We start from the raw sequence: 288358 nt of genomic DNA on the forward strand, positions 1-288358 counted from the left end.
AAGGGCGGGGCAGGGAGAGCAGGTCCAGCAGGGGAGCGCAAATGGGCAACGGGGGAAGTCAGCGCGGTCGGGGAACCACGCCACTGTCCCCCCCCCCCCACTTTGTCCTGGAGGGTCACATAAAAGAGCCGCCTCCCCGGTTCCGCTATCCAGGCCTGGAGAGGCAGCTCTGTCGCCTTCGCGCCTGGCACGCGCTGGCAGCGCCTCGCCCGCTCGGTGACGCTGCCTCCTCCCCCGTCACCTCCCCCCTCCCGTTCGAGCACCCGCGTGACGTCGCCACCGAGGTTCGACGCTGGCCAACGAACTTTTAGGCCGCCGCGCGCGAGCGGCTCAGGAGCGAGCGGTGCGAGGCGCTGGGGCTTTAGGGATGGCGGAGTCGCCCCCCGGGGCTGCCCGCCGGCGGGGCCGGGGTAGGAGGCGGCGGGCGGGGGTGTCTCCCTCCTCCGCCTTCTGCCTCCCGGCGCTCGGCGTCACCCTCCTCTTCCTCCTGCTGCAGGGACCCCCCGCAGGTACCTTCCCGCCCCGCCCGCATTGGGGCTGCCGGGGGGCGCGGGGCGGGGCGAGAGGGGCGATAGTCTCTGTCCTGAATGAGTCTCGGTCGCGGTGCATGGGCGGTGGCTGCTGCAAAAACACGTGTGCGCCTCAGTAACCGTGACACGTCCAGGTAGAATAGCTCAGTGACCTCAGGGACTCTCAATATTGCACGATAGGAACCCAATATGGATGCTAAGGGACTATGAAAAATACCCCATGGGGGCTTGTGTGTAGAGCTGCAGCTCTCTCGGGATTTACACTCCTGGAGGTAGGGGGAGGAACAGATGGTCTAGGGCAGGGCTACTCAACTTTGGGGGGTAGGGGACGACACAATGATATAGCACATGCTAAGGGCTGCAACTTGAAGTGTGGTTGCATGTACATGCCAATACATATGCAAATAGCTTCTCTCACACTGACTTCTTTGCATGACTACAAAGATTAAGGCAAGACTACAGAAAACACAGGTCCCATTTAAGTCAGTTCTGCTGTTAATAATAAAATGCAGTATTTACCTAATGTCTACCCATATGAAAACAGCACTTTTAATGAGCAATGACAGTCCAGGAATTTAACTACTAAAGCACATATCAACAGATCATTATATTGACTACTTTTTTGTTTTAGCTCCCACCTGTGGGCTGCAAACAAATAGGCCATGGTCTGCATGTTGAGTAGCGCTAGTGCAGGGGCATGGAGTGGGACTGCACTGATAGTAACTGCACTCAGCCAAACTGGGTCTCAGCTAAAAGAGTCACATCTTACTCCTTACTGCCAGTTCTGGATGGACAGTGTTCGGGGTTTCTGGAGCTGAATGTTCCAGGAGCAATGGTGCTGATCTCTTAGCATCCACAGAGTGCAAATACAGTTCTCTAGTCAGTTACTGGAAAGAAATTGCTAAATCCTAAACTAGAGGAACTCTGTGTGATCTTGACATCTTGTCTGTTTCATCAATAGAAGTTGGTCCAAAGTCAAAGTCTCACAATATGGGAGCTGGGATTCCCAATTCCCTACTTATTGATTATTTGAGTTCTAAACTTACAGAAGCATTTTTTCCTGAACTTATTTCCTATTTAAAAAAGAGAGAAACTACTCTTTTAAATCTGTTTAATCTATTTATAATTATCTTCCCCATTCTGTTGTGCAATTTATGAACGTGTTTCCTAAATCAGGATAGCGATACAGAGGCAGCAGCAAAGGGTGACAGGCAGCCGGTCTGCGAGGGGAGCTGCTTTTTAAACTGACTCCCCTCACGGACCAGCTCCCGCCTAGGACCCCGTGCTGCTGCCTCTGATACAGAAGCAGCAGTGCAAAATGGAAGGGAGCTCCTTGGGAGTGGGGCTGGAGCACACTGGCTGCTGGCTCCACCCCCTGAGACTATAGAAGAGTCAAGTAACTCATAAGAATTCATGAGGTTAATCGACTATTTAATTAACCAATATTTAACATCCCTACTTCAGAGCTCTCAGTTCCATTTCTCAGGAATGGCTAAAACTTAAAAGCTTCTGTATTGCCTCTAAAGTTCAGCAGCTGGATTAGGTTGGGGATGCTCAAAGATTGCTTAAAAAAGGGCAATTTTAAAATTACTTCCATGACTTTTTCACAGTGAGCTTTATTGTCCTTTGTTCAATGGTTGATGGCACTCTTTATACTTTTGTTTGTCACTTTCTGAGACAAAAGTGAACTTGAACTGTTCAACCTATCTAATTTTAATTAATCCAATAGAAAGTGAGAGTCAGTATAGACAGGTATGCTGACAGCAGAAGGAGTTGGAGGGGAGGGGAGAAGAGGCAAAGGGGGCAGTTTCCCTGGGGCCCAGAGATTTCAAAAAGACCTGGGGCTCCAGCTGCTATGGCTGCTACCACTAAAGTAGCATTGGCCAAGGCCCAGGACCCTTTATATTGCTCCTGGAGCACAGCGCAGTGTGTGATGATGTATCCATCCTCCCATGCTTTATGGAATGAACTTATGGACATGAATATACTTAACTCAATGGTGCTTTGAGCAAATTATTAAATGTAACTTATCAATCTTCATGTCACGATCATCTGGTTCTGTTAATCTTACTTTGATGTATTAGGGATGTTAAATAGAAATTTATTTACTGGTCAAATAGTTGGTGGAATTTCCATCGACTACTTGACTAGCTGTTAAGGAAGGGTGCTTAAAGCACTCATGCTAGGTCTCAGAACAACTCCTGGCTGCCGCTCTGCTCTCTTATAGGGACAAAAAGGAGCCAGCACGCAAAGATGCTGCTTCAGTCTGTGGTCCCTGCTGGGTCTCAGGACAGCCCCCATGCTGCCACTCTGCATTTTTAAAGGGACACAGCAGTGGCATCTGGCCCCACTTGTGTGTCTCAGCAGAAGCACATCCACCCCGTTGCCACTCTGTATTTTTAAAGGAACAGAGCAGCAGCAGCTGGTCCGCTTGTCAGTCTCAGCACAAGCTGACCCCCATACCTGACATTGCCACTCTGAATTATTAGGGATAGGTGAGCTGCTGCTGTGTCCCTTTAAAAATGCAGAGTGGCAGCATGGGGGCTGTTCTGAGACCCCGGTAGGAGACCAGAGATTGAGCCAGCATCTTTGCGTGCCAGTTCCTCTTTGTTCCTTTAAGAGTGCAGAGTGGCGGGAGAGGGGAGTGATTGAGTAATCAATAGTGCTACCAGATAAGCTCCTGCTTATGGGACAGTCGACTATTCCTTCACATCCCTATGATGTATGTATCATTTTTGTGTGTAAAATTAGACATATGGAGTGAGGAATATTTTTTGGGTTTTAAATGTGTAAATGAGAGGTGTTACCCTCAATGCCTTCATGAACAATTGTTAAACAATCTCTTTTGTCTTTAAGTCTGTGTTGTAGTTGGTAGCCCTAATTCTGTAAAAAAGAATATGAAAGCAGGGGGCTGGGCTGCACCTGAAGAAAGGAGCCAAAGACCCCAGGGTGGGGAGATAGCCCTGGTTGGAGGGACAGCTGGAAAAGAGGTTTTAGGGTGAGTTTGAAAAAGTTTCTACTGAGGCTTTAGTGTTAGAATTAGCTAAGCAATTTTTTATTACTTTTGATTTGTAATCTACTTTGTTCTGCCTATTCTCACTTATTAACACTTAAATCCTACTTTTTATACTTAATAAAATCACTTTTATTTTCTATCAAACCCAGTGTAAACAGTTATTACCTGGGGAAGCAATCATTGTGCACATCCCTCTTTTCATGTTAAAGGTGGCTTACCTAATTCTTTGGGGTCTGATCCCATTTGGGGAGTGGTATCCCAGAAGCTGACCTCCTCACTTACCAGTGGGCCTACCCTGTCCTTGGTCTTCCTCTTGCTTCTAATGTATTTATAAAAAGTCTTTCTTATTTCCCTTCATTCCTGTAGCTTGTTTGAGCTCATTTTGTGCCTTTGCCTTTCTAATCTTGTCCCTGTATTCCTGTGTTTTTTACCTATATTCATCCTTTGTAATTTGTCCTAGTTTTCATTTTTTATAGGACTCCTTTTTATTTTTAGATCATGCAAGATGTCGTGGTTAAACCAAGGCAGTCTTTTGCCATATTTTCTATCTTTCCGACGCAGCGGAATTGCTTGCTTTTGGGCCCTTAACAATGTCCCTTTGAAAAACTGCCAACTCTCCTCAGTTGTTTTTCCCCTCAGTCTTAATTCCCATGAGAGTTTACCTATCAGCTCTCTGAGCTTACCAAAATCCGCCTTCCTGAAGTCCATTGTCTCTATTTTGCTGTTCTCCCTTCTACCCTCCCTTAGAATTGTGAACTATATGATTTCATGATCACTTTCACCCAAGCTACCTTCCACTTTCAAATTCTCAACCAGTTCCTTCCTATTCGTTAGGATCAAATCTAGAACAGCTATCTCCCCTGGTAGCTTTTTCAACCTTCTAAAATAAAAAGTTGTCTCCAGTGCAGTCCAAGAACTAGTCTGAGCTCCGCTGTGTTATTTTTCCAACATATATATTGATAGTTGAAGTCCCCCATCACCACCAAATCTTGGGCTTTGGATGATATAGTTAGTTGTTTAAAAAAAGCCTCATCTACTTCTTCCACCTGGGTAGGTGGCCTGTAGTATACTTCTAGTATGACATCACCCTTGTTTTTAACCCCTTTTAGCCTAACCCAGAGACTCTCAACACTTCCGTTTCCTACATCCATCTCCACCTCACTCCAAGTGTGTTCATTTTTAATATATAAGGCAACACCTCCTCCCTTTTCCCCCTGTCTGTCCTTCCTGAGCAATCTGTACCTTTCCATACAAACATTCCAATTGTGTGTACTATCCCACCAAGTTTCTGTGATGCCAACAAATGTCATAATTGTACTTATTTATTAGCACTTCCAGTTCTTCCTGCTTATTCTCACATTTGTATATAGGCATCTAAGATACTGATTTGACTTTGCCTCCTAGTTTTGCCCTGACCCTCCTGTCTCTGCCATTATAGCCCACGCTCCCTCCCATTTCCGACCCATCTCCCAGGTCTCCATGTTCTTCACTTACCTGTGGGCTTTGCTCACCTGTCCCCATTGAACCTAGTTTAAAGCCCTCCTCACTAGGTTAGCCAGTCTGTGTCCAAATAGGGTCTTCCCCCTCCTCGAAAGGTGAACGCCATCTCTGCCCAGCAGTCCTTCCTGGAATAGCATCCCATGGTCAAGGAAGCCAAAGCCCTCCTAGCGACATAAAAATATGTAAGTTTTATAAAAAACAAAGAAAATAAATGTTATGTAACCTAAATATGAATTTCATCACCATATTTCAATCAAGCATGTAAAATCCACTGTTATAGCAAACGAGTAACTCGTTGCTTTAATTAATAAAAGGTAAAGGTTTCTGAGCATATCAAATTTATTGTAAACAATCTATAATGCTTCTAACTTCCTAGTTATTTGCCTAGTTAATGTAGTTTTTCATGCTATCGCACAGTGATAAACTACATTACAGTTATGAATGTAAGAGATTAACTTACCTGTTGAAACAGGGGTGGGCAATAATTTTTTGTTGGGGGCCACTTAAAAAATTTCTGAAGTGGCCCTGGGGCACTGAAGTGGCACTGGAGGGGGCGGTGCTTTGAGCGTAGAGGGTGGGGCCTGGGATACTTTCGGGTTCCCCACCCCCAGACCTTTATTGGTCTGGGGGTGGGGGAGTGCCTTTGCCCACCCGTCCACCCCCCTTTTCCCCATAGGTGCCCATGCCCATGGCTGGGAGGAGACTTCCTACACTCCCTTTGCCTCCAGGCCCTGATTGGCCTGGGTGCAGAGGAGCATGCAAAGTTTTTTCCGCTCGGTCCCCGCCCTGCATGGCGCTTAAAAGCGCCATGTGCTCCTGGCAGGGCCTGGGGGTATGGGAGTGCTCAAAGTCTTCTCCTGCCCTGCCAGAAGCACGAGGCACTTCTAAGTGCTACGTGCTCCTCACAGGACGGAGCCAGGGGGGAGTCAGGATGGAGGAAACTTCACGTGCTCCTCTGCCCCCAGGTCCTGATTGGCCTGAGGGCGGGGAAGTGCGTGAAACCTCCAGCCCTGTCAGGAGTGTCTAGCGCTTCCAAGCGCCATGTGCTCCTGGCAGGGCAGAGGAAAGATTGGATTCAGCTCATACATGTGCAACAGTATTCTAAAATACCTGAATTTAAGAATGGTGTAAGTAAAGGCTGAAATTCTTCAGGATGTCTTTTGAGAGAAGGAAAATTTATTTGACAAGGTGACCTCTTCAGGCAAAATGTGAAAGTGAAAAATTATAAAGAACTATTGCAAAATTAATTAAATTATTAATTGAAGAAGTTCATCAGAAATATGACTAGTCTATGATGACTGTGATGACACTTTTGAATGGTTCAGTCCAAGAAAAGAAAGCATTTTCTACTGCCTGAGCATGTCTCAATGGAGGGTTAAGTTTACCTTCCGAGATGACTCATGCAGACAAATTTATTAGAAGATAGTATCTCCTGTATTTATCTGTCTTCCATTGTGGCAAGATCTGAATTCCTCTGAAATATTTTATGTTCACAGCAACCCTGTGAAGTCAAGTAATATTGGTCATATTAATCAGATGAAGACCAGAGGGACACAGACACAGTTACTTACCCATTATCAGGAAACCTGTAGTAGGCTGAGAATTAAACTCAAACTTCCTGTGTCCAAGACAATTACTTTACATATATGACTATCTTCCTGAAAAGTAAAAACTTAAAAAATAACAAATAGTCTTGTAGCATCTTAGAGACTAACAAAAAATGTAGATGATATCATGAGCTTTCATGGGCACAGCCCTCTTCTTCAGATGAATGGCGTTAAGGGGTCCAGTTTCTAAATAAATAGTAAAGACAGAGAGAGGATGGGAGAGTAGGAAAAAGAAGGAAAAAAAAAGGGGGAAATAATGTCAATTAATGTCCATGCTAAATGAAACAGATGAAGTGGGTACTAAGTGCTCTTAGCTACCGAGTGTTCGGGGTGGGTTTTTTTTTTTTGTCATCAGGACTTGGAATGTAGTGGATAATCCAACTAAATTATTTGTTTAAACTTCTATTGTAGGTATCAGACTCGTAAATGAAATTAAGCTCTACAGCTTTCTTTTTAAGATGGTTTTTGAAAATGGCTTGTAATAATATCGAAGTGCCTAGGAAAGTTAAAATATTCCCTAACAGGTTTCTGTGTGTTACCTTTTAGAATATCTGATTTGTATCCATTAATTCTTTCTCATATAGACCATTCAGTTTGGCCAATATACATGACAGAGGAGCACTGCTGTCACTTGATGGCACAAATCATATTGGTGGATGTGCAATTATATGAGCCTGTGATGTGATAGTTTATGTGGTTAGGTTCTCTGATGATGTGTGGTCAGAGTTGGGACTGGAGTTGATTGTAGGGGTGGGTTCTTGGGTGAGTATGATGGAAGTGTGCTGCGTGGTTACTGGAAAGAATTTGTTTGAGTTTCAGCTTTGTCTGTAGATGAGGAGTAATTTAATTTATTCATAATTGCTTTTACTTTGAGAATATAGGGGGATTAATTGGTGAATGTTATTAATCTATACTTTCAAATGGTGCACTATACAAGTGTCTTCTAAATAGGGATGTTAACAGCTAACCAGTGGGGGCCAGACCAGATTCTGTCAATCGCCAAGGGAAACCAGTATCTCTGGAGTGTCCTGAACCACTTCCTTATTTATTGCAAACTTTAAGCAGTTAATACGGTTTAAGTTTTACAAGTCTTGAAAACAATTACTAAACAATTTAAATCTTAAATACTATAAATTCTAAAGGAATTAATACAGTGCCAAGCAATGCAAAATCAATTAATAGAAGATCTACTATAATGCAATAACAAAGCCTAATTCACTTACACTTGACCCATATGCTACTTTCAGTACCAGGCAGGAGGTCGTGGTTCCTTTTCTTTCCATGCATCGGAACACCATGCACTTTGTCGCTAGTGTGAGGAGCCTATTTACTTCTAGTTACATCAGGCAGGACCTGTGGGTCAATCCTGTCCATTCCCTCCCATCGATTGTTCTTACTAAGCCCATTTTATAGCAAAGCGAGACTTGGTCTCTCTAATAATATTTACCAATTGATTACATATTGTGTAGGATACGTAAAATGCCCAATACCTCTGTAGTACACACTACTCAGGATGTTGCTGCTATGTGTGTAGTTGACAGTTGTATGGCTGCATCTGTAATGTTTGCTTATCAGAAACAGAACAAGGTTGCTTGTCGTGTGTTCTTGACATGGTCTCATGTACCATGCTTAATCTGCATTGTTATTCAAAACATTTCTGCCTCTCACAGATTCTCCCTTCCAATGTGCACCAGACTTCAGACAGGCCTGGGTTTTCTTCTTAGGGATCCGCACTGTATACAAGGCAGACATCACCATTTATTGTCAAAGGCAGGGTAGTCCAGGCTCCCCTATACCCATCTATCCCCGTGTTGCTACCTGTGATAGAGAAGCAGCAGCACATAGGGTGAAGGGGCCAGCAGGAGCCAGTACAGTTGGGAAGCCAGCTTTAAGTTGGCTGCCTGTGCATATCAGCTCCCATGGAGGTGTTTGCCCTCCTGCACTGCTGCCTCTTTATCAGCGGCACCAGCACAGCTGGTGGTGAGGGGGGTAGAGGAGGCTGCCGCAGGCCCAAGCATTTAGTTTAGAAAAGAGAAGACACTGAGGGGACATGATGGCAGTTTTTAAGTTTCTAAAAGGATGTTACAAGGAGGAGGAAGAAAAATTGTTCTCCATGACCTCAGATGATAGGACAAGAAGCAATGGGCTTAGATTGCAGCAAGGGAGGTTTAGGTTGGACATTAGAAAAATTTTCTGTCAGGGTGGTTAAACACTTGGAATAAATTGCCCTAGGGAGGTTGTGGAATTTCCATCACTGGGGATATTTAAGATCAGTTTGGATAGACATCTATCAGGGACAATCTAGATGGTGCTTGGTCCTGCCATGAGGGCAGGGGACTGGACTTGATATGAATCTGTGCTGGGGTAGCCACTCTCCATGGGGAGCTCAGCCCCCTGTGGACAGGGGCTGCAGCTACTGCCCCACGTTGCTGCCTCTGTGAGTGGGGCGAGGAGCACACTGGCTGCTGGCCCTGCCCCCGGGGCCTATCGAATAGTCGTGTAACCACTAAAATTTAATCTGGTTACATGATTATTCAATTAATTGACATCCAATATCCCTAGTGCCAGCCTGGCTGCAGCGGGTGGGGGAGGGGAGCCGTTTCAGTCCAGCCAAGCTAGAGCAGCCTGCCCCTCTCCCCGCCTGTCTTGTTTAATCGATTAACTGGATCAACTTAATGGTTAACTATTAAATAAGATTTTACATCCCTACTCCTAGAATATTTTGAGACTCGCAAGGTGGATGAGGTAATATCTTCTATTGGAATAGCTTGTCTATGTGTACTATATATTCAAACAGATCAGGTCTGATACAAATAGAAAACATTTGAAGGAAAGACAAAAAAGTAAAGTTTTTACTTTAATACAGATCAGACAAGTCTTTCTGCTATATACCTGCTGGTTTCAGAAATATGTGAGGATACACAGTGAAAATTGTTAGGTTTTGATTCCTCAGTCTTGTATGTTCTTCATTCGTTGTTTGGAAACAGCATAACCCTATAATGAGGTAGGTGTATGTATATAATTCTTTATTCAGCAGATTACTTGGAAATGTATAAAGAAGCTGTGTAAATTAAGAAATAAGAACACAACACAATTTATAAGTGAAGCAAAAATACTAAAAAATGAATACAGAGGCAGCTGCACAAGGTGGAAGGGCACTGGACTCCTTGGGAATGGGGCTAGGAGCACACTGGCTGCTGGTCCCACCCCTGGGAGTCACCGAATAATCACGTAACTGCTAAGAATTAAACAATTTATAACATCTCTAATTTAAACATACTAAATTCTGCCCGGTCATAATGAATGTGAAAAATATATGAAAAAATCCTCTCTTTAAATAACAGTTGAATCTGTGGTCACAGATGTTATAAATGCCTTCATTATAATTGTGTGATCAGAGCCGTGGCCACTATTTTCAAGGGGCCATCGATAAAACCCGATGGAAGACCACTTGGGACACGCAAAAGGGGTGGTGGTTTTTTTTTTTTTTTGCTCCACAAATTTTCCTCAGTGGCTGCTCGGGGCCACCAATTGGTTAGGACTGGCCCTGTGTGTGATTACTGGAAAAAAAACCTATTTATATTTCAGATGATGTACATAGTGATATTACTGTTAAAATTGTCCACCACCCTTTACTGTAAGATTCTATTTTCAATTACTTACAAGTTTGCCAGACTTTAACTTTTGGACTGTAATTTTCCATTCCCGATGCCTGCCTTAGCTTGAATTGTTTTAGAAAACTTTGGCAAAAATGGTTCATTCATTTTGTGAAACAGGAATAGTGGAAAATATACATAATTTTGCCTATGTTAAAATGTTTTAAAATTGTTGAGATGCTATAGTGCCCCATCTTTTGGAGCAGGGACTCAAAATTTGTTATAGGATATAGCCCTCATGCCTGGGGTACTTTTGATCATCTCCTTGAAAATCTGCCAAAATTTGGCCAAATCACAAGCCCCGGAGAATCTCCGTTACCATACAGGCAGTCCCCAGGTTACGTACAAGATAGGGACTGTAGGTTTGTTCTTAAGTTGAATTTGTATGTAAGTCGGAACTGGTACATATTGTAGGGGAAACTCTAGCCAAACATTTCTCCAGAGCTCAGTTTTATTCTACCACACCTCACTTCCCTCAGTCCTTTATTCTCAAGCTGAGGTGTCTGCTGAGAAAAGCTGCTCCGTGTCTCCCTGGTCTGCTGGGGGGGTGGGCGCTAGCTTCGCGTCTCCCTGGTCTACTGGGGGGAAGCAGCTAGTGCGGGGTTGCCTCACCCCGTTTGTAAGTAGGGATCCATGTAACCCGGGGACTGCCTGTAATTTGCAACTCTTCAAAGACGGCTTGTACTGAGCATGTTGCAGTCCAGGGATGAAGGGGCAAAGCAAGATTTTCCCTCCTGATTATGAAGTGCCTGGAATTGAGAGCAGAGAGACTGAGTCTCTTGTGCTCTGTGGTCCCCATGCTGGCTCCTGAGTAGGAGGTGGGAGGAAGCTACTTGACTGGAATGTATAATGGTTCTGGGGAGTGATAGGAAAAGGGTCCGTGGGTGGTGGGAAGATTGGGTATTAAAAATGGGAGTCAGGGATGAGGAACCAAAGTTGGGGGATATAATATACATGCTTTTAAATTATGCTTTAAAATAGATCAGTAATGTATTTAAATTGCTGTTTGGGGAAGTCAAGGGGAGTTCTGCATATGGTGAGCAGGCTTTGTTCTCTATGTATTGTTGTTTGGTGTACAAGATTCTTGTATGCAGTAAATGATTAGTTCAATTTGTAGTGCATACATTTATTTCAGATTGTTCTAATTATGAGATTATGGCAATAAAATGGTTAAACTTGTTTTATTAATGATCAGAACACAGATTAAGGGCTCTATTCAGGAATGCATGAAGGATGTTAAGAGGCGGGTAATTGGGTAATCGTGTTGTCAATACAATTTGTATTGATGACACGATTAGTCGATAAGGGAAGGTGGTCAGAAGGATCTACCCCTGCTGCAGCTCTGCAGTTGAAATATAGTAAGAGCTGGGCACACAGGCAGCCCGGCTCCCACTATGTTTAAACTGCAGAGCCAAAGCGGGTGTAGATCCTGGACCTGGTGTGAGCCAGGACTGAACTGGGCTTACTCAGTCCCGGCTAAGGATGTTAAATATCGGGTAATTGACTAATTGAATAGTTGATGCATTTTGCATTGACTGCCCGATTAGTTGTTTAGACACCTCCGCCTTTGAAATGTATCCACAGCCCTAAGGTTGTTGCTGCACTTCAAAGGTGAAAGCACTGAGTGGAGGTTGGGGTCAGCTTTGAAACGCCATGTGCAGCCTGGGGACACCCCGGGGGAACCGACTAGTCTTTCACATTCCTAGACCCGGCTCACATTGGGTCCAGCAGCTCTGTCCGTGGAGGGTCCCAGCAGAGGCAGCAATGCGTGGGGAGGGGAGGGGCAGGCAGCTCCACAAGGTCTGGTGCATGTGGAGAGGGAGCCCTAATGGGTATCAGCTCCTACCTGCCCCCTCATCCCCCCTTGCTGCCTCTGATATGGAGGCAGCGGGTGGGGGAGAATGTATGTAGTCAACAGGAATAACTGATATGCCTAGGCATATTGGTTAATCATGTAGTTGTCTACATATTGACCTCCCTGTGCTAAACTACTACAAGTAAGATGACACATCTGTTAAAACTTAGAAATGTACTTATGTTCTCTTTTCCAGATAAGTTTTTATAACTCTTATTTAATTTTTTTTATATTTTAACAGTTCAATCTTCAAGAAGATCCTCAAGAAGTGCAAATCCAAAACATAATGATTTGAAAATAGTAGGATCAACCACATTTCCAGGTATTCATAAAGGGAGTAATCAATCTTGGTTTTCACTGATGGTTAAAATAATATTGATGGGGGCTTTGATGACTATTTTGCCATTTATATGCTAATAGAAACCAACTTTATGACCTTTTTAGCAGACCGAGGGTGTGTCTAGACTATAGGGTTTTTTGAAAAAAGTGGCCTTTTTTTGAAAAAACTTCCCCTGCGCCTAGACTGCTGCTGCGTTCTTTTGAAAGTAAATAAAAAAAATGCGGAAGTTTTTTCGATTGCTGAAAACATTGTTTTACGATGAAGAACTCCTTTTTTCGAAAGTGCTCTTTCGAAAAAAAGGCGCTATGTAATTCAAACTGTGCTTTTTCGAAAGAGAACATCCAGACTGTGTGTGGCTCTCGAGTGACACCAAGCAGGCTTCCGTTGGCTAGTCTTCCGTCTGCCGGTGGGGACGAAGATGCGTCCAAAAGTGAAGAGTCCTCAAGGAGTCCTCGAAGCATCCCTCCAAGTGTTCCCAAAATTGCCCCCCCAACTCAAACTTTCTTTCCCTATTTATCCATTGGTATTACAATAACATGTCACTCAAAAACTTGTTAGGCAAGCACTTTTTAACGGTTAGGCAAGAGGTTTTCTTCGGATCATCACTTTCACCAGATGCATTTTTTTCTTTTTCAGAGAAAAAGAAAATACAGTGCCAAGCAATGCAAAATCTTGAGGGCCCTGATAGATATATGTCTTATGGCATTTAGACAAACTTCAGCAATTTCAATTGAGAATTGGGCCTCAGGAAGGACACAGAGTCAAACTCCCCCTTCCCTCCCTGACTGTAGTCATGCGAAAGTCGCAGTCTCGGTCTAATTTGGGCCTGTTAGCTTGGTTGCTAAAGTTTAAGCCGTAAGTAATAGTGGTTCAGGCACATAAATGGATTTGCTGAAATCTCCCCGTACAACCCCACCAGGAGTGAGCATGTAGTACCACTGAGCTATTGTGCCTGGCAGGGACCCTCGTGCCTGTATGTAGCTGTAGTGGCAGCTTCCCCAGAGGATGTGGGGCAGCGGGGGATCAGGCTTGGATGGTGGAGGGGACCCAGCCCTAGCAGCAGCAGCTCCTCCACAGCAGCGCAGCCCCCCGGAATGTGAAGTGGGAGCCAGACCTAGAGCAGCCCATGCCCAGAGGGGATGGCACTGAGGCTAGCCACAGCAAGTGGCGGAGGTGAATGACAGCGCCGATGGCATGAAGAAGTGGATAACATGATTCTGTCATCCTGCAGGAAATCTCTCTCTCTCTCTCTCTCTCTCTCTCTCTCTATATATATATATATATATATATACGCACATAAACAGAGAGAGAGAGAATTTATAAAGCAGTATGAAATTCTGTATGAAACAAGAAAGGCCTACCAGCAAAAGTCATGTTCTTAATTGATACTGAAACAAGAGAGCTATTAATGTAAATAAAGCATTTTATAATTGTAATTAAACAATATGAAACTGGCAAAAGACATCTCTTATTTGGATAAAGTACTAGCCAGTTCACTCTGACACAGATCCCTCTCTCAGCCATGCAGAAAGGAAGTAACCAAATTGCACCATCCGGGTCTGCTAAAAGGGGATATAGAGTTACTTGCTCTTAGCATGCAATGGCAAAATGACCCAGGCTCCAAACTAATTCTGTGTCCCCCCATATTGACTTTAAGTATAGATTGAGCCCTGGATGAGACAGAATAAAACTACAGAACCCCAAAAATAAGAACCTGTTGGATGGATGTGCAAACCTGTTTTGTCCCTCCAGAAGGGTCATGGGGGCACTGGAAAGTATGCTTGTTCTTTATGGAGAACTAGATTAAATAAAGTCAAACAGAAGAGACCTAGATTTTATAGAAGAATATGCAATAGAACTAGAAGAAGTCCCAACAGTTCATTTGATTTTGATTAGGGTAGAAAAAGATTATCTTTAATATTTCACAGTTGGTGATGTAGTTAGGAGGACCAGTCCCAGCATTTTGGGATCATTCTTCAAACATCTATTTCATGATTGTGATTCATTAGTTTATTTGATTGTACAGACAATTTGTTATCTAAGATATTTGCTAATTATCATATGTTGTATTTCAGTCAAAATTTATGTCAAGTTGAATCACAACAGTCCACGTATTCTGTGTGTAACAAATCGGCTACGAAATTCAGAGCTGATCGATCCAGTATTCCAGTGGCATGGACCAGAAGGTGACCTTGTTGCAGGTAGTGATTTGTGGTATTTTTATTAATTAATGTTTCCTGTGGTTGTGCATTTATTATCTAAATTGTGATGGAACACTACTGAAAGGATTTGTGGTACTCCAACTTCTCACATTTTTTTTTTTAAAAGAATATAGGTAACACCTCAACAACTGAATCTAAACATGTAGGAGGAAAGGAAAGATGAAAAGAAAATTTAAGATGAAATTGAAGTGTGTATGTGTTTTTAAAGGGGGAGGGTATTTCTTGTTTTTGAGTGCCTGCTCATGTCCATTCCATGCTAGGTTTATGTGAATGCTGCGTGTGCAGTTGCTAGAGATTTCTCCCCTTTAGTGATATCCATAGGACTAGCTTTAGAACCTTCTAGAGCCACAGATGGATGTGTAGATATAAGGGATCTGCCTGCTCCACACCCTCTCAATTCCTTCTTACCACCCATGACAATTGCTTTGAAACTCTTGTTCTTGAAAGGCTTCTCTCTCAGTGTTTGGACTTTGTGGTACATTGTATAGTTTTTGTAGTGAGTGTATATAATGTGAATTAGGGATGTAAAATCCTGTTTAATTAGTTAACTGGTTAAACGTTGCATTTAGTCAGTTAACTGTTTAAATGTGGGGCATGACTGGGATGGAGTGGCCCCCATGCCGCAGGCAGGGCCCTCCCAGCTCCATGGTTTTTACGGCTCTGGAATGGTGGTCTTACCTGGGCAATATTTCTGAAGGGGTAACCTTTGTGATTCCAAACCCGTTGATGGTGTTAGTGTTGGATGAGTCTGCCCAATATGGGGGATTACTGTAAATCCAGGGGTTGTGGTCCCAGAAAGAGCTGGCATTACACATCAGTGTCGGAACTCAGAATATCTGTTTTGGCTTGTGAAGTGTTCCTCCTTCAGCTGTCCCATCAAGTGATACAGGTGTTCATGGACAATACAGCCTCCCTGTTTTATGTTCATGGATGGGGGTGGGAGGAAGTACAAAGTCTTTGTCCCTCTGTCAGGAAGCCCTCCATCTCTGTGAATTTTTGTGTCTAGTATGTCATTCGCCTAGAGGCTTTACATCTCCCCAGTGTCTAAAACACACTGGCGGATCGCTTCAGCAGTTCATTCTTTTCTCACCATGAGTGGTCGCTCCATTTGCAGGCTATCAGAATGATCTTCCAGAGATGGGGGATTCCCCATGTGGACCAATTTGCTACCAGGCAGAACAGGAAATGTCACAGGCTTTTCTCTTTACTTAGTCTCATTAGCAGATTTTCCAGTTGCTAGAGAAGAAACAGGAGACCCAAGAGTAGATGGGATAAACGGACTACTTTATTGCTGACGCATGTTTACTCTGAACCCCCAACAAAACATTTTGAGTGGCAATGATTTGGCACCAATTATGCTTCTTTATCCATTTTAGTATGTTAATTCACACATGTGTCACTACTTCCCCATAATCCTTATTTAGTAATGTTAACTCCTATACAGTAAATATTAATAGGCTGGTGATTAATATTATTATTCCCCCCTTTACTGTTTACAGGATTTTCAGTTAGATCAATGTTTTTCTACATTACATACTTCCTGAATCAGCAGGTTACAGATATTACAAAGGATGTGACCCAGAAAGTATTTTTATAGAGCAAGTGAGAACAAGCAAAAGACAAAATAAAGAAGAGCACTTGTATGTTTATCTATCTTTCTAGGTTACAAGAACGAAGGAAAAAGAGCATATTTATACATCAGAAAGGATAATACCTGTTTTGGCTGGACCCTTTATCTATCTTTCTAGGATGCAAGAACAAAGGGGAATAAACATGTTCAAAGGACAATGCCTGCTCTGGCCAGATCCCCCTATCATTATTGTATTTTTTCCCGGACCCCTCTTAATTTTTACATATCCCAATACCAGCATCTTTCTCCTGTTTTGGATGGGTTGGGCGTCCTGATAAATGCATTCCTGCTGATTCTGCTCATCAGCAGTGCCCTCTTGAAGATTAAGAGGGACTAGGCCAAAGTCCTCATGATCACTCTACCATGGCCTCACCAGCATTGGTTCAAAGTGCTCATTAGGTATGTTAACGGAAGTTAATGGTTACCTGGTAAGCATCACCCTTAATAGGCGATGTTTATTGGGTAACGGTTAATTGGTACTGGGAGCAGTTTCCTTAGCTATGACTCAGGCTTGGAGCCAACAGCACCTGCACAGGCACGGGCCAGGAGCTGTGGCAGCAGCCTCGGCCTGTGGCAGGGGCTGTTTCAGCCCAATCCTGGAGCGGCCCCCTCATGCCCCTTTAATTAGTTAAAAGCAGTGTTAGTGCTACATTTAACCAATTAAATGGGATTTTATGCTCTTGGACCTGATGACAGCAGCCCCATGGACACTAGCCAGTTACCCAGGCTTGTCCACTCAAGATCACAGCGCCTGAACTTTCCCTCTTTCTACCTCCCAACATGGATGCTGCATAGTTGAATCTGGAGGAACAAACCTGCTCTCGTCAGGTCCAGCTGGTTCTCTTGAAAAGTAGAAATCCCACTATTAGTACAACTTATCTGGAAAAAGTGGAAGCACAGCTCCTGCTGAGAGTGAGAGTGGAATATATCTCTGACCCAGTTGTCTCTGCAGTCCATTCTGGATTACTTGCTTCATGAAAAGCACCAGGGCCTGGCCTTCTCTTTGATCAAAATGCATCTAATAGCCATATCAGTGTTCCACCCCTGCACCAGTGACTTCTGATGACAGACAAAGGGGAGGCATGGCCATGTGACTCTTCCCAGACCACGGGTGCCCCATCTCTTCTCGCCTACCATTCCATCCTTTCACTCTCTTTCTGAAGTGCTGCAGCCTGGGGGATTAGCAGGAGGGGGCCTGGCACTGGCAACAGCATTCATTAGTGGTAGTAAGCTGAGCAATGCAGGTAGGACCACTTCCCCCCCACCACTGGTGAGTGCAGAATCGGTGCTGATGTGCACCCATTGCAATTCTTTTTGACTAATAGTTTTCAGTTATGTTTTCAGGGAACTTGCACACAGTGGGGATTTTGCAGTCAGGTTCAGGGAAGTATTGTTGAAAGAGATGCAATACATCTTGGAGTTTCCAAATTGGCAGGGAAATGTGACCACTACTATATATCCCGAGGGGGTTTGTAAACTCAGCTTTTTGACCATGGAGACATAGATGTGTCTCTTCTGCTCTTTGGAGTGACTATAATAAATCCTATGGCATTAACATGGACCAGTCCTTATTGTTTGTGGCACCTAGTATGCTCTCGCCTCTGATTTGGTTTTGTGCCAGGGATGAGCAGGCCTGTCAGAAGGGGGGCCTAAAATTCTGACATTCTTCTTCAAGAGACATCCCTGGGGGTGCTCAACAGGAGGCGTCGGTGAGTCCCAGTGCCGCAGACTGGATTCTTCATAGAAGTGCACTGGGGCCACTTCTGAGGTGTGCGGGTGCCACTCAGCATTACCGTGCATGTGCGGCCACCCTTCCTTCAGTTCATTCTTACCATCCTTGGCACAAGACGGATCTCGGTAGTGCTCTTCATTACTCAACATTAAATAGTTGAATTCCTATTCCAAGTTCTTCTCCCTAGTTGTTTGTCTTCTCCAGGTTCTTCCCTGTTCCCTTCTCCCCTCCCCCCCCCCAAAAAAACCCCCTCTGTTCATTTGTTCTGAGTTGCTCTCCCTCCGGTTACTGTTTACCACGAGATAACAGTGTCACCGGGCTCCAAGTGCTCTTCAGCCTGAAGTGAGGCAATGCCCATCTCTGATGGATGTACTGAACGTGTAAAATGCCTATGAGAGTCCCATGTCCACAGGACTGTCAGCACTGTGTGAAACTTAAGGTGTGAGCACAGAGAGATAGGAACCTCCATTTGAAAATGATTATGCTCAAAAAGGCACAACGTCCCTTTCCTGACCTTGGCACACAAGGGACTGTCAAGACTAAAATCGATAGGGAAAAAAATCCCCAAAGAGATGCGTCTCATCTTTACCTCATGACAGGCAGTTGCCCAAGTGGCACACAACTGAAAAGTTAACACACAGGGCTGAAAAAACACCCATTGGGCACTTCAAGTGCTGACCGGATCCTTTCCGGACATGTCACACATAGCGCATGTAATGAGGCTTCAGGCCTGCTTCCCAGCTCTCAGCACCAAATACCCTTCCAACTAATGCAGCCCCTGAACTTGTGTCACCGAGAACAGTCAACACGGCACTGCAACAATTGAAGACGCAGTCCATCAGCACTGCCCTGCCATCTCATGGTGCTATAGCTCAGTTTTAAAATCCTAAACAAATCTAAGAGTCAATTAGAAATAGTGATGCTCTCCTTGCAAATACTAATATACAGGGCTCCACAAACTGCGGCGAGATCTACTCGCCAGCCCTGCACCGAGCATGTGCCAGACTGGCACTGCGCATGCGCGCAGCACTGGTGAACGGGGCAACCGGCTGAAATCTACTCACCACAGGCGAGTAGATACAGTGATTTGTCGAGCCCTGCTAATACAATATTTACGGATACTGGAAAGGAGAATAAAAAACATTCACTAAGGCTTGTACGGTTTCTCTGGGGAATGTTTAGGATCCATGCTATATAAGAACAAGTAAAAACAGATAAAAATTCTCCTCGTTTGGAACTGTCACCTTATGTGTGTCACCAATTCAAAGAATAGAAGCCCCAGAAGAAAGTAAAACATGGCTTCAGGGTTTGTAGACAGATGCATGATTCAAAGAGCTTGCAAATAAGATTTCATCCTACAAAACAACTAGTGTCATGCCTAGTACTTCTGACTCATAAGAGCCAAAACTCTAACGCATAGCAAAGATCTGGGCTTAATGTAATACTGATAAATGCATTGTATATTGTAACACAGGATTTTTAAAAAAATCATTAAGATCAGAGTTTTAGATATCTGCAGCACCCCAAAAAAATCTGTTAAAAGAATCTTTTTCTTTCTTACCGTAAGCCATTAATACCTATGTAAACTTTGTTTGGAATGTAATCATGAAAATGTCCTGGCATAAACACCCCATACAGCCTGCTTTCTGTTTATCATGGTGAATATGCAGTGGTAATACAGTCAAAGAACTACAGTTACTGGTGAACTTCCTTTTTGTATTAAGGGTATAAGTACCATTCTGTGCATGGTTGGAACTATAGCCATAGAGACTCCTCCTTTTGTATTTTATCATGTTATCATGAAAGTAAAACTAAACTTACTGTACTATGTTATTTATTCACTAGAAAATAGCAGTGTGAAAATAACACCAACAGGAACCCTAATATTCAGACACTTCAAATATGACATGAGTGGAGTTTACACTTGTTCCCTCGTTTTTAAACCAACTGAAGAACAGGCTGAAAAAAACTATTTGCTCAAATATGTTATTTATGGTAAGAGATCAAATTAGTTAAAAACATTTTGTACTTTAAAATGCATGTTGATGGTTTGAAATTCTGATATGCCAGCTTAATTTAATTTGAATAGAGTTGGAGAATTCTATACTTCTCGTAACTTTGCTGTTAATTGGCACTTACCAGAGAATTCATGGAATGCCATTTTCAGTCCCTTAAAGGAAATCTTCTGGTCTTTTGATTGAGAAATTGTTAAGCATAGCTCTCTGCATTTAAAAGGAGACATGAAACATAATTGAAAAATAGAAGACTGAAAAACTGACTGGGTGAAAATACTTAATAACTGTGCCACAGTAATTTCATTTCATGCTGAATTATTCCTTTTTGGAGATTGATTTTAATATCTTTTATTACCCCTTATTCCTGGGACTTCAGGAGCATCACTCAGACACAGTTTACACCAATGTAAAATTCTCATTCAGTTTTGTTTTTACAGTGTTGTCAAATAAGTCCTGCCCTTCTAAGGGAATATTGTGTAATAAAATATAAAGTGTTAGCATTTTTTAAAGAACATGCTAATTCTGCTTCACTATTCAGAGTAAATTTTGTTGCATAATATAGCAGAATGCCCCATGATTCTGCTGAAATACAGATATTACAGATAAAATTTTATCTCTTCATTACCATGATTCTACTACCAACTAAAGACAATAATAAAACTATTGACTTCAGTTAGATTTTAGATTGGAAGCCAGTGTTGCCTAAAAACATTGAGCAAAACAAAATTAATTCCTGGTTTTAAATTCACCTGAATTTGGCTCACTATTTCCAACCTTAAAAAAAAATCTGATTTTCAGTAGTTTAACTTGCTGAAGAACTTAGCTGAAATGGGGGACTTCTTTTGAATTTTATTTTTTTGATCAAAATGCTGACAAAATTTGTTTCCAACATCTATTTTGTTATTCTGTTGCCTTGCTTCAGCTTTCTTGTTCCAAGAAACCTCCAATCTAAATATCAGAAAGCAAAATGACATTTATAGAAATTTACAGGGCTTCCAGAATATACAAGACCTGGGCACACAAGCAGATGTGGTTTCCCAATGTACAGGAATCACTATATATAAATATATTATTTTATATATATTAAAATATATGATGGTATGACTTAAAAATCAGAATTAATGAGAGATACTGCATTATAAACAAGCAGCGAACAGCCTAGTGACTTATCTTTAAATGGATATCAATATAGCATCATGTAGTTTGTATTACATTTGTTTTCTAAGACAGCTATATGATTTCTCTACTTCTATGTTCTTTTTCTTCTCATATCCCTGATTTTTGCCATTCCCCTTCCCTGTTCCTTTATTCTCTGTTGCTCTGATGCTTTCCCACTTCTTTTTCTTTAGCTTGCATTATTCCTCTGTCTCCTTGTGATCTATCTATTCTGTGATAATCTGTTACCCCTACTATCATCTTGGTCCCCTTCACCATGTGCAGTACTAAGGAGGCAAACTTCAATTCAGTACAGATTGTAGCAAAAGAGATTCTATTCACTATACCCCGCTCCTGCCATATCAGCTATTCAGTAGGACCAGTAGGGAGACTGATCTAGAGACATGCTGCTGACCCATTACTCAGCTGCAAGAGTTCTCTTGGATCTCATTGGAGGTGAGGAATCAATCTTGAAACCCTTTTTAAAATAGCTTGTGTGGTTCTCACTAGAAGGTGCAAAATATTATACTGTATTAGAATTATAATTATGTAATATTAAATGCAATTCGTGTAATGATAAATTACACCTCACATTTCAATACGTCTTCTGAAATTGCTATTGTCTTCCTTCATATTCTTAAGCACGTATAGTCTCCATTTCTTGTAAGTGAAACAGAAATGTTTAGGCGTTTTATCCTTGTTAGGATATGTTTTGAAAAATGAAAGGTCATATTTATGAAAAATAGAAATGATGAATTATAAACTTGTAATATTCCATTGTTCTGAGACATGAATCCTTCATTAACATTTCAATGGAGATGTAAATCAGTTTTGTTGATGAACTACAGCTTTAAATTAATTACTTAACTTTCACACAAAAATACTGTTTTTAACTTAACCTTCATGTTTAAATGTGTGTTTCTCAGAATCTTGTTTTTTCTTTCGCCTACAGCTTATTCTGATCCTAACTTTTACTATGAGTTTACAGCCCGGTATCATGCAGCCCCCTGCAACAGTATCTACAATATTTCTTTCGAGAAGAAGTTGCTTCAAATACTAAGCAAACTTGTCATTGAACTTTCTTGTGAGGTTACTTTACTCAAGTCAGAGTGTCATCATGTAAAAATGCAGAAAGCAGGTTTACAAAATGAAATCTTCTTTACTTTTACAGGTAAAATATACTGAATTTTTAAAGACTGCTTAGCGTTTTTATGGTAAAGCAAAGTTTATTTAATGGAATATCATCACTGCTCACATTGAAAGCATTGTACATGTTTAATTCATAAAGAGTTATTTAGATTGTAACAATATATCTACAAATGATTTATGTGGTAAATCCATGTAAAAATGATGAAAACTCAGATATCTGACACATCCCAAAAAGTGAATTAGAAGCTTTTATGAATCTGCCCACAGCCACAGATCTTAAGTTCTTATCAGAGAATGAGAATTTTTGACACCTGAGGTATGCCCATCCAGAGAAGTAAAGGGATATAATATGCCCACTTACACTCTTTTGTTTTAATATATTATGAGGAGCAGTGCACTGGAAGAGGAGCTACTGTGGGCTGTTAGTCCCTCCTCCTAATGCGTGTGTGTGGAGGAAAGGAGGCCATGGTCATCAAGTTAGCAAAACTATTCTTCTTCGAGTAATGTCCCCATGGGTGCTCCACTGTTGGTGCCGGGTTGCCTCAGTGCCGTAGGTCAGAGTTTTGCACAGCAGTAGTGGGTTGGGCTGCGCATGCGCACTAGGTGCCTTGTGCCGTTCATGCCTTCTGTTTTGTGCGCGCGGCCCGACCCTTCCTCGGTTGCTTCGTTGCCAGCCTCGGCTGCAGACGAAACTTCAAGCTGCTCTTCTAAGAGAGCTACCTCAGCATTTTAACTGCATCAGTCCCTCTTCTCCTTCGTTTTAACATTTTCAGCCCTTTTAACTTTACTCACTACTCCTATGATATCCTTTTTTGTCTTTTTTTTTTTAAGAGGGAGAAGGGGCAGAAAAGAATCCTGAAAGCCTCTGTGGCCCTGCTGCCAGCGACCTCCCCGCCCCAAAAGGAAATAAAATATGTAATATTCAAACAATAATGATAATATGACATACTATGTCCGGCTCCCCAGGCTTCAAGAAATGTTACACATGCCAAGAGGCCATGCCAGTCTACGATGGCCACTCCTCATTTATTCACTGCCTTGGTGAGGGACATATTCTGCAGAAATGTCCTCACTGCAGCAAGCCAACAGCCCAGGCTTGCAGAGATAGGGAGATGCGGCTTCGCATACTCCTCTTCAATAAGGTTCTTCAGCCTTCAGCTACCAAGCACTCCTCTGCTTATCTTGAGCCACCCAGGGCAGAGAAATGGCATATAAGTTCACCAGTGCTGAAGCCAGTGTCGAAGAAGAGACTTCCCCCGCTAGGTCTCTACCATGATTGACATCGACCTGTATCAGCTCTAGCAATAAACTGGGTACCTCTGGAACCAGACACATCTGGCAAGCCAAAATCATGGAACCAAAGGACCACCACAAAATTATGGCAGCATTGGCACCCTTGGCACCCAGCAAATAGAAGGATACCAACAAGCCCTCATGAATGGCACCAACAGCACTGACTACTCAACCGGTGCTGATGAAGGCTCGGGCAAAGTCGAACCGTGCCCATCCCTCCCCAAGCCCGGAACAGACGTTTTTGCTGGCACCTCTGTCACCATCATCAGTGCCATGTTCACCAGCAGCTAGGCAAAGTTAGGCAGTCTCATCATATTAGTCGTCATACATCCCAAACTAAAACTTCAAGGCGACTGCCTTATAAAAAGGACATCTCCAGAGAAGATCCTTCACATGATATCTACAACAAAAGGCCTATTCCAATCCTTAGTACTTCTTATCAACGACCAAAAATCTACTCTTCAGCCGACTCAATCCCTTAGGACAGTGCCTACTTACTGACTCAGAGATTCCAAACGATTCAGGATCTTATCACCATACTTACTGTCAGCCGTTCAGTTGTGGTCCTCATATGCCTATGACTTATGGGCCACATGGCCGCCACTACCTATGTAGTCCAAAATGCCCGACTACATATGAAGCGTCTTCAGCACTGGCTGGCCTCCATTTACACCCCATCAAACACCGGGTCCACCGAATTGTCTCCCCCCCTTCCAAGGTCCTTTTTCCCTCAAGTGATGGACCAGTGCCACCAATCTACTGGCAGGGGTACCTTTCTAACGCACTCAACCATCTGCACAGATCACAACCGAGGCTTCAGTGACAGGCAGGGGAGCCCACCTAGAAAGTTTTTCCACCCACACATGAGAAAACTTTACACAAACATTCTGGAGCAGTCTTCAATGCTCACGAAAGCTTTCAAACACAAATAGTGAATCATATGGTCAGAATTTTGACAATGTGTTGACAGTGTATGTCGTCAATCGTCAGGGTGGAGCTTGACCCCCTTAGTTGTGTGCTGAAGCAGTCCACCATTGGAATTGGTGCATTGCCAACAATATAACACTAACAGTGGTGTACTTGCCCGGCATCCACAAGACCGCTGCAGACTTACTGAGCAGACAGTTCAGTATGGACCATGAGTGGCTGATCAGTCCCCACATCATCAGGGCTGTCTTCTGTATGTGCGGATTTGCAGAAATCAACCTTTTCAATACTCACAACAACACAGTATGTCTCAATTATTGTACTAGAGTGGGCATAGGATGGAGGTCTTTTGGAGATGCTTTCCTCATCCCCCCCTGGCCACCTCTACTCCTTTCCCCCAATTCCACTCATCTTGAAGAACCCTCAGCAAAATCTGGTGGGACCACACCTGGGTAATCCTAGCTCCCACATGGGCCAGGCAGACGTGGTATCACTTTCTGTTTTGAATGTCTGTCCACCCCCTGTCCACTCACTTGTCATTCAGATTTCTTGACTCACCATGGGGGCACCCTTCTGCACTCCAACCCTCAGAGCCTCCACTTGACAGCCTGGCTCCTTGCTGGTTTCAATATGCTGAAACACGATGTTCCGATTGAGTAAAGAGAGTCGTTCTCCATTGCAGATGTGCTACCACCCGCACCACCTACCTTCATAAGTGGAAGAAATTCTCCATGTGGTGCAAGCAAAAGCAGATGGACCCATACGAAGATCCACTTCCTCTCATCTTAGACTACATGCTCGACCTCAAACAGTCCAACTTGTCTTTCTCCTCTCTCAGGGTGTACTTAATCATTATTAATGCATTCCATTCACCACTCCAGGGACACACTTTTTTTGCTCATCCAGTAACTAGACAATTTTTGAAGGTCTCCATAACCTAGCCCCACCATGTAGACGTCTGCCACCTTTATGGAATCTTGAACTAGTCCTCGACATGTTGACCAGAACTCTATTCTAACCTCTGGCTACCTGCCCTTTACCCATTGTGACAGCCAAGGTGTTATTCCTCCTTGCAATAACATCCACATGCAGAATTAGCGATCTTGCTGCCCTTTTTGCGGCTCCATGGTACACAATTTTTACTAAAGACTCTAATTTATGTACTCACCCAGCCTGCCTACCAAAGGTCTGATCATCAATGAGCCGATCGTTCTCCAGTCGTTATACCCTAAACCGTACTCATCTTCAAGGGATTTCCTGATCCGTATTTTAGATGTTCGTAGGGCCCTTGCCTAATACACTGACCACATCAGAGGCTTCTGCACTTCAAAACAATTATTCATCTCAATAGCCAACCAATTTAAGGGCAAGCCACTTTCCTCACAACGTATATTCAAACTATTGTAGCCCACATCACCTAGAGCTCATTCTAACAAGAGCAGTCTCTGCCTCCATAGTCTTCCTATGAGGCATCTCACTCAGAGACATTTGCCGAACAGCCACATGGTCTCCAGACCATGCTTTTATGAAACACTAAGCGATTCTTAAAAACCTTGCTACTGATTCCTCAGTAGCCACAACAGTATGACAACACCAGGTGACTCCAAAGCCCACTGTCTGGCTTATAACTCACAACTGCTACAAGGTCGTCTACAGTGGAGCACCCACAGGGACATCACTTGAAGAAGACAAGGAAGTTACTCACCTTGTGCAGTAACGACGGTTCTTCAAGATGTGTGTCCCTGTGGATGCTCCACTATCCACCCTCCTCCTCTATTTCTTTGGAGGAGTTGTTCTATTTTCTCTCTCATCTAGATACTCAGGCATACACGAGGAACTGAGGAGGGGTTGGGCCGCATGCACAAAACAACAGGCACAAACGGCATGAGGCACCTAGTGTGCATGTGTGGCTTCTGCTGTGCAAAACTATGACCTGTAGCTCCGTGGCGACCCGACACCTACAGTGGAGCAGCCACAGGGACACACATCTCGAAGATCCATTGTGGCTGCACAAGGTAACTTCCTTTTCCACTATATCACTGCCACAGTCTGTTGGGGAAGTAACTTTTATGATGCTGTTGTGTGGATTGTGTTCCCTGAAGCAAGAAGGGACCACTGTGCAACTGACAGTCTCAGTACAGTTCCTATTCTGCTCCTGGTGACAAAGTTTGTAATAAATTCTTAATAATTCAACTGCTGCTTTTATCTTCAAATTAACTGGGAGTGAGTCTAGTGGATTGAAAGACCCTAAAGCACAAGTTGAGCTTGAAGAATCCCTCTGTCATCCGTGTGTTGGAGCAAAACATTTTGGTCAAGCATTACTCCATTTTCTGTGATTTGGCATTGAGTGGAGAGCTGTAGAAATAAGAGAATAATTCACCTTCAGAACATACATTTTTGAGGGGAAAATTGTCAAGTATTGCTATCTGAAACTGTCAGCAAGAAGGGATAAAATGATACCAATACTAACTGATTCCCCTTTTTTTGGTCCAAGCTCCAAGCACATGGCCTAGAGGGAATTTTTATAGTGTAAAGTTGCAGCTCCTGCAGGAACATTACAAACATTCCCTGCAGAACAGCTGTGGAGATGCAAGATACTACCAATTGTCAGTTTCTTTCTTGTTACTGTTGGTGAAAGAATATCCAGTGGTTGCTATGTTGGGTGCATCAGTTGTCTTGCATCTCTTCTAACTTGATGTCTGTCAGTGTAATTCCTCCTTAAAATTCACTGGATAATTGAATTCTGGAACTAACAAAAGAAATTTAGTCAAATACTACCCTAGGTAGCTCCACACTCTTTTCTAATCCTTGTTATGAATCTGTTTCACAAGAAAATAAAACTCAGAGGGCTAGATTCTGTAAATCCCCATGCAGCTATTCCCCAGCCCTGTAAATACCAAAGATCCCTATCTGCCTAACATTCCACTGGTGGGCATGTGTAAAATCTCTTATGTCCCAGTGAGATCTGAAAATTAGACATTTTCTACCTCTGTCATCTACAGAGCATGATTCAGTATGTGTCCGCAGAGGCAGAGATTGTGATAGTGCTCCCGAAACAATGTAATCAAGTGGCTGTAGTACTCATTTAAGATGTAAGAGGCCTATGTACAAATTCCCATGCTTCCTGATATGGAGGAGAAGCTTAAACTCAAATCTCCCTGTCTCTAGCTCCTGAACTATGGGGTATTTTGCGGGTGAAGATCAGTCTCCCACTTGTTGTAAAATACATATTAATTGGGTTAGTGTAGGGTAAACATTTCTGAGGTAGGCTATGATATTCTGTTAAGAACCCCTATTCTAAATTTCAAGTCTGGAACAAGCACACAAACACCTTACCAAAGGCACAGTACATGAAGGTTATCCCCCCTCCTGCTTAGCCCATTGGAGGAAGGTCATCAGAGACATGACATAACATATTCAATGGTGCTAGGAACAAATGCACAGTTGTCATGTGCCCTCACTGCCTTTACTTTAATCTCCCAGGTGCAACACCAATGGATCATATCTGTGCAAAGATACCTTCCTGATGCTAACAGACACATTGCCACTTAATACATAATTGACAACTGATGTCTGCTTTGTTTAAGTACTTGTTTAACTAGATATAAGGTATTCTGTAAGCTATGCGCAGAAAAAACTATGTAACCTTTAAATTATTGCCTTAATTTTGCCTCACTGTTAGCGCCTATCCAGGGGTTTGTGATCTTCCCCCCCACCCATCACTTCATCCGCCATCAGCATCTTATATAATCCATTGTAACTTACTGTCTGGCAGTGTTCACCAAGCCTAACAGGCAAAGTGACACTCCACTAGCGTTGTGTGTAATAAACCCTCCTGCTTGCTTCATACACTCTGTCCAGATTCTGTTCCAACAGTTAGGGAGACAGAGAATGACTGGTTATAGGACTCCCTAGGATATAGGACAACCATGTTCAAGTTCTTGTTCTCCAACAGTCCAAATGGGGTTTTGAACCCTCTCTTCCATAGTTTTGGGTGAATGTGCTAAATATGGATTGGGAGAGGGCAACAAGCCCCACAATAACAACAACCACTTTTTAGATTAAGAGAGTGTCTTTGTTTAAGCACCTAACTCTAGGAGAGGGTTCAAGTGTAGAGAATCTCAAAGGGAAGTGCTACCAGTAGCCACCTAGCTCTTTTAGCCCTTCTGCCCTCTCACCATTTCCTATTGGCTAGCTTAGGCAGTCTTATTGATCAAAACTAATATGAGGCTTTGAGTGAAGACTTCTCAAGATAGTGTTTTCCTTTACACATTCTGCAGCCATAAGAATGTTTACAAGTACCCAGCTGTGCTGTCAGAAGATGTAGGTTAAGCTACTTGTATCTGTCCATAGTTGGATTTTTGAGAGCCTAGTTTCCGAGATGGATCCATTGTGCAGTCTGTTCCAATCAATGCTAATGTTAAATGTAAACTTTCAAAAACAGTGAATTTTGTAAGATATGTACTGAATTCCAAATCTACTGCCACCAGTTTTCCAAATGGCAGTTTTCCAGAAATACAGAAATGTCTACATGGTTCAGGTTAAAAATAATACAACTTTCTTCCTTACAAAGAACACCTGCTTAAACAATCTGAGCAGAAAATACAATCTCTGGCATGGGTGTAAAAGACTGTATTCTACTAGTTTTTTCAGGTGTGAGAAACAGCACAAATATATCTGGTATCTACAAAAGGGAATGCAAAATGACTTTATACAGGAGCAACAGATATCCAGAGTTTTTTTTATGGGTGACTTTCTATTAGATTCACTAGTAGCTTTTCTGCCATCATTAGAAAAGTTAAACTAGACAAAGTCCATGAGTTCGTAATAGCTGCAAGCCGGGCACTGTCATTTTAGATTTCCTGGTTCTTGCATTGAAATTCTCCTGTTCCATCACTCTAGTTCCAAAAGTCACCATATCATCAAAACAAATTCTTCCACCTAGAACTGAAATTACTGAGATTGTTAGTTTAGCTACTTCTTTGTTGTGCAATGTGGATTGCATTTGTAGTTACAGATGCAGCAGATCTTTTTGAAGAGTGAGAAATATTTGAAGTAGAAAGAATTCTCTCAGAAGACTGACATTTCTATTCATTTCCCATTTCCATTTTTGATGTTCATGAATAACCGTGTTCCTGAGCTTTGAAATTTTTTTTTAAACCTGATGGAGAAACTTGATTTGAGATCTTGCAGTATGCCCATTGCACTACCTTTCCCCCTGAAAACTCCATTTATAATGGCTGTAATGTCCATGTGAAGTGTTTGAAAGAACAAACCCTAAATGTTTCATCACACCAGTCATTAATAGTTTCTCTTCTAAATCTCAGTCATTACTGGGGGACTTCAGGTTATATAATCTAGATATTGAGAGTTCTTGACTGCTATTTAGACAATGTAAACAGCCTATGACAAATATAAAAGTTTCCTAGTCCATGTAAGGTAGGGGTGGGCAAAATGTGGCCCACAGGCTGGATCCAGCTGCTAAGCTTAGGACCATCAGGTCTACTGGGATCATGTACCTCTAGGTGCCATGTACCCCCAGCGGGGAGAGACTTTGCTTCCTGGCCCTGCTCCCAACACAATCATTGTAGCTCCCAAATTGGCCCACAGGAGCTACGAGGATTGTGCTGATGATGAGGGCAGCGCACAAAGTCCCCTATCCTCCTGGTGCAGGGCGCAGAGAGGGACATGGTCACAACAGTTGGCTGCTTTAAGCAGCCTGGGGCTGCAGCAGGTAGGAAGTCTGTCTTAGGCAGCTCCCACCCAGCAGGACCTTAAGTTAGCACGTTCTGGCCAGAGCCCGCATGTGCACCCTGCCACCTCCCAAACTTAACTCCCTGTCCCAGGTCACCAACCAAATCCTCGGCACACCGCCTCCACCCAGGTAAATCTAATGCCAAATGCTGGAGAGCAGCTCTTTAATCTCTCGTTAATATTCTTCAAACCCCCCCCATAATAGTGAATTGGTGTTTCTTAATCTCCCCAAAATAGGGATCTGTATAGGCAGATGATTGCATAAGTGTAAACATTTGTCTATATTGATCCACTCTTCTCACCATCTTTCATATCAGAGTTGTATAAAGATTCATCATAAAATAGAAGGAACAGTGGTAGTTAGTGTTGCAGTTCGTTTGTAGCCATTCAGGTTCAGGCATGAACCTATATCTATAGAGCATGCATGTTTCATAAGAATGTAGGTCCATAAGACAATAATTTTGAAGAACTAAAGTTACTGAAGTAATACTTGTTATATTCTACTTATTAGTCTTTCACTAGAAAGGAACTGATCATTGGAAGCACTAGGGATTGCAATGGCTTTTCTTTGAGGGAGGCTCAAGAACTTCCTTGCAGAAATAATTGATCAGAACTTTGTACTTTTGGAGTTCCTGCCTGGCCAAGCACCCAAAACATCAACCCAACAGTGATATATTAAGATCTATACCTTAATTAAACAGCTACTGCAGTTAATGAATTATAACATGGATTGCTCATGTGAATTAAAAGAATTAGAATATTTATAAATTGGTAGACTTCTAAGATTATTAATTTCTTAGGAATCAAAATCTATAAATAAGTATTGCATCCAATCACACTTTAAAAAAAAGAGATACCAATATTTAAGTGCATTAAATCTTCGTAAGAGGAAAATAATTATTTTTAAGGCAGTTTATATTTATAATTATTTATAATTATTTATAATTTCAGTATAGTTGCTTCAAGTATAGTGAGAAATGTAATTTTATTAATTTGAAAAGAAAACCTTAAAGTTTTATTTTCTGGGACATTAGCAAGTTTAATGTTGATTTCAGTGTATTTGTTCCCTTGTAAAGTAGAGTATGTTTTATTTACAGTTTCTTCTTTAGATTCAGAAAAAAGCAACAATCCATGTCAAACGAATTGTGATACTACTAAAAGATTAAACAAGGTACTGTAGATAAATCAAAAAATATGAAGACCAGGAAATATAATTATCCAGTTCTTTCTAGTGCCAACAAACTGATTTGAATAATGCGTCTAATAACTAAAAATGTTATTGTGTGCAAATGGATGTACCAGTGAACACTTAAGCATAATTTACCACCTAGTGATATTGTTTAGTTTTTAGTTTGTCATGTGGAAAAGGGTGAATTGCATTATGGCTCTATTTGGAGAACAGACTTGAGTTGTTTCATTTCAAGTAATGAGATAATTACACAGAAGTAAAGTATTGAGAATGAATAGTAGTAAAACAATTAAGTGGTTTGAACATAAAGTATTTTACACATCTAACCAGAATATGCAACAAAACAAGCTTTTACATAATTTGAAAGTAACCCTGATGTTGATGTGTGACTTTAAAAAGTAGTGCTACAGTAAGACAGAAAAAGTTAAATAATTGCCTTACATTGTTAGTATATTACATATAATATAATATAGAGGATATTTTTCAGAACTGTGGCGTACTAAATTACACTTCAGAAGATAAATGTATTTTTAGTTTGCTGATTCCTGAAACAAAGATTTTATCAAACCTTCAAAATTCAGTTAGAGTTTTTTTTCACTTCACAAAAGGACAAAATTTTGTGCATTTTTGTATCATTGATATATTCCGATTATAACTTCAGAGAGCTCAACCAATTGAAACAAACTTGAGATGATTTAATCATTCAGATTATTCAAAATACTCTTTGGACCATGGATCAGTGACAACTTACACTATTGGAGGGATTTCCTACCCTTCCTTCCTCCCTTTTAACATCTGTTTGTCCAAAATGCCTAGGAAATACTTGGAAAAAAAAATATCTTTGTTAGAAATTCAAAATCCTCTAGCCTTTCAAGTGAGTGCTGAAAGAACTCTTAATCTACATCCAGGTTATCAAATGCATCCATCATAACAGAGAAATGCTATATTGATTTTTCTGATAATTCTAATGATAAAAGTTCATATGCATCTTAGGGATGTTAAATTTTGATTAATCAACTAATCAAGTAGTCGATGGAATTTTAATCGACTACTCGATTAGTCAGTGGGGCTTGCCCCGGGTTCCCCACTGCACCTCTGCCTTTGAAATGTAGTAAGAGCTGCCTGCTGCAATATTTCAAAGGCAGAAGTTCAGTGGGGAACCCGGGGCAAGCAGGGACTCAAGCAGTCCCTGTTCACACCAGTTGCTGACTGCTGTGCTTCTGTTGTCTAAATGTAGCAAGAGCCCTGTGGGGCTCCTGTTCTAAGGCAAAAAAGACCACATTGGCACCAAAGCCGACACAGTACACTGCACCTACAGGGCACTTAGACTCCTCCATGCAGACTGCATCCAAACCAGTGCTGTGGACATGCACCAAGTTGACCCCAGTATGAACCGATGCTGCTCCTGTATTGGCTACAGTGCATACAGAAACTGCTCCCATATCCACCTTGGTACCAGTATTCTCCACAACACATCCTCTAACATCACATGAGGATCTGGTGGTGGCCTCATTTGGTACCAATGGCACTCCAACACTCGAAGGACGAAGCAGGCTTGCCACATCCATCCAGCTCTTTTCCCCCATTCTCCGGTGATGAAGAGGATGATGATGAGGCGATTTCATTCTCTCCACAACATTCATCACAAAAACCTACATCATACCCCCAGCAACAGCAAAACCGGGGTCAGATGTGATAGCTAGTCCCTTAATTCACTCCCATACATTTTCCTCTACCCTCACAGAGATGGGGCCATGGTCTCCTTATAGAGTGCGGATGGCTACAACCCATGCCCCAGTGCCTCAAAAACCACAGCCAGCACCTTTAAGACCATCATAGTCAACTAGATACGAGACAGCCCAGGCAGACATTGAGGACATAGAGGACACCCAGCAGGATGAATCTCTCCCTCCAACTCACTGTTGTCATTATCTCCTCACAATTATGCCTCCACCCCCAACAGCAGGGATGATTTTAAGTCCTTTCACAACATATTTAAATGAGCAGCTGACTTGCTGGAAACAGAGGTATCCCTCCTTCTTCCTCATCCAAGGGAGCAGATAGAAAATACTACATCCCAGTGAAAGGATCAGAGTTTTTATTACTCACCCAGCTCCCAATTCCTTGGTCATAGAGGCTGTTCACCCAAGAGGAACACAGGTCCACTTCCGATTTACACCTAATGACAAAGATTGGAAGAGGCAAGATATATTCGGAAGGAAGGCATATTCCTAGGCCTAGCTGCAATTTAGGATTGCCAATTACTTGGCATTGTTAGCAAATCTAATTTTTTTTGAAAAAATGATTTTTTTTATGGAATAGCTCCCAAAGGAACATAAAAACCCCATCCCTGTTCCTTTCCAGGGATCCTTTCCCACAAGATATTCCTACAACGGGAGATAGACAAACTCCTCAGTATAGGAGCTACAGAGCAAGTACCAATTCAACATAGGGGAAAGGGTTTTTATTCCTGTTACTACTTAACATCCAAAAAGACAGGGAAGATGGAGACCCATATTGGACATATGCTGAGTAAACAGATTTCTAAAGAAGCAGCACTTTACTATGGTCACTCTCACAAAGATAATCCCATCTCTAGAGAAAGGAAATTGGATGTCATCCCTCGATATACAAGACACTTACTTTCATATCACAATTTCTCCATCACACGGGAAATTTCTCTGATTCAATCTGAGACCAGCATTACCAGTGCTGTGTTCTGTCCTTTGGCCTAGCAATGGCCTCAAGGGTATTCTCCAAGGTTCTAGCAGTAGCAATTTCACATCTCAGGAAGTCAGGAGTTTTAATCTTCCCATATTTAGATGACTGTCTATACTAGATCCCACAGCTCAGGTATCAACCTTCTATATGGCATGCACTATCAGCCTTTTCAGCACTTTGGGACTTGAAACAAACAACCAAAAGTTCCAAGAACTGGAATTTACAGGGGCAACAATGGACTGTATCCATGTGCAACCCAGACTACCATCATTTCCAAGCATCATTTCCAGACAACCATACCATCATTTCCAAGCATCATCAGCTCAAGGCATCTTGAGTAATCCCAGGGTTTCATCCAGGCAATGCCTTCAACTGTTTGGCCATTTGTCAGCCATGACATATGTGATAAGACTTGCCAGGCTTCACATGCGCTGCCTACAAACATGGCTTCACACCTGATTTTGACCTCATGGGCATCATCTACAGAAATCCCTCCAGCATCCCCAAAAGAGTAAAACAGTTGCTACATTGGTGGCTACAATCAAATAATCTATGTGCTAGAGTACCATTCCAACAAAAGCCTCCTTTAGTCACGGTTACTATGGATGCGTCTCTAGAGGGATGGTGTGCACATCTGAATAATCATAGCATTCAGGGAAAATGGTCCCCAGTAAAACATATCAATGTACTATAGCTTTGAGCTGTCAGGTATTTATGCCAATATTTCCTTTCATTCATTTGCAACAAAGCAGTAAGAATTCTCATGGATGGTATGTTTTATATATACCATCCAGGAGGTGCAAGGTAATATCACCTATGCACGGATGCCATTAACCTATAACATTGGTGCACAAAGAACCAAGTAGACATTTCTGTTGCTTACCTCCCAGGAAAACAAAATGTCATGACAGACCATCTAAGCAGAAATTTCCTTCAGAAATACAATTGGGAAATCCACCCTCAAGTCTTGCATTAGGTATGTCAATCATGGGGCTTTCTAGAAATAGACTTGTTCACCACATATCACAATGCAAAATGCCTCAGATACTGCTTCTGAAGTGGCCTGGACAAGAACTCCATGCGGAATGCCCTTATAATCAGGTAGTCAGATTCATGTACATCTTTCTCCCCATTCCACTGCTCAGCAAACTTATATGGAAAATAAAGCAAGACAGGGCTCAAGTAATTCTAATAGCACCCTGATAGCCCAGGCAGATATGGTTCCCCTACCTAGCCCAGATGGCCATAGCCCCTCAGTTTAGATTTCCACAGATTCCAAATGTCCTATTTCAGGACTCTGGACGCATCCTTCATCCAGATATCCAGTATGGTCCTTGAAGGGCTAGCAGGATTGCACTTAACCTTTTTGGAGAAAGTTGAACAGTTAATCGCGACTAGCCGGAAATCAAGTATCAGAAAAACTCACTCTCAGAAGTGGCAACATTTTAAACATTGGACTGCAGAACACACTATAATCCCACATTCAGCACATCTACCTAAAGTGCTGAATTACATGCTCTCCCTAAAGAAGCAGAGCCTTTTATACTGTTCCATTAACAGCCACCTGGCAGCAATATCAAGCGGGCATTTGCCTATAAATGGTCACTTGGTCTTTGCTCACCCAGCCATAAAGGGTTTTTGAAGGGACTCGATAATGCTTTTCCTCTACTAAAGCAGTCATCTCCTTGGTGGGATTTTAAACTTGGTTCTCACAACATTGACGGGGCAACCTTTTGCATCAATGCCAACTTGCTCATTACTACATCTTTCAATGAAGGTAGCCTACCTCATTGCCATCATCACAGCAAGAAGAGTCAGTGAGATTGCTGCATTCATGGCCGACCCTCTGTTTACAATTTTCTGCAAGGACAACATAGCGCTTACCTCACCCAAAATTCCTTCCAAGGTCATGTCACTATTCCATGTTAATTAACTGATGGACCTACCTATCTTCCACCCAAAATGGTATCGATATGCCAATGTTGCGTGCCTCCACATGTTAGATATACTCCAGGAACTTGAATTTTATCTAGACCAGACAAAACAATTTAGACAGTCCCCTACACTTTTTCTATCAATAGCAGACCATTCTAAGGGCCAAGCTATTTCTAAATGAAGACTTTCTAAGTACGTATCTTACTGTAATAGAATGTGCTATTCATTGAATTATATACCGGTCCCTGACCAGATACAAACTCACTCCATTAGGGCAGTCTCTACATCAACTGCATTTCTTCATAATTTCCACATTACTGATATTTGCAAAGCTGCAACATGGGCTTCAACTCCTACCTTTATGAACATCATGCCCTGGACAAGTATGCAGCATAAGACACAATTCTGCCTAGTAGTTATTCTGTGGCCCACACTAAATATCCAAAGTCCCACCTTCCAAATTCTCAGGATACTGCTCCGAAGTCTCCTACAATGGAGCACCGACATGGACACTCCTCAAAGAAGAAAAGGAGGTTACTCACTTCACGCAGTAACTGGTGTTCTTCAAGATGGGTGTCCCTGTGGGTGCTCCATGACCCTCCCTCCTCCCCTCTGCTTCAGTAGAGAAGGAACTGAGGGACAGTTGACAATGCATGTGCCAGTACACTCACTATGCAGCAAGATGGCAGCACACATGTGCATCGGCACCTAGAATACTGGTGCTAAAAATATCCCACTATAAGCGCAGGAGTGCTGAAATACCTACAGTGGAGCACCCACAGGGGATACCCATTTCAAATAACACCAGTAACTGCACAAGTTGAGTAAATTCTTTTATCATCTCCTTTTGCAGGTCACATTTAAAGCTTTTTATAAAGCATGAGTTCCATGAATGTTACTGAAAGCAGAATTTGCTCTATTGAATCTGGTCAGGTCTTTTGCTTGTTATATTGAGAGTTAGTATGCAGCAAGATGGGATGTAAATTTACAGCACACTAGCTTACTGTGCAATTACCGGCTGTTTGTACTCTGCCATATGTGGACAGTAGGGAGTGCTACTACCTCTGAAAAAAATTCTTTATTGGCTCCTGCAGAGTAAATTACTTCCATACTAGTAAAAAGGGTTCACAGCAATTATCTTTAATACACATCAGTTTGAGGAGGAATTACACATGCTGTAGAGTTATATCAAGCAGATAACTTCTCTGTTAAACATTAAAGAGCTATACATTCCCCTTGACAAGATTCTTTTTCACTAACATACACAAACGGGCCCAGTGCTGGCCTCACATAGTTTCTACCTGGCAAAGAGAGAAAGAAGGTGGTTACTAGTTTTATAGACAGCTTATCTTCCTGTCTGTTCATCTTAGCTCTCTGGTCTTGTCTCAAGGGAATCTGAGACAGGAGCTGGTTGTCTCGAGATTCCTCAGGCTCACAATCCTACTCGAGCAGAGTTTTGGCTACTCTGCATAGCAGTGTTGCAAGTTACTTCAAGTGTTAATATTAAGGAATCCCCCCAAAACAAAAGTAATGCTTTAGTCTTATACTTTTTCCTTAAAGGAATCACATTTCTTAAAAGCATGCACAGTGGGCACATGGTTACTAATTGTTACCTTTTTAGTATTTTAAAAGGGACTAGAGAAGGTAGTACCAAGCACTCAAAGATCACCCCATGTTCACTCACTCATCAGTCATCACACAGAGCGCCAGAGTGAATGTTTCTGTAAGCAGGTTGGCTTGTGGTCTATGCTGGAACTTTATACATGTGATATTTACCTTTGAATAGGCCATATTTGCTGACCATTACTGATTGTATGTGCAGGCTTTGGCAGTTCTTTATCACATTTGCTTCTGCTTAAATGAAACTGTTACCTGTCCTCGGACTAGCCAGGGAATCAACTTTGACAAAGGGCCACTGGAGCTGTACTGGGGTTGTTTATTAGCATAGATTCTTAAGGGTACGGTGGTACGTGTATGCACACACACTCTCTCTCTCATATATATATATATATATATGCTGGCAGTTTGGATGCAGGCTACAAGCAGCGAGAGTTCGTTTGTTTCACAGGTGGCTGAAACTGGCTAAATAAGAGCCTCCTGGAGACTCGGCTACAAAGCAATGAAAGACCACCAGAGTCCCTTTGGATTTGCGGGAGGGCTTTACTTTCTCTGGGTCAGTCCTAGGCTTCTGCTGTGCTGTTACATCTTGTCCAAAAAAAAAAGAGAGATTCCTGCTGGCCACTTATGACTTTAATTTATATACTTTGCAGAGTTCTTTCTTGCTTTGAAAGGTTAGAGGTTGAACTGTCTTTTCATTGGGTATTTTTCATTCACTTGTCTTCACTCATTCTATGGATTACATACATATTCATAAGCACGGATATAATTAAGCAGTGTGATTTCTAAGCAAAGTCTTGCCTTATTGCCTTTGACATAGCAGGAAGCCTAACATAAATTGGATTGTTTAAGATAGCAGAAGGCTTAACATAGATTGTATTGTGAGAGCCAGAGCCAAGGGTAAAAGGGGGTGGGGGAGAATAGCCCTACAGAAACCTGCTCTCAGGATCCTCTGCAGTCATCCAGCCATGTTTAAGTTGTGTTAAGTTATGCTCACACTATTCATTCAGTATAGCCACACCAATTTGGCACCATCCCAACATTACGTACTAAATGTTCCATAGCAGTAAATAATAAACTATGGAACTGTTAGTGCATGGTTGCAGGATTCACACTTAAGTTAGGCTACAGAACACTAATAGATTTTTACACCAGCTCTTTGCATACTAACTCTTTATAAACAAGACCATTCTCATCTTCAACTTCTCATCATTAGAAATCTTCCAAATTAGAATATGAACAACTTTTCGGTTATGTTAGATTTTGCATTAGCAGAGTTTACCAGGAAATCAAGGTTTGTGATACTATGGAATTGTGCTGTTAAGGTAGCATGACCATGACTAAATGATACACTTTTATAAAGTTTACAAACCTAATTTTTTTATTTTTAATTTTTTTTTTGCGGGTGGTATTTGGGTAATACTAAGTTAGGACCAAATTTGTAAAACCATCTAAAGTTTTAATGTGTGTTCCTTTTATATTTTTGAGACAGACTAACGTAAGTTGCATGTGGTACTGTGCCACAAGGGGAAGTTGTCCATGGCACCACCATGGTCTCCTCAGAGGCAATGCTCTCTATCTGGAGGATTGTCGAAGGTATCACCTCTGTGAGATGAGAGATGCAGAGGCCCCAACCTGGCCCAGTCCTTGGTCTGTCCCAGGACCTCTGAGGGCAGCAGGTGGGACTCCCCAGGATTTTGGCAGAGGTCTTCAGAGGCACACGTTCCTGCTCCCTCCACCCTGCATATGGGATTAGCTCCTGAAGCCACTCCTCCTCTTGGCCTCAAGGTCTGAGCACTGTATGAGGGACAGGTCCCCGGCACAGCACCACTCACCTTGCTGGTACCACTCTCTGGCTCATAACTTCCTGCAGTGTGTCTGTGAGGAAAGCAGGGACTGGTGGTCCCACTCAACTTCATGGCGTGGTTTCAGCTGATTAGCTAGTGGCTCTGGGACAGGTGCTAGTCATGAGATGGCCAGCCACCGTTGCCCATACTGCAGATCCCAGAGTGGATGATGCTTGCCGGACCCCACTGCTCTTCTGCATCCAGGGTGTTGGCCCAGTGTGCAGTACTGCACCCGTGCCAACCCTTGCTCGTAGTTCCCTGGCACTGCACTCTGTCATCCTGGCCTCGGACCAAGCCTAAGTGCCCGTGGTGCAAGCTCCTTGTCCAACACCTCCAGTACAACAAACTGAACTCTAGTTGTTACAGTGGCCAATGGTCTGGTTGTCTCAATGGTACCCTGGAACCTGTGGGGGTTCTCTCTATCATCTCAGGTACTGTGCTCAGTAGCTAGTATGCCAAAGGCATTATTAACCTCTTCTGTCTGTGTTAAATGCCTCCCAGCAGGAGAAGCAGAGAGCTAAGATATAGGCACGGGCCTCCTCTGATCTCGAGGAGGTTCCCTCAGCACAGGCCTCCTCCTCCTCTCCAGATGAGACCATTGTAGGCCTTCCACAGTGGTGCCCCCCAATGATGTATGGGCTCACCAAGACTTCCTTAAGAGGGTGACCACTAACTTGAACCTCCAAGTGGAGGAAATTGAGGAGCAGGAGGATACCCTTTTTGGGGAGTTGGGTCAGTCAGCTCTGGCTAGTTACTCCTCCACAATGAGGTGGCCAAGATTGCCATGGCCCTGTGGGAAATGCCCTCCTCCATTACTCCTATACCTAAGGGTGGAAAGTAAGTACTTCATCCTAGCGAAAAGGCATGAGTACCTTTTTCTCTCACCCTACCCCTAACTCCCTGGTGGTGGAAGCCATTAACCACTGGGTAAGGCAAGGTCAGCTCAGGGCGGCTCTGAAAAATAAGGACTCAATGAGGCTGGACTTAATCAGGAGAAAGCTTTAAAGTCTTCCAGCTTACAGCTTTGGGTGCTAAATTACCAGGCCATCATAGCTTGCTCTGATATAAACATGTAGCAGGCTATCACCAAGCTTGAGTTCTCTCTGAGGTATCAAGGAAGAAATTTTGTGCTTTTCCAGAGGAGGGGACAATGGCTGTTAGAGTGGTGCCCCAGGCTGCTTCTGATGTGGTGGCTTGTTCCATTGACCATTTTCATGTGGAAGGCCTTGTAGTGCTTCTCTCCAGCCTCTCCCCTGAGGCACAGCAATCTCTTCAGGATTTCCCCTTTGCTGGGGCAGCCCTGATGCAGAGGCTCATCAGCGCGTAAGAAATTCAGGCCTCAAATTCAGGCCTATCTGCTGAGCCTTCCCAACTTTACCAGGACTTGGGGCAGAGCAAATATAAGGGGTTTAGGTAGAGGCAGTCCAAATCTTGCTCTTCTATGCAGCCCAGCTCCTCCCATCCTATGGTTGCCTCCAAGCACCCGTTTTGAAGGTATGATCAAGGACAGCATATCTTTCACACTGCCAGATTCAACCCTGTAACCTTTTCACACCACCTGCATCTTTTTCCTTCTGCCCTGGTGCTCTATAGCTACAGACCTGCATGGACTGAACTGTTAGCTGGTATGGCTCTAGTTCAGTATGGTATCCCTGGCCTCTGTCATTCCCTTCCTGGACCTGGGAGAATGGAACACCATCCTCGATCTCAAGGATATTTATGTTTGTCAAGGGTCACAGACATTTCCTACAGATATGGTGGGAACAAACCACTACCAGTTTGTGGTCCTTTTGCTTCGCCTTGTCACAGCCCCTTGGGTTTTTACCAAATGTATGTTGGTGGTGGCTGCACACCTCAGATAACAAGGGGTACAGATCTACCCTTACCTGGACAACTGGCTCATCAAGGGCGACTCGTACTCTAACATCTGCATGCATGTGGATCTTTTGCTCTGTCTGTGCCACCGCCTTGGCCTGTTGATAAATACAGAAATGTCTCAGTTAATGCCAATTCAACACACAAAGTTTAAAGGAGCCATATTAGATTCATCTCTCATGAGGGTCTTTCTCCCTCTGGCCAAGTTTTGCTCTCTTGTGGACCTTGTGACTTACATGTGCACTTCACCAACCACTACAATCAGAGTATGTCTTCAGCTACTCGGGCATATGGCAACATCTACTTCCTTGGTCAAGTATGCCAGACTCCATATGTGGCCCCTTCAGGAATGGCTGGTGTTGGCCTATACCCCCTCAAGACTGCTTCCAGACAGAGTGCTGACAGTCCCGGCCCCAGTTTTGAGTTCTCACCTGGTGGATAGGCACTGGCAACATTCTGACAGGAGTACCATTGTGAGCGCCTTCCCCCTTCCTCCCCCCCACCACTCCTTCAAACTGGTATTGGATGTGTTGGACCTAGGCTGGGGTACCATTTTGGTGAACTCCGGACCCAGGGTACGTGGACCAAAAAGGAAGTGCCTATCCACATAAATGTCAAGGAATTGTGGGAGTTCTCAGGGCATGTGAAATCTTCCTCTCTCTCTTGGCAGTCAGGGTGTTCCGAGTCTTCATGGACAACATGGCCACGATGTTCTTTGTCAACCACTGGGGGTAGGGTGCGGTTGGACCCGCTCTGTTATAAGGCAGTCTACCTCTGCAACTGCTACATCCAGCACAGTATTAATCTGGAGACCCACTGCCTCCCAGGCGCGGGAAACTTCCTAGCCAATCATCTGAGCAGAAATTCTCCTCTCATCAAAAGGGGGCTCTCTAGCTGCAAATCATTGCCATGTTCTTCCAGAAGTGGGGCACTCCCCAGGTGGACTTCTTCGCCACAGCACACAACACGTGTTGCAGCTTCTGCTTCAGATGATGAGCAGATGCGGGATTCCTGAATGATGCCTTCTTCATCAAGGGGTTGGGAGTTCTGTTCTACATATTTTCCCTGATCCCACTTGGCCCCAAGGTCCTGGCCTAAAACAGCTTAGATGAGAGATTCTTTCTGTTCTCACATTACTTATAAGCATAATGAAAGTTTTTGACGTTTCAGTGGGATTTGGATGCCCAACTTGTATATAAATGGACATTTCTAATGATTGATTGTTCAGCTGAAGACTGAATACTTTATAATCCTCTACCTGGGTCTTTTTTTTCAGGTCCCACTGTAAGAAAAAACGTCTATAATCTAACAGAGCTACTAGAGGATTCATAACAGACAATTGATTCATAAAGAGAAAAAAATTGTTACCTAGAATTGGATTTCTACAAAAACATTCCAAGCAATTGCAATAATCTCCTGTGTTGTTTTGTTTTTGTTTTTGTTTTTAAACTAAACTAGCATAACTTTCTATTTTGTTTTATTCTGGGGAGATGCTTGTGTTGTCTGTTTCGCCAACAGGTGACCTGTTATGGATGAAAAGTGATTTGAAATCTGATTTATCTTACATGTCAGTAGTTTTGCAGATGGAAGACCTATGAATCTATTTTGCTGATGTTATAGTGTAGAAATCCCAATTATAATATAGGGAAAAAAACCTGTCATTTACTCCTTTTTTAGAATGTTTTTGCTTGTACTGTTTACTTTTTATAAATCATGATAGCTATTAGTGCTTGCTATAGCTCTCATCATCTCACAGAAATTAAAATTCACAATTACATTAATCTAAATTCAATAGACTGGCCATTCAGCTCTGCTCCCCTACCAGCAATGATCAATGATAGTAATTCATCTTTGAGATCCTGTATATTATTACTTCTCCCACCTTAAGCACACTAGAAAAATAATTTTACTTATTTTTGAATGGATGATATAAAATAAATCTTTTTGTTTCACTTTAGGCAAAAGATCTTATAGAGAGATTTTTTAACCAACAAGTGGAAGTTCTGGGGAAACGTTCTGAACCCTTACCTGAAATATACTATATTGAAGGTACTCTGCATATGGTCTGGGTTAATCGCTGCTATCCAGGATTTGGAATAAATTCTCTAATACATCCAGATTGTCCTGATTGTTGCGGTATGTCGTATATTTAATAAGGTGTACTATTTGTAAATTTGTGTTAACTCAAGATAATTTTCACTTTGAGTTCTATACATCGTTTAGCTTAGTGTAGTCATTCATACCCATCTTATGGTATTTTCCTGTCAGGTGTCTCTAAAGCTACTCAAGATTGTCCTGTTTTATCATTTTAGACTGATGTTTTCTAGGAATAGCAAGATACTTCAGAAGATCATTTTGATTATTAGGATCTTATCCATAGTGCATTTAAGTCATTGGTATTTTTATCACTATTCCTTGTGAGTTGAGGATAAATTAGAGGGCAAAAAAATTCTACAACCATGTTAGAAAAAAGAGGATGACCAAAGACATGATAGGGAAGAACAATGAAGAGAGAAAGACAGTAGTAGAAAATGTGGAAAAGGCAGAGTTACTTAATGACTTACTTGTTTTGATTTTTTTCCGGAGAAGGTTGGTGCTAATTGGTTCCTAACATAATGAATTCCAGTGAAAATGGGGTAGGATCAGAAGTTAAAATAGAGGAAGAACAAGCTAAAAATTACTTAAAGTTAGAGATCTTCATGTCACCAGGGCCTGATTAAATGCTTTTTAGAGTATTCTAGGAGCTGACTGAGGAGATATCTGAGCCATTAGCTATTATCTTTGAAAAGTCATGGAAGATGGGAGAGTACAGAAAATTCGAAAAAGGGCAAATGTAGTGTCCATCTCTAAAAAGAAAAATAAGGATAACCCAGGGAATTACAGACCAATCAGCTTCAGTACTGGGAAAGATAATGGAGCAAACAATTAAGGAATCAGTTTGCAAACATCTAGAAGAAAATAAGTAATAGTCAGCATGGATTAAGAACAAATCATGTCAAATAAACCTGATAGCTTTCTTTGACAGAATAACAAAACTTGTGGATAAGGGGGAAGTTGTAGACTTGATATATCTATAACATTTGGATAGCACTTTTTGATCTGTCAGAATGATGTAAGCTGTTAAACTAATGTAAAATCTTCATCATTAGTGCTGATCATTTATCTGAAGTTTCCTGGTAAAGTTAACATTTTTTCAAGATTGTGTGCAAAGATCATTAAAAACCCAGGAAACCTAATGCAAACTGAGTAAAAAATTTACAGGATTATTTTCAATCATGGGAAAAATTAGAAAACCAAAAATAAAAGTTGGAAAGATGAAAGGTTAGAAGCTCTTCTTGTCCTCCAGGTTTTTCCCAGCATAGGGTATATATATTTAAAAAACCTACAAGAGACAATTTTAGAATATAATGGAAGGGGAAACAAAGAATGGGCCAAATACTGCTCACTTTATTTATGCAAGGTCTCTCACTGAAAGCAATGCAATAACACTTTACACAAGTGACCAAGGTTTGGATTAGAGATATTAAATTTCAATCAATTAACTAATCGAACAGTCGATGGGTTTTCCATCGACTATTTGATTAGTCAATAAGCTATAGCATTCTGCCTTTGAAATGTACAAAGAGTTCCAGCAGGGGCTCTTGTGCATTTCAAAGATTGAAACACTGCATGGAGCCAAGGGCCAGCGGGGAATCCCGCTAACCCTGGGCTCCTCACCGGCACTTCTGCTTTGAAATATACAAGAGTCCCCAGAAGGATCTCTTGTGCATTTCAAAGAGGAAGTACCACGTGGAGCCTGGGGTCAGTGGGGAGACTCAGTCCCCCACTGGAACCGGGCCCCCTGCAGCATGCCGCATGGAGCCCAAGACCATTGAGGAGTCCCCCACTGGCCCCAGGCTCCTTGCAGTGCTTCCGCTTTGAAATGTACAAGAGCCCCAGCGGCAACTCTTGTACATTTCAAAGTTGGCCTCACTGCACCCCTACCCCCTTCCATGAAGCTGGAGCTGGGGGGAACCATCTTTTAAGTTGGCTCCCTCCAGCACCCCTTTCTCTCCCCCGCCCCCCGTTGCTGCCTCTTTGTGATAGAGGCATCAAAGGGGGCGGGGGAGCAACTAGTTGACTACTGTGTCGACTATCTGATAAGCTTTTGCTTACATCCCTAGTTTGGATCATCATTTTAAAAAGTTAACTTGACTCTAAATTATTCTTAGACTAGCAGATGTACTTGGCTTTGCTTGAGTCCTTAACTGTAGTATTTTTTTTAAAATTAGAAGGAAAATGTACATGCTTTATTTAAATGATGGGGTTCAGAGTGGGGAGTGCAGGCAGTTATGGCAGGAGGATGGGGGCTCAGAGCACGGGTTGCAGGAATCAGGCAGGTGGTGAGGGGTGCAGAAGTCAGGGCAGGGGTTGTGTGTGGCAGGCTGGGGATGCGGAGGTGGAAGAGTTAGGACAGGGTTTGAGGGTGCAGGGAAAGAATGAAGGCAGGAGACTGGGAGGTGAGGGCAGAGAGTGGGAGTGGAGAAGTCAGGGCAGGGGTTGTGGGGGCAGGGGACTGGGAGGTGTAGGGGGATCAGGGTAGGATGTGGGCAGTACAGAAGTCAGGGCAAGTGTGGTGTGTCAGAGAGTTGGCTGGTGGGAGGCTCAGTGCATGGTTTGGGGGTTGAAGAGCCAGGGCAGGGGGCTTAGAAGTGTTGAGGGCTCGGCAGGGTGTGGGGAAGCAAGCATCAGTGCAGGGTGCTTGGAGGTGTCAGGGGGCTCAGAGCAGTGTAGGGGGGTGCAAGAGTCAGGGCAGGGGGCTAGGTGTGGGGAGGGGCTCAGTGTAGGGTGTGGAGGTTCAGGAGACAGGGTAGGCTGTGGGGGACTCGGGCCTGGGGGCTCATGCAAGGAGGTTTGGGGGCTCACTGGTGAGGGTGGAGCTGCTCTGTGACAGTGGCTCTGTAAGGTCACACTGTAAGTGGCTCTGTGACAGTGGCTCTGTAAGGTCACACTGCCCGGCACTGGCTTCTCTGAGGGCAGGGGGCTGAGGCTATGCTACTTCTCCAGGGGGAGGAGCTGCGCTGTCCGACCCTGTCCCGTAGCTCCTTGCAGGGCTGCTGACTGGTGTCATTCCCTCATCTGGCACTGGGGCCAGGGGAGAAGTTTGGTGCAGGGGGCTACTTACCTGTTGCTGGCAATATGGAGGGCCTTGACATACCATTCTTTTCCTGGTGAGGCGCCTTCCTGTGGTCAATGCAGTATAACTATCTCCTGTGTTTGTTGCCCCCAGAAATCATTGCGGAGCATAATGGTTGCTGCTCTCAGCCCCCTCTCTTTCCGTGTTATGGAAAACAACTGGTTTCCAGGCACATCCCATTTTTCTGGCATAACTAAACCGTGACCTTGCTTTAAGTTAGGATTAGAGAAAGCTGCATACCAAATTTGGTGGTCCTAGCTCTTACTGTTCAGGAGATGTCATCAAACATAGCATTCAAATTATCTCAATTAGGCATTGAGGCTGAAATCTCAAAAAGTGTGGTATAATGTAGAAATATACAAAATAATACAATAAAGCTGCACGAAGTCTTTTGGTATAGGCAGGATCCTGCATGTCTGGGGAAAACAAAGAGACTTTGTGTATTAAAAAACGGAATCCTGAGGATGATGCAATAAAATAGAAGACATTATAAAAAGACCCTAAAACTCCAGGGTCTGCAATATATTTGCTCTGATTATGAAGAGTTATCACCATAAAGGGGAAATTCATTTTTTTCCAAACAAATATAATGAAGCAGTTAAATAGAGCTTTCATTAATTGCTGTTAACTCGTAATTAAAAAAAAAAATCACAAACAAATTAATGATGATTCATTGCAGTTTTAATCACACCTTTATTGAGTATTTTGGGTGTTTTTCTATATTTTCAACTACTGATTTCAGTTACAACACAGAATAAAAAGTTTACAGTACTCTCTATTTTTATTACAAATATTTGCAGTGTAAAAATGATAAAGAAATAATATTATTCAGTTCACCTTATACAAATGTTTATCATGAAAGTGCAACTGACAAATGTAGGAATTTTTGTTACATATCTTCACTCAAAAACAAAACTGTAAAACTTTTGAATCTACAAGTCCATTTAATCCTACTTCTTGTTAATCCGGTCTCTAAGACAAGCAAGTTTGTTTCCATTTAAGGGAGATAATGCTGCCTGTTTCTTATTTTAGTATCACCTGAAAGTAAGAATAGGCATTCTCATGGTACTTTTGTAGCCTGCAGTGCAAAATATTTATGTGCCAGATATGATAAATATTTGTATGCCTTTTAATGCTTCAGCCAGTATTCCAGAGGACATGCTTCTGTGCTGATGATGCTCATTAAAACAACAATTCATGAGCACTGTACAGTCCATATTCTGTGTTCTATTTGAAATAAATTTAAAAATGTAGAAAACACCCCCAAAATATTTAAAAAAATGGTATTTCAATTATTGTTTAACAGCATGATTAGTCACTTACCAGCTTTAATTTGAAAGTTTTACCTATATCCATAATCTGTGGGGTTCTTGGGAGTACATCTGGTGAATGGGAGAACAATACTAAATTTCAAACACTTAGTTTTAGTGTTTGGCCCTAATCCTTCCTGTGGCATGCAGAACTAGCACATGATTACATACTGGTGCTGAGCAGCTGCTATATAGAAACATATTTCCTAGCATTAGTTATATCATAGCATTGACTGTATTATATTAAGTAAACATCAGGAAGAGGCTCATTCTCTCTGTCTCTTGGTTCTCTACAGGACTTCCTCCTGAGCCAGTTCCCTTTACCCACTAGTACCATCAGCAGATACAACAACCATCTTTTGGTTCTGATGCACCTTAATTAGAAAGGGCAGCATTCAGCCATTTAAAAGGTGTCAGGGTCAATCCTGTGCCTCAACACTTGCCAACATCCTCCCATTGAGAGCTTCTGTATTTTCAGTGGGGTCCCAGTAATTATGTTGCTACTACCTGTATCTGCCCCTTAATTTCCATTCTGGTAACATGCTTGAAACCAGATATTCAGTTAGCTTGTCCTTTGGTAAAACTGATCTTTTAATTCCTCAAGTTCCTAAATAAAATAGAGACATTACAATAACATAGTGCTTCATGACATAGCTTCCACAGAGCCCCACTACAGGAATCACATGACTGGTCATGAAACCTTTTTGATCAGTAGTGAGGAGTCCACATGGCTGACTTAAGCCCTATATTCAATGGACCAACAGTATAATTGCTGTAGTCCTAACCATCCTTCAGTTCCTCTCTGCTGCTAGTTTGAGCACTCATGGAAACTATTTAAGGGATGATGTATGTGAAGTTTTGGTTCTGAACTTATTCTCTTGACATTTGGTCAACAGCAGACTCTGGTTTGAGAAGGACAGTGCTTCAGTTCCTGTTAAATAAGCTTGCCTTTTCAGGAATATGACTGTTAGCTAATCTCCTATAGTAGGGCTCTGTGGGCACAATGTCATGAAACTATTAAAGATAGTATACTTATCAGAGGTAATTCTTATACTCTGAATGTATTGCCATTTCAGAGCCAAAATCAAACTCAACTTCATGGCCTAGGTCCAGATGAGACTTCTTGAGGTAAAGAATAGCTGAAAGGCAGTTAGAGGAGGCAGAGTATTTATGCCCTTGCAATATAGGGCTACAAAAGGAATTACAGATGCTTGTAACAGCAGAGTACTATTTAACATTGTTTTGGAGGCCACATGGATAGGCATTCTTAATGGGTGGTGCTATAGCGGCAGTACAAGCTTTTCTGTCTCATAGAGAATGGATTGATTTAAATCAGTTGCTCTCAACTGGAGCTATTCATACTCCAGGGAGTACAGAGATCTTCCAGAGGGTACACATCAGCTCATATGGATATTTGCTTAGTTTTACAACTGCTATGTAAAAAGCACTTGCAAAGTTGGTACAAACTAAACTTTCATACAATGATTTGTTTATATTACTCTGTATACTATACACTGAAATGGAAGTACAATACTTATATTCAATTGATTTAATGTATAATTTTATGGTAAAATGAGAAAGTAATTTTTTGAGTAATAGCTTGCTGTGACTTTAGTATTTTTAATGTCTGTTTTTTTTAAACAAGTAGTTTTTAAATGAGATGAAATTTGAAGTAAAGCAAGACAAATCAGATTCCTAAAAGGGAAACAATACTCTGGAAAGGTTGAAAGCCACTGATTTTAATAATGATTTAAATCAACCACCTAGAACATTTTATTGATATGATCAACTTTAATATTGTTTTGCATTTGTAATTGTTTTTCTGCAAAAGAAAGGTTTATTCTCATTGATTGGCAACCATTATAACTCGTTGACCTGCAACTAAATATGAGCTTTGCTCTAAGTTTGTTATTGTTTGCTAAAAAGGACTATAACCTGTATCTATGCACATCTATTTAAGAATTTTGTAGCTTAACATTCTCATTTAGATTCTTAATTTTTACACTTTTAGAAAATGGTGAATGATATTTCTTTAGTGTAGAATTATTTATTTTTTTCTAATGATTTGTGTTAAGCTGCATTTGAATGGAAATTAAAATTAAAATGCATAAAACAGCATTTTATTGTTGAAATCTACCTTCAATGTATTGGATAAATAAGAAAAATACATTTATTAAAATGTGTTTTATATATTAAACTGTCAAGGCTGTTCCCTACTCCGGCAGTCTGAGTGCAGAATATTTGGGACCACAAGGGGCCTTAAATACTTTGCCTCTATAGGCTCTGCTTACAAAAACTCTCCAGAGTCACAGATTTACTGACTTTGGTGGGTAGCTGCCACCATCAAGTGATTTAACCCTGAAAAACCGGAAGGAACACTTGAATTCCTTCTCCATGGATACCCCAAGCTCTTTTGCCCCGAGAGAGCTTGAAAAAGTAGCAAAAAACAAAGAAAAACAAATTGTATCTCTAGTAGCTGACCTCCAAGGCTCGGCAGACACACACAGATCCTGTTACCTTCCACAAGAATCAAATCATCACCTTAAAAAGGATTATTTTATTAACAAAACAAAAAGATACACTTGGTAAAGCATACTTTTGGTTGCTAGGTGTTAACAGAGCAACTAAGAAAAGAACTGATCAAAAACACAAAGAATCATAGTTCTTTGGGTGCTTGCTCATGTCCATTCCATGTAGGTGTGTGCACGCGTCATCGGAAATTTTTCCCTTAGCAGCACCCATTTGGCCAGCAGGGAAGTCCCCTGGCGTGGTGCTGGTATACTGGCCATTATATACCCCTGTTGGCCCTCCACCCCCTCAATTCCTTCTTACTGCCCGTGATGGTCATTGAAACGTGCTCTTGTTCTTAAGTGGCAAGCGCCTTTCAGCAGTTAACTTGTTCTCAAGTTCCTTTGTTTCTGTTCCAGTTGATCAGTTGCTAAGTGCTGTTTTCTTAGTGTAAAGTACAGTCGTTAGTGTTAAGGGCTTGCGGCTGCCCTTATTCCATGCGGCCCATGCCTGCCCCCCAGGGCTTCAAACCCTGCGAATGGTGCAAGTGGTCTATGCCTTGAGGTGGCTCACACTCAGCTTGCCTGAAGCGCCTGGGAAAGGCTCACTTGTCAGAGGCCTGCAATATCTGCAAGGTGTTAAACCACAAACAAAGCAGGAGGGTGAGTCACGCCTAAAGATAATTTTAATGGAGGCGGCTCTCCGACCAGCACCAGCGTCAGATCTGGCACCAGCAATGCAGAGTGCACTGGCCTCAGTGTGGGAGCTCTCAGCCTACACACACACCTCCCTAGCACCATGAAGACCACGACACCACTCTTCATCTCCAGTGTCACAGAAGAAGAGGAGACTCAGCAGGGGAAGATCACCCCCACAGCACATGCCCTCTGTGCACTCTCCAGTGGGACATATGGCACCAGCAGGCGCCGAGCCCGGACCTTTGAGATTGGGCAGAAGGCCTAGCTTCATCGGGACCCCAGTCCAGTGAGTGAGTTCCTGGAGCCCTTGACTCTGAAGGCATTTGAGGTAGCCAGGGACCTAACTGAGCTGTCCCTTACCTCCTCGCTAGCACCGGCCTCTGGACGGGACCCTGATCAGCACTGATCCAAGCACAAGGCACCAGCTGCCTCGGCACCGGACCCTGAAAGGCACCGCTCCTCCCAGGCTGTCCCGCCACTGCCTGTGGCACCGTCTTCTGGGCCTGCTCCAACCACGGCGTCCACCCCAGCCCGCTCTGCGGTACCGGACCTGGCATCGGGCCATAGGGTTTGGTTGGCACCGACTGCGGCATCAACTACCAAGCCCTGTCGGAACTGCTCAGGTCCTGGCTGTGGGCTCAGCCATGCCTCCTCCCCCCCCTTGCCGGCACTGGGGGAAGCCGGAGTTGATGGCTCAGCACGCTCCAGCAGCAGCAAGGTCCCCAATGGCGTCTGCCTCTGCTCTGCCCTGGTCGGCATCGGAATATACCACTGACTCAGAGGCAGAATCAGTCTGGTCCTCTAGGGGGTCTCGACACCGTTACCACTCCTGCCAGTCACAGCACCATAGTGCCTCTGCTTACCCACAGCAATGGGCACAACCGGCCCCAGTGCCAATGATGCAGCAGGCCTAGCCTCGTCAGGCCCCAGGAGCCCCTCAATGGCCCTTCTGGACCCCGTGGGCTTTCAAACAAGCTCAGGGTGTAGCCCCCTCTAGGCTGGAGTCGGAACCCCCCTCAGCAGCCCTCCTCATCTGATCCCCCTCGTTGGGGCAGTCACTTCCCCTGGGCCAGACGTCCCCTAGGCCCTCGGAGCCCGAGGGTCAGGAGGGTAGGCCGGTCACAGGGCCATCCTCAGTGGCCTCCCAGGGCCCCCACATGCTGGGTGCCCAGCCAACGTAGGGGTGCTGCTTTGGACTCACCTACCTAAATGGAAAGGACATGAGCAAGCACTCGAAGAAGAAAGAACTGTTACTTACCTCTTAACTGTTGTTCTTTGAGATGTGCTGCTCATGTCCATTCCAAATCACACCTGCCTCCCCTTTCTCAGAGTAGTCCGGTAAGAAGGAACTGAGGGAATGGAGGGACAGCAGGGGTATATATTGGCCAATATACCGGTGCCACTTCAGGGGGCTCCACTGCTGGCCCAACGGGTGCTGCTAAGGGAAAAATTTCCGATGATGCGTGCATACTGCGTGTGCACACCTACATGGAATGGACATGAGCAAGCACTCGAAGAACAACAGTTTTGAGGTAAGTAACCAATCTTTCTTCAGGTTGTAACTTACTTACATGGTGAATGAGGGAGGAAAGACATAGATTCGCACAGAGAAGTTTAACCAAACAATCAAAATAAAGAAAAATACCCTGATTGCAACTAAATACATACTTTCCCCTCTACTCATGATCCATGCTGATCTGTACTTAAGGCCCAGTTCACTCCCATGTTCAATATTTCTTATAGGCACAGTAATTCTGATTACTGAATATGCTTCCTCCAGCTCTTACCTTAGAATTTTTCCCCAAAGAGAGCAGGCAAGTTATCTAAATTTAATTCATATTTTTAGTACTGTATTCTCATTGGTTCTTCTGACCCCCTACCAACACCATTGCTAGCTACCTGAGTTTAACCCGTTAGTCACCGGATGCTAGCCAGCACTCTTCCTATCCATCACGTAAATGAAGGAAGAATTGTCTGTAGTTAGTGATTTGAATTGGTCACCGTGTCATTTAATATTTTAGAATTAGTAGATCTCATCCCGTCACACAGTTGTATTCAAGAGGGGAAATCGAGAACAAGTTTAACTTCTGTTTCAATTCCCTGCCTTTTTCTTAACTTCTGAAATAAACATTTATCAGCAATGTTAAAAATCGAATAGTTCCATTAAAGAATTAAAATCTCATCCAGAATTCTTGTCAAAGAGGGTCTTAAAATTGTGCTTAAATGTGACTATACACTACTGATAATTTTTCTGAAACCACATACCACCAAAGAGGAAAAAAAGCTGTGATTTCAGATGTCCATATGATGTTTTCATTTTCTATAGAGCAAACAATACTTTTTGTAGCTTAAGCAGAAAGAATAACAGGCCAGGCCATATCAGCCCAGAGGATTTCTAACTGGATCTCTTTCTGTAGCTGTACTTGTTATGAGTTGTTAAAATGCGACACTGCTATCAAGTACTATTGTGCATTCAGCTGCAGCTCATGCTGCCACTGTGGTCCTTCTGAGGAGTGTTCTTGTGTATATTTATAGAGTTGCTACACACATACATTCACTCAAGGTTTTGTGATAAGAAAAGCATTTTGGACTGATGCCAACTTTGGAATGATAGTTCTGTAGTCACAGTTTAAATAGACCTCAGTTAGATTCCACCTCCAGAGGAGAACTATTTGGGAATTGGTGGATTATAAATCTGTACAAGAACTCAAAGAAGAATAAGAAACAATTATTTACCTGGCCATTTACTGTGGCTCTTTGAGATTTGTTGCAGGCATATATATATTCCACAACCCATTTCCCTTCCCCGCTACAGTGGATTGAATTGTTACCAAGATTCTGGTGGTGAAGGGACAAGAGAGCAGTTGGAGCAGTTCTGCTCTTGCCTGAAGGTTTAAGGGCAGTTAGGGTGTATGTACCGATCCATTGGGTGCTGCTGCCCAAAAGTTTTCTCCTTGAAAATACGGGGCGCTCAGACCCCACAATGGAATAGTTATATATAAAGCATCCTGAAAAAACAGTTAGGGCTCGTCTACACTGGCCCCTTTTCCGGAAGGGGCATGTAAATTTCACCAGTCATCGTAGGGAAATCCGCGGGGGATTTAAATATCCCCCGCGGCATTTAAATAAAAATGTCCGCCGCTTTTTTCCGGCTTTTAAAAAAGCCGGAAAAGAGCGTCTACACTGGCCCCGATCCTCCGGAAAAAGTGCCCTTATTCAAAGTAGGAATAAGACCCTCCGGAAAAGGGCACTTTTTCCGGAGGATCGGGGCCAGTGTAGACGCTCTTTTCCGGCTTTTTTAAAAGCCGGAAAAAAGCGGCGGACATTTTTATTTAAATGCCGCGGGGGATATTTAAATCCCCCGCGGATTTCCCTACGACGACTGGTGAAATTTACATGCCCCTTCCGGAAAAGGGGCCAGTGTAGACGTAGCCTTATAGTACAAGTAGGTATAGGTTGAATCTCTCTAGTCTGCCACCTTTATGACCTGACTCTGCCGAACCAGAGAATTTGCCAAACCTCGGGAGGCCAATATTGTCTAGCAGCATTATACTTCCAGTGCTTACTGGGCTCTTAGAAGACATTTAGGGGTAAATTAGAGCTACATAACAGCATAGAACACTGAGAGCCAGGACTTGCAAACTTAATGGGACTGCAGAAAACTTAGCCACACCAAGTGGACATCTAGCTAACTAAAATCATGCCAGACCATGGATGCTGCTGTACCAGGGAGAGTTGAACTAGAGATACAAACTATAATTTTCTTCCAGGTGCTTAAACAGTGACTTCTACCAGTTCAGTAGTTTAATTTTCTTTAAAATTCCAGCACCATATACGCTATTCTAATATTACATTATTTAAATGTTAATAAAATATAGCATGTTTAGGCCTTAACCATGTATTGTCATAATTTCACATTTAATTTTAGATGGGTTTTATATTTTAAAGGGCTCGTCTAGACTACGCTGAAGTTTCGAAAGAGGATATGCAAATTCCGTGGGAATTTGCATATCTTCTTCTGATCTCACTTTCAAAAGTGAAAGTAGTCGGATGTGGCTTCTTCGGTAAACACCCCTCTTTTTTGAAACTTCAGTGTAGTCTAGATATAGCCAAAAAGAAAACAAATTTAATTTAAATAACCTATTTTGATACATCATTTTTATCCTTCCTAACTTCATAATTGTGTTTATAATATTTTAATTTGCAGATTTTTCATTTTAATATTATAAAAATCTAAGAAACATAAATTTAATATAATTCCTGTTCATTCTAGTAGTTTAAGTGCTTTTTAAAATTTTAAGGTACATAAAATAAAGACTATTTGAAAGGTAAATGAAATGGGTAATTGCTACAAATAACATGACCCTCCAATAAAGTTCAATTAAAGTAATTGTATCACTATTGTGTCTTCACAAAGCCATGAGATATAAAACAAGTATTTTGTTGGTCTTAAAAACATTCCTGTAATGTCTTTATTTTGTGTCAGGAGTTAAGCTACAAATGGAGATGAAATACAGAACTAAAATTCTTATCTTTTAAGGGGTCCTGATACATTCCTGACAACTTGATTTCATCCCATGGGATAAGATAATCAGAAACTCACACTTGATTTATAACTTTACTCATTTATTGGTTGATTTCCTGTAGTAATTTACTAAAATTGACTGGGTACAAATTTAACTTGCCATTTCAGTCACTCAAATTTCTTTAGTGTGTTCAACACAGTGATTTAAAAAAAATAATTAATTGAAGAATAAAGAGAGTGTATTGCTGAAACAAATATTCAAATAGTACTAAAATTGGAGTAGAGCACAAAATGTCAGCATATGGGATTCCAAAATAAATTAACATGTCAATGCAGGTAAGAGTTTGTGAGATGTGAAATGGTATGTGAGATAGGTACAGATGGAATATATGAGGTGAGTATTTTGTGGAGATGTTTGTACACAAAGGGTAAAGTTAGGCCAATGAGAATTCATGCTCAATAAGGAAGATCGAGGCAAGTTATGTTTATTGTAAGAAACATTATAGGTTTTCACAGCAGTAAGATCAGCAAGCTGTAGGTTGTGTGCTTGCTTAAGATTTTTTCCCCCTTTTTCACATCTTCGCCTAAATGGCAGACTGAGCTGTTCACAAATAACTTTTTCTATGATTGTTTGTTATAGTTCCTTGCCTGCCCCCACCAAAGTGAACTGAAAATTCCCATGGAATTCACTGGGAGCAGTAATGTTCAGAGTGCAATTTTGCTTCTGAGGTTGAGACACACTGGGGAAAGGAAAGGATATTCACTAGCTCAACCAATATGGAGACTGGGGAGTATTATTTCCTGCAGGTGTATCTAAGGTTTCTTCCAGCAGAACCATTCAGATGTGCTGAAAGATAGATTCTGAGCTTCACACACCACTTCCAGACATACTTCCTCACTTTCCCCAGCAGTCCTGTGGTACCTTAGAGTCTAACAAATTATTAGGTCATGAGCTTTCATGGGTAAAACCCAAGTCATCAGATGAGGAATTTTTACCCACGAAAGCTCATGACCTAATACATTTGTTAGTCTTTAAGATGCCACAGGACTGCTTGCTGTTTTTAAATTTGAGGGGACCTGTAAAGCTCCTTTGAGTAGCTAGAAAGGAACAAGTAGTTAGGCAGCCCCTGGTGGCTGCCCTGGGTCAGGGGAATCTGACTATGGGAATTGGCAGGATGAAGCCCCACAAATCTTCTTGAATTAATGGATTCAGGCAGGATAAGACCTAATAGAAACCTTTGGACTATGACAAAGTGTGGAAACTGGTGTGCTTCAGCTATAGAAGAAGGAACCCAGTTTCCAAGGGGGCTGAGCATTAATGCCTTTATTGTCCTGCTCTTCCTCTAAAAATCCTGCTTGCTTCCACCTGATCACTTATGTTGGGCGCTAACTAGGGATGTAAAATCCCATTTGAAACGTTAACTATATTTTTAACTGATAACCAGCCCTCTGGGGCATACTGCTCCCAGTGAATTCCATGGCAATTTTCAGTTCACTTTGGTTGGGGCAGGCAAGGAACTATAACAAACAATCATAGAAAAAGTTATTTGTGAACAGCTCAGTCTGCCATTTAGGCGAAGATGTGAAAAAGGGAAAACAATCTTACGCAAGCACACAACCTACAGCTGTGCAAATAGCCTTACAGATCCTGGGGCATACTGCAAGTGGGGGACCACTGGAACAGCTCCCCGCTTGTAGTGCGACACAGTAAGCCTGGCTTGCTTACCCAGGTAAGCATGCTGATAAGGCAATGCTTAACGAGTAAACTGTTAACCGCTTACCCCCTTTATATTTTTAGAGCTAGCATATCATATACATGCAGACTAAGGCTATTAACAGGCTTAGCTGAATGTGTATTAATTTCACAGAAAGGTATAGCATGAGTTAACCAATATAAAAGTTTTTCTGCTCACACCCACATATTAATTTCTTTTTGGCTGTTGCATTCTTTGTGCACTTCCCACTTATTAATAGATTATCAAATCTCAGTTTTGTTTTACATTTCCTTTCAAGTACATATGTGTCCACTAGGTGGAGATAAAACCATTTAGTTCAAACTTTGGGTGTTGACTACACTAGAATCTATTGGTAGTTGCTGATCACTGGTTTTTAATCATGAAAAACTAATTGGGGGGGGGGGTGTAGAGCAATGGGGAAATCAGAAAGTCCTACAAACTACTTTTGTTAAGAGAAGGCTATTATGTGTGTCCCTTTTTAATTCAAATATTAGTGCAAGAAAAATCTGATCTTGTCAGTTAGTTGAATGTTACGTTCTAAGGAAAGGAGTTTTATATATTTCTAGTCTAGAAAGTATTTTAGTAAGCATTTAGTTTTTTTAAAAATTTTCTTTTGTTCTGTTTTCTCTGTCTGTAGTTGTCTGCAGCCCAGGAACATATAATCCCCATGATGGAGTTCACTGTCTTCAGTGCAACCAAACTTTGATATATGGAGCAGCAAAATGTTAGCAGAATATCATACATGGCTCTAATGTACTTTATTTTTAACATAGTAACATCAGTACATGTATTTTAACACCTTGTACAGAGAATTTTGAATACAACAATGTTTTTTAAAGGAGTAATATCTAGCCACTTTAATAAAATAATAGGTCTTATGCTATTTTTGAGTATTTGATTTTTTTTTTAAAAAACTACATCTTGTGTTTACGAAATATGCCAAATAGACCACTGTGTCGACTAAAGCTCTTTAGTTAATCACAGAACAGCGTGTAGGCAGTGGGCATGTATACTTCCTCACAAGTTGCTTGTCGATGTCCTGCTTTTTCTAGAAAGACCATTTTTAGGAGTGTATGTCTAATTTAGTGTACCTGATCATCTAGTCCTTTTATAGACTGTTAGAGGATTGTGAGGAGCCCAGGCTCCATAACAGATGCTCAGAGGTGGATCACACTAGCTTGCAGACCCAGGTTTGTGATCTATTAAATTGTGTTTCCTCCATGAACAATTACCAGGTAAGAAATTATTTCTGATATCAGTGATTTTAGTTTTTCTAGTAAGGGAGGGCTTCAGACATTCCTACATAAAATTTCATAAGGATAAATTAATGCTACAGGTCCATATGGAATTCCTCCTAAAAGAGTAGCAGCATTTCATTTTAATCATTTCAGTCATCTTGTTGGTATTTTCGCTCAACCTTATGGTCAGGCCAGCGGGTCAAATATCAAAGCTCTCTTGGCTTTTATCTGGAGTAGGCTAAATCTTCAGATAAAACATCTATTTCTATTACTTTACATCAGTGTGTAACAGTATAAACCTGTGTCTAAGAGAACTACGACTAACCGGTTGCCTTCATGCCTTCTCATTGTTACTCCTTAGTGGGCTTGACCATTAATGGAAGTTAAGAAGAGTAACAGGAGTCAGCCTCAGATCATTACCAGGGCAGGAAATTAGCAGTGCAGCCCCTAATGGAATTCTTAATATAGTTTTAATAAAACACTGGGGTAAGGGGAAACAGATTCATGTTGAAAAGTGTAGTTTGTGCTGTAAAGTCAGTTTCAGTACTGAAAATAGTCTAACTCAGTGGTTCTTAACCAGGATATGTGTATTCAGAGAACTTCTGAGAGTACATCAACACATATAGATACTTGCCTAGTTTTACAACTGACTAAATAAAAAGCACTAGCAAAGTTAGTAGAAAATAAAATTTCATGCAGACAATTATTTGTTCATACTGGTCTATAAACTGTACTCTGAAACGTAAAGACAATATTTATATTCCAATTAATTTTTATAATATGAAAAATAAAAAACAACAAATAGCCTGGTAGCACTTACATGTAGATGGTGGTGTACCCACAAAAGCTCATGATCCCATCTACACGTTTTGTTAGTTTTTAAAGTGCTACAAGACTATTTGTTGTTTTTTTTAAGTTTTTCCTATTACAGACTAACTCAGGTACTCCTCTGAAGCTTCTGAAAATAAAGTAAGCAAGTTATCAGTAGTAGTTTGCTGTGACACTTGTATTTTTATATCGGATTTTATAAGCAAGTTACTTTTAAGTGGGGGCACACAAGACAAATTAGGGGTATAGTAGTCTAGAAAGGTTGAGAACGATTGGTTCAACTCGTTTGGCCCTTGTTTTATTCTCTTTTTGTGGCAATAGGGAGCTTGGAGGTCGGGGGGGGGGGGGGGAGGGAGAGAGAAGCTTGTCTGAATGTCTCATTTGTTGTTTTTAGTATTTCCTGTTTTCCTTATTTTAGAGACTATGAAGTTTATATGTTCATAGTGGGTAAGAGTTACCTTCGGAGGGAACAGCAAATTCAAATTGCAGGAAATATGAGCTCAGCTAGTATTCCCTGCATGGAAAAATAAAGGAGCAGTTTATACCTATTTTGACAAATTTTCAGGTAAGCAGTTTAATATCACATATCTTCAGGTTTTGGATTTTCCAGTCTTAGACTTATAAACATGGACTATATATTTAAAAGTTTGGGTCTGTTACTCTTATTACAGTCTAAGAATGAAAATTCAATGTATGCTAGTATACTTAAAACTACTACTTAGAGATAAGGTAAATTAAAGAAATGATATTGCAAGTACTTCATTAAATATATTTTATATGAAAGGGACTGAGATTTCATAAAAATTGATTTGATGTAAATTGTTCCAAAAAATTAAAACTTGAAAAACCATAGTTGTTGCTCTGTTGCTTTTCAGTTTTAATGAACTAGTTTATATGTAGCCCATATATCTGTTTGTATTATCAAGAGCCTCTAAATCAAAAATAAATGCAAAAACATTATTAAGATTTAAGAGAATGACTTTTTATTGCTGAAACAATTGTATAAATAGCATATCTAATATTTAGCAGAATATATAAAATAGCTATTTTTATCAAATGCCATTTTAAAACAAGTTGCTGGGAAAAAAAGCAGTGTTGGAAAAAATGCTTTAGCAGTAAATTAAGAAATTCATCTCTGTTCAACTGGAATTTACAAAATAACAAAATTCTAGTTATTATTCATTTGGTAAATAGGGATAAACAGATTGCAAACTGTAAGTGTAGTTACATTAATTTGAAGCACTGCACATAAATGTAATCTTCATAATTAGTCAATCACGATAACAATAAATTACTTCGCATTAGTTTCACTTATCAATGGTTAATAAAGCATAGGAAACAGCAAGTCTTGCCTTTGCAAATATGTAGGCTTTGTGTTGGTAGCATGCCAAATAATATAAGCAGATAAAGTATTGTAGAGTACCTACCATAAATAAATTCCAGGATTACACTCTGCAATTAATTAGTTTTTAAGGCAGTAGAAATATAGATTAAGCTGCACTTTTTCCTTTTCTTTTTATAAATAGAGAAGTACAATCTGATGCACTTAAAAACAAACAAACCTGTAGTTGGCATACAAATCTATCACCTGAAGGCATTTATAAAATATCAACCATACTTTTTGGGACAGAAGTGTTATGCTTCAGTAGTTCTTTTCATTTTGATGTGTTATGTCCTATAAGGGTCTTGACTTTCAATGCATATGTTGTAGCATTTTATGGAAAATGGTTGGGTTTTTGGCTTCTTCTAATGAGTGAAATTCATTCCGTGCTCAGGACAGTTCAAGGCCAATAGATACTTAAGATTTATTTGGAGGCATTAAATTAAATAGTACCGTGATACATAGACCTTGTGCTGTTTTACTACATAGAGGGGAATTTCCCCTTCTATTAATGTACATTCCTCACAAGATTACTTATACTCATACTATTATCTGATTGATTCATTAATCACAATTAAATACAGTTGTTATATAGTGTGTGTATGTATGTATATCAATGGGACTAGTGTTTATATCTCAGTTATATTGGTGTTAATCTGAAAATTAATTTAATTGAATTATTCTGGAATTACACTGGTGTAACCAAGATCAGAATTTAGTCATTTATGCATATATACAATTTATGTGCACTGTAAGCAAATATTTGTGTATATTTTGTATATAGAAATACAGTCAGTATTTTCCAGACTTCCCAAAATATGTTCATGTTTTCCGGTTTTCTTTTTTGTAATTCCCCCCCAAATACTTCCTTATTCTCTTGATACCTCGCTGGAAATTACAGCCTTCTTTGCATATATTTACTGTTTAATCTTACTATACCTGTTACTTAATTAGCCATTTTGCACTGTTGTGTGAGAACTGATATTGCCTTGTCACCTTTTGCTTTTATTTTTTCATTAATTTTGTCTTCTATATCCTCATGCATAGGCTCATCATCAGCACTTCTACTAGGATTTATGAGCAGGTCCCCTGAGGGCTGCCTTCGACAATATCTGCACCAAGAGAATTCTTACCCAACAATCTAAAGTGCTGGGGACCCCTTTTCATTCTGGCCCTTTTACCTGGCCCAGAGGGGCAACAATGGAAGGGAGGATCTCATGCCAGAGGAGATGTTGGCTGCTGTTAAGGTGACTGTTGACTGATGCATGGGTAAGCCCAACATTTACCCTGATGGATAGTGAATGTTGACTGTGTCTGAACATCAACAGGTTGTGTTGTTACACGTACTCTGAATGCTGTCATCAGGAATATCTCTTTTATACCATTGCATTTTTTGTGTGTATCAGTTTTTCTCTTATGACTTAACAGGAAATGAAGTTACATGATCTAGATATGTTGTTAATCTCAGGTGAGCTGCCAGGAAGCAGAAATTAGCAAATAAGATTTTTTAAATTAATTTAGCTGCAGCTAATCAAGTGAGGTATTTTCATGATTGATAAATTAATCATACCTTTTAACTAACATTTCAGTATATCCTCTTATGAGGAAAACAGCAAAAGCTTCTTAACTCATTCTATGACTTCTCATCCACAAATAAGCCTTATTTTTTGGAATAAATAGTAGCAATCAAAAATATATATTTGATCATGTTACCTTTTGCTTGACCAAATCAGGATTGTGTTGTGCAGTACATTTGTTGTCTTCAATGTTGTTTAATCAGGTAATAGATCTCCATCTCTTTTGGTAGTTCTGCCCCCTTCCCCCAGGTGTACTTGCAGCATTGCTGCTTTCTCTTCCCTCCCTCCTGAGGGTGTGAAACATGTGATTCACAGCAGGTGGTAAGTGCTGGGAAAGAGGGAGGTGCTGATTAGCAGGCCCAATGGTAGGCAAGAGACACTGCGGGGGATGGAGAGGTTCTGGTTGGGGGACTGCTGGTGCGTGTCCAGCCCCAGTCAGAGGCCCCACCAAAAAGCATGGTCACCCTGATTTATGGTACCCTAGGTACAGCTCTGCCTCTCTCAGGAGTGGGCAAAATATGGTCTACCCACCAGAGACTCAGCTAGCCAGCTGCCTACTTTGCCCTCTGCTCGGCACTCAGAAAAGCCAGCCATGTGTGCCCCTCTGAATGCTGAGAACCTGGGGGAGGGGGTAGAGGCTTCTCATGTTGCCCCCACCTCAGTAGCTCTCATTGGTCACTTTTCAGTCAAGAGCAACTGGCTATTTGGAAGACAGGCAGCATGTGAAATGCCTCTCCCCCCTCATCTCCTGGGCTCATCCCAGCAAGCACGGTCCCTGCAGCTGCTCTAAGCACATACAGGGGCATGGAAGGTATGGAGGGCTAAGGAACTTGCTAGGCTGCTGTCTGGGAGCTACCCAGGTGAGGTATCCTGGTCAGAGCCTGCCTGTGGCACCCCAGTCCCTCCCTCTCCAATCCTCTCCCCCCCCTTCACTCCTGCCCCATGTAACCCAAACCTTTACAGGTAGTGCATTCCTTTCTAAACCCTTCTTCAGGTCACAACCCCCTTCCAGCACCCCAATCTGCTGTCCCTGGTCACAGTACATATCCCTGCACCCCTTCCAGCCCTAGGTTACAACCTGTACTCCCTCCTACACCCCCCCAGCCAGAATTCTCTCCTGCACCCATACCCCTCCCAGACCCTGCACTCAATCCCTTGTCCCAGGTGACAACCCAAACCCTTGCACCCCTACCCCAGGTCACACTCCACTTCCAGACCCTGAACCCCCTCCTATACCTCAGTCCGCGGCCCCAGGACACAATCCTCTCCTTTACCCAAACTCCCTCCTAGATCCCATGCCCCAATCCCTTCTGTACCCATCCTCCATCCCAGACCCCCTAATCTCCTCCATTAATAAAATGGAGGAATGTGGTCCTCAACCACTTACCAAATTCTTCGAGTGGCCACCCAGCAAAAATTATTGCCCACACCTGGCCTAGTTTTTAAATGGACACAAAACTGCAAGTTGAAGAATTGTCAACCTGTTGGAATAAGTAATACTGCTTGAACAGTGGCAGGTGCCTTAGAACATTTTAACAATACACATTAAGTGATAAACTGATACTATCTGCAATATTACTTTTTATCACAGTCAAATTTAAAAAAAATCATTTTATGGCAAACTGATTTTATTTCTTCATTTTAGTAATATATATTTTGCTTGAACAACATTATAAACTGGAAAGAGTTAAAGAAATTCCTGTCATTCTCTAGTAGTGAAACATAGCTTGTGTTCATTGTTTTAATGTTTCTTCATTTTCTTCATAGCTTAGATGAACACTTCTCAGTATGACAGTGGAACTCAATATGCTATGGGAATTTTTGCTCATTAAAAACTATGTGGTTGGATTTGTATTTCTACTTTTGTATGAAGAAATTAACAGCATGTGCTACTTCGATTCAAACAGGAATATTACTTTAGTTATGTAGTGAGATGTACATCAATTTAAATTTCAACATAAGTATCTAATATGCACACCACGGACATTCTGTTCTGCTTAAAAACTTTTAGAAAAAAAGTCTACAGCTGGGCAGCCTTTGTTTCCTGTATTCCATGTACATGTTTTTCTTTAGCTATAGTTCTCAGCACCTAGGGAGAGAACACCTGACTGCAGATTGTACATGCCTTTTTTCGCCTTGTTGAAGGCAAGAGGACATTGTTCTTTCACAATGGCTAAATCAGCACTATTCTATTGTAATTCTTCCCATCACCTCCTTTTAAACACTAATTAAAAATTAATTCATCTGTAAGATGCCAGATTCACAGCACTAGAATCTGAAGTTTACATATACAGGTGTCAGCCCAACAGGCTACCATACAGTACATTGACAGTGCTCCTGTTCACTGACAGTACAGGCAGTCCCCGAGTTACATGGATCCGACTTATGTCGGATCCGCAGTTACGAACGGGGCTTTTCTCGCCCCGGAGGACAGGAGCGGCGGGACGCCCAGATGCGCCGCAGTCCGTCGCCCCCGTCCTCCAGGACAAGAAAAGCTGCTCCCGTCTCCCTGGTCTGAAGGGAGACGGGGAGCAAAGCGTTGGAGCACGCCCACAGCGGGACAGCCCGGGCACGCTTGAGCTGTCCCCCTGCGGGCATGCTCCGCGGCTTTGCTCCCAGTCTCCCGACCAGCAGACCAGGGAGATGGGAAGCAAAGCCTCGGAGCACGCCAGCAGTAGGACAGCCGCGGCGCGCCTGGACTGTCCCGCTGCCCGCGTGCTCTGCGGCTTTGCTCCTCGTCTCCCAGGTCAGCAGACCAGAGAGATGGAGCAAAGCCATGGAGGACTTGGGCGGTCCCGCCACCCCCGTCTCCCTGGTCTGCTGGGGGGAGGGGGGTGCAGCTAGTGCCCCCTCCCCAGCAGACCAGGATTTTCTTGCTTATCCCTGGGGTAGAGCAGCTGGGGGCTGCCGGGTTGGTCCCGCAGCGCCGCTCCGGACCAACCCGGCAGCACCCCAGCTGCTCTGCCCCAGGCGTCCCCAAGTCAGCCGCTGATCAGTTTCAGCGGCAGCTGACTTGGGGACGCCTGGGTTTCTTAAGTTGAATCTGTATGTAAGTCGGAACTGGCGTCCAGATTCAGCCGTAGTTGAAACTGATCAGTTTCAGCAGCGGCTGACACCAGTTCCGACTTACATACAGATTCAACTTCAGAACAAACCTACAGTCCCTATCTTGTACGTAACCCGGGGACTGCCTGTAGAATCACCCTTGTGCTCCTGCCTATTCATTCCTTTGCCTCTTTACTGAGGCTGTCAGCTGGATACTATTGAGAGCCAATTATGAGGTTTTTGCGTATGTACTGTTGACATCTGCACTAGAAATTTGCCTTTGTCCATCAACTAATTTTGCACAGACCACTGAATAGCCCTCAGCTGGCAATAGTTACTATGGAGAGGGTTTGGGTTTTATTCAGTGACCTAGATGTGAAAGGCTGTATAGCCTGTCATGAATCTCCATAACTATCATGATTTTTAAAACCAGTCTCTGAACCTCAAAAATTAGAGAAAGATCTTCACTAAATCAGAGACCTGAGCGATTATGAGGAATCTACATAAATCAGACAGGACATTTTGGATGAAATTAGAAAGAAGGATGAAATGTATATGTTGGTGTCAGGATTGAAAAACAAAAGTAGAAAATGCTCAGTATTAACTGTGCCCTGACTTGGAACAGGGACTTGAACCTACCACTCCTATACCAAAGCATGAATGCCTTAACCTTTGTGTTAGTGGGTACTCCACACTGGATTTCTCAATCATTTCTGTTGAAAATGTGGAGTGCCTGGGTTGAGAGTCCCAGGAGGGTTTTAGCTTGAGTTGCTCAGCAAGCCTCACTGATTAGTTTTGGACGAGTAACGTGCACGTGTTGACTGGTAGAAATAGGCACCAGCATGGTGAGGCGGAAGCTGAGTCCTGCTTTGATAGTGCCTGTGGCACTTAAATGTCAGAATTGGGCACCTTTATTAATCTAGCCCTTTGTAATGTGTGACCAAAACATGATCATTTTATTAATCAACTACTTTTATAAATTGAATGGGATTTGGTTCTGATTTGGAACCAAATTCTGCCACCTTTAGTTAGATTGCATGGGACCTTACTGGGGGTACGTCTAGACTACATGCCTCTGGCGACAGAGGCATGTAGATTAGGCTACCCGACAGAGTAAAATGAAGCGGCGATTTAAATAATCGCCGCTTCATTTAAATTTACACGGCTGCCGCGTTGAGCCGACAAACAGCTGATCAGCTGTTTGTCGGCTCAGCGCGATAGTCTGGACGCTCCCCTGCCGACATCAAAGGGAGTTGTCGACAACCCAGGTATGCCTTATCCCAGGAGGCATACCTGGGTTGTCGACAACTCCCTTTGATGTCGGCAGGGGAGCGTCCAGACTATCGCGCTGAGCCGACAAACAGCTGATCAGCTGTTTGTCGGCTCAACGCGGCAGCCGTGTAAATTTAAATGAAGCGGCGATTATTTAAATCGCCGCTTCATTTTACTCTGTCGGGTAGCCTAATCTACATGCCTCTGTCGCCAGAGGCATGTAGTCTAGACGTACCCTAAGATGATAGTTTTTATTCAGTCTACGTGTACACTATGAGTTTTGCTGGAAGAGGCAATGCAAATGAAGCACAGATTAGCATTTTCTCATTCTTCATTTGCATAATCTCTTCCGATATGTTTTTGCACAAGAGGTTTTTGCACAAAAACAAACAGTGTGGACGTTTCCTTTATGGATCGGAAGAGATTATGCAAATGAAGTGTGAGAAAATGCTAATCCATGCTTCATTTGCATTGCCTCTTCCGGCAAAACTCATAGCATAGATGTAACCTCAGGGAATAAGGTACTATTTTTTGTAGAGGTAGCAGGATCAAGCATTTGCTTCCAGATTTGGAAGAGTGCACAGCATGGTTGGGTACACACCTGTAATGATGCTCTTGACAATCTGCCCATTAGTGATTTCCACTCACTACTGCTAGTAAAATAATAATTTTGTGCTAAGGTTGAAAGAGGGTACATGTGGTAAATGGTCTTTCTGCTACTTACTGCTAGTAGCTTTTTAATATATTTAGATGTACTTTATATAAATGTACAAGTGCTTGAGGAAAATTATTCTGATAAGTGCTGGATTCAGAACACATCTGAAAAAAATCAAATCAGTCCAAAATCATCTCTCCTCAACTTTCCACCATGATGGACCGAGGCTGTGTGTGAACTTGAAGTACGTTTTCTTGTCAAATTATTTTTCTTCAGGTTTTCAATTGTTATAATTACTTAAGCTTGCTGTGCATTTTGTCACTGCTGCATGTTTCCTCATTTTCATGTCCATGATCTAGTTGGAAAAAAAAACCAGTTCTCGCGTGTCTGATAGCTGTGTGGATGAAATCCTGGCCCTTTGAAGTCAATCACAAAATGTCCATTTGAAATCCTGATAGTGTGAGAACTAAACAATATAAGTTACGCATCCAGTGTAATTTAGTTAACTATTAATCACTAACATTGCACTAATTCAGAAAAAGCATATGCTACAGTTAAACTCATTCTTAAGTGCTTTTCTTGAACCTGTCCTCACAAGTGTAATTTATCAGAGTAGCAGAAAAATAAGAGCATATAATAACATAGTAAATACCTGCTTTATCTTACACCTGTTTGTTGCTTCTTCTGTTACATTCCTTGCATCCCTCCATTGTCTTTTGTTTTTCCACAACCATTAAATTACATTGCAAGTTACATTCCTTTGTCACTTAATCATTATAGCAGATATGGGGTGTTTTATCACAAAAGAATTCATCCTGACAGGATATGTATATACCTGAAATTAATTCTTATAGGATCCATGTATAGAGTTCTGAAACAACTACTATCAAAGTAACAATTTCATACTCTTCCCAGTTATACTAGTGCAAGGCCACTTGAGAGGCACCAGAATAACCAGGAAGAGAATTCGGCCTACTTTAATATGTTTAACACATTCTTTTAAAGCTTATACCGTATATTTTCACAAGGTAGAACTTCAAAGTACCTGAAATCTGTGATTTGCTGGCTATTTCCTTACCACACATCTAACATTGTTGCCCACCAAAATTTACAAAAAAAAAAATGAAAAATGAAAACAGATGTTTTTGGCATGGTGCATGTACACAATAGGACAAGCGACCATACCATATTTTAATATGTATTTATATAAAAAATGTATTTTACCATCTATAATAGGATTATAGAAATATTTAGAATATTGGAGAGAGTGTACTTAGTGCACTCACCATGAAAATAAAGCCTGAAGAAATTTTATGTCCACATTTTTTTAAATATATGAATTCTTTTTGTCTTGCAGCATTACATTAATATGAAAAACAATATACCAGTATGATGATCTTTCTCCACATCAAAAATATTCTTATTACACAGTGAATAAGCATTCCCAGGCTTATTTAGGATTTTCACTACAGTGAAATATTTTATAAAAACCATCATAGTACTTTGATTTTTAGATTCCCTAGATTTGTTTGCATTCATGTCTAGTGCACATAGCTTGTCGTTCAATTCTCCAAGTGCCTTCTTCATAGGTACAGTGACATATAGTGCATTCATCAGTCTTCACCTCTCGGCCTGCTGGAATGACAGTGGTTTCTGCAAAGCAGTTTGGACCTAAAAAACAGAAATAATAATTAATAATTATACATATATATATTTAAAAAAATGAAAGCTCTACTGGATCACGTTTAGTTTTTGCTTCTTAATGCTTCAGACCTAATATAAATTAGTAACAAAAAGTATGTTCCTTTTAATGTCAGTTGAGATTTATAAAACAGAATATTTAATTAGAAAAGGGAATGAGAACCATCCATACTTCGTCTGGGGGCTCTGTATGCACATTTCCCCTCTATCCAGGAATACATATAATGTGCTAGTTGTACAGTACTTGGTAGTAAGATCATACATAACCATAATAGATCTCTGGGCAGAGTCTGTTCCTGTAGATAAATATAGATTTCAGAGATGAGAAACACTTCCTATTTTCCACAAAAAGTGGACCACTATAGCATCTCTACAGGTTATTAAACAGTTTACTTGAGATTTTATTGCTCCTTCCGCTGGAAACATGTTTAGAATATACTGTAATAATTAAAGTATTCCAACTTTATTGTGTGTTACCTGAGAAAATGTTCTGTCTCCGCTATAACAGTGATTTGAGTCTCTACTGCCGCCTGTGCACTTTATTTAGTGATACACTAACCAGCAGTAAGTAAAGCACCCTTTTTTAGATTTCACAAAAACACGTTTGCTTCCCACCACAGGGCAGAACTACTTAGCAGTAGTTTCTTTTTTTCAGATTGGTGCTCTGTCCGTTATAAAACACTGTTTCTGAGTTTTTTTGGTAAACAAAAAGTAGAAGCAAACTATTTGTTAAGACACATTGAATGGTTCATATGTTAATTTAAATAACACTCTTTGGGGAGGGGGGGGGAGGAGAGAAATATCTTTTATTCAGGGCCTGTGTACCAGATATACTACAGGTAGAGACTGAACCAGTCCCTTAATGAAGTTTAAGGGACTGGTTTTGCTTCTGTCTGTGGTATATCTGGTACACAGCACAGACCTTGAATAAAATGACACTCCTTATATCCATCTAAGTCACTACTGAACTAATGTTCCAAACACAATCCTGGAGGGAGGTGTGGTATCTTTCAGATTTGATTTAAAAACTACTTTTGTTTTTTTGTTTAATTTTTTTCCTACCAATATAGCAGTTAATGATGGTATCTTGGTCATATTACAAGTAATAACACTTTCTGATTGTCTAAACTTGTTAATAATAGTGAGTATTATTGTACCTACACTTCAGGGGTAGAACACAGCAGTTGTTTCTCTTCGGTGGGAGATAAAGATGCCTGGGTATCATCCTATAGAGCCCTTCACTGTAAAAAATATGCGACAAATGCTACATTATTAAGGGGAAAATTCACTGCTATAAGGGAATTGAACAAAATCTAAATCCTAATTAAAATCCACGTGAGCACTGCGAAGGTATAGGATGTGCTGAAATTACAGGGATTGTTCTGGAATTGTTGTACTTGGTTGTGAAGAGCAACAAGAAGTGAAATAAAATAGCCCAATTAATTTAAATTTACTAAGGGTCAAATGCTAATGCTCTTACATTGAAAAGTATTTTATGCTGTGAGCAGTGCCATTGAAATTAGTGCATTATTTAACAGGAGTAACAGTATCACATTGTTAAACTACTGCAGTTTGGAGAGGTTGTTTATATTGGCAAGTCTAGTGTCAGTCCTCTACTTGAGAAGGGTAGTCTATCACAAAATAATAGTGAAACAGCGAGAGAGTCTTTTGAGTGACTTAAGTGTATGGGAAATTATGTATTTTAAGACTTCGTAGTTTCTTCAATCACTGTAGCACTTGAGCACCTTTTATGTTAGATTGGTGTTATAGCAAAGTTCCTGGTTCAGTTAAAATGATCTTCAGATGTTTTCCCTCTGTTACAGAAAATGTTGCTGAGGTAGGTTTCCATAAAATCAACCACCATGCTAAAACAATAAATGAAACTGTTTGTTAAACTGAAGAGGCTATATCAACCAAAATATTGGGAATTTATGTGCACACAGACATCTATGTATTCCTTAAACAGAGATAACTGTAGAGTATATCTATACATTCTTCAGCTTCTGTGGCTCTTGATACTAAAGCATAACATGACTTTTTAGTTTGACATTCTAGCCATAGTAGTCAGATGACCTGTAAATGGGAGTAAGAGTTAGAAACTCCATGTATTCTATTCCTGTCAATTGTACCAACTTGTGTGACGTTGGTCTCAGTGTCCCCTGCCTGTAAAATTGGGATAACACCTCCCTTACGAGACTAGTGGCAGTATAACAACATTTGAATACCACTTTGAAGTGTGAATTACTAATATGTATTTTGTGACCATCTCTTGTTTAATATCTACACTATTGTGAACTTAGTAAGATGATCTCCAGAAAACTGTACTGTGTGTGTGTCTGTCTTCCAGGCAATTCGCAAAGATAAAACTGGAGACTTTCTGATAAAAAATTAAGGGGTACATTTAATATGTTTGTTCAAATCTTAATAGTAACAAGTCACTGGGACCAGATGGCATTCACCCAAGAGTTCTGAAAGCACTCAAATGGGAAATTGTGGAACTACTAACTGTGGTGTTTAAATCAGCTTCCGTACCTAATGACTGGACAATAGCTAACTGACGCCAATATTTAAAAAGGGCTCCAGAGGTGATCCTGGCAATTACAGACTGGTAAGTCGAATGTCAGTACTGGGCAAATTAGTCGAAGCTATAGTAAGGAATAAAACTGTCAGATGCATAGACGAACATAATTTGTTGGGGGAAAAGTCAACATGGTTTCTGTAAAGGGAAATCATGGCTTACTAATACGCTACAGTTCATTGAGGGGGTCAGCAAACATGGATATAGTATACTTAGATTTCCAGAAAGCTTTTGACATGGTTCCTCACCAAAGGCTCTTAAGACTGGAAACAAAGGGTAGGAATAAATGGTCAGTTTTCAGAGTGGAGAGAGGAAACTAGAGGGATCCCACAAGAGTTTGTCCTGGGACCAAGCCTATTCAACCTATTTATAAATGATCTGAAGAAAGGGGTAAACAGTGAGCTGGCAAAAATTGCAGATGATACCAAACTGCTCAAGACAGTTAGGACCAAAGCAGATTGTGAAGAGCTTCAAAAAGATCTTACCAAACTAAGTGATTGGGCAACAAAATAGCTAATGAAATTTAATGTTGATAAATGTAAAGTAATACATGTTGGAAAATATAATCCCAACTATACGTACAATATGATGAGGACTAATTTGGCTACAGCTACTCAAGAGAGATCTTGGAGTCATTGTGGATAGTTCTCTGAAAACATCCACTCAGTGTGCAGCAGCATTCAAAAAAGCAAACAGAATGTTAGGAATCATTTAAAAAAAAAAGGGATTGAGAATAAAACAGAGAATATTTTATTGCCTCTATATAAAACCATGGTATGCCCACATCTTGAATACTGCATACAGATGTGGTCACTACATCTCAAAAAAGTTATATTGGCATTGGAAATGGTTCAGAAAAGGGTAACAAACATGATTAGGGACTTGGAATGGGTACCATATGAAGTGAGATTAAAAAAACGTGGACTTTTCAGTTTAGAAAGGAGGAGATAAGATACAGGTCTATAAAGTAATGACTGGAGTGGAAAAAGTGAATAAAGAAAACTTATTTACTTATTCCCACAATATAAGAACTAGGGGTCACTAAATGAAATTAATAGGCTGCAGGTTTAAAACAAACAAAAGGATGTTTTTCTTCACTCAGCGCAGTCAACCTGTGGAACTTCTTTCCAGAGGATGTTGTGAAGAGTAGGACTTTAACAGGGTTAAATGAAGAGCTAGATAAAGTCACAGAGGTTAGGTCCATCAACAGCTATTAGCCAGGATAGGTGGGAATGGTGTCCCTAACCTCTGTCTGTAAATGGGTGTCAGGAAAGGGATCGCGTGAGGATTACATCTTGGGTTCTCTCTCTTTGGGGCATCTGTTATTGGCCACTGTCTGTCTCAGGAATAGGAGCTGCTAAGGGAGAGTCTGACTTACCTGAAGAGTGAGGAAAAGGTTAAGCAACTCTGGAATGCACCTGAGGGAGGGGGCTTTGGGCATTTAGCCAATGAAATGCAGATAGGAATTTCATACCAAGAGAGAGGTATGAGATCAGAGCAGTATTTTTCCCAGGTAACAAGGGAATTGGCTGTTCTCAGGAATGGACAACTTGAAATGTGTAAGTAGGAAAACATTTAGATAATCCATCAGGTTTTATTGTTTTCCTTGTTTGGGGGATGGAAATCACATCTGAGCTGCTTAATTATTTTTCTCTTTTGTAACTAAGGATTATAACCCAGGGATTTCCTGAGTCTATTTCACTCAGTGACTTAACACTCAGTCCTTCGCTATGCTTGTGACAGTAGTTTTGTTTTGACAATAAAAGTATTTTCCTTTTGGTTTTGGTTAACTCTTATTGGTTGATTGTTGTGTCCTTAATCCTATGTGCCTGAGTTACCCAGGAGGTGTAGAGCCCCATTGTTCTCTGCAGATTCCCTCTGTTTTCCCAACTTTAAGCAAAACAGAGATTGGGGCAGGGGGAGATCTTGGCCTTAGGGAGGGGATTCTCAAGAGATTTCTTCTCTGGAAAAGGGTTTATTTTTTTGTTAAACTCACTTAGGTGGTAACAGCAAGACTGTCTTCCTTTTGGGCCTCTGGGGAGTTAGAGACAGGTTCTTCGATTTTATTCTGCTAGCCAGCACACCATATCTGCAATCAAAATGCCTTGGGAAAAGGCATACAGAAAGTTAACCCTATAAACCCAGACAGTCCAACCCAAACAGGTTTTTTTAAGCTTTCACGGCAACTGGATCAGTAGGCTAGAATGGGGCAGGGAAACAGCCCAGTGCATGCTTTTGCAGTTGGGCAGATTAGCCCGAGAGCAACCAACTCTTCCTAAATCACACCCTGATGTGAAAACAGCTCCAGATCAGGGCGAGATGTACAGCTCCAGGGAAGACTGGCACCCGAAGGAGGGGAGACAGGAGAATGTCCCTGGGAGGCCAGGGGAAAGTAACCTTGTGTGGGCAGGAGCGGCAGATGGTTGCCCTTCCTGCTCACCATTGTTGTCTTTGTGGAAAAGTGCCTTTAAGGCAGGAAGATCTCTAAGGGTACGTCTAGACTACATGCCTCTGTCAATAGAGGCATGTAGATTAGGCTACCCGACATAGTAAAATGAAGCGGCGATTTAAATAATCGCCGCTTCATTTAAATTTACATGGCTGCCGCGCTGAGCCGACAAACAGCTGATTAGCTGTTTGCCGGCTCAGCGCGATAGTCTGGACGCGCGGGTGTCGACATCGAAGGTATTTGTCGACCACCCAGGTATGCCTCCTGGGATGAGGTTTACCTGGGTGGTCAACAAATACCTTTGATGTCGACACCCGTGCGTCTAGACTATCGCGCTGAGCCGACAAACAGCTAATCAGCTGTTTGTCAGCTCAGCGCGGCAGCCATGTAAATTTAAATGAAGCGGCGATTATTTAAATCGCCGCTTCATTTTACTACATCGAGTAGCCTAATCTACATGCCTCTGGCGACAGAGGCATGTAGTCTAGACATACCCTAAGGTAGAGATGAATTTCTTACTACAAATGAGGCAAATAGAATCCAAAGCACAGATGAGGTGTGCTGAAGCAGAGGCCAAAGTTGCACTAGAGAACACGAAAAGGTCATACATTCCAGGTACCCCAGCCAACAACACTGCTCCAATCGCTGTTCAATAGGAAGTTACCCTTGTACCAGGTGGGAGATAACATAGAGGACTTCTTCCTCAATTTTGAGAGGGCCTGTTGGCCGCACCACATCCCCACCAATCAGTACATGGCAGAATTAAAACTGCAAATCTCTGGTCCCTTATTAGGAACTGGCTGCAGAGAGAGCCACCGTGCCTGCAGCAGCAGCAACTGAATCTGCGTAGGAGTGGAAAGATTGAATAGGACTTTGTGAGCCATGATATGCAAATTCATGAACAAACACTCCAATGACTGGGTCCTGGCTTTGCAACAGTTACTGTTTGCCTATAGAGATGTCCCACATCCCACTTTGGGATTCTCACCCTTTGAACTGATGTATGGCCGCCAAGTTAACGGTCCCTTGCAGTTAGTAAAACAGCAATGGGACGGGGCTACCCCTTCTCCAAGGACCAATATTTTGGATTTTGTGTACAACTGACCCTGCTCAGTTCGCTCTCGGAAGGGGGAGAGATGTGATGTAGTGGGGGGTGTTGTACACGCTGGTTGAGCATTCACTGGTCACTAAGCCTGGGCTGTAGGTGACCTCTACTGGCCTGTGTTTGTAAGCACTGCCCTGAGGGCTGTCATGTCACCTCCTAGACAATGGCCCAATCTGTTCTCATCTGACCAGGGAAGGGATTTGAACCAAGGAAGGGTATGGTTTGGAGAAGGGGCAGTGAGAGCATGGAGGAAGCAGATTAACCGGTGTAAGAGGGGGCAGGGGGAAGTGTCAGGGGCCTGTAACTGCTTCCCCCAAAGGAACTAGGGCTGTCGGCCTACTCTCTGTCTGCATCGGTCCTATGCTGTGTTGTATCTTAGAGCAGCAATAAACCCTCTCTAGTCTACTGGCTGGCAGAGTCACATATTGCTGAGGACGGGGGTGGGGGGGCAGTGGTGGGGGATACTGTCACAGTTGGCAGACAGGACACTGGGCTAGATGAACCTTTGGTCTGACCCAGTATGGCTGTTCTTATGTTCTGTCAAAGATGAGACTCCTAGAGGCAGCTATGTAAGATGTTTTATGCTTAGGGACTGCTGCACTAGTTATCCCTGACTTGACAGGAAATACTTAAATTTTAAAGAGATGTTTTTCAATATTAAAAATGTAAAAAGTTGAATATGATTTAAACCATGTAACTGGACATCATTTTCTCTACACACCTGCACTGAGAGTACAATTCCTCATTAAAATCAAGGAAGTTAATAAGAAATCAGTCTTATTTACTCACTAATATTCAAAATCTTTCCCCAGTGTCCCTCCTGAACAGTGGAGGAGGGGAAAGAAGCTAAAGGGGTATTGAGCAAAACTCTGGACTTAGCAAACTTTGAATTTTTAGTATGTTGATGAATAAGACAGTGGCCTGGTATATCTGATCATTTGGAGACAAACTAAGGATTAAAATATGTTTACTGATTCATCACTCAAAGCATTTGAATTAGAATAACTATATTTTTGCCCCTCTTGCGCAAGAGCCATTTTTCCTCATTTTTTTCAGGAAGAATAGCTCTTGTGCAAGAGGGGGGTTTTGTGCAAATAGGAGCCGTCTACACAGTTCCTTTTTGCGTAAAAGCCTCTTGTGCAAAAACGGTCCCTAATTAATTATGCAAATGAAGCACTGCAATATGCTAATCTACACTTCATTTGCACAGGCTTTTGCGCAAGAAATAAGCAGTATAGACATAGCCCCAGAGTCATGGACCACAAACTAAATATGAGTTAACAGCATGACACTGTTGCAAAAAAAACCAAATACAAGACTGTTGAAGAAAAATCACAAGTAGTAATTATTTCACTCTACTCTGCACTGATTAGGCCTCAGCTGGAGTAGTGTGTCCAGTTCTTAGCACCACAGTTCAGGAAAGATGTGGAGAAATTGGAGAGGGTCCAGAGAAGGTCAACAAAAATGATTAAAGGTCTAGAAAAATGCCCTATGAGGGAAGAATTAAAGAATTATGTTTGTTTACTTTACACAAGACGACAGAAAGGGGACATAACTTTCAAGTATCTAAAAGGTTGCTACAAGGAAGAAGGAGCTGAATTATTCTCCTTAATCTCTGTGACCAAGGTCAGGCCAGAGAGCTGCTACAGAATGAGGAAAAGGCAGCTCAAATAGGGTAAAAGGCCTGCTAATTAGAGGCAGAGGGCTGCAGGGAAATTTAGAGCAGCTTAGGACCAGCTAACTCCACTTCAGGCCTGTTTGGAGGCCTTTAAAAGCCTCCCCAGTTAGAAGGTGGGGGAGAGAGTAAGAGGATGGGAGAAGAGAAAGAGAACAAGAGTTTGAGACAAAGTTCTAGTAGTTATAGAGCTAGAAACAGAAGGGGAGGTAGTCCCACAAGGTGTGCCTGGGCTCCCTACCCCAGAAACCAGCTGCAAGTCCCAACCCCTGCCAAGGGGGAAGGCTGCCAGCTCAAAAGCCAGCCAGGGAAAATTGGGGATCCTTGCTACTTCTCTCATAATCGGACAAGAAAAAATGGGCTGAAATTGCAGCAAAAGAGGTTTAGGTTGCACATTAGAAAAATCTTCCTGGTCATGATGGTTAAACACTGGAATAAATTGCTTAGGGAGATTGTGGAATCTTCATCATTGGAGATTTTTAAAAGCAGGTTAGACAAGGCTTGGTCCTGCCATGAGTGTAAGATGTAGACGACTGTACAACCTCTCAAGGTCCCTTCTAGTTCTAGTATTTTATGAACAAATGCTGGAATTGAAGTGGATTTGAAGTGGAAGCTGACAGCTTATGACTACCCCAGAAATAAGCTTGTGGCTTCCAGTTTGAGAGCCCCTAATGTAAAACCAGCTTGAGATCAGAATCAAATTCTTGAACAACTAAGAAAGTAAATCCCAGTTTTCTTGATCATATTGAAATGTTGTTTTAGCCTGATTCAATAAATACATAGGCAGATATTTGTTAGGACTATATGTGCTGAGGCAGTTTCTTTAAATCTTCAAGTATATTTGTTGTTTTTAAATCTTCTGCACCTTTTCTACAATACTTTGAGATTTTTTAATTGATACCATAAAAAGCTTCCAGTGAATTATGATATTATAGGCTCAAATGTTAATACAAACAGGATTTAATTAAAATGCAAATTTTGTTATCCCAGAAGAAAATTCTTGATACCAATTATCAATAGAAGATGTCCAAGTCATTCACCCACAGGTTCAGTATTGCTTGTAACCTACACAACCTTTTGAGTGAATTTTTCAATCTGCTGCTACTCCCCTTCCATAAAAACATTTGTGTTTACAGTATTGTGTTTATATCTTTTGCAGAGTGAACCTGCTTTTGCATATGCACGTTCACCTAGTCAGGCAGATTCAGTAACTGAGTCACATTTAATCAACTCTTCCATAATATTTTTGGCCAAATTGTGGATAAATAACCTCTTCAGCGCATGGAGTACAAGTCAGCAACACTTAGCCCCTTAGCAACTCTGAGTAATAATACTGTACTTTGATACAAGACTCTTCTATCCTTTGTTCTGAGCTGTCCCGTGTTCTTTAGGTGAGTGCCTTTCTAAGTTGTGTGGTTTCTCAAGTATCATACAGCACATTTAGATATTTATATTCTACACTCATAATAGTGATACTGGAGCACTTTACCAATTTATATTTTTAAAAGACAGCTTTACTTTCTCTATTTAAATGGACAGATAGGTTTTAAATCTATTTATTCTAAACACATTGATAGATCATAGGTAACAAAATTACAGAACCAACACTTTCACTTGAATTTTTCCCTGTTAATTAAAGCTTTCATTTTCTGGCAATATATTAGAAATATACAATACAAAAAATACTGTCAATTTGCAGTAGAGAAATAAGGTGACAACTTGCTCAAATTTCAGAAATACCAAGAAAGTGAAGGGAAAAGCCACAGCAAAATTACAATTTTCCCATTTTATTTCAGATAATTAACTTCTCTGTGGTTTCTGCTGATGATTCTATATCTTCTACATCATTCAGTAGCTATTTATCTTGGGGCTTTTGTCAGCCTACATATTTTTTAAATATTACCATTTTCTCCTACACACTATCTGCCATAGTAAGATGAGTTGTCACGGGACAGAAGTTGTTTGCAGAGGTAGGCAAGCTAAGAGCTAGACTCCACATATCAGAGATTGACTCCCAGTACTGTATTTAAAAAAAAAATCCCTTCAATTGGAACATTAAACTCATGACTCTAGTGTATTTTATATATTAATTTTTTAAACAGTAACAGCATGGAAAAAGAAAATGAAAAAAGGAACTCTCAAATTTAACACAGACCTGACTAGATTTCAATCTGCAGGCTGTTTCTCCTCTACCAAATCCAATCACTGCTTTTTCAAAAAGATGTTATTTCTATGTGCTTTGTCCTCTTCTACTCTTTGATCTCATTGAAAGAGTTTGCATCTTCCCGATTTGATTGTTTCCCTATCACACGTGTGAATATATAATATATCTTTCAAATTGTTTCTCTGAAAAGTGGAGAAAGAAGATCAACTAGCAGAGGTAGTTTGAAACTGGAATAGCTGACTTGCATTCTTCTACAAAAATACATTTATCACCTCTGCTACTGTCACACTATTGACTACTTTAAATCCAAAGCCTCTTACTGTCCTCTCTGTCTCAACAGATTGCTGTGTCTTTGAATACACACTGTACCAGACAAGATTTCATACCCTAACAATCGGTGCTTTACATAGTTTAATCAATGCCTTCACATTGGGTACTAAAGTCCCCTAAATCAAGACATTTTTAGAGCATTATTGAATGTGTACGTTCAAAGCATCCATCTTTTGTTATTTTGTTTTGCTTCTGTAGAAAAAGGTGCTGTAGTATATAGAAACTGTTTTGTTCATGCTAGAGAAAAATCTTAAGTGCATTGAAGAAGAAAACCAAAAATAGCGTCCCAAGTCATTTTTCTTGTTTGTTTATATTAACTGATAAAAATTGAAAGTAAAACTGGTATAGTAAAACCTATTAAATATGCCACAATTTAGGAACACAGGAGGTGGAAGAACATCTGTAGACCTACCAAAGAAAGATGTAACATGATGGGAATCCCCACTGACAAAAAAAAAAATCTAGAGGACTACCAATAGGTGGACCTCCCACTCATGAGTCTCATAAAATGCCTGCTGGCTGATTCTTTACAGAGAGGGTGACTTGATGCTGAATGGATCTATTCTAGAGCTTGTCTGCTTCCTTCCAGAGTAGGGGAGATCAAAAAAAGTGGAAATATCTGAGCTAGACCTAAGTCAACTGGATGAAACACAGGATCCTCTTCCACACTGTGCACTGCCTGAAGCCTCAAGAAGGTCGATGTGGAGTTCAGGAAATTGAGTTCTGTAGTCATCCAGATTCAATCCCCAACCAAGAGGCATCTGTAATAAGTGTGTTTGTGAGTGGTGTGAGAACAAAGGAAATTCTCTACACAAGTACTGTCCCCCTGCATCCAATAGGTGGGCGATGTCAGGATACTAAAAGAAAATGGGGCTTATTTTCAGCTTGAAGTAAAAACCTCTCAGACAAATTTGTAGACTGTGAAGGTAGAGCCTGTCAAAGAGGGTCACACACCAGAAGACATGAGCAGACTGTCATCTGAGTTGAAGAACACTCATTGCAAGTTATATGTCCTGTGGTAAGTAAGCCTTGGCTGCAATTAAATATAATTTTGTTCCAATAAATTATATAGTTGGTGGTGTTAAAGTGGACTTTCTTGGATTTAACTAAAATGCCAAGGAATGTTGCAGGTTAAATAACTAAGTGCACCTGCTAATGGGACTGTCTCAGGAGCAGCCAGTCATAAAGTTAAAAAAAATACAGGGTTGCATAGTGCAAGTGCACTACTATCACAGCCAGGATATCGAAAGTTACCAATAACATGTCCCAAGGTGTGTATTTTGTAGTGGAAGTAGTCTAAAACCACTGTAAAATGCAGAAATCTTCTGGGTTTATTTCTCTATGAAAAGGGGTGTCCTTTAAGAGCCAAGAACCAGTTGTGTTTGTTCAAAGAGGAGATTATGGCCTCCATGGTAATCCTCCTCTGTTTTGAATGGTGAACAAAGACATTCAACTGCCTGAGGTCCAGGATGAGTCCCAGCCCTTTTCTTCTTCTAGAATTAAACCCTTTTCCCTATGATGATGGATATAGGCTCTACTAGATCACGGAGAATAGGTCGTCAGAATCCTCTTGTGAGTGGGATCCATGAGGAAAGGCAGACAGGAATATGATTGTGTAGCCAGTTAAAATGTTGTCTAAGATCCATTTGTCTAAAATCATGATCTGCCCCACTGGAAGAAAATGGGCTAGGCATCCACCAAGAGTCCAGGGGGAGAATAGCTGTGCAAGGACTGGTTGACTCCTCTTGTGTGCCTCAAACTGACCTTTTAGAAGACGGGGAGGGAAGATGACAGCAATGTGGTACGTCTGCTGCACTGTACCTTCTTGTGAGTTTAAGTAGCTTGTAGAGTCTTTGGTAATAAAATGGCTGAGGGGTGGGCTGATATCTATGCAGTGGTGTCTGAGAATTTTTCTTGTGGAGCACTGGGGTGTATATTCTCTAGTACCAATGGGCTGGCACAAGAGTCCTGAAGGGAGTGAAACAACTTATTACTTTTCTTGCTAAATAGGTGGTTACCTTCAAAGAGGAGCTCTTCAGCTGCTGGTGGGAACCCCAATGTCAGACTTATAACCAGCAACGTTCCCATGGAACAAGTAGTTATCAGCTGCATCAAATGACACCTGAAGGGACTATCTAGTGGCCCATAGTGTCCAACTAGTTCTGAAGCAGTAGCCACTATAGTGGCTATTGCCATAGTGAATTAGCCAGACTCAACCAGCCAAATATCCACATGTGGCTAGCAGCTAGCTTGTTGGACACCATGTGTTGCATCTAGCCACTAGCTTCCCTCCATCTAGGATAGTAACCAGGGCCTTCATCAGTGAGGTAGTTTAATTAAAGCAAGCTGTCAGAAGACTTTTTGACATCCGAGCCTGATAATTTGCAATGCCAAATAATAGGTTGGCTAATGAAAAAGTTCTTTTTGCTGAAGGTAGTCTTCTGGCATTCTTGCCTGAAGGAATGGATCTGGGAAGGATAGTCTGTTTTTCCTTCAGGACTACTTGGACAATCAGACACTTATAGAGTGAGAAAACACTCAACCCCCATGGAGAGAACAAAATAAGTCTTATCAGCCTCCTTCAAGATCACAGCAGAGGTGGCTGGTATGTGCCAAATGTCCCTAACAGATGCAGAAGGGTCCCATTAATAGAAATAGATTCTTAAGAAGCCATACACTTTTGGACATTCTCAAGTCTAAAATCCTGATCCACTTCCAGTGGACTCTAGAGGATTTCTTCAATCTTCTAAGAATTTCCTTGTACTGCTAGAGAGACTGGCACCTGATCCAAGATGCTGTTGGGAGATGCTGTTGTGCTCTAGGCAGAAAGGGAGGAGAGGGGCTGAGAGGCTTCTCTTTGAGGCACTCTCTTCCAGAAGTGGCACACTGGACTCAATAGTATGGAATCCAAGAGCGCAAGTAAAAGTGAGTGGATAGGTATAGTAGAGACATAGAGGTAGGCCCTGAAGGGGATACCACTGGCCCCACAGTCATTTGGGTGTTGGGGCCTCTGGAAGCCATGTATGGGCTGATGTCCTTGTTCAAATCATTAGAGAAGCCAGTAGTACTGTTTGCTGTTCACCCATGGAGTAACAGTCATCCCAATATGGCATCATGGTTAAAGCCAAACTCCCATCCCAGCTTTCTGGAGCATCCACAGCCTAGCTCTAGCACTCAGGACTGATGAATAGCATGTGAATGAAATAGTGACCTGTCTTACTGGAACTGGATCGGACGGGATCAATAACTCAGGAGCAGATCCTTGACAACACTTTACAAGGCTGTAACAAAATCTAGTGGTAGGAGAACTAGCAGAAGTCTTCAGTATACCCTGGTCCAGCAGTGTGATCTTGGGCATGGTGATCTTGGTGAAGCAAGGTACAACTACTGTGCAGGCTGAATACTCTTTTCTATCCTTACATGTCCTTGTGGATGATTTCAGAGCACTGGAAGCTCCTGGCATTTCCTGTATTGGTTTGTGTGTCATTATCTTCAAATGCATCCACTCCAGAGACTGGACATCCACTCCAGGTAAGACAGCTGTCACTGTCATGGGACTTGAATTTGGTGCTCTCCTAGCTCATGCCTCTTCCCCCCTCCCAGTTCGAGCTCCTAGCTACCTGCTCTCTAGCCTATCACACAAAGTGGCCTTTCTGGTACCCATCTGTCAAAGTAGCTATCACCCTGATATGGTGTTTTTTCTAAGGATTAGGTGCAACTGCAGCCCTACAGTGCCAAAGGTAGTGTCACCTTTTCACATCAATCAGGACATTTTTCTCCCTGTTTTAGTCCCAAAAAAAAACCCACATACCATGGACAAGGATAGGGCGCTATATCCTCTAGACATCCGGCACATCCTTGCCTTTTATATAGAGAACACTAAACCAGTCCGTCAATCAGCGCACTTGATCTACATTGTGGAATGCATGAAGTACCTCCTAATTATGTCAGAGCCTGTTGTCCACAATTGCTACATACATCAGACTCTTCTATGACTTGGGCAAAGTACCAGCCCCACCTACCACAGCACATTCAACTGGGGTGCAAGCCTCTTCGGCAGCCTAGCACAGGTCCCAATTCAGGACATTTGCAGGGTGGCTATATGGTCCACAGTACACACCTTTACCCTTCATTACGCACTCACCCAGCAGTCCCAGAATGACACAGCATTGGGCACCGCTATAAAAATCACAGAATACTAGGACTGGAAGGGACCTCGAGAGGTCATCGAGTCCAGTCCCCTGCCCTCATGGCAGGACTAAATACTGTCTAGACCATCCCTGAGAGACATTTATCTAACCTACTCTTAAATATCTCCACAGATGGAGATTCCACAACCTACCTGGGCAATTTATTCCAGTGTTTGACTACCCTGACAGTTAGGAACTTTTTCCTAATATCCAACCTAAACCTCCTTTGCTGCAGTTTAAGCCCATTGCTTCTTGTTCTATCCCCAGAGACCAAGATGAACAAGTTTTCTCCCTCCTCCTTAGGGCACCCTTTTAGATATCTGAAAACTGCTATCATGTCCCCCATCAATCTTCTCTTTTCTAAACTAAACAAACTTTCAGCCTTCCCTCATAGGTCATGTTCTCTAGACCTTTAATCATTCTCGTTGCTCTTCTCTGGACCCTCTCCAATTTCTCCACATCTTTCTTAAAATGCGGTGCCCAGAACTGAACACAATACTCCAACTGAGGCCTAACCAGCGCAGAGTAGAGCGGAAGAATGACTTTTCTTGTCTTGCTCACAACACACCTATTAATGCATCCCAGAATCCTGTTTGCTTTCTCTGCAACATCACACTGCTGACTCATATTTAACTTGTGGTCCACTATAACCCCTATATCCTTTTCTGCTGTACTTCTTCCTAAACAGTCGCTTCCCATTCTGTTTGTATGAAACTGATTGTTCCTTCCTAAGTGGAGCACTTTGCATTTGTTTTTATTAAACTTCATCCTGTTTACCTCAGACCATTTCTCCAATTTGTCCAGGTCATTTTGAATAATGACCCTATCCTCCAGATTAGTCGCAACCCCTCCCAGGTTGGTAGCATTTGCAAACTTAATAAGCGTACTTTCTATACCAATATCTAAATCGTTGATGAAGATCTTGAACAGAGCCGGTCCCAAAACAGACCCCGGTAGAACCCCACTTGTTATGACTTTCCAGCAGGACTGTGAACCATTAATAGCTACTCTGAGTACGGTTTTCCAGCCAGTTATGCACTCACCTTATAGTAGCCCCATCTAAGTTGTATTTGCCTAGTTTATTGATAAGAATATCATGCAAGACCGTATCAAATGCCTTACTAAAGTCTAGGTATACCACATCCACTGCTTCTCCCTTATCCACAAGACTCGTTATCCTATTAAAGAAAGCTATCAGATTGGTTTGACATGATTTGTTCTTTACAAATCCATGCTGGCTGTTCCTTATCACTTTGCCACCTTCCAAGTGTTTACAGATGATTTCCTTAATTACTTGCTCCATTATCTTCCCTAGCACAGAAGTTAAACTAACTGGTCTGTAGTTTCCCGGGTTGTTCTTATTTCCCTTTTTATAGATGGGAACTATATTTGCCCTTTTCCAGTCTTCTGGAATCTCTCCTGTCTCCCATGATTTTCTAAAGATGATAGCTAGAGGCTCAGATACCTCCTCTATCAGCTCTTTGAGTATTCTAGGATGCATTTCATCAGGCCCTGGTGACTTGCAGGCATCTAACTTTTCTAGGTGATTTTTAACACGTTCTTTTTTATTTTACCTTCTAAAATGACCCCCTTCCCACTAGCATTCACTGTTAGACATTCCTTCAGGCTTCTCGGTGAAGACCGAAACAAAGAAGTCATTGAGCATCTCTGCCATTTCCAAGTTTCCTGTTACTGTTTCTCCCTCCTCACTGACCAGTGGGCCTACCCTCTCCTTGGTCTTCCTATTGCTTTTAATGTATTTATAAAAAGTCGTCTTATTTCCCCTCATTCCGGTAACGAGTTCGAGCTCATTCTGTGCCTTTGCCTTTCTATCTTGCCCCTGCATTCCTGTGCTGTTTGCCTATATTTATCCTTTGTAATTTGTCCTACTTTCCATTTTTATATGACTCCTTTTTTATTTTTAGATCATGCAAGATCTCGTGGTTAAGCCAAGGCAGTCTTCTGCCATATTTTCTATCTTTCCTATACATTGGAATCGCTTGCTTTTGGGCCCTTTGAAAAACTGCCAACTCTCCTCAGTTGTATTTCCCTTCAGTCTCGATTCCCATGGGACCTTATTTATCAGCTCTCTGAGCTTACCAAAATGTGCCTTCCTGAAATCCACTGTCTCTATTTTGCTGTTCTCCCTTCTACCCTTCCTTAGAATTGTGAACTCTATGATTTCATGATCACTTTCACCCAAGCTGCGTTCCACTTTGAAATTCTCAACTAGTTCCTCCTTATTTGTTAGGATCAAATCTAGAACAGCTTCCCCTCGGTAGCTTTTTTCAACCTTCTGAAATAAAAAGTTGTCTCCAATGCAGTCCAAGAACTTATTAGATAACACAGCGGGGCACAGCCTATTTTCCCAACAGCTATACTGCACTCGGCAACAAACTGAGCTCTGATCCTCCTCCTTACAAACTGCTGGTAAGTCACATATTGGAATATACATGAGCAATCATTCAAAGGCGGCAAGATTACTCCTCTTTGTAACTGTTGTTCTTTGAGATGTGTTGCTCATGCCCATTCCAGACCCACTGTCCTCCCAATGGTTGGACTTTTCCAGCAGGAACTGGAACTGAAGGAACTGAAGCAGGAGTTGTATTGATAAGGGTATATATGCAAGGCTTCACCCCAGGGGGGCACTACAGCCAACCTTACAGGTATTGCTAGGAAAAGTCTTCCGATAATCATGCACGCACACATATTGGAATGCTCATGAGCAAGAGTAACACATCTCAAATAACTGTTACAAAGGTAAGTAACCATTTTTTCCTGCACGGACAACTCCCCCTCCCAGATACATTAACAGGCCTATTCTTTTGTACTCTTTAATCAGTATCACTCCAATGGTTTAAATAATTATTACACCAGTGTGATCCCAAAATTAGGCCTAATAAGAGCTTTGATAAACTTCAACAGGAACAGGATTTTAGCATTCACACAATAGTAGGAAATTTACACAGTTGTAATTTAAAAGCCATGTGAAATGCAAGTACAGGTTGTACCTCTAAAATCCAGGATGCTCTGGTCAGGAAATGTCTGTGTTCTGGCATGACCACAGGATGTTTCAGGATCAGAGAGTACCAGCATGCTGCATGAGGGTGAGGTCCAAGGAGCCAGCGTGTGACTCAGATGGGCTGTGAGGAGAGGAGCCAGCACACGGCTCAATTGGGATGCAAGGGAAGGGGATGGGAGTGGAAGGCAGGAAACCTGGTAAGGGAGTGGCAGGGGAGGGGGCTGGCAGCAGAGGGCCTGAAATGACCACCCCTAATATGGCAAAATCCCTCATCTGGGACCAGTCAGGTCCCAAGGATGCTGGACTAGAGAGGTCCAACCTGTACTACTGTGTTAAAGTAAAACAACTTCTCTTAAAAATCTATCACATTATATTAAAGAGATGCTGCATTTACAAATTCAGGTATTACAGGCCAGTATTTTAATTCACTAGAGAAGTGCTACAAATTTTGAAATAGTTAATCTAATCCACCAAAGTCCTGCAGCACAATCTAAATGAGTCAGTTTCACAGCACAGCAATAGGGCTAGAAGGTCAATGAGAAATATAAAATAACCTAGGTTAGCAAAATAGAAAGTGCTATGCATATCAACTCTAATTCTGTGTTAAATTGACAAAGATTACCAAATGCTAATGAAGAAAGGAGATTTGGGAGTTAAAGAAAAATCCCCATAATCTTCAGTTTAATTCAAAGCTGAAATGAAACCAAAGTATAATATAATGCTGCCTTGATAGTTGAGGCTATCTATCAGTACAATTCATTTAACAGCATGTAAAACGTGGGGTAATCCTCATGCAGAGTACTCTTTTGAGGTTTAGCCAATTGTTTGCTAGGTGTTATTCAATTTAAAAAAAGAATGAGATCCCAATATTAGTCATTTATTCTCTTTTTAGAACCAGTGTACTTTTTCCACTTAGTCCTTCTCTTATGATTACTATGGAACACATCAAATCCTGAATCTAGAAATAATACATTCTAAGAAATTCTGCACAAGTTTGATTTTTACCCACAGTGCCTCTTTAAATTCTAGAAAAGTTGTTTACAGTAGGTCAAAGTATATCATTTAAGTTTCTGCTGCTAAATGCTTTTCAAGTGTTTGGGGCATTCTTGCACTGAATGAAGACTGTCTGCAAAGAGTTATTCCAGCCTAATTATAAAAGCTTAAATTCACACTTCAACTTATATCATTACCTGCCTTTGTAAATGAGACCTACAAAATATTATTAGCACTAAAGAATTAACTGAAATGAGATCTGTGTGTAAGAGAAGGGAAAGGCAGCATGCAAGTCAGACCTGATAACTAAGAGTTTTGGATTTGTTCAACTTTCCAGAGCAGCTGCATCTTTTTTCTAAATCTCACCGTACCTGAGAGGTGTTTTCCTCCCTCCCTCCCCCCCCCCAAATCAAGAAACTTGTTGGGTTACTTCACAAAAGGTGAGAATGCAGCAACACACCTAATATTAATCTCTGTCTTTACACTAAGGATGTAAGTGACTAGTTGAGAAGTTGACTACCCAACAAGTCAATTCACTACTCGACTAGTTGCTTCTCCTCCCCTCTGCTGCCTCTAATAGGGGCAGCAAGGGCGGAGGGGGAGCAGGAACCAGTGCTGGGGGAGCCAGCTTAAAAGCCAGCTCTCCCCAGCTCCGTCTCTGCAGTGGGAGAGGGAGCAGGGGAGGTAGAGGCGCAGCGGGGGATCAGGAGCAAGCCAGGACTCAGCTGTCCCAGCACAGGCCCAGTCCTAGATGCCACGCCCCTTCTTTTTATCTGTAGTAAGAGCCACTATGATCTTACTAGAAATAGTGGTTTCCAGTTTAGCTGAGTGTCTGAAGAATGTGTAGGTATCTAAGAGGTGTGACCAGACTAAGAATATCCAGCGCATTTTGCCAACCAAATATTTCACCATTGATTTTTGATCCACACATTCACTACTCTGTTCTCTCTCTGCCTTCTGGAGACATGAACTGTAACTTTAATGCTAAAGCTACACAATTATCCATCTGATGTAGAAAGCAGTGAGTTTAAATGCAGAAAGCTCAGGTGGGAAGTTTATTCCAGAAGTTAACAAGCTGCCTGAATTTAATTTAAAAATAACATTTGCACTGGGGCAAAAAATTGCCTGTCAGAGCATGGCTATGGATTTGTTAATAAGAAAAAATGAAGTATATTGTAAAAAAAAAAAAAAAAAAAAAAAAAAAAAACCCTCCACATCCAAGAATGATTAACTACTTTGTGGCTGCTTTTTAAAAATGAAATTCCCGTTAGCTTCCATTTGTTTAAGTGCCATTCCCCTCCCCCCACAAAAATAGAATTTGTTTTTTGTTATGGGCACAAAGGGTTGGGTTTCAGAGTGCTATCTAAAAACATAATTGGAGAATTTTGTCATCACTTTTCTGAACACATTACTATGTTTTTTGAATGTATTGTCAGTTTCACTTACATACAAAGACTATATCTTATATAAAGGGATTGCCTCTTTATTGGTACAACAGGTATGACACTTACAGCTGGTCAGGAACTTTTGACAATGTTTTATAATAGGAAAAAGACCAATCAAAACTTCATGGAAACAATTGGTTTTGATAGAAATTTGCTTAGAATGGTTTCTTGGATCCAAGGTGGAGTTTCTGGTAAAAAAAACAAACAGAGTACTTGCAAGAGAGATTTGTCTACCTCAGAATAGCTAGTTGCCTGGTGGTTTGGGCAATCAAGTCCTAGAATCAAATTCCTGCTCCAAACCAAGCAAAATTTAAAGATTTGATCCCCCATAGACTTACGTGTGTGCTTAACTTTTGATACTAAAATAGTCCCAGGATCAGGATTTACCCATGTTAAACAGTTTTTCTACATTTTTCTCATAAATGTTAAAAAAATGAAGACATGAACTTCTCATCTCTTTGCAAACCTGCACTTAATGGCAGCATGCAGTGGTTACCATCTCTGAGATGTCCATAATGCAAACTAGAGGTGTAATCTCTCTGTTCTTGTATATATAGTGGCAGTAGCTTTCATTAGTAGCATGAGTTAAAAAACAACCAAATATCTGAGGTAGTATACATACATACCCACAAGTTTGAGGCAGGTATATACTCAGTGCTTTTACTGCCACTGAGGAATGCAGGAATGACTTGTACAGCAGGAGAGTTGAGAGCCACTGAACAAAACTGCTAGAAATCACATCAAGCCACAGGATGCAGGAGCACCCCATATTATAGCATCTTTGCTGCCATTATTAGTGCTGCTTTGGCTACTGGGCTATTCATACTGGTGTTAATTTGATGAGAGCCAAGACATTTACATACAAGCAGGAGAATCATACTCTAAGCTTGCAGCATAGATATACTTAGGCTGTTTTGCCTGTGTTACAGATGCCCACCCAGGAAATGAGTAACACTAAGGGTACGTCTAGACTACCGGGTTTTGTCGACGGAACTTTTGTCGACAGATATTGTCGACAAAACTTCTGTCGACAAAGAGCGTCCAGACACATTGAGTTCTGTCGACAAAGCAAGCTGCTTTGTCGACAGAACCCTGTAGTCTAGACACAACCCTATAGGCAATAACACCTTCTGTCGACAGAACTCTGTCGACAGAAGGTGTTATGCCTCGTAAAATGAGGTATACCAGCGTCGACAAAACTGCTGAGTTCTGTCGACATTATGTCGACAGAACTCAGCAGTAGTGTAGACGCTGGTATAGTTTTGTCGACAAAAGTCCACTTTTGTCGACAAAACTCAGTAGTCTAGACACACCCTGAGTGTTTATCTGTATTGTTCAATAAGAAACAAGAGTCAATGGATTACACCAGATGGATTTATTTCTGTCTTCAGCAGCAGTTTAATCAATAAAAGATAAATATTATATCAGCTAAACAGTTTTACTGATCTACTAGATTAAACCTAATGGTCCTAAAAGAGCTATTTACAATCACAATCACTTAGAGTAAATGCCATATCTAAAGATAAACTTTGAAAATAATGATGGCATTCTAACTCTTTCACGTTTATGCCCTCTCCAGTCCCAGGAAATTCAGAAACAAAGGAGGTAAATCAGCAGTTGGATAGAACAGCTATTTAGGGACAGGGAATGGGAAGGGGTCAGTAGGATGGAAGAGTTATTTGAGGCAAAGAAAGAAATAATAGTTTGGAGGAGTTATGAAAAAAGGGAGAAGCAGGAGTAACAAGGGCTCAGACAGTAGAGGAGGGTAAGCAGGGCTATGGGTAAAATGGCCCCAGTGTCTTAGCTATAGAAGCTGGCAAATAGGTGGGGGACATTTTGATTAAATTTATTGTTAAGTAGGAAGAAGTGTCCTGATAGCTGATTATCAACACAAGGTCAGACTGCTTTGGGGTGATGAAGACTCAATATGGCTTTGTGAAACTTAAAAGGGTTGCTTGCTGTATTCCATCAATACTACAATCCTTTAATTTTACTGAAATTGCAAGTTGGAGACACAAGAATAAGAGATGAAGATATATACAGTAGTACAAGAAAATCTTTCAGATACTGTGGCCTACCTCTGCTCTGTACCATATAGCATCAAACTTTCTTTGCATGTCAATCCAAGCTGAGACCCAATAGTTTGTCTACCTGTTCACAGATAATATTTTACTTTCTCCTTTTACGGTGGTTTCTTATAGCAACAAAGTTGTTGAAATAGTATCTACTAGTACACCAATTTCTGTTAGTAAAGAGACTTTCAAGTTCCTTAGAGCTCTTTCTTCAGTGTGTTGTAAGCCTATTCTTGGAGCTCTTCTCTGAAGCTAGAGAAAGGCCATTGTGAAGATGCAAGTCTTGTAGCAATTTCTAAAAGAGCCAGGCTTGTGTGCAATTGGATGTTCTGGTGGAGCAAATCCCAGAGGAGAGGTAAAGGAAGAAAAAATAGCCGATATTTCTCCTTTAAAAATTCCTACTACAAACTTTTCATGAGATTGCAACAGGTCTAATTTGCACTATCAGCCATCAACATTAATATTGAGAAGTCCCTCTTCTATATCTTGGTCATATTAGGAAACTCAGCCCTCTCTGATAGCAATCACATTCATTTCCTCCTAGAGAGATCAGAGTGCTTAGAGAGAGTTCCAAATCTGGCTCAAGGTTTTGTGAACCAGAATCTCAAAAACTTAGCATCTGGAACCCTAGGAGCCATATGCCTGGGGCTTCTTTCTTATCAAACTAGTGTGGAGTAGATGGGATGTCTTGCAGACATCTAAAATGTCTTTCCACCCTGGAATGGACAGCATACCAGTAGCAGGTATTTTCCCTCTGATTGCTGGGGTTTCTGAGAAGGAGTGTTCATGGCCCTAACAATGAAAATCTCACGAGAAGATAACAGCTCAGGCCTTCCGCTTAAAAATGACACTGAAGCCTGGCTAAGACCTATGCCCCGCTCAGACCATAGGCATTCCAGGTACATAATTGTTGTAGAGAGACTTAGTGTACTGCTTGCATCTAGCACATCAGGCATCTAGAGCAGTTATGGAGACAGGAAAGCTACTATTTGTACTTCCTGTAATTTAATTATTAATCTGTTCTGCAATATTTCTGTATGATATGTTTCTTCTCTATAAAATTATTTCCAAAGGCAAGTATAATGGAAATGTAAAATTCTGGTGGGGGAGGAAAGAGGAAGAAAACAGCTGATGCTTTAATGTTTATCTGTAAACTATGTTTGCTTTCTCTGAGGCAACGCTAGAACTACGGGAAACTAGAAATTACTTCCCAGATTCTTCCAGCTGATTTTCATAAAACTCAGATTTAGTGCACCAGAAAAGGGGTAAATAAAATGAGGGAAAATGAGAAACTAAATATTCCATTTTATTCTTCTAATTAAATTGTTTATATAAAATATCCTTCAAGCAATAATTAAAAGCTCAATTTGTATTCTTATATTTTGTCAGCCACTCCATTTATCTTCATGCTATTCTTTTGTTCAGCATTAATAAAAGTTAATTTGTAAACCACTTCAACCAAATGATTACCTAATATAAAGTATAAAACAGGCCAATGCAGTTGTTCTGCTGTAAGATCTCTCTTGTAGGTGCTCTATGCTGATAGCAGGAGAACTGTCTCCTGACAATTAAATCCCCTCCAATGAACAGCAGTGTCAGCAGGAGAAGCTGTGTGCAAATTTTCACGTATGCTGGCAAAACTTACATTGCTCAAAGGTGTGAAAAAACACACCCCACTGAGCAACATAAGGTTTGCCAACATAAGTGTTTGTGTAGGCATGGCTTAAATGAGAAGCAGCAGCTATAAATTATTGTGTAGCTATGTTATTACTGCAAAAATATATGGGAGACTGAGACATCTATTAGTGTCATCTATTAGTGTCATTCTGATGAGAGTCACGTGCTCCTAGTGAATATGGGACTGTCATGCCAAGGGGGAGTTGTTCCCCTTTGCCGAATGTGATTCGTCCCTTTGTCACACTTTCTTACTCAGGATCTGATCATGCTAACATTCACTGCTTACTACTGCAAATGGTATAAGTAACTTTATACATGCACAAAAGTTCCAGGGGGTAGCCGAGTAAGTCTGTACAGGATAAACTTAAAAAACAACAACTGGTCTGGTAGCACTTTATAGACTAACAAAACATGTAGATGGTATCATGAGCTTTCATGGGCACATCCCACTTCTTCAGATGACTGGAGTTTTGAGCTTAGGATGTGCAGACCCAAAATAAATAGGGGAGAAGGAGGAAGAAAAAAAGGAAGGGGGCGGGAGGAGGAAACAAGGAACAGAGGTTATGAAAAAAATCAAAGGGAAAACCAGGAAGGTAGATGGGTCATCAGTAAGCACCTGAAGATTGGCCAGTTAAAATGAAGCAGATAAGGATCAACGTCAATAGATGGGGGGGAGGGAGGGAAGAGATTACTAACACAGGAACCTACACAAATAACAGTTTGCACCTTCACTGAATGTTAGGTTGGTAATGGGCCTAGCCACTCCTCATCCCGATTGAGTCAGTTAGCATGAGAATTGAACTTGCAGATGAACTGTAATTCCAACATTTCCCTGTGTATTTGGCTGGTAGAATTTGTTTGTGACAAGACAGCCACTTGGAGAGTGATGAGATAGACTGAAGTGCTGTCCAACAGGTTTGTGTATGTTCCCTTTACGTATATCTGATTTTTGTCTATTGATCCTTTCTCATAGGGACTGTCCAGTCTGTCCAATATACATAGCAGTGGGGCATTGCTGGCATAGATCAAATTACTGGATGTTCAGTTGAATGATCCCTGGATTTGGTAGCTTATGTTATTGGCTCCAGTGATGAATTCACTTGTATAGATATGTGGGCAGAGTTGGCACTGCTGCTGATTGCAGGGTTAGGTTCCTGGAGGCTTATGATGTAATTGTGTGGCATGGTTACCAGAAAGAATTTGTTTCAGGTTGGGGGGTTGTCTGTAAGTGAGAATAGGCTTTTCCCCAAAGATTTCTGAGAGTGAGGAATCATTTTCCAAAATGGGTTGCAGATTCTGCATAATGTGTTGGACGGGTTTGAGACGTGGACTATAGGTAATAAGTGGAATTCTGTTATTCTCCCTTTTGGGTCTGTCTTGTAGTTCATGTCTGGGTACTTTTTTGGCTCTGTCAATCTGTTGTTTCACTTCTCCAGGTGAGTATTTCAATTTTAGGAATGTTCTATAAAGATTGTGAAAGGGTTTGTCTCCCTGTATGGGAACAGAGGAAATCCGGTTGTATCTTAGGGCTTGACTGTATAAAATAGGATTGAAAAATGTGTCCGGGATGGAAGCTGGAGGCATGAAGGTAAGTGTAGTGGTCGGTGGGGTTCCGGTATAGGGTTGTGGAGTTTTGTCCATTATTTAATTGTACCGTACTGTTAAGGAAGTGGATTTCTCGTGTGGACTGGTCCAGGCTCAGGTTGATGGAGGGATGGAAGTTGTTGAAACCCTTATGAAATTCTTCAAGAGTCTCTTTTCCATGGGTCCATATGATGAAGATATCATCGATGTCACATAAGTAAAGTAGGGATGTTAGGGGGCGAGAGCTGAGGAAACGTTGTTCAAGGTCAGCCATAAAGATGTTGGCATATTGTGGTACTATGAGGGTGCGCCCATGGCTGTGCCACTGACTTGGAGATACAAATTGTGTCTGAATTGGAAGTAGTTATGGGTGAGGACAAACTCGCAGAGCTCAGTAATCAGGTGTGCAGTGCTGTTATCGCGGATAGTGTTCTTAATAGCCTGTAATCCGTCTTCATGTGGAATGTTGGTGTTAAGGGCTTCTGCGTCCATAGTGGCCAGGATGGTATTTTCAGCTAGATTACTGATGTTGTGAAGTTTCCTCAGGAAGTCAGTGGTGTCACGAAGGTAGCTGGGAGTGCTGGTAGCATAGGATCTGAGGAGGGAGTCAATATAGCCAAATAATCCTGTGGTAAGTGTGCCAGTACTTGAGATGATGGGCCATCCGGGATTTTCAGGTTTGTGTATTTTGGGTAGCAGATAGAAAATTCCTGGTCAGGGATTAGGAGGGGTGTTAGTGTAAATTTCTTCCTGAGCAGCATTAGGGAGCTTCATGAGCAGTTTTTTCAGGGTTTTTTGCTATTCCTTACTGGGGCCATAGGATGGGGAGAGACACACACACACACACAGCGCCGCTGAAGTCAGCGTATTATTTGTAAGCATGAAATTATTCACATGAGTAAGAGTTTTTGGAATGTGCTCGTCTGTGGTCCAGTAAACAGGCCACTGATGAGGTCAGGAGACCTGGATTTGTTTTCTAGCCTAGGCATGATTTCTGTGCCTGTTTCCTTCCAAATGTTTCTGTCTTGTCTTTTTGGCCTTAAAGCTCTTCAATGACAGGGATTGTTCCTTGCTATTCTTAGTACAGCAATTTGCACAATAGGGTGTCATTTCCAGCTTGGGCCTCTAGGTATACAGTAAGGGTACGTCTACACTACAGGACAAAGTCAAATTAAGATATGCAACTTCAGCTATGTTAATTGCATAGCTGAAGTCAAAGTACCTTAACTCGGCTTTTGGCATGGTCTATACTGCAGGAAATTGAAGGGAGAATATTCTCCCTTCAACTTCCCTTACTCCTTTTGAAAGCAGGGTTACCGGCATCACACCCCTCTGATTGAATTAGCGTTCTTAACTATAGACCTGCTAATTTGAACCTTGTATGATCGACTGCAGCAACTTCAATCTTCCTCTATAGTGTAGACCAGGGCTACTCAACTTTGAAAGCCCCAGGGCCCACAATGATACTCACAGCATGTGCTGAAGGCTGCAACTTAAGTGTGGTTGCATATACATGCAAATGTATGCAAATAGCTTTTCACACTGATGGGCATGAATACAAAGCACTTCCCACAATGCCCCGGTGCTCCTGGCACCACCTCTATTGGGGCTAGAAATGCCGACACCCTGTACCCATATGTTCCAGCCAGCCCATCCGCTTGTGTCTTTCAGTACTCGCTCCACAATGGCAAGGCATCTCCCAGGCAGGGTATGTTCCCAGTGGAGGCTATGTTCAAAGGATCCCACCTGTAGGCCACATCTTAAGCCCTGCCCATGTAAACCCAAACTGTACTGCAGGTGGCAAACAAATGGACCGCATGTGGCTTGTGGGCTGTGTGTTGCGTAGCCCTGGTGTAGACATACTCTAAGAACAGTAATGTCTTAACTCTTCACAAGCTATCAAGAACTTGGTACTCTATACTAAAAACGAGACTGCTAACCCAAATTTGAGTTGCACCAAATTGTGTGGCAAGAAAAAGTTAAAAATAAATAACATTCATAGAGAAGTATCCATGAAACAAGGAAAAATGAAATCCTGGGATAGGCAGTCTGAAGCTTGCAGATCTTTCAGGACACATCATAAAGTAACATACACAAACACTAATAAGATTCTGCAGTAATTGAAAGTTTGCTAGTATATCTCCATTTACCCACTGCTAAGAAATTACTATAGTTAAAACAACACAGATGTATTTTGTAATTTACTCCTCAAAATAGCAATCTGATGAGAATTCTATTAAATTTAATCACTAACAGAAATACAGACGTTTATTTTGAAAAATAACTTACTTTACAGTAATTCATAACTGTGAAGACACCATTGCAGTTTTATAAGATGTTTTACCTGAAGTCCTTAATAAAAAGACTGCATTTCTGTGGTGCTTTCTATCTGAGGATCTCAAACTGTTTCATGGGACACATGCTGTACTAGGTCAAATCAAGTGCTTTGAATACAAATTCAAGGGGCGCCATCCTCCTTTCAAGCACTTATTTTTTCCAAGATATACAGGGAGGCTTGCTTAGTTCTTTGAAAAAACTATAAATTATATAGTCCCTTAGCAAAAAAGTAATATTTTCTTCAGTGCATGGTGCAGAGGTACTAACCAATTTCTAAAATTGTCTTAATTGTTCCCAATCTAAAATGCCCAGGAAATAGTTCCTTATTATCCTCTTACACTTAATCCTTATACAGCCAGTCCCCAAGTTGCGAATGGTCAACTTACGACCGTTCGCAGTTACTACCAAAAATGTTGTAAATGGCAGACCCCGAGTTACGAATGCAATCCGTGCTTACGAACAGCGCAGTCGCATGTAACTCAATGGGGTCTGACTTACGAACAAACTGAGTTACAACCAATTGCTTGGTCCGTAACCAGTTTGTAAGTCAGAGACAGGCTATATGCAAGTTTTAACCTGTATCAAGATTTTAAGCCTGAATTCTCACTTGTGAAAACAGTAATTTATAATGGAAGTCCTGGAAGACCTTGACTCATAAGGCCACAGTAACAACTGAAAGGAGGCAAAAGAATTTAGGAATGGCAGCTTCTTAGTGGAATTTATTTGGTTTCTGGCAGACATTTTACACTCTTTTTCTGCAGATGTGTTGTTCCATTAGAACACTGTTCTTATTACAACAGAATTCAGCTGAAGTAAAAATGTACCAACAGCGGAACAAAATACTATCCAGCTGTAAAGATAAGATTCTCTCAGGGAATTATGTAGACAAAACAATATAGCAAATGCTCTATTAGAATGCTTTTGATAAAAAACTACAACTAAGCATATTTGCTATTCTGGCTAATGCTAAAGGCAACAAAACTGTCAAAGAAAATTGGGGCCAAGTCAAAATACCCTAATCACCACTAAATAATCACATTGATAAATTTAGATTTCACATTTTAAACACACCTGACATGTTGTGTCATCTTCCTGCAGCACGAAGATTTAACTAATAAAAAAACCCTCTATACGTGTAATTATGGGACTCTTTATAGTTAATTATATCATATTTATTCATCTAAATGAACCTGTGTTGACAGAGAGTGATTGAAATCAGATACTGACTGTCAGAAAGAGGCGAACCTTTCAAAAAGGATAAAATGTCAAAACTAGTTGAAGGCAGCAATAGAAACCTGCCTATCATCTCTAATTTTCCATATGAGATTTCATTCCCTTCAGAATAGAGTTTTTAGAGGCTACATAACAGCATATCTAATAACTATTCTAGTTCAGCTTCTTCTTGTACATAACATTACTCTTAAAAACATTCTAAATATAAAAATACTTATTAAAAACTAGAATCTATCAAGAACATCAGAAAGTGGAAGACAGTGATTAAGGGACAAGGCTAGCAAGCTCAGGTGTGACAGACGCCTTGTTTTTATCTAAAGTTAGGCTATAGATGTTAAGGATGTGAAGGACTAATCGACTATCTGATAAGCAAATGCTTATTGGATAGTTGAGTCAACTAGTTGATCCCCTCCCCTGGCTGCCTCTATCAGATAAAGGCAGAAAAGTGTGGGGGGGGGGGATAGGGAGGGGAGAGGAAGAGAGGTACTTGAAAGCAGCAGCGCCATATTCATGTTCTGTGCAGCACTGCCACTTTGAAACACTGTGGCAGCATTCAAAAGGGGCAGCACCGCATGGAGCTGACCCCAGGCTTTGTGCAGCGCTGCCCCTTTGAAACACCACTGTGGCATGCATTTCAAAGTGGAAGCACCCTCATGGAGCCTGGTGTCAGTGGAGGAATCCCCAGCTGACCCCGTGCGGTATTCCTCAGAACCCAGGATCAGCTGGGGACTTCCCAACTGACCCCAGGCTCTGTGCAGCACAGCCAGTTGAAAATGCTTAGAGGAGCCCAGGATCGGCTGGAGAGTCCACTCCCCTGTTCCCCAGCTGACCCAGGTTCTGCAGAAATGCCATGCTGAGCTGGGGTCAGCTGGGGAGTCCCCAGCTGATTCCAGGTTCCATGAGAGCATTTCCGGTTTGAAATGCACAAGAGCTCCTGGGGGCTCTTGTGCATTTCAAAGAGTAAATGCCCTTGTGGGGCCCAGAGTCAGTGAGACTTCCTGCTGGCCCTGGGCTGCACGCGGAATTCTGCATTCCTCCTTTGAAATGTACAAGAGCCCCAGTCAGGGTTCTTGTACATTTCAAAGGAGAAATGAGGAAGTGCCTATCGACTAGTCAAGTAGTCAATGGAAATTCCATCAGCTATTCCACTAGTAAACTACTTGTTTGTTAACGTCCTTAGTAGATGTAGATGAAAACATTCAGATTGTAGAGTCAGAACAAAAATAGTTGGTTCTGGGTGTCCTTTCATCGAGACCATTTTGAAGCACCAGAAGCAATTTACTGCATTTTAGAAGGTGTAAAAAATATTTTAGGATTTTTGATTTTAAAGAAAGTAGTTACTTAGAATTCTCTATTAGGGAAATTTTATAGTATCACAGGTTAGGTTCTGTGAAAGTAGCTATCACATTTCCCCTTTGATGCATATAGAAACACATGGGGCCTGATTTTCAAAGAGGCCTTAGACTAGTGATCTTCTGTACACAGAGCAATTTGAGTGTTCAACAATTGTTTATGTACTATAAAGCAGCTAGAGCTAACAGATTCAGTCTACTGAATGCACAAGTGTCAATGTTTGAAGAATTGTGGCACTAATGTACTAAAAAATTTGTTGAATGCTTTCTGAAAAAAATAAGACCTACAGTACATAGAAATATTCAGTGTCTGATTTTTTCTTTTATTTCTTTTCACAACCATTTTCTCTATTTTCTTTCTAGCCTTTCTCCTTCCTTGGTCCCATCTGCACTGTGGAATCTACAGTGTTGGGGGAATCACAATACAGTAATGTTCAATCACCATTAAAATATGGTTTGATAAATACATTCAAAACTATATTTGATCTGTGCTTAGGGTTGCCAGGTGTCCGGTATTCACCCGGACAGTCTGGTACTTTTGCTTCCTGTCTGGTAAAAAATTTAGAGAATACCAGACACCTAAAGTGTCTGGTATTTTCTGATTTTTCCCCTGGCCAGGAAGCAAATGTGCTGGGCACCTGGCAACTCAGCACCTAGCCTCTCCCCCGCTCCCAATCCACCCCAGCCCCCATGCTTACCTGGTTCTGCAAGGCTGCCGGCACAAAATGGTTGCCAACCAAGGGAAAGCATTCTTCCCCTGGGTCTTAGTGCTCAACCACTCCCCTGTTCCTGTCCTTGCACTCACTCACTCTTAAAGGAGACATGCTGTTTTATTTTAATTTTTTACTTAGTAAATCTTGGAGTCTTTTTTTTTGGGCAAGGGGGTCAGTAACTTTGGTCTCTCCCCTCTCCTTCCCCCCCCCCCCTTCAATTTTTCTGTGGTGTTTTTTTTGAGGGGGTGGGAGGGTTGGTATTTTTGTTTCAATCATCTGGCAACCCTGTCTGTGCTCTTAAATCATGATAGAACCCTGCAAAAAGTTCAGTAGTTTGGGAACCTGGCTTGGTTCTGACACTGCAAGACGAGGTTTCATCACTTCAGAAAGGACCTAATTCTGTTCCTGTCTCAGTTTCAACACTTTCTGCACTGGGCATTTCCTCCAACCTTGTCTGCTTCCTTCTACAGTCATTCTCTTTTCAACAGTCTCTCCCTTACTCCTGGGCACATGCTTGGATTTCTCTTTTCAGTATTTCATCTGGTCCCTCTTCATTTTTTTGGTCACTCTGCCCTGCCATTCAGAGTCTCTTCATTCAATTTTCTTCCCTTTGTGATCTCAACTCCTTTTCCTCCCTGCCTCTGTGATCTTAAGCTCACAGCATCCTGAACTCAGGATCTTACAACACTTAGAAGCCTTATCTGTGTCTGCATGCCTTTTCCCAACTTTCCACCACCTGGTTCTGTGGTCTCCAACCATTTTAAACATGACATCACTTTTTAAAATTTAACTGCAAACCAGGATTTACCTCAAACCCAAATACCCTGGCCCCACTTCCTTTGTGCCCCTTTTCTAAGGCCCGGCTCCTGCTCACTCCATCCTCCCTCCTGCATTCTTCCTCCCTTTCATCAGGCAGGGTCAGAGGGTTGGGGTGCAGGCTCTGTTCTTGGGCTAAAGGATTTGAACTGTGAGAGGGGCTCTGAGCTGAGCCTAAGGCAGGAGTTGGGGTGCAGGGTACAGGCTAAGGGAGTTTGGGTCGGGGGGGCACAGGGCTAGAGCAGAGACTTGGGGTGCAGAAGGAGATTGATGACTTGGCAGGGGTTTGGGATGCAGGCTCCCGCTGAACACTGCTTACATTAAGGGGCTCCTGGGTAGTGGTGCAGTGGGGTTAAGGCAGGCTCACCCCTGCCCTGGCCCTACATGACTCCCAAGAGCAGCCAGCAAACTTCCTTCATGCCAAGCCCTGTTGTGCCTCCCTCTGTTCTCTGGAGATAGACTACAGCCTGGAAGAGGGGCACCCTGACAGCAAGTGGGGGAGTGGAAAAAGGTAGCAGATGCACAGCAGTGAGGGGAGGGACAGCTGAAGTGCTGACATTTGATACCCTCTTGGCCAAATAGTCAAGATCACCTGTCAGAGGCTCCAAAAATCTACCAGTGGATCCCAATCTGCTGGTTGGTGACCACTGACCTAGGTGATACCTCCTTTGAGCAGTTTCAGAGTCTAAATAGAGCAGCAAGAGGAGACAAAATGGGTGAGATAATGCCTTTTATTTGGCCCACCTCTGTGGGTAGAAGGGTAAAAATTTAAGAGTTCTTCAGGTCTGGGGAAGGAAGCAAAGTATCAAATACCACTTGGAACAGATGTTAAGCAGAAGGGATAACATGTTGGATGCAGCTACTTGACATGAGAAATTGGGGGTTAGACTGTAGTGCATATATGTTTTGAAATGGGTAGTTGAGAGTAGCAGGTATTGTGGTGTGTTATAAATTACTGCAATAAGCTGCAAGACCAGTATACCTGTCTCAAGTCCAGGGCTTTTGGTATTTGGCAGAATATGAATTTAAAATCAGAGGCTCACCTTTTGATAATGATGATGATGTTCTGGTTTCCCTTGAGAATAAGTATTGCAAGCGATCATTCTGGGTATGTCTAGATTACATGCCTCTGCTGACAAAGGCATGTAAAATAGGCTACCCGACATAGTCAATGAAGTGGGGATTTGAATATCCCCGGCTTCATTAAAATAAAAATGGCCGCCGCGCTGTGCGGGCTCAGCTGATCGTCGGCACAGCGCGCGAGTCAAGATGTGGATCGGTCAACAAGGGAAGCCTTTGTCGACTGCTTCCTTATGCCTCGTAAAATGAGGTTTACAGGAGTGGTTGACAAAGGCTTCCCTTGTCGACTGCTCTGCGTCTTGATTCGTGCACTGTGCCAATGATCAACTGAGCCTGCACAGCGTGGCATCCATTTTTATTTTAATGAAGCCGGAGATATTTAAATCCCCACTTCATTGACTATGTCGGGTAGCCTATTTTACATGCCTCTGTTGGCAGAGGTATGTAATCTAGATGTACCCTTTGTGAAAAGCATTTGCTTTTTGGGCAATATGGAATTTTACTGTTGTAGCTCAAAAAATGGCATCCTCTACCAACAGAATTTTGTCTAATAAAAGATATCCCTATCTTGGCTCTCTCGTATCCTGGGGCCAACACAACTACACCACCACTGTAAATCCTGTTGCTAATCTGCATTTTTTCCTCATTGTTTACAGACTAGTCAGGTAGATTATTTCATCAACAAAAGTCTTTGGATAGCTTTTTCTCAATTGTTCAAAGTATAGCAGATTTCCTGTAGATTTGTTACACCGCAAATGAAACTTCTCCACTAAATTATTCATAGCAGCATTACTGAAATCTGTTATATTCATACACATACACACTCGTCACTCACACAAATTCCATTTTGATAAAATGTACACAAGTATTACTTTTTTCAAAAGTAATAACACTGAAGCATTGCACACATTAGTCATAAATATTTACATAGGCAATCTATAATAGGAATTTATTATAAGTTTATTGAAATGGTTTCTCCCTCATTTGTGTGCATAACTACTAACTGCATAAGTCAATGACCAACCAGATTTCAAAGCATCTTTAAAAGTTTTATCCTAACTAGCCTGTATAACTCAAAGGAAAAAAACATGCAGATACAATAATACAAGAAAAAAAAGATAAAGGAAGGGACAGGTCTGTTACAGAACAAAAGCAAGTAGGGCTGTTTGCTATGGTTTACATTACTGGGGGGTCACAATCACAGCCACTCACTGAATCAAACACACACTTATAATGGATATCTGATCAAGAAGAGATGCAGATCTGAGACATCCCTGGCTTTAATTTTCCTAAACAAAATTCTGACCAATGAGGTTTGGCCAAATATTAAAAAGCGCGTTTTTTCTCCCCTTTTATTTGAAGTAGAGAGGAGTCACAATCTCTACAAGGGCTCTACAACCTCCCTTTCTGAATTTGGGATTCTGAAAACTGACAAAAGAGTCTGCCTAGCTCAAGAGTCTCAGACTCATAGACTTTAGATGATCATAATGGTCCCTTCTGACCTTAGTCTGACCCCCTGCACAGTGCAGGCCACAGAATCTCACTCACCCCTCCTAGAATAATCCTCTCACCTATATCTCAGATATTGAAGCCTTCAAATACTTTGAAGACCCCAAGATGCAGAGAATCCTCCAGCTGTGATCTGTACCCCATGCTACAGAGGAAGGCGAAAAACCTCCAGGGCCTCTGCCAATCTACCCTGGAGGAAAATTCCTTCCCGCCCCCAAATATGGCGATCAGCTAAATCCTGAGCATGTGGGCAAGACTCATCAGCCAGACACCCAGAAAGTTCTCTATAGTAACTCCTATCATCCCTCCATTGACCTATTTCCCACTGATAATGAATGGTCAATTAGTTACCAAGATCATGTTATCTCAAACCATCCCCTTCATAAACCCATCTAGTTTAATCTTGAAACCAGATAGAACTCTTGCCCCCACTACTTCCCTTGGAAGGCCGTTCCAGAACCTCACTCCTCTAATTTTTAGAAACCTTCATCTAATCTCAAGTCTAAACTTCCTACTAGCCAGCTTAGTCCATGGAACCAAAACTGAAACACAGGGGAGGAGAGAGCCAGCAACAGTCCAGTGACCAGTGTCAATTTACACATTCCTGTAGAAATGTAAAAATATGTTTCGCCCCTACTGCAAGTATAATGAATATTCAAGTACTACCAGAAAAATTGTGATTCTTTATCCATCTCGTGGTAATGCCACTGTTTTCTTCCTGCATAGATTAAATAAGGTCAGCTATTCAATGATGGGGAAGGAAGAGGAGACAAAAGTAGTAACATACATGGGTCACAAAGACTGCTGTAAGATGCCACAATGAACAGACTAAATTTGCCTGCCTAAAGGTGTAAGTTGAGCACTTACTTGCATTTTCAAGTATTCCAGAGCCTTACCTGTAGGTAGCTGGAGGAAATCCCAGCAACTCTGCAGGATCTCCAGGGCAGTGGCAGAAGTCAGGGAGGAAGTGCCATGTATTCTAGGTACAGGATTAATTCCTAATGCTCCATGTTTGTCATGGAAATCCCATATTCTTTGACCTCCATGATTCCTGTAGCTGGCCATGTGGCACGCTGGTCTGGGTACTGCCTCTGCAGCTCAGGCAGCCCCTGGGCCAGTTGCACCAGCTATTGCTGGGGCAGGATTGCTTCCACAGCTCCCCCTCTCCCTAGCAGCAGGAATGTGTGTAGGGCGCCTCAGGATTGGGGAGGTGTTTATCCTGGTGGATAGGATTGCCAGGTGTCTGGTATTGATCTGGACAGTCCGGTATTTTTGCCTCCTGTCTGGTAAAAAAATGCAGGAAATACCGGACACCTAAAATGTCCGGTATTTTCTGATTTTTTTTCCCCCAGCCAGGAGGCGAAAATACCAGACACCTGGCAACCCTAGCACCTGGGCCCAGCCCCTGGCCTCCCTCCTCCTGCCCTGACATCCCCAGCCTCCCGCCCCCGCACGCCATGCTTACCTGGTTCCGCAGGGAAGCTAAATTCTGGCTTGAACAAGGGCACAAAATGACTGCAGGCAAAAAGCTTAAAGGCCAAGGGGAGCAATGCCTTCCCTGGGTCTTAGTGCTCAACCTCTCCCCTGTTCCTATCCCTATTCTAACTCTGCATGCATTGAAAGGGGCCATGCTGTTTTATTATTTATTTTTTTTGCTTAAGTCTCAGAGTTCTTTTTTGCTCAATAACTTTGGTCTCTTCTCCCCCCCCCCCCAGATTTTTTCCCCTGGTGGGGTTTTTTGGGGGGGGAAGGAAGGGTTTTTGGTATTTTCGGTTCAACCATCTAGCAACCCTACTGGTGGATGGGAGCTCCCCAGAAGGGCAACAAGAATTCCCCTGCCTCCTAGCTCTACATGCTGCCTCCACCCACAGGCACCATGTGTTCAGCTCCCATTGGCTGTGGTTTCTAGACAACAGAACCTGCAGAACTGGGTTGGGGCATAGTGGCAGCAGCATGTGGAACTAGGAGCTGGAGATTACTACTTCCCAGGAGCCAGATAAGAAGCCTGGCACAGCCCTGCTAACCCTGCCTCCTCCCAATCCATTAGCTGCCTCTCCATCAAGACTTAATCAGAGGTATATAGTAAAACTTGGCGGTCACAAGTCATGCATTTTCGCTTACTGCTTGTGACCTGTCCATGACTTTTACTAAAAAATACTTGTGATTAACAAGTAGCCTTATTAATTCCTCTCTAGCAGTTGTAAGTTGCATATGATCAATGCTTTTTATACACAACTATATTGCTGCCAGTGCTCTTGGAAATAGTGTCAGAGAACTCTTCTGACACACATCAAGAGTTCTTCCTTAACTTTCAACTCAGGGAAGCATTTACACCCATGCTTAAAATTTAAGTTTGCGCTTAGATCTCATTGGCTTTATGTCCTGAATAGATATATTTTCCTAACTCAGGGCCTGAATGGGGGGAAGAAGGAAGGGGGGGGGGAGAGAGATGGTGAAGAATTCTTAAAAGACCTGCAGCCTGAAGAAATCAAGCTGTTGGACTGATAAGTTACATTTCAGAATTGGGAGAAAAAGAAGAGTTAGGTACTTGAATGATAAACTGTATTATACCTACAGAGGGGTAGCTGAGTTAGTCTGTAACAGGAAAAACTTAAACAAAGAATAGTCTAGTAGCACCGTTAAGGACTAACAAAACATGTAGATGGTACCATGAGCTTTCATGGGCAAAACCCACTTCTTCAGATGACTAGAGCAGTGTTTCCCAAACCCCGGGAACCCTGGGATTCCGTGAAGTGGAAATAAGGGTTCCGTGAAAAAATTCAACTCCCCCTCCACCTGCAGAGCCAGTAGGCAGCTCCCATTGGAGCTTTGCTGGCGGGGCAGACTTCTGGGGGTGAATGGCTTTGGCCGCTCCACCACCCACTGTGGCTGCCCCACCCCTGTGCATGGAGCAGCCCCCTCCCACTCCGCAATATGGCCCCTGTCCCATGGGGCTTCCGGTGCCGCGCAGTCCCCTCCTCCTCCACATGTGCAGGCCACAGCTTTTACAGTAGCCACTGCTACTGGGAGGGGGAGGGGTGGCTGGGTCTGAGTGCCGAGTAGCTTTTCCCGGATCTAGGCGTTCTTAAATTGCCGCCTGTGCGGAACTTGGCTCGGGCTCTCCTGCCCCCCCTCGGGGCACGCTCAGGCTCTGCTGCCCCCCGTTCGCTGCTGCTCTCTCCCCTTCACACCCCTCCCCAGCCTGCTGGGGAAGTGGCAGAGTTTGGTCTGGCAGGGAAGTTCAGGGTTTCTACATGCTCCCCACACCCTGCCAGCAGGAAGCCTGACCTGGTGCTGCAGCTGCGCTGGGATCTCCACTGTATGGGGGGAGGGACTGAGCTCTCGTCCCCTCCCCCGAGGTACAAGAGCATGCTGCACTAAGGCTTTCCCTGCTGCAGCAGGGTGTCAAGCCAGGTAAGTATCCCCCCTCATACCCACACCCAAATTCCCCTCACTCACTCCCCTCCCCCTCCAAGACCCTACATTGCCAGCTTACTCTGACACCCTGCCCCAAAACCCCTCCTGTACCCTCCCTCCTGGACAGACACTCTGCCCCAAGTTCTCTCCTTTACCCTTCCTCCTGGCCAGCACATTGCAGCACATTGTATAAATCATCTTTATACATTATTTATACACAAACATCATGAAGTATTTTCCAACCATAAATGACAACAATAACTGGATTTGAAATCCATTAAGTATAACAGAAAAGCCAGTCAGTTTTTCTACGCAAGATTATGAAAACCTAATTGAAATCACTTCAGATGGCCAATTAATACAAACATTTAAAGAAGCTTCTCTGAGTACATTTTGGGGTGGCTTATGTCAAGAATATTCAGCTGTATCAAGACGTGCAATTCGTCAGTTGCTACCCTTTGCCAGAACATACCTGTGCGAAACTGGGTTCTCGAATTATGCCGCAACAAAAATGAAATACAGAAATCGACAGAATGGCACACCAGATATGCAAATCCAACTTTCTAGTTTATTAAAGCAAATATAAAAAGAATTTGCCAAGAAAAGAAGAAAAGCTACTCTTACATTGAAAACTGTCATATTGGTTTGAGCTTTATTTTTTGTACAAATTAAATGTGATTTTTGTTTTTAAATATGTGCAATTAAACTAAATGTTGATCTCATGACCTTATTTAGCATTTGTTTATTATTAATTACTACTACTACTACTACTCCTCCTCCTCATTATTTGTGGTCTACTTTTTCAGCTCCATATATCGGGCTATTATTAGGAGTTCTTCAAAAGTCTTTCGAGTTTAAAAAGGTTCCATGGCCAAATAAAATTGGGAAACACTGGACTGGAGTATTAGAAGTCCAGATCCAAGAATACATAAGGGAAGGGGGGGCGGGGCAGGAAGGAGAAAAAAAAATTAGGGCTGTCAATTAACACGTGTTAATGCCTGTGATTAACACAGGGCAGAATTAATGCATTAATCTTTTTAACATGTGTTAATCACAGGCATTTCCATGGCACTGCCCCCTTTTAAACACCGCAGCAGTATTTCAAAGGGGCAGCGCTAGCAGAGCCCAGGGACAGCTGGGGACTCCAGCTGACCCCAGGCTCCTGCAACGCTGCCCCTTTGAAACACCATGGCGGCTTTTCAGCACAACGCGGAGACCAGGGTCAGCTGGAGTCATTCGTGTTTAACAGTGTGATTAATCACGTTTAATTTTTTTAATTGCTTGATAGCCCTAAAAAAAAAGCCTTTTTTTCCTCCTGCCCCTGCCCCCCCCCCTTATTTATTCTTGGATTTGGACTTCTAATACTCCAGTCATCTGAAGAAGTGGGTTTTGCCCATGAAAGTTCATGATACCATCTTCATGTTTTGTTAGTCTTTAAAGGTGCTACTAGACTATTCTTTAAGTTTCTCCTGTATTATACTATTCAGTCACTAGGTGGTACTGTGTGTAAGAGCTTAAATAGACCTTGCACAATGTTAAAGAATCTAATGATGAACATATCTCATGCATATGAGCAATCTCTATAGCCAATCCATATCTGTTACAAAAGTAAACAGAGAACAGAAGGAAAACAGTAATAAAGGTTGCAAGATCTCAACCGCAAGCCATTCAGTGCAGCCAACACCATTTTGACAATCCTTTACAATGGACAGACTGGAAGCAGTACTTTGCATGACTCTGAATTATAAGCAAATCCACAAGGAAACTAGAGATATACAGGTATCTTTTTAAAAGTTATGGTACGGGGAAGTAAGCAGAGCATATCCTTAGATCTTTTGACTGCTTTTTGACGGTCATCTTAGCTATTACTGTTGACATTCATAAACAGCTATTTTGATGCATAATTTATACCTCAGAGAAATGGTATTTATTAAAAAATGTTTTCAGCAGAGAATTCAAGAAACCATGGAGAATGCTGAATGTTTTATAAGAGCTCTACATACATTGGCTGAAAACTCTGATTTTGGAAATGCAAAACTTGAAAATATCAGACACAGGCTGTTTATTAGATTGACAGATGAAAAAAACCTTTCACAGCAGCTACAACTGAGGAGATATGTAACCCTAGGCAAAACTATTCAAACAAAAGCAATCTGAGCTGGTGAGACAGCAAAACTAAGAGCAGCTCCCTGAACTTGCAGAAAAAGTTACTAGCTTAGGAGCTGTTGACACGTGCAGCATGAAAGCTAAAAGCCATTATCATGACACCTCAAGGCAAGGAGAAAATACTCCCAGAGTGAGAGGAACAAACCCTGGCCTGCCTGCACAAGCCATAGAAAAAGTCATATCCTAAGAGATGATGCATGTTCAGCCAGAGGTGCACAGTGTAATAAATATATCAAATATGGGCAGTTTGCTGCTCTTTGACACACCAAAGTAGTCAAGGGACTGGCTTGTTTTAGAGACAATTATGAGTCATTTTTTGGGAGGTGGGGAGGCTCCACCATGTGAGAAGACAAAGTGTGGTAGGAGAGTAAAACAAAATATTTATGGAAAGAATATTGACTTTAAAAACAAAAATCTGACTCACGAGCTGATGTCACAGGCATCCCAGAAGGGATTTGCAATCACTTTCAACCCTGTCAAAGTTGAAGTCTGACACAGCACTGACTAGCCCTGGAAGTATTCTGAATTGTTTAGGCTAGTTCGTCACAGAAAAAGCTTATAAAGACAAAAGCTATGAAAGGGTATGAGACAAAGATCAGAGACCAACAGCCTTTAAATTTGCAATGTGGTAGCCATCATCAGGAGTGGCAAAGGAGTCCTAAAAAAGTGAGAAACTCCACAGGTGCCTGAACCATGGCCCTTCTCCAAGGCCTGTCCTCATCTTGCCCGCTCCCTGAGGCCATGCCCCTTTTCCCAAGACTGCACTCTCACTCTTCTCCATCCATCACTCGGCAACATGGCTAATAAGATGTAGGAAAGCATTATCCTCCAACTTTTGAAAGTGATGGTGTCCTGGTCCCTGCCTCCCCTTGACCTTTGCCATTATAGGCTTAGTGAGAAAAGCAGAAAAACTTGACAGAATGTTTGTTAATATTGGACCTTTGAAAGGAAATCCAATACAAATAATCTTAAGAGACAATATTGAACCATACAGTGTATACATCTCTTGTGGGATTCCTATCCCATTACTTTATAAAATGGAAACTGGGTTAAAGAGAATGCAGCGGATTGGCATAATCAAGAAAATCTCTGTGCCAAAAGTTGGTGTATCCCAATAGTATAAGAAAACTGGGATAAATACTTTTAAGGATCAGAGTGATTTGTCTTAATGAAGCAGCAGAGAGTGAACAGTATTTCCTCAAAAACTAGAGGACTTCCCTAAAGAGAAATTAGCCAGGTTAGATGACTGGAGTGGATTCAGGCATACTACATTAACCTCTTCTTCAAAAGAGGCTAACCTGATTAGTCACACCCTTTGGAAGATTTTGATTGAGATTACCAGTGCACCTTTAATTTTTAAAAGAAAGATGGCAGAACTATTAAACACAATATAGCTATAGTTTTCATGGACAATATACAATGGAAAAATGCCACCACCAGTCAGTCAGTCAGGACTGAAACTAAAGAAGGAAAAATGCATTTTCTACCTGCTCCAAATTGAGGTTTTTTGGGACAGAAAATAAAGATAGAAGGAATTATGGCCCTGCGAGTATAAGAGCAATCTGAAAACTGAATATACCAACTGATTTATCAGAACTCAGACACATGCTAGGGGTGCTAAACAACCTTGAACAATGCCTGTATAACCCTTCTTCTGTAAAAAACTACTGAGTAAACTATTAAATTGAAACACATTTTGGCTTTGAGGTGCAAATCAAGCAAATTGCCTTAAGAAAGGTAATAAAAGATGTCAACAGCTCCAGTTTTCAAGTATTGTGATGGGAACCCACAATGATCAGTGCAGATCCAAGCAGCTATGGCAGAGGTGGTCTATTGCATAGCTCTCAGGGGAAGCCACTTGCATTTAGCTCTCACACTCACAGAACAACAACAACAAAAAATGATATGCCCAGACTGAGAAGGAGTGCCTGGCAAAGTATGAGCATGTGAGAACTTTTACAGATATGAGTGAACTGGATTTGTTTCCACTCAAAACAGACCATAAATTACTTGTAATGCTCATCAATAGAGAGAACCTGATCATGCACCACTAAGATGCCAGCATGTATTGCTAAAGTTAAGGGGATTTAATTCAATAGGTAAATATAGTCCTGAAGGGAAAAAATGGTAGTAACAGAGACTCTGGCTACATGTAGACTACAGAGTTTTATTGGGAAAAGGTATGCAAATTGCGCTCTGCAATTTGTGTACCTTTTTCCAATTGTTTTTTTTTTTGCAAGAGGCTTTTCCGAAATTTGGCCTGTCTACACTGGGCCAAAATCCGGAAAAATCTCCTCTTTCGGAAGAGCCCTTATTCCTCGTGAAACAAGGAACACAGGGGCTTCTGAAAGAGCGTGTCTGCTCTTCTGACATATTTTGCAGAAAAGCAGACGTGTTCCCTGGACTTGGCAGAGTTTTTCTGGGATTTTAGACATAGCCTCTGTCACAGAGCCCATTATCATACTCAACTACCTATGAACTTGAAGACTATGTAAACGCATATGTGGCTGTTGTGGACACACCACCAGTTGCAAAGCAATAGTCTTGACAGATGTAGCTTCTAAGGCATTGTAGAGACAGTCCAAGTATCTAAAGGAGACTAAGGAAGTGACAAGAATCAACCTTGCAGTACGTGAACAATTAAGCAAGTCAAGTGGACTCAAGAAAAAAAAAAGGAAATTACGTTGTAATTCCAAACGAAATGAGAGGAGAAATCTTAAAAGTCATCCATGAAGGACAATTAACTAAATGCCAGCCAGTCAGTGTGGCATCCAGAACAGCAGCAGGGATGTAAAGAATCTATTGTATTTGAATACTGCAGAACTAACAAACCAACACAATGACCCTTTAATACCAACACCTCTGTCAGACCTCGGAAGAGACTAACTGCAGATATATGCAAATTCAGAGGACATCATTATCTAGGCACTAGGGACTATTTTTCTAGATATATAGAAATAATGTACTTGAAAGATATAAGATGTTGCAGTGTTAACAAGAAATTGAAATGCACTGTTGCTCACTGCAGCGGAATTTAAAGTCATTTCAAATGAAATATGCTTGTGATCACTTTACTAGCAGGGCACTGCTTGCAGGTAATGTGGAGAGGCTGAGAGAGAGCTGTACAGATGTCCAAGAAAAATCATACAGATGAACATCAATGGCAATTACTGGACATAGTCCTGCACAACATCTGCTGAGAAGACAACTCAGAATTACTGTTCCAACTTTGGAAAAATCTGTCTCCAAAGTTGGATTAAGAGGTTTTAAAATTGGATTAAAAGGTTTTAAAAATTGGATTAAAAGATTTTTAAAAGGGCTTAAATGCTTTAACAATGGAGGTAATTCAGTTAGATAACTGCTGGGTTTAGAGCCTAAAGCCCCTGTTCACTTCAATTCAGATGAAGAAAATGCATGGACAACACTAGGTGAGCTAAAGAAAATTAATTCAGTACTTAGATCGTAAGTGATCAAGACACACTGTGAAAAATTAAACATTTACTTTGTGTAATTAGGAAAAGGGGTATGATTCAGAGATGCTTAACAGAATGATGCAACACTTGATCTTAGCGTTAAACAGGCTGAGAAGTAATGAAAGTGTCAATATTATAAATTGTAGGAATGTAGAACTTAAAATAGGGAGATGGAATGGAATTTGAAATTGTACCACACTGTTGGTGGTGCCATGCATAGAATATTTTATTTAAACAAACCTTAGCTCAGCGGTACTCAGATCTTATTGGTTCCAGAGCCAAATTATCAATCATCATTACCCAAAAGAGCCATGGTCATGTGACTTCATTTTGCCCTTTAACAATGACTGAAGTATTACTATGTTATCAACCATCATTGGTTTAAAACACAGTAAAAACATCCTGACTGGTTAATAACTAAATCACATAGTGTTTTCATATCATGTGCTGAAAAGAGCTGATGGAGACACACTGAAGAGACACACTCAGCTCATGAGCTTGAGTCTGAGTATCACTGTCTTAGCCATAACTGGAAGAGCATTAAAATATCTGAACACATCTAGCCAGTCCATATCTGGAACAGAAATGCATGACTGAGTATGCAGCCCAAAGATTACTTCATCCTCCAACTGCCAGAAAAGCAACAATTGCAGGAAAGAGGGTGAAGCTCCACAATGATAATGAGTTTGTTTCCTCTCCCACTTGCTTTTATGGCCTCGATATTGAAATATGAACCTCAACTTTCCTGCTTGAATCTACAAAGTGAGCGTTACTCTTTGGCTGGACTCATTTCTGCAGGCTGAACAGATTCAGAGAACGTTTGAGTGGTTGAACAAGTATAGGAACTATCAGTGCATGCAAGGCTCTCGGTGCCCTTGTGCAAGCAAGCCCTTTCCCTTAGAAAGCTCCATAATATATAATCATAGTTTTATTTGTTCTTTTCTGGCTTCCACTGCTGTCCAGCCTGTTCAGACGCAGCAGCTTTCACAACTTCTGCAATATAAAAGGCCAGAGATATATTTAACTATAGCAGACCCATACATTTTTCCATGAACATCCTGATCTTTACTGCAGCGTGGTCTGATTTTCTTAGTTGCTGAAAGCTAGTGAGTGGACACAGAATTGATTTTCTGTAATGGTTGTTTTGGCTAATCCTCACTGTCAGTTATGGTTTTAGAACAAATGGTCAATGTCATACTGTTGCAAAGTTGCAACTGAGAGGATCTGATATCAGGCCATTCTCCTGGTGCAATAAATGTTAGACATAGCAGATTTGAGGACGTTTACACAGCACCCCCACAATCATTTAAAACAATTTTTGGTTTTGGGAGAGAAAGAAGATCCAATGGTCTATTAAAACACAAAAAGAGAAGACTGAAATTTTTGTTCATCATGAATCTCATCTTAAGTTCTCTCTATATAGGCACGTTAAAAATAAAGTCCCACCAGACAACAGAATGATATCATCATGTCATCAGCATCCACATACCACTGCCGCCCACTTCTGCCTCCTTTCTCAGCTGCTTGCTGTGGCCAGCCTTGGTGCTGTCTCCAAGCTCCAGCTCCCGCTTCACATCCCAGGGGACTGTGCTGCCGGGGCTGGGTCTTCTCCACCATCCAAGCCCAACCCCCCACCCTGAGCCTCTTCACCTCTTCCACTGACAGTCCGCACTCCCTGCCTCCTCACCAGACACCTACCCCCAGACGGGGTTGGTGAGTGTAGCAAGCAGGGTGCACAGCCCCCTAGTTTCATATGAACGTTAATAATTTATGTCCATAATAAAACCAGTGACTGTCAGAGTGATTAAACAATTCCCTCTTCTGTCTACCAGTAACCCTTACAAATAAATTAATGGAGCTATATTTTACTCTTTACAACACAACTAAAATCAAACTGAAGGCAAAATGACCCATTACATATTTAGGAATAGAATATATATTAATGGATTATTTGGAGCTCTGAATGCTCTGCATCAGAAGTATGACATGAATAAGCCTGGGGGAGCTATGTTTATTTTACCTATGCCTTATGAAAGCAACATATAACTACGTAAAGGAAAACTGTCTTTACAATCTTTTTGCTACTGTATTGTCAACAGAATTCTCTGACACTCAAAATAATTTTAAGCATGCGATTGAACACAAAGACATACCAGTCTGAGAGTTAAGAGCAGGGGTGGGCAATAATTTTTGCCTGGGGACCGCTTCAAAATTTTTTGAAGTAGCGCCAGGCCATCCCGGAAGGGGCAGGGCTTAAATGTGATGGGGAGGGGCTACCCCATCACCAGACCTTGACTGGTCTGGGGGTGGGGTAGCCCCTTTGCTCCCAATTCCCACTAGGCACCCATGCCCTGGAAGAGGCTTGGCACGCTCCCATACCCCCAAGCCAATCAGGGTCTGGGGGCAGAGGAGCACACGAAGCCTCCTCCGCTCTCCCCCCGCCCTGTGAGCAGTGTGCAGTGCTTCAAAGCGCCACGTGTTCCTGGCAGGTCAGGAGGCGGCTTCGGGCACTCCCCCAACCCCAGGCTCTAATTGGCCTTGGGGCAGGGGGAAACAGCAGGGCCTCCATGGGCTGGATCCCCATATTTGGCGGGCCGGATCTGGCCCGCAGAGGCCCTTTTGCCCAGCCCTGGTTGAGAGAGCGGTTATCCTAAACATAACACAGCCTCACATTTGCCCTGATATGTACCAGGTATTTTTCTATTAAGACTGATTGAAAAACGAGCTAATTTTTTACAAAAATATCTAGATACAGCAAACTTGTTCATTTAATTCTCATTACAAAATCTGAATAAATATTATTTTTATTCTATATCTTCCCACCCCCTCCATTTGGCTTTGGGAATAGTTTTGTCCTTCTAATTTCTTTTCTAAGTTTAATTTCTCCTAAACCTCTCTCTCACTTTTACTGTGCCTGACCCATTGTCCAGTGGAGGGCAGGGGAGTTGGACTGAAAAAAGGAAAGTAAGAAGAAAACGACAACTTACAGTTTCAAAAACTGCAATGAAATGGAAAATTGTGGCATGAAAAATTTTTGAGTTTACTTTGAAAAGTATACTGCAATTAAAACATTTGGATAATTTATTTTTACTAGCCCCAGTTCCAACATACACATTATATATTCTCCTTTCATATGCCTCAGAGGACTTATACTCATGTTAGAATTTGTAATTCTGTAAAAAAACCATAGAGATTATTTCACACTGTAGCCAGACAGACACCCCCTCCCGCCTCCCCCTCCCCCCCCCCCCCATTACATCCATCTTATTTGCCTCTCTGAAGCATACAGGGCAGAGAAGGAGCAGTAAAATCAGCATAGTCTATGCTGGCTCATCTGATCCTGAGAAGCTGAAAAAACAGATATGTGGAGAGAGAGCAATTAAGTCAATAAGCTGGCCTCGAGGCTGCGAGAACTGCCCCGGCTGGCATCTATGTTGATTCGAACACACACACAGAGTCCCTGGGAGAGGAATTTCCCACTGAGAAAAGAATCCCCAGTAATTCCAATTTAGTTATCTCTCTTACAAGTGTAAATTAAGTTCACAACTCCCTTGTAAGAACTGGTCTCACAAAAGACGGACCAGCCCCATTTGGCATGACAGATAAGAAAGAGAAATACATGACCCCAATGGGTATAAAAGATGGGTCCAGCACTCACTTTGAGTGTCATTCTACCCTCTACCTGCTGGTCGGGTTAGGTGTTTGGCCTTCCGAGGTTCTATGGGGACGCCCACCTCGTATTTTCGTCTTTCCTAGGAATTGAGGGACCGGCCCTGGCCTGACATGCTGGAGTCAAGAGGCACAGAAGGGGGTAAAAATTGTACCTGGATGTGGTCCTCTGTCTTAAGTGTACACATAGAAAGAGTAAGCTGTTACTTGGTACCATTATTTCTATTTTTCTATCTTTATCTTCTTTGTAACCATTTTTAAGATCTATATTTTGCTAGTAGTTAAGAAATAGAACAATAGCCATTGCAACCATATGATTTATACGCTTCCTCAATAAACCTGTAACTGTTTAAGCTTTAACCTGACTCCTTCAGTTGCTGTAACAGAACCAAGCACAATTTAAAAGAACTTCAGCCGGTCTTAGGGACAGATATAGGGAGAGCTTGGGCGTTTGGATTTGTGTCACACCCAGGTGGCACAATCCACTGGGGCACCTTTCAGTCTTTCCCCAAGGCTGCCCGCTGCGAAGGAATTATGAATTCTAGCAGCTGAAATCTAAGGTGTAATAAGCTCTTCCTATAAACTCGGGGCGTCTGTTGGCCTGCTGGCCACCCTCTGCGATGGGACCCCGGTCCTAGCAGTAAAGACATGGACGTTAAACCTTTTCTCGGAAACATACACACACACACACACACTGCCCTGACCGTCGGCTGACACACAGAAATGAAAAACAACTGATTCTGGGGTACAACAAGGCAGGCATAATGATAACACCATCACAAACAATTTAGGGAAAATGATAGAGGCATCATGGGGAAGGAAGCAACTAGCTGAGCTTATGCTTATCAAATCGTCAACTAGTCACTTACCTCCCTAGAGTGCTACCTGAACTTTTGGAGTTCTGGACCGTTGGGTCTAGGACTGGCCTCTTAGTCCAGTGCATCTTTTCCCTAGTATTCTGAGAAAGCTCTCTGATCATTAACTGCATCTCCACAAGAGCAACCAAATCATCATAAAGGGAAGGGTAATTTTGATCAATCTGCCCCCATTAATCTGGCTGCAGTTCTCTCATGAATCGGTCCAAAACCAAGAGTTCTGTAACAGTGGGTCCCGGAACTCAGCAACTACTTACATACGAGATGGATCGGGTCAAACAGTTGGTATCCTGGTTCTTTGTGTTCCCAGTAGCTCCACAAGAAGAGTTTTTAAAAGGTCACAGACAGCCCTTACCTGGACTCAGTCATCCTTAGATGACTTGAAGTAGCTTCTTTTCAGTTCGGGGGGGGGGGGGGGGGGAACACAGAGCCATACCCATTCCAGAATTGATAAACCTGCCTTCCACCACACTCCAGTGTGTGTCTGGTCTGATTTTGTTACATACTGCACATACCTATCCTAACTTTGATTTGATGTAAATCAGTCATGAAGCAAAAGAGTACCTGCCTATTCTGTACAATTATTTGCATTGCTTAAACTCTTTCCTGCTAAGAACACTGAAGTCCCACTATAAACATGACACTAAGAGCAATGTTTATGGCAGCCTGCCCAACTTTGTTAATAAGAAAAAGTGATTAGTCTTTGGTGATATAACCTAGAGCTAGTTTTTTCTGTGTATCAGGGCAGGTCATAAAAAGAAAAACATTATGACAGCTAACAGATTAATAAATTTTCAAATTAATGAGTACATGTCAGTTGGTATTGCAGTTAGAAATTAATCTCTTTGTACTATGTGACAGTTAAATACCAAGTTACCATCAATGTGTATTCTCCAGATGGAGACAGAATACTAGTGTGCCACAGACAAGAAAAAAAAGTCACTGCATTTTAACTGGAAATTGAATAGAATAGTAATAATAAATATTATGTGTATTTAATTACTGACTAGAGGCCCTAAGCCAGGCTGGGGTCCTATCATACTAAGCTCTCTGTACATAAAAATTAGAGGGAACGCTGACTGACAGCTATATTATATCATGCTTTGACTAAATGGATACTTTCAGCCTCCAAGGCTGTCAATCTGGCCCCTTTCACAAGCCCTACATTCACAATAAAAATAAAGACAGGTCACAGTAAAAGCTTTTTAAAATAAATGTTAAAAGTCTCTAATTTCATTGGCTTGCTCATTCAAACCTTTTCTCTGTGTATAAATATTATACTAATTCGTATTAGTTTCTGTAATCCCAGAGTGTGGTGGAAAGGGGGCCTCAGGAGGAAGGCAGCCACCTATCTGGACACTTTGGGCTATATTGATACTCACTTTTCACTGATGGCTAGCTTAGAGGAGATGCAGATGGCCATACATGCTAAATAGCTTTAGCAGCAGACTGAAAGCAAAGGCTTTTGAATACAAAGCTGTCTGAAGGCTTAAGAGAGAAAGATCAGTGAGAATTGTGTCCATGTCTTCCTTATCCTACATTTGCACTTGGGAATTGCACCTTTGAAGTTGCTCCAAGCCAGAGGTGCAATCAGAAAATACAAGTACAAAGCTGATTATGAGGTTTACAATGGAATTTCATACTTGCTTTCAAGACATTTTTACTTATTACATTCAGAATTGTAAGTAACATTAATCAAGAAGCACTAACACCTCCGACTTTTTACCTCCCAATTTATTACATGATCTGAATGGAGAGTAACTCTTTACTCAACATGTGTTTCACCTCTCGTGTAAAATAAGAAACTCCAAGGACTCTGATAAATGCACTGAAGTTATGTCATGTTGCCATTATATGGGGTACTGTTGGGTGTTTGTTCGAAGTAATAGTTTGTAAGTTCCTACATATCACCACTCTACAGTGGACCAGCTCATTAGACCACCTAAAGAGAGGCATACATGCTTGCCTCTTTTTCATTTGTCCAGGGCTGGAAGTACACTGTTCTAGACCTCATTCTCTTCTACTGCTCCTGCAATTAAGGCTTAGAACTTTTAAGAAAGTTAGATGGAAGAAAACTGAGGAATAGTTTAACTGTTCCTAAAAGGGCAAATAGGTTATTAGAATCCTCTAATGAAAAGGTTTTCAGAGTGTATTAAGTTCTTCTCAAGAACATGTAAAAATGAATCTGGCCTGCCTGCTTAGTTCATCAAGAAGTAAACAAATGCACTCCAAGTCTTATCGGCTCTATTTTTATTAAATGAAATTCCATAAGTCAGTATTAAAGACAAATCCTGGGGGAAAACCCTATACCAAACAAAATATAGGGCATCAATACAACCCAAGGGCTACTTAAAGGAATTGGTCTTGAGCCATTCAAAATAATGGGAGCAGGATCAAGCCCATAGTCACAGGAGCAACTGCATAGTTGCACAATGAAAAAACTTTGCAATGCCTTGTGACAACAGTGCTTATCTCACCAAGCAAAGCAGAACCTGATCACTCCCTGTGATGCCTTAACAGGGCTACTCAACATGCAGCCCGCAGCCCGTTTGCTTACGGTCTGTGGGTGGGAGCCAAAACAAAAAAGTAGTCAATATAATGGTCTTCTGTTGATATGCATTTAGTAATTAAATTCCTAGACTGTCATTACTCATTAAAAGTGCTGTCATATGGGTGGAAATCGGGTAAATATTGCATTTTATCAATATCAGCAGAACTGACTTAAATGAGGCCTGTGTGTTGTGTAGACTTGCCTTCATCTTTGTATTCATGCCTGTCAGTGTAAAAGAAGCTATTTTGCATATATATTGGCAGGTATATGCATCCACACTTAAGTTGCGGCCCTCAGCATATGCTGTGAGTATAATTACGGCCCCAGAGGCTTTCAAAGTTGAGTAGCCCTGCCTTACTTTAAGTCTTCAGCTCTTTGTCCTGGAAATGAAAGGATGCATGCAGGTTCATGTGTCTGAACAGAAATAACTCATCTTGCAGGCATCCATAAAAGCTTTTTAGTTACATCATACAAGATGGAAAATAGCAAGTACAGCATTATAGCAGCACACTGTATTGTCAGCATCTTCAGATGTTAGGCCCTGATGTTGCAATAAGCAGCTTGGTGTAGGCAGGCCTCTTTACCCACGCACTGAAGTCAATAGGCCTTTGCAGGAAGACCCATATAGCGCACATTGCAGGAGCAGGGCCTTAAAGATTAAATTAGTTTTGTTTTACAGCCAATGGAAAAAAAACAATTATTATCCCGGTGACGGGGTGTCTGACACAAACCGCCCTTTTAAGAGTTAAAGCCAAGCTTGGGAGAGAGCTGGAGCAGTAGAACCAGCAGCTGAGGTCAGTATGAGCCAATTAGGGGCCCAGCTGAGGGCAGTATAAATACAGGCTCCTGGAGGTGAGGAGACTCAGAGTCACTCTTGCTCTATTTGGTGAGCAGGAGGGACCTAGCTTCCAGGGAAGCTAGAGGCTTCCTGACACAGAGCCGGGCTGGGGTAAGTCAGGCAGAGCTAGGGAAGCTCTGGCCAGGTAAGCTCCCAAGCTGTAGGGCCTGAAGCAAGGCCTGAGGCTAGTAGGGCTGCAGAGAGGTAGCTGGGGAGGCAAAGGAAAAGGCAGTGCACACTTTCTTGCCAATGACGAGTGGCCATTTCAGACTGCAGTATGCCCCTGAGGTAAGGGGCTAGATGACAAATGGCAGTGGGTCACTGCGGCAAGGTGAGCATGGGGGTTGGTGGTTCCCAGTGGCCAAGGGCCCCAGTGTGGGGGTACTACTCAGGAGGGAAGGGTGCCACAGTCCAGGTGGGACATGGGTCCTAGGAACACAGAAGGGTGGAAAAATAGGTAATAGTGGGTGAGAAGGGGATGCTCCAGAGCTAAAAAGCTAATGAGCCGAGTGTCCAGCAGGAGGTGCTCATGGCCGTGAGTCCCATACCATGGTACAATCCCAAACTAATAGACTTGTGCACACACTTAAAAATGAAAAATACAAATGCAATTGAAAACAAAACACTGTCAATGAAAACCAGTTCTTCCTGCCAAGACCAGGGTACAATGTCTTGCGTTTCTTTGGCTACAATTGACAAGGTCACTACCACTAAAGCAGAACAGGAAATGCAGGAAATAAATATTTCTGCTTTATAGGACACTGGTGTTCTCAATGTTAAGAAAAAAAATATTCAACTCTAAATACAGGTCTTACCAGCCGGGCAGCTTTCCACAGTTCACCTGTTAGTTGATATTCTAAGAGGTGTTGTCAGACCTGGCCACTCCAAGCTAAATGTGTGTTCCAAATAGTGAGTACATCAGTTCACACCACCTGAAACCTCAGACTTTTTGGAGGAAAAAAATCTCCACACATAAAATAGTTTTCTTATTTTACTCTCATTTTTACATGATTATAACTATACTTATTTCAATGATGAACAAATAGAGCACCCTAGTGATGAATCAGAGCCTGTAAAATACTTTAGTGAACTCAATGCTGGTGAAAGTTGCCAAATTGGTAGTCCTGTGGAGGACTTCAATCTCCTGAACAGATACTGTTGCCATAAATGAGATACGCCATTACAAGTCACCTTAAGTCAACATTAAGTCAACCTGAAAGGAAACAAATTGCCAGTTTCAAAGCTCATGGAAGTCAGCAGAAAAATTCCCACGGATTTCTATGGCTCAATCTGTAACATAACACAAACACCTGCACATTTTTAAAGCAAAGCTACTACACCAAAGCTCCACAGAAACGTTCATCAGTTTCTCCTCTTTGTTCCCATTCTCTGGGATTGTGTTAATTTTTTTTAACCTTTTTGGGAAAAAAGCCAAATTTTCAGCTTAAAAATTTAAAATCATGTAACCAGGTGTCTATACTGGACAAACTAAAGACTAGATTTAATGTGTGAATTAAGAAACTTTACAACTGCTTATAACTGCCTAGCACTATTACTCTAGGAAATACTGTGCCTCACTGGATATAACCAGATAACAAGACTTACCAACCTTTCAACACTAGTGAGAGCTAATTGGCAGATGTCCAAAAGAAGGAATAAAATCCAGACCAGAATAAGACACATACTACTGATAAACACATAGAGCCTTTAAAAAAAAAAAAGGTCAATTTCAAAAAAGCTGAAAACAATTATAAGCCAAGTCAGGAAGAAGCATTTAATCAGAAAAATATGAATGATCATTAGGAATTGTTTAAGAACATTGTACTAGATGCCCCCCAAAACCTCTCAAAGCAGAACGCTGTAGTGGTTAAAAACCCAAACCAATTTAGAGGTGACGCTACCGTAGTTGCACAACAAACAAATGGAAGAAAAGGAAAGCTGACTGCAATAAATATAAATCAGACACTAGGAATTATAGAAAATTGATATGGGAACAAAAGAGCACAAGGAGAGATCTATGGTTAACAGAGTTAAGGCCAATAAGGAGTTTTAAAGAATATTAGGAACAAAAAAACTTTAATGATATTGGTCCATTACTGGAAATGGCATAATTATCAATAATATGAAGAAAGGCAGAAGTGGATTCTCTGTTACTAGCATTTTTTAAAATCAAGAGTTGACGTTCTCCTAAAAGACTTTCTATTGGAATTCTTTTGGGAAGTTGTATAGTCTGTATTACAGAGAAGGTCAGACTGGATAATTAGAGTAGTCCCTTCTGGCCTTGGGATCTCTGAAGTCATGTATTTACGAATAAGGAGGAGGAGAAAAGAGATAAGAACAAAGGAGAACCAGAGAAGGAGTTAATATAATTGTTCCTTTTATTATCTTTTCTTTACTTTTCCTTATGTGTAGCCTTTGTCCCAGCAAAACGTATTCTAAATGGAGGTACCAGCACATGATTTGAATGAAGGGTGACTTCAATTACACTGTGAAAGGACCATACACTGGTGTTCAGTCTTTTACAAAATAAAAGAACTGACATTTTAGCATTAAAATACCCTGTCCAGAGCAGGGGTGGACAATAATTTTTAAACAGGGGCCACTCCAAGATTTTGAAAAGTGGTCGAGGGCCACACTCTTCCACGATATTAATGGAGGAGATGTAGGGTCTTGAATGGAAATTGGGTGCAGAAGGAAGCTTGGAGTAAGGGACTGGGGTTCAGGAGGGAAAATGGAGTCTGAGAGGAAATCTGGGCGATCTAAGGTGGGGGACTGTAGTGCAGCGGTTTGGGATGTGACCTAGGGAAGTAGATTAGGGTCCCAGATCTGAGAGGGAGTATGGGTGCAATGGGGGAGGGCAAGGTTTTGGGTATGTTCGGGAGGTGGGGGCAGAGGGTTAGGGAAGGGAAGGGCTAGGGTGCCAGAGGCAGGCTCTGGCCAGGAGACTTACCAGCCAGCAGCCAAGCTAAAAGGTTTGCAGAGCTTAAAACATTCCTCAGCCTGCCTGCCTAGCCATGTGCTTGTGTGAATAAATGAGCCAAGGGGAGTGGGCATGGTTCTTCTTGGCTTCCTGTTATTAACAGGCAACTCCCATTTGGCTGGTTTCTGGGATTTTGCCAGATCCAGCCCACTGGCTGTATTTTGCCCAGGCCTGGTCCAGAGTATATAAACAGTCATGGCAAAATACAACTTTTTAATCTAATAAAATCTGAATAATTACTATAATGCTGATACATGCAGTATCAATGCACAGGCTTCTCTACACAGAAAAATTATAGCTCTTAAACTGCACTAGTATTGCTAAAGTGCCCACAATAAAGTCACAATTATTCAATATAAAGTGTTTATACTGGTATAGTTTAATTATACAGGAAAAAGGGGTAAAATTTAAACCAATATACAACGTATCAAACTGTCATCAAATGGAAATCACTTCTAGCCACTACTAACCTAGCCCACACATCGGTAATGTAGTGGGGGGGAAGATGTGCTTTACATTTCAAATTCTCGAAGTCATCCTCATCTTTCCTTAAAAAAACCCCACAACTATTAGCAAAGTCTATCCACGTTTTTGATACGCTAATTTTCAATCACATGCTTTAATGTTTTTGGTTCACTCAAAAAAGTAACCCAATTAGCATCCTAAAAAACACATGGTTGTGCCCACAGATTCTATTGGGAAAAGATTGGTTTAAAAAAAAAAAAACATACTGCAATCTCAATCTTCCAAAAGACTGAAAATGACTTTTAGTTATTCAAAACACCTAACAATGCTCTCTTAGCAGGATTTGAATATCACCGTGGCATTCAAAATTGAGGAGAAAGGAATAATTATTCCCAGGTTTCAAAAATGTTAATTGCATCTTCTTGTAATCAGACTAAAGTGTGATTAAAGTGTCTGGTCAATGGAATTTCAGAGTGTTCTTGTTATTTACAGTAGCTCTTATCAAGTTTAAAAGCTGAAATCGTTAAATTGAAATCCTTAACATCGCTACAGAATATGTTTACTTACAAGTCTTAAAAATAATTAGGTCATTATCATTAAAGCCTTCTTAACTGACTACAACTTGAAAGCCCTTAGAATGACTGACAGATCTATAAAATGAAGATATTTTAAGCCCATTTTTAATGTTATGTGATCCAAACAACAGAAACATCAAAGGCTGAAGAGTTTTAATGCTTTTTAATTTTTTTTCAGTTTAGCAGTCATTTAATTTAGTATTTTATTCCTTCCTCTCCCCCCACACACTATTCCAATTGTTTTGAAATTATATTTGACACTTGTGGCAAAGAGATGCAAAATGCTGAACCTAGCTCTGGAGGTCAACATTGATACAACTGAGAACTTCAGCTCAGAAGACAGATATGTTTCAAGTGACCAAGTTAGGTCATTTCCAGACAGTCACACAGCGCAAACAAGAACATTAACATATTCCTGTTGCATAACATAAAGATGACATCCCACATGCATAGAAAACAGAAGATGAGCCTGGATTGGGGATGTTAATTTTTCTCCTTAAAACACAGCTCTCTTCAGCACTCTAATATTGAGAACATGTATTCTACAGTATTCTTGCACTCTTCTTTATTGAAACAATTAAAAGCACATTTCCAGCATAAAGGAGAGGGAAGCTTATCCTTTCTACTTCTTTAGTGTATAAGGAACTAGTTCTGAAGACAATTTTTTCATTTGGGGGAATGACTACTGCAGTCAAGACTGGCTGAGACCCAATGCTTAAGCAGCTCATTTATCTCACACCTGATGAGACTGACTCAGGTGAGACTTGCTTCTCTCCCAGGGCTGCAATAGCCTTCGTTCTGTGAAAAAGTTAATAGCCTGTTTTTTCAACAGGAGCTGCAGATAGCTCAGCAGAATTGAAAATCAAGCCAGAAAGGCATTCAAAAGTAAATATTTAATTTGGATTTGGCTTATTACATGAGTGCATAGGAGAGCTGATGGGATAGCCTCAAAAGCTTGGCAGTTCACTTTAAAATAAAACACCCACAGAAGCATCTCATTGGCAATCTTTCTATTACCAGTTTGGCATCATTCCTACTTCCAAATGCCACGTGTCACTTAGTCTCCCTTTATGCTTCCAGCTCTATCTGCCTTTGGAATACAATTTCGAGTTAGCTACCTACAGTTTCCAGCTAGCTACCTCCGCTGGGCAGTTCCCTGATTTTGGCAGGCTTTGGAGTTTGATGAGTTACCTGCCAGGTGTTCTGTTTGACAAAGTAGGAGTCATAAGTGGAGCACCATAGGTCCACAGCACATTTGAAGAGTTAGATTGAAGGCATTCTGATCTGATGGAGCAATGCAGACATTTTGGGGGGGGGGAAGGGGAGAAAAGAAGGGAAGCAGTCTCAGTTTGAAGTATAGGCAGTCCCCGAGTTACGCGGATCCGACTTATGTCAGATCCGCAGTTAAGAACGGGACTTTTCTCGCCCCAGAGGACTGGAGCAGCGGGACGCCCAGATGCGCTGCAGTCCCGCCACCCCCATCCTCCGGGGTGAGAAAAGCTGCTCCACGTCTCCCTGGTCTGCTGGGGGGGGGAGCCCACCCCAGCAGACCAGGGAGACGCAGAGCAAAGCCGCGGAGCACGGTTGCAGCGGGACAGCCCAGGTGCGCCTGGGCTGTCCCGCTGCGGGCGTGCTCCGCGGCTCCCTGGTCAGTAGACCAGGGAGACGGAGCGAAGCCGTGGAGGACGCAGGCGGTCCCGCCACCCGCATCTCCCTGGTCTGCTGGGGGTGGGGGGTGTGTGCAGTTAGTGCCCCTCCCCCAGCAGACCAGGCTTTTCTTGCCTACACCTGGGGTAGAGCATCTGGGGCGCTGCCGGGTTGGTCCCGCAGTGCCGCTCCTCGGCGCTACTGTACCAACCCGGCAGCACCCCAGCTGCTCTGCCCCCGGCATCCCCAAGTCAGCCGCTGCTGAAACTGACCAGGGGCTGACTACAGGAAGCCCGAGGCAGAGTTGCTCTGCCCCAGGGCTTCCTGGAATCAGCCGCTGATCAGTTTCAGCAGCAGCTGACTTGGGAATGCCTGGGTTTCTTAAGTTGAATCCATATGTAAGTCAGAACTGGCGTCCAGATTCAGCCACTGTTGAAACTGATCAGTTTCAGCAGCGGCTGACGCCAGTTCCGACTTACATACAGATTCAACTTAAGAACAAACCTACAGTCCTTATCTTGTACGTAACCCGGGGACTGCCTGTACTTTAAATGTTGGAGTTAGTAGCCAACACCTTTTCTGCATAAGAGGCTTTCCTTATCTAGCATCGGATTACATCTGCTAGTTTAGACCTAATAGGTCTTTATATTTATATTAACAGTAACAGGGAAAGTGCATTTAACTTCTGAGGTAAGAATTACCAGTTTCTTAAGTAAGGCCCTTTATTAAGAATGCATATACCCTTGCACATACAATCTCCTTCCATGCTGCAATGTCTTCTGATCTGAACAAAAATTAAAGTAACTCCTAATTGAACAGATCCACATATCTACTAGGCTTTTTAGAGAGTGTGTCTGCCTTGAGTGTGTGTCTGTCTGTTCAAGAACTCGTCCTAAGTAGTAAGAGCTAGGAACACAAAATTCCATCTACAGCTTCATGTTATCATAATTTTAAAACAACATAAGCATTTGGCTGTGGCAGGACAAGTGGGATGTCTGGAATACGATTCTGTCTCTTTTCTGTTTGCTTTTATAAGACGTAATCACCAGGCAAGTGAAAAGGGCTGGCTGGGGGCATACTCACCCCCTAGACCGCGAGCCTCCCATCCCCGAAACATTCTTTGGAGAGGGTGGAGGTTGAAGCTTTTTCCTCTCTTCCCCCCCGCCCCATTCATATGTGAACATTGTTGGCTCTTCTCCTTCATGAGACAAGAGGAAAGTGCATAGTTTGCTGCATTCCCTCCTCTCCCTGGGGAGCACAGAGGACAGATGATTCTGGACCTGCCCCAGCCAGAGGACATGTTCCCCTCCCCCGACTGTGCCCACTGGAGCTGCAGCAGCCATAGAGGCACTATTCACCTGGCCCCAAGCTACTGGAGTGAAAGGGGTGAGGTTGTCTGAACCCCTTATCCACAGCCCCTCTCCAGAACAATGACTTAATTTTTCTTAATTTAATTAAAGATCTGAGCAACACTGGGTAGATCTTCTAGCGTGTACATTAAGGATGTTAGAGACTAGTTGACTATCCAATCAGAAAATGCTTATGAGATAGAGGCAGAAAAGGGGAGGAGAAGGGTACTTCAAAGCGGCAGTGCTGCATAGCTGAGCTGGGGATCAGTTATGCAGCGCTGCCACTTTGAAACCCCAAGGCGGAGTTTCAAAGGGGCAGCATGGAGTCCGGGGTCAGCGGGGGACTCCGAGTCCCCCACTGGCCCCAGGCTCCCTGAGGGCACTGTGGCTTTGAAATGCACAAGAGCCCCCACTCAGGACTCTTGTACATTTCACAGCAGGATACCCGTATGCAGCCCAGAATCAGAGGGACTTCCCGCTGGCCCCAGGCTGCACATGGAGTTCCTCATTCCTCCTTTGAAATGTACAAGAGCCTATGGACTAGTCAATGGAAATTCCATCAACTACTCAACTAGTCAGTTAACTGCAAGTTAACATTCTTAGTGTATATATAAAAAACTGCAATTCTTAGGGTTTAGAAAGAGAGTTTAAGGTTGTGTGGTGTTCTTTTTGTGAGCTTTCACCTTGGGCTTCTGCTGTATCAAGTACAGGAGAGTTCAGCATGCCACTGCCATAATTTTACAGGATTTCTCTGCCACAAACCTGGAGGCATGTGATTTCCCATCCCATCATGGGCCATTTAGATATAGTTACGATTGTGTTGCTTTTTGGTCCCAAACCAAGGCCATCAACATTTATTTGGTCATAAATTTTGTGGACAGTTCCTCGCTGCAGCCCTGGCAGATTGACGTTAGATGCGGGCCCTTTCCTAAAAGTGCAAAGAAATACATAGTCTAATCTCACTGCTTGGAGACTTGTACATAGGAGATCTGTCACAATCCTTTTAAAACATACAGTTTTTTTAAAAGAAGCAAACATAGGTTGTCTCAGGGCCCTGTGTGTTCTTTTCAACAGCCAGGGGATACAACTGATTACCTGGAAAGCTGTACTTGACTACCAAACCTTCATATCACCTCTTATCTCCTCTTCACTCTCTCATACAGTTGTCTTTCCCTCTAATGCTCTTTACTTGCATGCTTCTTGCGCAAGAGTTCTTGTGCAAAAATTTTTGTGCAAGTGCCTGTCCATACTGCCATGTACTTTTGCGCAAGATCGTCCGTGACAGTGCGGACACTCTCTTGCACAAGGAAGCTCTGATGACCATTTTAGCTATAGGGGTTTCTTGTGTAAGAAACCCGTCGCTCGTCCACATGGGCTTCTTGTGCAAGAGGGCTTATTGCTCGTGAGGACAGGACTAACTCTTGTGCAAGAAGCCCTCTGTTCCAACACTTTACTGTAAATTTACTTGCACAAGAATGTACGTGCAGTGTAGATGCTCCGAGTTTTTGTGCAGGAACAGCTGTTCTTGTGCAAAAAGCCTGCTGTGTGGACGTAGCCTATGGGTACATCTACAGTGCAGCATTATTTCGAAATAACAACGTACACCTACAAACAAGCCATTATCTCAAAATAATGTTGGATGGAGGACTTCTTACTCTGACTCCTGTAACCCTCATTCATGAGGAGTAAAGGAAGTGAAAAGAAGAGCGCTCTTCCTTTGACTTCTTGCTGTGTAGACTGCGCCAAAAGCTGAATTGAGCTATTTTGACTTCAGCTAAGCAATTGATATAGCTGAAGGTGCGTATCTTAATTTGACTTTTGCCCTGCAGTGTAGACATGCGCGATGAGTAGAAAGGAGGCAGCATGTAGGGCCCGAGACTCTCAGCTTTTGGCTGTGAATTTAAAAAATGTTTTTCTTTTGTTTTTTGCCAAGTAAGATTTTCAAGTTTATTACACAGTACTCTGCCTAGTGTAATGGCCTATATAGCATAGCTTTTTGGTAGCATATACCCAACCAAATTTAGCCTATCCTCTTTCCCACAAGAGCTGTGCTACAACAGTGTTCTAGACTTGCTAACCCTATCTCTGAAGAAAGTGCAGGTATGGAATGGAAGATAAGACAGTTAGGGGAAATATTAGGTCCAGTGAGAATTGAGACCCCTTTGTGCTAGGAACTTCATACACGTGCAGATGCAAAGATGTACTATCTGCCTCAAAGAGCGTAGTCTTAAGGCGTATTCCGCTTAGATATTTGCTCTGTTCTTGGGTGGGGGGGGGGAGAGGAGGGGGAAGGTGTAGCCAGACACAAACCCCATCTTGGTTTTTCACGAACTCCATCTTGTTTCCCCCCCGCCCAGAGAGCAAGAGAAAGGCAGTCAGCCTTTGATGCCCTGGGAACGCAGGTGTGCTGCCTGTCCCTGACTCTACCATAAACAGAAACCAGACAGTAAATGGGCTAGCTGATGACCCGGGGCCTCCCGTCGCCCTGATGGTTAGTACCAGTAATTGACACGCCTGCACTGTCCCAGGAGAGGAATCTTCGCCCATCACATACCAGAGGTGCCCATTGTCTGCATTTTCCCAGGTGTAAATTATGCTTTGCACCCTTCTGGGAAACTTGGTGTTCAAAGCCATTTTTCCTAATTGGCCACTTGAGACCAGGAAGAAGCCTACATGACCCAAGGGGTATAAAAGAGGTTCAGCAGCCCACCCCATTTGAGCTCCAATCATCTATACCTGCTGGCAAGTATTGATTGTCTCCCGAGGTCTGTGGGACGCCCAACCTCGCCCTACTTCTTCCCGAGGGATTGAGAGAAAGACACTGGCCACGCCAAGTCTGGAACACAGGGGTGAGAATATATACCTGCTATGTGTCTATTTTGCATGCATTTAATAAGAGCTCAGAGAACCAAAAGGGTTTCATGGTACCTGTAAGTGACTTATTAGTGTAATTTCTGTCCTGTCCTTTGTAGTGTCTGTGTTATCTGTAACACAGCAGTAGCATTTAACAACTAAGTTTACCCTGTAACAATAAAATAGTAACTGTTTAAGTTTTAACCTGACTCCTTCAGTTGCTGTAACAGAACCAAGCACAATTTAAAAGAACTTCAGCCGGTCATAAGGGACTCACTGCCCTGACCGTCGGCTAACAGGAGGTAAGTTACAAAATGCTGCTGCTCTGTATGCTACGATCTCACATCATTACAGCAGAGGTGCTTCCATAACCTCCTGAATGGAATTGGACATGTATGTGGGATGTAAGCGACTAGTCTAGGCTTATCGTGTAGTTGAGTCACTATGCAAGGAGTCGCTTCTCCCTCCCCTTGCTGCCTCGTAGCAAGGTGGCAGGGGGATAGGAGTCGGTGCTGGGGGAAGCAGACTTAAAAGCTGGTTCCCTCCTAGTACTGTCTCTGCCTGGGGAGTGGGAGTGGGGGACAGGATATGCAGGGGCACAGCGGTGGACCAGGCAAAAGCTGATACTCAGCTGTCCTGGCTTACTCCTGGTCTCAGATGCTGCGGCGCTGCCTTCTAAATGAAGTAAGAGCCTGGCAGCTTTCACTACATTTAAAAGGTAGAGCCACAGCGGGGCTAGCTCCTGGGGCTGGGAGCTAACCGTGCTGCAGCTCTGCAGTTTTCCCCCCTTATCAACTAATTGAGTAGTCAATGGAAATTACATCGAGTACTTGATTAGCTGATTAAACACAATTTAACATCCTGAGTAGGTATTTCTCCCTCGGGGCTATTGCTTTTGAGCATATTTAAGGTCCATTCTAATTTTTTTCCCCTCTGCACCTCATGGTGGAGGGGAGCAAGTCAACATTGTTGCTATGTGTCAAAATGCTATGTGTCACTTAATTCTAATTTTTATTTATTTGGGTGTGATCATTAGCAAAACTTATATAAAAATTAGGGCCCTAGTTGAATTGCTGGATTGTCAGAAAAAATTGTGGCTGCGTTACGAACCAGACATGCAAAATTTGTGGAAAAGCAATAATGGACCTTATTATTTGGGGATAATACAGTCTATTCTTATTTTTCCACAATTTTATGTTGTACATCACATCACAGCTCTCACTGTGAAAACTTCAGTAGAAGCCTGACATTTTTGGAATCCACAGTACCCATAATATTGCATGTTAATGAGAGAGACAGGTTTTTGTATAGGAAATAGAAAAAAATCCAGGATTTTAAGTGATAAGTAGATATATATTTAAAAATTTCTAGTGATTTGGGGTCATAAATAGCTCAGAAAATTATGACCTGACTCCCCATTGCCTTGCATTTTTTTTTGTAGTCACACTTGTGGTATAACCTGTTCCAAGGTGCACTGGTAATACTTTTTTCAACCCACAATACTGTATGAAGGAGGCAAGCAATGTCAGAATCTTCCCATGGGAAGTAAGTACATGCTCTATCTCCTTTAACTAGGACTTGCTGGTCTAGCAACATCCGTAGTCCAGCATTGACCACTGAGTTCCTGGAATAGGAATGTTAAATATCGGTTAACTGAATAGTTGATTAACTTCATGAATTCTTATTGGTGGTTTGACTATATTATAGTCCCCAAGGGTGGGGCCGGTAGCCAGTGTGCTCCAGCCTCACTCCCAAAGAGCTCTCTGCCACTCCACGCTGCTGCCTCTGTATGTGTGGGGTACCAAGCAGGAACTGGTCCACAAGGGGAGCCAGTTTAAAAACCAGATCCCCCTCACAGACCAGCTGCCTGTTGCCCTGCGCTACTGCCTCTGATACACAGTCAGCAGCTTGGGGTGGCAGCAGCGCCTGTCCGGGGGGAGGAGAGGTGCTGAGCTACTGAGCCTGGCAAGAGCTGGAACTGAGCTGGCCTGCCTGCTTGGCTCCTATACACTTTAAATGCAGATCCACAGCGGAGGTAGGTCCCAGGCCTGGCCCAAGCCCAAGCCATGTCTGAGCTGGGCGGCTGGCCAGCCTGCTAAAAAATTTACTGGCAAGGGGGCAGGGGGTGGGGGGAAGGGAGGAAATGCATGTGGAAACTAGGTCAGATTACAAAGGATAAATATAAACAAATACTGTAAGTATGTAGGGGCAAAATTAGAAAGGCCAAGGCACAAATACATTACAAGCAAGAGAATGGCCAAGGACAGGGTGGTATGGTCATTCCTCAATGAAGAGGGAAATACAATAACGGAAAATGTGGAAGTGGCAGAGGTGCTTAATGACGACTTTGGGTTTTTTTTTTTCATCAAAAAGGTTGGTGGCAATTGGAATTGGTCCTGCTAAGAGTGCAAGAGACTGGACTTGATCTCTCAAGATTCCTTCCAGTTCTAAGACTCTTTGTGCATGCACACACACACACACACGTGAATGTAGAGAGTGGTGGTAGATTCTCTTGACACATCAACAATTTTCCTTTCCCCAGCACTGTTGAAAGGCAGTGGTAGAATCTACACCACTGTCCTCTAATCTCTGCAGCAGACAAACTGTATTACAGGCAGTCCCCGGGTTACGTACAAGATAGGGACTGTGGGTTTGTTCGTAAGTTGAATCTCTATGTAAGTCAGAACTGGCATCAGCCACTGCTGAAACTGATCAGTTTCAACAGTGGCTGAATCTGGACGCCAGTTCTGACTTACATACGGATTCAACTTAAGAAACCCAGGCATCCCCAAGTCAGCTGCTGCTGAAACTGATCAGCGGCTGATTCCAGGAAGCCCGGGGCAGAGCAACTCTGCCTCGGGCTTCCTGTAGTCAGCCCCTGGTCAGTTTCAGCAGCAGCTGACTTGGGGACGCCTGGGGCAGAGCAGCTGGGGTGCTCCAGTAGTGCAGCTCCTCAGCGCTACTGGAGCAACCCAGCTGGTCTGCCCCAGGCGTCCTGATTCAGCCACTGCTGAAACTGATCAGCAGCGGCTGAATCAGGACGCCTGGGGCAGAGCAGCTGGGGTGCTGCCAGGTTAGTACAGTAGCACCGAGGAGCTGCGCTACTGGAGCAACCCAGCAGCACCCCAGCTGCTCTGCCCCAGGCGTAGGCAAGAAAAGCCTGGTCTGCTGGGGGGGCACTAGCTGCACCCCCCTGCCCCCCAGCAGACCAGAGAGATGCGGGTGGCCGGACCGCTCGCGTCCTCCACGGCTTCGCTCCGTCTCCCTGGTCTGCTAAACAGGGAGACAGGGAGCAAAGCCGCGGAGCACGCCCGCAGCGGGACAGCCCAGGCATGCCCGGGCTGTCCCACTGCGGGCGTGCTCCGCGGCTTTGCTCCTGGTCTCCCTGGTCTGCAGGGAGATGGGGAGCAAAGCCTTGGAGCACACCCGGGCTGTCCCGCTGTGGGCGTGCTCCGCGGCTTTGCTCCCGGTCTCCCTGGTCTGCTGGGGGGAGGGGGTCCAGCAAAGCCGCTGGACCCCCCCCAGCAGACCAGGGGGACAGGAGCAAAGCCGCCGAGGCGGCCGGTGTCCCGCTGCCTGGGCGGCTTTGCTCCCAGGCAAATGAGCGAAGCCGCCCAGGCGGCAGCTTTGCTCGGGTGTCCCTGGTCTGCTGGGGGGGTCCAGTGGCTTTGCTGGGCCCCCCCCCAGCAGACCGGGAGAAACTTTTCTCGCCCCGGCGGACACGGGTGGCAACCCGCCGCCCGTGAGCTCCGGGGCGAGAAAAGCCCCGTTCGTAAGTGTGGATCCAACATAAGTCGGATCCGCGTAAGTTGGGGACTGCCTGTAGTCTGGAAACTACTAGTTTACTATGATGCACCCTATTCGTAATGAACAACGAAAATGCTACATTTTGCCAGCAATCTCTATGCTAAACACATGTTTTCTAAGCAAACAGTACTATATTATCCAATTGAGAAAATGTAATGAAGCTCAAACATTTTTCTCCATATAACACACTTTAACCTTCGGAGTTATGTTACCCTCTTGAGAAAGATTTTATGCCTCTGAAATTGCTACAAGTTTTGGGGATATAAAAGACAGTGAGCGAATGATCATTTCTAGAGGCAAACAACTGTGCATAAGATATGTAGGTTCTAGGTTAGGGAATTGGGCTGAAGCAGCAATATTTGATCTGGAACACTGACATAAGGCCATGTTTTTGTTATGCGAGTACTAGATTGTAAACTCATCTGGATGAGACTACCTTCTGGGGGTTTGGAGATTAATTTATTAGTTTCTCCTCTACACCTCCTTCTGTCCCGCCCATTCACTTCCAGCTGTGTACCTCGTGACTCAGCCCTCCCGGGCAGGTCACTATTGTGATTTCCCCTTCCAAGGAAAAATATGCCAAGGTTCCTGCTCTCCGGCAGTCTGGGGCAGTCTTCTGCTTCACTGCCTCCCAGTGCCACTTCCACAGCAGCCGGCAGGGGATGCTGGGCTCACCCTCTACTTAGGATTCCAGCTCATAGATGCTCTATACAGCAACTATTTTCTGCACCTTTCCCTGGGCTAATTCCCAGCTGCTGCACAGGTGAGCTCTGTAATCAGTTGCCTAAACCTCCCTGGTTTGCAGCCTAGTTAAGCTGATTAGGCCCACCTGGTTAGGGTTGCCAGATGGTTTAAAAATACTGAACATCCCCCCCTCCCCCAAAAAAAATCACCCAGGGAAAACATTCTGTTGAGGAAAAAAAAGGGGGGGGGGGGAGAGAGACCAAAGTTGTTGAACAACAACAACAACAAGCCAGCATGGCCAGTTTAAGAAATGCCTTTGAGGCTTTTTGCCGGTGGCCATCTTGTTTTCCTGCTTGGAGTCAGGAGACAGCCCGTCTGCGGAAGCAGGTAAACGGGGGGGGGCAGGGGGAAGAGGGCTGGGCCTAAATGCTGAGTGTGTGTAGGGTTGCCAGGTGTCCGGTATTTTTGCCTCTGGCAGGAAAAAAATAATCAGAAAATACTGGACATTTTAGGTGTCCAGTATTTTCTGATTTTTTTTTTTAAAACCAGACAGGAGGCAAAAATACCAGACTATCCCGGTCAGTATTGGATACCTGGCTACCCTACACACACTCAGCATTTAGGCCCAGCCCTCTTCCCCCTTCCTCCTACACCTGGCCTAATTCATCTCTTGCAGGACCAGTGTGGAGTACACACCCCATCTCAGGCAGGAAAAGCTTTTTTTATTCTGTTTGTCACTTAGCATAGTGGGAACCTATGTACCACCCTAACAAACAACAGTCACCAACTATAGAGAAATCTGTCCCAGATGAAGTTGTAGCTTGAGCAAGGGACTGAATCCTGCTAATAACTGAGTGTGTGTGGGGGGGGGGGGAGATTTGAGAGATGGAGAAGTGAAGCAGCCTATGTACATTAGTAAATCACACCACAAGGCTCAAACCTATAAAAAAATCCCCCACTCTATCCCCAAAATCACTGCACTGGATGCTTCTGCAAACACAAACTGCTGAAGTACTGGTTCTGAGAGTCTTCAAAAGAGTACTAATAGGCAAATAGGCAGGCTGGAAGATGAATCAATTCTACTAGAATAGGGTTTTTGTACAATTAATATTTTAGACTAAAATTAAGTGGACTACATCCCTGTAAACCAAAATATAGCTAAAAAGCAACGTGCCTCAGATTTTTCCATGACCAGCATCAATTATGTTGACTTTGACAGTGACACAACAGAGTCGGGCATCATAATGCACTCTTCACTCAAAAAACAACAGAAGACTGCAAGGACATCATTAACTCATCCTTGATAAGATGGCCTTATGTCAGCTCCCTTGGGATTCTCTCACACATCATGCTTGCCCTAGTCACAAAGTATACCAAAATGGAGACTGTACAAAGAGCCATCGCAAACACTGAGTGCAATATTGGAGTTACAGTATATTTTACTTTACACCTAGTTCTGCATTTGAAAGCTTTGATCTTCCACAGCTAGAAAGATTTTCATGTGAATTTTGTGGTGGTGGAGGGAGCTAGAGCCTTGATGACTGTAGCCCTTCTTTTAGGTAATGAGCAGGCACAGTGCTGCCCCATGGGTATACCTTTACCCTGACTTGGAGGAACCATCTCCAAGGCTTATCATTCAGCTTTTAGTCTTTCACCAGAGACTCCCATTTAGCACAAGCAGGGTGATCATTTGTTAGAGTTAAAGATAATAACTAATCAAAACACCTATAAATATTCAGCTAATTAGATTGCTCAGTTATCTGAATACTTTCAACATCTCTGCATGGTCTACTGATTAGAGCAGGGGTGAGCAAGATGGCATCCACAGGCGGGTTGATCTGACCTGCAGGGGCCCTGCTGTTCCCCCTTCCCCAGGCCAATTAGGGCCTGAGGACTTGGAAGGGCATAAAGTTTCCTCTGCCCTGCCAGGAGCATGCATCACTTAGAAGCACCACACACTCTTGACAGGGCAGGAGGAGACTTCGCACACGCCCCACCACCAGACCAATCAGGCCCTGGGGCGGGGAGGAAGCATATGAATTTTCCTCTGCCCTGTGAGGAGCACACGGCACTTAGAAGTGCTGCACGCTCCTGGCAGGGCAGGAGGAGACTTTGCACATTCTCCCGCTCCCAAACCCTGATTGGCCTGAGGGTAGGGGAGCATTGGAAGTCTCCTCCTACTTCCAGGGGCATGGGCGCCTAGGGAGAACCTGTGGGGGAGAGGTGGGGAGTGGGGAAAGGGTCTGTGCTTCTGGGGAAGCCCAGAAGCACCTTGGCCCCGCGCCTTCCAGAGTGGCCCGGGGCCACTTAAAATTTTTTTGAAGTGGATCCAGCAAAAAGTTATTGCCCTCCCCTGTTCTAGCATATTAAACAAGGGGCACAGAAAAGGATCTCCTCCTGAAGCAGCTGCTGAAGTACAAATACATGGTATGGTATCTGTTTGAATGAACAGCCTCATCGTGCCCGAATATTTTAACAGAGAGCAAACTCAGCATATTTGACTGGGTCTTCAAAAAATTGCTTTGTTCTCTCAGTCACTGAAACAATTCTTGTCTATGAGCCTACTGTAATGTTTAGAGCTGACCTAGGGCTTCAGGAAGTTGATTCTTTCTGCATGTGGTAGCAGTGTGTGTTTTCTTTTTCCTCCAGTTTTCCCCCCTCTCTTCCTCCAGCTGCAGAAGTGGCTGGTACCCACCTGCTTGCTCATTTGAACCCTACCAATCCATCTATTTTCCCTTTTCATAACTCTAGCACTACATTCTCTAAACCTCCAATTCACTTCCTGTCCTATTTTCCTCCAGTGCTCCCCTGCTAGTATTCCTCTTAACTCCATTCTTTGCAAACTTTTCCTCATTCCCACATTCTCTCCATCTTCTTTTGGGCTAAATCAGGATTTGAACTTAGATCTCAGTAAAATTAAAGGGAGTAAAGACAGTATTCACCTCCCATGGATCACTAATGGTGCTTTGGTCAGAGGGATCTATAAGCTATTGTGCTAACACAAGCATCTCAGAAAACTAAAGAATATAGCATTTTATAAGGCTAGCATTTTTAGACAGCCATTGAAGAGCCTATAGTATTTCTCTTAGATGTTATAGGAAATAGAAAACCAAGTTCTTCTACCACTTAAGCAAAGATAAGTTCTTGATCTCTCTTAATACAATTATATATGTACCTATACACATGAAGTCAAGTCTAAATATTATCGATGAGCATACATCAGTGAGTTTACATAAGAATGGCCATACTGGATCAGAGACCATCAATCCATCTAACCAAGCATCCTCTCTTCTGACAGTTGCCTATGTCAGGTGCCCCAGAAGGACTGAAAAGAGCAGGTAATCAAATGATCCATCCCATTGCTCATTCCCAGCTTCTGTACATAATTATGGAGAGAGAGAACTCCTCTCTATTCATTCAAGCTGCATAAGAGTGGTGTTTATTTACCCCATAGCTTAATGAGTATACAAAGACACATATAATATTGTGTTGGAAGTCAATCTGAATGTGCACTATTTTATTACTTTTATTTTAGTCTGAAAAAGATTGCAAAAGTTAAAGGCATCTTCCTTAATTCCCTCCCCCCATCCCAGTTATTTCATTTTAATATCTTAAAACCTGTGTCTTGTTTCTTGCAGGGTGATTTTTTTTGTTTTCTTTAAGATTTGTTGTACTGTAAGATTTATAATTTTTAACATAGATTTGTGGTATCAGTGCTTTTATTGTTGTTTCTGGAAAATGACCAATGACCAATTCAACAAGCTACAGACCTGAAGAGCTATAGAACTATCTTAATCTTGCTAGTAGTCTCAAAACTCATTGGGAAGGAGAAAAAAAAAAAAAAAAAAAAAAAAGGACAAGTATCCTTTTTGGTTAACCAAAGAAAATGGGATTTCTCTCTCTGTGACTGTTTCCTTTTACATAGCACTGTTTTGTTAAGAGTCACTAATGAAAAAGCTTAGCAACAGATAAAGGACATGTTGCTTCTGCTGAATTTATAGATTCTCTCCATTAAGCATCTAAGATGAATCACATTGTGTTCTTTTCAAAGCACTGTGAAATAGGATTAACCAGTGCAAAAATGGATGACTTAAAATATATAGAATATTACTACATATGTCTGAATAGTTTCAGTTAATAATGATGTTTGGAGGATTTTAGTTTCCTCACTGAGCTCCACCGGGAATAGTTTAAATAGTTTCATTGTTTTTCTTCCATACTAACGCTGGCTGGGATTTTCAAAGGAGCCTAAGGAAGGATAGTCCAGTGTTAGGGTGTTGGTCTAGGACTGGAGAGATCCAGGTTTGTGATCTGCTTCACTGCAGACTTTCTGTGTGAGCTTGGGAAATTGCTTAGTCTTTCTGTGCCTCATCTTGAAAGTGGTGCTAATAGTACTTCCTTCTCCCATGGGGGGGAGGAAGCAAGGATATATTCATTAAAGATTGTGAGATGTTCAGGGACTGACCCTCATTACCTCATATCAGGGTCTAAGATTCACATGGCCAGTTAGAGACCAAAATTCTAGCACATAACTAACTCCCTTAAGCTCTTGAAAATTCCAGCTGTTACTTTAAGAACATAACATCTTTCAGAAACAAATAAAGAGCTGAACCAATATATGAATAGTTTAAGAAAAGATGGAAAGAGCAGAGGAGGAGTCCAGGTGTTCCTAACATTTTATTACCTTGTTTTATCTTTGCTGAAAACAGCATTAAGAGTGCAATGCAGTGAATTCACTTAGCTGCTTTTATCTGAAAATTCTTCAAGCGACTGAAGCATGTATTTAAACAAATGTATTCACTCTATCACTACGGCTGGCTTGTCATGGCAAAAAATTAGAGAAGTCATGGCTTTGTCATGGCATGAAATGCAAGAGTCATTTCACTTAAAAGAAAAGCTCTAGCATACATTTTAATGAACATTAAGTTTTTCAAAAGTAATTACAAGAAAAAATCATAAAAATATCCTTTAACAATAAAAAATTGTTTAAAACTCATCATGATTTCCCTGGTAGTTTCAAGCCATTAAAAAAAACATTCACTAGACTTGCATATAAACAGACTATAAACAGAGTAGAGCAGGGGCGGCCAACCTGTGGCTCTTCAGAAGTTAATATGCGGCTCCTTACATAGATACCAAATCCAGGGCTGGAGCTACAGGTGACCTTATGTCCCACTGACTTGCAACAAGATTTAGATTGTCTACTCTAAGGGATTCTCTATACCATGCATTAGTCTTCCCCAGAAAGGTGTAAATTGTAATGGGCAGGGCCAGCCCGAGGTATTCTGGCGCCCCAGGAACAGACACATGGCACGGCACCCAGCACATGCGTGGGCCCGCCCCCCTAGGGTGCGCAGGCCTGCCCCTGGGGCACACGGCGCACACGCGGCCCAGCTACAGCCGCTGGCGCGCAGCCCAGGGCCCGCCCCTAGGGCGCACGGCGCAAGTGTGGCCGAGTCCGGCCCAGCCGCCACTGCTGGCGCGTGTGCCAGACCGTGTAGGGCCCCGTGGCCATAGGGGGGAAGGGTGTTGCTGGTCAGCGCCACGGGGAAGCGGGCATGCGCCCGGCTACTGCAGCGCCAGCCCAGCACCTGATGGCACTCTGGGCAGTTGCCTGGCTCACCCTGGTAATGGGCACTAGTGTGTCATGCACTAACTACTCCCCCTTGACCCTATTAGTATGCAATAAGAATTTCTTAGTGAATGTTAATAAAGCACTGTTTCAAGAATACATCAACCACCACTGGGGCACTCGTTCTCAACCAGGGGTATAGGTACCTTCTCTGGAGTACCTCAACTCTATTAGATATTCGTGTAATTTTACAATAGCCTACATAAAAAGCACTAGCAAAGTCAGTACAAATTAAAATTTCATACAACTTGTTTATACTGCTGTATATACCACATACTGAAATACAAAGTGCAATATTTATATTCCAGTTGATTTATTTATAGTTCATAGTAAAAGTGAGATAGTAAGCAATTTTTCAGTAACTGTACTGCGACACTTCTGTATTTTTAGTCTGAGTTTAAGCAAGTAGTTTAAGTGAGGGGAAAGTTGGGGGCATGCAAGACAAAAATCAGACTCCTGAAATGGATGCACTATTCTGGAAAAGTAGAGAGCCACTACAATAAGATACTTTTATTATGTGCCAGCAGAGGCCACAAGAGCCAGTTAGTGTATAACACCCAATCATGCACTACAATTTATATGTCAGTTAAAGACCAACACACTGTGCACACAAGCCCTTTGATGTCAAGGCCAAGTCTACACTAAAGAGGAATATTGAATCAAGACACACAACTCCAGCTAAGTTAATTACATAGCTGGAATCAACATACCATGTTTCAAATTTCCCTTGCCGTCCCCACAGCGGAAGGCCGATGGGAGCAAATACTCCCCGTTGGTTTCCCTCACGCCTCACAGGAGCAGGTGTACGGTGGCCGACGGGAGCATTAATGGGACTTGAGGTCTCTAATGCCTAAGTTTTTAAAATGGTACTTAGGCACTTTTGAAAATATTATACTTCTATAAATAGAAGTACTGAACATATAAAACTATAAACATTGCTAACAAAATATTGAACATCAACCAATCACAGTTGATGTTATTCTATGCACTTCTTGCATTTTTCCTGTGCGAGACAGGCACAGTGGTGTTAGATCTTGAGCTGTAATCAATTTTACTTACATGTTTAAAAAAAATGCAGCACAATGATTAGCAAAGCCGTATGACTTTCATATGTGAAAGTCTGAGCAATTTAAAGTAAGATTCTACTTTACTGACACCAAAATAAAACGCAATTAAAAATCCAGGATTATGAATAGAATGCACTGTATTGGTTAACAAGTATTTGTAACTTAACTTTCAGATGTTTAGAAAATCCTGAATAGTTCATTGTGATTTTTTTCCCCCGTATCAGTCATTTAAACCAGTTATCAAAGTAAGTACAACTGGTATAATATTGCATTATTTTGATAAACAAAATATGCAGACTTTGGCACAGAATTCCCTCAGTTGCTGATGTTGCTCTTGTTCCCACTATTCAAGTCAGCCAACCTCCACATACACTGTGCTTTCAGGAGCCAGAGGTTGTATGCAATTGGCTGATCTCTGTATCCTATGGCACACACCACAGAGATATCAAAGATTTGCTATGCAGCAACAGAGATTGCAACAAGAACCAGATCTGTAGGTACACAGGATCATAACAGAATCTGACACAGAATCAAATCTGACACAGAATCAAAAAGGAAAATGTTATGGCACAAAAGAGAGAAAGTTACAAAGGTGCCTAATGTTAGAGGTTCACATAGTGCATGACACAGTCAGAACAAAATCATGGGAGCTTACAAAGTCCTGAAAGGGTTCTTTTTGGAAATTTAGTCTATGACCCAAATGATATCCTCCACAAGGGTAAAACCTTTGGCAGAGGGAAGAGAACTCAGAAAACTCTTCCACATTTTGCCACATATTCACCTCAGGGAGGAGTTTTGAAACTCCCAGCTAGACTGGAGAAGTGGTTGAGATGGACATAATGCCAACTTAGGACATCACCATCATTGTAGAACAAGATTAATTCCCTTTAAACAGATGTTAGAGGGAAGCTCAGAGTTGACCCTAACATAGTAACTCATATTAAATGTTGTTAACCCCTTTCTACACAAGCGCAAACTTGGAACTTCAACTTTTCTCCAATCTAGATCAAGGCAACACAGGATAGTCTCGATCCCACACAAAGCCCAAGCCTACCCCTGGGTTATTACCTCAGAAGCAGTGTTAACACTATATGCCTCTTACACCTATACCCTTCTTCTCCTGAGAGGGTAGCAGATAATATTTCCATCTGCAAGTGAAAGAAGCTTAACAGTAGACAAAGGGAACCTGCCATGTAAACAACCTTCTGCCCATGTTTCACTCATCCTTCCCTGTCATTCATGATGCTTGTAGGAAGCTGATACAGTCAACTTCCGATAATCCGGCACCTTTAGGACCCAGGGGGTGCCAGATTATCAGATATGCCAGGCTATCAGAAGGGGGGGCTATGAGGGGTCTGGAGTGGGGTGGGAGGGGATGCCACCCCAGACCACTCATAGCCCCCCCTTACGATAGTCTGGCTCTGCCCCAGGCGTCCCTGATTCAGCCACTGCTGGTCAGTTTCAGCAGCAGCTGAATCGGGGATGCCTGCAAAAGAGCAGCTGTGGTGCTGCCGGGTTGGTCCCGCAGCACAGAGGGGCAGTGCTATGGGACCAACCCGGCAGGACCCCAGCTGCTCTGCCCCAGGGGTCCCCAATTCAGCTGCTGCTGAAACAGATCAGCGACTGATTCCAGGAAGCCCGGGGCAGAGCTGCTCTGCCCGGTGCTTCCTGGAATCAGCCGCTGATCTGTTTCAGCAGCGGCTGAATCGGGGACCCCTGGGGCAGAGCAGCTGGGGTCCTGCCGGGTTGGTCCCGCAGCGCCGTCCTTTGGCGCTGCGGGACCAACCCGGCAGCACTCCAGCTGCTCTGTCCCAGGCGTCCCCAAGAGCAGCTGGGTGCTGCCGGGTTGGTCCCGCAGCCCCGAGGGGCAGCGCTACGAGACCAACCCGGCAGCACCCCAGCTGCTCTGCTCCCGGCTTCCCCAAATCAGCTGCTGGTCAGTTTCAGCAGCAGCTGAATGGGGGAAGCCTGTCCGGCTGCCCCAGCACTTCCGGGTTCCTGATGGTGCCGGACCATCAGGAGTCCCGGAGCATTGGATGCCGGACTAATGGAGTTTTACTGTATTCTGTATGTGAAATGAATTTCTTACTGCTTCAGGAGACAAACCAACTAATGCATCCATTCCTTTAGCATGCAGTGGAAAGGAATACCAGTTTCTAGAGTGGGTAGCAGAAGAGTTAATTGGGATAACACCTTGAAAGTGGAGAAATGATGGCTTATTCTGTAGAAGCCCTTAATCCTCCTCCACTGCCACTGATCAGCAAGACAAACATTTAGCTGTATCCATTTAAAAAAAAAAAAAGAGCTAGATGTTAATGGATTTAATTAAACAAATTTTTTTTCCAGTTAAATTCAGCACCTAGTGACCAGCAAACTTCAGCTCTTATCCATTCCTTACTAGGTGGAGTAACGACACAAGAAAGTAAAGTGATTTTCCCAAAGTTGGAGTCAGAGGTCCAGTCAAGGTATGAAATCAGAGACTCTTCATGTCTTCCACACCTTTACTCACACTCTGCGTGCATATAGCCTCCTAAATAATGAAATGATAGCAAACCCCTTGCTACTAGCAATTGGAAATAGCAGTTCAGTTTGACAGCTGAATCAATTAAAAAAATTAAAAATTAATGAGTCACAATTTAAAAAGTTATCAGCTCTGATTCTTTTATCACCAGCTTGGGTCAAAAATCAACTATCACATCACCAAGAGAATTATACAAGTGTGGGAAAGATTTAATCTAGGGCAGTCGTCACAAACCAGTAGATCAGGATCTACTGGTAGGACTTGGCACCTCTGACAGGTGATCCAGACTGGTTTGGCCAAGTGGCTATTATCAAGTGACAGCACTTCAGCTGCGCCTTCCTCCACTGCTATGCATCTCTTGCCCTTTGCCTTGGAGCTGTCCCATCAGAAGCCTCCTGCTTTCTGGGCAGAGCAGGGAGAAGGAAGGGTCCTGATGTCAAGGTGCCCCCTTCTTGCACTCTGTATCCTACCTCCACAGAGCAGAGAGGGAACACAACAGGACTTGCGATGGAGTTTTCTGGCTGCTTTCAGGAGTGATGCAGGGCCAGGACCAGGGAGAACCTGTCTTAGCCCCACTGCACCACTACCAGGAGCCACCTGAGGTACACAGTTCCCAGCTGTAGCCCACATCCCAAAACCCTACCCCAGTCAAACCCCCTCCTACACCGCTAGCCCCGAGCACCCCTGCATCCTAATGCCTCCCAGAGCCTGCACCTAGAACCCCCTCCAACATCCCAAATGCCTGCAATTCAAAGCCCCACTCACACTCCAAATCAAATAATCCAAGGCCAGAGCCTGCACCCCACCCCTCTGCCCCAGCCTAGTGAAAGGGAGGGAGGGAGGATGGAGTGAGCAGCAGCAGGGCCTCAAAAGGGGCCGGAAGAAGGGGGGGCAAGAGTATTTGGGTTTCAAGTAGATCTTGGATTGCACTTAAATTCAAAAAGTGATCTCATGCATAAAAAAGTTGAAGACCATTGATCTAGGGTATAAAACTGACTTTATATGGACACTGCTCTAAAAAGAAAAAAAAATACTGCTCTCTTACATACACCTCATTTTCTTTCTTGTACTATCAATTTTTTAGCAGGGATGTCACTAGCTGATAAGATATTGAACATTTTAACAAGTAAGGCACATTTCACAACAAGCAGGCCAACGATAACACTTTAAAAACAGAATGAACAGAATTAAACATTTTAAACAACATTCCTTTTGTCTTGTGAAACTCATATTCCTGAAAGAACTCACAAAACAGCTGCACTTGCAGCATAAAGGGAGCATTTTGACACCAGAATTCTGACATCCATATTGTGCACTTGTGTCAAATGAAAAATCACTGTTGAGCTACATGTTCAGGTTCCACAAGTACAGCATTGAACAGACGGATCTTCTTCAGGAAATCTAGCATGGATTGGGATGAGTTTTGCCTCAAGGCAAAAATATAAAACTACCTTCACATTGAACTGCATGTCTTCAGGTAGGAAATTTCCGATAGAGGTACTGCTGGGTTCAACACTACTAGGAGTGCATCTCTGTGCTGCTACAATTTGTAAGCATTTTTTCTGAGCTTTGCATCCGTAACTGCTCCATACATGTGTGTCTACTTCAAGATATGCAAAGGAATTCTGTATTCCTTTATCTGCCATGATAACTCAGAGGCACTCTAGGCCTATACATAGGGGCACAGCTTTTGGAACTGTAAGTAATTAGAATTTCAGATGTCAATCTCCTCCCTCCCCTTCCACACACACCCCAAAAGAATAAACCTGTGGCCCTCATAATTGTGATGAAAAACCTGAAAATACGAACAAAGCATAACTCATGTAATGATGTCTGCAGACCACCTAAAATAATTGATTTTACAGGAGTGAAGTGCACAAGGCACCTGAGTGGGTTGTTAACACCAAGAGCTAACAGCACACCAATGAAAGATTCCAAGTGTTGCAGGAAAAGTGCTATGTGCCTGGTCTATCCACCCAAACAAATATACAGCTGCTAGGGTGATTATGTAGTGGAGGGAAGAGGATAGAGGCAGTGTTGTTTCTCCGCTGCCAGCTACCTTCCTCCTCTCAGGACATAGAAAAAGCCCCTACTACCACTCCCAGGCAGAGTTCCCTCTAATGTTTTTCATCTGTGGGTGGAATACATTTTATGTGCACGAAGGCTTGTGTGGATGTGCACCACCAGTAAAAACACCATGGACCCAGTTAATCAGTTGAGCAGCACCTGAATCTCTCCTGGATGGCCACTCAAGTACTCAGCTTAGAAGGAACACTGCTCCCAGGCAGTCCCTTGCGTTTGTCTCTGTTTCTCTGGGAGGGAAAGGGGTCTCCTGCTACTGCCAGGCCAAATTGTGGGGGACAGGAGAGAAGATCTGAGGAAGGAGCTAGCCGGACATCAGGTAGTGATATACCTATTGCCCCAGACTGCTATAATTATTAGGTTTTTCAAACAAGGATGTACAAGCAGGGGTAGGAAACTAAGGCTGGATGTGGCCCATGATTTGCCTGGATCCGGCCCCCCAAGGTTGGGGTTCCCCCAGCACTGGGGAGCCTGCGCTGGCATTACAGTCCCCCCTTCCCAGCCGTCCTCCACACATTGCCCCTACTATGGGGCTGAAATACAAAATCTACTAGGCTGGGGTCCCCTAGTCTCTGGTGTGGGAAGGGACTGTGTTCCCTTTCCAGTCCTTTTTTTTTTTGCTTCTTACTTGACATGAGAATAGCACTTTAACACAACTAAGCTCTGCAGGAAGTGTTGAGCAAAGATTTTTTTCTGCTGTATTTGTGCTGAGTACTAAGCACAGAAATCGTTATGAGTTTGGACTTGATGTCATAAACAGAGTCTAGCTTGAACCTAAGCATTACTAAGAAGTAAACAGTCATTCCCATATGTTAATTATGCTAGCAGGCTCCTGTCTAAATCAGTTCATTAAGAATATCTCAAGCTAGCAAGCTGTCATTACTAGAAAATAATTAGTTTTCTGTCTTGGGGCTGCACGTTTCTCTCAGACACAAGTAGTAACTGCACACATTGTGAGATTTATTTGGATTCAGGCCTCTTTAGTTTACCCTTATGCTGATCATTTTAAATACTGACTGTGCTATACCTACCGTGACCCCATTACTCACTAACAGCAGAATTAGGCTGCATGCATAGCTATTATACAGCAATTCACAGCTGACCTGCCTTTAGGTCATTTCAGTAAAGCTCCCTAGGATCCTTGAAAGGAGACCATGTCAAAAAGCATCCTCATTAGCTATTTTTTCCACCATCTGCTGGGTCTGAATCCCTTGAAGGCTTCTTTTTAAGAATACCCTTCTGGGTCCTATGCTGCATCAGAATGATGATGCAATGGATTGGGGGAGGGGAGGAGACCACTATATTAAAGCTAAGATTCACAACAACAACATCTATCCCAAGCAAAAATTTGATTGGCCTGGAGTTAAGGTAGCCCAGAAACTCTGAAAACTTGGTTTATACTGCTTTCTTGCTGCTCCCCTCATTGATCAAGTTCCTTGGAAACTAAACTTACAATTAGGTGAAATTACTTCCTATGCAAGGATGCAAAAAGGAGTTGGAAGTGGTCAGGTACCACTGTTTAAAACAAGCAAAATCCAGCACAACAGCCCTGCCCTCTATTTGGTTTAAAGAGGCAAAGAACCCCAGAGGGGAAAAAGCTAGAAAAGGACAGTACAGGCAGTCCCCGGGTTACATGGATCCAACTTACATCAGATCCCTACTTACAAACGGGGTGAGGCAACCCCGCACTAGCTGCTTCCCCCCAGCAGACCAGGGAGATGCGAAGCTAGCGCCCACCCCCCCAGCAGACCAGGGAGACGCGGAGCGGCTTTTCTCAGCAGACACCTCAGCTTGAGAATAAAGGACTGAGGGAAGTGAGATGTGGGAGAATAAAACTGAGCTCTGGAGAAATGTTTGGCTAGAGTTTCCCCTACAATATGTACCAGTTCCGACTTACATACAAATTCAACTTAAGAACAAACCTACAGTCCCCATCTTGTACGTAACCTGGGGACTGCCTGTATTCCTCAACTATAAAATTAACAGGCAAATTGGATTTGTGCATATCAGTTCCAGTAACTCAAAACTGACCACAGTTCATGGGTTACTAACAGAGCAAATAAAAATGAGCTGAAGAGTCTGCTAATATATGGAATGTTTGGAAGAGTGCGATGTTTTGAGATGGAAATGCATGATTGAGCTGTGAATTTAAACAGCCCTATACTGCAGATAGTTTGGCACAGAGTGCTACATGTTTTCCTACTGGAAAGGATGATCTTCACAGTATTTGATTTTTTTAAAATGGTCAGAAATAAAAGCTAAGCCCTACTTCCTGGGGAAATCTTCATTTTGATAAAGGTGAAGATGAAGCCAAATAATTGCTTTAAAAATATAGATGTTAAAAACAAATCACAGCTGCACAGATGATTATACTGAGCAAAGTAATCCAGAAAAATCACAAGCTAGCACTCATCTTACAACCAAGTAGAAGTAGATTTAATATGAAGCCATAGTTTCTCAAATAAGCAAGCATTTGAGTTTACATCTTAGAGTGACGATATAGCTGGGCAGGAATATCATCGTCTCCTAATACAGGAGTCTGATGTCAAAGAGGGTAAGGAAGTTCCTATTATTGTTCCTGCACCATAGGAACAGACAGGGAATGTGTCATTTATTACAAGTAAGATACATTAGCAAAAGTTGTTACTTTAGTTTAAAAAACACAAAATGTTCGCACCCAACCGCTTCCATGGCCTTGCTCCTGGTACACCAGAGAAATCCTGCTTTGAGGCGCTTTGTTGCAGGAGTCAGAGCAGGGCTGTGTAAGCCAATCTAACCATTTGGTGCTCACTCAGAAAACTGGAAAAATCTGCACACAGTAATGTTTAAAGGGGTTTCAATACAATTCACTGAAGCCATTATCAACATTAATATTTTAACAAAAATTATATCCCTTTTAATATGGTTTCCTGTTGTATAGAAGGTCAAAAAACAAAACAGCTCTATCTCCATGGAAGCATGGAATTGATGAAGGAAAAAACTGCTGCTTTGTTTGTATATTGCCTATTACAGCAGTATGTAGCGGTTTGCAAACAGATATGTCCTTGTCTGAATTAGGATCAACCTCTGTGGTGGAGTACTCTGGGAGGTATGCAACATAGCTGGAAACTGAGAAAGTAATTTATTGTGTCAGACCTGGGCAGCTATCAAGGCCATCAACACTCACTACAGAGTGCACTAGGTTACTTGGCACTTCAGAGATAAAATTCAAGTCTTTGTTTCAAACGATTAATTACAATATCGATCAATATAGCGGTTGACACACAGCAGGGCAGTTCTGATTCCAGGCAACGGATGGCAATAGTTCACACAAGTACTGCCCTCTTTGCTACTTAGTTCTCTATTCCTCTTGATGCTACTCAAGTGGTATAAAATAACGTATTTCACATTCCATCTTTTTGTTCTGTGTAAGCCCACCATTTATTATACTGTTTCAGTTATAGGGCTTTATTTGTAGTATAAGAAACTGCCACGGAAATGTTATGATGTTGCAGAATAAGCCTTATGACTTCACTGCAGCATCAAACAGAAAATATTGTGATGGGGAGTAGGGACTCAGACTGAGAAGAAATAACTAATAAGAAAATATGACAGTCACTTATGGAAAAACTATGAGTAAACTACATTTTAATAGAATATTTTACATTCCTCTCCTCACTCAACTCTAAAAGTTGCACTTTAAATATTAAACACTACCACTGTAGCTGTTCCAATTGTCCTTGTATGCATGAACAGAAAGACAGGATGTTATATCCTTAGGGCCATATACTGCTGTCTATTCACAGCAGAACCCCCACTGAAATCAATTTGGCTTCCTAGTGTCAAAAAAATTTAACTTTTTGTCCCTGTAATGCATTTGAGCTGAAAGTGATTAGATAATTTTCTAAGTTCTATCAAGTTTACAGACCTTGTAGTCTTTATTCAGACTGATTGGCAAACTTCAAAAGAATCAATTTCCCTGTATATCAGGGTTGGGGAACCTTTATTAGTTTGGGGGCCACTGACCCATTGGAAATGCAAAGCACACAAATGAGAAGCAAAATAGGGATGTTAAAATGAGGTGAATTGACTAGTGGAGTAGTCAATGGAATTCCCATTGACTACTCGATAGGCACTTCCGCATTCCTTCTTTGAAATGTACAAGAGCCCCAATGGGGGCTCTTGTATATTTCTAAGGAAGAATGCGGAACTCTGTGTACAGTCTGGGGCCAGCAGAAAGTCCCGCTGACTCTGGGCTACATGCAGGCGAGCCAGCTTTGAAATGTACAAGAGTCCCCCAGCAGGAGAGTCTCCTTAAAATCAGGATGAGAAGCCCTCAGCATTCTGCCATCCATTTCAATAGGAGCTGGACCACAACCCAGAAGATTAGGCTTGATTTACACTTAAATATTAGATCAAGCTAGTGACGTTGCTCAGGACTATGAAAACATTTCACACCGTATGCAAGAGTTAGGTCGGCCCAACCCTCAGTGAAGATGTGACTAGGTTGAGGAAGAATTCTTCTGCTGTTCTAGCCACTGCCTCTTGAACAAGTGGATTAACCACTGCAATAGAAAACCACTTTTGCTTTAGGAAGTGTCTTCACTACACAATGCCGTTCTTTAGCTGTGTTGCTGTAGCAACTGAAGTGTAGACAGTTTAGTTTATTGACTTTACCTAGATGAGTGCAGCATAAAATAGTTTGACCAAATCAAGAGGGGGCAAAATTTTACATTTGTTTTCCCCACAAGATATTATTTTTCCATTGTTTCACCCAGATGTATATTTGCCAGTTTTTTATCTCTTCCTATTATTTTAATGACTCTCTTATTGTATTTTTCCTACTGACATACTAAGATTTTCTAGCTAACGGTTTATCCATATTATAATTTTTTATGAAACAGACAATTAAGACAGAATGTTACATGACTGAGCAATTGTGTCAAGTGGTTCTCACACACAGCAAACATTTGCTACCATTTACATTTATTTGTATATTATCAATTAGAAAGTAAAATGGAACCAGTAATCCTGGTGTACATGGTATGCAAGGAGGTAGCACTCAGATTAGATTTGTCCCCAGATTCCCATTAGGCTGATTGGTTTACAGTAATTCCTCATTTAACACGATAGATGCGCTTCTGAAAATGTTCGTGCTAAGTGAAAATGTGTTATACGGGGTCAATTTTCCCATTACAAATAATGGAAAATATGGGGGTTGCATTTCAGGTGGTGGTGGCGGCAAAAAGTCAATTTTTTGTTGGTACTGGGTTGTCAACATCAACATTAGATATCTAGCAGCACAAGTAGCTGCAGTTTGTTAAAACACAAAGATAAACATGTGAGTGAGCGGAAGAGTACTGTGACCACGTGTATTCATCTGCTCGTGCGTATTACCGCTGTTTTCACCAGCTTATACCACCGCACAAAATAGTCCACCACTTAATTATTTTTATGTTATTTCGGGGACAGTCATGTTAACTGAAAAACGTTCCCCCCAAAAATCATGCTATTGCAAAAACATGTTAAGCGGGCATATATTAAATGAGTAGTTACTGTACTTGCAGAACAAAAATAAGGGTTCACCCCATACCACAAACTGCATCAAGGTCCTTAACATTAGAATCCATGAAATAATTTCAAAAGGCCAGAAGGGACAATTATGATCATTTAGTCTGATCTCCTGTGAGACACAGGCCAAAGAATCTCAATAAAAACTTCACTCAACTATAAAACTTCCTTTAAAACAACAACATCACTCTGAAAGTCTCGGAACAGGGCAATTAAAATGAAAAAACCAAATAAATTACTTATTTTAAATTGCAGAGCATCTGAGGTCCTGACATTTACAGTCATCTGCCTGGACCTTTATCATAGCTAAATAACTATTCTTTAGTACATTTGGTCCCATCTACGGTGGCAAGTCAAGGCATATTACACACACAGTTGAAGTACCACCATGTTTTATTTAAGCATACTGCGTAAGGACATTAATATTTATGGGCAGGGTGAATAATTTGCTCCAAGCCTTGCTCTGGTACAGTGGAGAAGTGGGGCTGCAGGAAATCATTTGTGGCTCCGTGATGATAGGTGCATGGGCTCAAAAGGACAATAGCATAATTTCCCAAAGTTCTGATGACAAAGAGGACATACAAGTCTGCTCTATCATGCATGCCCTCACTCCTCTCACATTATGGAGAGAATAGCTGAAGGAGGTGGCTGCTGATACAGGAGTCAACAGTTCTATCTGTTGGCAGAGACGTAGGGAGACAAGCATTAACTTCATTTTGTTTTAACTGCCTTAACTGTGGTATTAAAGAAAATGTCTGGGGAGTCTTCGAAAGAAGTAAGCGTCTTTGGATCTTACAACTTATTTTTTCCCCCACATCTATTTGTGATACTGATTTAACTGAAGTCCTACTGACAGACACTATAATTGGAGTAACAACCATTCAAGTGAGAGACAAATATATAGAAAAGCTTATTAGAGATTTCATTGACAATAAAAGTGAAATGGGCAACCAAGAGAATTCACTTTGCACCATTAAGAACCCACAAGCCATCAACAAAGTAGTAACATATTTCATTAGTGTTTCTAGTAAAAAGAGAATCCCAAGTTAGTCTGGGGTTTTTTTCAACCTGTCCGAATTGTGTCTGTGTCTGATCCCACTGCCATAAATAAAGAGTAATTCCAGTGAAATCAATGGAGTTACACCAGTGTAAAAATGAAGTGAGGGGGAAAAACAGGTCTTTAGTATAGGCAGAATAATTTATCAGCTGCCTGTAATGTCCTGCACTTCTTTAATGAATCCAGTAAAACTTGGTGTTCTAGAAACTATCAATTATATTGAATCTTGGGAGTACAGAGCAGCTACATTCTTGTTGCATATCCAATACCTATGCTGCAATTGCAGGAGAAACTAAAGCTGCAAAACCTTTCCAATCTTGTCCAGCACAGTCTCTCAAGCAATGTCAGTGATCTTAACCATGATCATCATGGAAGATTTCAGTTGCTAAACGCTCCCTTCTTCCAGTTCCCACCTTCCAAACAGGCTACAAATATGCTTTCAGGAGAGACACATTGACTCCCTTTCTATCAGCTATATTAACATCAGTTATGACGAACCCCAAGTTACTCTTCACATAGCATATGCACATACGATGTATATTAGAGCAGATCTTACGGATACAGAACTACACACCTAATTTAGACCATTAGGATACTGTGAAAATTGATTTCAGAGCTGCAAATGTGTAGGAGCCCCAAATCCAACACTAGCCTAACCCTAGTATTCTCCCAAAGCACCAACACTCCGCCATGTACTGTATGTTGGAAATTTTGATAGTAACCACACCGTCTGGGGATCCAGCAAGACACACCAAAATGTAGTTGATCTTTTGGACTGGGCCTCACTTAGTTATCTTCACTTCACCCATGACCCAAAACAATGGGGTATTTTTCCATTTTGAGGGGCTAATCTCCTGAGTGCTATCAGCACAGGCCATTATCCACTTCAATCAAGATATTTTAAAAAAACTGGTGTAGTCAACATCCTCTGACCCTCAAAGATGGAATAACCATATGTATTGCGAGCACCAATACAAATCTTCTGGAACTGTTGGAAAGCAAACTTGCCTGGCTTTACACAGTTCACTGACTGATCATATCCCATTATTTGTATGCAACACACCATTTCTACTGAGGAACCTCATGTGCAGTACACAAAAGTAATTTACGAAGCTGCCACTGGGTCTATGCCAAGTAACTGTTATAAGAGCTACATTCTTTGCCTAGATGAGGGGGCACAACTCCTCAAGCAACATGAATGAAGTGGCAATCCAGAAGCGGCTCACATGCTTCTAGAAGAAGAAGAAGAAGAGTGGGGGCCCCTGCCCAACTAAACATGTTAACACCCAGCCACAAACTCTGGGTGCAATCTAAAAAGTTGGTGCTGTGCAGAAGCTTCCACTAGCTCGCAATTACCCAGTCTCTTCAAGCAGCTGATAAATACAACAAAAGCAGATCAGGACTAAAAGCTCAAAGGAGAGGTGAAGACAAAATGGCAGCAATACAAACAGCATGTACCTGAAACTGAAGACTTCTAGCCTCACTGCCGAATAAACAGAAAAGGACAGTCAAAACAATGAAAACAGGTAGAGCCTGTGAACTTGACAATACTCCCAAGTTCCTGAAGAACCTAGCAGATGATTAGCCATCTATTTTGTTCAGGCATCCAGGAGACTAATATATCTACAATTTCTTGCAGAGCAAAGTTTGACAAAACTGGAGAAAGATCACAGATTTCCAACAAGTTACTGATCCATCCCTTTGCTAAGCGCTGTACACAAATTATACTTGAGAGTCTCATCCTTCAAAGAACTGCCCCTGCTGCAGAGGACGCCCTGAAGGGATTTCAGATTGAATTACACTCCTTGTGATCAAGTGCTAGCACTCTACAACTTTAACAAGAATGGCTTCCACGCCAGGCCAAAAAAGACAGAAGCAGTTACTAGGTCTTACTGCTGCATATGACACAGCCTGGAAAATAGGTCTGCTTTACAGTCATTGGGTCTGCTCCTGTGGGTTGTCATGCCTGTGGAACTGTTGCTGACCTGCCACTGGTTCCAAGTTTAACTAAACCCACACACATTCCTGGATGATCCAAAACAGAGTGGCACAATCCTAGCACCAACACTTAGGGACGTGGAACCTCCGGCCCATGGGCAGCATCTGGCACCCTGCTTAATTTCATCCAGCCCATGGCAAGTCTCCACCCTAGGGACAGAAGCCCTCAGCTTTGTTCCCTCCTCCCCACTCACTGGGCTAGAGCTGCAGGTACTTCTGACTCATGGCAGCAAAGGAAACTTAGTACTCTGCTTGCAAGCACTGACCTCACTGGCCAGTATTCATGGCCAATGGGAGTTGCAGGGCAATGCACAGAGCCACCTGCCTGCACCCCCCAGATACTTTGGGAACATGCTGGCTGTGGCCCCTTCGGGAAGTAGCAGTGGCACAGGCCCATGGAGCTCAGCCCCACTGAACAGGAGCTGCTCAAGGTAAGTGCCCCATATCCCTGCCTGCACTACAACCCCCTGCCTCAGCCCTTAGCCCCCTCCTAAACCCAAACTCCTACCCAGACCCTGCACCTTACCACAACCTCCTGCCTGGAACCCCCTCCAATACCCAAAACCCTTCATCTCCAAGCCCACTCCAGAGCCAGTTAGAGCTTTTACCCCTTCCTACACTCCAACACTCTACCCCAGCCTGAAGCCCCCTCCTGCATCCTGAACCCCTCATTTTTGACCCAAGCCTCTACACATCTCCCTCTCCTTCACAGAGCTTTATGCGGCGCATGACTTTTGTGGAGGGCAGTGATGGGGAGATTAGTGGTCCATGATGGGAAAGAGGTTCCCACTCCTGTTTTACAACTTTTTCACAAGTTACCTCTCCAACCCACTGCTTGGCACTTTATGTATGCAAATATCACCATCTGTCTAGGAATACAAGATTAGAATTTCAAACATCTAGAAGGAGTCCTGACAGCCAACAGGAAAGAAAGGCTCACTGTTGCAAAACTAGAGACTTAAACCTGGTATCAAAGAGACAGTTTTCCTCTACGCTATACAAAGGCCAAAGAACAGATCCCCTGCTTCCTGGACAACAACCCCAAAGCCTGTGTATCTAGATGTTACAGTGGACCATACCTTGAATTGTGAGGACAAATTGTTTCTCATCTTTTTCTTCAACAATTAGCAAACTAGCTAGTTCTTCCTGGTGAGCCAATGTGTATTCATAACTCTGCTAGACAACAGAAATCACGGTCACTAAGCCAAGAAGATAGAACTCAATGTATGCAGAGAGGAAAACATTTAAGTAAGAAGGTACTGTTTTTACATACTGTGATTGCTTCTCAGAGCAGAGCTGTTCTATAAACCGTTTTCTTTCCACGAACATTATTTTCCTACATCCAAATGTTTTCAAATATCAAAATACCTACGTTCCTTCTTGACTAATGGAGTGAGACTTCACATTTCAAAAATGTAACTGTGCACATATGCACAAGTAAAACTGGTGCACAGAACATGACTAGAAAAGTTAATGGAAAAGCTGTAAATAGCTAAGGATAAATGTTAAGTCACCTCTGTCTCCTGGAACAGCATACCAGAATGCTAGACAGGGTGGCGCTAGAGCATGGCAGGATTCCCTATCAGCCTATCCCATGTACAGTGTTTCATATTCCTGTAGGAGCATAGACTGAATTCCCACATCTCCATGTCTATCATGCTTCCATTAATCATTTTCCAAACTTGTTAGTCCCATTTCCATACCTGGTCTTATCTACAAAGGGTATGGTCACTTCATTTGTCTCTCTTGTTGCACTGACATTGAGTTCTCTGAACAGGGAAAAGGTAGGAAACTGCAGTGTATCACTAAGTGCCAAGAAAATCAAGAAGTTTGGATTTTGCCACTTGCCACAAAGATCAGCAATTTCCTCCTGTGTTCACTTCAGGAACAGGGAATGAGAACACAAGGGCTTATGGAGTGTGTTGTACCAAACGAGCCTGTTCATTTTTCTATGATCTCCTGGACTATAGGGTACTCCACAACAGTGGAGCAGACAGCCTCAACAGGCCCCTGGGTCACATGGAAGGGGAGGGTGGCTTCGCATTTGTGTGCCCTCCTGTGATGGGGCACCTCAGCCCCGCACTGAAACTAAGCGAATGGCCTTGGCCCAGCTGACAGAGAAGGCCCATCCCCCCCCACAGCCCTGCTGGGCATGCTCCCACTGGAGACAGACTATAAAAGCCTTGGGAGCAGTTCAGTGGGGGCTGACCGCCAGAGGAGTAGGAGCTCAGGCCTGAGCTCCAGAACAGCTGCCGCCTGAGCAGCAGCAGCGACAGCCCAGCCAGAGAGGCTGCCTAGAAGGGCCTGACCCAACCGAGCAACCCCACTGGAGCTGAGCAGCATGCCAGGAACAGAAGGAAGGAGCTCAGGGTGGAGGATTGTCCTCCAGGAGCTCTGAGTGTTTTGGCAGGAATCCCCACTGAACAGGCAGAACCTTCCCCTGCCAACAGGACCCTGGGCTGGGACCCCACTCCACAACGAACCAGCTCCCAAGCAACTGGGAGGTTTCCGCTTGGACCAGGCCTCCAGGCTGTATATACCCTGCTAAAGGGAACTGTGCTTTGAACTTGGCCTGTAGGCTGTATATACTCAGAGAGGCACATTTGCTATGAACTGAGCCTACGGGCTGTGTTTGCCCTAGAAAGAGAGGGCAGTGACCCAAATTTTGGGGGCTTCTGGACCATCCGGGGGCATACCCCTCGACACCCCCCCCCCAGCCATTAGCACTTCTCAGAGCACCTGGAAGAGTGCTCCAGTAGCTAATTAAAGGACCTGGGAGCCCCAAACACCCTTCATCTCTCCTGTCCCCTGTTGGTAGGCCTGCTCCACAAAAGCCACTTACATATACAGCTGGTCTTCTCTCACCTCCCAGGTTCCATGGAGGAGATCCTCATGTGCTCACCCAAAGTCCTCTTGGTCAGCAAGATGATAGGACAACCATCATTTTGAGAGCAACTTTGCAATGAAATACAAATTCCTTACATATGTGCACCATAGTACCACCAGGCTTCCATATGACTGGATGAGGTAGGGCAGTCAGTTTGCCCAGATATTCGTTAAACACTTTCATCAATATTCCTTTTCTGTCTGTGAAAGACAACAATTTTAAATTGTGCAGGTGCCATACTTCTAAACAACCACATCCCTGTTTTGAAAACAAAGATCCAGATATTTTTTAAACACTATTCCTGCAGAGACACTTCTTTATGAACTTCTTCACTGAACCAGAAGAGCTATGCCTCTCACAGACTGTCTTGTTTATGGCATTTTTCCTTGTCAGAAACCTAAGGAAAAATATTCTCAGCTCCTTCTCGCTCCTGTGAATGTTTCCAGTGAGATGAACTGACAAACAGCTCCAGCCACTTCTGTCTGAAATTGTGTCAGTGACTAGACTATACAAGGCACATGCAGTTACAATTACAGTTCAATAATTAGGATAACAGGATTCCTATCAATTTCTCTTACACTACAGGAAGGGATAATTCATTCGAACTTGCTCAGAGTGATCACAGTATACATGGCCACCACCTTCTCTGAAGGGAGAGAAATCTGTGGCAATAAAGAGGTGGAAGGAAACCTGCCCCACTTCCTCCTCCCAGCTCATTCGTGGTCAAATTATTGTAAATAGGTACCCACCACTTTGAATTACCTTCCTGCCTGAGGGAAAAATAAATCATGTTACTGAAGCTCAAGATGCATTAAATGCCTTATGGCTAAGGCTATAACAGAGCTACTGAACACACAACCCGCAGGCCACAAGCAGCCCACGGCCCATTTGTTTGCGGCCCGCAGTTCGGTTTGGGTTTACATGGGGCTCAAGATGCGGCCCACAGGTGGAATCCTTTGAACATGGCCTCCTCTGGGAACATGCTCCACAATGGTGAGGCATCTCCCAGGCGAGCACTGAAAGACACAAGCGGATGGGCTGGCTGGAACAGAAGGGTACAGGGTGTCGGCATTTCTATCCCCCGGGAAGAAGTGCTGGGGCATCGTGGGAAGAGCTTTGTATTCATGCCCATCAGTGTGAAAGAAGCTACTTGCATACATTTGCATGTATATTTGCATGTATATGCAACCACACTTAAGTTGCGGCCCTCGACATGTGCTGAGAGTATCATTGTGGGCCCTGGGGCTTCCAAAGTTGAATAGCCCTCGGCTATAATTTAGGTCACAGGTCTTTTTAATAATAGGCATGGACAATACACAAAAATTCACAGCCTCTGATCAGTCCATGACTATTACTAAAAAGACTCACGACTAAAACTTGAAGGGGTGAGGGTTGCTGCTGGGGGATGCCAAAGAAGCTGCCGAAGAGAAGCATGTCTGTGGGGCCACTGCTACTCTGGCTGTCCATAGGCTGTACAATGGCCAGTGCAGCTGGCCGTAGAGCCAGCCGCTTGCATAGCCTTTGAGTCAGCCACACTTGCCTCAGCGGGGGGGGGGGGGGGGAAATCACAGAATCCGTCACACTCAGAACTCTACTCACAGAAAATCCATTGAAAAGGATGATATGGATGTAGTGTATTGCTCTTCTAGCCCAAACCCTAAATCAGAAAGTACATTTAAACAGTAGCTGGGAAGCGTGATTCCAGCTTGAGTAGAAATGTGTGCACTGGCTCTGCATGCGCTAGTGCATTAAAAAAATAGCAGTGCATCTGAAAAGATATGGGCAGCAGCTTGGACTAGCTGTTCGAATACAATCCCACCCAACTCTCTGGGTACATATTTGGGCAACTAACCTGATCTGCCAACTGTGCAATTGCAGCTATTCTAGCTCTGCTTAAGCCAATGCATTAAAAACAGCAGCAAGCATGTGTGTGTATGATCCCCAGCACTAGTAGGCAAATCTCCCTGCTGCTGTGTAGACTTATGCTGAGACAGGCTTCTTCCCTGCTACAGCCCCTGTGCCAGGAGCTAAAAACAATACAGCAGATACTGAAAGCAAATACCTTATAGATGCTTCTCCAATCATTCCTAAACACACTAGGGGGACCTATTCAGCTGACCAGAACACACCCCCATAGGACCTCTATCCTGACTTGTACAGTGTCTGATCTCTAGGAGAGCGCTCCTGGATCCTTTCCCTGCTGTCTTCCCACTGCCAGAAATCCTGCTGCTGGAGTCTGTACAGAGAAAAAGAATCCAGCAGTGAGAAACACCACCACATAAAACAGCAATGCAGTAGAGAGCAATGTAGGGTACATATCCACAGAATACAGGTGTATCTTCACTGAAATAGTGCCTCACTGCTAGTTATACCCAAGCTGGGGGTGCACACCAAAAGAATTGTCAAGTGCAGACATAACAGAGTTGTATATGGTCTCTCCATCTAGCTTTTGCACAATTTTCATTAGCTTGTTTTAGATAATGTAATGGACATATATATTCTACCAAAATGATATGAGACTTCATAATTATTTGTATAATTGTAAATGATTCTCCTTTTAAAAACAGTTTCACTTCATATTGCAGTTATTTGTTTTGTGTAAATGGTGAGTTAACGTATCTTACCATTTCTTTTTCTAAACCAATAAAGACTTTGATCTAGTGCAAGCCTTGCTAGGGGTAGAGAAACTTTTTACCTAACTTAGTTATGAAGAATATTCAATTCAACAAGAAAGTTTAATTCATTTAGTTATGAAAATTAAATGAGCTCAACAAGGTACATTTGATTTGCCTCAAGAGGAAAAAAAAATCTCTGCAAGAGAAGTGAAGTTCTACTGCTCAGTAATGGAAAGCTGCAATCAGGACCTCAGCGTTGCAACCAATCCTCAGGCACCATCTTTAGACAACACACTGAACACCTCTGCCTGACCCACAGCTGTAATACTAATGGCATACTGCAGCCAGACCCTTGATGAGATGGACAGGCAGCAGTCTCATTGGGTAGTGGAAGAGGAAGCTCTCTGCACAACAGGCCCCTTGCTGCCTAGACCGCCTTGCTGCTCCAGCTGACTCGGTTGCCCTGCCATCTTGCCTGACCCTGCCTCACTGGACCTTGCCTCCCTAACAAGTAGGGTTGCCAGATGGTCTCCCAAAAAATACCAAACACACAGGCAAAAATAAACAAACAAAAAACCCCACACACCAACCCACCCCACCTCACCAAACACACATCTTGTGTGGCTACTACGAAGAGCCACCAAGCTGGGAACAAAGGGAGAGGCAGCAGAGCCTGCACTGCAAAGCAGCCACCTGCTACCCAAAGCAGAGAGAGGCAGATCCCGGGACAACACAGTGGCGGGGGGGGGGGGGGGGAGGAGAGAAGGGGGCACGGCCAGGTATAGGAAGGTGACTCCCTCATAGCCAGGTCTTTGGGTGTCCCAGTGGTAAGAAGCAGAAATTCCACCCCAGTCAGTTTTGGCTGAGAGCCCATGGAAGGCGCCTAAACGCAACTACGAAGCATCTGCGGGCTTCTCTCCTGGACTACAGTGCCACAACGTGCTTGATCAGTGCTCAGGAGCAGGGAGAGGGCGTCTCCTCCTTCCCAAGGCATCACTCCTCCTCAGATACAATCAGCTGAGGGCTCCCAGCACCCATTGCGCCCCGCCTCCCAGACACTCCCCTCACCCCCACCCAGCTTTTGCACACAAGAGGCTCCCAGCGCCGATTGCGCCCCGCCGGGGGCTCACTCTGGTTGTGTGCAGAAGCCTGGCGGAGGCGGGGGGAGTGGCTGGGACTCCCCCCCACCTGCCTTCTGAATGCAACCACAGGCTCCCAGCTGGGAGGAGGGGCTGCGATTGGCGCTGGGAGCCTGTGGTTGTGTGCAGAAGCCCCCCGCCCCCACCAGCTTTTGCACACTACCAAAGGCTCCCAGAGCCCATCGCGGCCCTGCCTCCCAGCCGCTCCCCCTGTCAGGCTTCCGTCCAGCGCCCAGCTGGAAAAACAGAAAATACCGGACATTGCACATGTCTGGTATTTTCTGAATTTTTACCACCAGACAGAGGGCACAAAAAAATCAGACTGCCCGGTAAAATACCGGACACCTGGCAATCCTACCAACCAGGGTCATCCTTAGGATTTATGGGACCCTATGCAGTACTATTTCATTGGTGCCCTACAGCAGCCTAGGCAGGGGAGGAGGGGAAATGTGATTTTTTTTTTTTTTAAGAGATTTTTTTTAAAGCAAATGTTAAACTCTGGTAAATTCAGAAGCTGACAGTACATACTTTGGGCTGGCAAATGCCTGTTAAATGGCTTCATTACCACTTCAATGGCTCTTCCGCAGGTTCAGTGTTCTGCTAATAGGTCTGGCAGGCTTTCACTTTAAGTTAACTAGATTCTCTCCAGAGAAGCAGAGCCGTAGAACAGAGATAGGAAGAGGTGGATGGTGGGCATTAAAACCCAGTAGTGCCCCAAATTTGCTGATGTCCTACACAGCTGTGTATCCAGTGTATGGCAAGGAAGACCCTGTCCCCAACTCACTGACTTGATTGTATGTGCCAGCTACTGCCACCTGTGCAAACTCAGATAATTGCCCTGAATTGCAGATTGACCGTATGTCTGGCTACCCAATCACAAATCCACCATTTACTATAAGCTCTGGACTGCCATCTTACCTGCCTCAGCTACTGGGCATTACAGTTGGGAAGAAACATACAGAGCCTAGACTCGGTATGGCACATAAGCCAAGCCCACTATGCTTAGACACACAACACATCACCAGAAACTGGTGTTGATGTCACACAAGATTCTCATGAACAAAATCTTCGGGGGATCATTATAAATCCACCCTAGTTAAAAAAAAAAAAAAAAAAAAAAAAACACACATTATTCCACTCCACAAAGCTGTCTTGTATTTCTGCACATCTCCTTGGACAATTAAATTTCATTCAAAGAAATATGAGGAACTGGTAGCTCTGAGGGAAAAAAACCAACCATGTGGATGTTGCATTAGTTACCTACCATTTTTGCAGATGGGGCAGCACTGATCTGGCTCATACACAGGATCCACACATTCAGTCTGAGGACAAGCTGATACTGTGCAGAGCACTTCACCATTAGCTTCACAATGGCATTTCTCACAGGGGGAAACCTGCAACACAAATCCATTCATCTTTTAATCTTGAATTTTCATCCTTTTAATTCTTCCTTTCCTCCTGTATTGTCTTTTCCTCTGTCTTTTACATGCATCTTGTCTTCTACAGTTTCAACAAAAGTAGGCGTCTCAGTTTAGGGCACTAACCAGGCTAGCCCCTAGCACTGTTCTGAATCTAAGCTCCAAACTGAGCAAAGCAAAAAAGTTCTGAAGAAGAGAATCACATGAGACCATTAAGCAATAGTTGGAAGATGTTCCCCTGGCTCCAAAGGACTGATGTGGCATTAACTTAGAACTAGTCTTTTATTAAACTAAAATTCCGATTTAAAAACAGATTTATGATTACGTTTTTCCTGACATAGTGGTCATGTTTTCCTGATAAAAACCAAATCCCCAACATTCTCCACAGGAAATTCAGACCAAAAAAAAAAGTTCTCTCCCCTCAAATTATATTGGTAGCTATGGAAAATACCAGATGAAGTGTACACATAGAAACGTTTTGAGAGGAATAAAAGTAAGGTCATGTTTTGAAGATGTTAAAAAGCATAAGTGGTTTAAAGAAGCTTTGTGGGACAGTGGAAAAAATGATACTTACTTAAAAGTACCATTTAAACTCAGGCTTGACCCTACTCCTAATGAAGTCAATGGGGGAAAAAACACATTGATTTAAATAGAACAAGAGCAAGCTGGACATGCAAGTAATTGCAGGATACGTAACCCCTTACCACGCTCTCAATTTAATACAATACTCCCTTATCCTCTTCTGCATACACCTGTCTCGAGTCTCAAGTGCACATATACCCTTCAGAAGAGGTAGGGATATTAGGCACATAAGGGCCATTTCATAGGGCTGGTCTCGCCCTCATTTGAGAGTGTGACTACTATTACAGTACCCCAATGACATTGGTACAACTCCACAGAGTTAAAGGAAAGACATTGTTAGAACGCAATTTCCAGTGACATCTCCCCATCTTCAAGATCTAAATATCTTCAACACCCAACATTTTCCTGTTTCTTTAAATAAACTTGAGGTTCTGAAGTGCTCAGATAAGGTTCTGCCTCCTCCTTTCATGCCATTTGTAATTCCAAAACACAAAGAGTTGCAAGATTGTGTGGGAGGCGATATTGTTATCCTCACTTCTGTGCTGCTGCTGCTGGCAGAGGCACTGCCTTCAGAGTTGGTCAGATGGCCAGGAGCCCAGCTGTGAAGGCAACACCTGGAGCAACACAGAAGTAAGGATGACATGGTATGGTACTGCCAACCTTAATTCTGCACCAATGCCAACAGTGGTGCACCCTCCATCAGCAACCACCCCTTTGCTGTCATCCAGCTCTGAAGGCAGTGCTGAAGTTAAGGTAGCAATATCTTTCCCCAAAAATCATCAAGTGACTCCCCCACTCGCTGCAATTCCCTTTTGGTCACAACCCTCTATTTGAGAAATGCTGGTCTACGCCAACAACACTTGTCTAGTACAGCATAAAAGCACACAAAAGAGCAGAATTCACAGGAGGAATTTTTAGGAGGAGGGCTGTGAATTTGATTGGGGCCCTAGCTATAGAAGAACAGGAGGACATTTCCAAACCAATTTGTAAAAGTCAAGAGATTCAGATATTTGACAAACTCTGGTTGAGCATCTGGTTACAGGTGCTTACCCAGGTACACAATAGATCGTTTCCTTTTAAGATCTTCTTCAGCAGATCAACCTCAATCAAGTAATCAAATCTTGGGGTTAAGTTCATCAAGAGTCTAAATTGGCACATTTCCATAGACTTCACAGAACTTGGGCACATTTAAGTAAGTGATGAATCTAGCTCTGTTCTCTGACAGCTTGTGAACAAAAATGGGTATTCCCTCTTCAATTATCTCATATAATACAGTACAACCAACTTTTATATCCTTGTATTTGAAACAGCAATCAACACTGAAAAAATTAGGATAAAATTTTATAAGATTAAATAAAGCTTCTTTTAATTCAGCAGCTTGTTTACTGAAATTTCAACTTTTGACAAAACTGTTTGCCTCAACAAAGCATAAGTTACCCAGAACAAGAAGCCATATAATAAAGTATTAATGACACTGTGGAGGAGAGACAATCCTGATTTCAAAAGTCTACTTCTGACCAGATAAATTTTCATAGAGATGCATTTGCCTCTTAAATATCACGTGCTTTTGAATATCACACTCTTCAGAAACTGAACTCTTTATGATAAACAGATGCTATGATGATATGGGTCATGAACACTTTTGCATATAATATATGGCAGGTTATTTCAAAGAAATATTTACCATAATTATGTAATGAGAACTGTGATCTCTAACATGAAGTTTTGCTCTACAGTTCTTAAGGTGAGATATTCTTCCTTGGATGCTCTACCAGTTCCCTGAATCTGCCATGTGATCTATGGTACATACTTCACTGCAACTTGCTAATTAGAAGCACCTTGCACTTTCATGATAAGGAAGAGATTTAGGGAGCCGGTACATTCAGGGAGCTGGCTTAAGAGCTGGCTCCCCACAAGCACTGGCTCTTGCCAGCCATAACAGTTCCTTCACTTTGGATTACATTGTGCAAATATTCAGTAAGTCTATGAGACAGAGCAGTCCCATACAAGCTCTTCAACATGAATAGGAGTTGTACAATGTAATAATCCTTTATGTGCTCATTTTTCTACTCTATTTTGTAAATCCATTTGAGAGTTAGGAATGAAGAATACCATGTAAGTGCTAAGTAATATTAATCACCACAACAGCAACTCTTCCTATGCTAATATATAAAAGAACCAATAAGAAGCAGATACATCTGACTTAGTTAGCTAGGCAGCCATAAAACCTATAGGAAATTGCAGAGGTTGACTTGTTGAAGGTTAACAGAAAGATTACGAACACTTGTACTAGAAAAGTATTTATACACCTCAGAAAAGCAAATACAATAAGTGTGATGGATAGGAGTGCTGGCCAGCACCAGGGGTATGTCTAGACTACATGGCTCTGTCGACGGAGTCATGTAGATTTGTTTTTTTGGCAAAGGCAAATGAAGCCGCGATTTAAATGATTGCGGCTTCATTTAAATTTACATGGCTGCTGCGCTGAGCCAACAAACAGCTGATCAGCTGTTTGTCCGCTCAGCGCACTAGTCTGAATGCTCCCCTGCCGACATCAAAGCCCTTTGTTGGCAGCCCCAGTAAACCTCATCCCACGAGGAATGATGAGGCTGCCGACAAAGGGCTTTGATGTCGGCGCGGGAGCGTCCAGACTAGTGCGCCGAGCGGACAAACAGCTGATCAGCTGTTTGTTGGCTCAGCGCAGCAGCCATGTACATTTAAATGAAGCTGCAATCATTTAAATCGTGGCTTCATTTGCCTTTGCCTACAACCCTAATAGACTACATGGCTCCATCGATGGAGCCATGTAGTCTAGACACAGCCCAGGGGACTAAGGGGTGAAACTCAGGTAGCTAGCAAGGGTGTTGCCAAGGGACCAAAAGAACCAATAGGAATACAGCACTGAAATTTGAATTTGATAGATACCTGGTCTGCTCTTCCTTAGGAATTCCTACAAAGTGCTGGAAAGAGCAAATGCAAGGATCAGAATTACCCTGCCTATAAAAATTTTGGCTATGGGAGCAAACTACACCTTGAAGTACAGATCAGCATGTATCATGAGCAGAGGGAAAGGTATCTAGTTGCGATCAGATTTTTCTTTAATTTTGGTTTAAACTTCTGTGTGAATTAATGCTTTCCCTCCCCCATTCACTAACAAAGAGTTGCTCCCAGAGATTCTCTGTGTTTTAATTGGTTTTACTTAGTTGTTCTGTACACCTAGCAGCCAAGTATGCTTTATCATCAAGTATATCTGTTTGTTTGTTAATTTTAAAAAAATCACTTTTTACGGTGATGATTTGATTCTTGAGTCCGGAAAAGTAATGGGGGGGGAGGGGTGTGTCTGTGTGTATTTGCGTGCCTAAGACTGGGTGGTCAGCTACCAGAGACTGCAGCTTGTTTCTCTTTTTTCAAGCTCTTTTGGGGCAACAGAGATTGGGTATACCCCTGAAGAAGGCATTCATGTGTTTCCTCCTGTTTTTTTAGGGTGAAATCACTTGATGGTGGCAGCTTTGGTTTCCCCTGTCCCCCCCCCCCCCTTAGAGCCAGTGCAGCTGTGACTCTGGGGAGGTTGTTGTTTTTTTGTAAGCAGAGTCTAGAGAGGCAAGGTATTTAAGGTCTTTGCAGGCCCCCATCTTCTGCACTTGGAGTGCCAGAGTGGGGAACAGCCCTGACAATAAGTATGCAAGGACATAAGTGGATCAGTTAAGGTGTCCCTAAAAGCATAATACAGGCAGCATGCCAGATACTCAGCTGCTGAAATCAGTGGAGCTTTGTGACATTAAATTGAGCTGTGACAGCACCAAATGAGGATGTGGCCCAGCCTGCATACCAAAGTACTTTGCTTTAGGCTCCCCTCCCCCCATGGCCGTCAGGAAAAAAAATCCACCTGGGTTACAGAAAGTGAAAATTTTTATTTGAACTTTAACAAAAAAAATCCAGAAAGTGTTCATTTCATTCCTTGCATTTCTGAAAATCAAGTTAAAATCCATAAAGCTATATCCATGTACTCTTTGGTTGGTTTCTCTAGTAATGTTCATTCCAGTTCCTCTTCCCCCCACCCCTCCCAAGAGAAAATGAACATAGTTAGGCTGACAAGTATTAATACATCCACCTTTTTTGGTGTTTCTCTGTGGCTTCAAAGTACCACAAATGCTTTGAAATCCATCTGGATGTGTTGTCTTCCAGAATTTCAAGTGAGTTGCTCATAAATTAAGTTATTTGATAGGACTAAAGTCATGATAAAGCAAAATCTGCAGCAGCTTTGGAGTTTTACCTAATAGGATGCAGGTGGATCAGTTAAGGTTTCAGCATTATTAATTGATGTTAACAAACAGCTCTAGAAATTATTCTAATTTCTGACCCTTTGCAGGGGAGAGGGAAGTGTCATTAAGTGTAGAAGACTAAATTCTGAAGTGATTTATGAAGTACCCAGTTTGACACTAAGTAAAAAAGCCCAGTAATGATGATCACTGGAATGTTTGTTTTTTTTTAAAAGTCCACTACACATAAAGAACCATATTGGTATGTCCATCTTCATTGAGGAATTCCATTTGAATCACAGTTGAGAGACTGTTCTTTTGGCCCCCATTCCATTAAAGCTGTCTATATGCTGAAACTTCATACCCCAACACAGCCTCCCACAAAAAGCTATAATGCCAGGGGTAGATAAAGCCAACTTTATTAGACTTCTGAGTTTGAATTTTGTTTTTTTCAAGTTTTGCTTTGCAATATTTATTTTTCTTTTTAAACACTAGTAAATATATGCTTCCACATACACACAAATACAATCAAAGTTTGTGTGCAGAGGCATGAATGGAATGAGATAAACCAGACTTCACAGAAACAATACCACTTCCTAAGCAGTGGTAAACTCTCTTCTCTTGGAAGATTTTTTTTTTTATATATGCAGGTACACAATGCATCTTTGTGCATGCATACACATGAATATGCATAAAATGTCATGCAATCATTTAAGCAGTCAATTTTTCCCACTTATCAGAATCAAACTCATTGCCATTAATGGAATAGATGTATTCCACCATAAAGAAAACAGAATTATCTGTTTACAAGTATTCCCTCTGACCTAAATCAAATAGTAAACAGAGTACTGTACTTAACATCCATAGGACACTTGTGACTACAGTTATAAAAATGGCTTCCAATACTAGAAACAGATATTTCTGTCTTCAGTTATGCATGGATTTAGTGTTGATCCTATTGCACATTTAAGTTACTTCCCTACCATCTTCATTGTAATGGTATATGAAAATAACCAGGCCCACTGTTTTGCACCTCCCGTATTCTACACAGAGTTAAGGCCTAGCTATGTGGTGTCAGTATGATAAATCATACAGGCTGCAATTAAACTACTATATAGTTGTAGTTATTTTCCTTATTTCACACTGAACACACTCATTCCTATTCATACTGTTCATACCTGGCTAGCAGAGCATGAATAATTGGAAAGAGGAACTATATTATGGGAAAGTTTCATTTAGAAGTGCCAGAATCAGAATGGGGTAAAACAAAGCTGAAACCCAGATCTTTTTCAGAATTATGTTTTATCTAAGGGCACTTCCCAATATTGTACGTCTAAAGGTATCAGACACGATTATTGTCCGTCACCAGTGAGCCTGTGGCTTTTATTCTTCCAACACACACTGAACTTAATAAACCTAACCACATTTTAAGGATGCGCTACTGGCCACAGAATAAGATTCTAACATTAAATGAAGAGGGGCTGGAAAAATGTGGACCAAGCACACATTTAAAAATTCCAACATTAATCTGTTGAGACCTGGAAACAACATATGCAGGAAAGCACAGAATACTAGGACTGGAAGGGACCTCGAGAGGTCGAGTCCAGTCCCCTGCCCTCATGGCAGGACCGAGTACTGTCTAGACCATCCCTGAGAGACATTTATCTAACCTACTCTTAAATATCTCCACAGATGGAGATTTCACATCCTCCCTGGGCAATTTATTCCAATGTTTATACCCTGACAGTTAGGAACTTTTTCCTAATGTCCAACCTAAACCTCCCTTGCTGCAGTTTAAGCCCATTGCTTCTTGTTCTATCCCCAGAGGCCAAGATGAACAAGTTTTCTCCCTCCTCCTTATGACACCCTTCTAGATACCTGAAAACTGCTATCATGCTAAATTGACTTTGCTTCTGAATGTATTTTGCTGAAATAATAAGAATTTCAAACTTGGGTCCTAAAAGGGCACACCAATCACACACATTTAAAGTTATTTCTTCTGTTTTAAAGGAATAAGCTGCTGTACAAAGACTTACGACGCTGGAGAGGAAAAAGAGGAGTGACCCACAGTTTGGTGGCATATGCCCTGAAGAGTGCTAGTATTCTGAGCACAATCACCCCACAATGGGAGGAGGTGCTCCCATTTATTCTCTGGACAGAGCCATTCTTCAGCTTTTTTAGAAGGTGAAGAACATAAAATGCATTCACAAGTTCCTAAAACTGAAAATACCACAGATGACATAAAAGAGATAAGCCGTGTATTTATAACCTTCATTCAATATTTTTTCTCCATCTACACACACACACACACACACACTATGTAACAACAGGCATAAACTGCAAAATTCTGGGCTGAATTTCTAACTCCCTTTGTTATACCCAACTCCCAAAAATTCAGGAGCATTCAGATCTCAGTTTTGATTAGGCCCTTTTCTAACAGATGCACACTCCCAAATGTGCACGCACAACAGTACCTGTTTACAGAATTCAGCTATAATGAAAATCTGTTTACATGGAAGGAAAGAATGAACAAGGAACTGTACAATTAGGCCTTAAGTCAAACACTGTTTCAATACACAAGATGCACTGCGATGATAAAGAACACTAAAGTTTTCTATAAAAACAAAATTTTAAAAATGCTTCAGTATAGAAGTATTCCACTGGACAGAAAATTTGACTAAGTATTGCCATAATCTCTCTGAATCTGAACCATATATTCTGATTAATACACCAATGTCCATAGTCATGCCCACAGAAAATTATGTAATGACATCCCAGTTTGAACACTCTAAAAAATGGATTAAAGTATGCATTGCTGTCACTAATTGTTATATAATGAAAATCAGCCCCAAATGACAATTAAGTTTCACAAAGAAAAAGTTTTATGGTTAATATTATAAAATAAGAGAACTATAAATATAATGGTGAAAATGTAATGAAAATCCTGTGGAAATGAATTGCGCGCACACACTAATGCTGAATGGCTTCGTTGTGCGATGTTTTACTACTATAAATATCAAAGGAATTAATAGAGATCATCTCCCTCACTTCAAAGTGTTACGGTTTCACTGAACCAGAAAGGTCATATTTAAGAGAAAATATAGGTAGGTGTAGGTGCAATATAAAAAAGAAAAATCCCTCTCTAAGAAACAGTTTCAAGAACATAAAGTCACTTTAAAATGACATACCAAGTCTCAAAAACGAGTTTTTAAAAACCCTTACCATGAATTCTTCTAGTGTTTGGTAGGTCTTTCCTCTGAACTCACAGTAGTTCTTCCTCTCTTTGCACTGTGGGCAGCATTGACTGGTATCTACATGAATACACCGCGGATGGAGTTTTGGGCACTCTGGTTGAATGCACAGAGGTCCCTCTTCAGTACAAAGGCAGGGGCAGGCTGAGGGACCTGGTGTAAACTTCTCCCCAATAGCGTAAACGAAGCCACTCTCATCCACACAGCCTTTCCCACGGTAGTCTGGATAAGCGTACTCCTCTGGGGGCTCAGGCGTTGCACTAGCAACAACTTCTGGGAGGGATGATTCTTCAGCTGCCTGAGGTTCTTCTGGAACACCATCCCTTTGCTCCTGTGCTTGAATGTTCCCTGATTTACTGGTTGTTCCCTGACTATTCCAAACTTGTTTTTGCTTAGTCCACGATTCTTTGTTTGAATAATTTCTGTTTCCTTTGTTTTTCCAATCCCTGGTGCCCTCTTCCTGCCCATTCCTTCCAATTTCATTTATTTTCCCTGGGCCTGTCTGACTGTCCCTGGTTGATGTATGATCCCTTTTTTCCTGGCTTGTTTTTATCTCCTGTTTATCTGGAGCCTTGGCCAATTTTTGCACAGGTATGGTGGAGCTACAGAGAGCAACCATGAGACAGCAGGTTACAAGAAGAGAACTAGAGAGAGCTCCAATTGCCATTGCAGTAGAGCTGGGCATCACCTAAGGCATCCCAGAGGGACAAGAGATGCTGCATTCACATCAAAAGGAATGGCTATGTAAATCCACAATCCCTAGGAAGAGAACAATTAGGAACATTTCAGCTCGCTTGTTTTTCACCTTGCATTTGTACTAACGCAACATACAACTTTGTTAATTAATAAGTAAAGGTTTTGTGCTGCTTCTACTCCCCACACTTTGCCTGTATGTTTTTATAGGCTGCATCTTCTTACACCTTTAAGAAATGCTGTACAAACTTAGTGAAGTATAATTAATAAAAGCTGGCATAAAATCAAATATTTTTAATCAGAATGTTTTAAAAATATTACAGCTGTAAAGTGGATATAGCTAGAATTAAAGGAAGCTTTCTAAATAAGCTAGAGCAGACTCCAGAACTCCTATCAAGCATTCACTTCCATTACCTGACTTCATGCATGATTTTCATTAATCTTTTATTCATTTTGATAAGAGCTGTTTTAAAATAACTGCTAGCCAGCATGGTTTCTTTAAGGACAAATACAGACAAGTATTGTTAAAACCAGGAGAGCCAAACTTGATCTCTTTGTAATTTCCTACAGTAAGCATATGCTGTCTGTTTCTTCCTCTGGTTTACAAAAGCAAAGCAAAATAGTTTAGGACTCTATAGCAGAGATTTATAATGTATCAGGATTTTACCACGATTTTACCAGAAGTCCTCCCAATATAACTACCCTGGCTACTGATTAAAAGATATACACAATACCATTTTGTGGGGCAGACAAAAAATGGGATATTTGGTACATATTTACAAGCCTTTCAAATAGTTTCCAGTTTTTTTGTAAAAATTGACATTTGAGCTACCTTTGCACAAAGCCCTTAAAAACCCCCACCGTATCACCTTATTTCCAGAATATCTACAACCCTAGAATAAATGCACTTCTCGGCCTAGTTCCTGTGTAGTATTGGATGAAGAAACGGACCTCAGACGACATGCCACACATTTCACTTTGCTGCCTGCTCTCTCTACTTCCGTGAACAGTTTCTTATCAGCCAGCCAGATTTTTTTTTAAAAAAATGAGAGAGTTGATGACCCATCACAATCACACACACACACACACACTGACTGCCAGTTGTAGCCGCGCTAGGGAAGGCAAACTAAGGTCCAAATCTCTTTAACGCAGAAATCCACCTCTGTGTCTGGGCGACGGAGAAGAGATGGAGCAGGAGATAAACAGTTGCAAGACAAACTGTTCAGTGTTCGCCCTCCCCTCCTGGGGGGCGGCTCAAAACTTTCCCCTGGCAGGCAGTCCGTGGGGTCGGAGACGCCTCCCCCTACCCCCGCACAACCTACCTGTGGCGAGCCCCTCTCCAGCCCCAGCCAACTCTGCCTCGGTGCCTGGGATTTCAGAGCCAGCCCTGCCCTTCTCCGCCTGGCAGTTCACTCCGCCATCCGCCCTGCAGTCGCTCCCAACCCCTCCCTCCTGGTCCCAACTTTCCCCGGCTCGAGAGAAAGGGAGGGGAAAGGCAGCGCCCCTTCACCTACACGCGCCAGCCGGAGCCCCGCAGCCGCCTCCTGGCGAGGAGACGCTGCAGCGCCCACTTAGCTCCCATCCTCTCGCCACACTGGGGCGCCGGAGGGGGGCTCAGCTTGCTGCTGCCCGTGCGGGGACATGCACAGCGGCCACCGGCTGCACCTGCCCATTGCGGCCGCGGGGCTGCCCTAGCCCGGCCCCCTTAGTCCTCTCGCAGCGCGGCTGGCAGCGCCCGACTCCCAGGCTCGCCCCCACTGCAGGGACCCGCCTGGGCTCCGCTCTGGCTGCCCAGCTCGCGGCCCCGCCTGGCGGACGCCGAGGGAGGGAAACGCCGCCGGCCACGCTGCAGAGTCCTGGGGCTGCCCCCCCCCCTCGCGCCTCTCCCGCCCCACCGCACCTACCGCCCCGTCCTCCGTGCCTCTGCCCTGCCACTGCCTGCCATGGCTCGGCCGCCGCCGCCGCCTCCAGCTTGTCCCCTTCCCGCCCGCCTCCTGCAGTCCCTGCGTGGAGGGAGGAACCCCACCGAGCTCGGCGGGGTAGGGGAGTGGGATGAAAGGCAGCGCGTGAATTTAAAGTGCGATAGCGCTGAAGTCATTCCAGCTGCGGCCACTCTTATTCCACAATAGGAGGGGCCGCACAGGTGCAGTTAGTCCTGGGCTACTCCAGCTGGAAACAAGCCCTCACACGGGTGTAAAAGGGAAGCCAATAATCAGGATGAGGGCTGCACTCTTTCCTGTCCTTACTAAGATTCTTCCTTTCCCCTCTCCACTCTCCCTTTTCTTATATTCAGCTTTAGGTTCCGTTCCTCTTTTTTAACGGTAGCGTCCGTTTCACTCATTATTTCTGCGATTCGCACCCCTCTGATTTTTTTCCTTCTCTCTCTCACTTACCTTTCCCCCCCCCTCCCCCAGTTTGTCCTGCTCTCTCCTCCTCTCGCTTCTCCATCCCTTTTCTTCTCTTCATAAGCCCCCATAGGTGCTGGGACAGTTTTATAGTACAGTGCTGCCAAAAGCCATTAAACAAAACGGCAAACCCTATACATGATGGAAACCACTTCAGCTCTACCCCAGCACTCCTGCTCTTAGCACCTATGCCATCCTCCTGAGTATCAGGGTGGCTCTGGGCTCAGCTGAGGCACCAAACAGAAATGAGACATCTGCCATTCATTTGCCACTTAGGGTGCAGCTACACAGCATCCTAAACTCAAAATAAGATACACAATTTGCACTATGGAAATTGCATATCTTATTTCAAAATAGCTTATTTTGAAATTTGGCACATCTGCACAGCGCCAGATTTCAAAATAATGCACTATTTCAAGCCATCCCTTATCCCTCCTGCAATGAGGTTTACCAGGATGGCGAAATAGCGCACCTGTTATTTCAAAAAATGTTTCAAATTAATGTATGGCTTGTGTAGATGCGGGGTAGCTATTTTGGGATACCTCTGGTATCCCAAAAATAGCCATGCAATGTAGATATACGCTTAGAAGTCTTTTCACAAGCAGACTTACCAGTTGAGGGAGGGAACAAATATGCATTTTGATCTAGAATTCTGTCAAAAGTAGATAGGAAACATTACACAGATATTTCATGAAGTTATGCATAGCTAGGTCTACACTAGAAACCTGTGACAGTATAATGTCAGGTAGGGGTTGTATTTCTTTATGACATTTATATATTGGCACAAAGCCTGAGTGTAGATGTAGTTATAGCCGTGAAAAAGAACTCTGAGGTTGTTATAGCTTATTTTGTTCAAAGAATGGAAAACTATGCCAGCCAGAGAACTTTTTGCCAAGAATAAGGCAAAAACCACTAGGGGGGGTTGCTGGTATACATATAGTGTAGAACTCTTAGAAGCATAGACAAGAACTATGACTTATCAGTTCAACTTATTACTGGAATATACTTTTGCACGCACATTATAGTTTTGTTGCTACACATTTGCATCTGTCTCTTAAAACAATTTTATATATTTAAATATTTTAAACTTAGAAGATGAACAAAATGACGAATTAAAGAAATGAGGGCAAAAACAAGAACACCCAGATGTTAGCACAATAAATCCACTAAAATAATCTCTAAGGTCTTGTCTACACTTCATGGTTTTGTTGAGAAAAGCTGCCTTTGGTTGACAAAACTCTGAAAGTGCTCACTCGGCAATGCAATTTTTGGCAACAAAACTCTCCTGGTTTTGGTGACACAATGAAATCACCTCAATGATCGACATAGGGCTATTTATGGCAAAGATTTAAAGTAGACACCATGCTTGGTTTTGTCACTGTAAATAGCCTCCTGGTGGTGTCCCCACAATGCCTATCCTGACCACTCTCAGCAGCAGTTCAAACTTTACTGCTCTGTAGGCAAGTGTGATACATGTCCAGAAAGGATTAAGCATCTTTCTAATTGCAGAAAGCCACACTTGCCCTGCCCCCCCCCCCACCCCACCATTTATTTATTTCACCAGGTTGGGAACAGGGGGTTGGGCTGCAAAAGGGAGCAAGACCTCCAGCTGCAGATGTGGAGTCTAGGTAGGACTTGAAATGAGTTCAAAATGCAGGCAGGGACTCCTGGCTATGGTAAGTGGTTGGGGTGGGGGGTCAGAAGTGGGCCAAGAACAAGGGGTTAGGGGTGCATGAGCCATGGGAGTAAGGGGTATGCTGAGTCTCCCGGAATCATTATGAGCATTTTAACATTCCCCACTGTAATCCTCTGTGATCTGTAGCCACCCAGACACGGCCCCCTCATTGGAATGTAACCAGTTGGACACAACCCCCTTCTGGTTCTCTCCCTCAGCTACAATTTGAACAAGTTTCCTGATGTGTTGAAAAAATGTGGTTTAGGTAGATCTTTGTTATGCTATGTAGTCAAAAGCCTCAATGTTAACAGCTCGCTTGGAAAAATCACATTGCCTTAATAGAATCAGTTGTATTCATGCTTATGAATATGTATGGATTGCATGAGGAAGTGTGAGTGAGAACTACCAATCAAGAGTGTTGTGGACAAGACACAAGAAGTCATTCTTCCGCTCTACTCTGCGTTCATTAGGCCCCAATTGGAGTATTGTGTCCAGTTCTGGGTATCACATTTTAAGAAAGATGTGGAGAAATTGGAGAAGGACCAGAAAAGACCTTTAAATGATTAAAGGTCTAGAAAACATGACCTATGAGGGAAGGCTGAAAACATTGGGCTTGTTTTAAGGATGTTAAGTATCGGGTAATTGACTAATTGAATAGTCGGTGCATTTTTGCATCGACTATTCGATTAGTCGATATGGCACCTCTGCCTTTGAGTGTAGCAACAGCGCTAAGGCTGTTGCTACACATCAAAGGCAAAAGCACCGAAGCCTGAGATCAGCTGGAGAATCCCCCACTGGCCCCGGGCTCCGTGCGGTGCTACCACATAGAAATGCCATGGAGAGTCTACAGCTGACTCCGGGCTCCCTGCGGCATTTCAAAGTGGCAGTGCCACATGGAGCCCGGGGTCAGCTAGGGAGTCCCCAGCTGATCCAGGGCTCCATGTGGCACTGCTGCTTTGAAATGCCATGAGGAGCCTGAAACCAGGCTCCCCATGGTATTCAAAGTGGCAGCACCACATGGAACAGCTGCCCCCAGGCTATGTGCAGCACTGTCACTTTGAAGTACCCCCCCCCCTTTTCTCTCTTCCTTGCTGTCTCTACCTGATAGAGGCATCAAGGGGGGGGGAGGGAGTGACTAGTCCTTCACATCCCTAGCTTTAGTTTAGAAAAGGGAAGACGGAGAGGGGACATGATAGCAGTTTTCAAGTATCAAAAAAGGTGTTACAAGGAGAGAGAAAAATTGTACTCCTGGGCTGCTGATGATAGGACAAGAATCAATGGGCTTAAATTGCCACAAGGGAGCTTTAGGTTGGACATTAGGAAAAATGTCCTAACTATCAGGATGGTTAAACACCAGAATAAATTGTGCAGGGAGGTTGTGGAATCTCCATCACTGGAGATATTCAAGAACAGGTTAGATAGACATCTATCAGGGATGATCTAGACAGTGATCTTGGTCCTGCTGTGAGGGCAGAAGGCTGGACTCAATGACCTCTCCAGGTCCCTTCCAATTCTAGGATTCTATGATTCTATAGGGCAGAACAGTATGTAATACCTTTCATGACTGTAAGGAAGAATTCTGCAAAATGCTGAAAGGTTGTAACATATGGCCAGGTGGGGTTCTCTCGGACCAAATATAATAGCATGCTGAATTTGGTACCAGACCAGAGGCAGTAGATCCCTCCCACAGATCTGAAGGGACTTTGGGGACTCTTGTCACCTCATGGCCGATCTCTGGAAAGCTGTCACCCAGCCAGCCTCAGCCGGCTGTGAAATCAAAAGTAATCTACACTGCACTTGCAGCCTACCTTCAACTGCCAGCATGAATGTGATGTGTGTGAGAGTACTGCCGTACCATTAAGAATCTGTACCAATAAACAAGCTTCAGTGCTGCTCAAGTTCACCCTTTGTCTGAGTTTAATCCTTGGCTGGCTCAAGGATGGGTAACACAATCCTTTGATCAGTAAAGAAGGTCCCTGCTTTCAGCTTTCTGTACAAGGCCAGTGTTCCTTCATGTGCCTTCTCAGACTACCCCACATTTCTGCAAAGCCACCCCCATTTCACATGTAGTGCCAAGAATACAGTCTTTCAGAACAGGATACACTTGCATTAAAGCTTCCCCAAATGTCAACTTCTGGACTCCAAACTAAGTCACAACTGACCAGTAGCTGTCTGGAGTCACCAGCTTCCACACAATAGCCATGAGCTTCTCCACCAAGAAGGCTGCTCTCATTTTGGTGTCCTTATGCCTCAGGACTGGTGTGAATGCTGCACACAGCTCCAGGAAGCTGGCTTTCTGCATCCAAAAGTTCTGTAGACACTACTCATCATACCAAACCTACATGATAATACAGTCCCACCGCTCAAAACTTGTTTCCTGATCCCAAAATCAATAGTTCACCTCGCTCAGCTGCTGCATGAATACCAAAAATAATCGGGTGTTGTTTCTTCCCATGGCACACAACAGGTCAGGGAACCCTGATTCCTGTTCGGATAGCAAGTTCATGATTAGAGCCCGGTATCTGAATCCACAAAAATGAATGACAGATATCCACAATGACATCCATGGAAGTGGATACAAAGCATATATCCACAAATTTGAAGGGTTCCAGATACAAAATTTGTATCCGCATCCACATCCTCATTTTTGCAGCTATCTGCAGTTTTCCAAGCTCTACGCATGATATACTATGTGACTATCCACAAAGTGTCAATGACAGTTACCACAACAGGAGAAAGAAGTGTGGGATCCATCTTTTCGGAGGTGACAGGCACACAGTAAAAGGGGGCTGTTGAAAAACACCACGGAATGCAGTCAGAAGTCCATAGAATGCTAGAATGAAAAACCATGCATCACGGGATACTAAGCCCACCATCCATGATGCACTGCAACTCAGCATACTAGCTACCTACAGTGCACTGCTCCTACAGTTGATGCTGTAACACCAAGGGCATGTCTACACTAAGAAATTATTTCAAAAAAGTAATAATTCTCAAAACAACAAAATCAAAGTAGTGTTTCCCCCAAACAAGGAAGCATCAGATTACTCAGAATAATTTCAAAAGGGCATGTCCACACTGACTGAAGCCTGCCTCAGACTTAGAGCCCTTGGAAGCACTCTGGGGAGGGCACACACTTCCTGTGGCTGCTTGGTCAGGAAAGCTGCAACATGTGCTTTCAGGGGCTCCTCTATGGCTGCATCTCACACGCCACTCCTCCAGTGCCTCCCCCCTTGCGGGACACCAAACGGACACAGTGGTTGCCCTTGTGGATGCCATAGCACTCACAACATGAGGCCAGAGCTGCTTCAAAGCAGTGCCAGGCTCATGGGCCTCATGCTGCAGCTCATGGCACAATACTTCCAAACTACCCACATGTTGCTCCAACAGGACGAGGACCAGCCCGGACCGCAGGCCCTCATCACCCAGGTCCTGGCACTCCTGCTGCAGCGCATGCCCCACAATCCTCTGGACACCGTGGAATGCCGCTTCTGGTGGAGGGAGACCAGTTTGGACTGGTGGGACTGCATTGTCCTGCAGCTATGGGATGACCAGCAGTGGCTCCAGATGTTCCCCATGTGAAAGGCCACCTTCCTGGAGCTCTAAGTGACTTGCCCCTGTGCCCAGGGGACAGGACATGTGATTGAAACCTGCCATCCCCATGCAGAAGCACCCTGTGGAAGCTCACCACACCAAACAGCCACTACTCCATCGGGAAACAGTTCTGCATGGGGAACTCCACTGTCAGGACCATGCTCATACAAGTAGCAAAGGCCATCAACCATATGCTGATACGAAGCGTCGTCACTCTGAGCAACGTGGACACCATTGTGGATGGCTTTGCCACCCTGGGCTTCCCCAACTTCAGGGAAGCCATGGACAGCATGCACATCTCCATTCTGGGCCCCAAGCACCGTGCCTTGGACTACATAAAGATAAAGGGGTACTTCTCCATGGTGCTGCTGCAGGCCCTTGTGGATCACAAGGGATGCTTCACTGATATCTGCTGGTCAGGGAAGGCACACAACGGCTGCGTGTTCCGGAATTCATGCCTGTTCCAAAAGATGCACGCTGGCACTTGTTTCCCCAACTGCACCATCAGAGTCGGGGAGGTGGATATGCCCTTTTGCATCCTGGGTAACATTGCCTATCCCTTACTCCTACATGGGCATCCTGGACCCACCAAGATGGTCTTCAACACCAGGGTGAGCAGGTGCCACCACATTGTGTTGGAGTGCACATTCAGCCACTTAAAGTGGAGGTCCAGGAGTCTCCTCACCTGTCTGGACCACAGCAAGTGCAACATCTCCTTTGTGGTGGCAGCCTGCTGTGTCCTCCACAATGTTTGCAAGAACAAGGGGAAGACTTTCCTTCCAGGTTGGGGGCCAGAGACTGAATGGCTGGCCTGGGCATAAGAGCAGCCCAACACCAGTGCCATACAGAGAGCACATCAAGGGACTGTGCTCATCCTCTTCTTGAGGAAGAGTTTTGTTCAAGGCTAGCTGTGAGACTCTCCCCCTGTGCCACTCCACAAGGGGCCCCTGCATTCCCTCTGTGTGCCTTTCCTCCCCAACCCCTCCCTTCTCTTGTCCCATCGTCCCCCTCCCATGCAAAGAAAATAAAAAAGCCTTCTCTTCTGAAACAACTGGACTGTTTATTGAGCAGATACACATCAGGGAGGAACTGGAATGGGAGAGGCACGAGGAAGAAGGGGTGCTCAGGGATGGGGCTGGAACTGACTCCTCTCTCTAGTTAGTTGGGAGGCTTCAGCTGTCCGAGAGGTCCCACCACCACATGTTCTGGGGCCCTGGCAGTGCCTCTGGTGGACTAGAAGGGGAAGTCATGGTGGGGGCGGGGAGGTGGCTGGTGACACACTCCATGAACACAGCTATTAGCTCCATCACCGAGGTGAGGGAGGAGTACATGGCTTCGTATTGGCACACTAGCTGTGTGTTTCCATGATGCCAGACTCCTTAGTGGTGGCTTGTCATGGGAAGGTGTCCCACCACAGAGGCTGGACTAAGGCAAGCCTCTCCAGGAACCTTGTGAGAAGGAGCGAAGGGTTCCAGTGTGAGTATCATTGGGCTGAGTGCTCTGAACTGGTGCTGTTGTGCAGCCCCCAGGTGGACTAGACCAGGCAAAGAACACACACTGCCCCTCACATCTCATTGCTTGCCCCCGCATGCAGATAAGGAAAGTTATAGTGCCTTCCCCAGGGTTATCTGAAGTCTGAGAGACATCCTGCAGGGAAGGGGAAGGGGGCACACTGGCTTCAGGGTGGGGAACAGCCACTGGCTGTTGGGCATGATTGCCTTACTGGCCTTCTCCTCCTCCTCCTGCTCCTCCTCCGTCCACAACGCTGCCCTCATGGAGGCTGATGCCGGGCTCCACGATGATGGGGGAGGTGACCAGCACCCCTCCCAGGATGGCAGTCAGCTGCTCAAAATAGTGGCACGTGTGGTGCCGCTCCAGAGCATCCGCTCTGCTCCTTGGCCTTCATGCAGACCTGGTCAAGAGTCCAGTTTTGGCTAGGCTGGTGGTGATTCGGCCATAGACATCTGCATTCTTTTTCCGGGTGTAGAGATCCTGGAGGTTGATTTCCCCGCCCCCAAACCTTGATGAGGTCCAAGATCTCCACATCAGTCCAGGCTGCAGCTCTCCTGCGTTCCTGGCCAGAGGCCCTGAAAGAGCATTGGGGTCGCTCAGGGCTCCATTGGATCCTGCTGTGTGGCACGGGGCTGACAAAGCTGGTCACATGCCACAAGCCCTTCTCCTGCAGCCTGGAGTTTAAGCTATGCAGGAGAAAGGGAGCAGTGGAGATGGCAGATATGGCCAGAGTGGTCAGTGCTGCAGCTGTGAGAGGCCTCTGAAGGCCAAGTATTTTGAGTTAGCATCACTGGAGCATCCACACTAATGTTATTTCGAAATAACTTTGAAATAAGCATCGTTCCCCAAGGAAAACAGGAGTACAGATTGTACAGATTTTGAAATAAGGGGCTTGGTAATGTGGATGCTCTGCTTATTATTTCAAAATAAGGGGGGGGGGCAGTTATTTCAAAATAATTCTCTAGTGTAGACCATGGCCAAAAAAGGGATCACAGTGTGAACATGCTCCAGCCCCAACTGGCTAACTGGAACTGCTAAGCATCTCCCACCATTAACGGGAATACTTACCAATTAACCTGTTATCCTTTCACATAGCTAGTTTACATGAGAAATGCAGGATTTATTGCTTTCAGTGCACATAGCACAAGAGGTCTGGTTCTGCATAGTCCTTTAACAGTTGGGTATTTTTACTGCTATAGAAAGAAGAAACACTTTCCCTTAATTTATTATTGCTGCAGGACATACAGGGGTTTCTATTCTTGCATCTGAGCAATGACATACTAGGAGATCGTGTTAGGAATGCAGTAATGAATATCAGATACCCAGATGCTTGATGAGTTGAGGACTGGCTACAACACCTAAGAGATGTGAGAAATCAGTATTGCCAGCTCTTGCAATTTAATCATGAGTCATGCAATATTTGGTGTTTTTTCTTTACAGCTGCAGCTCCAAGGTTCATGTAATTTCAAGTGTATTTTACATAATTTCTCTTATTTTTAAGGACAAATTTCTTGCCCTTATGGCCACAAAGGGAAAACTCAAAAGCGATCCAAGTTCACACTAAAGGATTAAAAATGAGAAAACAAAGAAAAAACTCGCCTTTTAAAAAAGCTCATGATTTGAATGACGGCTTGGCAATACTGGAATGAGTTCTAAAAAGAGTGGAAGGAGCCGAATGAGGGACCCAATAATGGCCAAAGTTAGAAACATTCTGAAGGCTCTCAAAGGAGCTGGAGTTCAGCCAGGGACCAAGTGCTCTCTTGAGAGAGATGAGAAAGATTCCATGTAACTGTCTGCCAGAGTGATGGGGGTAGAAAGAGAAATCTGCAGGGGCATGGAGACAGTGAGGGGATGATTAGGAGAGTGAGACATTAAATAACAGGTAGATAAAAGTGATTGGAATGGCGAAATGGCAGTGTTTGTTGGGCCTGCTTGGAGTTCTGATAGTATCGTGGGTCTTATTTACACATGCAGCTAGTACATGGCGAGCTAGCATGTAAATCTACTTCACTCTAGCCTGCCAGGCATTAACCTGCCAGGGTGACCCTACTGCTGTACACTAAAATTTCCCTGAGGCTTGTGCACACTATTGCTTATTTTGGTGTGACTTATCTCTCTCAGGGGTGTGAATAAGCTGCCTCTCTGAGTGATACAAGTTATACTGATCTAAGTGCTGTTGTGGGCACTGCTATGTTGGTGCTTCGTAGCTGTCCTGCCTACATAGCTACTGCCACTCAGGGTGTGTCGACAAAACCCTGTAGTCTAGACAAAAGTGGACTTTTGTGAATAGAACCATACCTACACTACTGCCGCGTTCTGTCGATAGTAAGTCGACAAAACATGGCAGTTTTGTTGACAGCAGTAAACCTCATTCTATGAGGAATAACACCTTTTTTCAACAGTTATAGCGCCTGTTCTCGAAATTACATCCACACTGTGCTTTTGAAAAAAAGAGAGCTTCTACATTCTCGGTCGAAAAAGCGGCTTGCTTTGTCGACAAAACTGGCTATAGTCTAGACGCTCTTTTTCGACAGAGGCTGTGTCAACAGTATCTGTTGACAAAGCCTCTGTCAACAAAAGCCTGTAGTGTAGATGTACCCTCTGGGTGGTGAAGTAATTATTTTGAAAGGATTGTTCTCTCCCACTGGTTCAGGGCATCTACATTAGCAGCACCACAGCACCTTGATACAGCTGCACCATTGTAGCTATTCTAGTATAGACTAGCCCTTAATGTTCACTGATCTACAGATGGGAGTAGGTCAACGCAAACTAGCCAACTTTTAGGGCATGTTAGCAGGGTCCACATGGATAGTTCGTTCATAGCAGGCTTGAGCACTGTTCATTTCCACTCTGGCTTGCCAGGCACTGTTTGTCTAAACAGGTCTTCAAAGATTTAGGATAACTCACAGCACAAGATGTGGATGCCCAGAACGAAAATAAAAGGTGCTAAGAAGCACTGAGTATCATTGGGTGTACGGGGGGAAAACCACCAAACAGAACAAGCCCTTTACTGTAGTCACTGTCATCACTTTTAATTAGCAAAGCAGATGTTTCTCTTTTAGTTGCTCTTTCTGAGGTAAAACAGAGTTGCAATAGGATCTGAAGTATTCTGGATCTGAAGTAGCACTTATTTGGATAGATTCACATCATAGCTTTGTTTTACAGCACATTACAAAATAATGCCTTTCGAATAGCTTGTCTGAAAACAAGACAGTAATGTAGAAGCAAAGTCTGAGTACATATTATAATTATACATGTATGTTTAAAAGGCTTTGATATAAACAATTACTTTTAAAAGTAATTCAAGAAGTTTTTTTTCCCCCTTAACCTAGATTTTCTTCCCCATTTTCATGGTTCTACTTTTTCAACCAGTTGTCTGCAGATACTGAATGTGCTGAGCCAGCTGTTTCTTTTTCTTCTTGTTTAATAATTATTTAGTTGTTTTACAAGTAAATACGGAATATAGTGAGGTAATTACAACCTGTAATTAAGCCTGTCACTTCTTTAATTGTTTTAAATTATTCAGTTTAATGCAGTTGGAGATATTTTGCAACAATATAATTTCTGTGTTTTACATGCTGAATACAAAGATTTATCCAACTAATGTCAGATTTTAAGGTCATGAGCACAGGGACTCTCTTTTTTACATGTCCATGCGCAGTTGGCACACTATTTGGGATATTGACGCAAATAATTATAGTAGATTTTTCTTCTGTTCTGAAAGTATATTTTTGCTTATTACTTGAAAAACAAATTTTCTTCCAAGAGCAGTGGGCAATTTAGTTTTGTAAGAACACAGTAAATCTATAAACTGTCCTCTAAAGTAGATTGCTGCTACTTATTTTTTAAAAAGCCCAATGCTTTTCAGATAGCACTCTTTCTTAGCTGAAAACATCTGAGTTTCTATTTAACTCAAGTCAGTATGATGTCAACTAAAGTTGGATTGAAATAGGATGCTGATTCTGAAATAAGATTGTCTACACACAGGCTTGCACTGAAACAACTAAAAGTGTTAATTAAAACCAATTGAGTTAGTTTGGCTCCTGTTTGTGTGTAGAAAAGCTTTTATACCGTTTAAAACATTTTGGTTGTTTTTTGATAATACCTATATAATTAAAACTATGAAGAGAAAACTCTCGGGGGAGGGGGAGTTGCGCAAGAGGGCTTTTTCCTGAATGGGAGAGTCATTGTATTTGCGGAAGAACACTGACAATCTTACATTAGGTCGTCAGTGTTCTTGCGCAAATTCACAGTGGCCAGTGTAGACAGCTGGCAAGTTTTTGCCAGTCTAGACGCAGCCTATGTGGCTGAAGATCTTGGTTCTCTGTAATCTATATTATTTGAAGGTTTTGGATGTTGCCAGACCTTCAAATAATCTTACTACACACTTTTGTGTTTGTGCCTCTCTAATGATACCCATGCACATACACAAATACGGATTCATGGCACACTATTAAGGGCAAAATCCTTCCTGTCACTCTCATGAGTTTTATCTTTGAAATCAATAGTTTTAAATGTGCTAATATAAACAGGCTTTGGCCCACAGTTTATTGAATATAAACAGAAAGAGAGGGAAAGGGAAGAAGGTTAAATAATGTACTGTAAATGTTTTACTGTGCAAATGGAGATCTTTGTAGAGCCTTAAGTAATCTAGGGGTAGGAGACTGAACTCCCTGTTCCCACCTACCTTTTGATCACAGAATTTCAGTGTCAAACTTTCTAGAACAGAGATTTTCATCCTTTCTGTATTAATTACACCTCCACCATCCACCCAATATCCCTGAATCCTTTCTATGTCCCTATCTCAGAATCTTCTGTCCTAATTCAAACCAAAATATGCCAGTATTTGCTTGGATATTTTAGTTCATTGCACCATTTACGGCTAAGGAAGGCATTTGTGCTAATACTAATACTTGATAATATCACTTTTGAAAGAAATGAGGCAAACATTATAATTTGTAGTTTACTGAAAATGTAATGGAATTGGAAAATCCCCAAGCTCCATTTTTAGGTCCAATTACTGAAGCTGATAACATTCAGGAGGTTCTCTCTGCAAACAGACACAGGGGGATACCTTTTTTTTTTTTTTTTTTTTAAAGGAGTTCAGCCTAAAAATGACAGATTTTGTGGTCAAGGAAACTGACAGCTTCTTAGACAACTAGACAATCAGCCCGTCATAAAATGAGATGTTCAGGTCTCTCCTCCACGTCCTATTCTCTTTCTATCTTGGTCTTCTCTCCTGAGCCTCCGGTTTCTCGCTCCGTCTCTCTTTCTCTCCCCTCTTCCTACTGCCTCCCCCCACTCTCTCTCAGCTCTCCTCTGTCTCCTGCCTCTCTCTCCCCGTCTCTTTTTCCTCTTTTCCTGCCCTCCTGCCTCTCACTCTCTCTCTCTTCTCCTCCTCCTTCATGGGGAGCGTGGAGCCCAAATGGCTGTTTGTGCTGCTTGTTCCCACGCAGCAGCCCGACTGAGCTGCAGCTGCCCCCCTGCATTGTTTCCCTTCACCTCAGCACTGATCCTGAAGCCTCCCAGTTGTCCTCCCCCTCATTCTTTTACCCTCCCCCCAGCCAGAGTCTGTTCATGGCCAGGGGGCGGGGCCTGGAGCTGCTGTCACACTGCATGTCACCGCCCCACCCCCCTTCACCTCCAGCCAGGCTGCCACGGGGGAGCAAGTGGCCGTTTGGGCTCCTCCATGGCGGCCCAGCTGAGCGGCGCAGAATTCAACTGAGCGCCACGGCAGGGAGTGAAGGGGGCGGGGCGGTGACGTACACGGCCAGGCCCCGCCCCCTGGCTGAGTACATCACTGCCCTGCCCCTCTTTTCCTCCTGCCATGGTGCTTGGCGGATTTCTGCGCTGCTCAGCCAGACCGCCGTGGGGGAACAAGCGGCGGAAGTGGCCGTTTGGCGCCGCAGTGCCCACGCAGCACCCCTGCTTGTGCCGCTTCCTTCCATGCGGCAGCCTGGCTGAGCAGCACAGAAGTTAGCCGAGCACCATGGCAAGAGGCAACAGTGCCCCCCAGAGGCAACACAACGCTACAGCATTACAGAGTCACAGACATTGGGCTAATATATATACGTGACTAGCCAGAAGACAGGATTTTCGCCCGTCTCTCTCTCTCTCTCTCTCTCTGTGTCCTCTGCCTCCTCTGTTCTCCTCTCTGTCTCCGCTCCACTTTCCTACTTTTGAGTCCGGCGCCCTTTCCTGATGTCAGACGCATGCTTATCCGAGCCCCACCCCCTGGCTGTTCCCTCTAGGTAAGGCTGTTGCCCCCCGCCGTGGTGCTCGGCTGACTTCTGCACCATTCAGCCGGGCCTCCCCACGGGAGCAAGCGATGCAAGCAGCTGTTTGGGGTCCGTTCTCCTCATGCAGCATGGGGGTACTGCATGGGGAGTGTGGGGCCCAAACGGCCGCTTGCTCTTGTGCGGCGGCCCGGCTGAGCGGCGCAGAAGTCAGCCGAGCGCCACTGCGGGAGGCAACAGCACTGCCCGGAGAGAACAGCCAGTATTTCAGCGTTACAGAGTCACAGACATTGGGCTACTATATATATGATAAGAGGAACCATCACTGAATTAGCTTGGAAGCTATAGATTTTACCAACCATTGGTTACACTGGCATAAAAATGTACAGTACTGGTGCAATACCAGAGAACGTCAGAATACTTTCAAAATTAATATCTGCATACTTTGGCATGACCCAGGCAAGGTAATTTTGAACTGAATTAATCTTATTTGATGATTAACCCTCTAAATTCTACTGAGAATAATTTGATTGAACTGACATGAGACATCTGTAACTCCATTTCCTGTAACATATGAGTGGAAGGAAATAAGGATATATATTTAAAGATCCACATTTCCATATTGGTACCAAAGTCACCTGCCCATATTAGTATACGACTAGGATACAAATTTCCTTTTATAACAAAATTATGAATAAAATTAGAGTTGTACTAATTTAATACCTCTAGAAAAGTGTGATCCAATATTGAGTTATATTTTGACACTGTCAAATTATCTAAATCATCTTTCTTTTGCCTTCTATAATTTCTTATTTGCTTTAAAAGTTTTTTGGCTAATGAAACTGAAAATATAATAATTCTCCAGTCTATACTTTAGAGTTAAAGAACACAGATCAAAAGAAAAGAAAGAATCTTAGCAGAGGTAATTGCATTACCTAACTGAAATGGATTTTACAGCCTATCTTTCTCAGAAACGTGTCAGTTTAAAATAATTAATTTCCAGTTGCTTTTTAAAATTAGAGCAAGGCTATGTTTGATATTAGGTGTAGCTGTGAACTTAGCAGATACCTCAAATCCATCAAAAGTCACACAGACATGTGCATTCAGGCCCCTAAAAAGAGAACTGTAACCATTTTAAGTAATTACGTCCCTCATTAGTCATTAAACTAAGTAAAGACCCCCTTTTTTTTTTCCAGAGCCCATGGTGTTGAATTGGTCCTGTAGAATTTGATTTACAGAGATTCTGAGTTCCCACTGAAGTCAATGGGAGTCTGTGGGAGCTCAGCACCTCTATGAATCAAGCCCATAGGCTGTGTCATTAGAAAGAGATCCAGAGATCATACAAGATCCTAGACAGTCTGTAGTTTTCATACAAGTGGATGGGTCAGATTAAAGACAAGCTTCCCTCATACTGCTTACCCACATCCATCTGCCATCCAGACCTGCAATCTCGAGAAGTGTGCTGCTTACCAGCAGCTCGCATTCAGGATGTGACCAAGAGTCTTCCAAAATTGATCAATCGCTACCCCTTCCTAGTTCTCCATGTAGGAACTAACAATACAGCCAAAAATGAACTCAAGCGGGTCGCTGCAGATTCTGTGGTGCTGGGAAGAAGGATCCAGGAATTAGAAGCGCAAGTGGTGTTCTTGTCTACCCTTCCAGTTGAAGGAAAAGGTCCAGGTAGGGATCGTCGAATTGAGGAAGTAAATGCATGGTTGAGCAAGTGTTGTTAAGAGAGATGGCTATGGTTTCTGCAACCATGGGACTCTGTTCCGGGCACAAAGATCATTAGGAAGACATGGGATTCACCTAACCAAGAGAGAAAAGAGCATCTTTATGGGCAGGCTTACAAAGGAGGACCCCTGACTCCAATGGAGAAGGCAGCGTGATCAACTGGTTATCTAAGGTGTTTGTATATGCATGTGAGAAGCCTGGGAAACAAACAGGAAGAATTAGAAGCCCTAGCCCAGTCAAAGAACTATGATTTGATTGAAATAATGAAGACTTGGTGGGATGACTTGCATGATTGGAGCACTATAATGGAAGGGTACACACTGTTCAGGAAGAACAGGTGGGGGAGCAAAGAAGGAAGAGTTGCATTATATGTAAGAGAGCAGTATGGGTACGTCTAGACTACAGAGTTTTGTCGACAGAAGTTTTGTCGACAGAAGTTTTGTCGACAGATACTGTCGACAAAGCTTCTGTTGACAAAGAGCGTCTACACTACATTCAGTTCTGTCAACAAAGCAAGCTGCTTCGTCGACATGGCAGTGTAGACGCAAGGACAGTTTACATGCAATAACACCTTCTGTCGACAGAAGGCGTTATGCCTCGTAAAATGAGGTTTACCAGCATCGACAAAACTGCTGAGTTCTGTCGACAGAACTCAGCGGTAGTGTAGACGCAGGTATAGTTTTGTCGACAAAAGTCCACTTTTGTCGACAAAACTCTGTAGTCTAGACACACCCTATGATTGCTTGGAGCTCCAGTATATAGAGGGAGAAAAGCCTGTTGAGAATCTATGGGTTAAGTTTAGATTGCACCATCAGCAAGTTTGCAGAGAACATTAAGATAGAGGGAGAGGTAGATATGCTGGAGGGCAGGGATAGGGTCAAGAGTGACCTAGACAGATTAGAGGATTGGGCCAAAAGAAATCTGATGAGGTTCAACAACGACAAGTGTAGAGTCCTGCACTTGGGAAGGAAGAATCCCAAGCATTGTTACAGGCTGGGGACCAAATGGCTAAGTAGCAGTTCTGCAGAAAAGGACCTTGGGATTACAGCAGATGAGAAGCTGGATATGAGTCAACAGTGTGCCCTTGTAGCCAAGAAGGCTAATGGCATATTAGGTTGCATTAGAAAGAGCATTGCCAGCAGATCTAGAGAAGTGATTATTCCCCTTTATTCGGCACTGGTGATGCCACACCTGGAGTATTGTGTCCAGTTCTGGGCCCTCCACTATAGAAAGGACATGGATGCATTGGAGAGGATCCAGCAGAGGGTGACCAGAATGATGAGGGGGCTGGAGTACATGACCTATCAGGAGAGACTAAGGGATTTGGGTTTGTTTAGTCTGCAGAAGAAGAGTGAGGGGGATTTGATAGCAGCCTTCCATTTCCTGAAGGGAGGTTCCAAAGAGGATAGAGAGAGGCTGTTCACAGTAGTGATGGATGGCAGAACAAGGAGCAATGGTCTCAAGTTACAGTAGAGGAGGTCTAGGTTGGATATTAGGAGAAACTATTTCACTAGGAGGGTGGTGAAGCACTAGAATGGGTCACCTAAGGAGCTGGTAGAATATCCATCCCTAGACATTTTTAACTCCCAGCTTGATAAAACCCTGCCTGGGTTTATCTAGTTGGGATTGGTCCTGCCTTGGGTGGGGGCTGGACTTGATGACCTCCTGAGGTCTCTTCCAGCTTTATGATTCTAACCTTACCTCAAGTTAAGAATTTGATAGCTGTTCTCATGGCTGACATATTGGTGACTGAACCAGGGATCTGCAGATCTAAAACCATAAACTGCTACATCTTGAGGAAAGGAGCCAGGTTTCTATAGCCAGAGGCTGTAACAACACATACACTCAGCACATGGAGGAAACGAACACAAATATATCTTTTCTTCCTGATGAAGACAAAACCTTATGGAATAGAGGCAAATGTGTAATGCTGGCAAAACCGAACCTAGGACCTCCAGAGCTTAGTACTGAGCCTCTATGGCTTGGTAAAACCCAGCTGGCTCTCAACTAAGATGGTAGAGGACACTCCTGCTTTCTCTCCTTAAGTGGTTGAGTGCCACTGCATGGGACAGTGAACTGGGCCCAGTAGGTGTACGGGTTACAAATGTACCTACTATTTAAGAGTAGCCTTTCTGATTGCTTCCAATAACATCTGTTATTATATGTATTTTAAAATACAGTTGAATGAGATGAAGGAAACAATCTCCTCCCCATACATATGCTTTTTCCACCACTTTTCTTAAAATAGGAAAAGGCGACATTTACTGTTAAAAAAAAAAAGCAAACTCACCTGAAGAATTTAAACAATCTATTACTGCTTTCAAAGAAATCCACTGAGAACTGCAAATGAAAAAGAAAATGCCCTTGTGCATTTGTGGTAAAAAGCCAACAGAAGTTCACTGTGTCTGTGGTTAGTCTGTTGTTGTGGTAGGAATTGGATTTCTATAAAAGGATGACTCACACTGCTGTTAGAAGCAAGGTTTAATACTAATGTTTCCACAGTCTTTTACACTCTTAGTTTCCAGTCTTGTTTCCTGACATTAATTTTGCATTGCATTTGAGCATTCAGATTGTGCTACTACATAGAAATATTATTTTAAAAAGTATTTTTCAGATATGATTGCTGACATAACCGCGTGCTGTAGAGCTGACATACCTATAACACGAATTGGAAGTTGGAGGAAATCATGTAAAGAAAACAAACTCATGCCTGAGGTATATTAATTCCTGTGCTAAACAGAAGCAGGGGTGGGGAGGTGTCAGTGGGAGTGGGAGAAGGAAGGGGACAGGGTGATGCTGGGAGAGGAAAGAGGAGCAGAAGGGAAGGACAATTGGGTCAAGAGGAAGGAAGAGGAGAGGGGAAGAGTGGGTGTTGGGAGAAGAGAGGCTGATAGGAATGGGGAGTATGAGAAAGTTGTGGGTTGGAGCAAGTCATGTGTGAGAGCACAGGAGTATGAGGAGAACTGGGGCAGACAGTGGTGAGGGGATGGGCACCAGGGAGGAAGAGGGCAAGGGTTGGGAGGGCTGGGGCAATGAGGGCAGGAGAGGCATCAGGAGGGTACGGGGGGGGGGGTAAGGGAAGGTGCGGGTGCCAGGGGGTTTGTGGGGGTGAAGCAGAAGGGCAGACATGGGAAGGGGAGGGGACGGGAGGGGAGGGACAGGCAACAGAGGGCAGAGGAGAGAGAGAGAGAGAGCGAGCAGGTGGGTAGAGGAAGGTGTTAGGAGAGGGGATGGGGAGGGGGCTAGAGGAGGGGTGGGCACATGGGGGAAGGGCAGGTGCAGGGGCCAGAGAGGATGGGGAGGTGGGGCAAGGCCCAGGAGGGCTGAGGGGAGTGAGAAAGGCAGGAGTCAGGAAAGCGGGAGAAGGAGGGCAGCAGCAGGTATAGGGGGAAGAGATGGGGCAAGGGTGGAAGACATGGCAGCAGAGGGGAAAAGGGAGAGGTTTATAATTTTGGTGGCACACATCCAAACAAGTGCACCAATATTAAGGTCACGTGCACAAGACAAAACTCACTCTACTCATGGATGGAAAAATCTTAGAGAGAGTACTGATGATCCCTAAATCCCTTTCTGTAGTACTCCTTCCTAGACAATCACTTTCCATTCTGTATGTGTGAAACTGATTGTTCCTTCCTAAGTAAAGTACTTTTCATTTGTCCTTATTAAACTTCATCCTATTTACCTCAGACCATTTCTCTAGTTTGTCCAGCTCATTTTGAATTGTGATCCTATCCTCCAAAGCACTTACAACCCCTCCCAGCTTGATATCATCTGCTAACATAACAACAGTACTCTCTCTGCCATCATCTAAATTATTGATGAAGATATTGAACAGAACTGGTCCCAAAACAGCCCCCTGTGGAACCCCACTTGTTATGCCCTTCCAGCATGATTGTGAACCATTAATAACTATTCTTTGAGAGTACGTCTAGACTACAGACTTTTGTCGACAGAAGTTTTGTCGACAGATACTGTTGACAAAGCTTCTGTCGACAAAGAGCGTCTAGACTACATCCAGTTCTGTCGACAAAGCAAGCCGCTTTGTCAACATGACAGTGTAGATGCAGTAACGCCTTCTGTCAACAGAACTCTGTCGACAAAAGGTATTATTCCTCGTAAAATTAGGTTTAAAGCCGTCGACAAAACTGCCGAGTTCTGTTGATGTTATGTCGACAGAACTCAGCGGCAGTGTAGACTCAGGTATAGTTTTGTCGACAAAAGTCCACTTTTGTCTATAAAACCCTATAGTCTAGACACACCCTGAGAATGGTTATCCAGCCAGTTAGGCACCCACCTTATAGTAGCCCCATCTAGGTTATATTTCCCTAGTTTATTGATAAGAAGTTCCTGCAAGACCATGTCAAATGCCTTACTAAACTCAAGTTATACCACATCCACCACTTCTCTTTTGTCCACAAGGCTTGATAGCCTATCAAGGAAAGCTATCAGATTGGTTTGACAGGATTTGTTCTTTACAAATCCATGGTGGCTGTTACCTATCACCTGATTATCTTCCAGATGAATTCCTTAATTACTTGCACTGTTATCTTCCTGGGCACAGAAGTTAAACTAACTGGTCAGTAGTTTCCTGGATTGTTCTTATTTCCCTTGTTATAGATGGACACTATATTTACCCTTTTCCAGTCTTCTAGAATTTCTCCCAACTTCCATGATTTTTCAAAGATGATAGCTAAAGACTTAGATACCTCTATCTGCTACTTGAGTATTCTAGGATGCATTTCATCAGGCCCTGATGATTTGAAGACATCTAACTCTAAGTAATTTTTCATTTGCTCTTTTTTTATTAACCGCATTTCCACTAGCATTCACTGTGTTAGGCATCCTGTCACCATCAAACTTCCTGGTGAAAACCAAAACCAAGAAGTCATTAGGCATCTCTGCCATTTTCAAGTTTCTTGTTATTGTTTCGTCCTCTTTGCTGGTCAATGGGCCTACCCTGTCCTTGGTCTTCCTCTTGCTTCTAATATATTTGCAGAACATCTTCTTGGTACCCTTTGTGTCTCTAACTAGATTTAGCTTGTTTTGTGCCTCTTCCTTGCTAATTTTGCCCCACATATCTGTGTTATTTGATTATACTCATCCTTAGTAATTTGACCTAGTTTCCACTTTTTATGTGGCTCCTTTTTGATTTTTAGATCATATAAGATCTCCTGGTTGATCCAAGGTTGATCCTGCCATACTTTCTATCTTTCCTATGCAGTGGAATAGTTTGCTTTTGGGCCCTTAATAATGTCCCTTTAAAAAACTGTCAGCTCTCTTCAGTTTCATGAACACTGCTAACAAGACTAAGAGGAAAAACAACTGATCACAAAAGGAGGACTAAGCAGATTTTGCTTTTTGATCCCTCCTCGTTTGATTAAAAAGTTTCAGTTTTGCAAAGCAAAAAACCAGCCAACCAAACAAAAAAACCCCACGCATGATTGCTCCCACTAGCAAAGAACAATTTATCCTCACTTCTTTCTAGGTGGCTGGGGAAATGACACACTACCATCAATTTAGCTCTATCAACAGTGGGGATCCCCCGCAGTCCATTATTATTTGAGCAGTCACACTGCATGCTACAAAGCAGTTGAGGAAATATTCCTTAATAGTCTCTAGTTTCCCTCAAGTGAGATTATACATGTGGAGAGGTGTGAAGGGCTTTGTGTTTAAAAATGTAATTTGGCACATTGCAATAACTTGGTTTTAATTATCTCTAGGGATTTTATCTTGTCATGTTTAGCACATTTTATGGCTTGTTTGACACACGCTTACTGAGCTAGGGTGGATAGAGGTCATCAAAATAACATACATTATTATAATTGGCTTAATCTTTTGCAGTGAATTAAATGCTTATGATGCTCTTCATCAAAGTTTTGATCTATTCTGCACCTCAGTTTCATAACTGTAAAATGGGTTAATAATATTTCCCTAGCTCTTATAAGTGCTATCATGATAAAATTCATTAGCGACTGTGTGGTGCGCAGATACTACGATGATGAGGGCTATATACATGCCTATTATAGAAAGAAAATATATTGACCACTCTGATTCTGAACAGATTCATTTCATATCTGTTTTATTTAACTGATGTGCTTGTGTTAACATAATGATCAATACATTCTTATAGTTGTAAAATGCATCCTCTTTGCAAAAAACATGAATCACCTTTACAGGTACTCACTATTATTCAATGGAATTTACACTACAGAAACAGTGGGTTTTTATGACTCAGGTGGTAGTGCTATATAACTATAAACTTACTGCCATACATTTCCCTCCTGTGTACTTTATTCTTTTTTGCTCCATAATGACTGTTAAACTGATCGAGCTTACTATAATATTTCACAAAATAATTTGCACACTGCCTATTTTTCAAGCAATTGACAAAAGGGCAGCAAAACCTCCAAGCACAACATGTTCCTATGACCCCCTGACAACTGAGTCTACTGCTTAACTGGCACCACTCTCATATACCGGTGTCTATGCTAATGAAAAAGGATTATTTTCTAGTGTTTTCTGTTTTGTTGTTTTTAAGGTAACTGCTGAAGCAGTACAAGCACAAATGTGAGTGTTTAGAAATCACTCATAAATAACAGCTGTCAAGGGATTACATAGTTCCAGGAATTGACAATGGGCTGAACGGAGACTTTCAGTCTTAAAACTCAATCCTGCAAGCAGCAGCTATCAAGTTCAGTGTTTTGTACTGTGTACAGCCCTGTTGATATCAGGAAGACTATTCATGGCAATAAGCCTGTGAGAGAATGTTTGTAGGAATGTAGATGGCTGATTTGAATTCAGCCAAGATGACCAAAGTTGTTAATCCGAAGTAACTCCTTTGAAATCTGTCGAGTTGTACAAGTTTAAACTTGGTGGGATTGGCATCAGGCCCAGGGCTATATATCAGTTTCAATTGGATACCTTTCAATAATCATATATTGAGGTTGTTTTGAACACCATAGCCTGTGTTTAATTTTCTACCCATTATTATTTTCATTATGCATCTGCTGCTCTCATGAAACAACACAGCTATAGCTTATAACATCATAGATGTGAAAAGGACAGCCTTCTCTTCTATGAGATATGGAGAGAATGTTCTAAATCACAAAGGAAATTCTGTTAAATCCTATAAAAGGGTTCTGTTATAAAATTTGCCAGTAATCTATAAAAGGAAAACAAAAAGAAAGTAGTGACATTGACTCAAAAAACCTTTGATTAAAAGCCATCCAGGTCAAAAGCCCAATTCATCCATATAAGAATGTGATACAAAAGATTTTTTATACCCCTGATAAAAGTACAAATCCATAGTCTTCAAAAATAAAACCACAGTTTTGCCGGAAAAAAAAAATACAGCCTTGTGTCAAGTCAGAAAGAGAGCATCATATGAACAGGAAGACATAGATCCTGAATAAGTGACTCAGTCATACTTGCCAGAATATGCTGATTCCCTAGAATTTCCTATGAGTGATGCCTTGTCTGAAATGTGTTCTTATAAAGCTAAACATATACATTATTTTTCTAAGAATTACACTCCAATATATTTAATATTCAGCATGTTACCTCATGTTTCTAAAAATGGTTTAATGTGACTAATTATTATAAGAGATTACTAAATTGCTAATGAAAAACACAAAAGATTTATAGGGAAATAAAAATCCCTTAGAATATGTGGACTACATCTTAATAGATTTTGTCTCCCGGGCTACTTACTTTCTCATTTATGATCTTGTTAGTACCCAGGGCTCTCATTCACATCTCAGTCACCTCATATCAGCTATTACAATTACACACCAGGAAAATTAATCTACAGGCAAGTATTTAATGTATTTTAGTAATCTTTTAATGATATTTAGCAAGGGAGAGAGAGAGTTATCTCCAAGTGACTAATGGAGTTAGTTTTCCAATGATCACAGAAAGAGAATCACTGTCTTAGAACGTTTTGCATTTCTAGGGAACTGAATTGTACATAAGTCTAGTATTGGGCTAGGGAACCTTTCATACATAGCTCACTGTTTCAAAACTAGTACTCAACCATGTAGTAACTAGTCTATGTGAAACAAATTGCTGGTCTCAGTCCAGTTCCTGATGGATAAATATCTATTTCACATAAATCAACATGAATTAGCATCTAATAATACATAAATAAAGGGATTCTACTGGCATTGAAATTTGAACTGCCCTTTCACTTTAATTCTCACCCAGGCTGAGGCATAATCATTCAGTGTAGTGAGAAGCTGACCTATTCTGCAGATTAAAAGGATTTCATTCTGCAAACTGTCAGTCTGGCATATTTCACTGGTACTAAAACCATAACAATGTTTAATTAAAAGGAAGTTGTGTAGGACACAGCATTAATGGTGCACAAAGAATTTCTTGCTGGTGGCTCAGGCTACTAAGCTCACATTCTTAAATTTTCATTGTACAGCATGTAGTGACATTAATGGGAGTTGTACCGGTTAAAAACCAGTGCAAGCCTTTGAAATTGTACCAGCTCTTGCCTTCAAGAAATGAAGAAAAAACAAAATGGAAAGACTTCTTGGGGCCTTTCATAGTTTCCAATAATAAAACACATCTCATCTCAGCATGGCAATGTACAGACTTGATTGATATTCATGGAGAGACCAATGATGCAACAAAGTGCCATCGAAGGAAAGGTTTCACCTTTGAATAACGGCACAGCTACATTAATAAACTCGTGTACTCCAATCAGAATGTTTCATTCCTGGCAGTGGAGAACTAAACAATTTCTTCTGATCTCTCTTCAGCAGAATAATTCCCTCCTCCCACTGCATATCAAAGGAAGAGGAAAATTATTACTGTTTCAACCTGGGTAATTTAAAAGGAGACAATTAATTTAAAATGAGAAGTCTACTTGGAATAAACACACACTCTGAAGCAAAGGAACCATGTATCATGGAGAAAAGATCAGATTAAAATGGCAGAACTTTGTTACAAACTAAAGAAACACACAACTGGGAAGCCAGTAGCATGATCAAATAGTAACTGTGAAAAAATGGGACAGGTAGTCAGAGGTAATAGATGCTTATATAAAAAAAGCCCCAAATATTGGGATTGTCCCTATAAAAATTTGAATATCTGGTCACCCTAGAAGAAAGTCAGGGAAGAATAAAGGATCAACACCTTTTTACCTACAAGATTGCAAGTTTATAATTTCAAATGTCACGTTTAGGTTTTTTCCTGGTCAGCAAGTCCCTGTGTAAAGTTGTTTTCAGAAAGAAAAAAAAAAAAATCAGTAGGCCTCAGCCTACAGTCCTGAAACAGGAAAAATGGCAGAGGTAAATTCTGTGCTACATCTCTAAGATGGCCTCAGACAACTTTCATACCCTTGTGATCATGGGGTGCTTCAAGGCCCTCTGTGTGACAAATCCTGGGGATGCCCTGTAGGCTTTGGCATGCCCCACGACTGCTGCATTACTGAGTGTGATGGCCCTTGTCCATGCCCTATCCATACCCCCTTAGTCCCACCCCTAAGTGGGGTCTTTAGAGGTCAGCTTTTAGACTGCCTTCTGCTTTGTCTGAGTGAGCCAACCTTCTCACAGCCAACCCCAGGAGCTTTTAGAACTCTTTTATGCTCCTTTAGGGTCTTTTCTGCAGCATATATTTTCACCTGTTGGGTTGAAAATTCCCATAGTTTCAACTGCCTGCAAGTTTCTCAGACTTTCTAGACATGAAAAAAACATTTTATTATGCTAAAATTTTGTTGTGACCTGTATTTGAGCTAGGGATGTTAGTGTACAGTTGAGCGAACGATTAACTGATAAGCCTGATAGAGAGGCAGCAGCTCGAGGAGGCAGGGGGCTCCCCAGAAGTGGGGCCAGAGCACACTGGCTGCCAGGCCCACCCCTGCGGACTACTGAATAACTGTGCAACGACTAAGATTTTGTGCGGTTACACAATTATGGAACTAATCGATATCTAACATCCCTAATTTGAGCAGTCTTACAGCCAAAATGGCTGGCAGCTGACAAACAGGGAAACAATTCACACTGAGGATTGTGCCTTCCAATGAAAACTGGGGGTTTTATTTGACCATCAACCAACTTTGAAAATTGCATGCTGAGCATGCTTAGAGATTTGATCAACTGTTTTTGCACTACATTCAGAAAGCATTCAGGTAAGGAATAGGGATGTGAAGGACTAAGCAAATGTGACTATAAAATGCTAAGGGATCTTAGAGAAGTTATCAACATAAAAAACTCAGTAATAGTGAGGTATTTCAACTATCCCCATATTGACTGGGTACAGGTCACCTCAGGACAGGATGCAGAGATAAAATTTCTTGACACCTTAAATGATTGCTTCTTGGAGCAGCTGGTTCTGGAATCCTCTCAAGGGGAGAAGCAATTCTTCATTTAGTTCTAAGTATAGTGCAAGCTCTGGTCCAAGAGGTAAATATAACTGGACTGCTTGGAAACAGTGAATGTAATGTAATAAAATTTAACATCCCTGTGGTGGGACAAACATCAGAGCCCAATACTGTGGCATTTAATTTCAGAAAGGGGAACTAGACAAAAATGAAGAAGTTAGAAAGAAATTAAAAAAGGTACAGAGACAAAAGTAAAATTCTTGCAAGCTACATGGAAACTTTTCAGAAACCATAATAAAGACCCAACTTAAATGTACATCCCAAATTAAAAAACACAGTAAGAGATCAAAAAAGTGCCACTGTGGTTTAACAACCAAATAAAAGAAGCAGAGAGAGATAAAAAGGCATCATTTAAAAAGCGGAAGCTAAATCCTAGTGAGGAAAACAGAAAGGAGCATAAACTCGGTCAAATTAAGTGTAAAAATATAGTAAGAAAAGCCAAAAAGGAGTGCTGACCAACACCAAGTTGACTAAGGGGTTAAACTCAGGTAGCTGCAAGAATGTTGGCAAGGGGCCAGAAGAACCAATGAAGAAAGAATGCTAACATTTGAATTGGATATAGATACCTTGCCTGCCTCCTTTGTGTGGGAGAGTTAAACCAGGAGTTGAGAGAGACAGAATGATTTAAACACAGACAAGAAGATTGTGAGTAAATAAATGGGGAGAAAGTTAATCTGGTTGCAATCAGGATATTTTTCTTTATTTTGTGGTTTGGTTTGAACTGCTCTGTGTGAATCTATGCCTCCCCTCCCCATTTACCATCTAAGAATTGTTCCCAGAGATTTTTCTGTGCTTTAATTTGATTTCCTTAATTGTTCTGCAACACCTAGCAAACCAAGTATGCATTATCAAGTTTAACTTTTGTTTTGTAATAAAAATCATTTTTTAAAGTGATGATTTGATTCTTTTGTGTTCTGGAAAGTACAGGTGGTCTGTCTGTCTGTATGCATCAAACTAAGAGGTCAGCTACCACAGACTGCATCTTTTTTTTCTCTTTTCTTTATTCAGACTCCCTGGGGTAGAATTCAAGTGTTTGTCCCTGTTTTAAGGGATAACTTCACTTGATGATGGCAGCTCCCACACAAAGGAAGTGCATTTGTGACTCTGGGGATTTTTTTTTTTTTTTTGGTAAGCAGAGCCTGCAGAGGTGATAAATAAGATCTTTTGCAGGACCCCACCATCAGCACTCAGTGTGCCAAAGTGGGGAACAGCCTTAACTATGAGTTTGAAGAACAGCTAGCCAAAATTCAAAAAAGTAATAGCTATTTTTTTAAGTACATCAGAAGCAGGAAGCCTGCTAAAGAACCAGTGAGTCCAATGAATGAACGAGATGCTAAAGGAGCACTCATACACAATAAGGTAATTGCAGAGAAACTAAACAAATTATTTGCTTCAGTCTTCACTGCTGAGAATGTTAGGGAAACTCCCAAATTTAGTCATTCTTTCTAGGTGACAAATCTGAGGAATTATCCCAGATTGAGGTGTCATTAGAGGAGGTTTTGGAACAAATTTCTAAAACTTAATAGTAACAAGTCATTGGGACCGGATGGCATTCACCCAAGAATTCTGAAATAGTTGTGAAGTTTCACATTTAAGTTATTAACTGTGGTTTGTAACCTATACTTTAAGTCTGTATCTGTACCTAATGACAAGAAGATAGTTAATGTGATGCCAATATTTAAAAAAGGGCTCTAGAGATGATCCTGGAAATTACAGACTGGTAAGTCTAATGTCAGTATTGGGCAAATTAGTTGAAACTATAGTAAAGAATAAAATTGTCAGACACTGATGAACATAATTTGTTAGGGAAAAGTCAACATAGTTTCTGTAAAGGGAAATCATGCCTTACTAGAGTTCTTTGAGGGGGTCAACAAACATGTGGACAAGGAGGTTCCAGTGGATATAGTGTACGTAGATTTTCAGAAAGCCTTTGGCGAGGACCCTCACTAAAGACTCTTAAATAAAGTGAGTAGTCATGGGATAAGAGCAAAGGTCCTCTCATGGATTGATAACTGGTTAAAAGACAGGAAACAAAGGGTAGAAATAAATGTCGAGTTTTCTGAGTAGAGAAGGTGACTAGTGGTGTCCCTCAAAGGTCAGTACTGTGACCAATCTTATTCAAGATTGTTTATAAATTATCTAGAGAAAGTGATAAACAGTGAGGTGGCAACATTTGCAGATGATACTAAACTGCTCAAGATAGTTAAGACCGAAGCAGACTGAAGAGTTTCAAAAGGCTCTCACAAAACTAAGTGACTGGGCAACAAAATGGCAAATGAAATTTCATGTTGACGAATGCAAAATATTTCACATTGGAAAAAATAATCCATACTATGCACACAAAATGATGGGGACGAGTTTAGCTATAGCTATTCAAGAGAGAGATCTCAGAGTCAAAAGCAAACAGAATGTTAGGAATCATTAAAAAGGGATCAAGAATAAGGCATAGGATATTTTGTGGCCTCTATATAAATTCGTGGTACACCCACATCTCGAATACTGCATACAGATGTGGTCGCCTCATTTAAAAAAAAAAAAGTTATATTGGCATTGGAAAAGGTTCAGAGAAGGGCAACAAAAAATGACTAGGGGTTTGGAATAGATCCCATATGAAGAGATGAAAAATACTGGGAACTTTTCAAATTAGAAACAGGGAAGCTAAAGGTTAATATGATAGAAGTCTATTAAATCATTACTGGTATGGAAGAAGTGAATAAGGAGAAATTATTTACTTGTTCTCATAACATAAGAACTAGGGGTCACCAAATTAAATTAATAGGTAGCAGTTTTAAAACAAACAAAAGGAAGTTTTTCTTCATGCAGAACACTATCAATCTGTGGAACTCCTTACCAGAGGATGCAAAGAAGGGTAGAACTTTAACAGGGTTCAAAAAAGTACTAGATAAATTCATGAAGGTTAGGTCCATCAATAGGCTGGGAGATCATCCAATGCGAAAGGTGCCTGATGGTAGAATCTCTCAGGCAGCAGATGGGAGAGCTACAGGAGGAGATGGCTAGGTTGAGGAGAACTCGAATCCACGAGCAATTCCTGGACCGTGTCCATGAAGAGACAGCTGAGGTAGCTGTCCCAGTACACAGGACTGTGGCCACTCTACTGGTGGAGGAGACGGCTCAGGATGGACACTGGCAGCTGGTTATTTCTGGCAGCAGACACTGCTCCACCCTTGCTCCGAACCCTCCCGCCGTGGTACTAGGAAACCGTTATGCTCTTCTTTATACAGGAGATGAGGAATCACCCCCTAAAACGGAGAAGGAGAAGCCTCGTACCCCCAAAGCTGGGAGGTCTGCTGCCACCACTGTGAGTAGGAAACGTAGGGTAGTGGTGGTCGGAGACTCTCGTCTAAGGGGGTCTGAGGCGCCCATCTGTTGCTCTGACATTTCATCTCGGGAGGTATGCTGTCTGCCGGGGGCCCGTATCCGAAATGTTACGGAGGCATTGTCGAAGATTATCCAGCCCTCTGACTACTACCCCATGCTACTCATCCATGTGGGCACACATGATACTGCAAAGTGTGACACTGCACAGATCAAGAGTGATTACAGGGCTCTGGGAGTATGGGTGAAGGAGTTTGGAGCGCAGGTGGTATTCTCTTCTATCCTTCCTGTCGAAGATAGGGGCCCGGGCAGAGGCAGGTGCATCCTCGAGGTGAATGCCTGGCTGCGAAGATGGTGTTGCCAGGAGGGCTTTGGCTTCCTCGACTGTGGGATGCTATTCCAGGAAGGACTGCTAGGAAGAGATGGCATTCTCCTTTCGAGGAGGGGGAAGACCCTATTTGGACAGAGACTGGCTAACCTAGGATATGTCTACACTACCCCGCTAGTTTGAACTAGCGGGGGTAACGTAGTCATCCGCAGTTGCAAATGAAGCCCGGGATTTGAATTTCCCGGGCTTCATTTGCATGAAGCCGGCTGGCGCCATTTTTAAATGCCGGCTAGTTCGGACCCCGTGCCGCGCGGCTACACGCGGCACGGACTAGCTAGTTCGGATTAGGCTTCTAATCCGAACTAGCTGTACACCTCATTCCACGAGGCATACAGCTAGTTCGGATTAGGCTTCTAGGCTTCTAGGCTCATGCCTTGTGGAATGAGGTGTACAGCTAGTTCGGATTAGAAGCCTAATACGAACTAGCCGGCATTTAAAAATGGCGCCGGCCGGCTTCATGCAAATGAAGCCCGGGAAATTCAAATCCCGGGCTTCATTTGCAACTGCGGATGACTACATTACCCCCGCTAGTTCGAACTAGCGGGGTAGTGTAGACATACCCCTAGTGAGGAGGGCTTTAAACTAGGTTCGACGGGGACAGGTGAGCAAAGCCCACGGGTAAGTGGAGAACATGGAGACCTGGGAGATGGGTCGAAAATGGGAGGGAGCGTGGGCTATAATGGCAGAGAGAAAGGAGGGTCAGGGCAAAACTGGGAGGCAAGGTCAAATCAGTATCTTTGATGCCTCTATACAAATGCGAGAAGTATGGGTAATAAGCAGGAAGAACCGGAAGTGCTAATAAATAAGTACAATTATGACATTTGTTGGCACCACAGAAACTTGGTCGGATAATACACATGACTGGAATGTTTATGTGGAAGGGTACAGCTTGCTCAGGAAGGACAGACAAGGAAAAAAAGAGGAGGTGTTGCCTTATATATTAAAAATGAACACACTTGGAGTGCGGTGGAGATGAACACAGGAGACGGAAGTGTTGAGAGTTTCTGGGTTAGGCTAAAAGGGGTTAAAACAAGGATGATGTCATGCTAGGAGACTACTACAGGCCACCTACCCAGGTGGAAGAAGTGTATGAGGCTTTTTTTAAATAACTAACAATATCATCCAAAGCCCAAGATTTGGTGGTGATGGGGGATTTCAACTATCCAGGTATATGTTGGGAAAATAACACAGCTGGGCACAGACTATCCAATAAGTTCTTGGACTGCATTGGAGACAACTTTTTATTTCAGAAGGTTGAAAAAGCTACCGGGGGGGAAGCTGTTCTAGATTTGATCCTAACAAATAGGGAGGAACTGGTTGAGAATTTGAAAGTGGAAGGCAGCTTGGGTGAAAGTGATCATGAAATCATAGAGTTCACAATTCTAAGGAAGGGTAGAAGGGAGAACAGCAAAATAGAGACAATGGATTTCGGGAAGGCGGATTTTGGTAAGCTCAGAGAGCTGATAGGTAAGATCCCATGGGAATTAAGACTGAGGGGAAAAACAACTGTGGAGAGTTGGCAGTTTTTCCAAAAGGACATTGTTAAGGGCCCAAAAGCAAGCAATTCCGCTGCGTCGGAAAGATAGAAAATACAGCAAAAGACTGCCTTGGAGGATAGGGTCCTCAGACCTTTCATCTGACCCAGGATGGCCGTTCTTATGTTCCTATATTATGCTAGAATAAACCCTAGATGGCAGCACATCATGGGCCTGAGGTGTAGGACATGCAGAATTCATACACTCAATCCCTGTGGGCTTTGTAAGGAGGTAAAAGCAATGCTGCTCTCCTTCCCATCCTGTATATACAGCAAGTGAACTCATAATTGTTTTGAATCTGATGGACAGAAAATGTTATTCATTTGCTGATATTTCTATGGATGCTGGTAGAAATCATCCTGGAAAATATGTAATGTTAGCACACAAAGTTGTATACGCTAACTGGAAAAATGCTTCTGCTACACATAACTATAAGCCCACTGCCAAAATAATTAGACATCAACCCACTTTGAAATTTCAGGATTCCCTTCTCCTCTATAAGGCTGCATCTACACTACACTACTGAGATTGATCAACTGACAGTCGATCAAGAAGGTCTAGTGAAAACATGCTAAGTCAACTGCTCATTGATCTGAGGTCAACCCCAGTACTCTACCCCAGTGAAAAGAGTACGGTCAACTAACAGGAGAATTTCCTCCCCCCACCCCCAGTGTAGACTTCTCAGTAACTCAACCTAAGCTATATCAACTCCAGCTAGGTTCTTCATGTAGGTGCAGTTGTGTACCTCAGGTCAACTTTCTGTGGTAGTGTAGACATAGGTGAATGGACCTGTGTACATCCAGGGTAATGGTGCTATCTTCAGAGGAGTTATTCTGGGTTTACATTGGTAAAACATATAGCCAAATCACACAAACTCTTTTTTTTTAAATTAAGTGATATGGAAAGGGGCTGAAAAAAGGCTGGTTTCCTAAGGTGAGGGATGGTAGAGACAAGAGTTCTGGGAGTGTCCTGAATAAAATCTTCACAAGGTGAGCAGAAACAGGAAGAAAACTTCTTGTATTGTGTGTTAAGGTAATCAAAAAGGTATCCCATTCTGATTCACCTTCTTAGGAATACTCTACCTGGGGAAGATGCAGAGCCCCTAACAGTTCTATACAGTGGAGAGCCTCATAGGTGAGCCTCAAGAGTATCCAGAAAAAAATCTCCCTCTCACAGACTTAGCATGTGGGGGGAAAGGGCATTCTTGTGAGTGTTCAGTCAAAGGATTATAGAGCACCTACTTACCTCTTACTTTATTGCCTCAAAGATTGTGTTTCCTTATTGTTGACTACAGGTACTGAGTGAAACATGCACATAATCCAACATATATGTGGGTGCCCATAGCACACTCCTTTGGAGTATATATATAAAACTGAACAGACTATTGCAGATCTGCTTCAGTTCTGAACACACTGTCATGCTTGCTTTTGTTTTATTTCAATTTGTATAAATTTTTACTTCCTCTATAGTAGATTAAAAACTGCACAGTCTCCTGTCTCTTCAGCAACCTCTGAGGAGTTTAATAGTACTAAGAATTTCACTGAGTCAATGAGTCATGGGAACTAGAGACAGATGTGTGTGAAAAGCAGGAATTAGCTGATCTCTCTCAAAATGCCAGAACATAGATTATGAAAATAGAGGGCAACAGAACTCTGAATTCAAGGATATCATAGGTGTCAAGTAAAGCAACAGCCTCATCATAAGCACTTCAAAGGTTATTTTGTACTACATAACACGAAAAACACATTTTTGTAATCCAATTTTCCTCTCCCCCATCTAATCATTTATTTTGTCTATTTTAAAGGGAATAATTTATTCTAGAGAGGGGTCCTGTCAATCTCATTTGTCTGGTGCAAGTTAGTCACTGTATGTTGTTGTTGTTTCTCAAAATATTAAGATCTTTAACTTCTTATGCCCCCTTTAATTTGGAATCTTCTGTCATGTTTGATGACATCAAATATGTTCAGTGTTTGTGCACTCAGATTTAACACTTTCATGTTCTCTGAACTGAAATTATTACTGGATATTTCTATTTAAAAATGCATGTGGAATGAAGACACGCACACGTTCATCTCCTCTTTTCTGTGTTTATCTTTTGAAAAATCATTTTAACCCTCTTTCCTTTATGTAATATTTCATCTCCAGTGACAGCTTTGCTGTATAAAAACATTTTACTTATTTAAAACAAATAAATAATGAGGAAATATGTTCCATTTCTAAACTAGCAGGAAATGGTGAATCTGGTTTTATGCAATACTCGCCATGTAGCAGCACCGTGTCACAGATTAGATTGTTTCCATATGAAGATGGCATCTGTTTTTAAACTGCTGATCATCATAGCACTTAAGCATTTACTTCTTGCTGTAACAGTGGTTCAAGTGGCATTAAAATCATAGAATCCTAGGGCTGGAAGAGACCTTAGAAGGTCATTGAGTACAGCCCCCTGATCAAAGTAGGACCAACCCCACCTAAATCAACCCAGCCAGGGCTTTGTCAAGCTGGGAGTTAAAAACGCCTCAGGACGGAGATTCCATCACCTCCTTAGATAACCCATTCCAGTGCTTCACCACCCTCGTAGTGAAATACTTTTTACTAATATCCAACCTAGACCTCCCCCACTGTAACTTGAGACCATTGTTCCTTGTTCTGCCATCCAACACCACGGAGAACAGCCTCTCTCCATCCACTTTGGAACCTCCCTTCAGGAAGTTGAAGGCTGCTATCAAATCCCCCCTCACTTCTCTTCTGTAGACTAAATAAGTCCAAATCCCTCAGCCTCTATTTGTAGGTCATGTGTTCCAGCCTCCTAACCATTCTGGTTGCCTTCTGCTGGGCCCTTTCCAATGCATCCACATTCTTTCTATAGCAAAGGGCCCAGAACTGGACGCAATACTCCAGATGTGGCCTCACCAGTGCCAAATAAAGGGGAATAATAACTCCTCCAGATCTGCTGGAAAAGCTCCTCCTAATGCACCCTAATATGACATTAGCCTTCTTGGCTACCAGGGCACAATGTTGACTCATATCCAGCTTCTCATCTGCTGTAATCCCCAGGTCCTTTTCTGTTGAACTGCTACTTAGCCAGTCGGTCCCCAACCTGTAACAGTGCTTTGGATTCTTCTCTCCCAAGTGCAGGAATCTGCACTTGTCCTTGTTGAACCTCATCAGATTTCTTTTGGCCCAAACCTCCAATTTGTCTAGGTCACTCTGGACCCTATCCCTGCCCTCCAAAATATCTACCTCTCTCCCTAAATTAGTGTCATCTGTGAACTTGCTGAGGGTGCATTCCAACTCCTCCATCCAAGTCATTAATAAAAATGAACAAAACTTCCCCTTAGAACTGACCCTTGGAGCCCTCTGCTTGATACTTACCACCAAGCAGACATCAAACCATTGATCACTACCTATTGGAACTGACAATCAAGCTCGTTTTCTATCCACTTTCCAGTCCATTACTTCCTTAACTTGCTGGCAAGAATACTGTGGGAGACCATATCAAAAGCTTTGCTAAAGTCAAGGTATATCACATCCACTGACTTCCCCATGTCCACAGAGCCAGTTACCTCATCATAGATGCTAATCAGATTGGTCAGGAATTACTTGCCCTTGATGAATCCATGTTGACTATTCCTGATCACTTTCCCCTCTTCCAAGTGCTTCAAACTGGACTCCTTCAGGATCCCCTCCATGATTTTTACAGGGACTGAGGTAAGGCTGACTGGTCTGTAGTTCCCTGGATTGTCTTCCTTCATTTTTGAAGATGGGCACAAGTGGTGTTCTAGTCCATCCTCCCTGTTAAAGGAGAAAGTCCAGGTAGGGATTATCGAATTGTGGAAGTAAATGTGTGGTTGCACAGGTGGTGTCAGAGAGAGGGCTTTGGTTTCTTCAACTATGGACTCTGTTTCAGGCACAAGGATCGCTAGGAAGAGATGGGATCCACCTAACCAAGAGAGGAAAGAGCATCTTTGTGGGCAGGCTTGCAAACCTATTGAGAAGGGCTTTAAACTAGGTTAGTTGGGGGATGGTGACCTAAGCTCAGAAGTAAGTGGGAAAGTGGGATACTGGGAAGAAACACAAGGAGGAAAGAGCAACAAAGGAGGACCCCTGACTCAAATGGAGACAACAGGGCAATCAACTAGTAATTTAAGATGTTTGTACACATAATGAGGAGAGGCTGAGATAGGTAAGATGAATGGATTCTCAGGTCAGAAGGTCTGCTTTGAGAGGGAAGATTGCCTCAGACTTAGAAGTATGTTTCCTGCATCTGATTCATCTGTCAGCCTTGTAGGAGCAAGGAGGATAACTACTACCTTCTCTTGTTTCATGTTGGTCAGAACTCTGAGGAGTAAAGATATTGGAAGGTAGGTGTATAGAAGCTTGAAGGACAAGGAGTGAGGAAAGCACAGCCTAAGACTTGCTACTGAGCCTGCTGCTCAGGTAAAAGTGTCAGCATTTTGAATCGGGATTGTGTTGCAAAGAGGTCTGCCTATATGAAGTGCCAGGTGGGACAGACATCCCAAAAGATTAATGATTCTTATGAAAATGCCTACTCAGAGTGGTTATTATGGTGCTCTACAGATCTGGAAGATATGCAGCAGAGATCTCAATTTGTTGGGTTAGACTCTCACTTCAGAATTTTATAGCTTCTTATTAAGATTTTGCAAAATCTTAATAAGAATGTTGGGCAGGTAATGTACTGGATTTCTTGATATTGAGTTAAAAAGCCCAGGAAGTAGAAGAGAACTAGTGTCTTGGTGGTGGTGGACTGACCCTTGAGATGCATTCAGGTAAGGGGATAACAACTGTTCTCACATGGCAAAGCTAGACCACTGAGAGGATCTGTTTAATGGCTCTTGAAGCATCTAAAAATGTGACGGAAAGGTAATGGTCATCTCTGATGATGAACCATAGGAAGCACTGTGTGAGCGGAATTGATAACTACATAAAAAGTATGCATTTTGGACATCTTGGCCCTGGATCAAATAAGGGTAAAAACCACTGCTAACATAACCATCTTGAAGCTCTGTGTCTGTATGAAAGTGTTCAGTGTCCTGAGGTACTACAGCAGGTACTTCCTGGCTCCCAAGAAAAAAGGGGATGGGAGCCTTCACAGACTTAGATTAAGAACTTAATTATGTTCTTATGTTCTAATTGAATGTTGTTTGGGACCATCTGTGCTACCAGAGGCAAAACATATTACTCAATTAACAAAGTACCAGGGTACAGCCTTTGTTTTACTTTTAATATTAAAGTATATATTTTTAAGCCTGGTTACAACAATTGGCTCTGATAACCAACATTGGACTGCACCATATTTGAAAATGGGTGCTCCAGAATCAAGTTAAACCAACATTTTTGAATTTATTTTTCTTTTGTAGTGTAGACAGGAGCGTAATGCTTTTAAGGATCTTAAGATTAAAGACATTACATAGTGCAAAGTATTATTTTTAGTAATAGCTATTTCTTCTCTATTGAGTCTAAATCTGAGTGCTCAACACATCAAGTAAACTTTTTAAAGGAAAAGTATAGTCATAATAACATAAATGATAAAAGTAGTCTGTTCTGATAGAAGAATGTCCTTAGCCATTGTATTTGCAAAATCTACCAATTAAAGGAAGACCCATCTAAAGCCATTTGTACAGCTTCAGAACACAAGCAATCCATCGATTATGTAAAGTCATAATAGAGTTGCCTAGAAAGTGCACTGTACAAATTTTATAAGATTTAATCAAGCTGCAAATATTTAAAAAGGTTGTTTTAGTAATTACATTCCCCACCCCACCAATATATGAACACATCTAACAATGTAAAAAAGACTAGCAATCACCACCAAGACCTTTAGTATTAATTATTATTCTAAAATACACTATATCTCAATTTTCTTCTTTTGGAATATACTAAATAAAGGTTTCTGACATTGTTTATTTGGGAGTAAGGGTCTTTAATGACACTAAATTAATATTCAGTGGGCTCAGAAATTCAGAAAGGTGAGCACACCTTATAATGTTGGTTAATTTGCATGCATAATCTGTTGCACAATACGTTACTGAACCCTGCATATGGAAATTACCAGTTACACATCCAAATGCTTATTTGATCACATATTCATAGCACATATGCAAGTTATGAACATAACCTTTAACTGAAGTTGAGGCTTGTGCTCTCCCCTCAGTGATTCAGCTTGGTACCTTGCAAGATTAGGCCACGTGTACACAAACTCACCTGCACTTTAATGAAAACATGGCCTGCAACTTGCAAGTACCCATGTAATTATGCAAGCACTTAAATGTTACACAATATAGAACAATATAACGAATACATGTATTTTATCATTACTATACAGGGGATCATCTAGGTTTGAAAGTGCAAGCTATAATACTACCAAATCAGATAGAGCCAGCTTTACTTACCTCAGATATAGGTGCAAATCTTTCACTTTGTTTGCTTTAATTCAGAATATTTTTTATGACTTTCCCTTTTTAACCATGCATTTCTCCAAGTAAATATATATTGATCCTTTTATGTCAATAAAAAATGTCATTCCCTGGCTCTTCTCTGTGTCCATTTCCCCCCCCCCCCCCCCTTGCTTCCTGGGGACTGCACTTTTCCCCTCACACTATGATTATGCTGTTTCATTGTGTGAGCGTGATGACTGGCGCTGTTAATAGTCACTCTTCTGTGCTGCATTTATTGGACAGGTGGTAGCAGCCTGAAGGAGTTTAACAACACAATGTTTAAGATTAAAGGCCAAAGCAAAATAACTATTTTGTTGCTGTGTAATAGGACAGATATATGGAGAAAAACTTATTTACCACGCTACTCCATGGATCTGAGTATTCCACACCACATTTGGGGAGAGGGGTGCAAGTAAAAATAGATATTTTGTCCCAACTGCCAGCCCTGCAAAATCAGCCTGAGCTCTCGGTCAAGATTTTTCCTTTTTGAGACTCAACACTAGTAAACAAATGTCCTGCAAGCAAAAATATGCCTTCAATGCCACCTGTGTAATCCCATTGCCTTCAAGATGTGTGCACAAGTATTTAGAATTTAGTGAACTATGCTGCTGATGCGCAAGGAGGAAGGGAGTAGAGTGCTCTCTTTGTTAGTGGTGTTGACTCTGCTAGGCTAACAGGAAGAAAAAAGAAAGAAAGAAAAATGTACTGCTGTCATTCAAATGACACAAGGAACAAAGTTGTTGTGTAAAAAGGTAGTTTTAAATGGTTTCATGACAATTAAAATTGTATTTTTAAAATTGCTAAAAACATTTAGTTTAGAAAAACAAGAAATGGAAGGCTAGCTTGTGTTACTGTCCCACCTCCCCGCCCCCCGCTAGCCCCTAGCTCTGGCTCCCACTATTTGGTTATAAAGTTTCTTTTAGATGTCTTAGGGGAGTGGTTCTCAACCATTCCAAACTACTGTAGCCCTTTCAGGAGTTCGATTTGTCTTGTGTTCCCCAAGTTTCCCTTCACTTAAAGACTGATTGCTTACAAAATCAAACAAAGAAAGTGAAAAATTGTTTTTACCATGTAACTATAAAACAGATTAATTGGAATCTTAAATATTGTACCTTATATCTCAGTGTGATATCTCAATACATTTTTTATTTGTGAACCTCCTCTGAAGCCTGAGCCCCGGCCAGCACAAAAATGGTAAGCTGCTTATAGTAGCTAACAGGGTGAGATACTACTTAATTCAAACCTTATCTAGTTGATAACCTTTATATTGCTCAGGGGTCCTAGGCTGTGGAGCTGGAATACTGGGGTGGGGTGGAGTGAAGTTAGCTGGAACCTCTCTAATGTTAGTTCATGCACGGCTGAGGAGAAGCATTCATGTAACTGCAGCTAGGCATGTCTCTGCCTGTGCAGATGTTTCGGTGAGTGCAGGAATAGGAGCCGTTTGCAGCTTGTCACAGTTTCATACTGTGAGAAGGGGCCCAGATTGGTATGCCAGAGGGCTCAGAGGTACCTCATTCCAGACTGCACCTTGGGGAAGTCCATCACAATTACAGGCAGTCCCCGGGTTACATGGATCCAACTTACATCAGATCCCTACTTACAAACGGGGTGAGGCTACCCCACACTAGCTGCTTCCCCCCAGCAGACCAGGGAGACGCGAAGCTAGCATCCTCCCCCCTCCAGCAGACCAGGGAGAGCGGAGCGGCTTTTCTCAGCAGACACCTCAGCTTGAGGGAAGTGAGGTGTGGGAGAATAAAACTGAGCTCTGGAGAAATGTTTGGCTACAGTTTCCCCTACAATATGTACCAGTTCCGACTTACATACAAATTCAACTTAAGAACAAACCTACAGTCCCTATCTTGTATGTAACCCGGGGACTGCCTGTACACTTTTGAGAGTGGACCAAATCTGGGGGCTCTTTTCTCTGGTAAACTAAGACCAGAATATATTGTCCTCCAAATTACTGTAAATTAAGTTTTAATGTCATGGAGGGTTTGTGTGTGCCAACAAAGGAAGCAGACAACTGCCAAGGACATTTTAACTCATTCTTTTTATTCAGTCCATTCTCAGAGATAAGAGTAAGACAGAAAATGAAATTCTGTTCTCAAACAGTCCAAACACTTCTATTTATTTAATATATGCAAGTTTTCAGTTCTCTGAACTGCCTTAAAATAGCTCTTAGAAAGTAATTAATCTAAGTTGTTGCTTTCCTATGACCATTTTCGGGGAAAAATGTATTTTCCTCCACTTCCTGAGTGGATTATGAATTGTTTGAGGACAGCCAGAAATGAATTTTAATTAATACAAATATTCTGTACTTAAAGGGCTTCTGACACTAGTTTAGCATAACCACTAGATTCCATGTAAATGGTAAAACACTTTATGTATTACCAGAGTAATGACATCGGGACCTTTGCAGTTAGCTAATGTATTTGCAAATATGCATTTCACAAAGGCATTTGTCATTTCAACATTTAAGAAATAAACAAAAAGTTTAAAATATCAACTACGTATTTTCCTCTAAATGTTTTTAAAAGCACAATTAAGGTTTTCCTCCAAGAGGGTGGGGTTGATAGAGTCAACATTATAAACAGAGTTCTGGCTCTGTGAAAAGAATGTAGGATGCTATCAGTTTATTCCTAGAAGTAGTTTGTCTGCCTGTTCTTAGAAGGTTAAAACAGAAACGGTCTGGAATTTGTATTTTTTAAAAAATTAGATTAGCTGGTTATGCTTCAAAATGTTCAAACGTAGGTATTTTCCTATTTCTAAGCATTCTGGCTATAACATATGGGAAGCTATATCTTAGTATTCAGTAAGGCTATGTCTAGACTGCAGGCTTCTTTCTGAAGAAGCTTTTCCAGGAGAGATCTTCTGAAAAAACTTCTTCCAAAAGAGAGCATCTACATAGCAAAAGTGCATCGAAAAAGTGATCTGCTTTTTCAAAAGATAGTGTCCACAGTGAATGGACACTATCTCGCATGTAATCTGTGATTACTCTGGGTGGAGTGACCACCAGCGCACCTGTGCTTTTTCTTCTTTCCTCTTGTTTCAAAAGAACTCCGTCTTCCCTATCCACACATGCCTTTTTCTGAAAGAGCTCTTTCAGAACCCTCTGTTCTTTTGGGTTTTTTCCCTGAAAGAATGCGATTGCAGTGTGGACATGAGTGAAGTTTTTTCAGAAAAATAAACATTTTTCTGAAAAATCTCTGCAGTGTATACATACCCTAAAGGTGCAAATGAACAAAACACATGAAAATTAAGTTATAATAATGTTATTAATTTTTGTCTCAATATTAATGTATTATTCTTACATGGTGCAATTCCTACAATCGGTCTGACTATAAAACCACACTTTAAAGAGCAACAAAGAAATTTAAAAAGAGTAATTAAGGAACTGGTGTGTGGAGGGCAATTTTTTCCCCCATTTAACTTCTCTCCCATATTTTCCTATTCTTTTTATTTTGAAAGTCCCATTTGGGGGTTGAGCAGCCCTGAAATTTTCATTAACCAAAGAAACCCAAATAAACAATATTGCATAGTTAGGGAAACCGCAGGGATCCCATTTAAAAACGGCACCCAATTTGCAAAGCTAGAGGCATGCAGTTGCATAACTAGCACATATTTCAGCACCCAGGCTAGGCAGGTGCAATTTTATACATCCATCTTTTAAAATTAGTCCTGTCATGCCTCCACAGCTTGGAGATGCAGTGGGACCACAAGGGCACAAATATTTCACAAGGAAAGCTGAAGAGGGATTGTTTTCAGTATCCAATCCTTCAGGATAAGAACCTGACAAGCACTCCCTTCCCAGTTCACTTTCAAGCCTGCTGCAATTACAATACATTCCTCACAGAGGACGGAAACAATTCACTGCTGCTCCTTACAGAATCTGAAGCAAACAGTGTGCTGGTGCTTCTGTAGAAATGATAGTACTGAAGGGGAGCATTTAATAATTCATCCTTTTAATTATGAAATCATCATTTGCCAATAGAATGCCAAGAGACAAGCAGGAATGGCTAACACAAAAATCACACCACAGGCAGCAATTTATTCTTTGCTCGGCACTCACTGAGATGGGAAATGAGGTACTGATGATTCGTCTAGTTATAATCATGCCTTATAACTTCCACATTAGGGTTTTACTGCAGTTCATTTCCAAATGTCTTCAAGTCAGTGCTAGAACAGGTCTGTGAGAAGAGAATATTTCCTGTTTCTCAAGGTCTCAAGTCTGTCTTGCTCTATCTTTCTCAATTCTTAGTTGAAACCTTTCTTCTAATGGAAAAGTATTCAATTAGGAGACCCATACAGAGCAGAGGGGAAACCCAGCAGGCAAGGAGTCAAAATTCTTGCAATTGGTGCTGATAAAGAGCCATTATTTTGACAAACAGGATTAAAAAAATAAAAGCCATAAAAGGCTACAGCAGGATGCCTGAAACGGGTGCTGAGCTTTCACTTTTCTTATAGTGCACTTGTTTGCCATGGTAAGTCATGCATGATTGTTGGAGGCAAGAGGCTCTGATTTGTCATTGCCTCTTGCTGTCTTTTATCTTGTTAGGAGTTACTGTAGTTTGAAATGTGTTAAGCTGGGAAATGCACTGTATGTGGAATTCTTTCAAGAGCTGGAGAAAAATAAAGCATTTTGATTTATTTCATGAGTCTTCAACGCTGAAAGAATGGCTCTGATTAAAGTGACAAATGCCCCTTTTCATTTAGGAAATAATGTTTGTGCGCTCTATAGAAAAGAACCTAAGTCAGACGTAGAAGTAATAGGCTCAGTTCAGCAGACATGAGGCTCTGTGTTTCTCAAACCTCACCGTCCTTCCTCAGGAGCGAGTTTTTGAAACTGCAGAATGATTTCTTGCCATTGTGTTCTCTTCCACAACCACATTTCCTGCAGAGGCAGCAGGTCTAGTGGATACAGTGTTAGAGAGACCTAGGTTCCTGCTAATCTTGGCTAATCCACTGACCTGCTGAGTGATACTTGTTCATAAGTGGGACTGAGATATTTTCTTCCTCTCTGAAGTCCATGGAGCTCTGCCATGAGAAATACTGTACCAGACCAAAGACTATTAATAGCAAGTTGAAATCCATGTCTCCCCACATTATAAACAACAAGTGGTCCTGTGGCACTTTAGAGACTAACCAAAATATGTAGAATCATGAGCTTTCAGGGGGAAAACCCACTTCATCAGATGAACTGAAGTAGAATCAACTGTGACTATAGGGATATATTATTGATCAGCTGACCAGGATGCTGAGTGTGACTGTGAAATGTGAAGGGACATTAGACAGGCTATGAAAATAAAAAACTCAATAATAGGGGATTTCAATTATCCCTGTATGACTGGAAAAATGTCACCTCAGGAAAAGATACAGAGTTAAAGTTTCTTGACACTTGAAATGACTGCTGCTCAGAGCAGCTTGTCCTGGAACACTCAGAGAGAGAAATTCTTTATTTAATCCTACGTGGAGTACTGGATCTGGTTGAAGAGGTGAATATACTTGGACTGCTTCATAATACTAACCATAATATAATTAAATTTCACATCCCCTTAGCAGGAAAAACATCACAGCAGCCCAACACTGTAGCATTTAATTTCAGAAAGGGAAACTATGCAAAAATGAGGTTAGTTAAAAAGAAATTCAAAAGGTACAATACCAAAAGTGAGATTCCTGCATGAAAACTTTTTAAAGGCACTGCAATAGAGGCTCAACTTAAATGTATACCCCAAATTAAAAAATAAAAAACAAAAAAGAAAAGAAAAAATTGCCACCATAGCTAAACAACAAAGTAGAAGAAGCAGTGAGAGGCAAAAAGCATTGTTTAGAATATGGAAGTTAAATACTACTGAGGAAAATGGAAAGCAACATCAACACTGGCAAATGAAGCATAAAACAGAATTAGGAAGCCCTGCCCTCCCCCCCAAAAAAATTAGAAGAAAAGCTAGACATTTACTCAAAAATATTCGTATTTTTTTAGTACATTAGAAGCAGGAGGCCTGGTAAACCATCAGTAAGGCCACTGGAAGATTAAGATGCTAAAGGAATACTCAAGAACATTAAGGTCATTGTGGAGAAACTAATGGAATTCTTGGTATCGTCCTCACAACTGAATCATTCTTTTTAGGTGACAAATCTGAGGAGCTATCCCAGATTGAGGTGTCAAGAGGGGATTTTGGAATACATTGATAAACTGATGAATTGAATGATAAGAAGTCACCAGGACCAGATGGCATCCACCCAAGATTTCTAAAGGAACTCAAATGTGAAATTGCAGAACTGCTAACCATACTCTGCAACTTGTCATTTAAATCAGCTTCTGTACCAAATGACTGGAAGAAAGCAAACAGGATGCAATTTTTAAAAAGGGGCTCTAGAGGTGATCCTAGCAAGTAGAGTCTGGTGGGTCTTACTTAAATTACAAGCAAATTGATTGAAATTATAGTAAAAAATAGAATGATCAAACTCAGAGATGAACATGATTTGTTGAAGAGTCATGTTTTTGTAATGAGAAATCATGGTTCAATCTCCTAGAATTCTTTGAGGGGGTCAATAAGAACGTGTACCGTGTACTGGACTTTCAGAAGACCTTTGACAAGGTCCCTCACCCAAGGCTCTTAAGCAAAGTAAGAGGGAAGGTCCTCTCATGGATTGGTAACTGGTCAAGAGAGATAAACAAAGGGTAGATATAAAGGGTCAATTTTCATAATGCAGAGAGGTAAATAGTGGTGTCCCCAAGGAGTCTGTTCTGAGACTAATCCTTTACAACATATTAATAAATGAACTGGTAAAGGAGAGAGGTGGCAGAATTTGCAGAGGATAGAAAACTAGTCAAGATAGTTAAGTCCTAAGCAGACCGTAAAAAGCTACCAAAGGATCTCTCAGAACTGTCAGAATGGGTAACAAAATGGCAGATGAAATTCAATGGTAAGTACTGCACATTGGAAAACATAATCCCAACTATACATATCAAATGATGGGGTCTAAATTAGCTGTTACCACTCAAAAAAAAAAGAGATCTTGGAGGCATGGTGGAAACCATCCACCCAATGTGCAGCAGCAGTCAAAAAAGCACACAATGTTGAAAATGAAGGAAGGATTAGATAATAAGACAGAAAATATAATGACTCTATATAAATTCATGGTATGCCCACGTCTTGAATACCATGCACAGATGTGGATGCCCCATCTGAAAAAAAAAAAAGATATATTGGAATTGGGAAAGATACAGAGAAGGGTAACAAAAGATTATTAGGAGAATAAAACGGCTTCAATATGAATAGAGATTAATAAGATTTTGATTTTTCAGCTTGGAAAAGAAACAATTAAGGGGGGATATAATTGAGATCTATAAAATCATGACAGGTGTAGAGAAAGTGGCTAAAGAAGTGCTATTTACGTCTTCTCAGAACACAAAATGAAATTAATGGGTGGCAGGTTTAAAATAAATAAAAGAAAGTATTTCTTCACACAACACACAGTCAGCCCATGGAATTCTTTGGCAGAGGATGTTGTGAAGACTAGGGATGCCAGGTGTCTGGTTTTGAACCAGACAGACCAGTATTTGAGCTTTCTGTTTGGGAAACAAATTGAGAAAATATAAATGTTTGGTATTTTCTAAATAAGATGTAATGTAGATTGTGATGCAATGTCAAGTGTGTCCCAGTATTTTTGATGTAACCATCTGGCAACCCTAGTGAAGTCCAAGACTATGGCAGGGTTCAAAGAAGGTCCTATTAGCCAGGATGGGTAGGGATGGTGTCCCTCACTTTTGTTTATCAAACTGGAAATGAGCAACAGGGAGTGGATAACTTGATGGTTACCTGCTCAGTTAATTCATTCTGGAATACCTGGAACTGGCTACAGCCAGGAGAACAAAATACTTGGCCAGGTGGATCTGTGCTCTGACTTAGTATAGCCATTATTGTATCATGGTCTTACTGTTAATACACCCCAAAATTATATTATCCTTTTTAGAAACTGTATTATGATGTTGACTTGAATTTGATTTGTGATCCCCTAAAACTCCACATCTTTTTCTGCAATACTACTGCGTACTTAGTTATTCCCCATGTTGTACTTGTGCTCCTGGGGCTTGATTTTCCTTTCATAAGGGTAGTTCTTTTTTATTGAATTATATCTTGTTCATTTCAGACTAGTTCTCCAATTTGTCAAGGTCATTTTGAAATCAAATCCTGTCCCCAAAGTGCTAGCAACCACTACCAGCCAGGCATCATTTTGCACATTTTATTAGCACATTCTCCAAATCATTAATGAAGATGTATCCTAGACTCAGGACAAACCCATGCAGACCGCAGCAGATATGCCTCCCCCTAGTCTTACAGTAAACCATTGAGATCTACTCTTTGAGCATAGTTTTTTTTCTATCAGTTTTGCACCCACCTTGTACTAATTAAATCTAGACCTCATTACCTTAGTTTGTTTATGATACTGTCCCATATCATGGTGTTAAATGCCATTGTGGTCACCAGGAAAAAAAAAGTACATGTATATCTCTGCTGAATTTCAATGTGGAACATAAATAAACGTAAGTAACAGCATACTGTAGTATATAAATAAGTAGCAGCTCAACCATATTGTGTTTGTATTTTACTTTGCCCCTGTGTCTGCAATGTGGCATTTTCTGACATGAAGCAATGGCACAGTTGTCTAAGTATCGAACATGAGATATGTAGACTCTCTGCAAACAGGTTCAAATCCTGGACTGGTTAATTCAAACCTTCATTCACTAGGCAGTTTGTCACCATTATTTGTATAGCATTGGTGCCTCAAGGACCCAACTGAAACTGGAGTTGCATTGTGGTAGGCATTGATAAACACTTGTACAACACAGTCTTTGCCCTAAAGACCTTACAGTCTAAACAGACAAGGAAGAAAGTAGAGAGAAAAGATCCATTTAACAGATGGGGATCTTAGATGTAGAAGTGAAATAACTTGATTCATATGCTTAGTCTGTAATAGAGCCAGGAATTAAATTTAGATCCCCTAAATCACAGATTAGAGCATTACTAACAAGACCATCCTTTCTCTCACAAGTTTCTTTTAAGAGCTTGTTTGAAAGACACATACACCACAGCAAGCAAACAAAAGAATAAGTTCGTTGTGGACATTAAAAACCCACTGTATTTCCTAAAAGTAAAAGTTAGTCTGTGGCCACAGTGTTTCTCTCCCTCCACTACAGCGCAATGTGCAATCTATTTTAGCGTGATTCTTTGAGCATGACAGATTGGTTCTCAGGGAATGCATCTGAGCTTTAATGTTCTGGCTACCACATGCTGAAATTGCTTATAGCACTCACAATTGTTTGGTATCATGTGGCTATAGCCAACCAATAGTAAATGAAACTACTGAACAGGCATTCATTGAGTAGACATATGCTGACATTTTCAGATGCAACAAGTCATTTTGTACGCTTTACTATCTGTATGTTCAACTAAAAACACATTAAATGGGCCTCGATTTTCAAACAGTGCAAAAGAGATAGACATCTTTAAGATATCTCCAAAAATCACTAGTCATTTTTGAATATTTAGACCATAACCTTTTTTTGTCCCCTCACAGCTGCTTCTGATAGTTGAATTACTCTGAAGAAAAAGAAGAAACAGAATAGTTCCCATTCCTTCATACTTCCGTCCTCCCCTATTTAGGCCCTGCTATCCTGTGCCTGTCCGTACACTTCCTTTTGTTGTTTCCATTCCATCTTACATAGTAATAAAACAAACACTATAAAAATGTATGTCACTGCCAATGATATATACAATGGGAAGGCACATTTTACTCATAAGCAAGGAAAGGGCAACTGAGTTTGAAGGTTAAACAAATGGTAGCTCATCTAGGTTTTTCTGAGTTTTAGCACAGTTCCAATACCCTATACATTTCAGGTCAGTCTTCTTGGATGCCTTGAGAAACTCGCAGAAAGTCTTTCTAGTATTAGTTATGTGCACTGTTGTTGTAATGGAATGGGTCCCAGGATATTAGGTACACAACATGAGTGAGCTAACATCTCTTCTGGAACCAACTTCTGTTGGTGAAAGAGTTAAGCTTACACAGAGCTCTTTTTCAGGCTCAAAAGCTTGTCTGCCACTAAAACAAGCTGATCCAATAAAAAAATATTTTGTCGCCTACCTTCTCTCTTTAATATTTGTCTGTTTCTCTGTCCCATCTCCAGTCTGGTTTTGAAGGAAAAGATAAATAGATGCTTAAATCTAACCTTGTAACAGTTTAATGTATATGCAGAACCATAGAGTACTGGGATGAATTTATTTTGGATACCTGCTCACGGAACCACTAGCAGCATGATTTATTTGAACTGCTTCTTCAGTGCTTTGGGTTTAAGGTTTTTATGGCTGGTGCCAGTCATCAGGTATCCCTAATGCTATATGTGAATAACTGGCTGCTGATGGTGTTTGTATACAGCAATCCAAGAAGCCAGCAATGATAGCAGGATCTAGTTCAAGCACTTTTTCCAACATACAGCGGGACTCCTCTTGTACTGATGACTGCTTTTTCAGGCTATGGGGAGTGTCAGTATAACAGGACGAGGCGTATCTGGCAAAAAAATACCTCTTTACTTGGTGGTAGCCTCTTCACCTGCTGAGTAATAAAAGGGAGCTATCGACTTGATGAGGAGGGGCAGGAGGACTTTCTTGAAGATCATGGGCAAGTCCTTCACCTATAGGTTATTGATGAAGTTCCACTGATGTCAACGCAGCTGCATGGGTTTATATCCTTCTAAGGAATTGGCCCGATACTTCACTCCCAGTTGAGAGGTTCCTTGGGAATATGGGCTCCCTAATCAAGTATTTACAAGGCAGCCCAGAAATGGGGGGAGGGGAGATAGGGGCAATTACCCCAGCTGCCACCACTGCTATTGCAGAGGCAGCAGCAGCCAGAGTCCTGGGCCCTTCAGAATCATTGCTGGAGCACTGTTGATGGGCCATCAGCACTGTCTAGCTTCTTCACTGTTGAATGAGAAAGGCTAGCTGTGTTTCAAGATCATATCATCCTCCTTCAGTTGCAGATACATGGCAAAGCTTTAAAACTGATCATACAAGGATAACACATAGTCCAACAGGATATTAATGTTCAACAGCTCAAGACTTTTAGCATGACTTACAAGCCATATTATGTACAAGATGCGACATAATTACACCATCATCATACTACAGGTTAGCCCTCCCTGTTCTGGCATCCTTGGGACCTGACCAGTCCCCAGTGAGGCATTTTGCCAGACCAGGGGAGTTCAACTCCAGCCCCTCTGTTGATGGGCTTTGGACTCTCCCAGGGTCAAACAGCAGACCACAGCAGGCTTCGCTCCTGGCTCTGCTGCCAGCCAGTCTGGCTCCCCACCTGGCTCCCTTCCTGCCCTGGGCTCCGCAGCTCTCTGGGGGCTGGAGCTGCTGGGGCTCTATCCTCTGGGGTGGTCTGGGCTCTGCAGCTATTGGAGCTCTGCTGCCCAGGGCCACCAAAGCTCCTGAGCCACGGGGGCTCCACTGCCATGGGGTTGCCAGAATTCCATGGCTCCACAGCCCCAGGGCAGCCAGGGCTTCTGGGGCTATCCTGACCCTGGTTTGCCAGGGCCACCATTCCAAGACCACCCTGGGATACTGGGCCCCTGGCTGCCACTGGGCTCCCTGGCCTCTTTAGTTCAGGGGCTCTCTGGTCTAGCCCGGCTAACACTGCTGGACCACAGATATTGCCAGACCAGAGATGTTCAACCAGTATAATCAAATTGCCACGGGGAATGTGGGGTGCTGGAGTGTCACAACCACGTCCTATCAGCCTCCATTTCAACAGTCTATGCATGAGAGCCTCTGGAATTGATTTTTGCAAATACTTTCTAGAAATGATGCCATGCAGCTTGAAGCTCAGACTGGTCAAGATCAATGATATTGGAAAAGCTAATGACATTTTATACACCCTTCAAAAATACTGTCTATGCAGGGCAGAAAGTGAATACATTTTGTAGAGTTGCACAGTAGAATAGGGAGTAAAATATGGAGGTCTGAGCTCAGTCTCCCTTCTTCCTGGATCATCAGAAGTGGAAAATGTTGTGGTTGCAGCCCCCTCAGTCCCTGAAGTGGGAGTGAGAATGCCCCAGTTTGGAAACATTGGAGACATGGAAAAGGGAACCTTGTATGAAAAATACATAATTAGACGATATAAAAAGGCTCTTCTCTCTCCTCCTCCTTTTGTCAGCAGAAAACAAATATCAGGATCCCTTGCACATCCCTGGTTGACAGTACCCCTTTAAATTAAAAATGCTTAAATGGGGTTTCACTGTTGTACTTTTCCTTAGGATGTTCCTGTGTAAGTCACAGTTGGCAGCAAGTCATGCATATGCAGCAATTACATAATCAAAGCCACAGGCCAGAATAGCATGACATTCACTATTTCTGACACATTCCCATGTTATCAATAGCATTTGTGGAAGGTTTGTATTGCTCTTTGGGTAGCTTACCTTGCCAAGGAAAATCCCCATCTTTTTGTTGTTGTTTCTGATCTCACTGTTTATTTTTTTCCCTGCAGAGTATGGATTGGAAAACAGACATTCATTTTAAATAATTCAACTCCTGCTGCTGCTGTACAGTTTGCCTTAAACTCCATTTCCATGCCCATAGCTACGCTAAGGGCAAGAGAAAACTTCTAATTAGTTGGACAGGTTTGCTCTTTAATTATGGAAGATCTTTAGCTAGAATTGCATTTTTAAGCAATTTCAAGAGTGGGTAAAGAAATATTTAAAACAGCAATCATAATATATTCCTTCTTCTGATGTGATTCAGCCTTTATGATCCTGCTAAGCAAGTTGATGTAGGTTTAAAGCAGAATATGAAAAATGAGATCATGTAATAAAAATCAGAGTGCATTAGCAACACAGCTATTGTCAATAGCTTTTTTTTTTTAATCATTGAGCTGAATTTTACCATAGCTACTGTTCTGGATTTGCATAACGTTCCTGCATATTTTTTAAAAAAAGGAATAAGGACTTTGAATTAGGATCACAGCTAACGTTGTATGTGTCAACTCTACTTTCTGCTTGTTTCTGGTAGGGTGCTTGCTTTTCCCAGGAAGCCTCCCTAATGTCATTGGCACTCCATCTGTTTAACCGGCATTTAGGTATCCTTCACCCTTTATGCCCTCCCCCCTCTTTTTTTTAAAAAAAAAAAACTTTCCACTCTGACTTCAGTCTAACTTTTCTTAGTCTGTTTTTCTCAATTCTCTTCCATCTGTTTTTGAATTACCCTGACTACTATGTCTTTCTTTACATTGGAGAGTCTTCCCGATTCTCTGTTCTCTTTGTCCTAAACCAGCCCTTGAAGATATTTCACAGCACAGCTCCTTAGTGCCCCAAGGTTTTGTTGGTTTCTCTTTAAACACAAAAATATTAAAAGTGGATGCTTACAAACATTGGCTAGTAGGTAAATTTTTAAGATTGGTGCTATTTCCTTCTCTTCCACACAGTTGGATTTGTCTTAACATTGTCTTCTATTACTATTAGAGTAGGGAACTATACCTAATAACCTATGCAATGTAAGGGTGCATCTAGACTACCTAGTTTTGTCGACAAAAGTCCACTTTTGTCGACAAAACTATACCTGCGTCTACACTACCGCTGAGTTCTGTCGACATAACGTCGACAGAACTCAGCAGTTTTGTCGACGCTGGTATACCTCATTTTACGAGGCATAACACCTTCTGTCGACAGAACCCTGTGTTATTGCCTGTAACATTGCGTCCAGACAAAGCAGCTTGCTTTGTCAACAGAACTCAATGTGTCTGGACGCTCTTTGTCGACGGAAGTTTTGTCGACAGTATCTGTCGACAAAACTTCCGTCGACAAAACGCGGTAGTCTAGACATACCCTAACTGTGGATGCTTTCATTGCCCTTGGAAAGGTTTAATGAGTTTAAATTCCTTATAATTTTTTGGCCTGGATGGCATGTTTTGGCAATGAGTGCCACAATTCAATTTATGTATTTCAGAAGCATATTATTTTATCAATTTAAATGTGCTAGCTTTTTAATTGCACTACCTGTAAATTCTGTAAACAAGTTACTCACTTTTCATTGATCTGGGGTTTTAAGGAATAGCCTTGTCACATACTTACATACCTTCCTAAATTAGGGCCTGAAGGAGAAATTTTTCAATAGTAAGAAATGTAAATTGAGTAACAAGAGAAAAGACTTATGATGCTAAAATCACTTGAAAATACAAAAGAGTTACATTACTACAAATGAGCAGTCAAACAAAAATATGAAAAACCAGGCTGAATTTTGGCAAATATTATCAAGTTGAGAGAGCGCCTCCATTTCTATGGGGACTGATCCAAAACTCTGGAAAGCCAAGGAACAGACACTCAGGCCTGATCTATATTAAAGTGGAAAGTCAACTTAAGATACGTTGACTCCAGCTATGTAATTAACATAGCTGGAGTTGTGTATCTTAAATCGTGTTTTCAGGCCATCCACACAGTGGGAGGTTGATGGAAGCAAATGCTCCTGTTGACTTCCCTTACTCCATGTGACAAGCAGGACTACCCACACTGACGGGGGGGGAGCCCTCTTAGTTTAAATTAGCAGGTCTTCACTAAACCCGCTAATTCAAACCTAAGAAAATCAACCTCAGAAGGGATGATCTTCTCCACAGTGTAGACAAGCACTCCGAGACTTCACTTGGCTTTGGACTAAACCAGGAAATGCGCCTCAAGCAAGTAGAAACGGTTGCAACAAAAAATATTTTTCAAGTTCATTCTTCCATGTGTGTATTTCACTGAGAAACATAACTGCTTACTATACCGAACTACTGCTCAGTAGCGTTTCACCTGTCTAGGATGTCCTAGGATCATCCCTTTTTTTAAGGAAGCTGTCCCAAGAAATCTTTAAGGGTGCTTAGTACACACTATGACCTTGCCTGTTGTAGGCTTTAGGCTCCTCTCAGCCATCCCCTTTTATGTACAACAGAGATAGCAATCCTACAATTCAAAGGTGTATTTGTATTAAAATATCTTCAATACATGAGTGAGGGCTGAGAAAAATATTAAAATAGAGACGACTGGGGGGGGAAAAAAGATAACTCAGTATATGAAGAGTACTAGGATCAAATCCTTAGAATTGAGTGAGCATTTATTTTCCTTGTTGAACTTGGAAATTGCAAATGCTCAGCACCTCTCAGAATTTGATCTGGCAGGGCCAATTAATTCCTAAATGAAGTAACTTGGCATCGAGCCTATCAGAACCATAATCAATGAACACACAGTGGACCATTTTCACAATACAATTTGTGCAAATGAACAAATACAAGAGGCAAATATGATGCTACAGTATATATTTAAGATTATAAATATGGGATATTTTTCAGATAACACACATGTATGTAACTAAAGATTGCATTGCAATGCATAGGCACAAAGAGGCAGAATAAAAGTTGCAGTGCAAGCTTAGGCTTGATATTTCCTGACTTTCAAATGTGCTACCATGCAACTTTAACACTCTCTTAAGAGTGTAGTATTTTTTACAGAACTATTATGAGAACCTAACAGAAAAATGAGAGCAGAAGCTTGCTGTGTTCAATCCAGCTACTAAGAGTAACTCACTACATTTATCTGGTAAATGACCCAGAAGACTTTCATGTGAAATGGCTGTCTTGCTTTGCATTTTGAATACGACTATATTAATTAGATATGCTGCCCAGGGTATAAGTTCACCACCTGCTATGTGTTAACATTTTGCTTCCATTGTGATTTTGTCTGTTATTTCTTCAGTTTTAATGCAGGTCTCTAAATGCTGGTGTCATTAGTTCAAAGAGATTATCTATACTTTTCTTGTGACTGTATTGTACATGCAAAGATTTCCATCATATCTTGCTCATTTCTCGCCTTCCCAATGCCAATCTTCTTGATCTGGCATTGGTGTCACAGTACAAAATTTCAAAGAATTTGTAATTCTTTTCTTCAATGGAATTCTAGCAGTGATTTTTTTTTTTGCAAAACTATTGTCGTTCTTTACTGCTGCTTTTGTCCCTCTCCACACTGATCGAGCACATTTTCTGAATTAGCAAGTCTATGAACTAGTGTACTCTCCAAGTAAGTGGGACAACAGCTCTTAAGTTCCCCTTCACTTATGAGTGGTACATTCCAGCAATTATAGATTTTAAAAAAGCGTAACAAAACTGTGCCTGAATTCTGATCGTGTGTGCATATATGCATTCCTTCCACATGCACCTACATAATTTGCAGCAAACTGCATCTATTCATATTTGCTATGTACTCAATGTAGAATCACACATTCCTCCCCAATACAAAAATTGAATTACTCAAAGTCACCAGCTCAACTACCTAACCTCTCCTTTTGATTTAAAGAATAGATTTAGTTCTCCAGTTTTAAAAGGGCTTATTTTTACTTAATAATGGAAGTATCACATTAAATAATTTAAATTGAACCAAAAGGAAGTAGAGTGGATATTTGCTGTATAACCATAAAGCAGATGAACAAGCCACTTAATAGGGGCTGAGGGAGAGTTCAGATAGAAGGTTTGGTTTTATAGCCATAACACAAGGTCACGTGACTGCAGGCTTTGCAGTTGACTTCTCTCTCAAATGGATCCAAATGCCGCCCTGCCTCAGTGCCTGTTTCAATTTTAGATTTTGTAAACTGTATTACTGGTTTCCAACCTCACTGTTAATACATTTGAATTTTATGATTATGTTTTTCTTTTAACCAAAGGCTCTGGGAAATCATGAATTGTGTAGAAGATTTTGGGAGAAGTTTTAAATGTTGCTCTTTTTGGCATAGCTATTTACATATTTTCATCTGCTAATAATTACAGGCAGTCCCCGAGTTAGGCGGATCCGACTTACGTCAGATCTGCAGTTACGAACGGGGCTTTTCTCGCCCCGGAGGACGGGAGCGGGGGGACGCCCAGATGCGCCCTAGTCCGCCGCCCCCGTCCTCCAGGGCGAGAAAAGCTGCTCCCCGTCCCCCTGGTCTGCAGGGAGACGGAGAGCAAAGCCTTGGAGCATGCCCGCAGCAGGACAGCCCAGGCGCGCTTGGGCTGTCCCACTGCGGGTGTGCTCCAAGGCTTTGCTCCCCCTCTCCCTGGTCTGCAGGGAGACGGGGAGCAAAGCCTCGGAGCACGCCAGCAGTGGGACAGCCGCAGCGCGACTGGACTGTCACGCTGCCCTCGTGCTCTGCGGCTTTGCTCCGCGTCTCCCAGGTCAGCAGACCAGGGAGACGGAGCAAAGCCGCGGAGGACTTGGGCGGTCCCACCACCCACGTCTCCCTGGTCTGCTGGGGGGGGGGGTGCAGCTAGTGCCCCCCCCCCCAGCAGACCAGGCTTTTCTTGCCTACCCCTGGGGTAGAGCAGCTGGGGGCTGCCAGGTTGGTCCCGCAGCGCCGCTCCGGACCAACCCGGCAGCACCCCAGCTGCTCTGCGCCAGGCGTCCCCAAGTTAGCCGCTGCTGATACTGACCAGCAGCTGACTACAGGAAGCCTGAGGCAGAGTTGCTCTGCCCCAGGCTTCCTGGAACCAGCCGCTGATCAGTTTCAGCAGCAGCTGACTTGGGGACGCCTGGGTTTCTTAAGTTGAATCTGTATGTAAGTCAGAACTCGCGTCCAGATTCAGCCGCGGTTGAAACTGATCAGTTTCAGCAGCGGCTGATGCCAGTTCCAACTTACATACAGATTCAACTTAAGAACAAACCTACAGTCCCTATCTTGTACGTAACCCGGGGACTGCCTGTATACATTTAAAAGGGGCTCAAATATATTTAACTATGGAAGTCTAAGTCTTCATACTGCAAAATAGACGAGAAAGAAACAAGACAGATTTCAAATAGAATGACTTCCCTTGGGAGAATGAGGACATAAGCTATGTGAAAGATATGAGTCATCACTTAATGTATTACTGAAATACATTCACCTACAGTGGTGAGAATGCGGTAAGAACCCATATAGGATAAAGCAGAATAGAAGTACTCAGATGAATCTTGCAATGATTCACTGACCATATGGGCACATCTAGACTGCCCATGGCTTTTGAAAGTTTTTTTGAAAAAAAAAAGCAGTCTAGAAGCGGTTTTTTTGAAAAAAAATGAAGAGTAGAGGGTTTTCAAAAAAGGTTTTCTTCCCCCCCCGAAAGAACCACATTTAGACTGCTTTCCCCCCCCAAAAAAACTTTTGAAAACGAGATTGGAAGATATGCAAATTTGGCACAAATTTGCATATCTTATTTCAAAAGCCGTGGGCAGTCTAGACGTGCCCCATCAGAAATGGTGTGGAAAGGGTTTAGGACAAAAAAGAAATGTGCAGAGTTTATTCAAGAAGCCCCCTGGAGATGCTAAGTGAGGCAGGCCGCTAGCAGGGCCATGTGAGGACAGGGGAGATGGTAGGGGTTGCGGGGGTAGGGGAGTTATAGGATTGCCAATCTTCCAAGATTGACATTGGAGTCTCCAAGAATTAAAAAAAATCTTTAATGAAAGCATGTGTCATGCGATGAAGTTTCCAGGAATACATCCAACCAAAATTGGCAAACGTAAGTGTGGGGAGTGCACTTGGTAGGCAGCACAATGTGCAATCCTTTCCATTTTCCTCTCCTCCACTAAGCAACTTCATAAAGGTGTCACTTGAAAGCCCCAGAATTGCATGTGCAAACAGACATTTGTGCATAGACAGTGTCTCTTTCACAGTGATACCACTCATTTGGCATGGGTACAGTGAAAATCACAATAAAAGTGTAGCATCTGATCTGATTAAACCATGGTTGGTGAATCTGCAGATCCACTTTTGGTTTCTTGCCTCATGATTAGGGGGACTGGTCTTCTCATGACATCTCCAGTGCTTTCTGGTTCCAGAGAGGCCAGAAACAGCATTAGAACACTCTCTTTAAAGTGTTTTGGCCCTAACTAAGCCAAATGTGAAGTTGTGTGATTTAAAATAGTATACTGAACTTTAGTTATAGTTTAGCTTTGGGTTAAAACTGGGATTGATTGTTGTTTCATCTAAATCATTTTACCTATTCCTATTTAAAAAAAGGGAGAGAAAATCCTCCTGAAAACGGAAACAGGGACCATCAATCCACCTGAATTAAGTCTCAAGATTCAATTTGCTGCAGCTAGCTCATTAGCATTGCTAAGAACCATACAGTAAGAATCCTTACTTGCAACTGAAAAAATATCAAATTATACACAGAAGCACTCATCTGTTATGAGTCTTACACAATCATTTTATTTGTAGAGAGCTCAATGCTCTTTAGAAGCCCTTCTGACAGACTTTTGAATATAACCCTATAATCTGATTATTTTGCTGAAAGGTAACATACCAAAACCTATAGAAAGACATGATTAGAACACTGCAGTGAACCTGTTTTGCTCAGTTTGATTCCGTTGCAGGTGATTCTTACATAATGCATGGTCTATATATCATTGGGATATTTCATTAATAGCAACATCTGTTATTCAAATATTAAAAATAAATTGCTTGTTTTTCTGAAGATTAAATCACCTGAATATTTCTGTTGCAAAGAGACAAAAAGATACTTTTACAACTGAATCTAAAGTAGCCATCTGATAGATTTGTAGGTCTGAATATTTCTAGATCAGTGGTCTCCAACCTTTTGAGGTTGTCGGGCGCCAGGGGGCGGGGACACTTGCGCGCCCGGGGGCGGCCCCCCCATAGCCCCTTGCCCGGGGGCGGGGAGCCCCCCCACAAGCACCCCGCAAGCGCCGTGCGCCCGGGGCCGGGGCTTTCCCCTCCCCCTTGCAAGCGCCGCGCGCCCGGGGCCAACGCTCCCCGCAAACCATTTTGATTTTAAAGCTGTTCTGTTGCCTCCATACTGTGCTGGAACACCCAGTAGGAGATATTGTTATCTCTCTGCCAGGAATAAGAATGCTAAACCATCAGAGTCTTCTACCTGAATGGAAATCCCCTTTGACAAAGATGATGGCCAGTTGAGGAAAACAAATCCACCAAAGTGGACTGATAACTAATCAACTGGTACTTTACTCTGAACACTCTCACCAGGCATTTTAGAGACCTGAAGAAGAGACTGAAGGCAGAAGGCAAAAGCAAGGCTCTTTTGGAGAAGAGGGAGGACTAAAGATGTTACACAGGACTCTGACCTAACCCTGAAGAATGTTCCAGAGTGGTGAGGAAAGCAAGACAGGGCAGAGCAGTTCCACTGTATCTAGATCTCTACATCTCTTGTGCATTTCCCTCTCCCCCCCAAAAAAAATTTTTTTTCTTTGAACTTTCATCTTGAAATTTAGTTCAGGGCTGAAGTTACAGACTAGTCCTCATTTTAACTGAACTGGCCATCCATACCTAAAAGCCACTCATGATTTGCTTAAAAATGGTAAGCTACTATAAAATATTTTTCCTAAAGCATAGAATGGTGGCTAACGCTAATTGATTCAATAAAGACTTTGCCTTGCTGTAGTGGACCATACTTGTTGAAAGTTAAGAATGGTAAATACACAAAAGGTAAGTGAATGTGAGATTTGGCAAGTTAAGTGACTGGATTAAAAAACAAAGCTATGTAGGGTTATATCTACGCACCTGTGTATATACGTGTCATGTGTGCACACCTTCCCCCCCCACACTGAAAGATAAATTGGCTAAATATTTTAAGACTCTAGGACAGGGGTGGGCAAACTCAGGCCCAGGGACTGGATCTGGCCTGCCAGGCATTTTTCTCTGGCCCCTCCAGCTGATTAGCAGAGATACATACTTGTAGCTGGCAGCATGTGTTCAGCTGCCCCTTCCCTCACTTTGCTCCATCCTGCTGCTGAGCTGCTTCCAGGATTCTCCTGCTAGATAAGCAGAGTCAGGGTGGGGGGGAAGAGATGGGCGTGCTGAAGTCAGAGTGTACCCTTGCCCTTAAACCCCCTTTCTGCAGAGCAGGGATCATAGAGGGGGAGACACAGTCAGCAAAGCTGATCCAATCTGAAGTATGTGGCTCAGAGCACTGTAGATTTGGGTGGGGGGAGATAACAGGGTAGGACTATTTCCCTTAAAGAAACAGAGTGTAGCTTCTCTCAGAAACTTAGCCAGCAGCAGCCAGCACACAAACTCGCTGTCTCTCACACTTTCCCAGTCTCTGTGCCACAGAATCACTGCTGCACACAGTCTCGTATTTCTGTACCACACACTGTGTCAAAGTCTCACACACACACTAGGGATGTAAGCGACTAATCAACTAGTCAACTATCTGCTAAGCAAAATCTCATTGGATAGTCGACACTAGTTGCTCCCTCACCCCTTGTTGTCTCTATCACAAAGTGGCAGCAAGGCAGGAGGATGAGGGGGTTCTGCAGGGAGCCGGTTTAAAAGCCGGTCCCCCCCAGCTCTGTGAAAGGGGGCAGGGGCGCAGTGGTGTCCAACTTTGAAATGTATAAGAGTGAGCGCTGGGTCTCTAGCACATTTCAAAGTTGGAATGCCAGGTGGAGCCTGGGGCCAGCGGGATACTTCGGCTTTGAAATGCACAAGAGGTATTAAAGGCCCATCCCCTATTTATTTAGAAACTGGACCTTTAATAACTCTGTTCAACTGAAGAAGTGGGTTGGTGCCCACGAAAGCTCATGATACCATCTATGTGTTTTGTTAGTCTTTAAGGTGCTGCAAGACTATTGGTTGTTCTTTAAATTTTTCCAGTAAAGAACAGGTGAACTGTTTTTTGTGCCTAGGTTGGTAAATTTTCACGTTAATTCTGCCTTAAATTTTTTTAAGAGACAGTGGGAAAGCAACACAGGAAACTGAGGGATGGGAATGGGACTAAAAATATGTAATTTTTTCTTTAAACAACAGAGATTTGATATATTAATAAAATAAATCCAAACAAACAAGTCTGATTGCCACTTTGAAGCATGCAGTTTAGAATATGCTTTCCTAAAATGACTCATGCTTTCTCTGAAAAAGGTAAGTACGATGTAGACATATAGAGATGCCTCAGATATGAATCCAAATACAGTAGGACATATCTTCATTTGTTTGTGAGATTCACAATATCAGTTTTGTTTCACCTTTCTATAATGTGAAATTATAGATTTAATATATAATATCTTGTAGAAGAATCCAGAAAAAACAGAAATGGCCATAAATTAGTGTAGATTCCATGAAGCATGGCAGTAGAAATGGGGTATTTGGAATACACTGTGCCACTATTAAGACTTTCATTGTGTTTCTGTAGCAAGAGAAGTCATGTTGGTGAGTTTTTTAAGCAATTAGGTACAAAGATACTTAGTCACATCTCTAAAGCAGAACAACAATGCAGCATAAGGTATGGTGCTAAAGAGACAGTGAATTAAAATGCTACCTTTTGGAAGCAAATAAGGAATGATAAATTGCATCATCTGAGCACTACTGCCCATGATGGGGACCTTGGAATGCAACCAGAACAATGGGACTGCTAAACCCTCTGTCTCACCGAGCCCTCACACTGTGTAGTAATGTCAAACTGCAAACCTTTGACAGGAGCTGGAATTAGAGACATACACAGGCAGGGATACAACCGAGTTAGATGAATGGCCTCCCAATCTCTCATAAACCAACAATAGAAGTGCTCCAGCCAGTTCCCTGCCCTCCCCATCTCACTTCCCAGCCTTACATCCTTGAGTGATACCATCTTGCACTGGTCAGTAAATTCATTACCAAGTTTGTCACTCTGACAACGAGGTAGGGTACATGCAACAGCCCTTATTTACCTGAACTGAGATTTCCCAAGCACTTCAACCAAAGCATACTGTTTTAGTTAAAATGTAAGACAGATTCATTCACTACCAAAAGATAGATTATACGGGATTATAAACCTTAGGCATAAAGGTCAGATATAGTGATGTTTTATTTTCTTACTGTAAAAACTTTCTGGATCTCAAACTTTTACAGGTTGAACCTCTGTAAACCAGTATTCTCTTGTCTAGGAACATCCATGGAGAACCATGAATGTTCCAGGACCAGAGAGTCCTCGTGGAGGGCAGGTGTCTAGGAGTCCTGTGGGCTGGAAGAGCTGCAGGCTGCTGCCAGTGAGCTGCCAGCGGGGCCAGGAGTCTAAATCTCCACAGCTGAGCTGCTGGGCACACTCCAGCTTTGCAACAGGGCTGCTAAGCTGGGCTGTTTGGCAGGGGGCTGGCCTACCCGGCACAACGCAGCTGGCCTGCCCAGCATGGCAAGGAAGGAAGGATGGGGACCAGCAAGGAAGTGGGGCCTGTGGTAGGTCCAGGGCTGGGAGGCCAGTAGCAGAGGAGGAGGGGCAGATATGAGCTCTAGGGATGTTAAGAAGCATGTAATTCATTAATCAGGTAGTTGACAAACATTTTGTCAGCTACGGGACTGATTAATCGATAAGGGTTAGCACTGCTACTATTCAGCTCATGGGACCCGGCTGCGACTCTGTCAAACTCCAGCTCTACCACACCGGGGTTGATGCCGGGACCCGGCGCAAGGCAGGCACCCACTTATTGGTTAGTTGTTTAGTCGACTATACTGTTACATCTCTAATGACGTCCCATGGTCTGGCAAAATCCCTCCTCTGGGACCAGTGAGGTCCCCAGGGTGCCAGACCAGGGAGGTACAACCTGTAGTCTAAGCAACAGTTCATCTGAGCAGCTTTTCTCTCCCTGACAGATGGTACAAACAGCTTACAATACACAGACTGGACTCTGTCCAGTTTGGGACCACCTTTCCCATTTCAAATATTTTGTTCTCCACATATTCTTCCAAGTGTTGAGTTGGTAGGAGATGGGGGGGTGTCAAGTGATGTCACTTCCTCTTTTATATTTTCCTTTCAGTTTGCTGGAAAGATCTTAGGGTTAGGCAGCCCCCATTGGAGAGGAAGTCTCCATTGCCTATGTGAGCGTTGTGAGAAGTCTCAGAGATAGCTACTGGGAGAGCGGATTCCTTTTAATGGGCCATCAGCACATGACTGGCTGGTCCTTTGTTGCAACTGAAAGGTTGGCTGTAGGAACTCCCAATCTCAGTGACACAAATTTCAGTAACACATACAGCAGTGCTTCATAATGTCACATACAATGATAGCACAGCACACACGATCCGACAGGATATTATTGTTCAACAAAGCAAAACTTGAAAATGGTACCTCACAAGGCCTACTTTGTGGTATTGGTATGATACAGTTTGAACAGTGGGCTCCTGGGTGTTACTCTGAGGTACACAGTCACACACTTCTCCCTTTCAGACTTACACTTTGACCAGGGCTTGCAGGGGTTTTCTTGAAACAAAATATTAGACCTTCTCTTCTCATGAGATTCTATAATACCCCTGCAGTGGGGCCAACTGAGTCTCTGGGCTTCTAGGTAATGTGGGGCAGGGCCCTGGTTCTATGCCCCAGAAGGGGTAGGGCCTCAGGAAGAAGAGGTGGGGCTGAGGCTAGTTTCCCCCGGTGAATCCTCAGCACTGCCTGGAGCGTGCCATGCCTATACCAGGCAGTCCTCTGTGCTGCCCAGAATGCGCCACATTGGGCTCTGGAGGCAATTTAAAGGGCCCAGGGCTCTAACGACAGCTGCTGGTACAGTATCAGCAGCAGCCACCAGGAGGCACGGGCCCTCTTGAATCACCAGGCCCTGGGGCAGTTGCCCCCTTTAATTGGCAGGCCTGTATTGCTGCTGGGTTGCTCCAGTAGCGCCGCTCCTGGGTGCTACTGGACCAACCTAGCAGCACCCCATCTGCTCTGTCCCAGGCGTCCTGATTCAGCCGCTGCTGAAACTGACCAGCAGCGGCTGAATCAGGACCTGGGCAGAGCAGCTGGGGTGCTGCCAGGTTGGTCCAGTAGTGCCCAGAGCAGGCGCTGCAGGACCAATCGGCAGCGCCCCAGCTGCTCTGCCCCAGAGTCCAAAACAAAAGCCTGGTCTGCTGGGGGGGGGGGAGCACACTAGCTGCACCCCCCCCCCCTCCCCAGCAGACCAGGGACACGGGGAGCAGAGCCTCTGAGGCTTTGCTCTGGCAAAGCCTCAGAGGGAGTGACCCCGCCGCGGCTGCGGCTTCAGTCCAGGAGCCTGTGGTCTGCTGGGGATGGTCCCCAGCAGACCACAGGCTCCCGGACTGAAGTCGCAGCCGCGGGGGGGGTCCCGCGCCTCTGAGGCTTTGCCAGAGCAAAGCCTCAGAGGCGCGGGGAACCGCCGCTGCTGCCGCTTCAATCTGGGTGCCTGTGGTCTGCTGGGGACGGTCCCCAGCAGACCACAGGCACCCAGATTGAAGCGGCAGCAGCGGCGGTTCCCCGCGCCTCTGAGGCTTTGCTCTGGCAAAGCCTCAGAGGCGCGGGAACCCGCCCGGTGCCCCTGGTCTGCTGGAGACGGTCTCCAGCAGACCAGGGGCACCGGAGCAGCTTACGAACGGGGCTTTCTCGCCCCGACTTCCGGGGCGAGAAAGCCCCATTCGTAAGTGCGGATCCGACGTAAGTCGGATCTGTGTAAGTCGGGGACTGCCTGTACTTATCTCTAGGTTTGAATAGATATCTCCATGTGAAAAGAAACAAACCAATTCTGCACCAAAGATAAATCTTGTAGTGAGAGTCAACAGGCCCTAATTCAGGAATTCACCAACATATGCTTAAAACACATCGGTATCTAGGACAGTACTAAATAACATGACCAAAAGCTTGGATTTTTACCATTGCCCTGACACTGCCTCGCTGAGAAAAGTGAAAGAATAAATTTTATCTTTATTTGCCTGGGCATTTAGTTGGGAACCATCACTAGTATCTGAGGGCTTCACCATTGAGAGTTGGGAGAAGTCATTATCCCCACTTTACACATGAGGAGATATGGCACAAAGATTAAATGAATACCCAGGGTGATACAGGAACTTTGTGCCAAAGCACGAATTGAGCTCAGATCTCCTGTTTTCCAGTCCTGCACTTTAACTTCTAAACCATGTTTATCTTTCTGCTTTCCCCCCCCCCCAGATATATACACCATTCACAGCTACAACACTACTACATTAGCTGCTAACAATGGAAGGAAAAAAAACCCATGCAGGACAGTAACTGTAGTGCCTTAAGGTACAACTACACAATTAAACAGCTGTGTCAGCTCATGGGGTCTCAGGCTGTAAGATTGCACTGTAAATGTCCAGGCTTGGACTGGAGACTGGATTCTGGGACTTTGAGTGGGGAGGGTCCCAGAACCCAGGCTCCAGTCTGTTTATTAATATAAAAATTTTACTGCCCCACAGCCAAATCTCTGCAAGCCTGAGTCAGCTGACACGGGCTGGCCACAGGTGTTTAACAGCAGCATATAGGGCACGTTCTATTGGGAGCCTCTGAGCTGTTCAAATCAGGCTTACTACAGAGAGAGCAACATGGCACAGGAGGTCACCTTCAAGAGTAAATTATTAAATACATTTAACCTACTTATATAGCCCCCATTACCACAGATCCGAGCACCTCTGAATCTATCCTTATACCACCCCAGCAAGACAGGAAACTACTATTGTCCCCATTTTATTGATAGGGAGCTAGAGTAAAGCTCTTCAAGGTATTTAAGCTCTTAATGTTCACTAAAATTATTTTAAGATGTGGACTTAACAGCCTCTGACAGTCATAAGAAGAGCTTAGGCCTCACAAGCCCTCCTTCACCTCCCCTTTATACAGATGTTCCCAGAATAGTGTCCAAAACATATCAACTGCTGAATATTGCTGAACACAACCCCTATGCTAGCATTATATTGTCAATCACAATATATTAAGCACATGTACACCTGAAGGATATTTGTATAAATTTTGTAGTTTAGTACAAAGGAATGAGACAAAGACTTTGGCTGAGGTGTGCTCCAGGCAAATTGAACCCTTCTTTCCTACTTCAACCATCCTTTACAAATCCCATCTTGTTAGTGTTTGCTCTTCATCAGACTTTGACAATAGAAAATATTAAATTTCTCTCTCTCCCAAAAAACAACAAAACACAACACTTTTTTGGTAACCATTATCTACTAGGAGCTTAATAAATGACTGAAATCTTTATTAAACATGCATTTCTATTGCTACTTACCAAGTTCACACAATTGCTTTCCTCAATGTTTCATTTAAAACAGAAAAGGAAAAGGCACATGGTAATTTTGTTACTAATTATGCTGTTGATTTTATTTTTAATTTCCTTGAGACTTTCCTGCATTGCAGGTTATTATACTTGCAGTTAAACCTTTAAAGGAAATGAAACCAAACAAACAGAATTTGGACAACAAAATAGATTCTGCCAAATCGAGCAAGTTAGCAATTAAAATGGTAGTAAGTCTGAAAAACTCTATTTAAAGTAATATAAAGGAATATTATCAAAGGCAGGGAAGGGATTATACTAAATGCAGTACATTAATTCCACTCCTTTTGTAAACAGTTCACTGAAAACTAACCTGCAGTCAAACTATAAACATCTCTGTAAAATTTGTCAAACAACCACACATCTAGGGCTGATGTATTTTAGGCCTTCATTTTAAGCTTGTACAAAGCAACTGCAAATGGGCACAGGAATACAAACAAGTAGGCCCTAATCCAGGATTAAGGCTGTAGAAACACATACCTAGAGGCTACCTAAACTTCCTACTTTCTGAATGGGAAACCATCTACCCACACAGAAGAATGGTCCATAGCATAATCTGTGCTCTCTACATATTAAAATGTTTCCTTTCCTCCATTTCCTTTTAATCCTTTTCCTAACTACAATAATTTACCAAAACATTTAAGAAGAAAAGACTTCCACATTCACAAACCATCCAAGCATCAATGATAAGATGAAATTAATTGTAAATGATGGGGGACAAAATCCAATAAAGAACAAGAAACAAGCCAAAGTACTTACTAATTGAAGAGAAAAAAGAAGTTGCAGTCTGAAGTACTTCACAATTGAGATCCAAAATGGCCCTCCCTATGTGCCACAGGTTATAGCTTCCCCCAGGTTTAAAGGGCCATTTCTCCTATGAAGTCATCCCAGGAAAGGGCACTTAAAGAAAAAGGAGAAGGTAGAAAACTTAAAGGTTTGCTACAATTAGTCACAGGGAAGATAGCTTTGGTTGATGTTGCATACAAGCTCTAAAAATACCAGGGCTCTTTCTATAAAAGTAAAAAGTTACTGGTCTCGTTCTATAAAATATCTCCACATTATCAATAGAAAGTAAAAGCATTACACTTTTGCTATTTGTTTTTGTTCTGTTGTGCTTATTTGTTCCTTGTTTTCTAAAATAATTAAAATCTGCATTTTATGAAGAAGCCAGTTGCCTCCTTTATACGAAGTACACCATGATCACCTCAAAAGACCATTTCAGCAATTTTTACTTAATTTAAAATACCATTACATGTTTCCTGAATCAAACTCTTAGCTAGATGGTGAAGACTGTAGGTCCTAATACTGGAAAGATTGAAACTTGTTCTTAACACTGAACTCTCTAAGAGTTCAGCTGAATTTAATCAGATACTCACATACCTAAAGTTAAGCATATGCTTAAAATTTTATAGGCTAAGAGCCTTATATATTATAGAAAATTCTACAATACACAGCAAACATATAGGCAGGTATGTTTGAAATAGCATTCATGGATCATTAAAAAATCTTTTGGCTGCCTACTGCAGTGTTATCAAAGAAATATGCTGTTTATTGCAGTAGTCCCAAAAGGAATATGCATTACATAGGTGGAATAGGGTCACTGTAAGATCAAGAAATATGTTTGCTACATACTGTTGGGGGTGTAAAATTAATAGAGGTCTGAAATGGCCTTTTTGCATTCGCGGTTAAGGATTCAGCTACAGCAGGCATTATCCTTGGACAAGTCCTTTTCCTTTGTTTTGTAGTTTGGGACAATAGGGTCTAGTTGAGACCAGTATTATGTTTTGAGATATATATATATGTCCTTGATCTCTCGCCCTCTGTTTTGTAACCTAGGAAACCAGATAGGTATGGAGCTGCTCTGCCTTGTTGTGTCTCTTGCTTATCCTCATTGGCTCTGTATAACATTTCCAAGGTCAAATTTCTTGTAATTGCTGTAATTTGTTAGTTTGCAGTATAAGAAATTGCTGATTTAATTAGAAATTATATAAGTATTAATAAGGGATGGGTATAAATTGTTTTCATTATTTGCTTATTCATATTTATTTTATGGGAGTTAACATTACTAAATAAGGCTTTAGGAAAAGTAGTGATAGACATGTGAATTAACATACTAAAATAGATGAAGATTCTAACTATTGCCAAGTTGTTGCCACTCCGACATTGTGTTGAATGTCGTAATCCTTTCTACCCTATTTGCTCCTGGGTCTCCTGTTTCTTCCTCTAACACATGCTTAAGGAGGTGAAAACTGATATATATTAACATGGAATCTATGTTAATAAACTAGAAAACTCTGAGACAGTGGCTCAAGTTCTGTGCTCATTTACATGCGTACAACACCACTGACAATGTCAACAAGTTATAAACTGCAGACTGTGCTGGGGTGAACTAGACCCTTATTTAAATTGGAGATGAACTAATCTCAACAGGCTACTAGTAAGTCCTGCCATATAAAATACTGCAGAAATCAAGGTCATGAAATTCACTTTAAATGGAGCAATTTTTTTATAGGTTAGTTGATTTTTGCCAAGTCGTCATCTAATTATAGAAAGTTACTCAAATGGCCTAATAAAACTTAACATAATATTTCACAACATATTATTAAAGATTAATAAAGGAGCTTTTCAAATGGTTCCGTATCAATAGATGACAAAAATAACCTCTGACCAGAATGTACATAGCCTACAATTGTACAGGGATAAATCAACCAGCCCTTTTTTTACTGGCGTTATCCATCCCAATTATTTTCAGATACAGTAGATATTTATTATAAATGTCTATATGTTTTGTTTTTTAAACTGCTTACCTTGTAATTTCAAGCTGTTTATATTTTAAAGAAGGAAGCAATACTGGCTGAAGATTCCATTGACTATTTGTGTGCATTTTAATGAGTCAGTTCTAAGGATTTTCTGTTGTTAGAAACATCATCATGTGTTGAGAGTTTGAAGCTCTGGCAAGCTACAAGGTCTGCCCATTTGAAAGAACTCCCCAGGCAATGGAATTACTGCATACTTCACATTTCAAGCCAACACAATTAATTTAATTTCTTCTTTCTAAATGTATTGCCTTACTGTTAAAAAACTAGTGCTTTTCATGTGGAGGTGCTGAGCATATTAACTGTACCAAGGTTGAAGGCATCAGTGTTTTCATATCTTGTGGTGTATCAGGCTCACCATTTGAGTGGCACACAAATGAATACAAATGTGCCAAATACTTCAGATGTTAAACTCAGCATAATGACTCATGGCATGGAAAATCCTTTCTAAGATTACAAATTCCAATGAGGATATACAGATGCCATATGCACATACACCAGTGACTCATCCACCACACAAACTAAAAAGGCAGAGATATTTAAAATTGGGTATTAAAGAGCTTATAAAGAGCATGAAAATTACCATCTATCTTTAGATATGCATTTACAGCAGTGTTTCTCTTTGAGAAAGCCACTAGCGGGCCTGTAGCACAATGTTTACCAAAACGGTCCATAGCCACGGAGTCTCGAGGCTCCTATTGGCTCTGGTTTCCAACCAAGGGGCACCGCAGGAAGCCCACTTTGAAAAACACTGATTTGCAGGCTTGACTCACTGCAACTCAAGGCAATGGAAAGGCTCCTAAGGACTTTAATAGGAGTTGAATTAGAGACATATATTTTAACTAAAGTTAGAGTCTGCTACCCTTTCCCACACTGAATACTGTGGTACTCTATTAATAGTTTCAAAGAAGTCAGTGGGACTACTCCTGTTGTTCAGTGTTCTATACTTAATGAGCAAGGGTTTCATAATCTCTTTCCTTGTTGATATTGGAAGCTGCGTATATTTGTCAACTTTTAGATAAGTTTGGCAAGGGTCAATTCTGAAAATAAAACTGATTCTTGTTACAGTTTAGGTGCCCATTCTTGGGGAGGTATAGGACTCAGGCATTAGTACTGCTCAGAACTTTACAAACATCAATTATTAAATTTGGTAACAAACCACGGCGGGGCAGGCAATTATTATTAGCTCCACTTCAGTGAGAACTGAGGTACAGCAGATATGCCTACACTGCGATAACAACCCCGCCACAGCTAGAGAGAAAGAGCCAGATCAAGAGACTTGGGTTTGCAAGATTCAGACCACAGGACTAAAAATAGCAGTGGAGACATTTGGGCTTGCAGGTTTCTGAGCCAGGACTACAGCCTGAGCCCAAATGTTTACACTGCAATTTTTAGCTCCACGAGCCAGAGTCAGCTGACCCAGACATGCCATGGCTGTGCTGCAGGTCTTTTATTTCAGTGTCGATGTACTCAGAGAAATAAAGCCAATATTTGCAAGCTCATCTGAGAAAAGTGAGCAACCTTAATCCCTATTTAGCTTCTCAAGTAAAAAACTGGCCTGATTTTCAGGAATATTGAGCAGCTATAGTTCCCACTGTAATCAATGGAAGCTATGAACACTTAGCACCTTTGGGCTCAAATGCTTAACTTTGGACAGCCAGGTTTTAAAAGTTCTGTCCTATGTGACTAGATAAAGGCCCAAGAGGGAGTCCATTTCTGAGATGGGACTAATAACTTGCTTTGTCCCTTGTTTACACGCTAAGCCGTGCTGCCTCTCACACTAATGAGCTGCCTTTCCTGTAGCCAAAGGTCACCTTGAAAGTGTAATAGGAAGACCGAGGCAGTGTTAACTACCAAGAGCAGTCGCCTCAGCAGCACTGAAATCTAGAGCTTTCAACTGATCTGGAGTCTTCTCAAAAGCGAAGAAACAACAAGGAGTCCTGTGTCTCCAGGCATCTATGTTTTTTACACATGAAAGTTAAAGCTCAAATAAATCTGTTAGTCTTCAAGGTGTCACAAGACTCCTCATTTTTGCAGATACAGGCAGTCCCCAGGTTACATGGATCCGACTTACATCGGATCCCTACTTACAAATGGGGTGAGGCAACCCCGCACTAGCTGCTTCCCCCCAGCAGACCAGGGAGACGCGAAGCTAGCGCCCCGCCCCCAGCAGACCAGGGAGATGCGGAGCGGCTTTTCTCAGCAGACACCTTAGCTTGAGAATAAAGGACTGAGGGAAGTGAGGTGTGGTAGAATAAAACTGAGCTCTGGAGAAATGTTTGGCTAGAGTTTCCCCTACAATATGTACCAGTTCCGACACATATACAAATTCAACTTAAGTACAAACCTACAGTCCCTATCTTGTACGTAACCCGGGGACAGCCTGTACAGACTTACATGGCTATCCCTCTAAGACTTGTCAAAAACGAAGGTTTATTTTGGTTATTTTGGATCCCAAAGCACAGATCTGGATGCTTTATAATGGAAAACACAAAGAACCTGTAATCTTTAGAAAGTATTCCTGCAGATTTTCAGTGGTTAGTTTCCACTGATTTACATTTCCAAGGCTATAGCTACAAAACAGGATGGCTTCTTCTTACATAACTCCAGGATTAGCAAGTTGACGTGGGGGAGAGCATGGATCAGAATTCAGGTCTCACTCTGCATCAGTACCCAACGTGAGCTGGGGAAGCCAATGATCCAACCAGTAAAACAAATTCAGTTAGTAACCCTGCACCTGTGGCACACTGCGCATTTGCTGAGACTACCAAGTTGACAAGGATGAGTTCTAAATAGATTTGACAATGTTGGTATTGTATGTTGCAAGGCCTACAAGATCTTTTGAAAGCAGTGGCTGTTGATCATGTGAAAAGCCATGGTATACTACGAGAGCAGTTGAATTTGTTGCTTAGTCAGCACAACATGTAACATTTAAATATAAACCAGATGACCAGACTAGAGTAGGTGGATCCCATTTCACCACTGTATTGGCAATTTCTTTAAGCTCAGGACCTGCAACTTTATTATCGTCAGTTACTTCATGTTCTGTCATGCTAAGAGACACAGGGTCCTTCAATGCCCTCTCTAAATGCCTAGATTGAGTGGGGCCTTCCCCATTAGGCAGATTATAAAAAGGCCTAGCTCCCCCAAATGGAGTAACATTAGCTGCATCTTCTATTTATTTCACTTGGAATTGAGGTTGTACAGCATCTGTGAAAATCTGACCCAAGCTGGGCACTGAAAACCAAGACACCCAAAATCAGAAGCCTAAAATTTTGAAAATTTTCACTCAGAGCTAATGTTGTTGGAGTATGGCATGGCACGATGTCATAATAGACTCTAGATTGCAACAATAAGATCTTTGAAGGCAGGATTCAGTGGTTTTGTCAGTAATTAATTTATGTAGAATAACATGCATCTCCTCCCATTCTGCGACTTCACTAGAAACATCTAATTTGTTTGCTTTGCCTATTTCCTTCCAGTTCTTTCTTGAATAAAGACTCTGAAGCGGTTCCTTACTCCTGGGCTGTGTCTAGACTGGCCAGTTTTTCTGGAAAATCAGCCGCTTTTCCGGAAAAACTTGCCAGCTGTCTACACTGGCCTCTTGAATTTCTGCAAAAGCACTGACTTCCTACTGTAAGAAATTAGTGCTTTTTGCGGAAATACTATGCTGCTCCCATTTGGGCAAAAGTCCCTTTTGTGCAAAACTTTTGCACAAAAGGGCCAGTGTAGACAGCTCAGATTTATTTTGCACAAAAAAGCCCTGATTGCGAAAATGGCGATCGGGGCTTTTTTGTACAAAAGTGTGTCTAGATTGGCCACGGATGCTTTTCCACAAAAAGTGCTTTGGGCTGTCTTGTGGATATGGGGCGGGGGGGGGGGGGGCAGATGGCGGAAGCAGGGTTGGAGGCAGTGGGGCTGTCCAACAGAAATCGAGGAGAGCAGGCGGCAGAACCAGGACTGGACGGGGGGCGGGGAGGGGGAGGGGCTGGCCAGGGAGAACAGGAGGGCAGGCGGCAGCTACCTTACTCCCAGTCTGCTCCTGCTCCCACCTCCTGGAGTGCCCATGCAGCACCAGGTCCCCCAAGCCCTGGCCCAGGCTGGGTGGAGGATGCAGCTGGATGAAAACTAAAAATTTATTCATTTTTCATTCTTTTTTTTATGTGTGTTTATATTTTAGGGCTACAAAAAACAGTATTAAAAAAACCAGTTCCAACTAACAAAAAGTTTGGGAAACCCAGATCTAGCCAGCTTTCTATCCATCTTACAGTCCATTTATCCAATCCATATTCCCTTAACTTGCTGGCAAGAATATTGTGGGTGACTTTATCAAAAGCTTTGCTAACGCTGGCACTGGGGGCTTTGGGAGGACCAGAAACAACTTATTTGAATATTCATCATTTGCTTAATGAATATGCAAATATGCAAATGAATGTTACTGGTCCTCCAAAATCTCGTGAATGGATTTACTGGTCCCCGTGTCAAAAAGTTTGGGAACCCCTGATATAGAACAAACAGATAAGGGGTTCTGAAACTTTCTCTAGAGTTGTTCAAGGGAACTGACATTTCCATTGCAAAGGTCAGCAGGAACCCATTTTGCTGATATTACAGAGGACAGCAGCACAATTGAAGAAATCCAGTGTTTCCTATTCCCCAGCAATCAATTCAAGTTGTAGTCAAATATTCAGATATGGAGAAGAGACCTTGCAGAGGTGACTGTGCAAACACTTAATGGCCATTAATAGGCCTATTTTCCATGAACTTATCTAATTCTTCCCTTTTGACCTTCACAACAATGCCTTGGCAATGAGTTCCACATGTTGATTATGCACTGTGTAAAGAAATACTTCTATTTGTTTGCTTTAAACCTGCTGCCTATTAATTTCACTAGGGTGAGAGGGGGAGGAAGCCTGTTCTTGTTCTTTGAAGGGGAAATACTTCCATATTCACTTTCTCCACACCTTTCATGATTTTATAGACTTCGATCATATCCTCCCATATCTCTTTTCTGAGCTGAACAGTCCCAGTCTTTTTTAACCTCTCCTCATAGGAAGCTGTTCCATATGCCTAATCATTTTTGTTTCCCTTCTCTGTACTTTTTCAAATTCGAATATAAACTAAATACTTTTTTTTATCCAGCATGTTGAGAGAATAGGGAGTGCCCATAAGTGAAAATTTCTAGTCAACTGAAAGGGAGGGTGTTTGGGTATGGGAGGTGTTTATGGGCAAGAGATTCGTCAGAGGAGTTAATCAGAGGGATTTTGGGGTGCCAGATCTAGGCACTGTTCATTGTGGGTGGTTCCACAAAAGTGGTGACTTGTCCACGTTTCTCATAAGCAGAGTTGCAGCTTGGCAGTTCTGCTCAATGTCTTCACCTGCAGGTGTTGCTTCTGCAACTCTCATGGGCTGCAGTTCCTGTCTACTCAGCACTGTGGAGCCAGTGGACAGGGCGTGGCAAAACCATCATCATGCAAAACCATCTAGCTGTGCTTCCACCTAGGATCAATAGAGACAGGTCACCGCTTGTGGGGAGCCACACCCCCAAGGCAAAGGCCCCCCATTTCTGACAACCCAAAACCCCTCCCATGTCAAACCCCTGCTCTGAGCTGCCTCCTACACTCTACACACCTCATGGGTTTTCCTCTGGTGAGGAGCAGCCAGGATATGTCATTGTTTCTGGGGAGCCTTGTGGAGCAAGTGGCCACGCTCCAACTTGACTATAAACCAGACTTTCTATGAAGATTAGAAATGTCAGTTTATAGAGTTTTCCAATACAAGGTCGGATAACACAGATTTTACTATACAGGCAGTCCCCGGGTTACATACAAGATAGGGCCTATAGGTTTGTTCTTAAGTTGAATTTGTATGTAAGTCGGAACTGGCTCCAGATTCAGCTGCTGCCACTGAACCTGACAGGGGCTGACTACAGGAAGCCGGAGGCAAAGTTGCTCTGCCCCCAGCTTCCTGGAATCAGCCTGATCAGTTTCAACAGCTGCTGAATCTGGAGCCTGGGACAGAACAGCTGGGGTGCTGCCCGGTAGGTTCCCACAGGACCAACCCAACAGCACCCCAGCTGCTCTACCCGAGGCGTCCCGCAACAAAATCCTGGTCTCCTGGGGAGGGGGGGGCACACTAGCTGCGCCCCCTCCCCCCCAGCAGACCAGGGAGACCCGAGCAAAGCCGCACAGGTGGAGGGAACCCGCTGCCCGTGCGGCTTTGTTCCTGTCTCCCTGGGGTGCTGGGGGGAGTCCCCCCCAGCAGACCAGGGAGACCTGAGCAAAGCCGCACAGGCGGAGGGACCCCGCCGCCTGGGCGGCTTTGCTCCTGTCCCCCTGGTCTGCTGGGGGGTGGGTCCAGCAAAGCCGCTGGACCCCCCAGCAGACCAGGGGGACAGGAGCAAAGCCGCCCAGGCGGTGGGGGTCCCGCTGCCTGGGCGGCTTTGCTCCCGGGCAAACGAGCAAAGCCGCCCAGGCGGCGGCTTTGCTCGGGTGTCCCTGGTCTGCTGGGGGGGTCCAGCGGTTTTGCTGGACCCCCCCAGCAGACCAGGGAGACCGGGAGAAGCTTTTCTCACCCCGTAAGACATGGGCGGCGACCCACCACCTGTGAGCTCCGGGGCGAGAAAAGCCCCGTTCATAAGTGCGGATCTGACATAAGTCAGATCTGCGTAAGTCGGGGACTGCCTGTATTTTTTTGAGACAAGATGACCAGAACTACACACAGTATTCAAGGTGTGCGAGTACCATGCAGTACATAGCTACATGAGGCCACAGAAGGCTCTCACAGTCTTCCAGAGTAGCAGAGAAAGGCTCCCCGAGCAGAGAGGCAGTGAGACTCTAGACTGCTGGAAAGAGCATTGTAGATAGGGAGGCATGGCTTGGGCAAATAAAGAGACATGTACATACCTACCCAAGCCAGGACTCTCTATTCTCTCATGCCTTGTCTCACTGTCTCTGATGCTATTTATGCAGCTGCTACACAGGTATCTCCACTGCACACCATTGCAGGAGGCATGCGGTGTGCATTCCTAATTCATTTTCCCAATTGACTTTTCATCTTTCTGTTTAACTCCAGGAGAGGATTGGATGCACTTGCTTTTGGAAGACTGCACATTCTTTAACATTGCAGTGACGATTTATTCCCCGGATAAATTCACCTTGGTGCATACAAACTTCTTATGATAACCACTTAGAGACACATTGCTAACATTTTAGTATGATTTCCATTACTGCACTTGAGTGCAATAAAACGTTGGATCTATCATTATAAAACACAGATCCTGTTGGATCAAGAATCTAGAAAAAAAGCTAAGGGTGTATATACACAGCAGGGTGAAATAAGCCATGCAAATCGAGCTACATCAATTACATAGCTTATTTTGAAATATCTTATTTCGAGTTTTGGTGCTGTTCACATAGCACTTATTTTGAAATAGAGCACTCTTCCTCCAACTTCCATTAGTCCGCATAAAATGAGGGTTACAGGAATCGGATTAAGAAGTCTTCCAGCTTGACAGTATTTCGACATTATGTCAAAATAACTGCCAGCTGTGTAGATGCGGACTGTTATTTCGAAATAACACTAGTTATTTCAAAATAATTTTGCTGTGTAGACATAGCCTTACAGACCAAGACTATGGTTTTTTTCAGGCAAAAAGCCCATGAATTTAAATTGAATTCAATGAGCCCAGCACTGCCTGCTCTTGATTGTCCATTTTAGAAGTGAGGAAAGTAGAAACTTATTTTACAAACCCTTTTACAGAGCTTTGCTTGCCAGGTAAATCTTTCATTGCAAGAGTGAAAAGATTTTATTTATAGAGAGGGGCTATCTACCACCTTTGACTCACACACGGATTTTACACAAATGGAGGGCAGAATGACCCTACAGTTGGTAAATCTTTGTGAGGCAGGATACTATTACTGTACAACATACTGCTTTGATCAAAATCACTGTTTTCCCCATTGGTACATGCATTGCCTTGAAAATGTAATAGAGACCTCTGCCTTTTTCACTAAAAGCATACCCAAGGCAGCCTGCATTAAAGATTCATTTCTTCTGGCATGAGATCAGGCTGAGCGAGAGTATGCATATTAATGATAAAAGAAGAATTAAGCACAGAGTGGAGAATAGACCCACTGTGTATCTTACTCACTGGAGATCTGGTACCAGTTCTGGAGTTTTACAATTTCACCTGCCTTGTCAGAGCATTCCTCCACCTATGACTTGCTCCTGCTCCCACTGAAGTCAATGGCACTGACATTCAACAGCAGTTGTGTGCTTAAACTCCTTGCAGCACCTATAACAATATTAGTCTTTCCAGGGAAGTTTTTGTGTAGATCATGGTAAATGTGGTTTAGTAAAGTGGGAGCCACACCTATGATGATTTTTAGCTGCCCCTCTTGGATTTCTTTCAATCTCTTGTGTTTTACCTAAATCTCTCTTGCTTCAGGGCTTGCTTTTGGGTTCTTCACCAGGGTCAATATGTCATGGTTCCTTCTGATGCTCTTCTGTTTCTAGCTTGCTTTTTATAGGATGTGGATAGGATCCAGTCTTCTCCACTCATATCTTGGCTCCCAAGAGCTTTGCAATCTCTCTCTGGAAATATGGCAAACATTTTCAACAGTGAGCATAATTAGCCGTTGGAATAAATTTAAAAAGGGGTCATGGTGAATTTTCCATCACAGACGATATTTAAACTGAGATTGCGTGGTTTTTCTTAAAGATCTTCTCTAGAAAACAATTTTTCAGAGGCAAGGGATGTTTGATGCCCTGTGCTATCCTGGCAGTCAGATAAGATGATCACAATGGTCCCTTCTGGCCTGGGAGTCAACTCAATGGGCAAAATCTTAGTAGGTCCCCACCAGGTTCTGTATAGTTTAACAGAAAGAACCCTGAAGGAGTAATAAGATATTCACATTTGGGCTACGTCGATACTGCTTCTTTCTTGCGCAAAAGTCTATGCAAATGAAGTGAGGATTAGCATATTGCTTCACTTCATTTGCATATTTAATTAGGGTCAGTTTTTGCGCAAATGCTAATCTGTACTTCATTTACATAGGCTTTCATGCAAGAAGGAAGCAGTATAGATGTAGTCTTGCAGAGCAGCAAAAGTTATTTAGGACCGTAAGCAGCAGAGGGGATAGTGAGAAACTCTAGACACACTTAAACAAATTAGATGAATAGGGAGCATGATGGAAAATGAAAACAAAAGCCAGTATGTCCACAGTCATGCACTTTGGAGCTGTGGAGATAGATCAGTTACACATCTTAGAGTTCTAAATTAACTAAATCAGCTCAGGAAAAATACCTGGGTGTCACTGTAGACAGCTCAGTATCGACCGCTACTCAGTGTACAGCCACAGTCCAAAACAAGACGTTCAGTGGTATAAGATGAAAAATACAGGTATTGTTGTAATGCCTTTATATAAAATTAATAGGATGCCCCTGGGTGGGATACTGGGTGCAGTACTCATCACCCGATCTCAAAAAAAGAAAAGAAACTTTTCAGAACTGGAGAAGGTTCAGAGAAGGGTGATGTCAGTTATCTAACGGGTCTCATCTGAAGAGAGACTGAAGAGACTGCGGTTGTTCAGAGACTAATAAGAGGGGCTATGTTAAAAGTCAGTGAAATAATGAACAGCATAAAGAAAACAGATTGTAAATTTCTGTCCTTCATTTCATAACCCAAGGTAAGAATATAGTAAATGAAAAAAAAAACACAACAACATGGCAAATTAAAAATAACAGGTAATATTTTCCCATGCAATACATAATTAGACTGTAGAACTCATTTTCACAGGATGATGTTGCAGCCAAGAATCTTGTAGAGATCAGAGACCCAGGACATGGTGGTTGGAGCATATACAAGATAGCTGGTACTTCCTATTTACACATCCGCTTACCTCCTTTATAGCTCTATATGTTTAGAGCTAACACCACATATTTAGCAAGACTGGGCATTATATATTATGCAGAGTTAGCATAATTCATATTAATAAATACCAAGGCCAAAAGCAAGCACTGAAATCATCTTGTCTGACTGCCTGTATAATGCTGGCCATACAATTTCCTCAAACTAATTCCTAGAGCAGATCTTTTGAAAAATATCTAATCTTTATTTAATAAAATAACAATAGTAAAAATAATTGGAAGGGGTATTAAACCTCAGGATTCAGGGCTTAAGCCATCTGTAACTCTCACAGAGTGAGTGAGTCCATCTAGCCAAATTATCTGCCTGTTAATGAAGGGTTCTCTTCACATTCTACATGTACTGTTGTACTACTCTTACACTCTCTGGGAATTTCATAGGTTCCTCCCAATGAGTTCTATGGAACTGAATTCCAGTGGGAAAAAAATACTGTAGAAAGTGATCCTCCACTAGCACAGAATGGAGGAGACAATCTATTTGCCTCCCACATCTCTAATTTCAATTATTCTCTATGTAATTATATAAATCCCCCTAATTAAAATGAAGTTAATATTTTGGAGTCAAGAACTCAAAAGTTAGAAAGTGCTAGAAAGAAGATTTACTCTATAACCTTCATGATTCTCTTGTGTTTATGCAGTATGGTGGAATCTTTGTCAATATCACATGAGACTTCTGCCAAATTTGAAGTCCCTGCTGCAAAGTATAGAATCACATTATTTTAAAAAACAGTTGGAGAAAAAAATTAAAAGCACAACACCATATATTTTTCACTAATCTCATTCTTGGAAAAAGTGTGAGTTACAGTTCTCCCCTAATTAAGTCTGAATCAGAGAACAATCATGGAAAATTTCATCCTGAACAGTTAAAGTTACATAATCAACTGAAAAGGGGACTTTTAATGAAAAATTTAGGCAAGCTATCCATATCACGTAAGTTAAAAATAATTGATTAATTTATCCAGAGGGTATGGCACTGTTCCCAACAATTTTTTGAAACTGCCATTTCAAACTCATATACAATGATATAGACCTTTTCAATGTTTCACCTTCATAGCATGTAATCTAGAGAATACTGGTGCCAAAGTAATTATCTTAATGAACAGAATTTGAATGAGTAATTTTTAAAGTTTCTATCAAACAAAACAAGGCAAACAAAAAGTGATTAAAGCTGTACATGCAGGAGGTGCAGAAAGATCAGTAGCAGGAACTGAAACATTTGCACTAATCAGGGAGGAATGGGACTCACACAGAATGTTTGCAATTTTCAGGGTATGACTTCCAAGACTGTGATATGCTTGGCTGAATCCTACAGGATTTTCCACTTGAAATGTTCTAGCAATCCACTAGAGGTGCAAAAGTCTAATAAGGGCTTACTGTGGAAGAACAGAACTATGTTTTGGTTGACGAGGCCTAAAACTATTACACATTTATCCCTCATGCAATATGCCACACAACAATGGAAAAACATATTACTTATACCACCATAAAGCTAGAATACCTACACTAAAGTAACTGATTAAAACTACTATCACAGCTGGTAAATTTTGGTTCACTGAGCCTCTAACTGTACAGTGATGATATCAGAATATCCATGGTCTGATAGTGACATTCAGAAAACAACTGAAAGTGTCTGTGGCACATCAGCTTAAGTTGTTAATTAAGCCACTTTCCTGCTACTGCTCAATAATTGGATTTTCTGCTGCCACATATAACACTACACCATGTTAAAAATACTTTCAAGATCCTTTCATTCTGCCCCAAACCTTAATTCTGGTGAGGATTTTGAAAAGTCCATTCTTACAACTTACATTACATCTAAGGTAGACAGCTATATTGCCACATACCAATGTTGTATTGCTGCATCTCCTTATTCAACCAGAATTAGAATGGAAACAAAGAAAAACACACGAACATTTGTACAGTTTACTTTTAAAAGTACAATTTTATATAGAATGAATGAACAATTCAAAGTAGTGAAAACACAAGCCTATTTTCTCTTTATTTGCTCTTCACTGCCAGGACTGATTCTATTTGAAATTGCAGATGGCACAAAAATTGGGGGGAGGGGGAAGAGAGAATAATGAAGACATGTCACTAATACAGAGCAATCCAGACAACTTGGGTTATGTCCACATTACAGCATTATTTCAAAACACCTTATTTCGAAATAGTTAATTTGAAATAAGTTATTTCGAAATAACATGTCTACACACAGAATGCATTTTGAAATAGCATTTTGCTGTTTCGAAATAGCATGTCCACACTGATTGGATGCTGAATCGCATTTAAGGGCAGCTGAAACCAGTTCCAGCAGGGCATCAGGTCAGTAGTTGCTTTGTATAGCTGCTGCCTGAGGCTATCTGAGGCTTGTGCTTAAACGGACCCCCCTGGACAGCTGGTTCTCAGCTTTCCCTGCTTGATTGCCTACCTCGCTGAGGAACAGCAAAGCATTTTTGTCTCTGTCTGCTTTGGTTGCCCTGATTGAGGACACCACAGCACTTGGCACCATGGAGCCAGAGCTGCCCCTGGGCACACTGATGCTCATTTTGGATGTCTTGCTGCAAGCCTGGCTGCAATTGCTGGAGACTGCCTGGCAGCATCTGATGCATGCCAAACCCCAGGCCCTCTTCCTGACCCCCCTGGAGGCCAGGGAGGAGCAGCAGCAATGCCCGGATGCCAGCTTGCCCCATCACATCTGGACACCAGCAGCGACTGGTGGGACCACATCATCCTGGAGCACTGGGGAGACCAACAATGGACCCAGAATTTCAGGATGAAGGAGGACACCTTCCTCGAGCTCTGTAAGTGGCTCGCTCCTGCTCTGCGGTGATGGGACATTCACATGAGGCCCACCATTCCCCTCCACAAGCGTGTGGCCATCGCCCTCTAGAAGCTCTCCATGCTGGACAGCTATCGATCCATGGCAAACCAATTCAACATGGGGAGATTCACCGTCGGAGCAGTGCTCATGTAGGTATGGCAATCTCCAGCCACTGTGCTGGAGGAGGGGCAGGTGCAAGGCGGGGATGGGCTGCCTTAGGGAAAACAAGGGGGGAGGGGGTGCAAGTCCCCTCCCCGGGAGGGTTTGTTCTGTCCCAGCTGCTTTACAAACTGCCCGCAGTGGCCAGGATTGCAGGTGGGGTTGCTCCCGAAGAGTGGGGGCACGAGGCAGTGGCAGGGAAGGAGACTCTCAGCCATCCTGGCACCCCAGTGACTCTCGGTTTTGTGTGTCCCTCTGCAGGTGGTCAAGGCTATCAATAGAGTGCTGCTCCGCAGAGTCATCCGCCTCACTGATTTGGATGCAGTCATCGAGGGGTTTGGCACCCTGGGCTTCCCCAACTGCCGGAGGGGGAAGTGGGTAATCGATGGGATGCACAACCCCATCCATGCCCCGGAACATCAGGCCTCCCTCTACATCAACCAGAAGGGATACTTCTTGGTGATCCTGCAGGCCGTGTCTGACCACCAGGGCCAGTTCGTGGACATCAATGTGGGCTGGTCTGGCAAAGCACACGATGCACGGGTGTACTGCAACTCCTCCGTGTGCCAAAGGCTGCATGCTGGGATTTTCTTCCCTAACCGCCACATCAGGGTCGGGGATGTGGACATGCCTGTGTGCCTGGTGGGGGATGTGGCCTATCCCCTACAAACCCTAGCTGATGAAACCCTACACGGGATGCCTCAACCACTCCCAACAGGCCTTTAATGCCAAGCTCAGCAGGGCCCACATCATCGTGGAGAGGGCGTTCAACCAGTTGAAGGTCTGTTTTAGATGCCTCCTCACCCATCTGGACCTATCCGATCAGAATATTCCACACATGGTGGCAGCTTGTTGTATGCTGCATAATTTGTGCAAGAGGCTTTCCTGCCAGCCTGGATGGCAGAGGCCCATCGGGGGGCTGTCTGCATCTGGGAGGCCCTGCAGCCCTCCCTAACTCCCCTTCCTGATGTAAAATAAAAACACATGGATTGCCAAAAACAAACTCTCTTTATTGACCATAATTGGGGTGATGGGGGAATGAGGGTGGGAGAGGGGAGGGAGAAACCTTGGAGGAGGGAGCTGGAAGGGGGAGGCAAGGGGAGGAAATGGGAGGAGACGCTCAGGGTTGGGGGTCTTGCTGGTCCACCTGTCTCCCAGCACTGTGGGTGTGGGGGCCTCAGCATCCCCGGGGGGGAGCGGGTATGGAGGGTGGGCTTTGTGTGTGTGGGGGGAGGAATAAGTGGGAGGGGGAGCAGGAGTGAGAGGAGGAGCAACAGCTGTGGTGGCTGCAGGGGCTGGAGCAGCAGCAGGCAGCAATCTCTGCACCAGGGTCTGCAGGTGGGCACGGATGGCACAGCCCTGGTCAAGCAACTCCCACAAGCTGTCCTTCTGCAGCTGCAGGTCTTCATGCCCCCAGTGCTCTTGGCTGTGGATCTGCCTTTTCAGCTGCTGGTACTCCTCCTGGTTCCGGGTGAACCTGCTGGCCCGGGTGGTGTGGTGCACCCTGCACTCTCAGCTGCTGCGGCTGTGGAGAAACACGGGAAGTGGTCAATTGTCCCTGGGGACTCAGTGGGTGAAGCCCAGCCCCCCTCTGCAAGGTGAGGATGGCAGGTCTCCACACCATCATGTCCTGCTATCCCCAGAGTGTGAGCTAGCCCCTGTGCTATATATAGTGTGGGTGTGGGCGGGGAGATGCACCCTGTCACTGCATAGAGGGGGCTTCTGGAGGGAGGGCATCATGCATGTCATGTGCCTTCATACATACATGTGTGTGGGTCACAGGCTCAGGCCCCTGTGTGGCAGCCAGCCGGGGACACATGCCGGGGTGGCATGGCACATGCACAGGTTGTGTGCTCTGTGGTCAGCAAGGCCCACACACGCGGTCCCTGGGTTCCCTTTCCCCACGCCCTGCATAAGGGGACAGTGATGGCACTCACATGTCGAGGCCTCCCCGGCCTTGGATGACACTGGCGACAGGGTTGCTGGGACGGCTTGGGGGTCCTGGGTGCGGGGCACACTCCCTCCAGGCTCATGCAGCTCCTGGCAGTCCTCCTCCTCCTCCTCCTCCTCGGTGTCATGATCAGGGCCTTCTGCCCCAGGTTCGATGACCACCTGGGGGCACGGACCACCTGACTCCCCAGGATGCTGTCCAGGGCATCCTTCTGGAGGGAGGGCATCATGCAGTGTCCCTCCCTGGTTGGGAGCTGCCCCGAGACCCTGGCATAGACCTGCCACAGCTCTTTTATTTTCATGTGCACCTGTTTCTGGATGCATATGTGGCCTTTGGTGACCAGGCTGTCAGCCATCCACCTGTAGACAGCCGTGTTCCTGCGTCTAGTGCAGAGATTGTGGACATTGGAGGCCTCCCCCCAGACCTCAATGAGGTCCACGATCTCCGCACTAGACTTGGAAGGCATCTGCCTTTTGCAACCCCTGGCAGGCTCCTGGGTTGCCGGCTCATGCTGGGCAAGGTGCACAGGACTGCTGGCTCTGTGCTGGCAGGCTTGCAGCTGGCACAGGCACTGTGGCCAGAGTCTACCCCTTTAAGAGCTCTGGGGCTCTTGAATTTCTATTGTGATGCTGCAGCCAAAAGGGCCAATGCAATTTCTGGATGCATCAACAAGGGAAAATGTTGAGTAGAAGTATTTACTGCTGATGCAACTGGTGCTAGAATCCTGTGTACAGTTTTGGTGTCCACAATTCCTGAAGGATGTTGAAAACCTGGAGGAGGTTCAGAGAAGAGCCTCAAGCACTGTTAAAGGTTAGAAAATGCATCTTATAGCAAAAGACTCGAGAAGCTCAATCTGCTCCTGAGTAAAGAAGGTTAAGGGGTGCCTTGAGTTCAACTGTAAGTATCTATGTGAGGAACGAGTATTTTATAATGGGCTCTTAAATAGAGCAGAGAGAGATGTTACACAATCTAATAGACAAAAGTTAAAAAGCCAGGCAAATTCATACTGGAAATAAAGGAGACAATTTTTTATATAGAGAGCAGCTTAATCACTAGGACAATTTACCCAGGGACATAGAGGAGTCTCCACCACTGACAACTTTTAAATCAAGATTGTTTGTTTTTCATAAAAGACATGCTCTAAGAATTATTTGAGGGGAGTTCCAAATCCTGTGTTCTACAGGTCAGGCCAGATGTTCATAATGATTCCTTCTGGCTTTGGAATCTATGAAAATTGATCATCATCACGGGCATGACTTCATCACTAAGATTATGCAGCCATCTTCCTTTATTTGTGTTTAAACTGGCAAACCACTGCTTTCGGGGCTCTGTGCTTACAAAGCAAAGAATGCTAAACCTTGCACCAAACATCTTGCCTTCCTTCAAAACAATGACGCTTGCTGATCCAAGATATGTCATAAGCACACGGCTAAAGCATTTCTACTGATGTTAGGAATGAATTACCGAGTTAGCATCAATTATAAAGACTGGCAAAACTGAAGACAAATTTATTTTAAACAGCCAAAAATAAATTAATGGGAGATATTTGGATCAGTTTTAATATTAGAAATAAATGGACTCATGTATTTTACAAGTAAAACTGTGCACATACCAGAGAGATTTTACTGTGCACACACCAGAGATATTTTCTCTAGTATTGTCAACAGCAGTCAAGCTGCTTTAATGAACTTGTTTTTAAAATAAAAGTATATGTTGCTGAGTAAAGATAACTGTACTGTGACCAGGTAAGTGACTCATTAGAAAATAGGGCAATTCTATCATTAGTTCTTTGAGAAATTTGGAGTGGCCTGCACTGCCTCACCACCTGTCTTTCTATATTTATCATATGAGCGCATGGAGCTATTAGCAACAGTTATATTAAAGTGGTTCAATATTGCCCATAATAAACCTCTGTTTTCAGTTGCTTACATGCTTTTTCAAAGTGTAACCTTTTGAAGTAAAATTTTCAATGTTGGTCTCTGCTTCAAGGTGACCCCCTCCAAGTCTGATCAAATTCTGTTCAGTCACATTCAAGAATCAAGATACTGGTGGTAAGGGGTTGAGGAAGGAAATTCAGTTTAATTAATCTTCAAAATGTTTGCAACTTCTTTTTTTAAAATAAACAGCTCTTTCATGTTGTGTTAGTTGGCGTAAGAGGCCAAAATTTGACAAATGGAAAGTCTGGAGTTCAGGAAGGTACCTTGCAGGTCCCAGTTAAAGTCCATACAGATTTGGCCAAATTATAAACCAAAAAATAAGGCACAAATGGGAAGAGTCTGAACTATCATTCAAACTTCTTGACAGTCCTGGCCTAAGTGAAATGGTAATAGAAATAGTAATGTTTGCACAGCATGGGAGCATGTGTAAGACAGCCTGTCAGTTATTCAGTTTTCATCACTACTTCAAACGGAACACTGGAGAGTTCAAAATGTACGAGTACATAGGCAAAATGGATCCTCCCTCCCTCCTCCGTCCACTGCTGATTGCTGATTCAAAATACCCTTTGCACAGGGAACACTGCGGCTGGTAACACGGACTTTCTGAATTCTAAATTCCACTCTTCTAAATTGGCTGACCATAATAATTCTCTGCATTACACAACCTTTATTACTGAACTAAGATTTCTAACCTTATCATAGAAGGTCGGTAAGTACCATTCCTCACCATTATGTTGACAGGGTAAGGTCACCTCTGGCAGAGCTGGAAATGCAACCTAGGTCTTTTATGTGGCAAACACTCCATCCACTAAGCCACACATTCCGAGAGACTATACCTAATCTACAGATTTGACTGCTGTCTGTAAAACTGAGCTACTCTCAGATGCCATCTCTGAAGCACTTTAAGACTCCCAGATGAATGAACACTGTACAAGTACATAGCTAACAAAAAATCCCTGACACTCAGTTTCCTATCATCATTGCTGCACAATATTCACTTTTCAGAGCCAGCACCACAGCCCACAAATCCAGATTCCAAGCTTTCCACTGTCCTGTCTTCCAGAATTTCCAGCCCAAGAATGGCACAGCAGAGAGCTCCCTCAAAGTCGCTATGTCCCACCTAGCTCCAGGCATGTGAGCTCATGGAAGAGAAGGTGCAAGAAGGAGCTAATAGAACCTCAGCCAGCAGAAGCAGAGACAAGCAGCCAGGGGCAAATGACCGTTTTGCGGGGCCCCGGGCAGCATAATTCTGCGGGCCCCCCCTTTGCCACGGCACATGCGCAGTGACATCATGCGCAGCGGCGCCACGGTGCATGCGTGGAGCTTTCTGAAGCGCGGGGCCCGGGGCGGCTGCCCCGTTTGCCCTGCCCTATATCCGCCCCTGCAAGCAGCAGTTGCAGGGATCTTTGGATGTTGATGTTTTCAGACTGCTTTTTTCCAGTTTTTACTCTGAACAGTCTTTACTGATCAGACTGGTTAGCTGTTAACTCCAGCTTCCTCCATTGCAGTCTCTTATCTTCAGCCTGACTCCCCCTTGCCCCTTCACACATCATCTTTCCTTCTCTTCTCTGATTTGCTACCTTCCTCATGCCTCACATTTCTATGTCTCCTCTCCCTTCCTTTGTTTCTCTGTTTAAGTAATTCCTTCCCAACAAAACCACATCCAAACATTCAAAGAGAACCACCACCACCAAAAAAAAAAAATCACAAAACCAGTTTGGTATTTGAAGACTACTATACTGTTCACGCTGCTTGTATAGTATATCCCTTTCCAACATCCTTGGCCATGTCATTAATCTGCAACAGATTGACACTGCCGCAATTGATTTTCCAAAGTTCAATTTAGTGGGTCTAGTAAAAACCCACTAAATTGAACTCAGAGGGTGCCCTCATCAACAGCCAGTACTCCTGCTCCTGCAAGTAAGAGAAGCTGACAGGAATGTTTGCTCCCCTTGGCCTTCCACTGTGGGGAAACTCAAATCAAGATACGTCGACTCCACCTATGTAAGTAATGTAGCTTGAGTTGCGTATCTTGATTCAACATTCCTCTTCAGTTTAGGCTTGGCCTTAGTTGGCCTTGTGTATCCAGACAGTAAGCACTTCAGGCAAAAGTATTATTTACTTTCTGTTTATTCAGTACCTGGTGCCTCCATCTCAGAGAGGATGCCTTAGCACTAACATAATAGAATAAAAAAGTAAAATGAAATATTTGAATGTCTTTTACCTTTAATAAAACAAAAACCAAATCAGCTTCAACATTCCTTACAAACTCTTTACATTAAGAGGTCATGTGAGAAATATAGTACATAATAATATAATTAAATGCTTTACTGCTGTAAATTATTGTAGTTCTACTGAAGTCAATGGAGCTACACAGATTTATTTGAGTCAAGTATTAGGCCGTGTGTGTCTCATCTTTCCCAGAAGTTTGGTTTCATTTGCAACTTTCAGATGTTAAGTCTAACTCCTTTGACTAATTTAAAGTGAATTTCCTCTTACCTGTTCTGATTCACTCATGGAAGCTGTATTTAATGTATTATTTTAGTTGACATTTAAGAAACAGACGTCTGATATTTTCTTAGAATACACAATGATTTCTTCCTGGCTGACACCCTTTGTGAAGAAGTTTGTATGAGTAAATGTCATGCCCAGTGAAAGTCTTCCATTATTATAGCAACATTCCTTGTGACAATACTTATATAATTTTTGTTTGTATATAACAAAAGATTATTTACACATTTTATTTCATGTCACCTTTTGACTTTATTTACTTTTGCCTTTAGTAGAAAGAGCATAAGAATATTGTAGGATTCTGTTCAATAGATATTTAGTTCCAAAATAATGCTTAGTAGAGTGTCTGTCCATGCTATGCTCTGACACAAGGAATATAAACTATATTTATTGGAAAGAAGAAGAAGAGAAACCTCAGGATATAGGCCTTAAGTTAACACAAATCGGTCTTGATATTGGAAGGCCTACAGGTAGCTAATTAGGTTCAGACAGATACATGGATAAATCATTCTCTGTAACTTTTATGAGACTAAGTTTAAAAAATATAAACCATGCAGTTTTCTGGTCAACTTAAGAGGACTGTACATGGCTACTAATTAATAGTTCTTCAAGGAACACCTGTAATGATGGTTATTTAACTGAAAAGCAGTCAAACAAGAAAGCAGCAGCCTGTTAAATGATGAGGTTAAATGAGAGACTAATTGGGTCCTGTGATGATTACCCTGAGCTATCAGATCTGCACACAGAATGCAACTAATGCAACCAAAAGACCATTGTCCCTTCTGAGGTGATGAGACATTCATTTTCCTGACCAGAGACACCCTGGTCTTATTTATATCAATGAGAAAGCACCAAGGGAGGGAAGGGGAGCATGAATGGCCCCTTACTATGCCAAAAAGAGTTAACTCTTCTATATGCCACAATTGAAACATTGAACCATAAAATTAGCCTCCATTTGCTGGCAGGAAAGAAAGAGGCAGAGATTGTCATTCCTATACATGAGAGACCATCTGATTCCACAGTACCAACTTAGTAGCCTCGATAGAAAGTACTAATGGTCTGAACCTTATTCTGCTTTCATTGACATTATTCCAGAGTTGCACTCTGTCGCTATTGCCAGTGAAAGCAGAACTTGTCTTTTAGTTTTAAGACAGGATGTTTTTAATTAAAGAGTTTATTGAACAAGAACCAGAAGGCTGCATTCCTTGCAGACACAAGTCACCTGCTGAAATCAATGGGAGTTTTGGGTGTGCAGATAATGCAGGTTTGTACCTAACGACTCCTCCTTTCAGTAAAGCAGAGACCAAAGTATTGGGATTTGAGAGCAAAACAATTAGAGTAATTCACATTGCAAGTAAGATGGAGGAGTGTGTCAAGCAACCACTTTGTCAGAGCTGCTGTCTAAAGATGCATATGCATCCAAAGAAGTACTTGTGGTCCTGAAAGATAGATGGAAGATAGACAACTCCTCATTGCCATAGATGTAACTAAAAACAGTTGAAGCACTTAACAGAATCCTGGTTGTTAAAAAAAATCTAAATCTTTATATTTGCATTATATGGAACTCTGTATGAAGGACAGTGGGGAAACCTGCCCCGCAGCCAAGTTGTGTGGGAAATTCTGGGCAGAGGGAGTGAGTTACAGCTGGCTGCACACTCTAATCACCCTCGTTCTTTATGTGTATTCTGTTTCCTACCCCTACTAGATGTGGGGGGGGGGGAGGGGGAGGGGAGGGAAGCTATCTTGATGGGAGGTTGACAGTAGGGATAAGTTGATCTTTTTTTTTTAAGTACGTTTACCTTCAATCACTCTGAATATTGGAGATCCTCATTTTTTTCAATTAATCTTTGGATTTCAGAGAAAGACCAAAATCCAGGTTATTTGGGAAATGTGTAATTCAGATTTCACATCCTGGTTCACAGAATGCAGTGAGTTTTAATTAAATGATTATAAACTGCTCGGGGTCATCAGACAGAAAGTTCTAGAAGAGTACTTTTTTTATTCAACACTAACTAGGTGTTCCCACCTTCACATGAAACTTCCAACATTGCCAAATTGAAATTTTAGACTGTGCAGATGTTTTTCATTCTTTATCTCCTCCAACCTTAAGTGTTCTTGAAAAAAACCTCGCATTTTACCATTAAGGGCTCACGAAGGATTTGATTACTGCTAGCTCACATGTAGTAGCTTCCCTTTAATCTGAGTCATTTAGCCACAGTAGAAATGAATATCCCACAATATTATGTCAAGAGCACAACTGATATAACATGTGATAATGGAGCAGTCACAGAAGATGAAAATATAGAGAGACATGACACCACTAGAGCCTTGTAAATGGAGATAGATTTTTGTATATCATCTGAAAAAGAGTGAGGCTGCATATCCTTTTGAGAAACAAATGAAATAGTATCTCTGATTTAATAGGCAATATCTATATTTATTTCCAAGGATTGTTACTGATTTTTTAGGTGGTAGTGTGTGCTTTGTTTTGTCTTATTACTTGTTCTTAAAGAGATAGAGATATGTAAAGTTTCTAGGTTCTTATTGAAACAAATATTCTTAAAAGATAAGACTGACCATTAAAATGATTAGTTTCATTAAAAGCATCCAAGGAATAAAGATCAGATAAAAAAATTAAACAGGAACATTGACAATGTGTGTTAAAGCCTAATTAAATTATGATCTATTAAATATGAAAATAATATTAAATAGTATTTAATTTGCTGCCAAATTTCAAGGGAAGTCAAGCCACTGAACTAGAAGAAGTCACTGGCTAAGTAAGTAGAACTAAAGTTTGTTGAGGATGAAAAGTCTTATTTATATCTCTTCATATGAAAGTTGTTCCAAACCCCTAATACATTTAGTTGCCCTTTTCTGAACCCTTTCCAATTCCCATATATCTTTTTTGAGATGGGGCACCACATCTGAATGCAGTATTCAGGGCAGGCAGTAGCATCTTCAACAGGTACAGTGAGAATATTTCCATTTTAGTTTATTCAAGTAATTCAGTTCAAAACTGTTTTATTCTAAAAAAGAAATCAACTAAGAGTTAAAAAAGCAGGAAAGCTTGTTTTAACTCTTCCACTTAATGCATAAACCTAGCATTAGAAGATGAGGTTTTATGGTTCTAAAATCTTGAATGATATGGGACCTGAAAATCAGTTCAGTAACAACCAATGATTCCTTTACTTAACTCAGTTTTAAATGCAAACCAAGTTTTGATAATTTTCTTCTTCTTTATCCAGCACATTTAAGGTAAATTTTAATTAAATAAATCAAACACTATTTATGTGCGTTTTAATTTGCATTTGAATTTCTATCCATATAGAGCTTGAGACAAATCACAAGTGAATCACAGAGGAGTGGCCATGTTAGTCTAACCAGAAAAAAAATCTTAAACAATGAATAGTCCTGCAGCACCTTAGAGGCTAACAAAAAATGTAGATGGTATCATGAGCTTTCATGCACACAACTCACTTCTTCAGATGAATGGAGTTAAGGGGTCCAGGGTACAAATAAATAGCAGAGAAAGAGAGGGGATGGGGAGGGAAAGAGAAGTAATGAAAATGGGGGGAAAATACTGTCAGAGTTTCCATGTTAAATGAGGCTAATAGAGTGGGCTCTACCTAGTGCTTAGCTTTGTGTGTAATTAGGGTGTGAAATGTAGCGGCCCATCCAGCTCAAATCTTTGTACATACCTCAATTCCACATGTTGTAAACAAAACCAAGTTCTGTAGCTTCTCTCTCAAGTTGGTTTTTGAAATTGCTTTGTAATAACATAGTGATTTTTAGGTCCATTAGTGAGTGCCCAGGCAAGTTAAAATGTTCCCCAATAGGTTTCTGTGTGTTACCATTTCAAATATCTGATTTGTGTCCATTAATTCTTGTTGTAGTATCTGCTCAATTTGGCCAATATACATGGCAGAGGGGCATTGCTAGCACTTGATGGAATATATCTGTTGGTAGATGTGCAGTTATATGAGCCTCTGATGTGGTGGCTGATGTAGTTAGGTCCTGTGATGATGTCACTAGTATAGATGTGTGGACAGAGTTGAAATTGCAGTTGATTGCAGGGGTGGGTTCCTGAATGAGTATGATGGAGGTATGCTGCGTGATTATGGAAAGAATTTGTTTGGGGTTAGGAAGTTATGTGTAGGCAAGGATTGGCCTTTCCCCCAAGGCATGTGAGAGTGAGGAGTCATTTTCCAGGATAGGTTGTAGATTGTTAATAATGGCCTGGAAGGGTTTAAGTTGGGGTCTGTAGGTGATGACAAGTGGTGTTCTATTGGCCTTTCCCCCAAGGCATGTGAGAGTGAGGAGTCATTTTCCAGGATAGGTTGTAGATTGTTAATAATGGACTGGAAGGGTTTAAGTTGAGGTCTGTAGGTGATGACAAGTGGTGTTCTATTGTTTTCTTTTTTGGGCCTGTCTTGAAGAAGCTGATGCCTGGGTACTTGGCTGTCTTTGTCAGTCTGTTTTTTTACTTTCCCAGGTGAGTATTTAAGTTTTAAGAATACTTGATATAGATCCTATAGGTGTTTGTCTCTGTCTGTGTGATTGGAGTCAAACTGGTTGTACCTTAGGGCCTGTCTACAAACAATTGAATGGGAAATGTGTCTTGGATGGAAGCTAGAGACATGTAGGAAAGTGTAACAGTTGGTAAGCTTCCGGTACAAGGTGGAGGAAATGTGGCCATCATTTAACTGTACTGTCGTGTCAATAAAGGGGATCTCGAGGAGTAACGGTAGTTTGGAATAGGACCCTAGTCCGAACTACCTAGTTCGAGCCCCGTGTAGCCGCGCTACACGGGGTTCGAAGCAGCGGGGATTTAAAAATGGCGGCTCCCCGCTTATGATAATGAAGCACGGGAAATTCAAATCCCGGGCTTCATTAGCAAGTGCGGTATGCATACATTACCCCGCTAGTTCGAACTAGTGGGGTAGTGTAGACATACCCTCAGGTAGGAATAAGAGATCCTCCGGAAAAGGGCTTTATTCCGGAGGATCGCGCCAGTCTAGATGCTTTTTTTCCGGCTTTTCCCCAAGCCGGAAAAAAAGCGGCGGACATGTTTATTTAAATCCGCGGGGGATATTTAAATCCCCCGTGGATTTCCCTATCCTGACTTACCTGATTTGCATGGCTTTTCCGTTTTTAGGGGCCAGTGTAGACGTAGCCCATCTGTGGGGTCGGAGCAAATCCGGTTGTATCGTAGGGCGTGGTTGTATACAATCAACTGAGAAATGTGTCTGCGATGGAAGCTGGAAGCATGAAGGTAAGTGTAGTGCTTGGTAGGTTTCTGATATAGGGTGGTAGAAATTTGTCCATTATTTAACTGTACTGTAGTGTCCAGGAAGTGGATTTTTCATGTGGACTGGTCCAAGCTGAGGTTGATAGTAGGGTGGAAGTTGTTGAAATCCTTCTGGAATTTTTCAAGAATCTGTTTTCCGTGGGTCCATATGATGAAGATGTCATCAATGTAGCATAAGTAAAGTAGAAGTGTTAGGGGGCGAGAACTGAGGAAACGTTCAAGGTCAGCCAGAAAGATGTTGGCATATTGTGGTGCCATGTGGGTGCCCATGGCTGTGCCACTGACTTGGAGTTAGAAATTGTCTCTGAATTGGAGGTAATTGTGGGTGAGGACAAAGTCGCAGAGCTCTGTAATCAGGTTTGCAGTGCTGCTATCGGGGATCATGTTCTTATTAGCCTGCAATCCGTCTTCGTGTGGAATGTTGGTGTAAAGGGCTTCTACATCCATGGTGGCTAGGATGGTATTTTCAGGGTGATTACTGATGTTTTGGAGTTTTCTCAGGAAGTCAGTGATGTCATGGAGGTAGCTGGGAGTGCTGGTAGCATAGGGTCTGAGGAGGGAGTCAATATAGCCAGATTTATTACCAATTTAACAACCATTGGAGGTGCTAACAGCTCTCTGAGTAGTATCCTTCCTGACATGGGAATCAATCTATTGAGTCTGATTTTTATCTGCTTAGGTTTAAGTACCCATTCTCCAGATACTTACTGATGCTCTAGCTCCCATCCCCCTCCCTTATTCTTCCCCCCACCCCTTTTCCCCTTTCCTATTTAGTTTGAGTGTTCACACCCCAAACTCATACCTCTGGTCATCTGAAGAAGTGGGTTGTGCCCACGAAAGCTCGTGATACCATCTACATGTTTTGTTAGTCTATAAAGTGCTACCAGACCATTTCTTGTTTTTTTTATGTAACCGACTAACTCGGCTACCTCTTGAAGCTCATCTACTTTTTTGTTAGTCTCTAAAGTCCTTCAAGACTATTTGTTGTTTAAGATTTTTCTAAAAACTAAGAAATGCTTCATTCAACATTTACAATTTTTATTATGGTAGAAAAAGATTTAAAATCCAAATGAATGCACATTAAGCTATATAATTTCTTAAACATGTATCTGTATAGCTGGTTACAAGAAACACTAAATTTAGTGTCAAGGTTATATTTAGTTGCAAATCAACATGTTTTAGTTATTACCAACCAATGAGAATCAACCTTTCTTTAGGAAAATAAAAATGCAAAATATGAAGGTTTCCTGCTTGCTGATATAAATCATGATTAAATCGGTGATTTAAAATAACATCGATTTACATCAATTCACCCTGAAAGCATCTTATGACATTTCAATGACTTTCACTATTCAGAATGATTCCTTGAATACATTCTGAAAACAGTCTTGTTCTGAATTCATTAACAATAAGGATCCTTGTGAATATTTAATAGCTGAAATTGGATATTCCAGTAAGTTAAATTGCAGTGGACAGAAGCAAAATGTAGTACTTCTGCTTATGGATTGGATGTATAATTCTTTTAACAGTGGTGCCCAACCTTTTCAGCCTAGGGTCCAAACATACATTAAAAATGACAAGGATGGAATCAATACTTAGAAGTGTTTTCTCTTCCCCTATGGTCAACCTCACTCAGCCAATACATCTTTTAAAAAGTTACAGTACTGTAGCTACACAAAGTAGAAAATCATGTTTTAAGTGGTGTTAATTCACATGTATTTGCTAGTTTTTTTCTCAATCATTAACTCAAAGCGCAAGGTTATCATAGCACAAGATTATACAATCAAATCATCAAAAGATATTTAGGCTCCTAACTTGCGCTGGATTTCTAAGGATATTAGAAGCTTATTTACTTTTGAGGCTCTGAGCCTAAATCCTTACACTTAGAGCAGGGAGAAGGAAGCAACATTCTGCTCAGTAGAATTTTTCTGCTGCTCCATTCTCAGAAGCACCTGATAAAGAGAAAGAGACCAAAGCATCCTCACCTTGATCTAACCCAAACACTCATTTCCATAAGGCTGACCATGGTTCTCTTTTTCTTAATTTAAGGGGAAGTGTGATGGGGAACTGGACTCAGCGGCTGCAGAGTCCACGGAGCCCTGCACTCCCCGGCGGCCAGAGGAGGCATTCGCCGGCGACAATGCCACACCACGGTGGTCATGAACGGCGTGCACCGGCACTGCTCCAGTGGCTGCGCGGGAGCAGATGAAGTGGACTGGCACCTCACGTTGGACATCAGGGGCGGGGCTGTGGAGCCCTGGACATAGCGGGGTCAGCGTGCGGGTCCAAATGGTGGCTGGGCTCTGCAGAGGGAAAAAGGGCAGAGCAGAGAAAGAAAAGCTCAGGAGTGCAGCAGTTAGGGGTTGCCAGCACTCTAGGAATCGCAAGGAGGAGCTAGAGAACGGAAGGCTGTCTGGACACTCCGGGGACGCAGCGAAAGTCAGATTGTGCTGACCGTGGTTTGGTAAGTTATGGGGAACAACTCCACCAACCAGGCAGTGGAGTTGTTTCTCTGCCTTTAGGGTCCTGGGTTGGGACCTGGAGTGAGGGTGGGCCTAGGTCGTCATCCTACTCTGTCAACGCTGTTGGCTGATAAGGAGATCTGCCTAAGCCGGTGAGCTCAGGCTACGGGCAGAAAGACAAAAACTATCTGAGCCAAAGACTCGGTTGGACACAGGGAACAATTGGGGGGGTTAACGTGGTAGTAAATTGAAAACCCCAAATTGTCTGAGGGGAACCTATGGCATAACAGGAAGACAAAGGTCATCTTCACATGATTGGATATGAACTCCATCACAAGGCTTACATGGATTTTGTCAAGTACTGCAGTACATGAAAGGCCAGTTAGGAAGTGGATTCAAGGTAACAATATTTCATTGCTAAATTACCCCAAAGATATCCATGAGGCATGTGTAACCCCTCCTGTTGGCTAGCCCAGTGTGAGGTTATTCAGCATAGGGGAAGCTTGTGACTTCTTACACCACTGTGGGGGGAGGGCTAGGCCTGAGGCTGCTTGGTGTGCTCTGCGTTGTGTATGTGTGAGTGCACCTCAGACCAGACCCACTCTGACAAATCACCAGGAACAGGCTTTATTCTGTAAAAAACATAGAACAGGAAAACAGTTCAGCAGCCCCTTCTCTCAGCATGCATCCTGTGTGCTGCTTCTAGTACAGTCCTTGCTGAGACCCTGCTGGGGGCAGAGGGCACATCCTGGCAGGAACCAGGAAGTTCTCCCAACATGCCGCAGTTTGTAGTCCACAACTTGTAGTTCCCAGGGCTGCTGCTGAAACACACTGGACCTTGGGCTACACGTGGAAGAAAAATTTAAATCCATGTGCCTTTTAATTCCTTTTATTTCCTCAAATGACTAACCACCAATGGCTTTTAAATACTGAAACATCTCCACATAAAATGCCCTAGTTAATATTGCTTTTGGACTGCTAAATCTTATAGTATCCAAGTTGTCAAAGCAAGGGTGTGAAATGCAATATTTAAAAACCTTGTAAATTATTATGAAACAAATGCTGCCCCATAATTCACAGTACATTTATTTTTGCATGTTATTTTTATATAGCATCTTTCAACCCAAATGATCCCCAGGCATTCTAGAAACTCAATTCAGTTCATTCATCATTGAGATGCAGCCCTCTCTAGACAGAATGAAACTCATGTGTGTGTGTTTGTTTGCTGTTTTAACCGTGTAAATAACTCATTTATTCTCTTAGTTAATAAACCTTTCAGTTAGTTTATTATAGGATTTATTACAGATATTGCCATTGGTTTGAAATCTGAGAGCAATTGACCAAGTAAGTGACTTGTCCTTTGGGACTAGGAATAACCCGAATATCATGATTTTTGCTATCAAGTGACCATGTAGCACATAGTCCAACTTGCCTGGTGGCAGGATAGACTGGAATGCCCATCCCTCTGGCTGCACACACTTAAATACAATATGTAACAAAATCGTTAACTGATTTCATTCAGCCTTTCAGTTTAACTGCAAAGCAAAGTGTCTAACAATTCTATTCAGTCACTTTCACACAATCTAAAAGAGAATCAATGATTTTTTTCTGGTCTATCTGCTCTTACATGACTTATCACTGGTTCTTGGTAATCTCTCTGTGATATTCTCTTTAGAAGATATTTATGGTAACTTGAGATGTTTCCACTTTGTGATCATGGAATGGAAACAAGCTAATGTTTTCTTCAATCACTGTAGCTACTTCTGGCCTTTAGCCACCCTGCCAAATTCTAAGTCTGTTATTCAATGGTGGTAAAGCTATAATTAGTTTTAGCTATAACTTTTAAAAAACCTGTTTTGGCTTGTTCAAGCTTGGTGCCAAGGTCACAGCCCAGTTAATCTCCCTTAGAAATAATTTGGTATGGTAAGAGTATCTGTTATATACAAGTTCTTCCAGAGATTTATTACATTACTGTGGCATTGCCCTGTAGTGAAGAGTGCTAAATATGGATCTTCTCTTATCTCAGTACTTGGAGCAAGTTCTTATGTGGAGGAAGTCTCTCTCAAACCAGCAAATTCTTTCAAAGCAGCACAACCAGTTAAATGTAACCACTTAAAGACTAACAACAATAGCTACTAATTACTCAGAACAACAAATGATGAACTTTAGAAGTTGAAAATTGTCAAAACTATTTGGTGAATACAAATAATACATTTGTAAAAAAGGTTAAGATTGTCTCCAGAAAATTTGTAAAACAGGACTAAATTTGAAGAGCAATGTGTTTTATAAGGGTAAATATTTTATATAACACACAGCTACTCACAATAAATGGAACAGCAGCAACAACAAATGGGATTTGCAGCCTCTGTTATGTAGACCTATTCTCTGTATATCAAAGGTGTACCATTTTGATATGGCATCTCCTGAATCCTAATTTTTTTTTTGGAACAGCTTAATTTTACAGCTAGTTAGTTCTTTCTTGTAGTCTTTTGTTATAGATTCTTTCTTAAATTAGTTTAATATTACTGAAACCTCTAGCTTTCTGATTTTTTAATTTTATTCTTACTGCTTTGGTTTTACTGACTTTTCCTTCTTTTTCTCCTGCTTTCAATCATGTTAAGCATTTCTTTTCTCTACAAGGGGTTGCCTTTGCTGAGCACCAATCATTGTAACCAATGGGAAGCCCTACAGGATTATTGTTCTCAATGGCCTTCATAGTTCTCAGATTAAAGGATCTTCATGTTATATGCAGGACTGGTTTAGATCAGTTGTTTTATTCGTTACAGTTGAAATTAGTGCTTGTAAAAATATATTGGACAATAAAGAAAGGAACATTTTAGAGTCTCACTCTCTGTGGGGCCCAGGTAAACCTTGCTCTCTGTTAATTGTTTTCAAGCATGTGAATTATGGTATGGATACCCGTTCATTAGGAATTGGCCTGAGAGCATCAAGACATTTTACAGAGGACAATGAAACAAATGAACTTTAGATGATCTGCAGCTTAGAAATAATGTCTGAGTTAAGGTTTGAAGTGATGACCTACAGAAGACAGATTCTATACGGTATCAGTGTTCTGAGCCAACCAGACTTCTAATGACACTGTTCTGTGCCCCTAGCTAATGCTCTAATTTACTATCACTATGATAAAGTTTAAACAAAGAACTGGTCAGGATTCAAATAATTTAAAGGACAGAAAAAAAAAAAAGCTTTCAAACATTGTAACTGTGTGTTCCATGTGGGAAAGGAAATATGCAAATAGAATTGAATTGCTATTCAGTGACCTGGTACTGTACACTATTTAAGCTAATGCTTAACAAAATACAATCCATGTTTATGGTTGAGCTCGCAAATGAAACAAATAATGGGAAACCATTAAGGCAACAACATTATAATAGGCAGATTACAAGTGCATTGTACTGTATCCAGCAAAACCAAGAAATGCTAATTTTTACAGGACTTTCAATTTTCTATTAGAATGCTTCTGGTATAGTTGACACTGTTATTTTTAATTTTTGTGACTCTTGTGCTCTTGGAAGGTGCTAGACTGACAGCCCTAGAAGGTGAAGTCTTTTATTTAGTCACAGAATATGTACCACCTTAGTATCGGCATTACAAGACTCATGAAATCCTGCCAATGTGCCTCAATTCCCAGCTGGGGGGAGAGATGTTACAGTAAGGGGACAAAGGGTGTGTCACTAGTGTGCAGGGTGTGATTTGGATCTCACTAATAGCTTTAAGTAGGTGTCATTCCATTCTCTTTAACAGAGTTACTCTCAATTGACACCAATATAAGTCGGAGAGAATCTGGCCCTGAGTCTCCTTGTTCCTTTGTCCACTAGCTGGTAGAAAATAGGGAGTCATGTTCTTTGGAAATTGGACAGAGTTTTGCCATTACAACTTGGCCTGCACTCAACTTGCAACATGAAAGTGAAAGGACTATAAACTCTTTTGTTTCTATAAGCTGTGAGACTAAGGAGCTATTATTTCGCCACTACAAAAGGCAAATTCTTACAATAACTTGTGATTAAACCTCTATACTTTGTGATGAATGAGCTCATAGAAAGGATAAAGTAAAGAATTAAGAAGCTTCATTTTTCTCAAGAAGCAAAAATGCTCATAACAATGACCTAGAAGGAAGACAGCACCACCTTACAAACACACTTAAATTAAGTGGACTTGCTCTGGAAAGCTATACTTTGTTCTTTAACTATGTAATGCAATTCCATTCAGACACCCATGTAAAATCAGCAATAATTCTTGTGATATCAGTGGCTTGCTCTGTTTTACACAGCAGTGACTAAGAGTAGAAGGGTATGTCTACACTACCCCGCTAGTTTGAACTAGTGGGGTAATGTAGGCATACCGCACTTGCAAATGAAGCCCGGGATTTGAATTTCCTGGGCTTCATTTGCATAAGCGGGGCGCCGCCATTTTTAAATCCCCGCTCGTTCGAACCCCGTGCCGCGCGGCTACACGCGGCACGAACTAGGTAGTTCGAACTAGGCTTCCTAGTTCGAACTACCGTTACTCCTTATTCCATATGGGTAGGTTGTGTACGCTTTATTTGGCTTTTCCTGTGATGCTAGATGGAGATGATGATCTAATCTCTAACTATGATTCCATGAACAATAAATATTTAGAAAAAAAAACTTAGAACAACAAAAGATGCCGTACATAAAACTGGAATACTATTCTGTATTACCAGGGGGCAGTGCCCCCTGCTCACTATGCTTGCCAACTCCCCTGTCTCTAGGTGGGTAGGCAGGCAGCCCCTGCTCTCCCCCAGCACTACCTCACTGCCACCGGGGAGGGCTGGGCTGAGGTATGGCAGCCCCAGCCTGCCCCTTATCCTCTCCCCCCCCCCAGCCACTGAGCTAAGGCTGGGACAGCCCTGGCTCTCCCCCCACATTAGGGAGTTATTTCACAATAACTCCCCTTATTTTGAAATAACAAGTGGAGCGTCCACACTACCAAACCCATTATTTCAAATAAGGGGCTAGTTATTTCCAAATAACTCCTGTTTTCCATGAGCAATAACACTCATTTCAAAATAGTTATTTTGAAATGGCATTAATGTGGAAGCTCCACTGGTGCTATTTCACAATAATTACTTCCCAGGGATTCCTCAGGCTCTAAAATCCAGGTAGTGCATACACATTAAGGGAGTCTGCCTTGGACTAACTTTGAGGCTTCCCCGTAGTGTGGACATGCTATTTTGAAATAGTTATTTTGGGAGTTACTTTGAAATAATTTCCTCGTGTAGACATGCCCTAGTAGAGTTATAACAATCCTACACCTTCTCATGTAACTGTATAGCATAGCAATTAAGGAAAGATGAACAAGTTCTGAAAGAATAAGAACCTCTAAGAAGCTGTGAACAAAACCCAGCCATGAGCCATTGTTGAGTCATAAGATTGTTATAATACAATACCTTATGATCTCACAAGAGAAAATGCTCTAATGACTGACCTGCTGCAGGTAGCCACAAGATATTATTTTATACTAATGTGAGCTAGTTTAAGTTAGGAACATCAGTGGATATCTGACCATGAGAGTGCCATGCTAAGTTCATTAGCACCTACATCCATTAGTTAAGGTAAAAAACCTAGGATATCTAAAAGACAAGGGCATTCCAACATAAGTATCCAACACAAGGAAATACAAAGTAAGGAAAAGGGGACAAAACTCTGGCTGAATATGCCTTTGGGATAGTGATGTCAGTACAACACATTATAAAAGTTGTATCCGGATCTGCATGCCTTGGAAGATGCAAGGATGATGACTGTTGATGGTGAGGATGAAGAGGAGACCAATGACTAATAGTTCAGGTTTTCCTGCAAGTGATGTTGTGGGTATATGGATGCTGAGAGGTTCCTTCTGCGTTATTTCTACCTATCTTTCTGGGTTGGATTGTTTGTAACTTTGCTAATTGTGTTAATAAAAAAAAACCTTTTGGTTTTGTAATTTTAAGTGTAAGTGTTGCAATTGTGTACATTGGAGTTCATTGAATTTTAATACTGGGCCTGATTTGGGGTCAGAAACCTGCTAAAACTCAGTGTGTTAATTGGGAATGCTTAAGTAATTAATATAATGAACACACAACTGATATATTGGGCAACACCCTCTATGCACCAAGAAAGGACAAATAAGTTCTCACACAATATGCTGCAAAAGGGGTCATAGTGTGGCACAAGTTACAGCAATGCTAAAAATAATGGGTATGCCCCCGGGTTCATTCACAATGTAGCTGCTGTCATTGAGCTATGCTAACATGAGAGTAGATATAATTAATTCTGCAGTAAAGACATCCTCTGAAACAAGGACAGTCTCCTCAAGCAGGTTTTTGTTCTTCATTATATTCTCACTTTTATTGAGACTCAATTCTTTAAATAGGAGTCAATAGTTAATGCTACAATATGTGACTACTAAGTTTCTCATCTCATATTATTCCTTTAGAATTCATTGAGAAATAAGTTTGTTTCAACTTAGATGATTAGCTGATTTCCTATTGGAGATTTATCTCAAATGCACAAACCCCTCTGCACTTATTTCATCATCAGGACAAAGATTGAAGTTTAAAAAAAAATCCTTCAGGTTTTACCAGTCTCTGCTTTATCTGTGTTTTCGACTGATAGCTGTTTGAGGCTATATTAATAAAGTGAAAACATACATGTTTGTTCATTTCATACCTAATCACATGAAGAACCAGCAAAGATGTTTTTTCTCCCAAGATTATTACTAAATCAACAATGCACTTTTCAAAAGATGACCAACGTTTCCCAGGAAGAACCGGATGCTGGAGGTTCCAGCAATGGTGATTCAACATATGGTGCTCTTCACTCAGTCAGTGTTGAACCCTTATAGCTTATATAGCAATATGTTGGCTTTGTTCTGGACAACACATAGAACTGAAAGGGTGACCACCTATAGATACATCTTATGAGTGGTGGCTGGGGAAAGAAAGGAAGCAGAAGTAAGTTGCAGCTTAACTAAAATTATGCTATATCTTCAGGCATTGCATCTTCCTGAGGCAGGAATGAGGATAATAAGGCATAAGAACATCACCTAAATAAAAGGAAGTCTTCCCATTGATTTTATAGGCTTCAGAGATTAGACCAGAGACGGGGAGCCTAAGGCCCAGGAGCCAGATGCAGCACCCATCTTACCTTGATCTGTCCCCCAAAGCTCCTTCTCCAGCATTGGTGCTCCAACGCTCCCTCCCCCCTGCAGGGCTGGAACCTACAAAATCTACTAGGTTGGGCCCCTTTAGGCTCTAGTATGCCAGGGGAGTGTCTCTCTCCTTCTCAGTCAAGGGCCATGACACTGCATGTTTGGTTGTTTTTTTTGCTTCTCACTTGTGTGGTCCCCTGACTGATTTTTCTGTGGGTCAGCGGCCCTCGAGCAAAAAAAGGGCTCCCCACCCCTGGATTAGACCATTAGAATGCATGTTCAGCATCAAGCATCGACAGTGCTCAAATGTTCACAAAGCACAAGTCAGGGCTCCCACAAACCCACGAATCTGGCTTCTGACTGAGCCTGATTCACATTTTCTGGCTTTTCTCTGCAAATAGAATGGCTAGAAACACTATTAAGACTCATGATAACTCACCAAGAGTTGACAACATCATTTGGAAAAGTCTCTAATGCAAATTACTCAGTGGGGTTAACACAGATTTAATTGCACAGATTAGTAATGTTTCAGGCCTACCTGCTTCAAATAGGTTTAAAGTTATTACTAACAGATGAGATTACTTTCCAGCTCTCACAGTTAAACTGTCACATTGTTGGCATACTCCATCTTTTAAGCTTACTTTAAAAACAAAGTCAGATTCCTGACAACACTTACATATGACTTACTCCAGAAAGTCAATAGAGATAAGTGGGAAATCAGTCAATATTCGTTAAAAGCAATTGACTGCCTTGTGCACTACTGGATAAAAGGCTCATTAGCAAGTATTGGAGCAACAAAACCAGAAAAGAAACAACTAGATCATATACACGGGACAAGGGAACATTCTCATAGAAAAAATTGCTTGGGCAAATAAGAATTATTGACTTAGACTTAAATGCCACCCAACTGTACTGGAGAGAAAGTTGAAACAGAACTTTTAAGAGTTTTTTTTTTTAAATTGGGTAGATAACTGCAGACTGAATCTTGCCATGTAGTCTCAGACCCACACAAATATTGGCTAACTGAAGGAATTTTTAAAGGTGCTTATATGCAAGGTTAACTTAGGACAATAACTTCAGGCTTCCAAATAAGCAGGAGGGGGGGAGTGTCTAAATGACTACTATGCCTTTGTCCTTGTTTTGAAAGGAATACTAAAGGCTTTTTTCTGAACAGAATCTTAATCATACAAAACAAAGAATTAAATTGTCCTATCTATAGGCCTTTTCTGGCAGATTTAATGAAGCTGGCTAATTCTCAGATTCTTCAAGCTTTCGCTTTGACAGACTCCTCTCTCTGTCCTCACTAGGCTGAGAGTAAAGGTCCATTCTTCTTTTCTTTAGTAGCCCCTTCTTTCCTTCCTGTCCCAATATTCTTCCCTCTGAGGCTGAGTGAAAGGTTCTTTGCCTTAACCTTCAAGGGTTCTGTGGGGCAGGGATAGCACATGGCCAGTGCTCCTTCTAATCATCTCTATACACGTGTGGAATAAATGTATGTGCACCAAGGCATGCGTGAATGTGCACCTGCCTTAGAAACTAAAAACCTAGCTGTGGGCACTCCGCTAATCATCTGGATGACATTTGAATCTCTCCTGAGAGGCTCTACTAGAGCACAGTTTATAAGGAACACCGTACATGGCTTTCTCCATAGGAAATTAATCACTGATTTTCCTGCTCCGGTGTGGGGTATGCACACCACACCAAAATGTTATACAACCTCCCTACACTTCTGAGTTCAAATTTAACTCATTCCACTGTTGGTAAAAATAATTGCCCTCAGACTGCTGTTTGCCTATGAAAGGAAGTGACACCCAGCAGGCAGGAATCATAGCATTACAACTGATGGATGATGCAAAAAGGCCAAAAAGTAAATGGGAAAAATAATTATAGTCTAATCCCATTGGAAGGCCCTCCAGAACAGGGAAGATGCACATGATGCAATGCAAAGCAAGGCGTATGCTGCCCCAATGTGAGCTTCATGTTTTCAGTAGATAAATAGAATATATTTCTACCAGCAGGGCTGTCAAACAATAAATACAGCATTCAATACATATGCAGTTTTGGTGTGAGAAATATATGTTGACCTTTGAAGAACATATTACAAAGATTCAGAGGTTTTACCAATAACTTTCCTTATCATGGACCTAATTGGAGGTTAGGATGATATGAATGTTGGTAGACATCCAGAGATGACTGACAATTTCATGTTACTGTAGTATAGGGAAAATTGGCATGGACCTACAAGAAGTTATTGAGAAGTTAGGATCTCTCATAGCTTTATTAAGAACACAGAGATAGGGCTATTATTTCCCCAAGTTCTCCAAGCCAGATTCAGCCTAATTTTACAAGGTCATCAGAAGATCATGTTAATCCCCAAAGTCACCTGGCTTCTGAGAACTGAGCAGAACTAACCAGAAAGAAAAAGAATGTCTTCAAAAAGAAATGACAGGTTAAAAAAAAGAAAGAAAGATGGACATCCATCATTATAGTTCAGAAGCAGCGTTAAATATCAAGGAAAAGAACTCACTTTCAAGTTTCAAGATACTAAAGGAATAACAAATTCTCTTCACTGTGATTAAATCTTAAACTGGTGATCGTGATATGCATTGAATGCTTAACACCAAGGGGGAAAACAATAAGAATGGAAAAAATACTAAAATTTGACATATACTGTATAGCTCACACAGGATAATTCTGATCTTTGAAAATATTAATTTTACTATTCCAAAGAAAAGAACATTAATCTTAATTAATTTACCAAATAAAAAGTGCTATATGTTCTCAGATGAGATAGATATTGATTGATTGAATACATAAAAATTATCCATTGGAAAGCCAGCCGGGGTCAATGGAGGGAAGGGGGGGTTTAACCTGTACTTTTGGAACCAGATTTTTAAGGGCATTTTGTAGCCACAGTGGGATTTTCAGAGCATCCTGATGCCTAACATCCATTAAAATCAATAGGTTTTAGGCACCTAGATAGTTATAAAAAATCCACTAGATGCCTAAATACCTTTAAAACAATTGGCTCTTTCTTATACAAGGTTTGGTTTGCATGGGCTCTACTTTGCCCGTACACATGCGTTTATTAAAAATTGTCAGCTGAGTACGATAGGATTATTATATTCCATGATTCACCTGCCACACCGAATTTCCCAAGAGTCAATTCCTTGCAAGCTATTTTTTAGCTAAGTATGTCTATGATTCATCTGAAAAAAAGCTGTTTCTCACATTGTTCTGTAGATAACCTTAAAATGTGAACTTAGTGTAAACAATTGAGTCCTCAAACAGCCTAAAACAATTGTTGAGAAAACAGTTGAGAAGTGTGAACATTCATCTCAGTGAGCATACTCTGAAAACATATATGGTAACTTTTAAATTGTCACCTATGTTGATTATTTCATTCCTGATCATTTTAGCAGGAAGAATTGGATAATGAAATTCTACCAGACTTTTAAACTACTTTCTACATCCTTTAATGTTCTAAGAGGTCCCGCTGCTTCCTATGCTTCAGTTTCCCACCAAAACATTTTAACATGCAGTAATGTGTTGTCAATACAAAAATCTGAAACATACTGAAAACAAAGTATCAGAGGAGCATAAAATGTACTGAATCTAATAGAAAAACAACCAATCTGGGGAGCACTGTAGTGATTGTATTACTCACTTCTTGAGAAAATAAACCTCTTTCTTTTTTAATCTAAATGAACCTGCCATGCCACAGAGTCATGGTTCAGCTGGCAGCAGAGCAAGAGGGCCCTTTGGAATTGATTTCCATATCTTGAATGTTTGTCTGAGGCACAATTAATTTAGAGTAAAGAGCTAGAAATACATTAATCAATATATTCACTGCAGAGCTTTTCAGTTTTTACTTCTTTACTGAGCACCTCACTTCTGAGGAAAGTCCATGCCTAGCTTCATCCTTGACATCCAAATTAGATTCTCTTTTGGACTAATGGGGCCATTAATTCCCTGTATACTCCACCAGATGATATAAATAAGTTACTCATCATGATGTTCTATTCATTCAGTGCACTATAATTGGCCTCCTTATCTGGGATATTTTTGGATTTGTACAAGGTGAACCCACCCTTTTCAGGATTATGCCAGGGAACACAAGTATACAGGCAGTCCCTGAGTTACGCGGATCCGACTTATGTCGGATCTGCAGTTACGAACGGGGCTCTTCTCATCCCGGAGGACTGGAGCGGCGGGAAGCCCAGATGCGCTGCAGTCCCGCCGCCCCCGTCCTCTGGGGCGAGAAAAGCTGCTCCATGTCCCCCTGGTCTGCTGGGGGGGAGCCCCCCACAGCAGACCAGGGAGACGTGGAACAAAGCTGCGGAGCACACCCGCAGCGGGACAGCCCGGGCGCGCCTGGGCTGTCCCGCTGCGGGCGTGCTCCAAGGCTTTGCTCCCCGTCTCCCTGGTCAGCAGACCAGGGAGACGGAGCAAAGCCGTGGAGGACGCAGGCGGTCCCGCCACCCGCGTCTCCCTGGTCTGCTGGGGGGGCGGTGTGCAGCTAGTGCCCCCCCCCAGCAGACCGGGCTTTTCTTGCCTACGCCTGGGGTAGAGCAGCTGGGGCACTGCCGGGTTGGTCCCGCAGTGCCGCTCCTCGGCGCTACTGTACCAACCCGGCAGCACCCCAGCTGCTCTGCCCCAGGCATCCCCTACAGGAAGCCTGAGGCAGAGTTGCTCTCCCCCGGGCTTCCTGGAATCAGCCGCTGATCAGTTTCAGCAGCAGCTGACTTGGGGTTGCCTGGGTTTCTTAAGTTGAATCCGTATGTAAGTCAGAACTGGTGTCCAGATTCAGCCGCTGTTGAAACTGATCAGTTTCAGCAGCGGCTGACGCCAGTTCCGACTTACATACAGATTCAACTTAAGAACAAACCTACAGTCCCTATCTTGTACGTAACCCGGGGACTGCCTGTACCAGCCACAGAAGGTATACTGGTATGCACAGGTAGACACAAAATAGCATATCTTGCACATAAATTCAGTTCTGCCTAGCTAAGCTTTTAGTAGATTCTCATAGAATCATAGGGCTGGAAGCGACCTCAGGAGGTCACCGAATCCAGCCCCCTGCCCAAAGCAGGACCAACTCCAACTAAATCATCCCAGCCAGGGCTTTGTCAAGCTGAGACTTAAAAAACCTCTAAGCATGGAGTCTCACGATCATAGACTCTGCCTTGTACTTAGCCACCTCATACCGAGTTCTGCCCAGACTAAGTATCTCATAGGTTTTGGTGTGTGTTGTTCTCCCCAGAGAGGAGGCAGAGAATATGGAGATACCAAGAGTCCTGAAGACACTGATCTAACATGGAAGAGAACATGAAAAAGTGATAAGCAGCAGGCTCCATCTCTGAGTCAAGGATCTCCCTCTCCATCCCTCTTTCCCATCTTCCCCTGCAAATACTTGAGGAGGACAGACAATTAAAAAATGAAGGGAAGGAACACTGCTGTTTTAGGGGTTTCTCACAGGGAAATAGATGAGCCACAACCCTGTTATTTCTGTCTTCTGCCTTTTGAGGGCAATTCTGGAGTATACTGCAAAGGGGATGCAGGCTCTAATGGGATTTAAGTGGCTACTAAGAGGTTAACTGAGTCATTCAGAGTATTGTGGGATGAAGCCTTGATTCATCCTTTGCACCATACTTCCTGTCTGTTAGTGGGGGTTGTAGAAGCTTTTTGAATACATAATTCCAACAATAAATCAGCATATTCTTTAGCCCACAGGAACTGTATATAGACAACATGTTTTTTATCCACTGGGGGCCCCTCCAGACAGCAATGAAGGATGAAAAAAACATGACGATATGAGGCCACTCATTGGCATGGTGCCTTGAGGGATTGCAAAAGGAACAGTTCAACAGCTGAGCTGTCATACTGTTAAATTTTAGATTTAGAGACTTGAGGAAGAAGATTCGGAAACATAATTCAATTCCTCAAAACTTGAGGAAGAAGATTCAAATTCAACATAATTTGTGAAGATGGGATTGAGATAGGCCCCATATTCAACTGGTCTAACACACACAAAAGGATTTACACTCCCTCATTGGGATGCAACAGCTACAAGATGGCCAACTGTGGAAAATGGCAGCGCATATAGTTTATATGATCAGAAATTGGTCTCAGTTGCAACTATAAACTGGAAGTTGGCTACAGAGTACAGCCAGGAGTTATGCAGACCGCAACGGAGGTGGGGGGGGTAGGGGGAGGGGGACAGTTCAGATGGTGTCTAACTGGTATCAAAGTGACAGCACCCACTAGGTGCCAGAGTTGTTATTTAGCAACTCCACAACACATAGAACACCACCTTTAGGGAAAAAAAACCCCTCTGGCACTACATAACACTCTCAACATCAATACTACTTCTAACTAGAGAAAATGTGGCATAGCCAGATGAAATTTAATTAAAAGCATTTGACAACATGAAATATGTAAAAAAAAAAAAACCAAACTCATAAACGAAAACAGATGACAAAAAAACAAAACAAAAAAAAACACTGCAAACCACTGCCAGCCCTTCCCCCAAACTCACAGCCCTGTATAACTTGAATTAATTCAATTTATAGGCCATGAAATTGCAAAAATATCATATTTTTTAATCAAAACACGTACTGTGGGTCAATACACTTTCAGAACATCATGTGTTAAAACTGACAGTTCTTCATTTATGATAGTCACGGTCATTTTGGCAAAAGTTTCTAAAGGTGAATGTTAACTTTTTTCTTTCTTTTTTTTTTTTTAAAAGCATGAGCTTCAAAGACTGACAGACTGAACACACTGGACAGAAGAGTTAGTAAATGTTTTATAAACAGTTAAATATTCTGAACAGGAATTTTAAGGGTATTTTAAGAAAATATTGTGTAATACATTATGGGAAATTTTGTGCTTTGAAAAAGTTCCAATCTATTTGACTCCATCAGACTAGACCTGCTTCAGCACTCCTTTGGTTATACTCAAAGAGGAGAAAACATAAAGGACTGAGATGCTTGACTAATTGCCTTGTGGGACACAATATAAAGTAATAATCTGGATGCAAAATTAGAAACAAATAAATAAGCAAGCAAGGTTAATTCAAATTAAATAAGCAAGATGATAAAGCAACATTTTAGCTTTCTTCAGAACAGGATTCATTCAGTTCCAAGCACTGAATAGTATGTGAACAGATTCACTCATAATGAAAAACTAAGACTTGATTAAGTTACTCTCCCAGGTAGCCTGTGCTGTGAGGATTCTTATAAAATGGAGGTCGAGTTTAAGGTTATCATCTGGTTGAGAGATTAGTCATGGTACTTCCCTTTGAGTAAGCACATTAGAATCTGGCACTCTCAGAACAGGACACCACTACAGAATACCATTCTGAATGTTAAAACCACCTTCTTGCTCCAAACTAGTATTCTATTCACAACCCTGCAAAGCAACTAAACTCTGTCTAGCTTAGAGATTTATACAGGGTGGGGTAGACTCCAACTGGGTCAGTTCTCATTAGAACTGATGTAGAGGCAAGTTGTTTGTTTCTGATAACATATGAAGAGCTACTGGGATTTTCTGGCTTCTCAACCAGTGAACATATAGCACATATAGCATTGTTGTGACCTTTTCTTCCATGCTTTCATGTTGGTGTGAAAGGAGGGCGACATCATCAGCAAAATCAATGTCCTCTAGCTGTTTGAAAGGTGCCCACTGAATGCCCTGTTGATGGCCATCTGTTGTCCTGCTCGTAATCCAGTCCATTGTAATCAAGAACAGGAAAGGTGAAATAGGCACCCTTGTCGCACTCCTGAGTATGCTAAAGGATTCTGTCAAGACACCATTGTGAACAACTTGGCATGTCAAGGGTTCATATGTTGAACAGATCAGGTTAATAATTTTGGATGGAATACCACAGTGTTGCAGCAGTTTCCACAAAGCATCTCTATCAATGCTGTCAAAGGCTTTTTCCAAGTCTATGAAGGTTACGTAAAGGGGGAATTCCATTCAAGCAACTGTTCTATGATCACTCAGAGTTATTTGGTCAATACAAGATTTCTTGCTTTGGAAGCCAGCCTGTTCTTCCCTGAGCTATCAATTTATGTCTTCATTCTCTCCAAGAGAATCCTATTGAACACTTTTCCCGGAATAGACAGTAATGTGATGCCCTTCCAGTTCTTGCATTCCTTTAGGTTGCCTTTCTTTGGAAGCTTGATAAGGTAGCCATGTTTCCAGTCTTGTGGGATCTCCTCAGTGTCCCAAATTTTCCCAAATAGGTTATACATCGTGTTGACTGATGTCTCACCAACTGCCTCCATTGCTTCTGCAGGGATGTTGTCGGGACCAGGTGCTTTTCTGCTTTTCAGATGGACGATGGCTTTTCTGATTTCTTCTTTTGTAGGTCTGCTGCTGTTAATTTGCAGAGGTATATTTGCAGGTGGTATCTCTGGATGTTCCATGTGGGCAGGGCAGTTCAGTAGCTTTTCAAAGTGTTCCTTCTGTCTACTGAACTGCTCATTTGGGTTCATTAGCACATGCCCCTCCTTATCCTGTAATGGCTCATCCACTGTATGCTGTGACCCAGCTAGCTTCCGTGTGATGTCATACAGCTCTTTCAAGTTTCTCCATCCTGCAGCTTGTTCCACTAAAGGTTGCAACACTAGACAAAATTGCCTCAATGATTGGTCTGAGCATCAACAAGGGAAAGACAAAGACAATGAGGATCAACCAGTCCAACACCACTCCCATCACACTGGGAGGGGATGACCTGGAAGATGCAGAGCAGTCCATCTACTTGGGGAGTATTATGGGCAGAGACAGAAGAACAGACAAGGGGTATGTCTACACTACCCTCCTAGTTCGAACTAGGAGGGTAATGTAGGCATACCGCACTTGCAAATGAAGCCCGGGATTTGAATTTCCCGGGCTTCATTTGCATAAGCGGGGAGCCGCCATTTTTAAAACCCCGCTGGTTCAAACCCCGTGCAGCGCGGCTACACGGGGCACGAACTACCGTTACTCCTCGTGGAATAAGGAGTAATGGTAGTTCAAACTAGGAAGCCTAGTTCGAACTACCTAGTTCGTGCCCCGTGTAGCCGTGCTGCACGGGGTTCGAACCAGCGGGGTTTTAAAAATGGCGGCTCCCCGCTTATGCAAATGAAGCCCGGGAAATTCAAATCCCAGACTTCATTTGCAAGTGCGGTATGCCTACATTACCCCACTAGTTCGAACTAGCGGGGTAGTGTAGACATACCCAAGGATATTAATGCTAGGATAGGGAAAGCAACAGCTGCATTCAAGACTCGTTCCATATGGAGCTCACAAATAATATCTGCGAAGACAAAACTGCAGATCTTCAACACAAATGTGAAGAGCATGCTCTTGTATGGATGCAAGACCTGTCATATTAAAAATCACAAGCTACAGACATTCATAAACAGATGCCTGAGGTACATCCATACTTCGCATCAAATGGCAAGACTTTGTCACAAATGAGGAGCTTTGAAACAGAGCAGGACATGAGCCACTTGACATTCAAATCAAGAGAAGAAAGTGGGGATGTCTAGGCCACACTCTCAGAAAACCATCATCCAGCACAGTCTGGCAAGCTCTCACATGGAACCAGCAAGGAAAACACAGAAGAGGAAGACCTCGGACAATGTGGAGAAGATCTACTGAGATTAAAGGACAACAACTGGGGTACTTCTAGAGTCAGCTAGAAGTTTTGTCTCAAGACAGAGTGAAGTGGAGGAGACTTGTAGATGACCTATGCACCACTCGGAGTACAAGGGTTTAAGAAGAAGATGACATATAGCAGTTCAGTTGGCTTTCAAATAAAATTTCTCATTAAGTACAACAGTTTTACACTCATTAAGTAGTGTGCCAAACAAGGGGGAAAGGGCTTCTTTTATTGTAATAGCAGTGTAAGGTAGGAATTGCCGTACTAGACTCATATTCCACCTGTTCTGGTATTCTATGTCTGATCCTGTCCAGGGCCAGATGCTTCAGAAGTAACCTCAAATTAGGCAGAAGTGGAGCAAGCCACCTTACACCCAAGGCTTCCTCATCACTGAATAAGTCTAGTCTAAGCCTTGAAGCAACCATAGATAAATCAAATTAAAGTAAATATACCCCCCCCCCCCGGACATTTCCCATTCTTCTTATCATGGACCACATTCTTTCTATTAACAGAGGAGACAAAATCATCCATAAGACATGGTTTTGTTAAAATGGCACTTGTACAATACTGGCTTTTCATTCTGGTGTCCCTTCCCCACTAGGATTGGAGGAGTGATAACAGGTAACTTAACAGGAATTTCAAGAAAACATTCAGACATGTGATCTACTTATGCTAAACAATCTGTCCACCATTTATTTAGTGATGATTGAGTACCTTTCCCAGATCTGAAGAAGAACTCACAAACATAAGTTAGTCCAGTAAAGAAAGATATTACAACACTCACCTTGTCTTTCTAAAACATGTTAGAGTTTCTCAGATAAAGTCTCCAAAGCTGTGCTGTGGGGGCCAACCAAGACTTTTTCTGCAATTGTGTCTCTAGGTAACTGTGAAGCCAAGCACTGAAACTGAAACCAGGGATGCTATCTTTCCCATGTTTTCAGTGTTGCCTATTCTGGGCCCAAGCAGTGTGATGGAAGAAGCCACCCAAGTATAATGTAGAGTAAATACTGATCTTGGGGGGAGGGGGGGAGAGGAAGGAGTGCAGCTGGGAAAAGAACCTGGGAAAGGAACCTGGAATGCAAGCCTGTGTTGCCTGTGCAAGGCAGGTCAGGGACAGATAGGACGAGGAGCCCAGGTGGTGGAAACTGGCTGGGCAAGAGCATGAAGGGAATGGAGGAAGGTAGAGTAGAAAAAGGCAACAGATCAGAGGAGGAGCCCAGCAATAGGTGTGGAGATTGGGACTTAAGGATGAGATTATGTAATTAAAGACTTTCATTATGCACACAGACACAAGTGGACTGAGCTGAGGTTGTACAGGCACCCTTAATTCTGGCCTTTTCCAATTGTGAGCACTTGATTTTGCAGTTTGGATTAAATTAATATTAATTTGCTGTTATCTGTATGCAGTCTAGGATAGAAATGATCCTAACATGTCATGTGATAGCTGATGAATTCCTTCATCAAGTAGTTGCTGAACCAACAAGGGGGGATGCTATTTTAGACTTGGTTTTGGTGAGTAGACCTCATAGATGAAATGGTTGTAGGGGACAACCTTGGCTCGAGTGATCATGAGCTAATTCAGTTCAAATTAAATGGAAGGATAAACAAAAATAAATCTGAGACTAGGGTTTTTGATTTCAAAAGGACTAACTTTAATAAATTAGTTAGGGAAGTTGATTGGACTAAAGAAATTATGGATCTTGAGGTGGAGGAGGCCTGGAATTATTTTAAGTTAAAGTTGCAGAAGCTGTCAGAAGCCTGTATCCCAAGAAAAGGGAAAAAATGTATAGGCAGGTGTGTTAGACCAAGCTGGATGAGCAAGCATCTCAGAGAGGTGATTAAGAAAAAGCAGAAAGCATATAAGGAGTGGAAAATGTGAGGGATCAGTAAAGAAAGCTACCTTTTTGAGGTTAGAGCATGTAGGGACAAAGTGAGAAAGGCTAAAAGTCAGGTAGAGTTGGACCTTGCAAAGGGAATTAAAACCAATAGTAAAAGGTTTTATAGTCATATAAATAGGAAAAAAACAAAAAAAGAAGAAGTAGGACCGCTAATTACTAAGGATGGAGTGGAGGTTAAGGATAATCTAGGAATGGCCCAATATCTAAACAAATACTTTGCTTCAGTCTTTAATGAGGCTAATGAAGAGCTTAGGGATAATGGTAACATAACAAATGGGACTAAGAATGTAGAGGTAGATATTACCATATCCAAGGTAAAAGCCAAACTTGAACAGCTTAATGGGAGTAAATCGGGGGGGCCAGATAATCTTCATCCAAGAATATTAAAGGAACTGGCACATGAACTTGCAAGTCCATTAGCAATTTTTTTAAATAAATCTCTAAACTCAGGGGTTGTACCATTTGACTGGAGAATTGCTAATATAGTTCCTATTTTTAAGAAAGGGAAAAAAAGCAACCCGGGTAACTATAGGCCTTTTAGTTTGACATCTGTAGTATGCAAGATCTTGGAAAAATTTTGAAGGAGAAAGTAGTTAGAGACATTGAGGCTAATGGCAATTGGGACAAATTACAACATGGTTTTACAAAAGGTAGATCATGCCAAACCAACCTGATCTCCTTTTTTGAGAAAGTAACAGATTTTTTAGATAAAGGAAATGCAGTGGATCTAATCTACCTCGACTTTAGTAAGGCATTTGATACAGTACCACATGAGGAATTATTGGTTAAATTGGAAAACATAGGGATTAATATGAAAGTTGAGAGGTGGATAAGCAACTGGTTAAAGGGGAGACTACAGCGGGTTATATTGAAAGGTGAACTGTCAGGTTGGAGGAAGGTTACTAGCGGAGTTCCTCAGGGATCAGTTTTGGGGCCAATTTTATTTAATCTTTTTATCGCTGACCTTGGCACCAAAAGTGGAAGTGTCCTGATAAAATTTGTGGATGACACAAAGTTGGGCACTATTGCCAATTCAGAAAAGGATCGGGATATCATACAGGAAGATCTGGATGATCTTGTAAATTGGAGTGATAGCAATAGAATGAAATTTAATAGTGAGAAGTGTAAGGTTATGCATTTAGGGATTAATAACAAGAATTTTAGTTATAAGCTGGGGACACATCAGTTGGAAGTAGTGGAGGAGGAGAAGGACCTCGGAGTCCTGGTTGATTATAGGATGACTATGAGCCGCCATTGTGACATGGCCGTGAAAAAGGCTAATATGGTCTTGGGATGTATTAGGTGAGGTATTTCCAGTAGCGATAAGGAGGTGGTAGTGCCATTATACAAGGCATTGGTGAGACCCCATTTGGAATATTGTGTGCAGTTCTGGTCTCCCATGTTTAAGAAGGATGAATTCAAACTGGAACAGTACAAAGAAGGTCCACTAGGATGATCTGAGGAATGGAAAACCTGTCTTATGAAAGGAGACTTAAGGAGCTTGGCTTGTTTACCTTAACCAAAAGAAGGCTGAGGGGGGGACATGATTGCACTCTTTAAATATATTAGGGTATGTCTACACTACCACCCTAGTTCGAACTAGGGTGGTAATGTAGGCAACTGGAGTTGCAAATGAAGCCTGGGATTTGAATTTCCCGGGCTTCATTTGCATCTCGCCGGGCGCCGCCATTTTTAAATGTCCGCTAGTGCGGACTCCGTGCCGCGCGGCTACACGCGGCACGGACAAGGTAGTTCGGACTAGGAGCTTAAAATGATCATTCTGTATTTCCTCTGTTGA

At 42.4% G+C, this 288358-nt stretch overlaps 2 protein-coding genes across 6 annotated transcripts; one reads left to right on the forward strand and one right to left on the reverse strand.

Moving 5' to 3' along the window:
- Window positions 1-283: 283 nt before the first annotated feature.
- ZPBP (zona pellucida binding protein) lies at window positions 284-58401 on the forward strand. Its single transcript, XM_075921686.1, has 8 exons — window positions 284-509; window positions 12406-12486; window positions 14580-14705; window positions 19934-20083; window positions 22211-22429; window positions 31479-31552; window positions 43524-43701; window positions 58156-58401. The coding sequence occupies exons 1-8, from the start codon at window positions 368-370 to the stop codon at window positions 58245-58247; spliced, it is 1062 nt and encodes a 353-aa protein (XP_075777801.1). The 5' UTR covers window positions 284-367; the 3' UTR covers window positions 58248-58401.
- An 8662-nt stretch (window positions 58402-67063) lies between these two features.
- On the reverse strand, window positions 67064-238825 carry VWC2 (von Willebrand factor C domain containing 2). 5 transcript variants are annotated; one of them, XR_012901848.2, is made up of 5 exons: window positions 173544-173694; window positions 170918-171705; window positions 162701-162830; window positions 70377-70456; window positions 69048-69185 (listed from the first exon to the last, which is right to left on the reverse strand). XR_012901848.2 is itself a non-coding variant. In XM_075921688.2 (4 exons), the coding sequence occupies exons 2-4, from the start codon at window positions 171629-171631 to the stop codon at window positions 69034-69036; spliced, it is 996 nt and encodes a 331-aa protein (XP_075777803.1). In that variant the 5' UTR covers window positions 171632-171705; window positions 238714-238825; the 3' UTR covers window positions 67064-69033. The 5 variants fall into 5 exon arrangements, 4 of the variants coding, with proteins under 4 accessions (XP_075777803.1, XP_075777802.1, XP_025033873.1 ...); XM_075921688.2 differs by lacking the exons at window positions 70377-70456; window positions 173544-173694 and adding an exon at window positions 238714-238825 and having other exon boundaries at window positions 67064-69185; XM_075921687.2 differs by lacking the exon at window positions 70377-70456 and having other exon boundaries at window positions 67064-69185.
- Window positions 238826-288358: the final 49533 nt, after the last annotated feature.

This window comes from Pelodiscus sinensis, chromosome 2 (assembly GCF_052426305.1).
Source record: "Pelodiscus sinensis isolate ZL-2025 chromosome 2, ASM5242630v1, whole genome shotgun sequence".
In the NCBI taxonomy this organism is placed as follows: Eukaryota; Metazoa; Chordata; order Testudines; family Trionychidae; genus Pelodiscus; species Pelodiscus sinensis.

Coding starts and splice junctions, on each gene's coding strand:
- ZPBP (XM_075921686.1), top strand. CDS start 368: ATGGCGGAGTCGCCCCCCGGGGCTGCCCGCCGGCGGGGCCGGGGTAGG. Junction 22,430..31,478: donor AATCTTCTTTACTTTTACAG/GTAAAATATACT, acceptor TTTTATTTACAG/TTTCTTCTTTAGATTCAGAA. Junction 43,702..58,155: donor AGATTGTCCTGATTGTTGCG/GTATGTCGTATA, acceptor CTCTGTCTGTAG/TTGTCTGCAGCCCAGGAACA.
- VWC2 (XM_075921688.2), bottom strand. CDS start 171,631: ATGCCCAGCTCTACTGCAATGGCAATTGGAGCTCTCTCTAGTTCTCTT. Junction 162,831..170,917: donor AAACACTAGAAGAATTCATG/GTAAGGGTTTTT, acceptor TTTGTGTTGCAG/GTTTCCCCCTGTGAGAAATG. Junction 69,186..162,700: donor CTGCCCCATCTGCAAAAATG/GTAGGTAACTAA, acceptor TCTGTTTTTTAG/GTCCAAACTGCTTTGCAGAA.